The sequence below is a fragment of the Anguilla anguilla genome, chromosome 15 (genome assembly GCF_013347855.1).
Source record: "Anguilla anguilla isolate fAngAng1 chromosome 15, fAngAng1.pri, whole genome shotgun sequence".
NCBI lineage: Eukaryota > Metazoa > Chordata > Actinopteri > Anguilliformes > Anguillidae > Anguilla > Anguilla anguilla.
In genome coordinates, this window is record NC_049215.1 from 17,768,702 (window position 1) to 18,028,456 (window position 259,755).

Consider the following 259,755-nt stretch of genomic DNA (forward strand, 5'->3'; position numbering starts at 1 on the left):
GGTAAACATCATCAAAGTGAAAATGTCAAATATAAACAGTTTAGCCTTATCTGGCAAACAAGAAAATGTAAAATAATATATTCACATGTATTTGTAAGGAAGGCTAGTTCATATAGGTTAATATTTACTGGCCAATAACATTATGTTGTGCCTTCTGAGGCTCAGAGTGAACAACTGTGACTTTGTTTCTCCTGCAGTTTCATTTGAGCAACAAAATATCCTTGCAATTGTATGAACAAGTCAGAATGACAATGTTACTATTATGTGCAGACAGAAGCTGGTGAGGTGGTAGAATGATGTCAGTCTGATTATATATTGTGGTGCCCGGAAGGGAGTTGGAGTGCTGTCTGTCCACCAGGGGGCAGCACTGGCCCCACACACAGGTATGAAGGAAGCTGTGATGCATCGTAACCACTACATCTGAGGCCCATTACCTAATCATTGGGCCTAATAAAAGGCCTGGTTGACAGGCCTAAAGGGGGATAGCTCTGCGAGGTGTGGTATATAGAGTGTCGTATGTTGGTGCCAGTTTTTGTTTGTGGTTTTTATTTTTCCTTTGTCTTGGAGTTAATTGGTTGCCAGATTTTCCTTTTTTGTTTTATTGAGAATATCTGTTGTGTTGGTGTTTTGATGTAATAAAAGGTGATAAGCCAAACATTTCTAATGTTTTTGTCCTGTCTGTTCACTGCATGATCAGTCCCCCAGCCCTGCGTCACAATATATTATTTATTATTGGTATATGAACCAACAATGTAGAGTAAATCACTTCCAAAACAATGCATTTAAGAACAGGAGGACAAAATGTCAGAGACACTGAATATTCTTTTGAGCAAATCAACCATTAAGAAGTGGCTAGGTGTATATATCTATGTGGACACTTCTTACACCATGCAATCTGTCAAAGATCAATCACTGAGGTGGGATGTAACTGTTTGGGAAACCACTGTGAGGCCAACAGCAAATTTTTAAAAAGTAGTAAAAGTTCACTACTTTTGTGTAAATTTGTGTTTTAATTACATTAATTTACACAGTATAGCACATAATTGAATGGCCTGGACTGTTCCACCACATCACTCATACAAGCACAAGACCAATCACTGCCTCATGGGGGTCTAAATTACTTTTATGAAACAGAGAGAATATTCTGTTCTGCAGCATGAGTGAGAACAATATAGAAATAAGCCCATACCTCCAAACGCATTCAGTACCAAATAATAACCCTTTAGAGCCTGCGCCAAACTGCAGGCCGCACACAGCCTGAATGGGCAGATGAGTCAGGGGATTCGCACAATGGGCGCACAGGCACTTCAGAGGCAGGACGGGTATAAATTTGGCAGCTGCCCTGTGTGGGGTGCGGGCACCAGTGCAGCTTTGAGAGGGGACCAGCTAACACCATGGGCAGAGTAAGATGCATAGGGGGCGCAGAGACTGAACATGCTTGTCCACCCACAGATAAGACAGGAAAAGAAGGCCTCTAACGCACCATGAAATCTGAATAGCTGCTGTTTGCTGTATTACGTGTTGTATTGATTCCATTGACTTTGTATACCCATCCAGCGGGTAGAGTTGCATCTATGCCACCTGCAGCCTATCTCTCCGCAGATGGTGGCTTGCTAGCTTGTATGTCAATTGTGTATGCTAAACAACAGAAACAGCTTAAAACTGAATTTTTTAAAAACATCTGCAATTCCTCAACTAAGAAAATCATCGGTCATACAACTGGCTCTGATTTCAAATTGAGGTCAAATTAATCCTGTTGCTGACTACAGTATTTGCATATTCTTTCTTACTGATAAGTTTTGTTTTAAACTTTTGCTGTATTATAGATCATCTTCTACGAGGACAGGAACTTCGGCGGTCGCTCCTATGAGTGCATGAGCGACTGCCCCGAGATCAGCTCCTACCTGAGCCGCTGCAACTCCTGCAGGGTGGACAGCGGCTGCTTCATGGTCTACGACCGTCCCAACTACATGGGGAACCAGTACTTCCTGAGGAGGGGAGAATACTCTGACTACTCCCGCATGGGCATGTTCGAGTCCATCCGCTCCTGCCGAATGATCCCCATGGTGAGTTCTGTTCTATCACGGCCAAGAACTAGCAGCCCATGCGGCCCATGTTTAGAGCATGTATAATATTAGAAAAATCAATTCCTACAGTTAAGTTCTGCCTAAAATGTTGTTGCTTATCTACGTCTGGTAAATTTTTATGTTTAAATTCCCCACAAACAGCACAGAGGGAACTTCAGGATGAGGATCTACGAGAGGGAGAACTTTGGAGGTCAGATGATGGAGCTGATGGATGACTGTGACTCCATCATGGACCGTTACCGCATGTCCGACTGCCAGTCCTGCAACGTGATGGACGGCCACTGGCTGATGTACGAGCAGCCCCACTACAGAGGCAGGATGATGTACATGAGGCCTGGGGAGTACAGGAGCTTCAGAGATATGGGATACAGCAACATGAGATTCATGTCCATGAGGCGCATCATGGATTCCTGTTAAAGTCACAGATCTCAGCACTGGAAATATAGAAAATATAGGAAATAAAATATATTTTAAATGTTCTTCCTGATTTTGTATTTATTTTATCCAGTTGGTCCAAAGCATTTCACACCAAAATGTCCTACATGAAGTTATGCCACACGTCACTACAGCAATCCATTTCCATGTTAGTAACTAATTATAGTTTAGTCCTCCTCGCAAGTTTTTAATTAGTCCCTCAACATATACCACATGGACTCATGACTGGCTTGACACATTCAGAAGTATATGCACATATATATTGTATCGTTTTGTATAAGTTGTGCATAGTCATGGTTTGCCTTTTACATTTTCTACATTCTTAGTTTGTGCAAACCAGTTTCAGAGGTTATTACCATTTCCATGATTACAATAGCATTTTTTTATTTATATTCGATGCATGGATAATAAATTGGCATTTGTCACCATGCATCTTTATGGCCATGTCATAATAGCTTCATAAGTCATTTTGCCACATGTCAAGAGCAGTATTATATGTATATATTTTCTAGTCATAAAACATGTATTGAAATATGAAAAACATGCCACAAAACATTAAAATGACTATGAAATTTAATCCAAGTTATTATAAAGGTAAACAATATATTGCAGGTTTTGTTTCACAGACTCCATTTGATGATTCAAAAGATGTGGAAAGAAATAGACAATGGCATGTACATTCTAGTTGTTTTGGTAGAAGATAGAGGGCCAAATAAAAATAAAAAAACATTAAAGCTCAGAACATCAAAACTCTGACAAGCCTTACAATGTTTCAGAAAACCTTTATTAAAGAGAAACCTCACCCTAAAGTAATTTTTGATAAAATGGTGTATCTGATAATATAGAACAATGCAAAAAAGTTTAGTTTATAATTTTGTATAGGTTTGTTTCTCCCATCCTTAAAAAGTCTAAGGAGTTTTTGTGACTGGTGCAGACACGCCACTCTGAAGCAATTCCTAATTCCAATGCATGTACACAACCCCACCTGCAATTTTCTAAAAATATTGAGCAGGTATATGGGATGTAAATTTGAACATGAATTGTTTTTTTACAAACCTTCGCACTTTCAGTAGATTTTATTTATGAAACAAAACATTTATAATGAATAAAAATATTTGTATTTGTGGGTGAGAAATTTAAGCCATGTGCAACAGGTTTTGGGCTAGTTTTGAAATATACTGCAGCCGTGGTCAGACACGTTGTATGGTGCAATAAACTATGTATCTACCCAATAAAACTGGAAACATTTTTATTCAGTCAAATATGCCTTATAAAAAGAGTCAGCTATTTACATAAAATTAATTTTCTATAAAAATGTAAAAATAAAACATTTGTCTGTTAATTAATGATAATTATGCTTATGCAACCTTCAGGAGGTAATAGCACCACAGACTGCCACTAACTGACTACACCACTCCTGGTTATACAGTTGGGAAACCCTGAAAATGCATGAGAGGGAAATCCTTACATGGTCAATAGCCAACTGAATGTCTGACAGAGGCAGGTATACAACATAATGACAATGTTTATTAGGCAGAAGATGGTAAAAATCTTATGGCTGGGCATTACCTCCTGAATTTATTGTTAGAAGTTTGGTTTCAAGTGTGACTAAAGATATAAATGGCTCGCTACAAGGCTTACAGTAGGTGATCTCAATAACATGGGGATTTTCTCAGCGTTACACCATCTCCAACTACATTATACTGTATTACATCACCGTTACTTAGCAGACACACTTATCCAGTGTCACTTGCAAAAGTATACAAGAACATCAATGTTTGTCTTTGAAATACTAAAGTTTGATTTCACCAGTAAGGCAAAGGAAGCCCATTTTAGTTCAGTAACTGTAAAGTTAGCTGAACAAATAAATTATTGCTTTTCTAAAGAAAACTTGGGTTTTACAGAGCTAGCTAGAATATTTTAAAAATCACTTTTGATGGCATAACGTCAGGTCATGGGTTACAGATGTTAATGTACTCACAAGAGAAATATTAATAAGTTCTAGCTAGTCGATTATGCTAGCTACTCTCCCAGGTCCTTGGCTAGCTAGCTCACTAGGTACAATATATTGGTTCACAAATTTTGTTTGTATCTTAGCTAGCAGCTTAGTACAGCCAACTTGCTAGAAGTTTTAAAGAAAAATACATATTACATTTTTTGCATATTATAAACATGTTTATTTTTCATATAACTGCGGAAGATAGCTTGTTCTAACTAAGCTGTCCCTAGCTAGTTAATATAATATAATGCCAGTGGCTGTCTGTCTCGAAAGATAAGGCTCCCCATATCATGAACTATGATGAAGCATGGGTGACCATACAGTGGCGAATGTAGGAGGTGGCTAGGTGGCTGTGGCACAAAACTAACAGCAATACTCTACATATATGGTGCCATAATGATTTGACTGTACTCCACAATTTTAGATTTATAATCAGAACATTTGCATTTGATTTAAGTACACGTTGTATGAAAATTATTGCTAAGAATGCTACTTCAAATAAAATATTGACTATGATCAATGAGTAATGTTTTAAAGACATGCGCTCAGCTTGCATAAAAGTCAAACATTACAGTGCAGGTTGCTGAATCTCTACACAGTTCATAAAATAAATAAATCTGCTAATGAATCCAGAGCTCACAATTAGCAAGTATGTCTGCATTTACTTTACACCGAGGCATGAATGTAATGATCAAGGCTCTTTTATGCTATACAAAGCACGTTTGGTTCTGAATTGGTTTTGGGGTAGGGAGAATTTTCTATGCTTCCAGAATGCGAAAGAAACTGTATAGAAGAGGAAAATAATAACCCTTTACTGTACTATCCTACCCAGACAAACAGAAAGCTGAGCTATTGCAGTGATGAGTCAGGTGCTTTCACACAATGGTGCCACAGCTGGTTTGAGTTGTAAGTTGGGTATAAAAGTGGGCACAGGTTCTGTGTGACTGCAGCACAGCTCCCAGGTTCAATCTCACAGATCAGACCAACTATCATCATGGGCAGGGTAAGATCAGAGCCTCTTGTGGACATTAGCATGGAGCAAATGCCTAAAACACTAATGCACATCTAAATACTGATACAGTTTGTACCATAAATATTTAATTTGAAAAGAGGAAGGATACTAAAGTATCCCTGGTTTGAGGTATGTGTGAAGAGGTCACACTTTTAAATTACTTTCTTTCAGATCATCTTCTACGAGGACAGGAACTTCGGCGGTCGCTCCTATGAGTGCATGAGCGACTGCCCCGAGATCAGCTCCTACCTGAGCCGCTGCAACTCCTGCAGGGTGGACAGCGGCTGCTTCATGGTCTACGACCGTCCCAACTACATGGGGAACCAGTACTTCCTGAGGAGGGGAGAATACTCTGACTACTCCCGTATGGGCATGTTCGAGTCCATCCGCTCCTGCCGAATGATCCCCATGGTGAGTTCTGTTCTATCACTGCCAGAAACAAGCAGCCCATGTGGCCAGTGTTTAGAGCATTTTAATATTAGGCTGAACTCATTAATGCATTTGTAAATGCAATCCGCCTAGCACATCTTAAGCTTGAATTTTTTGACACAAATTTTGAATACAAATTTATGACACTTTTCATTTTTCCACTTATTATGCCTCATGATGGAGGCTCTGGTTTGTATTTTAGTTCCAGAATTTTGTCTTAATGACACTGTTGTGGCTTTGATTGACCAACAGCACAGAGGAAACTTCAGGATGAGGATCTACGAGAGGGAGAACTTTGGAGGTCAGATGATGGAGCTGATGGATGACTGTGACTCCATCATGGACCGTTACCGCATGTCCGACTGCCAGTCCTGTAACGTGATGGACGGCCACTGGCTGATGTACGAGCAGCCCCACTACAGAGGCAGGATGATGTACATGAGGCCTGGGGAGTACAGGAGCTTCAGAGATATGGGATACAGCAACATGAGATTCATGTCCATGAGGCGCATCATGGATTCCTGTTGAAGTTATACATAAAGTCAAATGACAAAAATATACTGTAGATATTAGTTGTAGATATTCAATAAACTGTTAAACTTTTAACTGAAAATAGTTGTCTGATGTTTGCAGAAGATGAACGGCATGATTACTGTTTTTTTATTAATACCCAAACACAAAACATTTATAACACAGTATAATACATTCTCTTCCTCTCTCTCACACACACATGCATACATGCTTGTTCCCTCATGCACTCATACATGTTTTTAGGACACACACACTCAATGATTCCAGATTTTTTGATCCCTGTGAAATATTAGTAAACAATATTCAGACATGTATTTATATTTGATAATGACACAGGAGATACCCATTTGATGAAAGCAAATAGCAGGTCCTGTAAGTCTAGTCACTTGTTTATTATATCCTGGTGCAGCTAGCATTCATCTAATTCATCTAATTGCCATTGGTTATTGCATACAGTAAATGTAAACAGACCTATAATGGTCACAAACCAGCCACAAAAATATTGGTCATTTAAACATTAAAACATTAAACATTAAATATGCATTATAAATATTTTGTTTTTGTTCCGGTCTTGCTCGTGTTCCGCATTCATAGAAAAATTTGAAAAGAGATTTTGGATCAATTTTACATTAATAAATGTGACAGTACATAACATTTTCCCATAAAACTCCACTTACATACTCTGTACCTCCTCAGTCTGAGAACTGCAGCCACATACATGGTTCCACCACCAGCATCAACAACAGCCCAGCTCACAGACTTCTGTTGTAAAACAGTGACTGTACTTGCTGAACAAGTTAAACATGCATCTAAACAGTTGTCTAAATGTATGCTTCAAATTAACTGAGGGGTATGCTGTTGAATGAGTAACAGATGTGATGAGTTTGAGATTGTATTTTACAGACAATGCATATACAACTGCAGTTAGGCTTACAATTTTATTGTGAGAGACTTGAGCTGATTTTTATCTACACTACCATTTTTTGCTGTACAGCACTGGCAGCTAGTCTGTGATTTTATGTTAAATAATAAATGTAAGAAACTGGCAAAATGTGTGCTTCAGTTAGTAACATGTCAGGGCATTCTATAGTTTATAAGGATTTTGTCATGGTTCTGGGGTGTAGTGGCCTTGTGCTGCCACTAGAAGGCACCTAGCTTTTGAGAAGTTCTTAATTTGTTCCAGGTGTCTGATTTCCCAATTATTTTCACCTGGGGAGGTGCCTTTATAAGCACTGACAGAACAGCCATCTGCGCTTCTGTGTAAAATCCTGTTAAACACAAAGCCGGTACGGTAGAGGTATAGGTGCTCGGTGGACGGTTTACTGAACTGTGTTGTGATTGGTTCTGGGTCCTCTTAAGGCGAGTCAGTCTCTTAGCGCAGTGAGCGCATTCTGACACCTTAAGAGCATTTATACTTTTATTTTGAGCTCGTGAGAGCCGGTGGGTATCGGGACGTTGTCCCGGGTAATGTATTTTGTTTGTGTTTTTCTGAGCTGCGTCTCAGGGTTTTCTTTTCGCTGAGTAAGTTTTGCTACTCAGTTGTCTTTTCTTTTGAGACCAGTTTTGGGTTTGGTACCAGAGCTTCGCCTCTGTACCACTGGTCCTTTTCTTTTTTCGCCCTGGTTTTCACAGGTCGCTTTTGGTTTCGCGAGCCAGTTTTACGGCTGGACAAGGGGGTCCTTCGGAGTGGTTTTTTACTCCGTGTTTTTTTGTTGTTGTTTAGGATCCTTTGTGTGCGGGAGTTGCTCTCCCAAGGATCTTATTTGTTTTGTGTTTTACTTTCGGGTGTTCCCCCCTTCCTTTGTCCTTCGGGACTTTGTGGCTAACGCTTCCGGTAGCGTTAGCTTTTCGTTCCCCTATATTCGTCGCTTCTGGTTCTCCAACACCCCCACACCATTACAGATTTGATTGTAATGTTAACAAGTAGAGGTAAAATCTGTGCCAATGAACAATGTAGGTTTATATATTTTGATAAGAGATCACAGATTCCACAAAGGACAAATGCTCTGTGGATGTTTGATACACTAAGAAATGCAATATGCCCATTTGCCCATTCTCAGCCATAGAAAACTTTGCACTCTGCCAGCATAGCCTGGAGATAAGACACAGAGCCGGAACTGAGAGGTTGCCATTTGTGGTGTGAATGTGTGTGTCCCTGTGTGAGTGTGGGTCTGTGTGTGTGTGTGTGTGTGTGTGGACATGTATTGCTATCTTTGTAAGAACCAAATGTCCCCACAAGGATAGAAAGAAAAATTACACAAGGTGGGGACCTTTTGCTGGTCCCCACAAGTTCAAGAGGCTGTTTTAGGGTTAGGACTTAGGGTTAGGGTTAGGTTTACAATTAGGTTAAGGTTAGGATTAAGTGGTTGGGGTTAGGGTTAGGGTTAGAGGTTACGGAATTAGTGTAGTCAATGGGAAGTCCTCACAAGTATAGCAATAAATTATTTGTGTGTGTGTGTTTGTGTATGTCAGAGGTTGTGCCAATCCCACTCCCCCCTTTCTGGGTAAAATATGCAGCATTCCTTTAGTAAGAATTAACTTTTTTTAGAAACTTGGTGTGAAGTCCATTTTTAACGGTTAGTTGAAAGTGGGTATCTGAGTCCAGCATCAAGGTCTGGAGTTCTACATTTCACCTCTAGACTTTTGGAATATTCTGCTGTCTTTTTGTTTTTTAAATTTTGGCCTTGGAACACTCTTTGATTACTTTGGGACAAACAAGCTTTGTTTAGCATCTTCTTTCATTCATCTTTTGAGTGAGTTTATGTATGTAACCTTTTTTAATTGTTTAAAGGTAGTTGAACCTTATCTTTAGATTAAAATATTTGTTGTAACTTATTAAAAATCTTCATTTTAATCTGGTTTCAGGTTACACATTTTGATAATATTTGATCCAACAATTTGCTCTGCCTATCAACAAATTTAGCAATTTAATTTGATAACTGATATCTTTGAGTAAATCTAATAAATATATTTTACAGGTTGAATAAGTGAGGTGTTTTAACTGTTAGGCACTTGCGATTTGGTATTCAGAGTGCCAGACATTTAACAAGGGTGTTGGCTGTTAAAACCGCTGGATTTGGGGAATGAAACATATGTCACTTAATCATTACGTCGCCTGACAATAATGTCAAGTGCAAAAATCAGTAAAACTGCCTAAGGCCTTTTTGTCAGTTGGCTTTGTTATGCACAGGTGGAGAAATTTCTCTGCAAAGTAAAGGAAACACTATGGATAGACCTGGCTGTGGTTAAGCCCTCTGTGCTGTGCTGCTGGGTCAGGGATTTTCACAATGGGGCCGCAATGTACTTTGGATTTGGTCAGGTATAAAAGTAAAGTGTAAAGGTGCAACAGTGTCAGTGCATCAGTGGTGTTCAGTCAGAGGGGGAAACCAGCATTATGACCATGGGCAAGGTAAGCGTAGTGCAGTCCTCTTGAGATACAGAATTGGGGTTACACTCTTAGCATTGGATCTATGTGTGGTTAAAAACAGCTGCACCTTCACAGCCATGAACATTTCATTTCCTGGGGCACATGAAACAACTATAGATAGGAAATCTGTCTGGAACAAAACTGCCTTTACCTTGGTTAGCTTCAGTGATCACCATGGTCATTGCTTCATTATTATCAGTCTTTATATTAAATTAATTTGTCTCTAGATTATCTTCTACGAGGAGAGGAACTTTGGTGGACGCTCCTATGAATGTATGAGCGACTGCGCTGAGCTCACCTCCTACCTGAGCCGCTGTCACTCCTGCAGGGTGGAGAGCGGCTGCTTCATGTTGTATGACCGCTCCAACTACATGGGGAACCAGTACTTTGTGAGGAGGGGAGAGTACTCCGACTACTCTCGTATGGGCATGAGCGACTGCTTCAGGTCCTGCCGCATGATCCCCATGGTGAGAACAGCTTCGTATTAGATTGGAAATGTTCTCATATGAATGTTACTTTGTATTGAAGTTTTAATTTTGCAGTTGTACCCTTCTGGTGGCAATTATATGTATTTGCCACAAGCAAATACAACAATATTGCATTCACTTAGCAGACACTCTTGCCCAGCACAACTTACAAATGTGGAGAACATTTTATATTTTGATGTTATTTGAATTTCATGAGTCAAAATCTTTACTGTACAATATTTGTCAGCAGCACAGAGGTTCCTTTAGGATGAGGATCTACGAGAGGGAGAACTTTGGAGGTCAGATGATGGAGATGATGGATGACTGTGACTCCATCATGGACCGTTACCACATGTCCGACTGTCAGTCCTGCAACGTGATGGACGGCCACTGGCTGATGTACGAGCAGCCCCACTACAGAGGCAGGATGATGTACATGAGGCCTGGAGAGTACAGAAGCTTCAGAGATATGGGATACAGCAACATGAGATTCATGTCCATGAGGCGCATCATGGATTCCTGTTAATGTCATTCTGTAACTATTACTGTTTTAAAGACAGTTGATTTTTAATAAAAATATTTCCCACAAAAGACACACCTTTCCAATTTATTTGGTTTCCAAATCAGACTTATATTTGAACATTTTTTACCCTACAAAATAATTTGTTTTCTTATCAATCTAAACTATGAATACAATCACAGGTACAGAGATAAACAACAAACATTTGCAACCCCACACCCAAACAGAAATGTGCTTCCATCGGACAATCAATGTGGCTTCTTTCCCCTCTTAAACCATAGTTGATTTAGCCTTTTAAAATCCTTTTTAAAGGGATATTTCATTTTGGTCAAAAACAAGTAATTTTGTGGAGCTTACCCCATTGTATCTGCATAGCACGAATACTAGCAACATCTAATGTCCCTGTTGACCGTTTACGGCAGCATCGTTCCTCCCTGTTTTCCGGTTCCCATTCACTCACAATGATTTTCAAGACCTTGCCGAAAATAATCATTTAAAAATACAGACTAACCGTGGAGGATAGTCCAAGATAACCAAAGTATTTTTTGGGTGGGTCTGGAACTAAATTTATATTATTAGTGATGGAAGTCACAAACATTTAATTTCATTTAGTTAAACATTGATTCAAAATTATCAGCAAAGATGGAGAAGGCTAATAATAATAATAATAATAATAATACAATTTAAAACCAAATCACAGATTAAAATAGAATATCATATGCCCAGTACACTAGTCCATGCTTTTGAAGCTCACAAGAATACTGCATTCCTGGCTATGCCACTGTAAGAATTATTTTTTGGAGGGAGATCGGGATGTATTCTGCATACAGTAAAAATACCTAAATGCCTTTTTCTGAAGTATCATGATAAAATTTGCATCATGTATTTTCCAAGCTCATAGCATAGAAATGGGAAAATACACAAAAGCATTTGATTTACTCATGTCAAATGCATGTCATTGAATGCTGCCCATCCTTGATCACAAAATGCATTCTGACAAACTGGGGATAATATAATGCTGTTTACGGGCTAATGACTAAAATGAGTATTATTAATCAATTCAAATATTTGTACACATGTACTTAGAAACAATAAATGATACTTCAGCATTTAGGAGAGGTTCTTATAAAGAGGCCCTTATATTACATCTATCATTTTATAGTTATAAATTCAGGTTAAATACCTTGCTCAGGGGCACAACAGTAGTGGCAGAGCTGGGAACGAGCTTGAAAATTAAGGTTTCAAGCACAGTTTAGTAACCAATTCAGTAAAAAGTTTACTACATTGCCATCCAGTGCAACACAAAAATGTGGCAAACAAATCAAGCAGGATAATTAAAACCAGAACATTTCCACTTAAAGTAACTCAATATTTTCGAGATGATGTGGTATGAAACATATCAATATTATATGAGAAATATAAACAGCAGAATCTCAATTTGTAAAGATGGCTATTTTTTCTGGCCATGTGACATCACAGCCAAAGCCATCTTGACCTCAGCTTAATATCTTCAAAAATCAAACTTGTTGCCTTACTGGTGTCTATTAGTGTAATCCAGCTCCCTCTATAGGCCAAAGATAATTTACAGGATAAGTAACGAAGCCAAATCACACTGATCTTTTCTTCTACGTTCACACCAAAGTTCAATGCAGTTAAATGTGTGCGTTAATGTAATAAATGAATGCCAGCAGCTCTACTGTTCTTTAATACCAAAGATACAACAATCTGAGCAAAATTGTTCCCAGATAATAATAATAATAATAATAATGTTTAAACCTTACAGCCCCATCACTACTTTTAAGATATCACAGAAGTCCCTGCTGAGTCTCACAGGTGTTACAAGCACATGAAGCATCTGAGTAACAGGAGGCTGAAAGATATTCTCTGTTTGTGTGAAAGTGTTTCAATAGCCATATCAGAAACTTGGATGACTTTGGTCCATGTGAGCCAGAACTTAATTCAAAGAGCAATACTAGGCTAAATACGATATAAGATCAATCTTGGAGTGATTGCATAGAACACAAACCTGTCAGCTGCTGTTATCCAACTTGTTTTAGAAGAGAAGAATTAATTGCACATGGTAATTAGAATTTGATCACAAAAAAATGCCTGCCTTTTTCTACATATGTAAAGGGCACCAAAGACATTTTTTAAAGTCAGGGCCTATTTGGCTAAAGATTTTACAACAGGGTGACACAACATTAGTAGAAGCAGATGTCCAAGGCTATGAGAAGTTAAATGTATTCATTATCTTTGGGATTTAGAGATTTAAAATAATCCAACTAGACCTTGTGTATTAACACTGCATCACTGCAGTACTGACAGAAAATAGTGACTTTTTGTGAGCATATTAGAAAAATCTATATTGAGACTATACTAGCTATAGATTTAATAACCATTTCCATTTTTGCTTGGCAATAGTGTCCTGAGAATGTAATACTAGCAGTGTATACATTATTTGAGCAGTGTATGAAAGCAATTTTATTTTTAAAATTGCTACAAATTATGCAATATTAAACTTTTAAATTCTGCAAAGTTTCCAAACAATTTAACAATGTAATAATAATAATTAATTAATAATAAATAAAGACTTTAATTAATACTTGGTGTTCACATCAGCAGCAATGCAAAACTTTATGCCAGACTTGTCGGCCTTATTAGCCATGTACTGGAGAGAGCTACTGTTCCCAGGAGGATATATTGCACTTTACAACCAATTCCAACTGTGTTTATCTGTAGTACTATTGATTCTTAAAATGCATGTTGACTAAACCATTTACGAGGCCAGTTAAAACCATATTAATGGTTTTGCAAATGTAACATTATATATTATATTTAAATTAATTTTTAAATTTACAAATAAAAAGTGTACATTCTCTGTTGGAGAAGTGTTCTGTATCATATGCATCAGGGTGTATTGACACAAGCTTATTATATGGCTGCTGAGACTATTTTTTTCTCATGCATTTGAAAATCAATCTTTTTTTAGAACTAAGAATGTTTCACATAATCTGCTAACACACTGTGAGGTGCTTTTTTGTTCCATTTGCTTTCAAGCAAAGAATTCTCTCTTTCTGTGTTATTCAAGAACAATATAGACATGGGCCTCACCTCACAAATGCTCTCTGTGGCAGATAATAACCCTTTAGAGTACTCTCTGAATCCTGGTTAACACTGGCCCTCTGTGACATGTTGCCCTGTCAGGGTTTCACACAATGTGACCACAGATTCTTTAGACGTCAAGTCATGTATAAAAGTGGCAGAAATTCACTGTCACATGTGCAATTCTGGGGACGAATAACTCACCATGACCATGGGCAAGGTAATTGGATCCTTCACTTAAACATGTCTAAAAACAAAAAAAAATATATATGGTCAAAATTTCTTCAATCCTTCAAAATTCTACTATAATTTCCTTCCAGATCATCTTCTACGAGGACAGGAACTTTGGCGGACGGTCCTATGAGTGTATGAGCGACTGCGCTGAGCTCACCTCCTACCTGAGCCGCTGTCACTCCTGCAGGGTGGAGAGCGGCTGCTTTATGGTCTACGACCGCTCCAACTACATGGGGAACCAGTACTTTGTGAGGAGGGGAGAGTACTCTGACTACTCCCGTATGGGCATGAGCGACTGCTTCAGGTCCTGCCGCATGATCCCCATGGTGAGAACAGCTTGTGATTAGACTGAATATCCTGTATAATTGGAGGCAATTAGCAGCTAATGCTAATATCCAGACATGAATATATGACTATATCTTTTTTAATATCAAGTTTAATTCCTTCAGTATTACATGTTAGGGACAATTAAATGTATTTCACATATGCAATTTGTTGTGTCCTCTGAATTTTCTGATGGATAAAGGTTGCAATAAACCATTTGTCAACAGCACAGAGGATCCTTTAGGATGAGGATCTACGAGAGGGAGAACTTTGGAGGTCAGATGATGGAGATGATGGATGACTGTGACTCCATCATGGACCGTTACCGCATGTCTGACTGCCAGTCCTGCAGTGTGATGGACGGCCACTGGCTGATGTACGAGCAGCCCCACTACAGAGGCAGGATGATGTACATGAGGCCTGGGGAGTACAGGAGCTTCAGAGATATGGGATACAGCAACATGAGATTCATGTCCATGAGGCGCATCATGGATTCCTGTTAGTTTGTTGACCACGATTAGAGTCAAGTTTTAATAAAGTTCAATTTTAAAACACTGTTGTCAGACCAAATTTATTGTCATGAAATTGGGAAATGACTTCCATTCCCCAGCAATTCCATGGAGTAGAATTGAGAAGATAGGTCTTAACCCATGTATGTGGATAGTGTCTCTCTGTTGTACAACTGGCTGAACAGAACATCCAGCCTACTTGTAGGAATTTTACACTTTTATATTTTAAAGAAAGGACTGGAAGGAAACTGAGATTTAACTAAACATACTATTTCAATTGAATAGGATTTTATAATAACAGTAAAGTTCTCAAACGTGTTTCAAGTAGTGATGACAACAAAATGCTATCTTGTGACAGTATGCGAATGCATCATCATTTAGGCTTTTGTTGAGCATATATGTCATAATCTGGGACTTTTTGAGAACCTTCACAGAAATCCTAAACAAATAATTAGGGAAAACTTTTAACATCTAGTAATTGATCTATGTAGACGACCTGCTGGCCACCTGAGATCACTATAATTTCAGGACAATGTAGTATGGACTAGAATATAACATGGACTCAGCACTGATTTTAACAAAACGGCTCTAGAAAAAGCAGGGCTAGCCATTCAATGGCCACAGGAATGCAAACACTGGAAAAAAAAACTGCACAGATACAGAGTCAACAAACAACATTATTAGTAGCCTTTGTGACAAGGATACAAATATCTTTTGTTTTCAGCAGCAGTGTATTCTTTTCTAAAAAGCTGACCTGCAAAGTTGAATGATTTAAAAAACAATGCGCCTGTTTTTCTGCGTGTATAAAAGGCTCTGGCACAATCCTGTTGCTGTTTTAGTGCGACCAAAGTTAGGCAAACACAATGGGAAAGGTAAGAATGATTGTTTTTCTGTCAGTTCAGGCCGTGTGTACAGATTGAAGTGTGACTGTTCTGACTGTTGAATCATACCTGCACAGGGTGGAACTGTGAACAACTGAACCTTGTTTTCAGATAATCTTTTACGAGGACAGAAACTTCCAGGGCCGGTCCTACGAGTGCAGCAGTGACTGCGCTGACCTCCACTCCCACTTCAGCCGCTGCAACTCCATCCAGGTGGACAGCGGCTGCTGGATGGTCTACGAGCGCCCCAACTACTTAGGGTACCAGTACTTCCTCCGGAGGGGTGAGTATCCAGACTACCAGCGATGGATGGGCTTCAACGACTGCGTCCGATCCTGCCGCATGATCCCCCAAGTAAGCAGCCGCCACAGAATTATTACCTCATTGTGGCTTGCCATAACTTGGATTAATATTAATACTAATATTAATGTTGTCTTGCTTTCACTTTCTCCAGCACCAAGGATCTTACAAAATGAGGATCTATGAGCGTGCAGACTTCGGGGGTCAGATGATGGAGTTCACTGATGACTGCCCCTCCCTCTACGACCGCTTCCACTACAACGACATCCACTCTTGCAATGTCATGGAAGGCCACTGGCTGTTCTATGAGCACCCCAACTACAGGGGGCGCCAGTACCTGCTGAGGCCCGGAGAGTACCGGAGGTACAGCGACTGGGGCGGCATGAACCCCAGGATTGGGTCCATCAGACGCATCACATATCCCAATTAGACACACAAAAAATGTGTGGAGCCAAATAAAACAGTCATCCAGTCAACCGCCCTTGTATTTTTTATTGTAGAAATAAGTTCTACTGTTCAAGGTGTTACTATATTTTACATTATAAGAGACCTCTTATATATTTTTTGGTTTATGCAATACATATCAAAGTATTTCAATATGTGTTACAGAGATCAATACCATCTCTACCACATGATGTTTTTTAAAATATATATATATTGTTCTAAAGATTCTATTTCAAAAGCCAACATGACATTTCATAGCATCAAAATATGATAAATTAGTACTCAGGTTTCCAGAAAAGATGCATATTATATGAGTTGGTCCAGCAGTAAAATTTGAATTCTTTACCCCAAAAAATAAACTATTACCAACTATACACTGTAGGTTTGTTCTGTAGTTTTATTTGAGTGCATTACATGCTAATTTGACATCAAATATTAGTGATGTGTGAGCAGCCAACATTCCTGGAAAACATTCCATTATTTTGTTTCAAGTCATAACCTAATAGCAGTTACAGCTAATTGGTCACAGAATGAGTACACAAATAATGTATTGGCCTGCAGATGGTGATGTATACCACATCAGAGTAAGAAATTAGTCAGGCACATAACTATGAGGCTACAGTTTATCAGGAACACCACGCAGGGAACACACACACACACACACACACACAAATGCAATGTAGGTGTATAAAACTGAAACTGCTTGCTCTTAAATGACCAGAAAATAATTTTCTATATTATTATTGAGACACATTGTTTGGTTTTTAAAAATAATAATTCACTGAATCACTTCGAATACTGACATTCTCTGCCATACCATGAATGGAGCTGAATTTAACAAGCAGATGGACTGATGGCAAAGGGTTGTAAAGTGTTAATGCGGAAAACCAGCCAATCCTGTCCCTCCAGTCTACACCCTCCCCAGACCGACAGAGGATAGTGCATCGACCAGGACTGTGGCTGGTCCACACGGGAAATTGGTATAACGACTAAATTGGGGAGAAAATGGGAGAAAAATGGCAAAAAAAGAAGAAAAAAAAAGGAAATACTCTCTGAAACTGTTCAAAGTGGAAACTCTGATTCCAGACCTGGGGGGGCCGTCCACACAGGTTGATAATTTATTTGTGGTGGTTGACTCCATGTATGCGTTCAGGGGGGGCGGTTTGTACTGTTTAATAAATTGTATTGTAACTATTAAGATGTGTATTTGTCTGCGCAGCAAAATTTAATAACATTTTGTTTTCGGCTCTTTATTTATTTCTTCATATTTTGTGTTAGGGAAATTATTATAATTTTTTTTTTGTGTGTGTGTGTGTGTGTGGCCGTGTCTCCATATAAAAATGAAATCTGTTTGGCACTGTTTGCGTCAAGTTGTATCGGTGATACCGAGAATGAACAGAATGTAAAAGAAATCCAAAATAAAACAATTTTTGTAGTAATGGTCTCAGTTACAGACAAACATTAATGCTAACAGAATGGTTTGGAGGATAATATAATCACATAAACATTCTAAACATGAGTTAAAGGGTTTAAAGTCATTGGTTCCTGATATCCAAAATGCCTTCATTTATTAACACAATGATTTTCATCAATTTCAATTAAAGCAAGTAACCCTAACTGTTACTGTAACAGTAATGTTATGGTAACCTATCTACGTATGGTGCAGTTAATCCCTCCTCCTCCTCTTGTCTTGTATTTTTTGAAAGATTAAGTTTTGTATAAGCTACTCATCTCTGTCAGGAGTTAAAAGTTAACTCTAGCTAACTCTAGCAATTCCCATTTTCATTAACTAACTCTAGCTATCTAACCTAATGTTAGCAGGGTAAACGCTGATGCTTGCCAAATGCTAGCTAGCTAACATTAATCAAAATAATGTTGATGACTTTGCAGTCTTGGTTAGGGCAGAGGACAAGTTCTTTTGTAGAAACAATGCATAACAACAGGTAAATTTTATAAATTTCGAAAAATGTAAAATATTTTGTTACATGGCATAGATACAGTCGTACGACTGTCCTTCTATTTATGTTTGCTTTCAGGCACTGATCCTCCCTGCTCTGTTGTACATACACCAGCTATGAGAGGGAGGGGGGCAGGGCCAGCTCACGCAGCCAAACAAGGGTCGGCTGTATGTCAATTTGGAATTTAAAAGAAAAAATAACAAATACTCAAGTATAATGTATTACCTATGGAAATATATAATGTGTTGCTATAGAAATAAGCAGCTAAATACCAAAAAAAATCTTTTTGGGTCGGGGGAAATCTATTAGGGCGGGCCGCCCAAATAAATTAATTGTATGGGAAACACTGGTGTGCACACAGAAGTATGATTACATTCATAGATGATTCTGATTCTTTGTGTGCTTATGAAATTGTCTTAAATGTTGTTTTCCATTTTAGTGGAACTGTCATTTTTTTATGATAAAACCAGAAAATAAAGGAACTAGAATTCAAATGTGCTGTTGAAACATTTATTTAAGTCTTTTCATCATCTAACAGGAATCCATGATGCGCCTCATGGACATGAATCTCATGTTGCTGTATCCCATATCTCTGAAGCTCCTGTACTCCCCAGGCCTCATGTACATCATCCTGCCTCTGTAGTGGGGCTGCTCGTACATCAGCCAGTGGCCGTCCATCACGTTGCAGGACTGGCAGTCGGACATGCGGTAACGGTCCATGATGGAGTCACAGTCATCCATCAGTTCCATCATCTGACCTCCGAAGTTCTCCCTCTCGTAGATCCTCATCCTGAAGTTTCCTCTGTGCTGTTGGTGAGCAAATAAAACAGAAAATTCAAAAAACAGACATACAGAAGCTAATAAAACAGGAGGAACTTGGCAGAAGCATGCAATCAGTCCATTTTAAGTAGCACTGCAATGTCAGGTTTATGAAGGTGCTTGCGCAACCATACTTGCAGGAATTTACAAATGCATAGGTTTAGCCTAATATACATTCTCTAAACACGGGCCGCATGGGCTGCTAGTTCTTGGCCGTGATAGAACAGAACTCACCATGGGGATCATTCGACAGGAGCGGATGGACTCGAACATGCCCATGCGGGAGTAGTCAGAGTATTCTCCCCTCCTCAGGAAGTACTGGTTCCCCATGTAGTTGGCACGGTCGTAGACCATGAAGCAGCCGCTGTCCACCCTGCAGGAGTTGCAGCGGCTCAGGTAGGAGCTGATCTCGGGGCAGTCGCTCATGCACTCATAGGAGCGACCGCCGAAGTTCCTGTCCTCATAGAAGATGATCTGCAAACAAATTTATTGAATGTTATGGCCTTAAAGGGTGTCCAAAAACCAATTCGTTAACAGCACTACGAAAAGTTTCAATCAAAGTTTTAGGCTTAGTTGCCGTATGACTGAGTATTATATATAGTATTATTATATATTATATATATACTTTAGTGAAAAACAAAAGCAACAAGAATAAATTCTAGTGTTTGGCAGGTTTTGCAAAGTACTCGACCTTTTGGAAAATGAAAAACTGTATCTAAATAAATAGACTTTATTACAAAGACATGTTCTCATCTATTATACATGTACAGACATGTATTCTCTGTTCAAGTCACCAAACAAACTACCTTCCAGCTACAAGCTACTTTTACAGACACCACAAAGTGTCAGTCCACAAATTCTAAAAATTTAAAACGGCAGAAAAAACAGCACATGCAGCATATATTATGCAATATACAGTTAATGTTTTTAACAGGTTTTATTTATCGTTTTGTGTTAAATGATTATCATATATATATATATATATATATATATGATAATCATTTAATGTATTCAGAAAGACCTCAGACAGCACTACAGAGCTATCCTTACCTTGCCCATTTTGGAGGAGGTTTACAGCTCTTCAGTTGGCACTACCAATCCTCTGTTTGCTGGTTGTTTTTATACAGTAAACATGGGGGCATGATGCGTTGTTATTCAAATAGAAGAAGCTGATGACTAAGCGGTATGACTTTCGCTGAATGCGGACAAAAAAGAACAATAGTTGACATCCATACATTTCTGGCAGTAGTCGCTTGCATTGTCTGGTACAACATAAGCATATGCTTTGTTTGCTGTTAAAATGAGAATGTTCCCCTGGCTGAATAATTACCATACACATAAAGGGTTCCAAAACAAGTCTGGATTCTCACAAAAAAAAAAAAAAAACACCTAAAAAGAAATAGAAATAAAAATGAGAAGGTGCTATAACAATTATAGCATGTCCTTTTCATACAATTGCAAATCATATTTTAGTCATTTGGAAGGCACTTTTATCCAAAGCGACTTACAAAAGTGAATTTTATATGGTAAACAAACATCGCTTGAGATATGCAACGTTTCAAACAAACAAGTGGCACCACCATCAATGTGCATGCAAAATGAAGGGAGAGGAACAGAACATGTAATTTATCAAATTGGTACAGTATATCTACTGTTTTCTTAATACCACCCTGTATATCACTCTCACTACAAGGCTATAGCTAAGCTGTGCAGTTTTTTTTTTTTCTCTAGAAACTATGTTCTTGAGTTAAGAATGTACTCCATGTTACATAGGAATGATGGAAAAGCTGTATTTAATATTAAACAGGATTACATGGCTTGCTTTCCCATCCATAAAATGTCTGCCTGTATGTACAAATAACGCAAGAATATTGATTGAAAATCACATCTGTCTAATTGTGGTAAACTGTTTCTTAAAAGCTGTGCAAGGTAGGTTGCAATTCATCTGGAAATCATAAAGCAAAAAGACTCTGAAAGATATCAGTATTTTTTGACATGGTTAATGCTCAGGGCTCCAGAACATAACGGGACAGTGATCATAACTGCAGCAGATTATGCTGCGAGGATAGCCAGACAGATCTATTCCTGTTGTGTCAGTAGGGTCATATCCAGGTCCAAAGAGTGCTAAATGATGCATGCTACGTGATTAAGTTTGTAAGGTTCTCTGAAAATGTTTGGAACTGTTAAATACAGAAGATTATGCATTCTGTTCATTCCCTGTAACATTTTAAATATAGCTTATATATAATATACTTATGAGAGCTCTCATGACCCTTCACGTAAAACAAATCATTCTGAAAGAAAGAAACATGGTTGTGTATGACCACCCTGCTAACTATTTTTGATTCTCAGAACATTTCTGGAAGGATAGGGTATGCATTCCCAAAACATTTTCCAGCAGGATGTCCATTGGGTATAGTTTTTAAGACATATTGCACAGACAGTGTTAGGAGATTATTCAGTTTTTGTTATTCCATTTAAAAAACAATCTGAATTGTAGATGGCCCTTAAGATCAATACATTAGGAAAACATTGATCAACGATTCTTGCATTTAAACTCTTTCTTTCAGAAAATTCCTCCTCACAATTTCCAAGAAGAAATGATAAGATCAGAGCATGTTAGGGCAGTATGTTCTATACTACAGTCCTTTACTGTGACGTTGATTTACACAGAATGTTCCACAATGTTCTTAATATGCTTCATGTCATTAGCACATTTAAATGAAAAGCACTGTCACATATGTCTAAGGCTGCATTTAGATAATTAATGTGCTTTTATCCATCATTTGTCTGTTATGCATCATTACAGTCTCTTTCTACTCAAATAAATTGATCTGTTGTGATGCTCTGTAATATGCTGCATACTGGCTAAACTGTTTCCAAAGCAGTTTGAAGATCAAAGTTAAAATTAAACTTTGATATGAAGTTATAATTGGGGTGTCCATATTTCTACCATATAGCATTCTGTACAGGACAACCCCAGAGACATGAGCCCTAGAACTGATCATGAAACTGGAAGTAGCACACGCAGTTATGGCTTCTCAAGCTTCTTATTATCACTGATGCAAAAGTATAAGCAATTAACATAAATGAGTCACTCTCCAACAATCAGTTCAGCATGGATCATGTCTGAGCACTATTGCTACAAATACAAAATGAGACAGTGAGCAGTGTGGTATGAAGAAGGGCCAGAATTGTCACTGGTTTTATTATAAACGTATTATGGTTTTATTATCAAGTTATGAACCTGAGAGAAAAGTATGAGAGTAGCTTGTTAAAAATAAGGCTACAGTGATGTAAATTATGATGTCAATCAGTCAAAGGTTCACATTCTTAAAATTGGTGGATTTTGATGTCACTTTGCAAGCTCTAATAATTTCATAGCCCTAAACTACCCGCATTCACAATGCATTGGTGTCTCTAGGTTCTACTGTATGTGGTAAACAGAACATCCTAAATATGTATTGTATATGTTTGTTTTTTTTCTTTAAAAACCTACACACAAGGGGGTAAAAAGTCAAAGATCTTTAATGACAGTTTATTTACAGCACATGCATCTAGAATCACTAAAAATCGGTCACTCGTCTGAAGGAACCCACTATGGCGCACGTAGCGCACCATTCGCGATATCTCCTGTACTCCCCGGGCCTAAGGAAATACTGCCGGCCCCTGTAGTTGGGGTATTCGTAGAAGATCCAGAAGCCATTCATCACATTACAGGAGTAGACGTGGCGATGGTGGAAACGATCCGACACACAGGGACAGTCGTCCATAAACTCCATCATGTGGCCACTGAAGTCTGCCTTTTCATAAATCCTCAGCCGGTATGACCCTCTGTACTGTTGGGACAGAAACAAATGCAACATGACTATACTATAAATACATGATTTAACATGCATACATTTGTAATAAATGCATTTAACCCAATTAAATTAAAAATATATTTTTCTTGAAAACAGCTACACCCGTACATCTCAACCTTGCCAACTACACTGCCTGCACAGTATCAATACCATAGACAGACCACATTAAGGAGAATTAATATCTTGACCTCTCCATACTAATTCCATTCTTAACAGGTAGGATCAAGCCATAGGTGCACATTTCAACAAATAATGGTAAATAGCAGAAATATTGCTGAACACTGTGGTGGATAAACATAGGGTTCGCCTCAGTTGCATATACTGTTCAAAATGGTATTGTCAAATCAGAGGTGGAAAATAAATTGCTCAGAAAGTAAAATCCTCCCCAGTATTTTGTTCTAATCACCTAGATTTGCTAATCGGCACAATTATTCAGCCAGGAGATATATCTAATTAGTAAAATAAGCTAGCTGAGTTCATGCAGGACTTTTACTTTCTGTCCCCTGGACTTTCCACCACTGTGTCAAATGGTGGAAAAAGGTCTGCTGAAATATATCTTGCACATCATGGGACCATAGTCTTACGAAACAGGAGAAGCAAGGCAGTACCATTTTCTGTCATTTTTTTTGGCATGGTCCTAAATTTGTGTGTGTGCGTGTCTGTGTGTGTGTATGTGTGTTTGGTGTTCATGAATGTACATGCATGCATGTGTGTGTGCGTGTGTTTGTGTGTGGTGGGGAAACCATTTTGCAGATAATGGTTCATTGCCAAGTTATCAGTCCAGCTTAACTTAAATCATTTTTCATGATTTGTATTGATTATTATCATGTGCTTTTTATCTAGAAAATTATTTTTTGTTTTCACTTCTGGTTTTTGAGGGATTATTTGGCTTTGAATGCTTTTGTTTTTCACATTTTATTGTTTTAGACTTAACTCATTATGCTGCAATAAGGAGAAAAAAGTATAAAATATTATAACGTATCATAAAATATTTGCATAATTCTGAATATGCACAATGGTGGATCACTTAAATAGTTTGTTGGTTAAATCACCTGTACATGTTTTGGACAAAATATCTTACTGAGACTATAGCAAAAATATCTATCCAGCCATCTATTTTTCATTAATATGTAATACTAAAATGTTTACAAATGACTTTTTTTCAGATTATGAATGCATTTTTTTGACATTTTGTTTTAATGTTATGACCAAGAGGCTGACAGCAGGGTTGCTCAATACTCAGCAGTCTATTGTATAATATATCTCTCTATATATCTGTCTATAATGGAAATAAAAAAACTGGCCTCTTACCATTGGAATCATCCTACAGGACCTGATACAGCTGCTGAACCCCATCCAACGCTGATAATCTGGATATTCCCCCCTCCGCATGAAGTACTGGTGGCCCATGTAGTTAGGGCGCTCATAGATCATGAAGCAGCCGCTCTCCACCCGGATGGAGTTGCACCGGTTGAAGTAGGAGTGCAGGTCGGTGCAATCATTGCTGCACTCATAGCTTCGACCCTGGAAGTTCCTGTCCTCGTAAAAAATGATCTGGAGGAAAATACAGATGCCACTTTTTGAGTTCCAGAACAGTGAGCAAAACAGAAAAAAATGTAAGTAAATCTGTGTGTCTACAGTATGTTGGTGCACATGCACGCATGTGTGCGTGCATGCCCAATGTAAGATTGTGTGTGTATGTGTGGGTGTGCGTACAAAGTCACAGTTAGATATTATTGAGCAATATCATTGCAGGGAAACAAGTCCTACCTTCCCCATGGTCTCTGTTGGAGAGGTTCCACATGTTTTCAGAGCTTTTTATACAAGCTCTCGACAAACAGAGCATTGTTATTTAAATGCTACTCAGTTATAAGTCAGGGCAGGGACACATGTGGGTGTTTTTGTTGCAGCGGACAATATTGGTTCAGAAATATACAGATCTGTATTTGAAAAAAGTGTATATAATTACAGGTTTGGTGTTTTGACATCCATAGACAAAGGAAAAGACTAGTATGGTATACACACATCTTCAGCACAATAGACCCAGAACAGTATGGAACCTCTCTTTTTCATTAAATATGTTGTGCAACGGAAAGGGTTACAGTCCATTCTCTCGGCTCATCTGAATGTTCAACCCACTTATGCAAATTAGCCAAGCTGTAAAGAAAGCCTGTCCTGTCCCACTATAGCACTGTACATACAGTAGATGGGAGACAGACAGAGGAGATATAATTTTCCAATCAAACAGAGCCTGGCAGATTCCCCAGCTTTAAACAGCACCAACTATTGGGACACTGAAGAGCTTCAGATGGAACAGATGTTAAATTCAGGAACAACACAAAAAATGCCCCTCCCAATAGCAATGCAGCATTTTTCATTCAGAATGCACTTCAGATTGACAAGAAAAATCACAATAGATTGCATCATGTTTTTAAAGAGTAGGTGCCATCAGGGTAGGGTAAGTAAGAGTTAAGGAGCTTTTAATTTTAAGTGCAGATGTAGTGATTGCTTAGTCCAGATGTTCTCTGAAGAGATGGATTTTTGGTGGAAGATGACAAGTGATTGTCTTGGCCCAAGGTTACCCAGTATCTCTAAAATGTTAAATCTAGCCAACTACGCCATGTACCCAATACATACGCACACCCACACACACACACACACACAAAAATATAACCAGGCAACCAGGCGGTCAACTGATTTGCATCACATCATCAAAAACATCCCTGTGCCTTTTATGCCATATGTACACTTGCCAATAAATATTGAGGTGGCCCTGAGATCATTGGACAAATGGATCTACCATTATCATCCCATGTGTTTGAGAAGTAGAGCCCCCTTCTTCCAGGAGCTGGTAGAAGCAGAAGCACTTACTTAGAAAGGTCTGCCTTTCCAGGCTCTCTGAAGAGTTGCTTGTGCTCCTGAGTTACATGCCTTTCCTGGTCCTTAACATTCTCCATGATCGTCCTCTTCAGTGCTTGCATGTGGTCATTGGTTGAAACATTAAACACCACAATAGCAGCACTGAGGACCGCTCATGGTCATGTTCCATGTCCGATGGTGGGGCCTCCTGCTGTAGGTCAGTAAAGGTTCCCCAACGTTGTGGCCTGTAGTTCTGAAGCAGAGGGTCATCTTCAAGGCCCAAGAGCAGCTGGTCTCTTAGACCCAATAAGTTGTCTAATTACTCACTGTGTCTGTTCTGAATAGTAATTATGTGTTACAGTAGGTAAGGGTGTTTTATAATATTGTTTCAGGTTTCTCTCCAGCACATTTCTTTTTGTGAACAGAATAGAATGACGAGAGCTGAAACTGTTCAGCAGAGAACATTAAGATACCGAGGATGGCTGAAGCCGAAGCACGTTTGTCTTCAATGTCCACAGTAAAGGTCTGAAAATGAACTGTGTTGCCAAGATACATATGATATCTTTTTTTTTTTTTTGAGTGCGGGCTCCCTTCTTTCTATTTTTATAATCACATTGAGTAGCCTACGCATCGTGTAACTGAATTTATGTAGTTAGTTTCCTGGGTGCAGGTTGGTCATTTTCATAACATTTTTGTGAACAAACCATATTTCATATAATTATTTTAAAAATCAATGAAAAAACACCATTTTCAGGATGTGGTACTCTGGTAGGCCAAAGAAACCTATCCCTCCCTCCCCCTCTCTCTCTCTCTCTCTGTCTCTCGCTCTCTCTCTCTCTCTAGGTATCAGTGAGTTGGTGATGGGTTGGCTATTGTTCACTTGGTTCAATGTGTTTCCACGTCAGCATTCCTGTGAACTGGTTTTCCTGTCATAGTACTGTCACATTCAGTCACTGAGCACTGGAGTGATCCTGACTGGGGAGCTTTGCCTGGGAAACTCAACAGGTTTGTTTTTACAGGCCAAGAGGCAAACAAAAAGAATAAACAGTGTCACTCTATTTTCATTTTAAAAATATCATGGAGGTATTTCACAAAGCATAATTAATGAATTAACTGTAAAAATCTAGAAAATTTTTTGATTTGATGAAATCTAAATCTGAAGTCTGAATGAAGCCTGAGTTGGAAAATATTTTGCTCATATTTTTACATAAATACGTTTCTTCATCATGCTGTTGTGCTGTTTCATACTATTACACAGTGTGCTAATTGTATAAAGTAATGCACAGACCACTAAAATTAGTAAGTCATGCTCTTAATACATTTCACATTTTTATATACAGTAAATTGAATGGAATTAGATTCACACTTAATGTTACCTGTAATGTGGGACATGATTGTTTTTCATGAATGAATGCCAGAAACTGTTGTGGAACATATTCCTCTATCAGGTTCACAATATTCATCTTGAAATTCTACTATTGAAAGAAAAATATAAATTGAGAGGGGTCATATTACTTAGACACATTTTATTGGAGAACAGAAATCATGTCGTATATTCTGGCCCTGTCGTGGGACTGGTCATAGAACAGCCAGTGGCCTTCCATCAGGTTACAGGAGTGGATGTCGGACATGTGGATGCAGCCCATGGTGTTGAGGCAGTCAACCATCTACTCCATCTTCTGGCCTCCCACGTCAGGCTGCTCACAGAGCCTCAATAAACCATAGTGCTGTAGGAGATTGAATAACCAAGCCATTCAAAATAAGGGGTGAACAATTTGTTGCCTCTGATCTCTATATCAAAAGTGCAGTCAATCTGGAATGCTCCTACACCAATTTGTAACAGTAATCAGAAAATGTTTAATTGTTTCCCTATTGTGATGTACTTTTGGTACTTTTGGTTAGATGTATTCATTTAAAGGCTGTTAAAATTTCCAAAATATTGGCATTATTAAAAACATTTCATTTGCAATTGCAGCAATATTTTTCGTGTTAGGTTAGGGGTCCCACTGTTACACACAGAGGCTGAGAAACTACAAAAAACTGAAAAAGTCAATGTCAGTACCAGAATATGATTTGAACTTTATAAATGATAAATTTATTGTGGGCTGGGAAAACTTACTAGGTTCCCTGAAATGCATGTCAAAAATGAGCATATTATTACAGATTACAGAACAAAATTCCTTCATGCAAGTGCATGTATATCTCCCACTGGCCAGTAAGTGTTCAGTCATGGTCACATGCCAAAATCCTCAAATAATCCCACAGTTTACCATGGGGAGGAGGGTGCCTGATGCCGATCGGTTGCTGATTGTCTGTGTGTTCTCCCCTCTTCAGGACGTAATAGTTTCTGATGTAGTTGGAGCAGTCAGAGGCCATCAAACGGCCGCTTTCCACCCAATGGTGTTGCAGTGGTTAAAGTATAAGTGCAGGTCTGCGCAGTCACTCATGCACTCATGGTGCCAACATTCAACACTGTCTTCGTAGACTATCTACAAAAATGGACCATGCTTTGTTTACAGTGTCCAGTTTTTTTTTCAAGTTGCTCAAAGGAAGAAAAAAAACATTCCATAGAATAATAACCAGTAATACAGATGCCCTATGGTGGAGGTATAGATGTGACAAGACTGTTCGAGATTAAAACACTTCTTATTTTTTTGTGTAGGGGAATTATGTTTCAGTAAATGATGTATAGAATGCTAGAGCACTTGTCCTTTACCTTTTCCCCTGTCATGGGCATGTTAACTTGTGAAGTATCGCCGCTCTCATTCCCTCTCTCTCCAGCTCCTTTTATAAAAACGGAAGCAGATGTTTGATGGCACAGCATAAAGTATTGTCATTCAAATCACTCCTTGTCTGCTATTACAGTCGAGCATATATATGGCTGCAGTTTGGTGTGTAATCAGTAATTGTTCTGTGTTTTTTTCCCACAAGTTCATCACAATTGACAGAAAAGGCTACTGTACACTAGTCCACCCTGCAATCTCTGTGGCATCAGCAGATTAGCACAGAAAACCAATGGCCATCCAAACCATCATTAACATGCAGACCTCGATACATAAGGCCTGGCAGTCCCTGGATTTAAACAGGTCTGTGTGTTGGTAAAGGAGAATATTTCTGGGCACCATTATATTGTTCTTGATGCCAGAAAACAAGGAGTGTATACAGAAAAATGGGCCTGGCCTCAGCTGCCTTTACAAATACCAATTTATCTGTCCTAACACGCAAGATGAAACTCTGACCTGATGAGGGCAATGAGTTTATAGCAGCCAACAGAAATGCACATAACTCTAAAATAATCACACTTCCCAGCATGCAATGCCACACTGATTGCAGGTACACAGATGCCTTGATAGTCATACTTTTTCAGCAATGAGTGAATTCAGTAATTGAACATACTTTGTTGCAAATGTGCCATCTTCCCTCTGTTAATGCAAATGATGTGTTTCAGAGTATATTTTTATTTAAATGCAACCATTTTCATAAATTGTAGAGTGGAAGGAAGCAATATTTGTGGCCATTAAGTGTGGAACCAAAATTCTGCAGAGATCAAAAGCACCTAAAAGTTTTCCCCAAACAAGCCAGGTGTATCACGTAACTAACAACCAAGAAACCAAATGACATTACCAAGTCCCAACACAGTTCCCAAAATTCAGAATTTATTCAAAGCTTCCTAAAAACTCAGATTTTTTTTTTTTTAAGTAATTTTTAGAAATGCACTAACAATGGTGAATTGTTGATATAATATATTGAAAACATACGTGTTTATCTAAAATTATAGATGCAGAAATCCTAAAAATCAGCAATATGCTGGTTTTAGCTGGTAACCATTTTGGGATTCTGAACTATCCCAAAAAAACATCCTCATTTAACCGTACCCGAATGGACTCATATGGAAGGACTGTCTACTTCAGGATAAAAGGTTTGCACACCTGCAGTAAAAGGATGAGTAATGGGATGGCTGACTATTTATTCAAAGTGTGTACACTATTAGTATTAGAGATGTCCATGTTTATGTTTCTGACTTATTACAAAATTGTGTTATATTTTACACTGTTGCATGGTGCAGCAAGGTATGCAGAGCTATGAAATTCAGAAACATGAGGAGGAGGGTAAAAATGATCAGGTACAAAGTTTGTGCTTTTCTCCAATTCATTAAATTTATTTCAAACCTTTGTATTGCAACACAAATGAATTTTTATAGGCTGCAATCATTCAAAAGGTAAGCTCAATGATTTCCCAGATTCGGTTAGGCTTTGAAAAGACAGAGAGGAGAAGAAAGGCATTCAGTAATCCATGATGCGCCTGACGGACCCGATCCTGGAGCTCATCCCGCCCCAGTCACCGTACCTCCGGTACTCTCCGGGCCTCATGTAGTACATCCGGCCTCTGTAGTGGGGCTGGTCATAGAACAGCCAGTGGCCTTCCATCACATTACAGGACTGGATGTCGGACATGTGGAAGCGGTCCATGAAGTTGGGGCAGTCGTCCATCAGCTCCATCATCTGGCCTCCAAACTCCATCCTTTCATAGAATCGCATTCTGTGGGACCCCCTCATCTATTTGTAAAAGGATTAGATTGATATTATCACCTGTTATACCACACCAGAATGTTAATATTAGCATTTTAAATAAAAACTAAGTTAAATGCAGTTAAACTAGACAAAGCTACTTCCAGATCAAAATGATCTTGTTTTCAGTAGATAATCCTGATCTAAGATAATTATCGTTTAAAATTCTAAAGTTTCAATATTTAAATTTGATTCCCTTGGACACCACCATTTCTCTACCCTTTTCTCTCATTTCTCTGTTCTTTCCGCATAATGTAGACCCTTATCCAGAAGTGTGATCGTAAAACAAAGTGGATAGGAAAGCATTGTGAAGCTGGCAGTTTAGAAGCAATTTGGTTCCAGGAAAGGACCAGGAATCTCTGTCATGTATTATTTTGCCTCCTGTGTGGGGGCAAAAACTTACCATGGGTAAGTTACTCGCTGTGAAAGAGGCTACCCAAGGTGTACTATAGGATGAAGGAGGAATACTTCTGCTCCAGCCTCTTCACAGACCCACAGCCAGGCCACAGTTTCAGACACTTACCATGGGGATCATGCGGCAGGAGCGGATACTGTCAGACATGCCCATCCAGCGGTGGTAGTCGGGGTATTCCCCACGGCTCAGGAAGTACTGGTGGCCCATGTAGTTGGAGTGCTCATACAGCATGAAGCAGCCGCTCGACACTCTGCAGGAGTTGCAGCGGCTGAAGTAGGAGCTGAGGTCAGTACAGTCATTCATGCACTCGTAGTGGCGACCTCCAAAGTTCCTGTCCTCGTAGAAGATGATCTGCACCCCAAACCAACAGAAGAAGTTGCCTCAATCACACACAAACCAACAAACTGCACAGTGTATGCAACAAGCTAATGCTAGCACCAAATGCCATACTCAGAGGAGCAAAATGGTATACGCTAATACCTATTTGAGGAAGCATATATCTCCAATACATTTGCTGGGTGGCTCCTTAAGACTGAGTGCAGAACAGAGAGCAGGCCTGTGAAAGTGTAGGCTTACCTTTCCCATTTTGCTCTGGTTGTGGTGATACCTTTGCAGTGCTGGTTGAGGACACCACCTGCAGTATTTATAGGAGAAGCAGTGTGCAGAGTATGCAGATGTCATTCATGTTCTAAAACCACAGAACCTTTTGCCACTGTGTCATCATTTTACCCAAAAGAGACAATTATGTGTTAAAAAATCCTAAAAAAGGGCGGAAAGAGAACAATTTGGTAGTCTTTGTCTCTTAGGATGACTGGCCCAAAGATATTTTTACAGATTTTTCTGCAGCACAAAGACAGGCATTATTTTCACAACAAAGACTCAAGACTAAAAGATGACTATGCAGGCTTACCCTATGCAAAGGGGCTTTTGTCTTGCTTTCTACTTTATGGCTCTCCGCCAGGGCCGGGTGAGAACTTTCTCTATCATCATGTAGAACGTTTGTTTATGTAAACTGTTTTGTCTTCCGTTAGACTTTGTTGACTCAAGCCTCCTTAAATCAGGGTTGTCAGACTCCTGGAGGCCTGGATTCTGGTTTGTGTTTGCACTTAAACAGAATCATTTAAGTTGCTGATGGAATTTGATTACCCCTGCCCTAATCCTACCTGCCATTTTTAAAAATGTTGGTATATGAATGCAAGTGTCAAAGCCCAAAAAAGTATCCAAGCCAATATTTGGCTTAAATTACTGTGATTAGGCCAATCATGTTATCAAACACATTAATCACTAAAATTATTCATGCCCTTTATAAAGAAGAGCAAAGAAACCTGTATAAAAGAAACTATACATTGAATAAGCTATACAAATTATTTAATTCATAATGTTTTTCATCAGGTGTGAAGTGAGCTTTTAAGTCAGATTAAATCAAAACATTTTTGCCCATGCACATTATTGGTGATTTTGGCATCAGAAAACGGTAAAATATGGTGGTAGGTCTTTAATGTTATGACACTGTTTCACAGCAAATGGATCAAATGGAACGACATCTCATTCATCAGATTTGAACTCAGTGAAACAGTGGTGGTTTTAATCAAACATGGCAGTCCACAAGCACAGACCAAAGAGTCAGAAAGATCTTGGATGTTTCTGTATGGATGAATGGTCAAAGATGCCTCCCAATATATTCACCAATCTAATAAAGTTTCCAATACTCGAGAAATATCATTACATTTTGTACTTGATTGTGGTGCTGAAAGGCCAGTGTTTTAGAAGACTGCCATTAAATTTGAAAGTGTACCTAACTTTTGCTGTTTGAAACTATTATAATGTGTGGGAGGCATGAAGAATTCTCAAAGTGCTGAAAACAGGGATGTGAATAATTCTGACACCTATACTCTTAGGAAAAAGACGTATTAATTGTTCATTGTTATTTTCTCTGAGCAATTATATTGGTATAGAAATTGATTTCTCATTTTTCTATTATTGAGCATTCAGATATAGTGCATTATATTATTGTATGTAGGAGTCAGATACATCCATATTGGATGATACCTTTACCAGTGCAGCACTTTCTATACCAAGTCCCCGCATCATAAATTCCAACAGAATTGGACGTATATTGTAATTTCATTAAGTTGAATTTGATTCAGTGAAATTCAGTCATGTTCTTGTTTTTTTTCTTTTTTCTTGCCACATATCAGTAGTGTTATGCATTATCAGTACTGAATACCATAAAATGTTGAAGGTACATTTAGGTGGTATTTGATGTATGTAACTTGAACTATTTCAATTTAAAGTGAAACTATCAAATGAGATCATGTTTTGTCTAGTTTGGCTATGCAGTGATACATGATGCTGCAAACGTTAACACAATAATGACTAATATTTCATTAATAAAGTCATATTTCTTTATTCTTATATTATAATATTGTCATTGCTTCAAATCATCATTACTTTTCAAATTTCACATCACTAAGATTGCAGGCCAAAATATCTTGCCTGTGAGATTGAAAATGAGTTCTATAGGTACAGATGAGGCAGGGGTGGCTAGGTATTGGGATGCAAGTTTGGCCAAGTAAAGGGATAGTTTCAGGTTTTCTTTCTAGTACTGGAGAGGATGAGACTCCTCACTATTGCATGCTAGACTTAGATAGCGTGGTATCTCCTCTGATGTAGGTAACTGTGTGGTTGCAGTTGGGGCTTGGGAAGCCATAAATGCAAAGAGTTTTGTTCTCTTCTTTGGCAGTTTCAATGGGATCCTTTCCAGTTGATGGGTCACCGCCTTTAAGAATAAGGAATGTTACATACATGCACAGGTTACAGTCACAAAAGAAATGAATGAAAGAAAATACCAAACCACAGCTTGTTTCTACAAAAATAGTCCTAAAAAGCCAAGATCAAAGTTTAAAAACCACAAGACAGCAGAATATGCCAAAAAGGCAGGGTTAAAAATGTAAAAATTTCAGATGGGCTTGTAAGACCCAGAATGTCAGACCCAGTGCATACCAAACATCAAGATGCAAGGTTCAGATTCCCCAGATGCCAACAGAAGGTCCATGCCCAATGTCTACTTTCAAATTTTACCCTGCAAATTTTAACTGGCTAATGTTAAGCTACGAAAAGTGTAGACAAGAACTGGCTTATCGAAAAGCTGACAAATTTACTTATTAAAGTTGAATTATGTTATTGGAAATAGGGCTAAGCAGTATGATATTTTTATCATCAGATTCATGATTTTATCCTCTTTCTAACAAGACCAAACATGAGCATGTTAGGAGGTCTAGCTCAACTATTGAATAGCCCTCCAGAAATGGAAGTTTACTCCTCCTTCTAACAACAGAGGTGATAGCTGTAGACAAATATTGGTTAAATCCAGCCAATAGTAATTGCCAACTTCAGGCAAAACATTTTACCTGTAATAAAATTGTACCATGTTGGTTTCTGCCATGATCCTTGTATACTATGGCCATGCTGGACCCTTGACCCCCAATAGTTTTGGGGTTCTGTGTTTCTTCAGAAGATAATAAACCTTTCAAGGAGAGAAGATTCCAGGATACCCCAGGTTTGTAATAGAGTGTTACAGTGATGATGTCTTTTTGTGGGCCAACTCAGAAATCCCATCAGGATTTTGTTTTCTGCAGAAACGAAGATCTGTGGTTAATGTAAGCCTAAGACAGTTTCACGTTTTGTTCTATGAGATAAATTACATTCGTTAATATCTCAGCCATAAATTCCAAAGCCATCATGTGCTTTAAAAAAGTAAGTTGCTAACAAGTTGCTACATTGAAACTAAAATGGTAGTCGTGTATAGGTGGGCTAGTATGGATACTTGGATGGCGGTTGACAGAATGCGACCGTTGTTGTAGGTTCAATGTAGGTATTGTTGAGGTATTAATGGGTGTAATTTATCTTGTAGAACAAAACATGAAACTCTCTTATGTTCACCACAGACCTTATTTTTGGCAGAAAAAAAATTCCTGTGGACAAAAACATTGGTCATCTGCCAAGGGAACACATGGGTCCAAAATGCAAACTTCCGGGTTTTAGGACTACAATCTGTAACAACTATTGCTCCAAGGATGCTTCCATTGATGTTTGTGGAGGGGAGAAGGACCACATTCCTAGGTCATGTCAAACAGAGAGCAGCCATTTAATCACAATGTGAACAATGAGCAAGACTGCCAGATCAAATTAAATTGTCTGTCTCTCAAAGGCGGTAATTAAAACAAGATATCCTACAATAAAAAGTGATTGACGCTCATAGAGTTGGCTCTGAAATTTTTGCCCCCCCTTGATAAAGATTAACAAAATGTTTTACAAAATAAACAACACAGGAAACGAGTTGCATTTTATTTTTTAAAAAGAGAAAATTAAATTATTTTATTTGTTTGCCAATTGGTCGTTATCAAAATATCCACAAGTTCTGCCCTCCTTAGCAACTGTTGCTATGTACAAAGAAAGAAAATGGCGTCAGCAGACAGCATCTGCTTGGAAGAATTATTTAAACAATGACAGATAGATTAGGGTGGTACAATTTTTAGTTGTATTTATCTACGAAAAATAGTTTAGCTTGATACAGTCATATTTTATATGTAAATAGGAAAAACATCAAACTGGAAATTAAAAATGATTAGGGTTAATTGGGTTAAGTATTGTTGTAATATGTAGCAGTATTACTCCTTAGCTACATCTAAGGTATCATTCGATCTTCCATTCAGACAATGCTGGAAAAGATTATATTCTGTTAGTTACTGAATAGTGGTTGCAATAAGAAGGTTTGAAAAAAGTAGCCCAAGAAGCACACACTAATGTCAGCTATGCTTCTAGAGCTACATTGATCTAATGTTAGTCTAAGTTTCGCTGGGCTATGCCCCATTTACACTGCACTGTTGTGGGAGATTGAACCTACATAGCCTAATCATGTTGTGCAAAACATGGAATTGATTTGATTAAATCATTCGCCTAACTACAGTAAATAGACGAGACATGTTATCTGATGTTATTAATTGGCAGAATATCCTATAGCCCATAGCAAATGTATATGTGACTGTCTATGGCATTGACATTAAGCTGCAAGTACTTTTCTATGAACGTAAAACATTAGCATTTGTTCCCGCAAATCCCACCTCGGACTCAGGAAAATCTATAACTCATTTGTTACATCAAGGATGGTATGGAAGAACTTGATTGGCATGCACAGAGCCCTATGCTCATCCCCATCACATACTTTTGGGATCAATTGGAAAGCCAACTGCAAGCCAGGCCTAATCGCCCAATCAGTGCCTAACCACACTAATGCTCTTCTGCCTGAATGGAAGCAAATCCCTGCAGCAATGCTCCAACTTCTATTATAAAGCCTTCCCAGTAGAGTGGTGGTTGTTAAAGCAGCAACGATGGAGCAACTCCATATTAATGCCCATTATTTTATATGAGATGCTGGATATCAGATGTCCACATACTTTTGGCCATGTAGTCTATATCCTGTATTGGTTGAATGAATAAGGTCAACAAGTACAAAGTTTTTTTTACCCACATCTTGTTTATTGCAATATTCTACCTGGTCAACATGTTTCCACATAACTGGTCAACGTGTTTCACATAAAATTTCAGAGAAATGGGCTTGTAGTGTGATTTAAATTCAAGTCAATTGAAAGGCAAGTCTTGAGAATTCCCTGAGTGAGGAGAGCAAAGGAGTTGCATTCAATAATCCATGATGCGCCTGACGGACCCGATCCTGGAGCTCATGCCGCCCCAGTCACTGTACCTCCGGTACTCTCCAGGCCTCATGTAGTACATCCGGCCTCTGTAGTGGGGCTGGTCATAGAACAGCCAGTGGCCTTCCATCACATTACAGGACTGGATGTCGGACATGTGGAAGCGGTCCATGAAGTTGGTGCAGTCGTCCATCAGCTCCATCATCTGGCCCCCAAACTCCATCCTTTCATACATGCGCATTCTGTGGGACCCCCTCATCTATTTTAGAAAAGAATTAGTCTATCATTAGTCAACAGTCAGGAATTAGTCAATGCATGTTTTACATTGTCATCATCAAGACTGGTGTGTCAAGTAAATAGAATAATAAACTAAGTCAGATGATTACAGATGATTACAGATGATTTTGGGTCTTAAGCTATGTGTTTTATATTGGACAGCTGAAGAGGAATTGAGTTCACACACGTTGTGGTTCTCAGCCTTCTGCCCATGATAAAGAGGATAGATATAATTCTGATCTCCTTCCAAATCAGGTACATGCTGACATGACCAAGGCTGACCACATTTGGCCACAGGGACCACTACTCTTGGGTCATATAATCAGACTTCCATCTCACTGTGAAAGAGGCTACCCAAAGTTTACTATAGGAGGAAGGAGGAAGACCCACAACCAGGCCACAGTTTCAGACACTTACCATGGGGATCATGCGGCAGGAGCGGATACTGTCAGACATGCCCATCCAGCGGTGGTAGTCAGGGTACTCCCCACGACTCAGGAAGTACTGGTGGCCCATGTAGTTGGGACGCTCATACAGCATGAAGCAGCCACTCTCCACCCTGCAGGAGTTGCAGCGGCTGAAGTATGAGCTGAGGTCGGTACAGTCGCTCATACACTCATAGTGGCGACCTCCAAAGTTCCTGTCCTCGTAGAAAATGATCTGCAGTAATGAAGGAAGGTTCACATGGATCAATTAAAAAAACAGGTAACGCAACAATGTTTACTTTTTAAAAAATTAAATAATTATTTCTGATATTTAGAAATACTGGTCAAAGACAAAAAAGTCTCTGTAGATTTTAGTGATGTTTCTTACCTTTCCCATTTTGGCCTGTTTGGTTTTAGCTGGTTCACTCTGACTGTCTTGCCTTTGCACAATTGTTTGAGAACTCTGCCTGTGGTATATATAGTGGATGGGAAGTGCAGACTCTGCAGTGCTTGTCCCGCCTCATTCATATTCAAATTCCACTGGAATTCTTTACCCTTGTGTGTAATCCTAAAAGAGATAATTATCTCTAAAGTTCCCAAAATAGGAGAAAGAGAAATGTTCTGGGCTCTCAGTTGATGGAGAAGCTTTGTTGTCCCACTGCTAACACAAAGCCTTTTGTCAGGCTTGCACTTTTTTTCATGCAGACTCACAAGTGCAAGATTCCCAGCCATTGGTTCTACTTGTTCTGGAGTGGATGTTTCTGCTGTGTTTTACTTTTTGGCTCTCTGCCATGTTTGTGGGAGAACATCTAACAATCCTCTGCATCAATTAATTTCAAAGAAAATTCAGTTAAACTTTTTTCTATTTTATTTTAAGTTTGACTAATGTGCCAGTCTATCTGTTTTTTTTTTTAACAGAAAAAATTATAATGTTAAAAGACAACATATATATAAGAGGAAAGTGGTACTTGCATAAAAGCAAATAGCCCTGAGCTATTTGTTGGTTATCGCTAGCCTCGTGTGATGCAGTGTTTTGTCATACTGTCGTTGGCTATGGGAACTTCTCCCATATCATGGTTTATGTATTTAAATTGTCAATCATAATCCTCATCACCCTGCAACCCTGACCAGGAATAAGCGGGTTAGATAATGGAAGGATGGATGGATGATCGATGGATTGATGAAGGGATAACCTTCATCATCACCATCCAGTGCAATTCTAATCCTGATATTTTATTAATACTAAATTTATTTAAAATGTTTACGCTTATCAGCAATCACAAGTTTTGGTCTATAGATGCAATTCTGCTGTTTTAGTTGTTAATGGTTTTTTAATTGTGTCAATCTAATCCGCAAGAGAAGTGGATGTGGGGTAGAGCTACAATGCAATACGTCCTTAGGACCATTGATAGAGGGGAGTGTGCCCGTAACCTGAGCACAAGCATCTTCAGTATTGGGCCACGCTAAACATTTGTCATTTTGTTTTCTTGTTTTGAAGAAGGCAGCGGATTTAACTGGTTTGCTCTCAGAATAGGATTGTCACAGATGATGTGGGACTGTCTTGAGATAGGCTCACTTTCTTAAACATGCTGATTTAAAATGTAAAGTGTTACCTTTCAATAAACACTGTATAGTGATGTCATCGTCTGTGTGACTCAAATTATGGGAGAGCTTTTGGGAGTGATAGTCTGCTGGGTCACCTACATGTATGACAGGGAGTGTGAACTGTGGTATGTGATATAAAAATTTTAATATGTAATGTCAATTGGTTGTTGTGTTGTGTGTCAAATGCTTATGGGAATTTATGGTGAAATGCCTGGGAATATTTGTATGTATGACTGTTTTAAGTGGCCTGCTGTTGTTCATAGGTTTTTTGTTTTATAACTCTGGGCTGTGTCACTGTTTGGTGTTCCTATTTTGGGATCCTTCTGGCTTATTGCTCTTGTACTTTATTTGTAATGCTACTGCTGAGATTGTAACATGATCTGCCACAAACTGTGAAACTTAGCACAAGGACTGTGACTAAATCTAACAATAAAAAGCTATGTGCTTTTATATAATACTATTGTCTTTGATTCCTCTATAAATGGTGGCAAACCTTACTGTAACCTTCTAACATAACATCAAGTCAGTAATTCATCTTACTAACTTAATCAACCAGCAGGAAGCAATTATTGGTACACTGATTAAATGTCCTTAATATGCATCCTTTTCTAGAGTGTGAAAACTTTCCCTAGATGACCGTCTGTGTAGATGTTGTAATACAGGTAACTAAGAGAGCCAATGCATTTGTTTAAGGGAGTATTTTAAAATAGCAAGCAGAGTTTGCATTTTATTAATTATACTCCTCTATACTGCTCTACCTATAGCTTCAGTGTGTTTTGTTTGCCAACCCCTTGCCTTTTTTGTTTTTGTGAAAGAATGTTCCAAGTGTCCCCTTTGCAGTAGATGGAGATGGCAATAAAATGCAACTGTTGCTCATGCAGTCAAAATAAAAAGGGATATGTTTGAAACCGTGAAGGAATAAAGACTGCCCACGCAAGAGCAAACGCTCCCTTGTGGTTTATTCATGATTCAAGGTTTCAACCAAAAAGGTCTTCTTCAGGAGTACAGGGCATGGGTCAAAATATCACAAGCCACCATATGCAGAAGACTTTGAGAGCCGACTTATAGAGGCTACACTGCAAGATACAAACCTCTCATCAGCAGCATGATTTGAAAGGCCAGATCAGAATTTGCCAAAAATAAATAAATACAGAGATGGGCCAGAAACATTCATGGACAGATGTGACCAAAATAAATCTTTACTAAAGCGATGGAAAGCCAAAAGCATGGAGAAAATAAGGAACAGGCAAAGCATATGACCTCATCTGTGAAATATGGAGGAGGTGCATATAATTTATAATATCCAAAAGGACATGTATGTGAACCCTCCAAATATTTGTTATTCTGCAATAACAAAGTGATCCGATATTTTTCTTCCTTTGGATTTATGGCTTTTCTGAGCACATATTTGGTTTCAATTCAGCTTATCTTTGGACATTCAGCCTATTTGTTTCATTGATTTTGTTTCATTTCCTGTTTTATTATTATTTTTATCTTCTGATTGATTCCCACCCTCTCTAAAATATATCAGGAAAAGTATAACTAAATACTTCATGTACTATTTTTTGCTGTAGCGTGTGTGTAGCATGAAATGTGTGTGAGATGCTGAGTAGTTTTGGCCTGTAGTGTGCCTGTGTGAGTTGCTGTGTTGTTTGGGTTGTAGTGTGCCTGTGTGAGTTGCTGTGTTGTTTGGGTTTTCATGTGTCAGTGTGAGATGATGTGTTGCTTGGGTTTTCATGTGTCAGTGTGAGATGCTGAGTAGTTTTGGCCTGTAATGTGCCTGTGTTAGATGTTGTGTAATTTGGGTTGTAGTGTGCCCTTATCTCAGCTCCCCCTTTCCCTCACTGATAGAGCCCCTCCAATCACACAGAGAACAAAACCAAAAACACTTCAGGACAGATCCCATTTTATTCAGTGTGTGAAAAAAGGTAAATAGCAAGCATTGCACAAGGAAGGTCCCTTTAGTAGTGGTCCATGATGCGTCTGATGGACCCGATCTTGGAGCTCATCCCGCCCCAGTCACTGTACCTCCGGTACTCTCCAGGCCTCATGTAGTACATCCGGCCTCTGTAGTGGGGCTGGTCATAGAACAGCCAGTGGCCTTCCATCACATTACAGGAATGGATGTCGGACATGTGGAAGCGGTCCATGAAGTTGGGGCAGTCGTCCATCAGATCCATCATCTGGCCTCCCATGTCAGGGCGCTCGTACATCCTCATCCGGAAGGAACCTTGATACTGTGTAGGGGGAGCAGAAACCATTTTGATCTGATACCTTAGCCAGCCATTGATAGGTGGGAAATGCAGGTAATGTACTTATGGTGCTTCTTAGAGGCATAGTGTACATGTATTTCAGTGTGCTGTCAGGAAAATGAGTAGACTCTTACCATAGGGACCATGCGGCAGGACCTGACGCAGTCGGTCATTCCCATCATTTGCTGGTAGTCAGAGTACTCTCCCCTCCTCAGGAAGTACTGGTGGCCCATGTAGTTGGGGCGCTCGTAGATCATGAAGCAGCCGCTCTCCACCCGGATGGAGTGGCAGCGGTTGAAGTAGGAGTGCAGGTCAGAGCAGTCGCTCATGCACTCATGGAAGCGGCCACCGAAGTTCCTGTCCTCGTAGAAGATGATCTGAGTAGAAACAGCTGTGGTTTATTCATTGGAACGTTTACTCCCATGCTTACCGGCTGAATGAATGTAATGGCATTTTGCTGTGTATAAGCGGGGCATGTCTTTGTGTGAGGAGTGTTTGTGTGTGCATAAATGTGGTCATGAATGTGTGTGTTTTTGGGTGTGGTGGTGTGTCTGAGTAGTGTGTGTTGGTGTATCTAAGCAGTATATCAGTATATATGCTGTGTGTGTGTGCGTGTGTGTGCATGTGTGTGTGAGCATGCACATGTGTGTGTTAGTGCAGTATGTGTATAATGATGAGTGGTATGTTTCAGCAATATGTGTGTGCTTGTATGTCTGAGCTGTGTGTGTGTGTTAGAAGCAGGTACCTTGCCCATGGTTGCTGTATTGAGTCCCTTGTTGTACTTACACAGGGCAGGTCCTCCTTATATACTATCCTACAGGGGAAAGGTCTGACTGCCAGTTTTGTCATTCAAATCAGTGTGGACTGGAGTCAGCACAAACCTTACAGGTGTCTTATGGCCTCAGTGGTAAAGAATGCCCACCATTGCTGGCCCATGCTCTGTCACCATGGTTTCCAGCAAAAACCACAGCATTGTGAGCCCCTGAAATGCTCACTGAGTGCTTGTCCCTGTAACCAGGCTGGTAAATAATGCTCACCTCTGGAGTTCCAGCTTCACACATAGGCCACACGGCCATGTTTGCTCTCAACTCTGACCCAGGCAGAATGTTCCCAGGCACATTTCCACAGAAATGCCATTAACTAAAATACAGTCGCATTAGTATGTAAATTTGAAATATTTTTCGTGGTCACAAACACATAGCCTGATGTAATATGAGGAGTACAAATATATTCTTCGATGGACATGTCTCAACAACCTGATGTGGTTGGAACTACGGTATATTTATTAGAAATATAATACAAATCTTTGTTCAGGTTCAGTTCTGGAGACTGTTACTTTACAGCTATATAAACCCTTTTTTCTCTGAGCAGTTTTATTAGAGTGGAAGAATACAGGTTTCTCATATTTTTGAGCTGAAAATATATCTTATTACTGGTATTATTTATTGTATACTGCCTTTCAATTGTATTCGAAGAATTTTGGCACACTTGATTAAATATTTTAATTATATATAATAAATATAATTAAAATATGTTATTAAATAGTTATATTAATTAAATTATTATATAAAATATATTAGTTACTTTACAGCAATACTGGCAGAATGTGTAGTTAGGCTACATGTTAGCATACAGAAGTGTGTGTAAACCACACATTTATGTAGGCGTACATTTTAATCTGAATTGACCTTTATATGTGTATGAAGGCCATTAAAAGCTTAAAGTACCATGAAGAGCCTTTGCAAAAATAAATATAGTGTTGCACGTGATCCTATTTTTTACTTAACATTTACTCCACCTATGGGACCAGAATGGAATTGCTCCCTGGAAACGTGTACAGAGTGCTGAGGATGAAATGAGTCATTCCCCCCTCTCCCCTCAGTTTGTCATTCAGTATTACAATGAAGAAAAAATAGCCACTATTGTCAAGTCATAGCCCTGTATGGGACCTGCAATGACCTGTATTGGTTTTCTGAAAATTATTATAAGACAAATTATTTTATATCATCAACAAAATTCTGGAGCTTGACCCAGTGAGCAGGCAGATGATTATGAAACCTAGTCGTTAATTAATGTCACTCTACCCACTGTAATGAGGCAACTATACACAGGAACATCTGGCTTCCTCACCACAGGACTGACGCTCCACTGAGTCATGTTCACCGTTAACTTTTTCTGGTCAACTAAGGTATGATTAAGTGCTTGTCCCCTTCCTCTTGTGACCCTGCAATAAACTCACTGCTTGATATATTAGGCGCCAGCTTGGGGCAGGAACACCTCTTGGGAGGACATGGGGAGCCTGATTTAACATGCTTAAACATTAAAGTAGTAATCAATGTTTTATCTATCAATATTTGATTGACAGCTCCAAATACCATGAGCCAATCAAATGCTTGTGTGTCCAAAATAATCTATCAACCAGGTTCCAAGAAACGCATGAGGGGTTCTGTGATGTCAGTGACTGTGAAAATAAAAAATGTATTCCATGACGGACTTCACTGCGTGTCCCAACTCACACCTCTCTTGATCACCGAGACTTGCCTGAGTTGGCCTGCCACCATCCCCAAAATAAACCAAGCTGGTTTATTTCCCTCTGATGGCTGTTTTGAGGAACAGGTACAGACTGCTCTTCCAATATCTCCCTTGCAGCCGGACCCAAGTGGGAGATCTGTGCACATCCAAAGTCGTCTCGACTGGAACCCTGTCGCAACCCCAACATTATCGTGTCTACGTTATTTCATGAAATTGGGCACTACATAATTCTGATTGGTTGTTGAATTTAATTTGTTCTGATTAAACCTGACCAAAAACTTCACTACGCAACAAAGCAAAATGAGCTCAAATTAGCTCTGCATATTTTTTGCTTTTGGTTTGTTTGTTTTAAGGCTGCAAACCAGTTGAATCTGAATGCTTCTATCACTTAGCTGCTTACCATTAGCTGGCTTGCTGACTTAAAGATCAATGCTTGTGTGTCACCTGCACACTACTAGTGAAATGATTACATTAACACTGACATAAGGGTCAGCTTGTTTGTGAGCCATCTCTAATTACAGAAGTAAAGAAACTTTTTTTTAGTGGAGAATATAATGTTCAGCTTTCACAGGCCAGACATGTGCAGTCTAGGCCAGTCCTGGAGAGCTACAGGGTCTGCTGGTTTTTGTTTTCATCTTATAATTAGCACCCAGTTGAGACCCAAGACACCAGGTGAGTTGGGTTAACTGTGGAATCAAATTTATTCATGAAGTGCAGAGTCACTATGAAAACCAACAGACCCTGTAGCTCTCCAGGACCAGGGTTGGAGACCACTGGTCTAAGCTTACTTCTAGGTTTCAGTAGCTTGGCTTGTCTTGGCTGAGGGGGCACTTTGAGGTTTAGACCCACACGTTCCCTCTAGCTGACACTGATCACTGTCCAAAAAGAAAAACATGAACACCTCTGTATTTAGAATCTCCTTTTATTGATGAGGCAGCAAATAGGGGAAGAAGAAAGGTACTGGGGCTGGTGGGGGGGCGGGTTAAAAATCGGTGATCCTGCGGAAGGAGCCTGTGGTGGCGCAGGTAGCGCCCCAGTCGCTGAACTTCCTGTATTCGCCAGGCCTCAAGAAGTACTGGCGCCCCCTATAGCTGGGGTGCTCGTAGAAGGTCCAGTAGCCATCCATCACATTGCAGGAGTAGATGTCACGGTTGCGAAACCGGTCCTGGACCGACTCACAGTCCTCATTGAACTCCATCATCTGGCCCTGGAAGTCCGGCCTTTCATAGATGCGCATGCGGTAGGGCCCACCGCTGGTCTGTAATGACACAGTGCAGACAGCAGGGGGCATCAGGGGTCTGAGGCCAGGAGAACTCGGAATGCTGACAAAGGTATGCCCTGAATTTCTTTCAGGTAGCAGCCTCCTTCACTAATGACAACTGGACAACTGGGTGAACAGTCCAATTGTGCTACTATCAGAATATAACCTTTTTCCATTATAATACAGTAATACTGTATTGATACAGTCAATTAATAGATTATGAATTAATACAGAATAGTATATATCCATATGTCTATCTTTCTACTGTGACGTTACATACTTGAACTTAGGCATGCTAAACTTTTGTCCTTAAGATGAAGAATTTTGGTATGTCTTAACAGCCTTAAATGATGTTCGCATAAAGGATGATTTAAAGAATGATTCTGTTATGTCTGTTAAAGTTGTTTATCTAGTTCCACACTATTATTTTCTAACACACTGTAACATCAAGTGACCGGTGACCATGGACAACTAATGCAGCAGGTGATCTGTACATTCAACCACACTGGCAATAATGACACATCAACTTAAAACCAGTAAATTATTGTTTAAAGAACCTGTCTGGTCCTCTACTTATATACTGTATTTTCTCCTTCTAAATACTTACACTCCCTCAAATAAACCAAATCAGATAGTCATGGCACAGGTGGTCTCTTGTTTCATTTATGGGTCCTACAGTGATGACATCATAAAGGGAGCACCAGACCAACCCATGCACTACTCACATAAGAGAAGGTGCGGCAGGAGCGGATGGAGTCATTGTAGCCCATCCAGCGCTGATATTCGGGGTACTCTCCTCGTGTAAGCACGTACTGGTACCCTGAGTAGTTGGGGCGCTCGTACAGCACCCAGCAGCCGCTGTCCACGCGGATGGAGTTGCAGCGGCTGAAGTGGGGGTTCATGTCGGGGCAGTCAGTGTCACACTCATAGGACCGCCCCTGGAAATTCTTGTCCTCGTAGAAGATGATCTGAAGGCCAGCGGAGCAGAATATTTCACAAAAGTGAAATTGGAGAGGCAGCAATATGCAGGAAAACGTTCAGTGTTTAACATTTTCATTGTGTAGTGATTCATTGACTAAGTGTATTTGGAGAGTTATCGACTGTTAATGACCTGTTGAATACATGAGCGAGGTAGAGACTGTTAAGGAAAAGTTTAAACATTTTCATTCATGTTGATTTTCAAATTTATGTTTTAACATGCATACATTAAGCACTGAAATACTGTACAACTTTTTCCATTATCCTGTCATTTTTAATAGAAATATTTATCAAAATATTGTACTACCTCAGAAATTATAGACTGCCCTGAAAGATTATTAATGCAATAGAAATGGGAACTCTGTTGTTCACTGCAGTCTGCATTAAAGTCATTAAAGCAATTCAATTCTTCATTTAATGGCCAAATGGAAGTAGCTTCACTAAACAGAGACTAGGGGCTGCTGCAGTGTCCACAGCTTACAGACAGTACAGCCCCTATGGTCTCTCAGTCTTTCTCCACACAGATAATCTTTCATCCCCCCTGTCTGTTCCTCAGCCTCAGCTGTACAGGTCTTACCTTGCCCATGTTGTGTAGAGGTCCGGAGGGTCTTCACTGTAATGCTCATGGGAACAAGGCTAGGGCCAGTTTTATAAAGCTCAATCAGAGGCGGCGGGATCACAGGTTTTGTTATTTTAATGAGCAGGATTTGGGTTCCAGTCAGTGCTGCCAAGGTCCTGATCCAGCCCATAGACTTAAAAGCCCTGATTCATCAGGGCAAAAAGGCCTAGCAAGGCACATTGCTCGATCCCATTCCCCTTTATACATCTCCCTCGAAAAGACATTTTATCCACTAATCCACAATAAAGGGATTAATGTTTATGGTGTGGAATGTTTAAAGTCATCACAAAGCTGGCCCTGCCACTGCCCATCCATTTATGAGCAGCTGTGAGGCACTGTAAAGGCAATAAGACTGGGGGAGGGGCCAGGGGGCTGGATTATGGTCCCACCCACTTCTTCTAGCACTTCATTTTTTCACTCTTCCTTGCTTTGAGTATGTGTATCCATCATTTCTATACCTACTGCCACTCTCATCTGCCTACTGAATACACTACTGTATTGCATTTTGAATCTGATGTTAGATAGGTCTCTTCTAAATACATTGAATGTGAAGCCAATGGCAGTGTAGTCAGCAGAGCATTGTCCATGGAGGTTGGCATGGTGATAGCACACAGCACACATTAAAAGCACACAGAAATATTCAATATTAATCTAAAACCATGAAAGAACACACAGAAGCCATAAGCAAAGTTTTGCATTGGCATTGCTTGCCTCTTGTTAACATGCAGGGCCCAACTCCTGTCTTCTATCTCACTCTCCATGCTTCTCTACCGAGATCATAAATCACTGAGATGGGATTTTTTTTTCCTTTTTCCTAGTAATATATATATATATATATATATATATATATATATATATAGTTCACTCCTCTGTCAGTCTTGGAGAGTGGCACACTTTTGAAATCTGGGAAGCCAGTTGAATGCCCCAGAATGCAGCTGTGCACCAGAGGGCTGTTCAGGTGGTACACAGGTGTCTGATTGGCCGAAGGAGACGTTGTTGAAACAATCTGCTGCCTCACCCTCCTTCTCTGGGTGATACTACAGCTAATTGTGCACTCTGCAGAACATGCCCACAGTGGTCCCAGGCTGTGATTCTTTCTGGAATCAGGGGGACTTCATAGCAGCAAACACTCAGATAGATACATCCCTCAGGACTCTTTCTCAGATCTAAAGGTACACTTTTATTACTGTAAATAATGTTGAATAATCCTTCCGTGGGAAAACTCAAATAATGTTGATATTCAAACTCCATCACCACAGGAAACAATGAAGTACAATAATAAAATGGGTCAATGAATCAACTCACCATATCGTGTACATAGTGCCACCTAGTGGGCCAATGTGTGAATGTCTGATGGGACCTCAGCAGATGGATTTCTCTGATTATATAGCCCAAATGTCCCTATGCAGGGTTTGATATAATCTGTGCATCCTAGACAGGACAGGCCCTATAAAAATATTGCTGTGAATAACAAGTTAAGCTAAGAAAAGTTTATTTGCTCTTTATTGTTTTAAAGGTCTGGTTCCTTAAATTGTAGATTTTCTTTGATGCTCCTTCATGATTTGACACAATCCACAATCTCAAGTAAGTGGCAGTCAATGAATCATACTTTAACAAAAAAAATAAAAAATACTTGAAAATCTGTATTGCATATGAGAACAGGAGCCATTGTGCTACCAGGTTATGGTACCCAACACTATTCATGACTCAGACAGCTACATGACCACAGGGTTGGCCCTAAACTCTCAGCATACTGCTGGCAGCTGGGTAGGCTACTATTGGGAGTCCTTTCGCAACAACGTGATTAAATGGATACTGACAAAAAGTACTAATATTTAGGCCTAGTAAATGAATATAAAATCTTACAAACCTATCCATCCATATGTTTACCCCATTAATGGACTGTATGTTTGTAGGTCAGATAAAGTTTAGCCAAATAAGTGAAACAGTACAATTTATTTTAATTTTTTTTCTAATAATAATAATAATAACAATAAAAGTATTTTCGTCACAACTGTATCTGTCATATTATCCTTATTTTGCTTAAATAAAAGTTTGGAATATTTTGCATTTGAAGTGGTGGAGTTCAGTATGTGCAACGGGAGGTGGCGCAAGCGCAGTGCTGCTGAGTTCCTTCACGTGGAATACTTCTGATGACTGTCTGTGTCAGTCCAGTACAGCCGCTGACTGAACCTTAGGCGTGAACGCGAGGGTAGAATATATAGCTGATTAGCTATAAACCCGGAGACACGGAGAGATGGTAAGACAGATACTTAAACTCTTATACAGACATATTAATTAGTGATCCCCTAAATGGTTTTGCATTGCTTGATTATTTACACATAGCCGTTAAGCTCATTGATTGTCATCTGCTAGTGAAACACGGTCGCACAACGTGGTTACAGTCAACTCAGATGTTATCTAGCTTAAATTTAGTTGAAAAATCACAAGAACAAAAACGTCTCCGGCTCCCGATTTTATGTCGTAACATTTATAGACAAGAATAACGAATTAATGTTAATGGCGAAGCTACGACTGATGTATTATTGCATGTTTGTTAGCTGTTGCTACTTTCTTGCATTTGCCCTTGTGACGCGGAAGATGAGTTGGGCCAGTTTATTTTTCGTAATATACGGGGGTGTTTCGTGTCAGAGCGGGTGTAACTGACGATTCCATGCATAGAGCGTATGTACCACAAGCTGAAGTGTAGGTGAGACCATTTTGTCAGTAGCAGTAAATGATCTCTCATGCCATTGATCATTCAGCTGTTTCAGTAGTGCTTCTCACTTGTGCAGATGATATATAAAGTGCACCCATTTATGATCAAATAAGGCTGTCTGTGATCTATGCCACCACAGGGAGCCATGGAACTGTAAAATATCATTTGTTTCAGACTCACAACATGTTTTCTTTTTGCCCCCCCAACATTGAAGCCAATTCAGTGCCTATGTTCATATTATTATTTTGCTCCTTGGCCAGATGACATTTGTACAAGTTGGTTCGCTAGATTCATACCAAGTTCCCACCTAGATTTAATGTTAGATAATATTAGCACCAAATTACAAAATAGTGCATTTGTTGTCATATCATTAGAAGTGCATCATAACATCAGAAATAAACTTTGTATATTATACAAAGTAACTCCATGATTCATGTTTAATTTATGAACCGTTTAAGTTGGTTAATTTTGCACTTTACATCTCTCTTCCTGCACAAGGCATTCCGAAAGTTCCTCCCCTTGTTTGACCGGGTGTTGGTGCAGCGGTTGACGGCGGAGACCGTGACAAAAGGGGGAATCATGCTGCCAGAGAAGGCCCAGGGGAAGGTGCTGCAGGCCACTGTGGTGGCAGTGGGCCCAGGAACCACCAATAAGGTGACAGCTACTGTCCCCAGGATACAGCTCTCACCGATTGGAGCAGAAACACGATGTAACTGGCGATTAAATCTTGTGTTTGACTGCCTTTCAGTGCGGTGATCTGCAGCCCATCAGTGTGAAAGTTGGGGAGAAGGTCCTGCTGCCAGAGTACGGAGGAACCAAAGTTATCCTAGAGGACAAGGTACTGTACCAGCTATGCCAGCTGTGGCAGACTGTTTGATATGGCAATTAGGTAATGGTGGTTATCTGTGAGGCTGATATATGGCGACCTAATTCATCTGAGCAGTTTGTAACCTCTGAGTCAGAAGCCTATTTGAAGTGTGTCCTTTTAAGAATGGGGGTTGGTCTGCTTCCCTAAAAGATTGGTTTAAAGATTAGTTTAGCTGTGGTCAAGAGTCTTGAATTGATTTACCATGGCTACATGTTTGTGTTGATTGTGTTTTCTGCAATATTTATATTTATTCTTAATATTTATTTAGCATTTTGTTTGTTTTGCCCTTCAGGACTACTTCCTGTTCCGTGATGAGGATATCCTTGGAAAATATGTTGAGTGAAGTCCTGTTTCCTGAACCTCACTGTGCCTGGGGGAGAATATTGTCTGTGTTCTGTTTTTATCTGTGTAATTTGGTTGTAAATAATAACTTTTGCTATGGTAATAAAGTGAATGGAATGGATCCAAATTGGACGCCTCCCAACTTTGATATTTTGTCAACAGCACTTGATTGTGCTGATCAGTATGATGTTTATGTAAAAATGATTTATTAAATTATTTGGTTTGTTTAGTAATGATGGTTTACAGCTGACCATGATTTGCTGAGTTATGCAGTTATCACACTGGTGCCTTTCCAGACAGCAAATAAATGTGGTATTTCTCTCAAGCTTTCTTCCACAGAAGGGGGGGGGGGGGGGGGGGGGGGGTGAGTGTTTTTAAAGGCCCTGTGAAATAAAAAGAATGACCTGTAGAGTAAGTGTCACTTATTAAATGCTAGTGTGAGTCCATCTAGTGTTCTGATTATCAAAAGTGAACTTGTAAATATTAATTACAGAAGGAACGCTGAAATATTTTTACTTCACACAAAATACATGTTTACTTTACAAATTATGAATATTGAAAAGGTAAATGTAGGTACCAAAATGTCTGGTTTACACTTCTAGCTAATAATACAATATTTTCATTTATGGCATATGATTTTGTCATAAATACAGACCAATTGCAGATCTATTTTTGGATTTTGAACATGCTACCATGTACTACTGTGTTTAAAGGTCATTGCACTGAGTCCAATTACTCATTCAGCCATATGCGTTTAACTGCATTGAAGCACAGAATATAAGAAAATTTTTATTTAGACAATGCGGGTCACCATAGACGTCGGGTCACCATTCTGCACAAACCTGCATCCCTAATTCAGCAAATAATTTAACTAATTATATAATCAAGATCTGAGGCTGGAATGAAAACCTGCATACACACGGCCCTCCATGGCAACGAGTTTGACACCACTGGTGTAGACGATTTGACTGGGGAGGCTGGTGGGTTTTGCGCTCAGCTCAGTTTGGTGAACAACAGTGATTGCTCCATACCTCCCCTTGTGGCGTGCAATCACGTTGCAGCCGTTTGTTGTTACATCCGGGGATCGTGGCGAGATGGTAATGGCGGAGGGTACTGCAGTTCTGAGGAGAAATCGGCCGGGAACTAAGGCACAGGTAGGCGATTCAGTCTCGGAATTCAGTCGGAACAAAAACGCACTACATAATAGATTCGATGGAGACATGTACATATATTTTAATACTGGTCTTTCTGGGATTCAGTGATAAGCGAACCTGCATTCCAGTGTTGTACAGGAAGGTTTGGGCCTAATTGCCGTCTGTCTAGTCTCTTGCATAGTTCGCTGGGTCCTCTTTTTAAAGGTGCTCGCTTAAGTTTTGCTGCTACTCTTATTTTAAACCACTTTCGATGTAAATCGTCCGTTTTTGAATGCAAAAAAGACGGGGTGTACTACGGAGGAACCCTGGGCAGGGATTTATTTATGAATCAACATTAGCCTGCTAGTTGCCCGCAATTCGTGCAGTAAGACATACATCTCTACGTTAACGTCACTTAGCTAGTTGGCTAATGTCTGTATACAGTCTATGGTCTGAACCGTAGATCTGAGGTTGTAATCTGAAGTTTTTGTGTTCTCCCCGCGACTCTTGTGCTGGCTTATGCTGGCTCGTTGCAGAAAGCAGTTCAATTGTGCAACAATTCTCAGGTGTTGAATTTTGCATCAAAATTCTCTTGACATCTCAAATTGTATTTTCCACAAAGAAATGTTCTATGGAGGAAGTATTATTGAGATTTGGGTCACAGGGTCAAACCCGCTGTTAAAGTGCCTTTTTGGGGTCATTCTCACCCTATAACTACCTCCTTTAAAGCTAAAGTTTACTTTTAGGAAAATATCATTTGAACTTTAGTGTAAGTTTTAGATTGACCAAACATTTCCAAGTTTGCATTGTGGTGATTTGGAGCCATCCAGCCTGATGTAGACCAAAGCTGGAAAGTTGAGTTTGTTTTAAGCTTCAGTGTGCACACGCCTCTGCCTGCAGGACTTCTACAACTGGCCTGATGAGTCATTTGAGGAGATGGACAGCACACTCGCTGTGCAGCAGGTAGGTCTGCCGCAAGTGGTGATTTCAGCAACATTTATTTGTGTAAATTTCTATTATGTCAATTGCGTGTGTAAATTGCTTTGTGTATCATCTTTAGTTTTTAACCATCGTGGAAAATCCAAATTGGCAATGTAGTTATGAGGCGATGGTTCATAGAACCGTGTCCACAGGTACTGTTTTTCTCTCCCCAGTACATCCAGCAGAACATCCGCTCAGACTGCTCCAACATCGACAAGATTCTGGAGCCTCCCGAGGGCCAGGACGAGGGCGTGTGGAAATATGAACACCTCAGGTGCCTGGAGACCCTGTCCTACAGCACATTTATACAGTGCTTGCATGCCCAGTACTATTCTATGTCAAGTGTATACAGCACATACACCATCACCACTATTCTACACCACACTTACACGAACCTTACTTGCCCAACACTGTCCCATGCTATGCTTACACTGTGTTTACACACCCAACGCTGCCAGCACTTGCATATGCAACCCTTGCACTACACGGCTCTCATACAACCAAGACAGACTGGTATACGTACTCAGAATTGCCTTCCACAGCACTTAAATAATAAACATCACACGTCCTCACGTCCTCATACGTATTTTGTTTGTCTTTTATATGTTTTCTCCCCTACAGGCAGTTCTGTCTGGAATTGAATGGGCTGGCTGTCAAACTGCAGGTACCGTGGTCCGCAATGGGGTTTTTTAGCATCGGAAAACATTGAGTCAAAAATATTGAGATTTGCCAAGGTGGCGCGGAAAATGATCAAGGCAGTCACCTTGGAATCCTCTGTGCCGGACACCCTGGTGAGATGTGTGTTTCTGTGTCTGTGTACCTGCAGAGTGAATGCCACCCAGATACATGCACTCAGATGACTGCCACAGAGCAGTGGATATTCCTGTGCGCTGCCCACAAGACCCCAAAAGAGGTGAGTGTGAAATGTGTCCCAGCATGCTCTCTGCTTTGCTGTAGAGTGAATGTTGCTTCACGTATGTGTGCCTGTCTGTGTCTGCAGTGCCCAGCCATCGATTACACCCGACACACTCTGGATGGAGCTGCTTGCCTGCTCAACAGCAACAAATATTTCCCCAGCCGGTGAGCTTTCCACACGCCTGTCCAACCCAGGCCTTCAGCAGGGGGCACACTCTTACCAAAATGTGCCAGTTATAGCCTAGCGCCGGTTCACACACACGCAGCTACACAATCCACACTTACCTGATTCCACACGGTGATTGACGTACGGTTGTAAGAGTATCCACCATGTTGGCTGGATGTGTGTGTCCCTGCAGGGTGAGCATTAAGGAGTCCTCTGTAGCTAAGCTGGGCTCAGTGTGTCGTCGCGTCTACAGGATATTCTCCCACGCCTACTTCCACCACCGCCAGATATTTGACAAGTACGAGGTAAGTAACAGGGATGTGATGCACGATTTCTCATAGAACTGTGTTTTGCATATTGTACAGTCATCATTGGTACAAAACAAAGGTAGAGACAGAATTTTATTATCACTTTACTCTGGTCATTAAACACTGATGTGATTGTGTCATAATGATAATATTCATTATTAACATTCCAACAACAGAAAGTTATTGGAATTAAGTAGAATAAAGGCAGTACACTGCAGTCTGTACAAAGGCAATTTGATCTTGATCTTGATCTACATCTACTGGAAAATACGGACAAAAAAAATCTCAAGAAAAACCTGTGCTAGCCTCCAATATGTCCAATGCCAGATATTAGCGTGATTCGGGCTATGAAAGTGAAGGCAGTTATTTCTGGTTCGCTAACAGCAGGTTTAACTGATAACGTTCTGCAGCGACGACAGTAGAATGTGACTATGTACATTAGACCATAGAAGAATAACTACTCCAGTGGGTCTAAAGCACATCTTACGCGCACCCTCCCTCTCCCTCTTCCTCTTCTTCTCCTTCCTCCTTTCTAGAATGAGACATTCCTGTGTTTCCGGTTCACGCGCTTTGTGATGAAGTACAGCCTGATGTCCAAGGATAACCTGATTGTGCCCATCCTGGAGGAGGAGCAGAATGCTCCCGCTGTTGGGGAGAGTGAGGCCTGAGCAGCAGGCTGCAGCATGTCAACACTGCCCCTTGTGCATCTTCTGCCAAGCCCCGCCAGTGTACAGACCCCATCCTGTCCTGCCCCTGTACATATCCCACTGTGACCCATCTCGCCACTGCACATGCCCCACAATGCCCTGTACTGCCCCATGTATATGCCTCCCCCCCACCCCTGTACATACACTGATTCACCCCATCCTCCTTGTACATACCCCAACCCCAAAATATGTGGCCTGGTCTAGTCAGCTCTGTGTTCTGCTTAGTCTCTCTGCCCCTCTTATATAAAATTATTTAATGTGTGTGTGTGCGCGTGCGTGCGTGCGTGTGTCTGCGTGGCAGCGAGATTCTCCCTGCTGCTCCCAGCTGTGGGCTGGCCACTATACCTTTTTTTTTTTCAAATTACAATTTTTTAAATCTAAAGGTTATTTTCGTTATCAGTTAATAAAATTGAATATATTACCCAGAACTGTCTCTTGCTTATTCTTTCCCTTCTTTAATCCATCTGCTGATGGTTAATGTATGTCCCCATTTAAAAAAGTATCTATATTAACTACAACGCTTCAGTAGCAAACTATAATGCATTATATGTTTTTTAAAATAAAAATTTTTTAAGAATGTAAGCTTTCTAAGTCGCCCTGGTTATAAACGTCTGATAAATGTCTAAACTGTAGATATATACAGTGACTGCATTTAATTAAAACTTTTGGATGGGGTGGAAGAATCACTGATCAATTTGTAACCTGGAATGGGCACAATTCCTTGATGGATACTTATCTACACATTGTGGTGTAGGGTTGCACTGGTCGCACACAACAGGGATGTAAATTAATATAAAGGATCCTGGGAAGAAAAATGTAATTTCCCTCAATAACCTGAGTATTACAAAACTTCATTTGTATAAAGCATATTCCCTACAGTTTTACAGCAGAAAGTTATTTAAAACGAATGTTTAAAAAACAATGGTAAACAAGATTTTGAAAATAATACTGAAAAGGCCTTGTGAAAGCAAGATTCAATTATAAAGTAAAATAAACGGTAATTAAAACAAGTTAGTCCGCATAAGGTATTTCATGAACTAGTCAAGCAAATACCATAACAGTAAAATATAGCTCAGAGAAGTAACTCGTGGTTTGTTAGTTGAAATAGTACCGTTGGTTTTGGCGTTGTGGTCCCTTTCGGTGCACTTTCGCGTCGCTTCAAGTTGATGACAATATTTGGTATCGTTTTCGCTATGATCCAAACGCGCCTTGCAAATCGAACACTGGATGGATACGAACACCACCTATAGGAACTTGACACTATTGTTCTTCTGTGATGTCGGTGAAACGCCACAAAAGGTCTTGCTCAAAGCAGATAAGGCAATTTAACTTTCTTGCCGCTGTAAAAATGTGCCACAATAAATATCTGCCATGATAAATACGATTTAGTGCATGTCTGAACTATTTTTTCGTTTATGAAATTGCAATAATGATTCCAACAGCCGATTCACTGCTGCAATATGACAACCCAGTCTTGGTGAGCAAGAAGTCACCTCAGGTAGGCTACTTAGTTCTTGTAAGGTTTAGTGGCAAAGAATGCTGGTTATCTGGACGTTTAGCAAACTTTTAGCGCTGTTGAATGGATAACGTTCCTAAAATACTCCTAAAAAATGTGATTTAATAACGTTATCCATTCAACAGCGCGAAAAGTAACTTGTAATAAATTAATTGTAGCCTATGGATAGTAGTAATAGTTACATTTAGCTACGTAAAGAATGTTGCTGCATACTAACATATTTTCCTAATAATCATATTGCTTGTGTTCAATCATCAATCATATTTCAATCATATTGCTAGTGTAACGAACGTTAACAATTTTTGTTTAGTTAAATTCTGCATATTTCTTCATATTCAAATGGGAGCGAACATCACAAAAGCTGTAACCAACCTTGTATGCTTTAGCTAAGTAGCCAGCAAAACTATGAAAGTTTCAAACACAAATGGGGAAAAAAAGAAAATTCTGCTGAGGTTGTTGCTTGAGAGGAGGGTATGGCGGACTGGGCAGAGGAAAAATACCAGTTTTCACAACAGTGTTGGTCAAATTTTCAGGATAAAGCAAGCATGGGGATTAACTGTTTTTGGCAGAAATATTAATATCATTGTGAATATGGGACAACCGGAAACACAATACAGAAAATTGCATCGTATGGCAGGCTTTACATGAGTGTACCTCCTATCATAATGATATTTAAAAATGTTCTAATACACAGACAAGCAAAGAACACTTTTCCTATGCCTGTAGTAATTATGTAATTTCTTCTCTGGTTCATGCTCCTCCTGTGATGGCAACCTCCCATCAGCCAGCTGGAAGCTCCCCAGCCCTCACTCCCTCCAAGCCGAAGTCCCTTGCTTTGGAAATAAATAGGGAGAAAACTGAGGATATCCTCCATGCCATTCTCCCACCGAGGTAAGACCCCGCTATAAACAAGCAGCATCACTACATTTCCTCTCTTCACTGAGACCTGTTGCTAACTCCCACTTTTTATATGGTGTCTATGCTGTAGAGTGTGGTCAGAGGGTAGCAAGCTGTGGGTGCAGTCTGTGTCGAGCACACCAGGCACACGCATAGACGTCATTAAACTGCAGGAGCTGCTGGATCTGAAGCTGCAGCAAAGGCAGGCTCGAGAGACTGGTATCTGCCCTATCCGTAGGGAGCTCTACACACAGTGCTTTGGTAAGATGCACTAAACCAATTGTTGAACCACACCACGCTCATGTGAAATTGCCTGCTAGATGCTTGGTATGTCCAACCATGCATTTTCCCTGGTTTCTGTTGTTTCTCAGCGCACGGTGCAATAGCCAAGTCTTCCCTTTCCCTTCCTCCCACAGATGAGCTGATCAGACAGGAAACCATCAGCTGCACAGAGAGGGGGCTGCTGCTGCTGCGGGTTCGGAATGAGATCCGTATGTGCATGGCTGCCTACCAGACTTTGTACGAGAGCAGTGTGGGCTTTGGGATCAGGAAAGTGCTGCAGTCTGAAATAGGCAAAGCTGAATTGGAGAGAAAGGTACGGATACAGATTGGCCTTCCAAAGACCAATAGGAGAACAGAGGGTTGGCTTCTTCCCTTTCTCAAACCATTAGGAGGCAAGTGAAGCTACTCTTCCTCAGATTAATTGGCAAACAAAAACCCATCCTTTCCCCTTCTGCGTACCAACAGGAAAACAGAGGGCTAGCACCTCTTCTTCCTCAGACCAATAGGGGAAATAGATGACTCACCCTGCCCTCTTCCATAGACCAATAGGGAAAGTAAGGCCTGGCCCCACCCCTTCCTCAGACTAATAAGGGGACAGAAACTCACCTAATTGCTACTGCTCCTCCCTGCATAGAGACAAACCCTGGAGAAAGATAAGAGGGACCTGGAGCAGCAGGTAAAGGACACATGGGCAAAATGTGAGGCCATAAAGATAAGAGAGATGGAGCGACGGGAAGCAGAGGACAGGAAGCATGCAGAAGAGATTGAGTTCCTGAAACGCACCAACCAGCAGCTCAAGGTGTGCCTCTCCACACTAGACAACTATAGCTACCCCAGAGCTTCAATAAACATTCACACAGTTTCAAGTGCATATTCCACATATTCCACATATGCCTTGTTTATGAGGATCAACCCATATGTGTATTAATCAAGTACAGAGGTACAGTGACCTTTAGATTCATAACCTCTCAAAACCTCTTTAATACCAGAGTGCACCTCTTGAGTTACTGTGTCTGCTTTTCTTTTTCATCATTTCAGTTCCAGCTAGCTGGCATCACACAGAAGAAGTGACCAGAACCACATGCTTCACGTGAGAAACCACTCTGCTAAGGAAGTTGCCACTTTAAAGGACTTCTGATACTGAAAGAAAAATAGAAGAAAAACAAATGAATCATACAGAGACATTCATAAGAGCTCTAAAGTATAGACAATCCCTTAATGATTTTTTAAAATAATTAATATGTTTCAAAAATATTTGTGTGTGTAACATGAAATGGAAAAATGTAAACTTTGAACTGCACCTGTAACTGACTTTCTTTAAGAACTTTGAAAATATTAATTGGCTGGTTTGGCTTGGTATAGGGCATTCCATGTTGAAACCCATGAAAAAACAGAAATATGAAATTGTTCCAGTGCTCATTGTATAAAAGCAAAAATAAAGCCTGCCATAATTCCATAACTTGCTCAGCTGTGTATGTTAAATTCCTGTCTGACTGGGCATGTACATGGCTTCACTGAGGGCAACTTGATAGGGATATTTATCCCTAAACTAACCCCTAATGCTTAAAATCATAACCATAACCCCATACTACCTATAATCCATTGCCATAATCCTAAACCTATTGCGTTTCTTGGTTTTATTATTATTCTATAAATTTTCACAGTTTTGGCAACACCGAATGGTTGGTTCACATGGATAGAGGGTTACTCCAAACGGCGATTGAGCAATTTTGGTATTGATTGGCCACTTGATGGCACTACAGCAAAAAAGTTTAAAATGCAAATGTTGACAGGCCTTATCTCCTGACTCCTATGTGTGTGGTTAGATTTTCTGTTATTTAATTTAAATTTTTTTAAAAAAACTTAAAAGTAATTTCCTCTTTGAGCAGGGCTACCCAACCATGTTCCTGGAGATCTACAGTCCTGTGGGTAAAACATTTTAAACACTTCAAGTGTTAAACACTTCCAGATACTTATCCACAGCCCTGATTCTCTGTACCCTCCTCAGTTTACATTACCCAGTCAATAAAACATGGCAAAAACATGTTGTGTTTGGGGTTGTAAAGACCATTTTCCTAAAGGACTGATTCAGCAAATTAATTGTTTGGTCAGGGAAAGAAAAAAAAAAGTAAAGAAAAGAAGAAAAAAAAGGGAAACACTAGGTTAAGGGTACTGTTCAGTTTAAAGGTAATGCGTTGCACCCCCATTTTCCAGTACTCCAGCCTCTAGAGGGATAAATACTCCAGAAATGTTAGCACATTGACACATCACTGTATTTAATGATATCTGTTATTCAGTTAATTGATTGATTGATAATCAAGAATTGTAAATGGAAACAGGTTGAGGGTCGACTCTCTTGGGGTTCAGTTCCCACCACAAGTTTTTACGTAGGCATTTGAAACCTGCTACTTTTATTAAACGCCTCATTGTGAGTATTTACAATTATATTTTAGTTACTGCATCTAGAAATGGTGGCCATTTTGGATTTGGTTGATTCACATAAGAATGGACAGACCAATAGAGGACACTGCCCAACTATGACTGCCCAAATTTAATTAAACATGATTTCCCATCTGACTGGAGAAAAAAAAAGCAAATTGTTGTTTTAAAAATTGTATTTGATATTTTGGACACAAGCATATGGTTTCAGTTGTTTGGCTGATTTTTCACTGACCACAGAATTTAATCATAAATGTCTTCAAAAAGACATTTTTATCCCTGTGTTTCCTGTAAGCTTAGTCTCATGTGTTTTCCTGATTTTCCACAGCAATTAACATTTCTTCATAAATGTCTTTAGAAACATTATTATTCATTTTTATCTCTGTGGATTTTGAATAAACATGATATACCATCTGTCTAAATAAAAAACAACATATTTAGAAATGTTCTGTCCTATGTCTTAATGTATTTTATTCATTTTATACAGAAATAAACCATTCTTCATAAATATCTCCAAAAATGTTATTATTCATTTTGTTTACCATGGGTTTCAAATAAAAATTATTTCCTATTTTTCTGAATAAATAATTTCATATTGTGAATTTATTTATTTATTTATTTATTTATTTAGGACATTTTGAATTTATTTTGCTGATTTTCCACTGACACCAGCTTTTCATCATTGTCCTCAAACACATTTGTATTAATGTAATTCACCATGCATATACATGATTTCCAATGTGTCTGAATGAAAAAATTACATATTTAGATTTTTTTCCCATCACATTTTGGACTAAATACATGTACTTTTCGTAAATATCTCAAAACACTTTTCACCATGGTGGTTCAATAAACACAATTTCCTGTCTGTCTAAAATAAATAATGACATGTTTAAAAATCTTCCCATGGTTTGGACATAAGGTCTTACGCATTTTTTGGTTTTCCAAGGAAATAAACATAAATGTCTTCAAAAATGTTATTGTTCATTTTGTTCACAATGGCTGCTCGATAAACATAAAAACACAATCAAAACATATTTCACTGTACACATAATCAGGCAAGAACTGTAGTCTTCAATGCACAAATACTGTGTCAATAATAATTTTTTATTTAAAGTTTCATACAGAGTACAATTTCAATTTGAACATGAAAGCATGTGTAATTTTAAAAGTGTACAGTAATTACTGTATATGAAGAATGCATTCATATGAGCTGTATATTTCAGTACCTTGTTTTATGTTGTGTGACCACTAAGGTTGTAATATGAAGTACCAAATAAACATTTCTGGAACTATTTCCATATGTCAGGGAATCTGGCACACTTTGACTGATTTATGTATTTGAGGTGGCAGAACATTTAAAGAAACCCCATGCAGTGTGAATATGAAGAAACACGTGGTCAAATTACTTGAACAAATATAGAATTTGGCTTGCTTAGAATACAGTATGTGGAACATTGATAAAAGTTTTGTTGAAACCTGCCATCAGTTTGATTTCAATAATTTGGTATTCAGATGTTAGAAACCGTGTTCATGTACAGTGTGCGATTCGTCTATGAGAGGAATTGGGCTTTTGTTATGTTGAATAAACCTTTTTGAGTTAACTTGGGTTGTATGTGAACAAATAATACCTCAAAACATTGTGTAGTGTGATGCAGTGTTGTGGTTGGAGGAAACAATAACCTTTTAACACAAAGGTTGTAAGTTCAAATTCTGGAAGGAGCCAGCATATTTAGTTGACATTACATTTCAGAATTTAGCAGGCTTACAGAGAGCATTTATGCAGAGTGACTTACACAGAGTACATATTTTTATACAAACCATTTAAACAGCTTGACATTTTTACTGAAGCAATTCAGATGAAATACCTTACACAAGGGTACAACAGAAGGGTAAATTGCCAGATTTGAGTTACAGGACCAGATCCTCACTGTGTGAAATAGACATGAACAGAGAACCAGAGTGAATGCTAACAGAGATTTGTCCGATAGAGGGTATTGAAGGCCATGTAATTTATCGTCTGGGTAAAATAACAGAGCATATGCCCAGTGACATAAAAAACATCTTACCCTTGAAACCACCTGATGGCAGTAAAGACCTCCAGTTTGGCCAAGTATTAATGCAGGCAATTGATAAATATACATTGATAACTTCTTCAACTATACAGTAATGCACAGTGATATGAATTACAATATCTTCAAAATACATACTGATAATTGCTAATACCAGGGTATTATATATTACAGTATTGTTTGCAAATGATATCAGACTCACACGCTATACCACAAGGAAAGGAAAAGGGCAAACATTCGTTTTTTCAATGAACTTATTTTTTAAATTCCAATTCACATTCTTCGATGCATGTTTTAATTTTATGATGAATTTTTTCATCAAGTTGTGTCATAGTTGAATGACAAATACTGTAATATGTTACAAATCAAAGCAATTAGGACTGACAGAGAGGGGAAGAGAGAGAGAGAGATCCGTTTTTTTCGACAGAGCCTGGAGAGTGAGTGAGATACACATTTCCCAAGAGGAGTATTCTTGGGGCCCAGTCCTACAGGGTGGATGGCTTGCAAGGTCAGTGTCCATCATATCTCTTCACCCTGGAGTTCTGGGAGTACTGGCGATAGAAAAAGCTAATAGCTCAGGGCCCAGATTTAGTGTACAGTCTATGTGAGTGTTTATGTGTCATGTAAAAAAGACAGGGATGCATCAGTCCTTGACCACACTTGACCTTTTATTGGCAGCATTCACATTTTTCAAATAATGCTTGCACACAACTATGAGCAAAAGAGACTACAAGTTAGTAAAAAGGTTTCTTTAGAGTGAAACTGCTCTGATTAGAAAATGCTAGGCAGAAGAAAAGGAAAGAAAACTGAATGACATAGGACAATTCCAGAACAAATACCAGGTGTGATGGGCTAGGCTTGAAATGGGTGTTTTTGCTTTGTCTGTTCATACATTTTGAAATGCTGTCTTCCATTAACTATTTATTTATGCTGTAAAGTGTAACATTTAATTTCCATTCATCTGGCTCTCAGAGAGAAGGCATATTAGACCTCAGAAGGCCGAAGCTCCTCATTGTGGGTACGAAGAAGCTGGTTTTGGCTATTATGGCGACTTTCTTAATGATGCTATAATGCACCCCTTTTCAAACTTTGGTTGCCCTGTGTATTGCATATTGATGTATAAAAACGAATCTGAGAAAAAGTGGTTCAGATACAAATATATATGTTCAGCGATTACACAATCTGAAATATACAATCTTCTGGTCCCCATTTATGGAACATTATTTAAATGCTCAGGAATGGACAGAATAATACATATATGTACAGAAGCACTTTGGTGTAATGAATCTCACGATTAGCTCCATCTACGTTTAGTATTCTTTTTTGAGCTTTGGCTTTTTACATGATTTGAAGATATGCATATGAGAATTTTGTAACCCCAATTTTCTTTAAACATCTATACTTTCTTTGATACATTATCAAGAAAGACAATGGGAGGCATAAGACAAACATTTTAACATCACGAGAGGAAGGGTAGAGGTGGTTTTTCCACAAATTAATTTTGTATACATTGTGACACAGTTTGAATAAATACAAATCGAACACTGAAATCTCAAACAGGTATTTTTCCTCATCATCTACATTTTGGTTTTTCCTTTTTGGAAATAAAAAAAACAACATGAGTAACATGATATGAAAAAGTAAGCGCCGACAGAAATGAAAAACATTTTGAGAGAAAAAGCAAGGAAAAACTAATACAGCATATGGTATTGTTTTCCCCTGCACACATAATAAAATAATGTATAATTGTATAAATATTATAATATATTATGATAAAAAACCTTGACTTAGTATGTTTCATCCGAAAGAAAAAACATTTTCTTGAGGCTCTTAAATAAAGAAGTTAAATTTCCCATAACAAACGGGACATTTCTGGGGGGGCTGGACCTTTACATGTACTGTTAGCGACTAGCTGTGCACAATGCAATAGCTCAACAGGAGCAACATTTCAGTTCTGATCAATTAATTTGTACAGTCCACGATAACTTCCAAAGAAAATCTAATAGGATAAAAAAGGGGGAAAAAGTTCTATACAGATAAGTGTATTTTAAAGTTTTAAATAGCACATTATTACACAAGATGAATTTATATTACATTGTCTTGTTTACTTTTAGCTATCATGTCTATTTACAGCAATTGTGTTTTTATTAGCCTATGCATTAATCTGTTCATGATAAATTGCCTTGTTTACATCTGTAACGTTTGAGAGCCAGGGTGGGTAAAGGTTGGCAAAAAATGAATAAATAACAATAAAAATAACAAATAGTAAAACTTTTTATACAATGTATGTCTTTCTGCTTGCAGGTCTATTTTGTTCCTCTTTAATTTAATGCTAAATGTCTGTGCAATCCCTTAAAATTCATGCATTAGAGACTGAAATATTGTCTGGACATGGCATTTAAAAAAAAACTATTGTTTCAATATATAGGCCGCAATTTTTAAAACTTTGATAATTAGCATATCGAGTAAAAAAGTATTATACAAAGTTTTCTTTGCATCATTTTCAAGGATTCCAGTTTTCCGTAATGCTTTTTTTTGTCTCTTGTTCAACAATACTTTTGCTGATTGGGCTTGATCTTTATCAACATGCTGGCTGTTTGTACAGGGAGAAAAGAAAGGATATGGCTGGTGGTGCTTTCTATAATTCAAACAGTCATCTATAAAATATTTTTTATATATATAATGGCACATAGGAAATGGTTGGCTCATTAACACATTGTCTTTTTTCAAGTTCATTTTTTATATTTCATATTGGTTATACACTAGGTAACTTAAATTTGGTTAATTCGTTATAAATAAATGAAGAGTGAGGTGAGTATATTGGTAACATATACCCATTACTGTTACCCTGATCTTTTTATAATAGGCTCCTATTTGTAAAACAAAGTGTTAAACAAGTCACTTTGGATCTAAACCCAAAAATGTAAACACCATGTTATCTCTGATAGAGAGTAGCTACACATCTGAAGGATGGGACTTTTAAAAATAGCACTTAAAAAATTTGCCTTAAAAAAACATTTTACTGCATTTTCACCGAAACATTCACTAACCTTGTGTTGATTGTTCCTTTTGTTTTCAAACCTTTTGAATTCACTTAATAAGAAAATAACCAAAAATACTAGGTATATAAGAACGGTTTTCTTACACTTGCATTGCCATTTTGGCATATCTCATTTAATTTGTTTAATTTCTTGTTGAAAGTTCTTAGTCTCTGCTCTTTCTGGGGAGACTATTGGCATTTCCCTTGCACTGTTTCAGGCTCATACTGTCAAATCATCTGACCTGGCCCTGCTGCTGGCTCTGCTCAAACTGCTCAGCGGTCTGGTGTCTTCTATTGTCTCAGTGGCCTCCCCTTCAGCTTCAGCAAGAGGTTCCTCTTCATCCTCCTCGTCCTCCTCCTCCTGTAGCACCCCCTCCTCTGCCTCAGTGGTCTGAACGTAGGAGGGTAAGGTCTCATCATATACCTTAGATATATTTTCCGGGGGTCCTGCCTCCTCCAGCTTCTCCTCCAATGTCTCAAATGATGTGGGGAGTCTGCCAGCCTCCATTCCCACCTCTGTCAGGGGGAAGAAGTGGGACGCGGGCTTGTCCTCTTCCAGCAGTTTGTAGCCCTTGGCCTTCTGGATGGAAGAGACGGCCATGGAGGCCAGGCTTTTCTCTGGGACAAGCCCCCCCTCTGCTTGCTGCTGGGGGGTCTTGCGGAAAACAAAGTGAATCTTCTTCAGGCCCAGGTGGCTGATCTCCACAAAGTTGAGGAAGAGGGAGACACAGGCCACCGCCAGCATGAAGATGATGAAGACGGTCTTCTCAGTGGGACGCGAGACGAAGCAGTCGACGGTGTTGGGGCAGGGCCAGCGACTGCATTGGTACAGGGGCAGGATGCGGAAGCCGTAGAGGAAGTACTGCCCCACCACAAAGCCCACCTCGAACAGGGTTTTGAAGATGATGTGGCAGATGTAGGTCCTCAGCAGGGTGCCCTCCAGGCGGAACTTCTTGCTGCCCTTGGTGCTGGTCTCTTTGGTGGTCCTGACACTGCCCTGGTCGGGCGCCAGAGGCAGCCGCTCCTCATTCATCTCCTGCTGGCGGTTCATCTCCGCCTCCTCCCTTTCCTTGCGCTTCTCCTCCATGTGCACGTGGTGCACGGCGTGGCCCACATACACCAGCGAGGGCGTGGAGACGAAGATGATCTGGAGCACCCACAGCCTGATGTGGGAGATGGGGAAAGCCTCGTCGTAGCAGACGTTCTCGCAACCCGGCTGCTGGGTGTTGCAAACATAATCCGACTGCTCGTCCCCCCAAACAAACTCAGCGGCCGTGCCCAGGATTAAAATCCTAAAAATGAAGAGCACAGTCAGCCACACCCTCCCTATCACCGTCGAGTGTTCGTTTACTTCCTCTAAAATGTTCCCCAAGAAGCTCCAGTCACCCATGGTCCACGGTTATTGCTGCAGATCAGGAGAAAAGGGTGGGGGGTAAGGAGATGTTAAAAATCATGCAACTAAAAAATAGTCCATAAATGAAAACCCAGAAGTCCCTACATGGAATAGATCAAATTGGTTTTACTTGAAAAAATATAGCATTCTGTCACAGGTGAAAATGAAACAGATTACAACAAATAAAATAGCAACCACTGTAGTTTGTGCACACAAGGTGACAAAGTTTTGCTTAGCTTTAAACAAATGTGGCCTGGGAGTCTGTCATTCATTGAAAATGGGAAAAGACAACCACCCCTGCGGCTGTTCGCCTCTCCAACTCTGTTTTTACACAAAAGCAACATTACCGCCGGAAAACCACACGCAAAACTGGCTCCAGCAGCAATTTAAAATATAATTTAGCAACAAACAACAGGAACAAACAGTTTGAAAGCATCCAGGGTTAGAGCATCCATCTGAAAAAGCAATATTAGTTCAATGCCATCATAGGGCAACTTGCCACAGTGCCAGCTCCAGTGCGGTTACGTCCACTTCTCTCGGCACCCTGCGGGGGAAAGTGAACTTTTTTCTCTCTCTTTCCCACCTAAAGCCCTGTCCTTGTCGCACCACTGAGCAGATGTGAATGAATCTGGTCTGATGGTTGGTTTTTAGTTTGCTGCAATATTTAAGCTGGGAGCCAGACGGCCTTTATTCAGAGGGCGACGTGTGGTGACGCAGGAGACAATAGGATCAACACACACAAATGGAGGACGTATAGGACCCTGCCGCTGAGGCTAACACCCAAACCTACTCTGTAAACTCACCTAGGTATGCTTACTTCAAATTAATTAATTTTTTTACATGGGGAAAAGGAGTCTCTGCATCTACTTTTGAGAATAAAATCATTGGATTGGTAATAGATTATTAGGAAATTATTTTTATTGTCATTGATAAAATAAAAACTACCGGTTAGATTAGATGTTTTATAAGTATCATAAAAGGACAATGCTGCAAGTTGCAAAATGCATTAAATGATTATTGCCTCAGGTGCAAATAGGAAATGTCTAGTTTCAAGAAATGTCTTCAGTAACACAGGTTTAAAAATGATAGTTGTTATAATGCTTCATAACACTTTAAAATAAGGTCACATGAATTGGCATTAACTAAGGTAGTTTTTTAACATGAATTAATGATGTACAAATACATTAAGCATGAAAACTAGTTAATAGCTAACAAATGCATTAACTAATACAATTATTACGATTATTTATACATTATCAAAACATAGGATAAATTAATAATCAGTTAACCATGAACTAATACATGAACGTTTTTTTTTTAAATCCCAATATTTAGTTTTAGTTTAGTTTATTTATTTGACGATTATTTATTTCACTTTAAAAGGACAATCACGTGGTTGCAAACACAAATGTACATGCACAATTAAAAGAGCATCAAGGATAACACAAAGAAGTCACAGGGCTTATTTCCATTGTGGTCCTTGCTGTAGCCAGATGTCATAAAGGTGTGTGCGTGCGTGTGAAATGGCATTAATTAATGTTGCTGTTAGCATAAATTAAGGATGCACAAATCCATTAACAAATATGTACAGATTAACTTTTCAGTAGTTATTTAGTAGTAGTAATTTAGTTAATGCAAATTCATGTGACCTTATTGTAAAATCTTACCTAATGCTTTTTCACGTTTACTTTTTTGGTTTGTGTTTTCTATTTTTATTTTTTATTTTGCCTTGATTATAATTGAATTATAATTGCAATTGTAATTTAATACCACTTTTTTTTTCAACTATTCTAGTGGGGTAACTCATCATCTGCAGACACTAAAGGTGTAACCGTATGGTATTATAACTTCCACAAGCTCCACCCTTAGCCCTGTGGCCCTGGGTCAGGGGTAGGAAGAAAGAATAGAAAGGACATGCTCACTCAAAACCTGAAAACCCCACTAAGCCCTGAAAGGGGACACAGACACCACTTTTAGCTCTACCTCCTCTGAATTTGAGGGTTCAGTGTCTAGTTTTGCCTAAAACAACACTGGAAAACTGTCTGGATTGCTCAGTGTGTCCCAACCAAACATGCTGAAGAAATCAGGACAAGGACTGGCTTCTCTACATGGTTATCATGAAGTCAAAAAACAACAGCACCCCAAAATATACAAGCTTGTATCCGATTACTTCAGAGCCAGAAACTGGTGAATGAGCGTTTTGTAAAACCCTGTTCTGAATCAAGTTATTTGTAATCATGTCTGAGTGTAAACACAAGAATCAGTTGACAATAGAAAGAAAACACCATTCTGAGGAAGTAATTTATAGTATTACTCAATTGCTCCTTAGATAACTTTTTTGTTATATCAAAAAGAAAATGTCAAATCTGACAAATATGTTAGAAAAGTTGGTGACAACAAGAACATTGATCAAATGTTCTTCCAGTTCGATGAAATGGTTATTCATGGATGATTGTTATATGTTTGAGTGACACTGTTGCACATGCACTCCATTTAATTACAGATGTGAAATGTAAAATCTCTGTTTCAAAACAATCCTTTGTCCAGTAAAAGTCAACTTATTTTACAATTGACAACTGTACTAATCTGCATGAACCGAGGACATGGATCTGCAGAATGGTTGTGCTGGGTGTCTGAAATTGATAAGAGTATTCTAAATATAATTATCTAAGCAAGACTGGGAAGAGCTGCAGTGGCAGTGAATGGCTTCACACTGATCGCACAGCACTGCTCTGATAAGGGCACGGTCAGTGTGACCTGGTGTTTCAGACTGCGAGGGGAAGGTCCTTACTGCAGGATGAGGGTGAAGAGTTGGGGGGGTGCGGTTCTGCTTAAACCTTTTTGTGAATAATGCCACAGTGCCACTGATGACTGTGGGGAAACAGGACCTCGGTTGTGACAATTGTTTAAACTGTTGCTTTACCATACTCCAAGGATTGAAATCAATGGGTATCAATTTTTTATGTTAAATGAACTGAAGATTTACTAAATGGTTACTAAATTTTATACAACCCAGTTCCACTGGTACAAGCACTTTCACTTTGCAACCTGTGTTATTACTTCACACTGGTGTGCAATGAGATGCAGGCATCTCTGCCGACTGAAATCTTCTCATCCCTGGGCAATGCTAGTACCAAATGTGCATCACTCTACAGAGCTACCAGCCGCAGTCAGGACTAGCATGGTCTACATACTGCAGGGCCTAGCCATGCACTAGAGCGGTGCCTTAACAGGATGAGCAACCTGGAAACCTTCAACTGTATGTATTTTAATGGAGCCTGTTGTTAGAGCATTGTCCTTTGTTCAGTACATATTACGCAGTGGGGCTGTCGTGTTCTGTGGCTGAAGATCAAAGATTGAAAGGTGAAGCCCTTTGACCATGCACTGAACATTTAATCCTTGAAGGGGCATGCCCTCAAAGTCCTAACCTGCATTCCACCAGCTCCACTCTGCTGATTCGGCTCTCTGTCCTCTGGAATTCTGTTTCAACCAATCTCTGTAAACTTTTCAGATGACATCACAAACACTGGCCTGCCACTGGCCGTGCTGTGGACATGAGACTGTTTGGGGACCTGGGTGATTAAAGGTAATGTACGCATTTGTACTGAAGTGTGGGAATAGATTTCTATCAGTCAGTAATGCACACCTCAGATCCCATAATCACTGTATCCCTGCTGAATGGTACTTTCATCTGCAGCCATATGCTTTTATCACATAGTCACTACAAAGTCCTTCACAATACAATACTGTGTTGCTAAGACTTACTTCTAGACAGTAGCAGCACCAGAGTTACAATCATGGATGCACTGGAGAAATTTGTAAGTGGACCAGAACTGGAGATTGAGATCATGGACTGCGGGGGGAGAGGGACTGCGGACCCGGGTGGAGCCTCCGATTCAAAAAATGGGTGTGCCTAGGGCACCCAGACCCAGCGTGTTGCCGCCAGTGCTTCAAGGGCCCCTTCTTACGCAAAGCTTTGAAAACCCATCAGAACAAGTGGACAGTAATTACAAGGCCAAATAAACGAGGCTGCATCCACAAAGAACAACGCTGCATAACGCTCTGCCTGAATTAATATGGAACATTGTGAGAAGTCTGGTCCGTATTTTCATACAACACAAAGGTTGACAGTCACAGAATTAAAACTACCAAAAAAAAAAAGAAGTGATCAATGTCCTTTTTTAAAAAAAAACCAGTCATGTTACGGGCTCTAAAATGTCAACAGAGAAAAACGGAGCAAAGAAAGGAAACGGTGTGTAAAGCTTGCCCCTTGCAGCAGGGCAGCAGGGCAGCGGTGGCGCCGCCCGGTCACAGCTCGGCTTGTTGATGTAGCAGGCGTGGGGCTAAGCCGCGAGCGCGGCCCTGAATGGCGCTGGGATTTGGCACAAAGACATGATGTCATGACGGAGCGCGCGGGCCCTTTGAGCCGGGGCGCTGACGCGTGAGGCCAGATTGTGCCAATGAAGCAGCCGTGACCCGCCGCTAATCAGAGCGCCATCCCCAGAACAAAGTTATCTTGCGCCGATCTGCCTGCATGCGCTCCCCACCGCACGCTTCCTGCCCTTCGCCCTCGTTTGGCTGACAACCCCAAAAAGAAACAAAATGCGAACGTACGATGCGAGAACGGAGAAACTCAAGGAAAAGGACAGGGAACGAAGAGTGACCTGGTGTGCTCCCGTGGTGAGGGGTGGGGGGTGGGGGGGGGGTGCAGAGTCTGGGTCTGTCTTTCTCTAAAGTTGCTTTATTGCAGGAGAGGGTGGGGCCGGCTGATATCAGAGCCAGGTCTCAGCTGCTGACCAAGACCCGATCTACGCCTCCTACACCGTGCTGTGTTTTTTAGCCACATAGCACCCCTGCTTGTGCAAATCAAAGTACCGTAAGAAAAAGATTTCGGGGAAAATTCAAGAGACTACATTTGAGTTTGTCTAATACAAGCATAGTCGGCATGCACAGAGATAATCTGACATGTTAGAAATCATTTCTAATCATTTCTAATCATTAGACATGTTAGAAATCTTAAATTTTGCATATTGCTTCATTGCAAAATTTACAGTAAGGACTATAGTGAAATTACCAATAACACGTAAAGCTGTGAAGTTGATGCATTAAATACTTTATTTTCTCCCTCATTTACCCAGGAAAAAACTTTACATCTTATGTGAGCTTTGAGTTAATGTCAGTAATTTAATTAGTTTATGTTTAAGTTTAAGTACTGCCCTTGGTTATTATTAGCTGTAAGGCTCACTGACAACTCCCCATATTATGTCACACTCATTTCCTCCATTTCGTCCTGGTTTGACTAATCCCGATTAATCTCCATTTCAGCATCACTCTTTTGATGGATGGTGGGGTTTTCTCTACACTCTGTTCTTTGTGCATACCAGAGATACCAGTTACAATAAGAAGGATTTGCTGAATTCAGTCCACTTCCATTTGTGTGGACTGAGGGGGGAGAAAGGGGGAAACAAGTATTTGATGCAGGGGAGTATGAGGTTGCACTGAGTGCTATATATCAGTAAAAGACTGCAGAAGCAGAAAAGAAAAGTAATATATAACCACCCAGCACGTGTCCATAATGTCCCATTATGCAGCAATAGGCTGCACATGAACATCTCATACTGTATGACTCTGAGAGCATGAAACTGGGCCATACTTTATGGGCTAATGTCATCGCTGATCAGCCTCGGGGTTGCATAGTCTCATGATGCAGAGTTGGATGAATGCAGTTAATCTTTAAAACCACAAGACCACTTCACTCTGGTTATTTTGAAAATGCTTGAAGGAGATTCTAACAAAAATATACTTTGAAGGGGAGACAGTAGAGGGACTGTGAGAGAATCACATCTTCACACATTCTGTTGTTGAAGCAAGTTTGATAGGTGCAGGAGTTTGCAGTGTGTGTGTGTGTGTGTGTACTAATATCAAGTGAGTTATATCCCATTTTAAATTGAGTGCCACCAAAGAATGTTTTTGAGAAAAATGCCTTCAAAGTGTGATTGTGTGACGGTTGATAAGCTGGCTAGCTTCCAAACGTGATGACTTCGACTAATTATGAGTCACAATTACCGTGTGGGGATCTGATGAACTCAGTACTGCCCCTGTAGGCAGGGACTGGTATTTCTCTAACACAATAATATCCCTTTCACACAAAAAAAACACAGGGTTGACACAATATATTGAACACAGGTTCAACGCACATTTGACCGATTCACAACACACTATAGTCAGGGGTAAGTACCGTGTCTTCACTGTTCACCCAAGACCTGGGTCTGCAAGATCACTTCTGTGTACATTACTGCTGAACAGGATTATCACATTTTGACATCATTAAAAGCAGAATCAGTTAATTTTCTAGAAGCCCATTTTTTCCCTACTAATGCAACTAGTTGGGTAGCCAGCTGGCTAACGATTATAATGCACTCTGCCATTACGCTGTCTTAACCCATTTGTTAACTCCTGAATCGATAGTCAAATGATGCGCTCCAAATCTTGCAAACACTTTAAAATAAAGACTATGTCACAAAACATTTTTAGCAGGGGCGGTTGGTGAGCTGAAAACCAACAGGGTCTAAAATTTTCATTTGAACTGATCATTGGGTCAACCCATTTTGATTAATTTATCATTCTCTCCATCATGTTAGGGAGATTAAATGATATATTCAATTTTCAACATTAGGTTTAAACACAACCTGTAATAAAGGTCATCTAGCTAAACTTGTGCTTCAAGACTATTTAACTTACAAAATATGCACAAATATCATGAATATCCTATTCTCCATGAGCTGCCAACATTAACATTAAAGTTCATGGACAAAATGCATTTTATGCCACAAAATATTTTCATGCCACAAAATAAAGAAACAACTCACTGCATTTTGTGCATGAAAATAAAAATGTGCTTTGCATTTCATGGACAAAATGTTAAATGTGTCTTGCATTTCATACACAAAGTGTTCATACACAATATAAAAATTAAAATGTGCTTTGCAATTCCAAAAAATGTGTTTTGAATTTCATCCAGAAAATGTAAGCTCATTTAACATATTGTGTATGAAATGCAAAATTAATTTTGAATGATTATAACATAATTACAATTACCATATTATTTATAAACTACAAATGAGATTTCTACATTTGTTACACTTTTTGGGGATTTTGTGATACAAAATTAATTTTTGTCATGCTTAGCAAAGAATACACTGTGGCCATAGAATACATTGCTCACCACAAAATGCTTTCCAAATGCTTTTTCAAGCTTTGACCCATATCTGTACTGTAAATAATTTAGGATGGGGGAATTCTTACAAAACACCATGGGTTTTAAGGGGTTAATATATATCAAGTATAACAATTGTTATTACACATATAAAACAGTTACTTTAAAATAGTTACTCATATAGACAAAGTATACACTGTCCGTACACTTTAAAAATAACTTGCAATAAAATTACCTAAAAATCTGCAAACAAATTATTGATTTAAAAACTGGTGAACTAAACGTTCACCAGTATTTTTCATAGAACCTAAACAAGCAACATTTAACTGAGTTATAGCATTCTCTATTTAAAATATATTTTATCAATCAGTTACATTTCCTAATTAATAAAATTCAGACACAACATTCACCGTAACTTTTATCATACCATTAATAATATAATATTACCACAGTGCCCTCTTGGTGGCCAGTAGGACTTTGGATGAAAAACTGGAATCTGGATTGTTTACTAAGATAATGATTAAGCTAATGAGATTGCTCTCCTCCCTACAGTCTTGTGACCTGCATAATATTTGAGTTATTTATTTGGATTGTTGGAGTGTTTGGCCTCACTACCTGCATTTGTGTTTTAGGTTTCCCTTCCCAAGATCAGCCACAATGCCCAGACCAGGCCCTGTTTATTTGCAGAAGGTGGTTCCTGTTTTAAGACTGCAGTATTCTGGCACCTTAAGCATTAAAATTATATTTAATTCCTGTTATTTCAATATTTTGCCAAGTCTCATTCCAGGCAGAATGTCTGATCTAAAGATTATGGAAAATTCTTTGCATCAGATAAAACGGGTTCATGTGAATGTCAAATTATTCCCATAGAAATAAATGTAATCATAAGAAAATGACAGGATTAGTCAGCACATTTGTTTGATTTTCCTGAAGCAAAGAACTAAAACATGAAATGATGATGATGTTGCTATATTGTGTTCTTAACAATGAGCGCTTACTCTCATGTTCAGTACTAAGTGGGTGTGCGTTTCCTGCTGCTTTAAATCCCATGAAACACTTCTCCTACATCATCGTTGTTTAAATTCAGCAGGATATTACTGATGACTCTGCTAAGGGCAATGGTATTTAGTGTACCAGATTAAACCAACCCATAGCTGTAGCGCCTGACCCACAATTTTAGTGCAGATCCGTGGCTTCAGAGCGCAGACCCAAAGCTTTAGTTCAGACCCAAGGCTTTAGTTCAGACCCAAAGCTTTAGTTCAGACCCAAGGCTTTAGTGCAGACCCAAGGCTTTAGTTCAGACCCAAGGCTTTAGTGCAGACCCAAGGCTTTAGTTCAGACCCAAAGCTTTAGTTCAGACCCAAGGCTTTAGTGCAGACCCAAGGCTTTAGTTCAGACCCAAGGCTTTAGTGCAGACCCAAGGCTTTAGTTCAGACCCAAGGCTTTAGTTCAGACCCAAGGCTTTAGTGCAGACCCAAGGCCAAGCAGAGCACACAAACTGAGCCAAGCACAGTCAGACACGTTGAAGTCCATTTAAGGCCTGCCAGTGTGTGTGAGCGCTGGTGTCAGCCTAATTCCAGGAAGTGAGGATACAAGCAGGCCACTCACACACTCTGTGGAGCGAGGGACCTAAGAGATCGATTGTTCACTCCATTCGGACAGGAAAGGGAAATAGGACTTCCTCCTTTTTTGTACATGGGGTGAAGGAGTCGTGGGTCCCATGGAAACACAATAGAGAAAAGGAAAAGCGTTTGGCTGGTGCTGAGGGGAGGTGGGCAGCGACCGAGACAGGCAGAGACAGAAGGAAAGGAGTGGGAAGGGGAGGGGTGAACTCTCGCAAAGGGGTACGAGAGCATGACCACTCCGTCTGAAACATGATTCCAAACATATCACATCACAGGGTCCTTCTGCTTGCAGCCACAACACAATGTTATCTGCGGAAACTGCTACAATGGCTATTCTCACATTGCCCACACACACAGACGCACGCGCATGTACAGTCACACCCAAACACATGCATGCGTATGCAGAAGCGGACACACACACACCCGCACACAATCATGGACACACACACAGACACTGCATTTAATTGCCAGTTAAAGTCGAGGTTGATGCTAATTGACTTCAGTGCATTCTCATCACTCGCACACACTCACAGACACACACACACGCTCACGCACATGCACACTCACACGCTCTCTGAGAATTTTAATCTAGTGTGAAGTAGGGTTGTAAGGGTTTCGGCAGTGTTCAGATCTATCACTCCCCCAAATCCTTTTCAATATACAGTAAGCATTGAGTAAGCAAAGTTTCTGGAGGGATGAGAGGTTAATTTCAGATACTCCAGACAATAACGTTCTGCCTTCATCATGTATAAAAATTTAGGTTTCTGTATGAATCACATACAAAAAAAAGTACACAGTTGCTTTTTATTTGTTTAAAAGTTATTTTCTTTCTGATAATCAGTCAGTGGATATAATACAGTGAAAGAACTCGAGTCAGTAAGTACTCTAACCCACTGTGTGTATTTCTGTGTGTATTTATGCTTTGATTATGAGGACATTTATTTTCAGACACAATATATGAAATATAATATGATATAAATGGGGATTGATTTATGTATATGTTTGTATTTTCCTGGTTAAAGGGACATACAGGCATTTGTTGTGCTTTTCCTCTGATGGGTATCTTTATGCCTCTGTGCTTCCCTGCCATATGTGCGGCTTTTTTGAGTTCCAGTAGTGCTTCAGTTACAGTTGCATTTTTAAAGCTGGATCAGCATTGTGTCTCAAATGTAGAAAAAAATTATCCCTTGAATGGGAAAACAGAACTTTAACAGAACAAAACAGAGGCTTGAAACAACAAGCAATCACATACAATGTTATGAATCATGAAGGTATAAATTCAAAATCTGTCTGTTTGTCTTTTTGTTTTTGACAGAAAGGAAATAGACAGCTGAACAAGACAAAGGAATGTGTGACACCTTTTGTGTGGACCAACACAGCAAAAGATAAGATTTGGAACCAGTCAACACTTGAATTTTAAAATTACTAGCTTAGCTTTCTGGGCAAAAAACTGAACAGCTACTAACTTATTATATAAAATCTAAGTTAGTGAAGAAATAGATAAAATGAGTGCTTTTGAGTTTGGTCCTTTGAAGGCAAAACACACTTGGCTACTAAACCACTAAACCATATGTATATTAAAACAGTGTGTCTGGCCTTTTTTTTAAAATCCTGAAATCATTCGTATTTCATAACAAAGATACATATTTTTAAAATATAAATGTTAAATATAAATATTATATAAATATTACCAGTGTGCTCTGAACCCAACATGTTGTTTCTGATTGTCTGATGCATACAGTGCACACATGATTAGATACACCTGATTTAGAAACACCTCTTCCTTTGTTTGTTTTATTCCAATCTTGCATTCTAAGTTAGTGAACCTCATGTTTCAGATTTGGCTGAAGGAAAATGCTGCAGGAACCCATGAATTTCCTCAGATTTATTATTATTATTTTTTATTTTATTTTATTTTATTTTATTTTATTTTATTTTATTTTAATTATTTTATTTTATTTTATTTTATTTATTTTCATAAAAGGCTTGTTTTCAGTAGGGGTGGAGTAGGAACTTGCTGGATACATACTTTTTGCTCACTGAAGCGTCAACATCTGCAAAAAAAATAATACATTTTTGAAATTATATTTCATGGCTCAAATTTTTCATTACAAAGCACTAGAAATCATTTCTAGGGCATAACAACAGCAGCAATAACAATAATAATAACAATAATAATAATATTATTACTATTATTATAATTTCTTATTATTATAATACTATCATTAATATATTTAACAGAACAATATGTAATGTTTGAAAAATAGTTTATTATATAATACAGTTTAGTTTAATAGTTTTGTATAAAATTATTTCTTATGTATGACATATTATCAGATTTCTGGACATGACATTTTCACTTTATCTACAACGTCAGCAGGCATCTACTGTTTCAACGCTCTGGCACATGCATGTTGCATCAGCCCATTATATTGGCAATAATCTCAGCCTTAATCTTATTTTAAATCAGACACCAAGACGTTTGTATAAAGCTATTATCATCTGAAATCAATGTGACCCCAATATGAAAATATATTTAAAAATACCAAGGAATGAATTTGTTCTTCTGTGCGTTTTACATATATTAGAAGATAAATCAGGTAGGAGTGTTGAAATGTACTCACGGTTGCTGAATCACTATAAATAAAATCCAATCTGCTGAGCCTATCGTGATGATTTCACAAGATGGACCTGGCCACCGACACCATGCATCATTCTGTCATGTTTCATGAATTTATTTGTTTCAAATGTATTTAATCTGTCTCAAAAAATTTAATTTCATAATTGCAAGTGTATTTTTTGTCAACTTGTAGGCCTAAATATAACACTTCCTTCACATGAGAGAGTATTTTACCTGTGATTCTGGAGGTGCTCATTAACCGCGCAGGAGCTTGTGTATTCCAAGGTTTCATTGATGTGCTCATTTTCACCACATTTCCTAAGAAATTGAAATAAAAGTATAATCAGCCATTAACAGGTTGTTTTGTGGCATAAAAATGCAGAGTTGCCTGCACTGGGAACAGGGCTATATAAAGGGAAGGCATTTAGATTTGCAGGATGAGGCCAGAGAGAGGAGATAGTGAAGGTGTTAGGAGCTGAGTGCTAAAGTCAAAATCTCACATGTCCTCCGCCAGTCCAAACTGCTAATAATAATAATAGATTACAGCCTACCAGATCTCAGGTGTATATTACAGTATCTTAGGAACATATGACAGCATCTTAGGAACACACAGCACACAATTCAGGCAAAGCCTGGTTCATGGTATAATCAATTCTTTAGACATGGCAGAACAACAACACTGACAAGAACCTGTGGAAGAACTAAATTTCACACAATTCCTCTAGAAAGGCTTGGAATCTCCTGAGACGTCTTGGTACTGTTTCACCATCTATATACCAACCATCTCCAATTTCAATAAATGCCATTGTTTCCAGGCTGCTTCACTAACCTTTCCACCACCAAAGCAAGGAAAGCCGCAGGTGTTGATGGCATCTACCCTGAATTTCTGAAGAACATGGAACCCCATAAAAGGCCATAAAAGGTTGGTTTCCCTCTTCACCACAGTCTATGCAACTGGTGTCATACCTTTAGTTCGAAGTGAGGCAAAAGTGTTTGCCATCCTCAAGCCAAGGGAACCTGCTGCTGACCCAGCTAGCTATTAACCCATTTCACTCATTTGTACGTCCTAAAATTTGTTTGGGCACCCACCGATTGCGCTGTTCCTTCCCAAGGAACAAGCCGGCTTTAGATCTGGTAGGATCAATATTGATATTGATGTAGTTCAATAATTACATTTATTGAGACAGGGTATCAATGCACCCTTAAGACTGGTGTTGCACTCACTCATCTCTCTTCAGCTTATGACACTGTGTGGGGACACGATCTCCTTACAGCTGCCAAGATATTCAAGTGCAGAGCCACTCTATGTGTACACTCAGCAATCCTCACAAACCGTAGGTACAAGGTTTCACTTGGTGATAAAACAAGGATGGTAAGGACTTTGAATGATGGAGTCACTCAGGACTTCCTCTTCTGGCACTGATTCCCTTTAAGATCTGTGAGCAACATGCCTTGCACCATCTCAAGGAAATTTGCCTATGTACATGATCTTACACAAGACACTCAAGCAGATAACCTTGATGAGCAACTTATCTTAAGACTTACATGTGTGATGGAGGAACAGTTCACATACTTGGGCCTGTGCCCAAACCCAACTAAGACCATCATTGCCTTTCATCTCAGCAACTGTCTAGCTAGCAATGAGGCCCACATGACTTTGTGTGGCAAACTAGTCAAGAATGAAAAGTATCCCAAGTACCTTGGGGTTACCTTAGACCACAGTCTTCCATATTGTGAGCTCTTGAAAAGGGTTGGTGAAAGGATCAAGTCCAGAGGGAATATCATCCGGAAACTAGTTGGAACCAGCTGGAGCTCCAGTGCATGCACCCTTTGGAATGCTAGCATTGCACTTATGTATTCAACTGAGTACTGCTCCCCTGTGTGGGCTGAAAGTCACCACACCAAATACTTTGATACCATCTTGAACTCATCAGTGCAGATAATTGGTGGTACACTAAATTACACTCTCCTACAGTGGCTCCCAATACTGTCCAGTATCACATCCCCTAACATATAACAGAATGTGAGGATTCTAAGGAAAGTCCCAGAAAATCTGCCCAATTTGCAATTAAAATCATGCAAACCCTTCTGGGTCTCTACAGACACTCTTAATGAAACAAAATTTGATCCAAATGTGGATATGGCACAATCTCTGGGATCTCATGGCTTTTGCCAACAGGGGCCATGTGCAAGATCCTTCAGTAGTGCCTCCAGGTGTCAACCATGACAGGGAACAGTGGACCATCTTCAACAGGATCTGCACCGTTCATGCCAGGACTGCAAATCATCTCCTGAAATGGAAGTTGGAACTTAGCTTGTGACTGTGGGCATTAGGATCAGAGCATTCCACATATTTTGAATCATTGCATACTAAGGAAATTCCCAGGGGGAATCAAGGAAATCCACCTAGTGAAAGATGATTCTTAGGCCTCACTCACCAATTTGGACCAGTCTCTATAGGCTGCTGCAATGTTCATATGAAAGTAGTAGTATGTATAACCTCCCCATAGTAGCACAAGCTTTCTGCAAACCCCAAAAAAGCAGCTATAGCACAATCAGACTCCTCTACTCTTCATGGGAACAAGGACAAATAAGCATTGGGTGTACCTAAAAAAAGCCTTAAGAATGCCAGGAATTAGATGATCTCTTCTGTATGATACATAGATGTGTTTTATGGCTATATAACATACAGTGCACAGATCGTACTTGTGGGAAAGGATTTAGGAGCAGCAGTGGATACATTTTAGCCAGGTCCTCCTTCTTGCTGTTTGTTCCAATTAATTCTGGTTAATATCACTGGCACTATGCCACCCCAACAGGGGAGCAGGAAGACAGACTCCGACGTACGCAAGGGAGCAGTTCTATTATTTAAAATGACTTGTATTTTGGTATTGGGAATACTGCAATAATCAGTGGTTTGCCAGAAGCATGTATGTTGCTTTGAAAAATACAGTAATTGCTGTATTATAAACATGAACTTATGAGAGCGATGGCTGCCTGCTAAAACAACATGTACATGAGGGTGTGTAAGGAACAATGAATGCCCCTTCATCTTGATGCCATAATCAAAATCAAAACAAAATGAGCATTTTCCATGGAAAATTCAGCGAGAGCCAGATTGATGTGACTGAAACAGAAGTAACAGCAGCTTGTGGGATGATGTTCTGGTCTCAGGGAATGTTTTTTTTTCTACTCTGGGTTTAGGAGGGAACTGTAAAGGGTGAGGGCTCGCATATGACTCCAGTTCCCCTCAACACCAAATTAGCATTGTATGAATGCATGCCTTTGTGAACACAACAGAGCCAGCAGCAAGGGGGAGACAGCATAAAAGATTTCCATTATATAAGCATGTCATTTATCTCCTGGCTCCCAGGACCAGCTAAATAAAAGCAGACCCCAACACAGAGAGATGGACAACTACAGGCACACCCAGAGCTTTGGTGTGCCCACTGCTATTCCACCTTTACTTGCTAATACCTCAGTGGAGCCAGACGAGCAGACCAGATGAGAGATGATCCAAACAGGTACTCTTGAACACTAGCCTTTATTGCATTTCTGGCACACCACTGTTAATGTTAAGTTGACAAATGCATAGTCCTAGTTCCTGGTCAGTTAGGACTATTTGTGATTTGTTGCCTGATTTATGCTACTGTCAGACTTTCAGAAAAGATGTTGGGAAAGTTGGGAGAGTTGGGAAATAGAGATGGACAACTGCAAAAGGTAATGAGTGTGTTGATTTGTCCAGGTGAGTGCTTAATGCAGGAACATGCATTTAGGTAGGCCTGGCCACTGACACAAAATTTTAAAAATTAATAAAATGTGAAAAACTTTTTTAAAAGTGCTGCAAACGTGCAGCTGAAGTAGAATCCCCATTGTTTTCTAATACAATCTGACTTCCTCTTCTTGTGTAGAGGTATTCTTCTAACGAAAATAGAGTTCAGGGAGGCTAACGGGGTTGACCGTGATGGAGAAGTGAGGTATACAGTGAGAGAGAGAGAGAAAGAGAGAGGAAGGAATAGGAGGATGGGGAGAAGGAAATGTTGCAGGAGTGCCCTAAGGCTCACACTGTCCCCAGCCAAAGATCACATTTATACCCTCAACCACCAAACACTGAGAACAGTGTACAACAGCAGCTTATGCTTACATCAGCAACCACCCCCTCCAAACACACACACACGCACACACACACACACACACAGACACACACACACACACACACCAACGCATACACTTATCCAGCGTCATTGCGTTCCACCACTCAAGGACTTTCTCGTCTTTCCTTGGAAGTTTGTGGGCACATTAAACCTTGTTCCTGAGACAGGACCCCCTGCTGCAGTGTGAGCCTCATCTCAGCTCCAGCCTGACAGGTATTTTCCTCTCTATTTGGGGGGTAGGGCTGGGGTGGGGAGGGGGTTTTGGGGCATGTTGAGGGCAGGTATGTTTTTGGGGGCTCCTGCTGGGAGAGAACTGTGGAGATCAGTGACTGTAGCAGGTACTCCCCTGTTTTCGTATCCTCAGTGGAATCGGTGACTCTTCTCTATTTGGATTTCAGGCTAAAACAGTCTGTGAAACAGTCACCATTCAGTATTCCTACATGTCAATAGATAAATTGTAATAAACAGGTGTGTGTGGAGATGATATTGTTTGTGGCACCACTACCCCTAAAGGATTGCAGGATGTCTAGTTTATGCATCTGCATATTTTGCAAATATACCAGCCAGAAATGTACTTTTACAGTTTTCCTACTAAATTAGGTCAAACAATGTAAGTGTCAATATTTTATTTCATTATTAGTTCAAATGAATATATCATGTATGTCTTCTATACATTGGATAGACCTGGCAACTACTGATAGCACTCAAGTAACATGACTAAACAGGAAGAAAATAATGATAAACTTAATAAATTAATTTTTTGAAATATTCAAAAAGACACAACATAAAACTAAACATATAAAAACGCATAAATATGAAAAGCAATCAGTTATAATCATTGATGAAAATAAATAAACCCATTTTTATGTAGTTAAGGGCAGAGGTTAAGGAACTGTTCCAATACAGGGTCATTGTGCTTAATCTCTGAGGGAGGTACGTAATCTGATATACTCAGGTAATTATAATTGTATGTATGGAAGAAAAAAAGGTTAAACAAAGATTTAAATTTAAGTAAGATTTTAATACAACTGATTTGATTTTTATACTGCGAAATTAATACATTTGATTGTTTTTACTGCAAATTAAACACATTTGCATTTGAGTTAAACATTTTATAGTTTTGCTTTCACATCTCACAAATATAGCTTTCCAAAATTCAAATCTTAAAAAAACCAGGCTACCAAAAAATTCTGTTTTGATTTTTCCAATTCAGTATTTAAAAATGCAGCTTGAAAAATTCTGCTTGTAGGAATTATTTTTCGAAATATCAGGGTTACTCAGGAAAAGGGGTTGAACATGAATACAATTCATTCTACCTGTAGCCAATCAACATCAATCTCATGAATCTCGTTTTCTCATGAAAAGGGCCAATGAATGAAGATTCCAGTTCATAACTTAAGACCCGAGCAGGCCATTTGGCTACAAATGTTGCCTGTAATACAAAAAGTCTTCCAAACAAGAAATGACAAGTACAGCCATTTGTATTATCCATCCATGTACCATGCACTTTAGTATCTAGTCAGCCAAGTCTCATTGTCTCAGTCAATTTCTAGAATGATATACAGTGAGCACCATAATGTTTGGGACAAAGACATATTGATTTGGTGCTGTACTCCATACTTTTAGATTAGTAATTAAACAAGTCACATGTGGTTAAAGTGCACATTCACAGCTTTTATTTAAGGGCAATTTTACTTTGGTTTCACCATGTAGAAATTACAGCACTTTTTATAAATAGACTCCCCATTTCAGAGTATCATAATGTTTGGGTCAAATGGCATCACAGGTGTTTCTGATTAGTTAAGTGTGTTCAATTGCTTCCTTAGTGCAGGTATAAGAGAGCTTTCAGTATCTGTGGGTGCTAGCTTTATATGGCTAATACCCACAGCTGCTGGACACGGTACTTTTAGAACGCTACTAATCTCCACAAATGCACTATGCATGCATTCAGGCCTAGTCCCTCTTCCTCTCTCCAGAGCCTGCATTAGCCCGGATCATGCCCTTTGAAATAGTTCAGTGCTTAAACAGCCATCGTGGAGGCATCTCAGTCCTAACAGTTGCTGTCCCATATAATTTCAGGTATTTTAGAAATGCCCGAGCATTACGCAGTGTCTGTTGTTCCCGCATCTCTATGGTTATTTTTGGGCAATGCCTCACTACTCTATTTCCCTTTAATAAAGTGAACACAATACTTAGCAAACCACCAGCATGCAGCTTTCATGCCCCAGATGGCATTTTTATCAGGAAGCAGGTGGTTCTTATCACCGGGGTCATATAACCCGATGCCCACGACAACAGGGCCATGGTCATCTGCTTTATCGCAACAAGGGCCCAACCCGACTTCCAGGTTCTGACAAGTTTGACCGGTAGCTCTTGGTTACTGTAAATAGGGACAGAGTCCGTCCGGAACATCATTGGGGCAAAATGCTCAAGACGAATGAGGTGGCTGTGTAAATATTTATGCTGGAGAGGGATGGTACGAGGTTCTGCGAGCGTGGAGGAGCTTGGGAGAGTGGAGTGGCTGGCAGAGCCTCATATGGTGCGGTACTCCTAATCTGAGCAAAAGCAGCCTTGCCCTAGATCGGGAGAGAGCAGCTATGCCAGCCAAACTATCTCCCACGTATGCAACACCAGTTAATGCCATGTGCTCTAGCAATGATTCTGTATGACAGAATGAATCCTATATCAGACCTGTTAAAAGGTCTGAGAAACACTGTCATAAATAATCTGAACATATTTTACTCAATAATCAGGCTGTAGAGCTGCACCCACACAGCAGCAGGCTTGTCAACAGGGTGCAGTTGGCAGATTCAGTGTAAACCTGCTGGCATCCGAGCACGACCAGCTCTTTCACATGTTTATAACATATGCATATGTATATAGTACATAGGTGTAGCTTTGGGCAGGCAAAATTATTAAACTTTCCACTACGAGCGAAGAGTAAGCATGTTATCTCCCGCTGTCCTTTAGTGTAAACCGATGTGTCTCGTGAAATGGGCGATTCGCAGTTTCAGGTCTCTTTAGCATTTAGCAGGTCTTGGCACATTCAGTTTTGGTTGAGCTAAGGCTGGATGGATGGCAATGTGTATAGCACCCCTGCCCCCTATTGTTGGAGGACATTACATTACATTACATTACATTGAAAGGCAGAATGGTCCATATCTGCACAGAATACCAAAAACACGCGATGCTGTTATTGTTGTCATAATCAGTTAACAAATAAAACTTCACATTTCACATACAGATCTACTTACATAACTTGTGGCAGTAATTGTGTAGCTATGCTATATGCCAATATCTTAAATTTGCTATATTTAAAATACAACACTCAAGAAAATATATCCGCTCAATAAATAGAATGTGGGCTCAATATTTTGGGAACCAATGGTCCCAAATTGTCTTTCTTGCTTATTAAGTGCACACTGGACTGGAAGGAAAGTTAGGCAGAGACAGGGTCCCTCATAGTCTGAGATGACATTGGGATGATGCCATTGAATAGCCTCAGCTGACATCATTAATGTTGTTCAACATTGTTCTCTCTCTCAAGGCAAGCAAAAAAGCAGTGGATTGGGACAGAGTTTCCTCCGAGCACAGCAGTAACAGAGCTTATACAGGTATAGGTAGAGGTGCGAGAACAGGGACAGGTATAGCTGAGGTGCAAGGTCAGGGACAGGTATAGGTAGAGGTGCGAGTACAGGGATAGGTATAGGTGGTGGTGCAGGGGCCGGAACAGGTTCAGACGGGTACAGAAGGCTGAGGTTCATTGAGCAGTTTCTATCTTTCATTTTTTGCATATCGGTCAAAAGTACCTCATGAGTGATTTCCTTTTAAGTGCCTTGTCACAAGGAAATCATATTGTTTGAGATTGCTTCCTTGGGAAAAAGAAGGAAAAGAAAAACAAGACTGTGACCCAAAAGCCAGGAAACAAATTATATTTCCATTCCTCCCCTCCCCTGTAAAACTAACACTCCGTTCCCACAACTGGCAGGCAGCTTTGTTTTCTGGACTAAAATTACATCAAGGGTCCCGACCAGCTGTAACTTTCATCAGATTTACCAGAGCTGCAAACATAACCTGGGATTGGTCACTGAAAGACCAAAATACTGGGTGGTGTCTCAAAGGATTTGATTCATGGACAAATGGGTAGAAACTCAGGGCTTAGAGAGCTGTTTGCCTAAGTTCTGTCAGGGCTATCAATAGGTGGCTTCCTCTGTTGACTGGTGAGGAAGTGCCTTTGTCTGGCGCATATTTGTATCTCATATCCGACTGAATGTAGTGTGTGACCTTTGGCCTTTCACTCCCATTTGGAACAGATTTTTGAAGGTAAACAACAATGTGTCTTGTTGCTTCAGAATTATTTTCCTTTTTCCGTGTTCATGATGACACGGATTTTATATTGTGTTACCTCATTTTCATACTCCAGTGAAACAGGGAGCCAAGGGAGGCCACTTTCAGTTGCTTAATATTGAGATGAACTTAGTTCACTGTACAGTGCAGTAGTTCGAGCATACAATACAGTACATTTATTGTATTGTTTATTATATACAGCCTTTATCATGTACTTGAATAACCTCATAAGGCAGTGTGTACATAGGGTTTTTTCCTCATACTGCCCACATGCAGTATGATCACGCGTTTAAACCAAATGCAAGAATGAAGGAAGAAATATTAAACAACTAAATATTTTTATATTACCCTTACATGGTTTAATTTTGGCATTTCCCACCATGCCCCTGTCCCTCCCTCTGCCCCCCGCCCCCCGCCTCCACACGCAGCAAACATGCTGTCCCGTGTGGAAAAAGAGCACAGTGCCTGCAGCCAGGCAGAGTTTCCATCCTCTCTGTGTGCAGTGAAGGGCACATCTCTGTGAGGGGTGGAGGGCACAGGGGGAATACCTCAGCCTATGGATTAGACTCACAGACAGACCAGGCATCCTTGGGCATGGCCGGTAAGAACGACAAACAACTTCACTAAATACACTTTTTCAGCTTTACTGTCAGGAATCGGGGACTCCTGTTCCTGTTGGCCTCAGTGCTACCCAGCAGAAATAAGGATACTAATCAGGGAGATGCCTTGCTTTGAGTGTGGGATACATTGTGGTTTATTTTTCTGATTCATTTAAGCAGGTATGGGCAACACTGAGCTGAACCTTTTGTATAATAGTTACAAATTTTTTTTTTTTTTTCATTGAGCCTTTTTACCTGTAATGTTTACACAGTGCATAGTATTGTGTTATTATGACAATATATTGTGTTAACAAGTGCTGTAAATGTTTAAAAGAAAGACATTCAAAGTAAAATTTAAAAAAATCATTGATTGTCGTAACAAATTTCTGCAAACCACTCACCACATCTGAAGTACACATTGGACATTTCTATGTACAATCCCGCGTTTATGACAGGAACACACTTCATTCCATGTAAAACAAATGAGCAGGATATTAAAATATAATCTAACTTAGATCCGGAAAGAGAGAACATTTCTGCTAGAGTGCTGTTGTTAATACACTTTAAATGGAAGGCTAACAAAAGCTACCTGAAGTGAGGACTCTCCTAGACCATTTTTTAAAAATAGCCATTACTATTACAAGACATCAGAAGATTTAATATGCTAGTAAATGTTATGGAGTGTATTAATACTTAATTGCTTCTGTGGATGGGAGTTTAATCTCAACTTCAGTGGTTTGGCGTCTCTCCTCTTGTTCTTTGGAACTCTGTATGTAGTCAAATGCAAGAGAGGGGAACTTGCGTAAATAGTTAGTCATTACGGACGCACTAAAATGGTTTGACGACAAAGATGACATTGAACCTGCCCTCTGTTTCTTGTTTTCTGTCTTAAGTTAAGAAGGCCAATTAATTATATGAAGATAAATATTTCAACAACTCCAATAACAATGTTATTTTTATAGTTCTTTTGAAATGGTCTAATTCTACTACTACAGACAGTACGTTGTTCCAAGAAGAATTGCAGAGTTCCATTTGCTAACCATACAGCTAACCATTTCATTTGTGGCACAAAAGTTCCTTTTTAGTCATTACAAATTGTGCTCCATTATGTCAAAGATTCACTACCAATATTTCACTGTAAGTATGACGTCCTTTTCAACATAAGCATCCTTCCCCCCAACCTTCTGGTGCATTTGGCCAAAAAAAAAGTTTGGTCTTCTTTGACCATAAAACCTACTTCAAATCAAATTAATTTGAGCTTGGTATTATGATCAGATCAGACCAAAATTTAATCATGAACTCCAGAAAAATATTTGGTAACACTTCCTTTTAGAGTACCCCAAGTACTAAGTATTTACCAGGTAGATAAATGGTATGAATAACACATAGTTGGGTAATTACTCCTGGTAAAAAGGTAAATACTAAGAAACTAAAACTGAAATACTTAAAACACTTCCTGTATTACCTATCAATTCGAGTGACGCGGTAATAGAAAGGTTTATGTTGTCTACATCATAGGAAATTAGACAATATTTACTTTCTAATAGAGGTGTTTCCAAAAAGGTTTTACGATAGTTTGGTGCAAATGTTGGAACTTGATGGCTCATAACAGTCATGTTGTTGCATACAGTAAAAACTTGACAAAAAAAGTATCTTGGTGGCACAGAACATCTACCTATATATCCTAATGATTGACTTTAACTTCAATGGGATATTCTGTGTCTTTGAATCTGTCCACCAGGATAATGCCTCAGTGCCATATTAGATGTTTGGACTTCCATGTCGATGTACCAAACTGAGCAAATGCACCCTTTCAGTAAATCAGCTGATTTTTTGTGCTTTTCTCCAAACTTGGAGATATAACCAATGAAAACTGAAGAATAACAATAAGAAGGGTACACGTGTGCCCTTCTGTCAGATTGACAAACATGTCAAGTTTATGTTTCTCCTTTTCTTTCTCACCAAGCAGTCTGAATAATGGATTTTTTAAAATAATTCTCGCCAAAATATCAAACCAACTTGTTTTGAGTAGCATTTCAAAGTCCAGAGCAGACAGAGAAAGGGAAAAGCAGGGCAATTCTATGCAGGAACAGTCTAATCACATAGTTATATTTAACATCAATATGAGCTCTTAGCTTTTTACCAATTGCCCAGCTAACAGATGCTTTTAAAATAGTTGGTAATTACAGGGGCTTAACTCATAGAATAAACAGGAATCCTAACATGGCCTGCTCTGCCACATATATTCTAGCCAAGAAATGCAAAGATCAATGCCATGATGTATTTGTCTCTTCATATATTTACTTTAAGCGCTCTCTGAAAGCTGACCCCTCCGCAGCGCTGTGAGAAAAGAGAGGGGCAGTGTGGGAAACGTTGCGATCTCAGGCCACAGAGCCCAGGCTGCGTGATCTTCACAGAGACAAGAGGCTATTTATACCCTGCTTCACATGCCAGCCACTGCTCCCCAGACACAAGCAGGCCCTACACTACAGACACTCCGAAGGCCGTAGGCAGGCTTTTCACTACAGCGCAATGTGACTATAATTATATTGTTTTTACTGTAAGCTGCAGATAAGTTAGAGCCCAAAGTTTTACATGATCTCACCTTTATAAGTGACTTCAGGATAGGCTCCGCAAACAGCTCAGTGCCCATATCCGTCCATTAGTATTTGATGACGTGCTCTGTTCCGTCTTTTTGGAAGTTTGGTACTTTCCAGTTATCTGTATTTCATTGGACCCATGTGTTAATGGCTGATGAAACCTAAAATTGATTAAATATGCAGAATAATCTCAAATTTACTTTACTTCCTTTATGAAATCAATTCTGAAGAGCAGGGCAGTGCGCACTGGTCATTTAAAATCAGCATAATTATTTCCGTGATACTTATTTCATGGAGTACTGAAGTGGAGAGTAACAGGACCACTTATGCTCTACATCCAAGTTTCACTTCATTTGCAATTTTATTTTTGAGCTTTTCCTTTATATTTTCTGACCATAAAGGTGTGGGTGAATGAATGTCTTTAATACTGAGACTAATAATTGGCAGTGCGAAGCAGGTAGTAACATTTATACATGTCAATAATTCATAATAAATGAATATGATATTAATATAAAGGGTTACCAAACCTCTTGTTGCCCCGGTTCCTTCTCTCTTTCCGCAGGCTTGTTCTTCAGAGGAAGGCGTGAGCAGTGATGGGTGATTGGAGTCTCCTGGGAAACTTCCTTGAAGAGGTGCAGGAGCACTCGACTTCGGTGGGCAAGGTCTGGCTGACCGTCCTCTTCATCTTCCGTATCCTGGTCCTGGGCACGGCGGCGGAGTCCTCCTGGGGCGATGAGCAGTCGGACTTCATGTGTGACACCAAGCAGCCTGGCTGCGTCAACGTGTGCTACGACAAGGCCTTCCCCATCGCCCACATCCGCTACTGGGTCCTGCAGATCGTGTTCGTCTCCACCCCCTCCCTCATCTACATGGGCCACGCCATGCACACGGTCCGCATGGAGGACAAGCGGCGCCAGAGGGAGCAGGAGCAGGGTGGGGAAGGGGGCGGGGCTGAGGAGAAGGGCTACCTGGAAGAGAGGGAGGCTGGGAAGGCTGAGCCCTGGGGAAAGATTCGCCTGAAGGGGGCGCTGCTGAAGACGTACGTGCTCAGCATCCTGATCCGCACCGTCATGGAGGTGACCTTCATCGTGGTGCAGTACATGATTTACGGGATCTTCCTCAACTCTCTCTACCTCTGCGAGGCCTGGCCCTGTCCAAACCGGGTCAACTGCTACATGTCCCGCCCCACTGAGAAGAACGTCTTCATCGTCTTCATGCTGGCAGTGGCGGGAGTGTCGCTCTTCCTGAGCGTAGTGGAACTCTACCACCTGGCCTGGAAACAGTCCAAAAAGTGCCTGAGGGCCTATGCTGCCTCCCACGCCCTGGACAGCACACCCTCTATGGTGGTGCAAGTTTCCCCAGAGACCAGTGCGCCACCCCACACCTCCTGCACTCCGCCCCCTGACTTCAGTCAGTGCCTGGCACCGCCACCCGCTCACACCCACCCCAACTGCCACCCCTTCAACAACAGGATGGCCCACCAGCAGAACTCTGCCAACCTGGCGACCGAACGCCGCCACAGCCACGGCAACCTGGAGGGGGAGGACTTCCTGGAGATGAGCTCTGTGGAGGGGGCAGAGACTCCAGCTCCGCTGCTCCACGCCACATTCCTCAAAGACAAGCGCCGGCTCAGCAAGACCAGCGGCTCCAGCAGCCGTGTGCGGCCCGACGACCTGGCCGTGTAGGCCCAGAACCTGGTTTAGGGAAAAGAGAAAAAAGAGAGAGGGCGGGAGGTATGGAGGAAGGGAGGTAAAGAAAGATGGAGGGGGGCAATATAGAGGGAGTGAGGGGGAGAGAGAGAGGGGGGGAAGTGGAAAGGGGAGAGAGATAGAGAAAAAGGAAATGAGAATCTGGCTGGGATAGAATAAAGAAAACCCAGCTAGACACAGAGAGCAAGAGAGAGAGAGCGAGAGAGGCTGTGATTCAAGGCCCTACAAGGTGTTGACTGAGGTTCTCTTGCCCTGTGTCGGAGTGCACTTTAGTTCTGATACCCCTTGAGCAGGTGCTCACTGTGTGCTGAGAATGGGGACACTGTGAAACAGGCTGTGCTGTTGTACACTTTCAGATGTCTACACAAAAAAAGAGACTGAGAATATTAGTTTAAAACTGTGTGAAAATTACTTGTTTGATGTGAGAGTGAACCAATTGTTTGTATCACTTCATGGCACTGCATTATATTATATTACCTTAGAGCCTTGAAATGCCAGATTGTCTTTCAAGTTGGTTCTTTTCTTAGCACTAAAATCTTTGAGCTGGAGGACAAATGCTGATCTTTTACCACTGAGACCTAGGGGTTTAAGTTGTTTGGGATAGTTTCTCCTAACTTACATTTATTTTCACATTGTAAGAACAACACATCACATCCCTCAACAGGCACAAACCAGCTGCTGAACAGCTCTATATTTATCCCCCTCACTCATCCAATGTAACAAGTGTTTGACACCCTGGTATCAGTGACTGTAACCATTACGTATCTCCACCCAGTGTTAAGCCACTTTGCTGGAGGCTGTGGCATGTCAGAAGACCACGTCCTATGACACTATGAATGGCAATGCTATGAATAAGACTTGCGGTCTGGCCGGAAAGTTGGGCTGCCTGGGACACACTGATTTGTCTAAGCCTGTCACCACGAGCTGTCAGAAGCAAAGCATGGAAAACAATGTGAAAAGGGCACCCAGGGGTTAAATGGCAACGCGTCTCCAATAGCCCCGTCCTAGAAAAGAGCCCCTGCAGCTGTTATTGTGTTGAGGTTCATATCACACAAACAAAAATATATCTTATATAAATATATCTCAAAGCACAGCTATTAACTGCAATAGCACAACGTCATTCATCCCCGGTTGTTCTGTTTTTAAATCACAAGATACTTGAGGGTTTTCTGAACTGAAGTCATGAGAAACACAAAATGAGTCATTCCTTCAGAGCCAGAACTAAAGCACTGTTATTCCACTGTAGCTTCTCTCATAAACAGCACTAAATCTGAAATGAGACTTACCGACTTCCACGTGCAATTCCTGACCAGTATGGTTGTTGCAAACCTTCTGACCAAAATTGTATGTGTGTGCGTGTGCATGTGTCTGTGTGTGCGTGTGTGTGAATAATGAAGAAAGAATAAGTCAGTCAGCACATAGGAAGTAAAGTACAATTGAATTCTGTTGGTTTAGCCGACAGTAAATTATACAAAATAGTACCAAGCCTTAGGCAGTTTTTTGTAAAACAATTAAAGTACATATCTATTGTTTCAATGTTTTTATAAGCATATGATTGTCAGCCAAAAGCAAGAAGAATGCAGCCAAACTGGTTAACTGTTGAATATGGATGTTTGATTGCTCATTAAACAAGTATAGTATCATATCCTGCCTCCAACTTGAAAAGACATATGACTGTGTGCTAGGTGACTGTATCCAAATGCTCTAAGTGCATTTGTTCTACTAAACTTTTCCCTCATAAGGATACATTGATAAATGATTTTAAGTTCGAAGGGTTAGGGGGCTATGCAGACAATAGTATATAAATCACTTTGCACCTCAGATGCAAGCACATTTGGATTTTCATATGGCACAGGTTGTATCATCCATTGCCACATGTTGATAACATTTCTCTTTAAAATCTTCCAAATCTTTTCTTTTCTAATTGACACTAGGTTGTTTTTTTATTTTTACATGAATCTGCTCAATTCTAATATTACATTGCACAAATGTGTGGATGTTTTTAAATTGTTTGTTAGTTTTTGTATCAGTTTTATAAACTGATTACAGAGAAAGGCATTGTTGCAGATCGGTTTATGCAGATATCTGTTACTATATAAACAATCTGTCATGGCTTAAAGCTAAAAAGGAAAAACCACAATGCTTACCGCAATAAAGATCTGTCAATTTCTGCACAGTGAAGTATGGCTCCTTGAGTTATTCATATTTCTGATATACCTCCTACCCCTTCTTATCATTTGACAGTACTATTGCTCAAGGTTCAGTTAAATAAATCTTAAATTCCTTTACTGGAAAACGTTCCACCTTGTTCATTATAGTGCATATTTAAGATATAAAAGTAATTGCAGTATCGTAGAAATATCCTTAAAATGTGTGAGTGTGTGCATGTGTGTGATAGTAGAAGCACCCTAAACAATCAGAAGTGTGAGGCATTCCAGCAGCCAGGTTCCTGCTAACTGCCTGGTGACTGAAGCCAAGCAGAGCTGGGCTTGGTTAGGGCTGAAGCTAAGCAGGTATAAACATGAAACTGAATAAAGAAATAATGAAACATATATTATAAAATAAATTAAATATACACTGGGAAAAGAAGGAAACATACATCATAAACAAAACTAAAATTAGACTGTAGAAGTAATGAAACACAATAGATTTGAAATATATGATCGGTGTACTGTAAAAGGAATGCAAGGAATCTTGGTCACCACTGGAAAAAAAATGTCATCTGAATTAAAGCCTTATGAGCAAGTTCTCGTGAGAGCATAGGCTGTGCTTGGGAAAGGCAGAAAAGCTCCAGGCACTAGGTGGGAATGGTTTTGGTGTTATTTTACCTTGCCAGTATGTCAGCAGAAAATTCACTGTGAATATAATCGTTTGAAATCCTTTAGATTTTCTTCTCCTCCATCAGATTTTGATCCCTGGCTTTTTATTTTTATTTTTATTATATCGGAACAGTGTGTGAGTTGATCTCATAACTAAACAGCAATGGCATGTTCAGACCTGAGGGAGAATGGGGGTCTAAGGGGCAGGTAAGAATGACAGTAGGGCCTGCCTCACTCCTTAAAGGGAAAAATCATAGCCAAGTAACGCGCATTTTATTTTTATTTTTTTAACATTAGAAAGAAGGCTACTAAATATTTCTGGGGTTTTACTGATTTAATGAAGCCAACAATATAATGTGGCTGGGGCTGTGATATGAATCAACCCGTCCAGCTCTTATCTGTAGGGAACCAATCACACAGTTTGATGGAAGAACTGTAAACACATCTAAAAACAGATTTAACAAACTGTGTTCAACAAACTGTGTGCTTAGTTCCCTACATATAAGCAGTGGAATAGGGGTTACATTAATACTACAAATGAATTATTTGTATTATACACTGTAAATAAATTAGGTTAATAGAACTAAAGCACTAATTTTTAGATTTTCTTCAGTACATTCTGTTAACCTAATTTATATACAGTGTATAATACAAATACTCAATTTTTAGTATTAATGTAATTCCTAATTTACTGCTATGGCATAAAGGGAACTTACTCTGGAGTAAACCCAAATATACAGAGAATGGGAAATCTAAAATATGTCTTATTTGGTTCCAGCTTCAGAATTGCTTACTTTTTGATTGATTGACTTTGTGATTTATTGACTGTAGCCTTTCCTTGTAAATACAACAGAGCAATGAAATGGAAAACTGTGGGATTGCTGGCTCTCTGGTTCCAAAACCTCTCTTCTTAGGCAGTTCACTACACTCAGCATCAAGGGGTGTTATTTTAAAGGTCGCCAATTTCATGTGAAACAATCACATTCCGCTGAAAACAAATACATTAATGCCAACCAATGACCATGAAAACAACACCAAACCTACAAGGCCCCTGAAACTCCCCTCTCCCCCCTACTGGCAAACATTGGAAGCGGTTGGGGACAGCCACCGGACCGGAGAACAGAAAATGCCACTCCTTCCTCATACATAATCTTCCCAAAGTGTCCTATTCTCTGGCCAAGACACTACACATACACAGTATTATGCTTTACTGCTACTTTGGAATATTTAAAGTTCCTACATATTGAGGACAAAGTTAATGATTCCTCTTGAATTCCAAATCACTGCAACTTTGAGATTGCTGGTGTCTCCACAAGGGGGAGGCATTGCTTTATTTCTAAATTAATTTCTATTCTATCGCTACCCAACTAAGGCCGGAATTCGATGATACATTTCCAGCCTACCCAGATGATACAATTTAATTATTAGTGAACTATCGGCCCCACAGAAATTACCCAACAGAAAAGCATGGATTTTGAATTTGTGGAGAGAACCCATTTTTGTGCACATTCCTCTGGTCTGGGGCTTGCTAAAGGAAAATGCATGCTAAGGGCTTAGGGGAATATTCAATGGGAGAAGGAAGACCAGGAACATTGATTAATCACTATCAGTATATCAGACATACTAAAAGAGAAATACCTACTAGGGGATTACTGATTACAAGCTGATTACTGATTTTTCCAACAACATACAGTTCCCCCAGGTAAGGCAGGAGAGTCAAGCATGCAGTAGTGCCAGCTGTGCAGTAGTGCCAGATGCATCACAGAGCCAGGTGTACAATAGTGCCAGGTGTGCAGTAGCGCCAGGTGTACAACAGTGCCAGGTGTGCAGTAGTGCCAGGTGTACCACAGTACCAGGTGTGCAGTAGTGGCAGGGGTACCACAGAGCCAGGTTTGCAGTAGTGCCAGGTGTACAACAGTGCCAGGTGTGCAGTAGTGGCAGGGGTACCACAGAGCCAGGTTTGCAGTAGTGCCAGGTGTACAACAGTGCCAGGTGTGCAGTAGTGCCAGGGCACAGTGGCTGGTGCACAGGAAGGAAGAACATTGGTGCACGGGCGCTTTATACCAAACAATATATTTTATTTGCCTTCCAACAGCACAGCCCTGGGAAGTGGTTCTGTACCAAAGTCAATGGAGTTACACATGACAAGTTTACACAGGAGGGGGAGGGAGATAACAAAACAACCATTATTCTCCTTTGTTTTTAGTTTTTGTGTCACCTTTTTGCTTTTTATAAAAAGATTTGAGATTTGACCTCGAAATCCAGACCACGTTTGGTCGCGTTGCACACCTGGGGAGCAGACTTGAGTATGATACACAGTAAAATATGAAAATAATAAAAGACAAATAGTAATATTTGTTGTCCAAACAAACCAAACATTTTTGAACCTGGAAACACAGCTGGCTGTCTAATAGATATGGAAAACTGACCGACACCCTGTAAGCCCTCGTCCCCTCAAAAGAAAATTAAACAACCAAGCCAGTGAACACACAATGGTGTGTACCAGAATCCCACTGCCATTTAATGGATCCATAGTGTTTTTCTCTAGAATACAAGAGCAAAGACACATTTCTTCCTTTAGTTAATCAATTTTTGTGCTTTTTTTGATAATACTATTATCTGTATGAGGTCATAGTTTGGTGTGTTACACACTGGAGCAACAAAGGAAGAAAAAAAAACAAAATGGAGCTCATCCATAGTAAACACACTCCTCCCCTCACTCCAAAATGAAGATGGAAAACCAAAAGAACAGCCACTGCTAAAATCCCTTTTACAATACAATTACACAAAGTACACAAATACAAAGAGTTTTTATTTCTGGAGGGAACAGACCGAGATGCAAACATACATCAGAAATGGTGCAAATTGTGACAAAATGAAGACTGCCATTTCATTTTTTTCAAGATTTCTGCCTTTTGATTAATCCTTTCTTTAAAAAATAAAGAAAATGAAAAGACCTGGGGACTGTGCCCCTTGAAGCAATCCTTTATTTCAATATTCATGTTTTTTAAAGTCAGCTCCAGAGTATGAAGAAAATTGATCAAAAATATTCTAGTTCTGAACGAATTATGTAGATTTATCCCATTCCTTCTGGAGTTTCTGAAATGAAATAACCCAAAGATGTTCTGAAAAAGAACCTTATTTGTTCTGTATACATCCAGACTGTGGGTCAGACCCAGGTTGCAGTGCACACAGGGCGTTTCGGAGAGTCTAATATTCCTCCCAGTATTTCTGTACTTTCCACTTAATGCTCGTCTTTGTGTACTTTGTAATTTTGCATTTCTGTCTCATTTTGTTTAGCAGCTCAGAACATCAGGTTCCCTGGGTTTGCGGATCCAGGGTTGAAGCCCATGCCCACATCCCCCGCCAAACCGCGGGGCCTCATCTGGGGCGGCATCATCATAGTCTGCTGGGGGCCGCCCATCCCGTGCAGCGACATCATCATGTTGGGCGAGCCCAGGGGCCCCGGGTGGCTGTACAGCGGGCCCCTCTCCTTGCCCTGCATCATCCCGGGCCCGCCCATCATGCCGTGTTGCCCCGGCGACAACATCCGGTGCTGAGGTCCCATCATGCCCTGGGGCATGAAGCCCTGCGGTCGCATGCCGTGTGGCCCCTGGTTACCCATGGGCATGTCCTGGGGGCCCATGTGCCCGGGGCCCGGCATGGGGAGCCCCATCCTGGGGTTGCCCTCTCCCATCATGCCCTGCATCTGGAGGAAGCCCGGGGGCCCAGAGGGATGCGGGGGCTTGCCTCCAGAGGCTTCTCCCCGGGGGAAGTAGGACAGGGTCTGGCTGGGCTTTTCGGACGGGATGATCCGGGACAGGTCGAACTCGGGAATGCCCGAGGCTCCGGGCCGGATCACCTCGTGCAGGTCGCTGTCGCTGAACACAGCGGGCATGTTGCTGAACGGTTCAGGCCCGCCCGGCTCTCCGCTGCCCAGCCGGCCCATCGGAACCCCCTCCCCGGGGTACCCCATGCCATGGGGGAACCCCCCTTGGGGCCCTGGGCCATTGTGGGGGAAGGGGACCTGCTGGGGGGGCGATTGCCCATGAGGGAAGCCCTGCTGCCTCTGGGGGAACCCCATGCGCCCCTGGGGCATCATCTGGTGGCCGGCCATTCCGGGGTCCTGGGAACCGGGGGGTATCATCATGCCGTGGGGCATCATGGGGGACCCCATGGGGTTGGGCGAGGGCAGCTGGACGGGCATGGCGTGGGACAGAGGCTGTCCCATGCTGTTCATGCCCATGGGGCTGAGGGCTGGGTTCAGCCCTGTCATGCGGGGGTGTCCAGGGTGGTGATTCCCTCCCATACCTGCAGGGGGCAGAAAAAGACAGGACAATTTATAGAGCACACCCAGGAAGGAACACCAGGGAGCTTTTTAATTTCAGTTCTGCTACCATTAGCAAAAACAGCAAGCCTTTGTTCCACAGAAAGAGATGCCAAAATACCAAATAATCATGTTGCAGTGTGCTTATAATGCAAATATTCTGTTTAATATAAAGTAAATTTGTAGTGAGCTGGTATGTAGTTCTAAAGCACTGGTGTCAAACAGGGCCGCAGTGTCTGCTTGTTTTTGAGGTGTTCTTGATGTTTCATTTAAGTCACTGATTGGCTAAGGAATCCGCACACCTTGTTCACATCTGTGTGCGTTTGCTTCATAGTATAAATGTACATAAGTTTGAGTGTTCGTATTCGCACCAGGCATGCAATTATTTATGGGGAAGTCTGTGTGCGTGTGTATGTGTGTTTGCACATGCGCCCTTCCTACCAGGCATGCTGTTATTTGGAAGGTTCGGGGAGCGAGCGGGTGGAGAGTCATCGTCAGAACTGGCTACAGTCTTGATGGCATCATGGTAGAGGGGCGTGGAGCTGGGCATGGCAAACTTGGACATACGGGACATCATGATGGAGAGGGGGTTCTGGGATAGCGTGGGCTCAGGTGGGAGGTTGTATGGGCTGCCAGATGGAAGACTTCCTGGAAGATTGATGGAGCCAGGCTGGCTAGAGGAGTTAGAAGAGGGAGCTGGAAGAGGCCCATTACCACCTGGAGAGAGGGAGGAGAAAGTTTACTCAACTGAGGCATCCAATTTACTGGAACTTCACACATTCAGAAACCTGGAGAGCCCAGTGGATAATGAGGCATCTTCAAATATAATTACTAGAACCTCAACATTTTATCGAACAGGTCTAGTATAACAAACAGGAACACTACAGCCTTCCATGAAGCCCTATTAGAGCCGAGGGACTAAACAGTGTAGAGTTTCTTGTCTGCTTAGTAAATCTACAGCTTAAATGACTGAAAATCAGGAAGTACTACACAATCCACTGGAAAGTTTTCTGGCCTTCAAGGAAAGAGTAAACATTACTGAAGATACAAACCTGGTAGTTAAACGTTCCGCTGCTCTAACAGCCTGCATCACACTGAAACTTCTGGCTCATGTACATTGCTTTTTTCTTATAAATCTGTAGCTCTTTCAAAGTCAACCTCACAGAACGTAGATTTGTACCAGGAATTACGGTCAGAGGAAACCAAAATGTAGCTTTTTAGCCATGCACTCTAGCGGTGCCATTGTAAACAGGAGCCACGAACTTAATTTGCAAAGAGCATCATACCTACAATGAATTACGGTGGAGTTTTTCCGATGTTCTATCTGTTCAGGGCGTCTTGTTTAAGTCAATGGAATCATGAACTCCAGCAAGTACCAAGACTTTTTTGCCAAAAACCTGGTTTCCTGTCAGGAAGCTCAAACTGCAAATCATTCAAAAACACAATGACCCCTAGCATACCTCAAAAGCAACCACATACTGTTAACTAGCCACAAAATTGCTTTTGCAAAGGCCATCGCAATCTCCAAACCCAAAACTAAACAAATATTTGTGGTTTGAATTGAAGAGAGCAGGGGAGAATCTTTTTCTTTCTGGAGAAATGCTCAAAAATCCTCCGTAATATCCACAAACCTTGGTACTGAAGTACTGAAACTGAGTGTGAATATCTGTGACAGTTTGGGGAAAAAATGTTTTGATCATGTTTATAAAGGGTGTGAATAATTTTGGAGGGCACTGCATGGAAGCATACAGCTGCAGGAGTATTCGGATGACAGTCTTCATCCATATTCCTTATACACATGTATTTCGTGGGGTTGCCTTTAGATGATGAAATGACTATATAATCACATGGAGGCGCCATTGCCCTACTACAGGAAAATCAGGGCCGAACCCAACCAGAAAAGATTTGTATGGACACATTTATATGGATAAAGAATAGCTTGATGTACCATCTCTCAAGGATGGAAAAATGTGCATGAAAAACAATCAATAAATGAGAAAAAAGGGAACGAGGAGGGAGCTCAGACTGTGCTGTGATAGCATACAAATGGGGGCACTGCTAATGTGTGTCTGCACCATCCAACATCCATACATTTATCAAATAGTTTCTCTTTGTTAGTGTGTTTGTTACATTTTCTCTTCCAACAGCACCTCCATCTGAAATACTAATATTGACACAATTCCCAGTATTTTAAATAAAAGTCCTGAATGAAAACGGACTGAATTAGCTACAAACTGATCCACCATGGCATAAGGAAGCTCTGTGCTTACATTCAATATAAAGTATAAAATATCCAGGTGAGCTGGTAACGTAGCTCCTCAAAAGCATCCACCCTGTTCCTCTGGTTAATAGAACCCTTTTTCATCCAGGAAAAGCTCAAAACACCCACATACCTCAAACTGTTGGCGAATCTGTGATGAGCTAACCCCACCTTGAGATTTTCAAGTGATTAGTCAATGACAAGCATGTTAAAGATTAGCTTAGACTCTGAGGAAAGATAAGGTAATTAAGTTAACCATGTAACCATGGGGGACAGGCTGGGTGGATGACGGCTGGTACCTTGCTCCATGTTGGCCATCATGTTGGGCGAGGTCATGCTGTGGGGGGGCTTGCTGTTCTGAGGGATGCCAGGGCTCTGCATGGGCGGTTTGGGAGAAGAGGACCAGCCAGGGGAAGGGGCAGGGAGAGAGGGAGATTTCAGGTGGACGGGGGAGGCGCCGGCTGAGCCCATCATGGGTGGCGACTTGATGGAGGCGGCCGGAGGGGCGGGGGGGACAGGGGGCCCGGTGAGCATGCCTGCCAGCTGGGACGGCGTCTGAGGGGACTTGAGGTTTCCAGAGGGGGACCCCAGCATGGGTGACTGGCGCAGCGAGGGGGACTTGAGCGGGTTCACAGGACCAGCCTGCCCGCTCAGGTCCGAGGGCTTGCGCCCCGGGCCGCGCTGGGCCGGGGGGGGCCCCGCACTGAGGCCAGGGTTGCCTGGGGGCTGGTTGGGAGGCAGAGGCTGCAGGTGGCTCAGCCGGCCACTGCCCCCCATGTTAGTTCTTTGCTCGGGACCGAAGGGCTGCTCGCCCCGGGGGCCCCTCATGTTCCCTGGCCCCAGGGGCCCATGCGGAATGCCCTGGAACTGTCTGTTTGGCCCCATGTTGAAGTCCCCTGGCTGGGGCTGGTCAGGGAATGGGGGCCCCTGCAGCATCTTCTGCTGGGGTCCCATGTTTGCAGGCAGGGGCCCCCCTCCCTGCCTCATCTTTATCATCTCCTCGGGACTCATGGGCGGTTCCCGCAGCTTGCTGCCCATCATGGGCTGGCCGGGCCCCACGTTGATGCCAAGGTGCATGTCCTTCATGTTCCCAGGGCCCATGACAAACTCGGGCCCCAAGTCCCGCACCAGCCCCTTCACAAGCTCCATGCGGGAGGGGCTGATGGGGCCATCCCCCGCCACCATGCGCAGGTCCACACCTCTTTGGTTTCCCATCATCCTGTTCATCTCCATGGCCATGCCAGGAGGGATGCCCATAGGCTGTTTCTCGCCCATTCCCTGCTGGAACATGGCTTCCTGCACAGCCTGCGGATTCAGGAACCTTTCCCCCCGCCCCCCAGGACCTCCAAATACCTGCCCTGGGGGAAAACCCCGCCCGTCACCCATCTTGGGCATGTCATCTGGCCAGGGCAAGCCTGGCCGGGACATGGGGTTGGGGCCTGCGTCCATGTCGGGGTTCATCATGGGGAACCCTGGCATCCTCTGCATGTGATGAGGAGGGTGCATGCCCCGGGGGCCCATGTTCATCTGCTCGGGAAAGGGTTCGGGTCCCCCAGGGCCCCAGACCTCGCCAGGGTTCATTTGGTAAGGGGGAGGGGGGCCACGCATGAGGCCCCGGGGCCCGTGCTGGTGCAGCATCATGTCAGGCAGGGGCCGGTGCTGAAGCTGCTCCTGCTTCCTCTTCTTCTCCTCGTAGAACTCCTGCTGCAGCTTCAGCCAGGCTATTTGCTCAGGGCTCATGTGATCTCCGGGCTCCAGCCCCGGCCCGGGAGGCAGGGACCCCAGCTCGTCCGGGGAGAAGGGCATGTCCCTGGGGCCAGGGGGGCCGAAGGGGGGCCCTTCTGGCCGGGAGCCGGGGCCCGGCTTGCCCAGGCTCTGGGACTGGGCCATCATGGCCTGCAGGGGCCCCTGGTCAGGCTTCTTGGGGCCCTCCATCATGCCAGGGTTGGGGGGTGGGGCCAGGGGTGGGGCTGCGTCCTTGTCGTCAGGGAAGAGCATGCGCTGGATGTCCCGCAGCGTCTGCAGGGAGCGCTCCCGGTGCTCCAGCTGCTCCTGGGACAGCCCCTCTGAGTTGTCCCCCATGCTGGAGATGATCTCATTGGCCAGCTGCTGGTGGTGCTGCGCAGTCATCCTGGGGTCTGCCCCCTTGGGCAAGCCACCCTCCAGGGAGGGGAAGCCAGGATGGGGTCCTGGCACGCTGGGCGTGTCCTCGGGCGGGGTGTTCCGGGGGCTGTCAGAGGTGGGGCCGTCCTGTGCCAGGGCCAGCTTGGCCCCCTGAGAGGGAGGCTGAGGTTGGGCGGGCCCAAGGGGCAGGGCTTTGGGGCCCAGCAGGTGGTTCTGCTGAGGGGGCGTGGCTGCCTGCTGCAGCGGCTTTGGTTCATCTCGCAGTGGTCCGACCTGATTTGCCAAAGAAACAGAAGAGAGGGGCATTCATCTTAGCAGCTCAACCTGGACACACGAGTAAAAACGTCATATCACAAGTGACAGGCAATATAACATTTGTACAGGTATTATACACAATTAAAACAGGAAAAAAAGAAAACTGGTTATTTGCTAAACAAATACAGAAATCAGCACAAAATAGGAATGTACAGAGCAACTTTTTAAAGTAACTCAAATAGTGGACTACATAATGAAATTAACACAGAACTGCTGCTTACAGCATTCACTGTGCTCAGCATCTGGTGGGTTTGACTGTGGAGTACATTAATTGTCCTCATTAATTTTGGGGTCCATTAATAAAAAAAACTGCATGGTGGGAGTGTTAGCCTAGAGCGCTGTGTTAAACAGCAATCATTTAATAAAGGCACGCAAGTACATGTTTATGGACTCGGCTTTACAAAAAAAAAGTGCTGATCATTGATCACACAGCATCTGGCAAGATAGGCAACATAAAACATGCATCTTGGCTTCTCTGTGTCGGTGTGTTTTTGTGTACGTGTGGTGTGTAAGTATGTGAGAGCACATGTGCCCGTCTATGCGGGTGTGCATGTGAGTTTCTGTGCCTTTTCCCAAGTGCATTTATGTGCACAGATGCAACTGTGCATGCGTGCATCTGTCTACATGTGTGTTTGTGTGTGCACATGCTACCTGTGTCTATCTATGCATGTGCGTATACGCATATGTGCCTGAGCTTTTGTCTGCCTATATGAGTTTTTGCATGCACATGTTTAGTTGTTTGTGTGTACATCACTATGTGTTTGTGCATGCATCTGGGTACGTGCATGTTTCTGCATGCACGTGTGTGTGGTTCGGAGCGAGGCCGGCCTCACCAGTGGGAGGTGGTGTTTGTCCGCCTTGCTGTGGGAGATGTTCTTCATATGGAAGGTGATGATGGTGTCGGCATGGCCAGTGAGGACCGCGTCTGCTGCCCTGGGGAGAGATGACCAATCAGACACTGGCATGACAGTAAGCAGGAGATTGTACTACAGGGTAAATGGCAGACCTTACAGTTTAAAAAAAGACCACTGCTCGCCCTGCACCCAGACAAAAACCACGGTAACGCAGAGGCAGGGTTGGCGTGAAGCTCTTAGATGCTAAATGCTGCACATAAACAACCAAGCACAGGTTTTAATGCATTCCTTGCGGCATCTCACTTTGATGTTGACTAGTGAGGAGAGCTGCATTATGCACTCACTGCACTGAACGCAAGTTACATTTTTATCATTTACAGTATCATTAATGCCAGCACAGACCTGGCTTGGTACGGCTAGCTTCACAGTATGAAGGTAGTGCTGCATGCACACTGGAAGAAATCCTTGGCCACCACGTAGATTCATGTACAGCTCACAAACAGCTGCTCCACATTTTAGCTGTCAGTTTGACTTAATCTGCTCCAGAGTAGGTTGTGAAACTTTATGTACCACGTTGTTTGATTTTATGTTTTTTCAGCACAGGAAGGGCACATATGTAAATCCATCTCAAAACAAACAGCATCAAGCAGAATAATGTATTAAAAGTCAAATATTGCACCACTTCTTGGCTTTTATTACAAAAAATATAATACAAATTGAAAATGTATTCTTTGTCATCTCTCCCTTCTTCACATTTTATGAAAATCTGGATGAATTATTGCTTCAACAATAATTTTGCCCTAGTTTAGCACTTTAAATTGCTCTTGCAAATATGATGCATGTGTTGCTAAAAATCTTTCCTTGCATATTACCTCACACCTCAGCTTAACATTTTAGCACATAAAATTCTACAAGTCACAATTCTTCTAGATACGGGCAGATATTAAGCAGTTTTCTAAATTTTGTGTGTTCAGCATTGGTTTTCACATTCTGTTTGGGGCATTTATACACTTACTGCACTGCTAAACATTAATGAGCCAAGATCTTTCATTTTAAGATGTTTCAGGAAAGCCCATGTTCATGAATGTTAAGCCATGTTAGACTTGATCAGGTTTGATACCAGTCTTGATGTAACTTGAGATTAATTTATCGCTCCAATAAACTGAAAGCAGGACCTTTGTCAGATTTACCCAACTCAAGCACATAACACCAACTTTGAATTATAAAAGGGAAACCATAATCTTTACAACTTCAACTTTTAATAACAAATAACTTAACTGCAATAATTCTGTTGACTGAGCAATTGACTGACCGGGCTTCTTCGAAACCAACTGTACTAAACATGACAGTTAAGTATTTAGAACAGTACAACTGATATAGAACTATGAGAAATATACCTCATGAACAAAGCTAAATATATAATTCTAAGAAATATTAATTTAAAGGAAAGTAAGTTGTTCAATATTACATCACATTTGTGCAGTTTATCTACCATTTAAAAGGCAATTGAATTAAATTTAATTCAGTTATATCGGTATAGATTTTAACAAACAGCAGTGCCTCAAACCACTTTAAAGATGCTTCAGGCACGGGCCCCAGCCCCCATGAACAAGCCAAGGGTGACGGTGCCAAGGGAAAATTCCCTCAAGGAAACGGGAAGAACACTGTGTGATCTTGGTGGAGAAGATGTGCGGATGACGTGTCAGACTGCCAATCAGAGAGCAGTTTACTGGGTACTGCTCCATGGCAATGAGCCTGTTTATTGTGATATAAAAGCAGGCCAACAGGAGAGAGGAGCTCAACTGCTGCACCTGCCAACCTGCCAGAACAATCAGCAGGCTGATGGATTAATGTCCCCGAGTGCTTTCAGAAAGCAGGGGGCTCACTCCCATTACGCACACAGAGTGGCTGGAAATACAAAATCACTTAAACGTCACACCACGAGTCCACGTCAAATTATCTCTGTCGAAACGCCTGTTGCCCCAGCCACTCCGAATCACAAACCAGACAGTTCTCTCTTGCGCACCCAAATGCAAGCCACCAACTGGGCAGGAGGAGAAAGGGCAAGGTACTGCAGCATACTCCCACCCAATTAGCAGAGACTATGCCTCATGGGCTGGACATACACATCCCTCAAGACATTGGGTCCTGCTGGAATGAGGGTTTGGTTGGGGTGACCCACCCCCCACCCCCCCCCAAACTCCGCCCCCCAGGAAACGTAACTTGAAACTAAATTCACATCTGTAAGCAGTTTCAAAGGTGGGGGAAAACATTTCCTTTACATTTCAGTTAAATATCCACTAAGCACTTGCCAATGAATTGTGATGTTAAAGAAGGCGAACAGGAAAAATATGTTTCAAATGTGTGTATTTGAAATGCTAGACCTCAGCAGGTCAAGCATTTTGTTTCCTTTTAACACATCTTCCATGTTCAAAGGGCCCTTCAAAAAAGAATGAGCATTTAACAGGCCTTTCTCTTTAACTGTGATTAAATAATTACCTGGGGCTGTTCAAGGTCTTGTACTGAACATATGTTGTGAATGAATACTTAAATAAGTCCATATATACCTGGCAAAAAACTGCTCTTTGCATTCCTAGGGACAATAAGCCAAACCACCAAACTCAGAGAGTAAAAGTGAAAAAAATGGATCTGTCCAAAAAGGATGGATATTATGAATGATGTGTTCCTACAGTGTATGACATAGACCTATCCTGTGTATGACATGCACAGTAAAAACCTTCCACCTTCCAACAGTACGAATAAGAAACTTTCAAAGCTCATATAGCATACAGGAAGAAACATGCAAAAACATTTTTTTAAAGATACAAAATTATAACTTCTTTTTTTTTTTTTTTTTTTTTAAATAAAAAAAACTAAGAGCGAGATCCCAAAACTTGGTCCACAGGACCAATTAAAGAATACAATCACACAGTTAAATCAATTCTGCTGGTTTCTTGATTCTAAGGAGATTGGCGGTGAATGACGGGAAGAAAAAACCCAGCAGGCCCTGTGGCCTCCAGGGTCAAGCTTGGTGACTCCTACTCATTCTAATCTAGAACATATTCACTTCCTCCACCACTGGAACAAGCAGGCATGAACACAGACAGAAAGGAATAATCAGCATCCCTACTTGTTGGCCATCTCTGTGGTGAAGACGTAAACAATTTTTGAGGGAGGCCTCTGATTAGTGGCGGGTTCAGAAACGGCATTGTGGGACGGTGTGGAAGACCGGCTGATTCCAGCACTGGAAGGAGGAAGAGAGCCAGAACCCTGGGGCTTCACATCGGTGGAGTTACAGTCTGAGCGAGGAGAGGAAAAGTACACTTACACAGTGTTACAGTCAACGAGAGGAGAAAGATAGCACCATTACATCACATATGCTACAATCAGATCACCACTGTATTACATATCACACAGAAGGCTTTGTTAAATATACAGATAAAATATAGACAATACAAGCAGAAAAGGGAGCAGTTGAAGTACATTTTTCCAACAAAATAGTAACGCTGAGAGCACTGCTATACCCCAGAGCATTGCTGCAGTGTACCCCAGGGCTGTTATACACTTTAACTAACAGCTACTATTTCAATCTAACTGGAGTTTGACATTTGTGCATATTTTATGGGGGGGGGGGGGGGGGGGGGGGGGTAGGGGGGGTGGGGAATCTTCCCAGTTTCCACAAATAACCCAAAACCAACAAGAAAGCAGTCAATTAAATAAAAACCTAATGAAGCTGAAACTAAAAGGCATCAGTAGTGTCCAGCAGTGTCCTCCCCACTTACTGAAAAAATGCGGGTCATCCTCCTCACTCTCGCCTCCTGAGCACCAGTCCGCCCCGCTGTAGGGCTGCCGTCGCTCGGCAACACACATCCGCTTCACTCTGGAGGAGTCTGGGAGAGAAAGACACAAGGGTCACACAGAGCCGGGGCCCATCCATGAACAGCAGCGCCCGTTCGTTAGCAGGTGCCTATTAGCGACACCAGGATGACACCAGGGTGCAATCTTTGCATTTTGCATCCTATATATGTAGTAGCTCTGCGCATCACCCACAGATTTTTCACATTTATGGCCGAGGAGTAATTTAATTAAGTATTTCATTTCAGACTAAAAGAAAACAACTTAATTTTTGCCAAAATAACTGCATTTGTGCCACTTTATTTCTACCTAAATTATGAATACCAATCTATTTTAGTATTATAAATGGTACAAGTGTCTTGCTTCATTTAAACCATTTTCCAAGCCTCCGTTCTGGAATTATAAACAGAACAACATAAATGGGTGAGGACTGGCCAGATTTGCCACCTGCATGAAGGGGTTAAATAGCCATCTTTCCTCCATCTTATGTGAGAGGAGAGCAGGGCACCAAAAAAGTTTTTCCACACAGAAGTGTGATGGCTTTCAAGTGGGAATGTTTTGACAAAAAAGTTTTGAAGTTTACAATTTGAGGGAAGAATTTAAAATATCTGAATGGCAGAAAAATCTAAATATGCAGAAAAGATTGCAGTCGATGAATGGTGCTCAAAATTCATCGACTTAGGCATCTCAATGAACTGAATGTGAACATGCAAGGCAAAGAAGATTAAATCTCATCTACTGACAAATTACAAGGTTTCCTCTGACAGGCGACACTCAAAAAATACTTCCCATGTCAAGTGCACACCCAAACAGCTCACTGTCTGGCCTTATCTCTCAGCATTTGGAAAACCTTAGAGGGAGGTTTAAACGTTTAACTTTCCAACTGTCTTATGCACAGTTTGAGCATGCATGTCGAGGGGTAGGGGGCTGCAGGGTGCTTATTTTTTATGTTCTTGAGAGTGGTGTGCCATGGCATTCTGTAAAATTTGGAGTGTGCCGCAGAAGGAAAAAGGTTGGGAAGCACAGAAGTAGTGTTTCACTGTTTCCCTGGAAACTCAATGGCAATCCCCATATGGATGCATGGAGGCTGCCTCTGAGCATCTCCTTAGTTACAAGAGAAAATACACTCACAGCCGGCACTGGCACAAACAGGCCCAGAGTGCAACCACCCTTTTAACCGTCAATCCTCTATAACTTGCACTGTGCTCTGCTGAGAGCAAACATTTTCATCAAATGACTGCATGATTGGCTCTTCCACTACCAAGCCGAATCAATTTTTGTTCAATCAAATGAATTTATGGGATAATGTCCTCCGGTGCACAAAATGACTATACCTTAGTGCCACAGCCGTAATCACCAACACCAGCAATCACCAACTGAAAGACTGTGAGTTCCTTATGACAATGTGGCCCTGTGACAAACAGCAATGGCTCTGGAGCTCCGCACAAAGCTAGCGCTGTGGAACACTCGCGCATTCCTTTGCAATTGTATTCCTTTGCAATAATCGCTATGCCAGTTTGGGTTGGCATGTATGAAAATGTCAGTGTGAGTCCGAAGGCTTGTAGACAGAGGCCTACAGCATGTACTCTCTGGAATGGTGACTCACCTTTCTGGTCAGGCTCATTGCAAGGCGTCCCTGTGTCCCTTGGCTCAAACGATTCCACAGAAGTACTCCTTTCTCTCTTGACTTTGCCTTTAGCACCACTGCCTGAATTAAGGCCTTTAGTCCCAGTTGCTGAATTCAGGCCTTTAGCCCCACTGGCTGAATTAAGGCCTTGCCCATTTTTTAGAGCCAGGTTGCCTCCTGTGGCTTGAGGTCCTTTGGGGGCATGGCTACCACTCAGCGTCTTGGAGTCGCAAGGCGAAGGCTGTGATTGGCTACCAGAGCCCCCTTGCTTCCCCTGATTGGGCAGTTTAGAGTCCATCTGGGCAGCACTGGAAGGGGACATCACAGGGGGTGACCGCACCATAGCCTCCTGCTTGGATTTTGGGCTGCTGTCAGAGTGGAAAGAGAAAATAATATGAGAAAGCACTTTATTGAAGGACCCTAAAAATGAACATAGCCCATGTACACTCAAAATCCTCCTGTCAACAGCAGAAGTTACCAAACACAAGTATGAATACAAAAATCACACATGCACCTTTACGCTGACACACACAAAAGTACAGAGGTCTTCACAACCAACATGCTTGGCATCACATTTTTTTTTGTCTCACACTTTGAAATGCAGGGTTTGATTGGCTGCATTATGTCCGGCAGTAAAAGACTAACCTCTGAGAGTTTTCCGACGGTGAGTTTCTCACTTTGGGATTGCTGGAATGCATTGAGGGAGATCCCAAGGAGGCAGAGGGTGGAGTCAGGTGGCTGGGCGGGGCTGTGGGCGGGGCCCTGGTGCGGGAGCTCCGGTCGGCCGGCGCGTCCTCGCTCTTCGTGCGCTCTTTCCTGGTGAAGTGTGCTGCCACTGCTGCTCTCTCCTCCTGCACCTCCAGCATTCTCCCCAGAGCTCACAGCCCGCGGGCACACTGCAAACACAAGGACAATCTTCACCCAGCGCAAATAAACCATGACACACACAGCAGTCTCAGTACATGGGACAGTTTGCTAGGTCATTGGCTTGGATTGTACTTCATTGATCGTGAGTGTGCTACGTCATCTCAAACTAACTGGGGTGTTTGTGAACTAGCAAAGCACTTTAGCTGTCCAGCTAACTAGCACACGACAGAGAATGGATCGCAAGTGAATTTCTTGACACCGGCCAAGACTCAAGGACAATCAAACTGTCTGACTGGCTGATCGCAGGGTATGACATAAAAAGTTAATTCCAGAATGTTTGTGAAACAGCTGTTGATTCTTTTGCTCCAAATAAAGTGGTGTACTTGAATGGTTTAGCTACTTCCTTTTGTGGTAAAAGAACAGCACAGAATTGTTTGAATTGAACACAGCACAAACGCAGCTTGGCTAGGTAATGTAAATAGGCCCTTTATAAAATAGGACAAAATGTATGTATCAGGGATGTGATCAGGATAACATGAAAAAGTCAAGCGACCGTGAAGGGGACTACGGTGTTCAGAAAAGCAGTATTTTCCAGATGGGAATTGTCAGAGAGAAAAATCAGCTGTAGGAAGTGATAGTATCTCAAAGCCATTGTGCTACAAACTAAATATTTTGGCAAAAATATTTTTTTAAAAGCTTGATCAGTAGCTAATTAGGTTACTACAGCAAGACGCAAACAGGCTGCTAGCTAGCTAGCTACAAATTAGTAGCAAACTACCTAGCAACCGCATTTCCCCATAGGCACAACGCCTGGCATGGATGTAGCCAGAATAAGGTCCAGAAAAATGAAACTGCTTAAGCTCATAAATTAAGACAATGCTCTGTTTGAGCTTCTCAACAGGTATAGAGGAGTGAGAAAGAGTGTGAACAGGTACTATTCATTTAAAATTAATTACCCCTGAACAAGCCACTAATAAGTGTTAGCTGTGATATGACCTTCATCCAGGATGCGAGAGAGTGAGAGATAAAGAAATTTGACATTTTATCTCACCATCCAGCCTCGCTGACAACAACGCATAAGGATAGTTACCATGGTAATGGCAGCTGTGTCTGAATGTGGATGCCAGGGAATGAGTCAGTGCAACAACCTGTCTCTCACACACAGACACACACACACTATACACAACTAACCCCAAGCACAGAGCATAAGCCTCTAACACCAGCCTCACTGACCAGACTTTTCTACGTTCTAATGGATATAAACCCTGTGACAATGTGTTTGAAGCACAAACTCCTGAACTGCAGGGAGAAGCAAAGCTGATTGCTTGTCAACAATGTAATACGATGAATCACAATTGGGGGGCAGTAAATTCAGAGCAGGTACACCAGTAGTCTGACTTAGAACATTGCCACTGAGAAAACAAATCAATTGGGGGCTGAGCTGCACTAATGTAACATTTATTAAGCCAAAATGTCATGCAGATTGTAGAAATAGAGGTATCATACAATGCCATTTCATACACAGGAACCCAACAACACAATCCATACCCGAAAACAGCCACAACTTCATGCAAGAAAATAGCTGGTATGTTCACTAAAGGAAATATGACATGGATAATGTTTCAGTAAAATTGCAGCAACATTGATTTAAGGTTTAGGCCTATCACAAAAGCAGTAAGTTCAGAAAACTGAAACGGTTATTCTAAATATTAGACCACTGTGTAAAAAAATAAAAGAGCTCAAATTGTTGCTCATTTGCCACAACGGTCCATGATGTGGTACTGCTCCAATTTTCCAATCAATATCTTTGCAATGACTGTCGTATTGTCCTTTTGCATTCAAACACTTCACTTGATCTTCTGTGACTGATAACAAAGGACAGATTACCAAATCCACTTTTGACCAATTTCATTGCAAATTAGATTTCAAACAGCAAACCATGGGCCACCATTTGGTAAATCAAACTTATGAATAGCTTTTGTGAGAACCAAACTAAGTGGCTACATTGACAGCAATTGACAGTCACTGCCCAAACCGTGAGCGAACACAAGTGCCAAAGAATGATCCTACAGTTCTGAAAGTAATCAGAAGCTAGCCGAGGGTGGGGTTCCCATTTGAAAATGAGCCTGTATTAAAGCTAACCCGACCACATTATCCTAATGCTAGCCCCCAACACAGACCACCACCCTCAGGCTAATACTACATACAGCACAGACCAATATGCTAATGCTAACCCTACATCCAGACAAGAGCATTGGCAAGAAGTCCAAACTAAATGCCTTTTGAATATACAGTAAAGAAAAGATAATCTTCCCTGTATTCTAAGATCGTTCGATAGGGCAAAGCCCCACGCGGGTGAAGTGTTACGAATTCTCACACCCTCACAAACACACAGACAAATCCCACAGAATTAAAACAAAGATGCGCAACTGAACTCACCACCTAACAAGAGATGCTGCACCTACAGAAAAAGCATCACAGATCTTCACAGTACAGGTGACAGGCGACACTCTAAAAGCTACTCAAACACCAGCTCCAATGCAATGGCAAATATTGAGTACAAACAGCAGATTTATTTATAGTCATATTTCACCTGTAAACCTGTCGGACCAGGCAAATGTTAGCGATAGAAGGGAGGAGGGAAGAAAGTGCTACTCTATACAGAGTTTAGTTTTACTGTAAGGCCATAACAGGAGACCTGAGCCACTCGTGCACACTATAGCCGCCCCTACCACAAGGACACATTCCCAGCAGCTATCCTTATGAGTCAGTAATATGAAATATTTAAAAATATATATATTTACATTACTCAGGCACACCTCAAAATGACCTCACTCAAGTACAGCACAGAAAACTCCATATAAAATGGACAGGTTTTATTAACTTCATAATCAATATCACATCCCTAAAGTTGTTTGTTGTTTTATGATCATTTACTTCATAGTGTACTTCATCTCTGGACCAAAAATAATTTTTGTTTCTCCATCAATATAATTCAGTCAGCCCTAAATATGTATGAAATAACAAAAAAAATTAATGCAAAAAATGCAAGCAAACAAAGCCACTTGTATTGTTCATTCTAAATGTTTATGCCTTACCCACAATTCTCTAGTCACTGGCTCTATCTTACCCAGAAACCTCCGCTACCTTACGGACAATTCTCCAGCCCCCTTTAAACTCAGAACTACTTAGGACCAGCCACCACCACCTCCCACTCTCCGACACTGGAACTCCACCTATTCTAGGCCATTCACAAATGATCACAATTCATATTTCTGGCTTACAAAATAAATGCAAACAAATGTGCAAACCAATGGTCCCACAGCTTAGGACCGCACCATATTGTAAATATCGCATGAGCATGCAGGAACACAAAATCATGAAAATAATCTCTGATGTTGGGCCCTTGCTTTTTCCCCTAACGATTCCTACTGAATACTTTCAACATACTTTAACATGAGCTCCTTCTCCTCCTGAATGTCAGTCATTTCAAATATTTACCCTGAATGTTTCAACTGTTCTGCATTGTCAAAAACCATCCCCATTGTTTACTGCTCTCACCAACAGAAGGCCTGGTTTTTTAAGCTGTTGCTGCTGTATTTCTGAAGTGAACACAGAAGCCTGGGCAGGTTCGTGGTTGGGACTCCAGGGGTTGAGACTTAGGCTATATTCATACCAATGGGGTCTGAGAAATACACTGAAACACTCCACAGGACTCAAAGTTACTCTCACAATGGGCTGACATGGGACTATTTGCAGCCAGTTCCTTTCAGCACTTACCATGTCCCTCTGTGTCACGATATAGCTGTCGCCATCCCTGTCTCTGCACTGTAACGGGACGGACGAATGAAACTCCGAAACCTGGCGGGGAACAGAGAAACACATCACAAACAGACTCACATCTCCTCTTACTCCAGCCCACATCAGTCACCACCCCTTATGCCAGTAGAAATCTGCAGCTGGCAGTAAGGCCAGCCTGCAGTATCTCCTAGAGGAAGAGATTCAGGAACAATTTGCATGGGACACAGGTTGCAATGCTGCATATTCCATGTAGGCTACATATTTTATGCAAATCCAAAAACTTGACATTTGTATTTTTGACTAGCTCTCCCCTTAGTAATAGTGTGCTTTTAAAAATATACATTTTTGTGCAATGAAGGACATTTTCACATTTCTGAGGACCTACTGGCTCTACTATGGCTGGTCTGGGGGCATTTGGGGTTCCTGCTTCGTGGTCGTGCTAGCCCACTAATTGCAACGCAGGACGTTTCAAAATCTGAATTTTACACATTCACCGAATTCAGTTGGCACTTAGCGCTCCAAACAGACCTAAACTTTGTGTTAGCACTTAGTGGTCCAAACAGCCCTAACCTCAGTGACATGGGGTCAGCACAGCCACTGTACATAGTGGCACTGTCAGAAAGCATGCTGGGACTGATACACACAACCAGACATGCTGCTCTGAGGGGAGGGAAGGCTCCCCTTCCTAAATACTCAGCATAGACTCACCTTTCACCTGGGGAGATGATCTACTCGTCTACGGTCAGACTTGAACACCTATTACTGCCCAGAAGATCATGTGAATTGTGGGTCATCTCTCAATCTACAGCACTTCACATCTAGTTACCAGTGTGTGTTGGCATGGATGTGTTGGGAGTGTATTTTGCATAGAGCCCTCAATTGTAATGCTGCTATATTTCATTTTGTCACCTGATGTCAGTGGTGTGGTTGCTCAGTGATTCCCCACTGTGAGGAAATACATACATGCTCGAGAAGGTCGTAGTGCACGTTGCTTAGACAAAATTCCACATCAATAAATACAGAATGAAAACTTGCACACTCATTCTCCAAAGTGATATTTTATTTAACCACGTGGCAGTTAGTGTTTTGAGCCATAGGTCTGGCCTGAAGCATAAGTGTGCCACGTGGAAGTGTGCCACGATAAGCATTTTCATTCTGGATTTAGGCTACTTCTTCACCACAGCTGGCCCAGATGTAAACTGGGGTTTACGCACTTCAGCTTTGGCCCAAAATAGTTACAAATAAGAAAAGAATTTCTCCATCCTATAGCTCCCCACCTCTGACGGACTCTTCTCTTCCTTCTCTACTGTTTTTCTCTCTTTCCAGTGGATCATCTGAATAATATCACATCTGTATTAGGATCCATTTCTCTGCCACTTGCCGACTCCAGGGATCCCAGCCCCAAACAGAGAGACTGGAGCTGGAGTCAGCTGGACCTGGACCGGTTCGCTCTGTGTTACAGCACATCACAACCAGTCCCAAACCTCTATTCCTCTGGAAACAGGTCTGCTCTGCTGGACCACTGTTGCATTTTCCCTGTTGCTACAGTAATTTGGTTTCCACTGAACTAATCTGCCTGTGGTTTAACTGCAGCCTGGACAACTCTGTTTAAGTGAACACTGCATATTCCTGCAAGTCAGGTTTCCCCTCGTACAGAAAAGGAACCTGTCACTCATCTGACCTGATCGACCATCAGCTGGGTGGTGTTAAGCCTGGTCATTCTGCAGTCACAGCTACAGTCCAAACTACACTTACCAATTAACTGCACCTTCAAACACAACTCAAAACGTCAACGAGGCGAGTACTTCACTCACCACACAATTAATAACCCGAGGCCCAACCCCCCCATCCCTCGCCCTCACTGCACACGTTCACATTTGGCATGGCCGTGGCCCTCAAACACGCAGCATCTGGTACAAGCAGGAAGTCGCATTACTCTGCCACTGGGTTTCAGCACCTCAGAAACATGTAGCCAGGGCCCATTCGAAGGAGAAGGAGGAGGAAAAATGGCTAAAAAACAGACAAAAAGAGAGGGACAGTAACTGGGCCCAGATGAGGAGTGGCGATCAGGCAGGGACAGGTGAGAGCCTGAACATACGGCTAAATCTCTATTTCTATATGAGCTACATGGTCACACATTTTCTAAATACAGAGAAACTCTTCATTACAGGTAAGAGAACACACTACACATGTTCACTTACTGCTGTACACGACAGGAAGAAGCATTTAATTTTTCTGCACAAATGTTTAATGATTGTGAAATCAGACTGAACACATTACTGCCTCAACCTGGTAGAGCAAACATACTCCAAAACCCTGAGCTGAGCCACACAGGCATTTGCCTATGCATGAGCACACTTCACGCACAGGAAAATCTACTCAATTAATCAACATGTTCTGTCACAACAATTTGCAGAAACTGCCATTTTACTTGGTACGCGCTCCAATCAGACGTACTAACCGAGCACCCAATTCCACCCACCTTAACGGCTGAGGCCATGCCGGAAAACTGCTAGTGGGGTTCTCTACAGCAGGCCTGCAGCAAACACTGCCCCCAACATGGCCAAATGGCCACTTTCTGCCACCTTGCAGAGTGGAATGGAGGATAAATGGTCTTAATGTATCCACAGGTTTCCCCCAGGCAAGTAACCCTCTGAAGGAGACCCCTCGTCACTTCAGGCTGCAGTTACCTGCATTTTAACAACCTCCATCTGAAGACGGTCAATGTAGAATTAGTCTGAGTGAAAAGCTTCATTACTCTGGGGCATAGCTACTGTGACAGAGGCACACAGCTCTCATCTGTGCGTCGCACAATCAGGCCACATCGTACCACTGCAAGGGGAACTGGGTCAATAACACTGAGCCATTTAAAACCGGTCATTACTGCCCTCTTCTCTCTACAGTCCTGTCCTCCAGGATGTACTGTATGAAAATAGCAAGTGTACACCTGCACTCTTTCACAGCTTGTTACACAATTAGGCCTGGCTCTTGAGTCCTTGTTACTTGAGTGTTGAGTGGATTTCTACTACAAAAAGGAAAATTTCACTAAAACCTGAGGCATGCAAGAGTCATTTGGCCACTCGGGGCAGGAGAAAATTTGAATCTCTGTCTAAATTCAAATAAGACTGATATCTAGGGAGTAAAGCAGGCCTAACCCTAACCATCATCTAACAAAAAAAAAGCTTCTGTGAGTTAGACATACGTAAGTTCAGAGAGATCAACAAGTTCAATTTTCCAACTAATTTAATTTTAATTTTAAATTAATTTTGACATTTAAATAATTTTTAATTTCATCTCAAAGTCCCTGGATAAGAGACAGGTACAAAACCCAAAGACCAAAGAAGGCAAAGACCCGCTGACATCCAGTGACCAGCGATGACCACAATGACTCAAACAAAATAATTTATTGACGCAAGATATTCCAGAATCAGAAGGCAGTTTCGTCGGTCAGGCTGTAGATTTATGAAGCACACTGCACACGCCTACGACCTTTACTATGGAGTCGGAGCCAATAACTGCCTATATTCAACAAAAGCCTCCGCGACTCCTGAGGTCTGGCAGTACGTCACTTCAGGCAGTAATTTCTGACTGGAATCAATTCAAACTTTGAACAAATGGGACTTCAGTACCATCAGAATGGAACAGAAAAGGAGAAATACAAACCCAAAACTGGAAAAGTCTGAAAACTGTCTTGGGTTCGTTCATGTTGCCATCACTTTTCCTACCACAAGGTTCACTCCAGCCTGCTGCCAGAGCCCATTCAGCGGGCAAGGGGATACCGATAAGACTCATTCCTTTAACTTGACTGGCAATCGTGTGAAAATATGAACTCCAAAGCCAATCTTTAATGAGGTCTGAGACTATGCAGCTGAGGTATGCATACAGATTGCATACAGCGAGAATGATGAAATATGCACTCCCGAGACGACTCCACCACCCAACGGGTTTCAACTCAGCACTTTTCTCTTTCATCTACATTAAAATACAGTGGAAAACTACAGTTAGCAACTTTTGAGATAATACATCATTACCACATGACAAGCTATACATCATTACCACATGGCAAGCTAGTCAATCAATGAGCTGATATTTACCAGAAAACAACCATTTGCCACTCATGGTCAAAACAGTGACCTCAACCAGAAGACAGGCTTGGGGGGGGGGGGGGGGGGGGCAGTCCTGAGATTCTATGCATATTGGAAATCCACAGATGGTATGCATCACAGAATCCTTATCATGGCAAAGGTCCAGCGAACAAAATCCAAAAAACATGCCAACTAAGAGAACCATTGATGCTATGTCCATTGTTTACTTGGCAATTATCCAGAGAAAATATAATAGTTGTTTGTTTCGCTATTGCATACACACCGACACTACTTTGGTTTATATATACTCCGGAAGATGATGAGTCTACCAACAAGGTTCTCTGAGCAGCACTGACCATGCAGTCCCTCAGTATAGGGATAGTAAATAAAATATGTTCACTTAAATAGCTATATGACCTTGTGAGCTACAATGATGAGACAAGGACATGGAGTATGTTCATAAAATGATGCAGAGACACAATTATCATATCCATCGGTTTCAAGGCCAGCTTGAACAAGCGCCATACATACATACTAACCCTGATATCTTGAAAGCAGTACTCGCTGCAGTAACAGATGGCATGTAAGAGCGTCAGAGTGTAGCAGTGGACCTCTGAAGCAGGAATAAAAGCAGCATCAAGCACACCTTCAGGAATTCAATGAAAATGTAAACTGCCATGCTGAATGGTCCACAGCGGAATATGGCTAGTGATAAAACGCTATGAGCTCCTCCCCTCTCTTCCTGTCCGTCTGCCCTGAATCCACCCCTTTGGTCAACCTGCCTGTCATGGTCCTGCCTTACTACTCAGTCTGCCTGCCTTGGTCCCAAATCATTCTCTCTGCCCAGGCTCCACCCCTCTCTCCATCTGCTCAGGTTGTGCTCCACATTACATATAAATGCAGAGGAAGGGGTGGGTGCATCAAACACCACCTGTCCTTCTGCCCAGTTTTCTGACACAAATGCACACACACAGTGCACACCACTAACAGAGAGCACATTTGTACTTTAAGGCTATGCTCACACAACACATAGCTACTGCACATGCAAGCACACACGGACACACACTGAAATACACATTGCACAAGCACAAATTGACAAACACTATTTTAAGGTACCAATATGTTTTTGGACTTATCAGGTTGTTTATCACAAGAGTAAGACATGTTGTATTTCATAAACTAATAATCAATTTCTATTCTATTTAAAAAGGGTTAACCAATTAAGAACACGCAAATCCACAACATTTCATCTCTGCAGCTCATTGATGAAAATTCAACCTTTAAACCCTTTGCAAAGGTTACAGACCATCTCTTCTTCACCCACTCATACAGGAGCTGACACAACTGCACTTTACAAATCATGTTTAATCATGTTCAATTCCCTTAAAAACTAAATTAGATGCACATGCATACACACTGAAAATAGCTGCACGATTACAATGAATTTCCTAGTAAAAAAACTATTTAATTTAATACTATAATAATGATGTTCTTTATGAAACCCAAGTCAAATAAACTTGAAGGCCGGCACTTTTATGCAACTGATGCATTCCATAGATACTCACAATCACGAAAGCATTAAAGACAAATAAAGTTACCAAACAAATGAATCATTTCTATGAATGCCTTCTTCAGGTCCAGCACGTGACTTGGTGACCTATTTGGTACCAATATTACAATAATTCTGTCTCATTAGCTGGTCTGTATTCCACCTTCCTTTTCATAATTCAATCACCTTCTTTCAGTTGACAACGTGTTGCATCGAAGGTGACAACTACTGTATAAAGAGCTCCCACTGTCATGACAATGACTCAAACTAATGTTTGGGATGTAGTGCGCTTGCAGAATCTCAGATGTTTCCCAGTAACACCCAAAATCTAAATCCAGGCTAGGATGACTGTCCTAATTCAAACACCACTAACTCCACATTAGCTGCAATGTCACAGCACAAAACCACTTATAAATGTGTGTCTATATGCTTCAGCTCCATCGAAACAACACAGCCAGCCGCCCTTAGACTTTGCTACCTTTTGTGGGATTTCTGAATAGTGGACCACAATTTGAACATGAGATTAAATAAACTGAAATCTGAGGCAGAGTAAAACATTTTAACTTCACAGAGTAAAAATAAAACTCTCAGCTCTGCATCAACATGAATTATGCCCCTTCAGTGTCCTCTTTCCTTCATGGATCAAATACAGGACATAAACAGTCACCTCCCACTCTCATTTTCTTCTTTATTGTACAAGTAATTTTTCTTACGCTTTACACATTTCCCATTCATAGTGTTGGATATTTACTGAAGAGATTTTGGCTGAACATAATCCTTGGCTAAACATGAGGCAGAACATCACCACAACACAACAGGTGCCTCATAATTCCACAGTCTTGCCTGAAATCTGTTAAAACAGCCACTGGAACAAACTCCCTGGCCTGATTTTTTTATATGAATTTCCTTTCAATCAATTGAGCAGCCAATTGACACCTAGTGCACATTGTGAACATTTCAAGTAATTCCTTAGCCAATAAAAAACTTTCACCACTAGTTCTTAAAAAAATAAATTTAAAAAAACAACAGACACGGTAGCCCTTCAGGACTGGGTTCTGACCCCTGCGATAAGCCATTCTACAATGGTGAATACTCTCTGCGGTGAATACAGCTTCATACAGACAAATGTTTTTCATGAAACTTTACTGAAGGTTGGTTATCCAAGTACTTATGAAGCAGAAATTGTGGTTACAGAGGATTAACTGCACATATTGGGCCTAAACTTGCATACGTGTGCATATGTGCCTGTCAGTCCTTACCTTCAGCAGCCCCCAGGTCTCACAGACCTAGACTGTACCTCATCAGGAGAGCAAGCCCACTGGCCCCCTGGGCTATAACCTCACGACCTCTCACCCCCCCAGCAGACAAAGGAAGGCTGTGTTCTGGTCCAGAGTATCCAATCACACAGCTTGTCCTCAGCAGCAGTTCACGCCAGCCAATTGCAAACCTGGAGAGAGAGGGTAATACATGGGGATTAAGGCAGAAGAATATGTAATACCAGCAGAACCATCCCAGGCCTAGTGAAGGAAGAGCTTCATAGCATCTTCTCATAGGCTCCGTGTGTATTTTTATTTAGTTCACTTAATCAAATTAAAACATACAGCTCAATCACAAACAACAGTTTATGAAATTGTTTGACTATGCAAAAAGAATAATAAGAACAACCTACATACTAACACTACAGCCAGTTACGCACTGCTCCAATTACACACTAACTCTACAGCCAGTTACACACTGCTCCAACTACACATTAACACTACAGCCAATTATGCACAGTTCCAACTACAAGTTAACTGTACACAGTTACACATGGTCATTCATTATTCTGGGATGTTACTGTCAGTAAATCTAATGAGAGAAAACAACACACGCTAGAGTGTTCAAATTCAGATTCAATACTTGAACCAAACAACTTAGACATGTAATTCAAATTAGTTAACCAATTTCTTGCATTTAGATCATAATCACCCAGAGCAATAAGCATTGGTTTTGTCAAGAAATTAATAAAATGCCACATAAATGTAAATGGGGCCTAAAAGACACCAATAAACCCCTCTACAACAAGCAGAAAGTCAGATGAGCTGCGAATACAGGCCAGTGAGATGTTTTTAAACAGACCGAGTGACAGACATTTGACCCAGGTTCAGGTCTGATTTGGCTTAATGCAGCCTCTATGCTGAGAGACTTATCTAATCTTTAAAAATCAACAGAAATTGTTATAAATAAAAAATCTGTCATACAGATCAGACAGCAATCAGAATCATGCAATGACACTTATTGGAGAAGACCACTCTGGCAGATCAGCAAGTCTATGCATTAGAAGACAGGTCTACAGTAGCTATAACCGTATTTCAGAAGGGATTCAACATTACTACTGCATTACTGAAGGGCGCAACCATAACTGTGCACGACTGAAGGGAGTGACCATAATTGTGTCATACTAATTGGAGCGACCATAACTGCATTTCCATCTGAACCTTCCACCTCCTCATTATGCACCAGGAGATCAACAGGTCCAATACATACACCCAAATGCAATAGTACATTTCACAGCCAAGCTTCCAGGTTGTGGAGTTGCTGGGTGGCTCAGCTCATTAAGGCACTGTTCTCGTGCATGAATAGGCTCCATGGTCTGGCACCAACTCTGGACCATATCAGTGTCGACTGTGGAAAGCAGCCCTACAGGGTGACAGACAGCTGGCACGAGCCTTACCCAGGTACGGGAGGGCTGCACTCAACCAGAATGGCAGTATCTCAGCAGAGCCCGCTGGTCAGTCAAGGCACCTAGAGGCCCACCTGTTCAGCTGTGCCTGAGTGTCTTCCTACAGCTTATGTCTGTGCAAGCCTTGCGAACTGTCGTACCGTAAGAAGCAGCATCTTACATCACATGCTCCAGATTAGCGCACATGCTACTCTGTGCTCTTCCAGCAAGTGGGCATTGTAGCAGAAGGAACTGATGATAAACATGATTGAGCACTCCAAACTGGGAGAAAAAGGGGGTAATTATTTTTGTTTAAATTCCAGGTTCTGAAAGACTGCTTCAAATCCATAATAATGATGACTGAAAACAGCCAGCGTGCTCTGGTTTCCAGCTTCATGGTCCTCCTATTATACAGAAGAGCTCAGCAGGAGCTCCAAGCAGAGATCCTGGTTTCAAAGAGGAACGGATCTGCAAGACCAGGGTGGCAGAAGTTTAACCATTACCTGCAAACGTCACTACTGGTTCAACATCTAAAGAACACCCTCCTCTCAAACCATAATGTCAAGATTAATCACACAGCTAATCAAATAGTCACCAAATAGAGCCTACATTTGTAAGAAGTGCTTTAAATGTTGTTTTAAATTAAAGCAAGACTGGAATTGGCTTTCATTCCAGTGATAGAGAACTACTGGTTTCTGTACTATGGTGTTTCTCAATTCTGGTCTTCAAAAACAATTGCATATGCTGGTTCTCCAACATAATTAGATCTAATTAGTTTTTAGGGTTGGCTGAGGTGGTTATCGAACAAGGATGTGGGATTTTTAAATTTTAACAATTATTTGCAGGAGTCGTTTCCAAAGGAAATTGTACTTCCAGTAAAAAAGGGTGACAAAATGGCTTTCTGTTAGTATATAGGCTACTCGTTTAGAAACTGACCTTAAACTATGATTATATTGGTTTTTGTTTCTTCGACGGGTTTTCCCCTAAAGTAAACAATTGAGGCAAATGCATGAAGACTCAAAGACTTGCTTTGTAAATTAACTCATTTCCAAATGCCTTGTTAGACAAGTTCAACGCAGACGGTTAAAACAACAAACAATAGTGTATGGCTACAGTGGGCAATACGTTCGTATATCAAATGAATTAAACGGTGAAACTCTATGACCACGACGTCTTCACCTCGACATGACTTTTTTTTTTTTTTTTTTTAAACAGCAAATGTCCTACTATAGCCTATTTGCACTCAAGACGAACAGTATTGCAACATGTTAACCCTTTACAATTCTCTTTTCGCCTTCGCTGTTTATTCTTGCTTTGCTTTAATAACTAGCCAAAATCGAACTTCACCAACTTTAAGTTGCACATACTGTAACAGAATACGACCATTAATTGTTCCATCAGCTTCATATAACTGTGGTGCTCAGAGAAAAACTGCCAGAACAATTCAATGGTTAGTGAAACTGAAAAGCTACAACAAAACAAAACAATCCCCCTCAACAAAAGTTTCCGATTCAGTAGAAGTGTGTTGCATTGCTTCCACTCACGTGTACAAACACAACAATGTTTAAAAACAAGGAAGAAGCAAAAGACACGGAGCATTCAATGCAAATGTTGATTCTGATAAAGTAAATAAATAAAAATAAATGAATTAGCCTAATTTATAAACACGAATGTAAAACTGCTGCCTTATGCGCAAAGATAATGGCTTTCCCTTGCATATCCTTACAAACATTTGGTAGTCGGGAGTCACTGGAAACATGGCTCAAGCAATCAACATTTCCCCTTCAAAGACTTACATCTGTTTTAGATATCATGTTGAAGACTAAGATTTTTTGGTACAGCGTACGGATTCAAATAGCCACATCGTGAAATATTCTAAACAGTGTAATTTTAAGAATAAATGGCTGCCGTCCCAGGCAGCAAGGCCAAGCGTGTTTACTGCCGGCCAGCAAGCGTCAGGGATAGCAGAAAGTGGATGTACTCTATAGACAAAACTTACCCATTTGTGCCAAATAAATAAACTCCGCATTGCGCGTGGAATATTTTCCATTGCCACAAAAAGATCTTAGGTGCAGATGAGCAATCTTAGCATCACAAATTCCATCCTATATTTTTTTAGAAAGATGTGCTTATTCCGCAAACGACACCTTTCGCACAATTATAATCTTGAGGATAATAAAACCTGCAGTAAAATAAACACAAGAAGGGCAGTATGATACGGATCATTTACTATAATTTTCACCAGTGGCAATCCACAATAAAATCTCTGCGCTTTACCAGGATAGGTTAGCCTACACCAAACGGCCAAAAAAATCTCCAAGACGTTTCAAACGTGTGCAACTTTTTTTCCCGTTCTTTCAGAGAAGTTGTTCCTGTTTCGCCAAAGCTTGGGGGGAGGGGAGCGTTTCAGCAGTAAGCTCAGCCAAAGATTAAACAGCATTGACAAAAACTCAAAATAATTGGGGAACGAAAGCGATGCCGATTCACTGTGGCAGAACACAACGGCAAAATCGGGTAGGTCTGCAAGCTGTACATTTTAAAAGCCTGTGTTCAATTCTCCAGCATTTAATTGTAGGTAAACACGTACCTCATATGCCACTTTTGCTTGGTACGGTAGGCTAATATCATGTATCTCCTGGTGAAGGATTGACAGTGCTATGCTTAATTTCACATAGGCCTACTGTGATTTGTGTGCAGTTTCTCAGTCATCTTAATTTAAATGTAGAAACGAATTACCAATTTGACACATACGTTCTCTGTCCATGAAAAGCAGTGCTTTTTTCTAGTTTCATTGATGTAATTTACATTAACCAAGACAGCAGTATTTCCACGGGACAGAGTACTTTCAAAAAACAGTGCCCTATATCCTTTCTCCCCTGCTTTTGGTACAACAGAAAATCAGTACACCGGGGTAGACTACCACTGAATTCTTCAAATATCCGTCAGAGAAGCTTTCCCTTGTTCCTTAACGAAGTACAGCAGCTACTTCGCTGCTAGGGTAAGTAGGGGGTAGGTACTAGGTAGTTGTGAAGAGGGAGGAACGATCGCGCTTTCATGAAGGAAGAATCATGCAATGTGCCTCGGAGTTCATAACAGTAATACCTCCGCAGAGTATAATCACCCAAAATGTCTCGGTGCCACAATGAGAACTGGGCACAAATAAAGCCAAAGCATTATTCAACTACGTGAAAATAATTAGGAATTCGTTTTGTTTTGAATATACGGGTTCTTTCTGCAACACACATACCATCTAACGATCCTCGTGTCTCCCCTGTCTAGTTCTGTGTGTTGGTTTAACCCAAATTCTAAGTCGCAATTCTAGGTCAGGTCTGTGCAACGTGTGCCACTGAATATATGAAATGCTTGCAGTCAGTGCCGGAAAATGTGTAATTATATCAAAACGAGAAAGAATGTTGTCGTTACTGGAAATTGATGATACTAATATCACTATTATTTAATTAAAAGCACGAAACAATGCACGATTTAATGTTTTTCCTAACCCTGCAGATCTACAAATATTCTAGCTACATTTAACTGCCTGTAATTTGCAAAAAATAATAAACTGCCAAATCGAATACTGTTATATTGAATGACAGGAAAATTGTGATATTTTAAAATGTTTGTTATAGACACCAGTAGTTGTTTCAGAATTAAATAAAAAAGGGTGATACTGAAATATAATAAAGCCATTTAAACTGTGCACTGTTTCTGCAGCAATAATACAGAACGTCTTTTTCTTATTTTACCTTGAAAAAATCAAGCAATGTTGTCAAAAGAATGGAAATAGTCCAATAAGGCTAATTTATTGTGTGTGTGTGTGTGTGTGTGCGCGCGCACACACACAAATGTAGGAGATGTGGTGCCTGTTGCAGGCTGTGCTAGCTGATTGTTGGTTAGCTAGTTCTTAGTTACTGCCAGTAATACTAACAAATCTTATTGGTTCAGTTTGGGGAGATGGTTCAGTTCGGGGAGACTAACAATATTTATATGCATAAACCACCTTGGGGAGTCCAAGGTACATACACCCTACCACCACCCACGATTCAGCAGTAAATTCTTCACTCAGTCCTGGATGCTAAAGGCACACAAATGGCAGATCTACATATAATTGCACCCAGTAATCTGAGTTTTCTCACATCCTCACCTGGTTCCTCCACCCATCCATTCCCTTTATTTAAAGCTGAGTGCTGTAAGGTAAACACACAACACAGGGTCATCCCCACCCTCTGTTAGTAGCCATGGGTGCCTCAGAAACAGGAGCATTCAAGCCCACAGCAGCTGCCTGTCAGTAATACTGCAGACACTCTCTTTTGTGAGATTCACAGGGGCACAGCATTCGATGGCCTGCAGAGCCACTGCAACAATGGAATGCCCCTCTCTTTCCTGGGGTGTGGGACTGAGCATGCCCCTGAAACACACGCACATACCGTCTGACACACATGCACATGCCAGCACTCGCACATTTACTCAAACACATACACTAACACACATTCACTATCTCTCACACATTCACTCACACACACAATGGACAACGACTACACACATGCACATATTTACTCGCACCACACATGTACACCGACTGACACATAAACCCCCTGTGTTGTCTTATTTATGCATTTTATTTCATTTGAAATACTGTTTTAGAAATGGTTAAACTTAATATTTAGCTGTTCACCAATATTAACCAATATGAATCCTAAAATCTCCCAAAAACTTGAAGTGTTGAAGGAGCGAGGAGTGAAAGCAACAGGTTCTGAAGAGAACATCCCTCGTATTATGTTCCAACTGTTGAGGAAGAAAGAGGGAGCTGACCTGCATATGCTAGGAAATACTCAAACACTCAGAGAATACTACAGAATCCATCAAAACAGCAATTAATTTGTGAGTGACGTGCGCAGCGTCGAAAACAGTGCCGGTGGATCACAGTGAAGGAGCGCGTCTGTTATGTTGCTGACACGTGTGCGGAGATGGCATTGTCACGTAATTGTCATTGCGGCAGCACTATTTGCTTGAGGAAATCTATTTAGACGTGTTTACAGAAATATCGAAATGAACATTACAATACGCTAGAAAAGACATGCAATGAAAATGCTTCGCCTGTGATGCGCGGGAGATGGGAGCTGTGGCCTTCCCCTTCGTTCTTCAGAAGCGGCAAAATGTCACATTGCACACCAACAGAGGGAGGTGGCAACACGATAGGCCTAAAACGCAACAAAGCGAAAGCCACACAGCCCATTGCTGGCAGAATTATGAACAATGATACTGGCAAGCCATTGTAAATTTCCAAATGGAACTGAGGCAGGAGCAATGTGGGTGGGGGTTGTGACGTGTTTGTGGTTCACTGTGATGCATAAGCACACGGGGAAACTTGGGGGATTAAAGTGTTTGTTTGCCTTCTAATCCTTTGCACGAACCCATCCTATCATCGTATACCCCAGCGGTTTCTGCGGAATTCAACAAAAGAGAAAGGACAGACATGAGGTAGAAACAATTTGAGCAAACATTTCGTCGCGTGTAACAACTCCCTTTGATAATTCATCACAGTTGTTTCTACCATTTTGCTTCGCCAATTGTTGTCTGCATATATTGAAAAGCAACCATGATATTTATCTGAAAGTGAAATAATACACACTCTCTTATCTTCCCTTGTATTTGGGCAAAGAAATGATAGTTGTTTCCCTACATCTGTGTTTCATATGCACACATGTACGCCTACTGTACTGTTTGCGTGGGTACAAGTGTCAATGCAAGATCAGTAATTGAGTTGTGCGCAGTGTTGAACATTGGCACTTATTGTGAAGTTATAGTTCAGTAAAGTTACTTGTTGTGTGTTAACACTCCAACAAGGAATGACAGCATGGTGGGGCTAAAGGTCAAGTTTATTTAAGGTGTTTGTGCCAAGTGTTATTCCGCAGTGCATTCTGGGAACATTCGTGCTAGACCTTTTAATGAGTGTGGATGAAAAAGATTTTTTTTAAAAACCTTTTAAAATAATTATTTAAAAGCCAGAAGAGATGAACACATAAGATGAGCAAGCGAAGTGAGAGCAAAGCTAGTGCCGTGTATGGACTAGGAGGGAAGCAAACTATGAGTATCCCGTCCTTCTGTCTCTGTCTGTCCAAATTCAGGCTTTACCTGTACCTCACTCAAGCTTTGAGCTGGGGTGGTATTCTCAAAGGGACCCTAGCAGGTCAGAGCTGTGCGGTCCTGTTCTCCCACGCACACTCACACACACGCACACAAGGACCACTCATCACACACAACCTCTCCAACCCTCAGCTCAGACTGTCTCAGTGTGGATGAGACACCCTCAGAACAGGAATAGGACAGAAGTGGGTTTCATACTTGTTATATTTACTTTATTAGATAAAGCATTGCAGCAGGAGTAAGACATATAAATATGAGGTTTTTTGTTCTTTATAAAATTATAACAATACAAAGGACAGACAGCCGTGGCTAACAATGAATCTCATTTGCAGAGAAATAGTGTGGTGTGTGTGTGTGTGTGTGTGTGTGTGTGTGTGTGTGAAAGAGTGTGTGTGTCTGCATGTGTGTGGGTGAAAGAGTGTGTGTGTGCCTGTGTGTGTGTGTCAGGAAGGCTGCCCCTAGCTGACTGCTTCATGGGTCCCCAGCCTGTTCTCCCCCTTTAACCCTCATCCATCAGCAGAACAGCGGCTCTCTGTCTCCTGCAGGGGCTTGGCCTGAAAGACACTCTCCTGGAATCGCCTCAGCATTAATCTCCAGGAGCATGGCCAGGGGGCAGGCCAACATTTTATGTGACATCCTAACTATGTTATCCTGCTGCCACAACCTTGTGAAAACATTGTGAGAATGACGTGTCAGCGGAGATGTGTCTCAACCCAGAGCCAGCATCAGGCCCACATCATACATCACACCGGGCTGGGCACTGACAGCTCATACTGGGCACTGGAAGTTCACGCTGGGCACTGGCAGCTTAGGCTCTGCTTGCCCAACCTATCAGCTCTTTCCCTGGTGATGGCTTTGTGTAAGCACACCTTGCTTCCCTGCTCACCTTGATACTCCCACTTCCTACATTTTCTCAGGTACATTGCTTCACAGTCGGAATTCACACATAATCTATAATTAATTACTAGCAATTATTGAGAATACTTGACACTATGGTAGACTGTAGTCAGGTCAAACTTTTCGACAGACACAGCTGCAGCGCCCATCAAATGTTTGACCCCAAGGTGCAGAGCTCGCAGGTCTTCTGTACTGAAGCATCAGCCTAATCTACTGTTGCTTGATTTTCAATCACCTAACATGATGAATAAGCTCAATTCCAGCCAGTGGTGCTGTGCACCTCATGGCCAGATCATTGAGTTTGAAATGGTGAGATGAGAGTCTGTGCGTAGGCAATGAGTCACATGTAACTGGTCAGTGCAAAAAACGAAAATAGCTAAATAGATTACAAAAAGTGCTCCCACTCAAACCATTAAAAATCCAAGAAGACAAAGAGAGAAAAATTAATTTGAGTTTACTAGCAAACTTGGATGATACAAGAAAGTGCAAAAAGAAAGCATTTTGCCTTCATGCCTTCATCAGTGCTGCTCCCATATATGCATATACATGCAGAGAAACCTCCCGTGCTGTGTGTGGCTCTGCTCTCCATACAGTCCTGAATTGAGTATTTCTGTGAAGCCTTTACCTACACTGAGAAATCTGAAACACAGATGGAAAGAGCTTACCTTGTATGTGGTGAATATGATACCTGGTCTTCCACAAACAACTGCCATTTAAGGAAAAATTATCTTATTTTCCATAATAGCCGTTCTTTTATTCATATATACAATATTTTGTATACACAAAGTCACAAATCCGCACATACAGTACAGGGTCCGGGTATACCAATTATTAATCGTGGGAATCCTCTGCGACATATGGGTTTTGAGCCTGTAAGTGTATAAATGACTATAGAAGAAGAGAAGAAGCCTGATAACTTGCTGTTACTGATAGGATGCAAATGAGTAATAATATTATCTGAAAGATTAATATTATTACTTACCAAAGGTCTGCACACAGCAAAAACATAAGTATTTATTTCACACGTAAACCCTGCAGCATTTGTTTGGTGGCTTGTTCATACTCTGGACAGATTAAAAGGTTGCATAACAAAAACATTTTTATTTTATTAATTGAACCACGTGATTGAGATTAACATCCCTTTTGCAAGAGAGATGTAGCAAGACGAGCAGCAGTACAGTATACACACACAGCATATAAAACAGTCAAATCCCCACACATGGAGGTTATTAGTTTGCTGTACTATGTCTAGTGAACACACAGTACACACAGCTACATAAGTACACATTGTTATATTATGGAAGAATGAGACTTCATGAACCACATAGTGGGCGGTGCTATCAACAAAACAAACCAATGCTGTGAGCTTGGCACTGAACCATGTTTTTTTTTTACCTCAAATTTATTCTCCCATTTTGAAATCCACAGCGGTGAGAGACCCGCTGGGTGAATAATAGCGTCTGCGCCTACACAGGGTCACCTCAGGCTGGCGTCTAACTCCCACCATCAGAGCCTGAGTTTGTATTTCATACATACAATAAGGCCCCCTATCTTAGCCCTGCTAAATTTATGAACCACAATACTTTTTTTTAACTTAGCATATATTTTGAGACTGGCAGTGAGACCAGTATTTTCCAGCTACAGTGCTTGTTTCACACTGAATGACTCTTGAGCAGAAATGAGAAATGAGATGAATAAACTTTCCTTTCTTCCCTCCCACCACTCCTCAGAGCCATTACTGCAGTCTTAGAGAGCACAGCAACGGCACACCTACTCACACGTGCACACACACTCAGAGCACAACTGCAGCACAAGCAAGCAAACACACCAGACACATACATACATTTGCACATGCATGCGTGCATGCATGCAAAACGTGCATACATGCGCAAGCACGTGTACACAAATATGAACATACACATGCCAAATGAGCAATCATTCACAGTTTAAATTTGATTATGTCCATGAAATAACGGGTTCCACCCTCCCCATCCATCCATGTATCACAAGATTAGGCACTGACCTGGAATGGCTTGGTGAAACATATCCCAGCTAACAGCCAGACCCATGAGAACAACGTACATATTTACTCATTCAAACTGGCCCCTAATTGAGTGACATGCAATATACCAGGAAATCCACACATTTGTATATTTATAAACCTCAGCTGCACATGCCTGCCAATTCACAGGACCAACTGTTTACCATTGGTGGCACGTTTAACCATGTGCAGCTCAGAGCAGCAGCCCCACAAGGAGCAGCAGTGGGCAGCGAAGGCCCACTCCCTGCACCTCCTCCTTCACAGGCTCATTCAGAATTATAGGTCTCTCGCACAGCAGCAGTGCGAGTGGACTCTCAGGTCTGGGCAGCTGGGTGTGAAACTCAAGGTCAAGATCCTATTATAGCAAATAATGCTCAGAACATGGCCTGCATGGCCTGGTCATAACCCGCTTTCTGTACAATTCCATCTGTGTGCAGATCATCATCAGAGCATTAACAACTTCATTTTGACTCCCTGCCCCAAGGGCATGCCCTCACTACTGTGGGAATGACCCATTTAACCAATGGCACCACAGAGACACAGTAGCATTCAGGGCTTGCAGGCCACCACATCAGGAAGGAAAAATGTAATAATACCGTAAGAATTAAAACAGGCATAGGTGATAACCTAAGTGACATTATACTTATATAAAACTATAGCTGAATGATTTATTTAAAAATAAATGTACATTTAGGCATTTAGTGGACACTCTTATCCAGACTGACTTACACAAGAGCATATAAACAGGTTTATGTAAAGATCAAATAGTAAGTTATTAGGGTCACAGCCAATAGTAGCCTAGTAGCCATTCATACATAACTTACTTAAAAGTAGGAGAATTATGTAAACCTAAAGAAAATTGCCATAATAAGTGCAAGAGGGAGAATGAAAGAGAAAGGGAAAGAAAATGAAATAACCAAAAAATTAGCATGTGAAAAGCACGTGGAGTAGAGATTATGCAGCTGAATCCAGACTTCCTGGAGTATTTCTAAAAGACAGCCAAAACAACAATTTTCCAAAGAAAACAAAAAAAACAAGATTTCATGGTCTCAGATATAACTTTACAATTGGGACATAAATATGGAATACACTACAGGTTACACATACCTAAAGATTAGCTCCACAGGGAGCTTTAGCCTAGATGAATTAACTGAAAGAGAAACCACAGAACATTTTAGGCAATTAAAAATTAAATTAAAATTGATACACCAATTACAATTTGGCTCAAAAAATTCAAATCAATAATTAAACCAATTACACAATATGGCACCAAAGTATGGGACCTGCTTACAAAGCAAGAATTTTGTAAATTTGGACAAATACCCAACTGAAACACATTTCAATAAAAAATTATCCTCTACATACAGGAAAACACAAAACAATGAAGAGGCCCCCATTCATTTCATTACAAGACCCAAAAATGCCAAGAGCTGCATCCGTAGAAGAGTAGTCCGACTCAGCTGGTTCTGAGGATCAGGTCACTAACCACTACGAACACCATGCAGCCTCAGGACAGCACCATCCCAACAGAACCCAGACCCATTCAGGGTTACTGAAATTAGGGCAAAACACAAACAAAATGAGTATGTGTACAGGCTGGTAAATGGCTGCTAATACAGTGCTGGCATTGTTAAAGGAGATGGATGATGCACTGTACTCACAGTTCAACAGCCACACCATGTTTAATTCGTCAGAGTTCAGCATCTCATATCCAATAGAAGGTATTTATGAGATATGCAAATAAGCTGTAAAGGAACTAATCTTTTGGAAGGAAGGAAAGGGGCCTCCTTGTGGCCTGGAGGAGCCACCACGCCAAACCGCAGGTAGAGGGAATACGGTCTCAGTGGCACAGCCATCTCACTCAGTAAAGGGTCCCGGGGTGAAAGGTATCCCGGTGTGACCCCGTTTATGGTACATGTGGGCGAGTGGAGAGTAGCACAGTGATTAATTAGGTCATTGTCTGTACCTCAGTGCAGGGAGGTTAAATCTGTAATTAACAACCTCCCCTCCTCCTTGGCTGGGAGGGAAACTGGGTCAAAGGTTAATTACACCTTTGGCCTTGAACCAGTGAAGCAAAGCGGTACATCAGGCACATACTGAGCTAATGGAGCTGTAAAGGGTGTGTAAAGGGTGTGCTCAGACAAGCCCTCACAGCCATCAAACACTGATGAGCCTGTGCTCCCTTCTGACACTGAAGCCCCCTGACTCTGGGCCCCTGTGTTCTGAGCAGTGTCCAGAAACACCTGTTTCTTCTGTAGTCTTTCCACACTAGGTGGAGACAGCCTCACTGCTGAACTCAGCCATTACAGCTCTACTCATCTACCTCCCCTACAAACCTGTGAAACCAGCTATTCACTGTCCCTGCAAACCAGGCAAGCTGTCCCACATCTCCACCATTATTGGACAGAGCTACAACTTCTGTTTATATCTGAAGAAATCATACCACGAACAAAGAAAGAAAAAATGCTGACGGAACACACCGGAACTGTGCACGGCACATGAAACCTTACTACTCCATTTCACTGCACTGGAGTAAATCGATACTGAACAGCCTTTAAGGGTGATCAAGGAATATATTTTTGGATTCTGATCAAAGGCTCTGCTTTTCCTCAGTGTAGATGTAGAAGTAGAGTGAGCACGAGCACCCAAGAAGCCCCCATATGGCTATTTGTGTGGGGAATCTGATTTTAGAGAACTGGACAGTGTGGGGAATCAGATTTTAGAGAGCTGGACTCTGTGGGGAATCAGATTTTAGAGAGTTGGATTGTGTGGGGAATCTGTTTTAGGAGAGCTAGTTGAAATCACATTTTAGGAGAGATGGTTTGTGTGGGGAATCTCTTGCATGATATTTGCTTTACACATTTCCCATTAGTACCTCAGTGCTCCTAATGCAGACCTATTATCTTTTGTGTGGGGAATCAAATTTTAGGAGAGCTGGTTTGTAATCAGATTTTAGGAGAGCTGGTTCGGAATCTGAATTTAGGATAGCTGGTTTGAAATCAGATTTTAGGTGAGCTGGTTTGGAATATGAATTTAGGATAGCTGGTTTGAAATCAGATTTTAGGTGAGCTGGTTTGGAATCTGAATTTAGGAGAACTGGTTTGAAATCAGATTTTAGGTGAGCTGGTTTGGAATATGAATTTAGGAGAACTGGTTTGAAATCAGATTTTAGGTGAGCTGGTTTGGACTCAGATTTTAGGAGAGCTGGTTTGTGTCTATTCAGAACAATTGGATTCTGTGGGGAATCAGGTTTTATGAGAGCTGGTTTAGAATATGTTTTTATGATAAATGGTTTGAAATCTGATTTTATGAAAGCTGGTTTGTGTGGGGAATCTCTTTCATGGCAGTTGCTGTACATATTTCCCAGAGTACCTCAGTACTCCGAGTGCAGACCTAAAAATAAAACCGGCCTGACACAATGATAGATCAGAGCTGAACTGTGATGCCTGATTGTACCTACCCCTGTTTCCCCTGCCTGGGTAAGCCCTGCTCCTGCAGGGTCTCCCATAACAGCAGTTCATTGGCAGAGGAGAGTGAGCCTATACAAAATCACCCCTATGCACACACGCACGCACACACACACGCTGTTTCATGTTTACTTCCAGAATTTGGCCCCTCCCCTGGGACTCATTCCACATTCTCTCAACCCCCCCACTGACGCCCCCCCCCCCACCTCCACACCAGCCCCCAAGCCTCACTGCATTCTTTCCCTCCCTCACTTTCCTTTTCCCTCTCTTACGCTGTCTTCTTCCATCACTCTCCCTCTCTCCTTTGGCTAAAATGCAGGGCAGTGAGGAACTACTGAGTAGCTGAGGTAAGGTTAGGTTTAGGGTTTTGAAGAGATATTTGCACAGCAAGATACAGCTAGAGCACAACAGGATAGAATGGCACAGCACAGTTACTTATATCACACAGCTATTCCACAGTACAGCTACAGCACAGTATAGCACAGCCACAGGGCAGCACAGTATAAATACAGCACAGCTATAGCTACAGCACAGCTACAACTTTGCACATTCAAAAAAAGCTCAGCTACAACTACAGCAAAGCTAACTACAGCACAGCAGAATATGGCACAGTGCAACTACAGCACAGCAGGGTATAGAGGGGGAGGGAAAGAGAAATGGAGAGAACAAAAGAGACAGGAGACAGAGTGACTCAGTAGAAACGGTGTTGCACTGTACTGGGGTCCCTGGGTATCAACATACCAAGTCTCTCCTAATTACCAGCTACTGCCAAGCCTCTCCATACTGCCGCAGGGGAATGCACTACCACACCCTCCTCTCTCTCTCTCCCTCCCTCTCATTTCCTTCTTCTTTTTTCCTGTTCTTCAGCAATTATGACACGCCATGTCTGAGATCCACAAGATCCCAGTGGTGGGTGTGGCCTGTGGAAGCAACACTGCTTCCAGTCTCTTTGGCCTTGTGGAGCAGGCCACTTTCCTATTCCCCTGCCCAACCTAGGCTCTGTACCCCAGGGCAGTGTGTGAGCACAGCAGGGCAGCTGGCCAATTGGATGAATAAATGGCTTTAAAGTAGAAATTCACCAAAAGCTTAAAAAGAATGTGTCTATAGATGGAAATGCAACACAGAGCATGATACAGCAAATTATCTGCCTAATATAAGATAGAAAAGATGGAGAAATCTTGCCAATCAACTCCTTTTTAATAGTAAAAGTGTACATTAAATTCAATTTTATTTGTACAGCATTTTTTATGAAGGGCATTGTCACAAAGAAGCTTTGCAGAAATCTGGGCTTGAAACCCTCCAAGAGCACATCTAGGGTGACAGTTTAAAAAAAAACTCTCTGGCTGGTAGAAAATGTGGTTCAGAAAATGTTTAAATTAATTTTAAAACTGAAAGCTGGGGAGCTTGTGGTGGGTGTTGCGCTGCTGTGTCACACACCAGCACTGATGTCAACTAGAAATATGTACTATGGAAGTATTAGCAGGAAGCTGCTCATATATGAATATATCCAGTCAACCAATTATGAAACTTCATTAGTATACCACAGAAACACATTAATCTGGAGACGCACCTAAAACCTAAACCTTAAACTGTTTGTCATTAACTGAACATGCCATCTGTGTAAAAAAAAAAAAAAAAAATATATATATATATATATATATATATATAAAGGTATTCTTTGGGTTCCATTTAAAATTCTCCAGATTCTTCCATGTCTGGAGTTGACTTACCTAGTGTATGAAATGAGTGCAGCATCTGGCAGTAGAAATGCTGTTTGCTGAAACCTGTTCCTTTCCATGCAGCATTACATCTGCTAACAATGAGGCCTCTGTTCCAGGGAACAGCTCTCCACTGGGCACAAAGACCAGTTACTGATCTCTCCAAGCTAAGAGCAAGCGGAGAAAATCATAGAAAATTAGGGGTGGTCTTGCATAATAAAGAACAATCTTCATTTCTCTCTGTCCTACTTTTTTTATGGCCAGTTCTGGTTCGGAGAGCACAGAGGCATGATGGTACACTGTCTCTTTTTCACCTCATGGGAAATTAACCCAGAGAGCCAACCCCTAGAAACCACCACTGTGGCACACAGGGCAGCGCTCTGTGAATAAGTTATGCCTTAGCGAGTCTAGCCCCAAACCTATACAGCTTTGAGTCTGATGCTTTTTAGGAATTCCCAAAGAAACGACTGCAGTGACCACACTGTCACTCTTTACAAATATTACTTCCTGTACCCTCTGACCGCACGTAAATACACAGACTTAAGATACTTTAATTTGAACCAAATTGTATCAATATGAACCAAAAATGTATGTTCTGGATTCAACCAATCATAACATTTATCCATAGTAGAGATTTCTGGAATGTACGCATGATGCCATTTTAGCTTAAAAAAACCTCTTTGGTCACAATTTTTTCTCTCACTTCAATTTTTATTTCTCACTTGCTAACAAATAATAACCTAAAGAATAACACTTTTTATAAATGTCTTTTTGTTGGCCGCAGAAATTAAATGACTGTATGGGTCAGCTTCACAGACACAGATCAAGCTTAGTCCTGGACTAAATTGAATTCTGTATGGACACTCTCCATTCAAAGCTGAATTTAGTCTTGGGCTAGGCTTAATCTGTGTTCCTTCTGGAAACCTGAACCCTAAGACAACACAGATCTACTGTGAGTGAATAAAGTTCCTTACCTCTTAAGCACCACACACTGTAGAGTTGAACCTGGGTGAGTGACGGACCTATTTTATTTGCATTCCTTTCATTGTACATCCTGCATTAAGACACACAGTTTTGCACACTAGTGATCAACAGCCAAAACAATCTCCTGCACTGTATTGGAACTCATGACATGTGACACCACTGTCTTTATTAGTTCACTTCCAACAGCAGTATACATATTGAATAGGCCTAAGCATGAAATATTCTGGACATGGATTATTCTGATACAGTTTGTATATTTTAAATATTTTAGTTGCACACACAAACCACAGTAAATTAGTTTTTTTTATCGTTCAGACTCATAAATAGGTCACACAGTTCTCAACGCCCCCCGCGCTCAAATGCTCAGCTGCCAGCCACACTCCCTTTGTTGCCACGGAAACCACAGGAGACAGGTTCACATCATCTTCCTTCAGGTTCCTGTGTAAATTTATATTCATCCATAGCTTCTCTTACTCATAAACATACAGGCACATGCACTCACAAACATACATTCTGAGCACTGCATATCACATTGTTGTCATATTGGCAGTTACGGAAAAAAAGATTTGGTCATACTAAATATACCAAGTATCTACGTGTGTGTGCGTGTGTGGGCGCTTGTGTTTGTGCACTCATAAACCGACAAACATCACATCCAGCCAGCTAGAGCATTTCCACATTACTGGAAAACTAAATAGAAAAATGTACTTTACATACAAAATATGAAGACTATAAATGTGAATTTAAGAACAGCAGGTGGATGGTTGGTGCTTGCCTCCCATCAATGTGCTATTAATGTGGCAAACAGCTATCCAGGTGGACTTGCTTTATATTCAATTCCTGTAGAGTGCACTGCAGCACAGCTAGCCCCTTCCCTGAGCACTGAGAGTGCACTGCAGCACAGCTAGCCCCTTCCCTGAGCTCTGAGAGTGTACTGCAGCACAGCTAGCCCCTTCCCTGAGCACTGAGAGTGCACTGCAGCACAGCTAGCCCCTTCCCTGAGCTCTGAGAGTGCACTGCAGCACAGCTAGCCCCTTCCCTGAGCACTGAGAGTGCACTGCAGCACAGCTAGCCCCTTCCCTGAGCACTGAGAGTGCACTGCAGCACAGCTAGCCCCTTCCCTGAGCACTGAGAGTGCACTGCAGCACAGCTAGCCCCTTCCCTGAGCTCTGAGAGTGCACTGCAGCACAGCTAGCCCCTTCCCTGAGCACTGAGAGTGCACTGCAGCACAGCTAGCCCCTTCCCTGAGCACTGAGAGTGCACTGCAGCACAGCTAGCCCCTTCCCTGAGCACTGAGAGTGCACTGCAACACAGCTAGCCCCTTCCCTGAGCACTGAGAGTGCACTGCAGCACAGCTAGCCCCTTCCCTGAGCACTGAGAGTGCACTGCAGCACAGCTAGCCCCTTCCCTGAGCACTGAGAGTGCACTGCAGCACAGCTAGCCCCTGTCCTGAGCCCTGAGAGTGCACAGCTAGCCCCTTCTCCAAACATGCCACGTGGCCACATGTACTGTACACAAAGGCAAATGGCATCTCAGCTTCACAGGATCTCCCAGATTAAACAATTTAGCCCTGGTGGCTGATGGTGGCTGACAGTGGCAGGGAAACAGGCACATCTGCCAGTCTGTTTGGAGCTTCATGCTGACAGTCCAATACAGCTGCTGCAGGGTTTTACCTGAGCAGGAAACACTATTGATTGCACTGAGCCTGCAAAAAATTCTCCAACGCTGTGTGTGTGTGAGAGAGAGAGATATTTGAGATTAGGAGAGAGCCATGGGGTTGTACTGCCTGTCTAACAAATGAACAATTACCATGCACATTAAATATATTAAAATGAATCAAGAAGGATAGCATTTGAACAGAACAAATGAAAAGGGTAATAGAAGCTGTTATGGTTCACACAGTGAGGACACGAACATGGCTGCTTCTCCTGCATGTGTCTGGGCTAGCCAGTCACTGATCAGAGATGGACATGGAAGGGACAAAAATCACACACATGAGCTTTATGCAGCATCGTACCCCAGCCTCTGGGCCTTCTCTGGGGTCAGAGTGCACCATGACATCACAGGATTCTCCCGCCAGACATACCAGCTGTACATCAAAGTTCTCTGCCTATCACCGCAATAGGCTGCTCCCACAGAGAGCCCTGCTTGGCAACCTTCAGCCTCTCCTGTGTATGACTGGTAGAGCCAGCGCAGGTTTACTCGTTCAGTCCATGGCATGCACTCTCTAAAGGGCTCTCCACAGGGGGTCCATTACGTGTCTGAATTCCTCTTGTACTGTTGCAGGAGGCATCAGCGACATACATCGTGTAACCGGAAAGCATTTTTACTGTTGTCAGGAGGAAGACTAAAGAATCAGTTCCTGCATTTTCAGTCACAAACAAAGATTGTTCGGTGTAGATGTTGAAGCCGCAGTGGCCAGAGCTAGAATGGGGCAGCCTTGTTATCCAGTGCTTCAAGAAAAAACCTGCTGTCCTTTTGAAAATTCACAATGTACCAGCTTGGACAGCCAGAAGACACTGCCTACACCCTCCCTTTACCTGTTTCAGGAGTGGACCTCAGAACATCAATTCAGTCAGTGCACCATCTGTCCCCCCTTAGCGACATTCATCATTTTGTATTCAACCAACCATAAACACATCTATGTTCAATCCAATCCCTTTCAGGTCTGACTGAAATTCAGATTTTTGTTTTTTTTTACGTAAATGGCTTACAGGAGGACGTCTCAGATTTTAACCAGGTGGGAATTAGTTTTCAGATAGACATAGACTCAGAAAAAAACCCTGACAGCTTGCCTGTAGCACTGTCCTTTATCCTTCTTAAATTATTTTATTATTTTTAACAGCAACTTCAGGTTTTTAAGGGGACTCTTATTACAGTTAGAAAGCTCTGATGTTCACTCAAGGGTGGAACCCCACTATACCTCTCCAAAGATGGTGGAGGAAACTAACAAGATACAGATGTCATAATTGAAGCCAACTGAAAGGTTTCCATGGGTTACAGCCAGATAGTAGTCTGCTGGGAAGCTAAATGGACATGCAATGAATCATCTTAATATATGAATATTTATATTCATTTTCATCAGAATGTAGTCATTAAGTGAAATGATAGTGAGAGTTAGCTTGGAAGCAAGCAATCCAGCTAGCTGGTTCATGGGCTGAGCAGGTTAGAGGCTGGTAGTTGGGGATTGTGGATCAACACTCAGTACAGTACCAGAGGGGCAGTTCCTTCCTTAATGGCCAGACCGGTTCTTTTTAAATGGACTGTTGCCCTTCAAAATTCATCCACGCAGAACCATCTCTGCCCTTGTAGGCTGGCGATGTGCCATTTTATGGCACTGGGATAAACATAGGCAGCCTCCATACAGGCTCCCCCAGGAGAAACCGGCAGGACAAAAGGATAGTTCCCTTTCTGGGGGTTTTATATTTGTTCAGGTTTAGTGTATGTTTTCAATTGGCCCAGACAGTTTTCATATGCAGGAATGAAACCCCAGGAAATGAACTATCACTTTAACTCAAAGCAGCAGAAACAAGGCTTATAAAGAGAGGAGAAACTGCTCAGCTGCTCACTAATGGTCTGTCACCAGCACAGCTGCACAGTCACTAGCACATTTACACTTACACACCACATGCACATAAATCCACATATGTGCGCGCGTGCGCGCGCACACACACACACATATATACACACCACATGCACACACTTCACATACAAACACATACACACACACATATACAATACTCACATATCACACAAAGCCGTATATACCACTCTCCCAATACTACTACATTTAGGGACTTTATTCCCGTCAACTCCCTCCAGCCATACACTGGAATACAACACACACATTATTCATATACGCAATGGATTAATATGCAGAGACTAATTATGCGCACACTGTTATTAAGCCAATACCATTAGCATATTGCATTAATGTGCACACTTATTATACACACAATGTATGAGTATGCTATCTTATTATACACACAATATTTATATACAAACATTATTATGCACTCCCTGTATTGATATGCTAACACTATTTTTATACACACATTCTAGTAATATGCAACATATTATACACATAGTGTATTAATTTGCAAACATGCACACTGCATTAAACATTATTATTACACAAACACTATATGATGCAAATTAATATGCACATTCCCTCATTCACTTTATTCAGCTCAAGAGCTGATATGGGATATTTTTCCTCATCGGGTTACTGGAATGTTCTATAATGGGCACTAGCACTCATTCACTGAATGGCTGAATGTTTACTGCACAGCTGTGCTGCATTAATGTCCCTGCAGTTTTCTCCCCGTTAAAACACATCCGCCTACCTGGGTGGAGTCACCTGCAGGCTGTGCTATCATTGCTCACATCGGCTGCACTGTGAGGTCATCGCTACCTCATCACTGTCCAATCAACCCCATGTGAGGTTATCATTACCTCATCACTACCCAATCAACCCCATGCGTGGTTATCATTACCTCATCACTGCCCAATCAGTCCCATGAGATCATAATTTCCTCATCATTGATCAATCAACTCCATGCTGAGCAAGCAAATCATCGCTGGTTGTCAGTGACAGACATGAAGCTGCTCCCGCTGTGAGGAACATACAGCGCAGTTGGCACAGCCACCGCGCTGTAGAGCTTGCAGATCTCAGCGCATTCAGAGAAACAAATAATCATTGACGTCTGACCCTCAGATAGAGGTCAGCCGGTTCCACACCGCCGGTGTCATGTGACCACTCTCAAGGGAGGAGGGAGAGATGCTGGGCAGCACAGGCGCTAAGACCATCTCTGCAGCATGAAGCCATCTTTCACAGCCGAAAAACAACCATTCCACTTAGGAATTGTGTCTATCACGACCAAAACACAACCGCTGTACTTAGTAACAATGTCTTTCACGACCAAAACACAACCAGTCCACTTAGGAACGGTGTCTATCACCATCACATCCACAATGTTTCCCCCAGGAAGAGTTGTGTTCAGAAGCACAGCCATAATTCCCCTCTCAGGGACAGGCCTACTATGCTGAAACCTACACCAGGGAGATTCAATAAAAATACATATATTTTCACTGCAACATGTTTTTGTCATCCAAATCACTTGTATTATGTGAAAACATATATATACTTAAAACCCTTTTTTTCTGCTGGACCTCATTAGGTATGTACTAGATGACAATTGTACAATTAAACCACTATATTTTTTTATGAACACATCAGATGTCCATTAGTGTCTTTTCTGCATCACGTAATGGAAATATCTTTCATAAGGGCATGGCCATGCACTCCGTACCTTCATTAGTATAGACATCATTCAAGTAAAACGCATTGAGTAGAATTAAAGGAATCCTGAAGCACATCTTTGCCATTTCCTCATTTAAGTCAAGTGAAATAAACAGAAAACACTGACAGCAAGAAATCAGTACTATGGACTCCCTAATTGGTATAATGGACAGGATCACCAAGCCCCACATCCTGATGAATTTAAACAACCTGCTGAATATAAACAATCCCAGCATAAATAAATCAGGAATCTATTCCTCAGTACTATTTCTCTGACTCAGCAGTGTGCAGTGCTTATATGTTGTAGTGTGTACTTTGCATTTGTGGCAGTGTATAGTTTATTTGTTTATTTGCAGCATTGCATAGAGTGTATTTGTGGATATTTCAATTAAATTTAATTCCAATTTTATTTGTACAGTGCTTTTTACATGGACTCTTTCAGAAAGACACTTTACAGCAAAACACACACACACACACACACAAAATTAAAAATGAAGCCAAGTGAGGTTAAAATAAAACTCCCCAATGGGAAGAAGAAAGAAACACTCAAACAGTGACAATTAAAACCGTATTAGAAAAAATCTTGGGATAAACCAGGTTGTAGAGGGGGAGCTGATCCTCTGCTGGCCAGCCCAGTGTCAATAGTTAAAGATAAGCTGAACAGTAATTCAGAAGTAATGGGGAATATATTTGAACAAATAGAAAAGTGGGCAGGCAGATTATAGCCTGAGGTATTAAATCGGCTGCTAAAATACAACATCCAAGCAATGTATTTTATATTAATATGCAGATCAGGAGGGGGTAATTTCTGTACAGTGTGTATTTGTGGCATTAAGATGTATAGAATAAAAACATTTAAGAGAAAATGAGAACAGAATAAATGAGCTCTACAACCCAATAAACACAAGCCCAGATCATCAGCATCATTACCATTGTACACACACACACACGCACACACTCACACGTGCACACGCACACGTACACACACACAGATGTACACTCACACACGCATGCACGCGCGCACACACACACACTGCAATGGACATTAAGTATGTAAAAGCACTCCTTTGATAAACATCCAAAGCGCGGTCTCTGCAGGGGTGTTTGCATTGCTGCGGGAGCTGCTTCTTCACCCATGCTGAGTGTGTAAATATGCGCTGATGTGCTGCTAAAAGACCAAGCTCAGCACCAGCTTATCATGCCAAGGAAACTCGTACAAATAAAATTAGGAGAATGGCAAAGAAACTCTCACTCTCCATCTCATCCACATGCATTCAGCAGTGTTCAGTGTTTTTCTGTGAATGGAGCCATTTCTCCACATTCACCATACTGCCTTCACTCTGAAACAAACCTCCCTGGAACTGTCTTAATCATCACTTTAAAGTGTGGGTTCGGACAGAAACATTTTTGGCCTTGGTATTTTCATAGGAAATGTTGACAATACTGGAAAAAAAGAGAAAATTATGTTTATATAATTGATATTTCTTATCAATCATATTAATTTATATGACTTGCCATTGGGAGGTTAACAGTGCTGTCTTCAGCTGGACCCACTTAGCTGCTTTCCATGATGACATGCAGTTCTGCAGAATGCACTAATATTAATATACTGTATATATGAATTTAATAGTACTCCCCCACAGGCCTGCTCACCCCAGTGTGACAACAAAGGACTAACAGCCCCTCCCCCGTCTCCAGCCCCCAGCCTGGAGATTTTGTCCATGAGCTGTGGGTGTGTGCTTCATGTGCGTGTGTGTGGGGGTGTGTGTGCGTGTGTGTGCATGTCTGTAGTACTGTGTGCATGTTAGCCAATGATGTTCAAATGTTTCTCGCTGTCTAGCTAGTAAAATCACAGTTCATACAAAAAACACTTTTATATTTCATGAACAAGTTTTTCTTTCTTTTCAGCGAGACTGAGTTCATCTTCAACTGCTAACACCATTATGCTAACTAGTAGCCTGGGTACAGTTGTAGTTTGCACAACAGCACAGCATTTTTTTTGTTTGTTTTTCTTTTGAGAAGTGGTTTTATTGGCTTGCCGAAATAAAACTGATCAGTTTCTTCAGTTGCCTGAATGGATGGAAAATATATGCAGACTAAACCCAATGTCATGCCTGACTACTCATAACCAGATGTACTGTATGTGTGCTAGAATAACTGAGACCAGAAGCATATCACTGTGTCTTCTGTAAAGGGTCCATTGAGTTGTCAAGGTTGGGCCCATTAGAGAACAGAAATGTATTTTACAGAAACTTAATAGAATGGTTCACCCACATGCACCCTGTTTTTAAAAAACATTTTCACAGCTCATCCAAGCAGCACAGCGCACAGAATGGTGCAGCTTATGTATCAAGGTCAGGCTCATGTTGAACAGGACCGATTATAAAATGAAAATAAAATAAAAATCACTCTGACTGCTTGCTTTGCAAGACTCGCGCATTAACCATGATCCCCTGAGTGACCCCCCCTCCCCCCCCAGAAGGGCAGGGTACAGAGCCTGGCATCACTGCACACATTCTTATTTGTGACAGCCTTCACAAATGGATGCAGACTGTGACTCCATGGCAACTGTTCATCACTCTCTCGTTATTATACTTTCTTTCAATCTCTCGTTTTATCCATTTAGCTGGGAAGTGATGTCTCCCACAGATACTGCTCCTGCAAGCTTGAGGGAAATTATTTTACAAACCCTACTGCCAGTGACTTAAGGTGGGCTATAATAGAGCAAGGTGGAAGAGATGCTTATCATAGCAACGGTGCCCTGGTGATTTCTGTTTTCACTGGTTGTTGACTAAGATTATGTTCCCTTAATTGGTAACCTGAATACTATATCACCACACCAAACATCCAGATACAGTCTAACCTGAATTACTTCACCAAGCATCCAGCTCTAAAACACAGTGCATTCACTGTGCACACTGGTCTGATGACTTCTGCTGAGTTATAAGACGGTAATGGTGGTGGCTACAGGGAGTGACCCTGAGGCAGAACCAGCCACTGCACCCTTACCTGCAGGGCACTTATAACAGTGTGTACATGTCCCAGGTGATCTCAGGCATTTGCCTGGGCACCTTGGTCTCACACAGGACCGGGAACCTGCTCTTCCCCGACTCCTCTCACCACAAGTTTTCACAGGTTGTAGTTCACTGCTGTTAAACAGCTTCCCGACTGCAGTAGCACCTAGCTCAGCAAAATAAAATCTCACCCCGGAGAGGAGCATGAGCCCTCCGTTAGCCTACTTACAGCCACACAGCGCAGACATTTTGCATGCAGATTTAATTGGGCTTAATATTTATCACCTGCTTTCCCACGCTCTCTTCCTGAAATTGCATTACATGCATTTAGCAGACTCTCTTATCCAGAGCGACTTATACAACTTTTCACGTAGCATTTACATGGCATTTACACAGCTGGATATATACTGACGCAAATGCAGGTTAAGTACCTTACTCAGGGTACAACGGCAGTGGCCTACCTGGGATTCGAACCTGTGACCTTTAGATTACAAGACCAGCTCCTTTCCCATTAGACTACACTACCGCCCACATGCAGATATGGTGTGTGGGCAATTTGAGCAGTCAGGACAGGAGGAGTTCACTGCAGTGAGAAATGTGTGTTTTCCTTTTGAGAAGTGGTTTTATTGGCTTGCCTAAATAAAGCTGATCAGTTCCTTCAGTTGCTGAATGAATGGAAAATATATGCAAACTAAACCCAATGTCAAGCCCGAATACCCATAACCAGATGTATGTGAGCTGGAGTAACTGAGACGAGAAGCACATCACTGTGTCTTCTGTAAAGGGTCCACTGAGTTGTCAAGTTTGGGCCCATTAGTGAAAATGCATTTTGCAGAAACATTTCACAATGTATTTCTGTAGGGCTACACACATCCAGTTTTTGGAGGCGTTACCCCTGTGCTAAGCCATGAAATCTGCGAGGCCAGATACACCAATGCCCCCATACCCATCTTCCGGCCTAGCCTGGTGATGAACAATTACCACTCACCAGCCCATCCCAACCTGTTTCTTGCCCTTGTTATCTGAGTTCATTTGCTTTGTAAGCTGGTCTCAGTGGTTAATAACACTGAAGGTAATCTTACTGATATTTTACTGTTTTATTCCAGGTGCATGTGGGACAGTCTAAAGGCAATGATTTCCTGAGATCTCCTGTATTTATACATGTAAATCATGCATGATGCCTGTGGCTCTGCAGGATGCTGGATCAAGGCTATTTGCTTGGCTGTTGTCAGCTCTGATGCTGCAGGTTGGTGTCACGTCCTGACTCCTGACTCCTTCCAGACACACACCATACTGCCGCTGTCTGTGGTCTCTCTCTCCGCTCTGTCATGAATACAAATGAGCGTTTAAACCCAGGAGATCGTGCCTGCCCCTCCCCCCATCTCCATAAGTGAGCCTGATAAACCACAAAATACATTTCCAATCTGTTCTCAGGAGAAGTCACCCAGGCAGGCATAGTTTTCGCATCTAGACACATTAAAAAAGTTATTAGTCCACAGACTACAGGCAAAGTATCAAACATTAGGGACAGAAAACACTGCATTGCTTATATATCACTGTTGATTTTGCCAAACAGATTTCCCAAGGTAACAAGGATATAATGAAACAATCACAGCCAGGCATTTCATAACCTTGCATTAACTAAACTGTCATCTAAGTAAATGCATTGTCAAGGGCCTTTTGTGTTTGCGGTAGAGAGGGTTTACAGGCATAATTTATGCATTAGATATTTGACAACTGTGAAGAATAAAGCCATTTATCCTCTTTGAACACTCTCCACTGAACCTCTGGTCCTAGACAAAAAAGATCCAATTTCTAAATTCAATAACATTTCTAAAAATCCCATTTCACTATTTACTTATTGAAAACTACCAAACGGATTTACCTCAAGCTTTGAATCATATTGTCCAGGAGGATCATTTCAAAGAGTCCTTTTTTAAAGTAAAGACGTAGCTCTGCACACGCCTGAGGGAGCATTACTACACAGAGCACGGGGCTCACAGGAAAAGTAAATATTTCCATAAAAAGGGCATCCAAGCAACTGCTTTATTTCAGCTAATAAATTAGCATATTGTTTCATGAAGATTAAGGAAATTAGTCTGGAAAAGTAAACCAACAACCAGCGATAAAAATCCCCCAGAGCATTTATATGTGAAATAAATCATGGTAGCTAACGTGATTAGGATTATTATGATTATGAATAATTCAATTAATAAGAGTATTATTATTGAGAAGAAAAATGCTAATGACATTTTTAATAATAATAATAATAATCATAATATTACTACATTTAGTCCCAAGAGCACTGTGTTTTGATCTGAGTCACAAATATAAATTTTTTATAAAGTATGTGTGATGTTGGGCTGCTGGGTGGCTCATACTGTTAAGGCTGTGAGACAGTGCATGGATGGGCTCCATCAAATTTGGGCCGTGCCACAGAAGACTGTGGCCAACAGCAACGTGCAATTGACTGGATGGACTACAGTATCTCATCATGGACCAGCAAGTGGCCAACTGGGCACCTGCAAGTCAACCTTTTAAGCTGCATATGAAGTGTTTTCTGACTCAAGTCCACGCAAACCCAACTTGCAAACTGTAATGTGATTAGAAGTGGCAGCTGACAGAACATGTTTTGGGGAGAGTATGTTCTTGTCTTCACTTTCTCAAATTGTTAGAGGAGATTGTGGCAGTGACTGCTGATGAATATGATCGGGAGAAAAGGGAGTAAAAACATTAAAAGGAGGGCCACCACTTCAGATCAGAAAGACAGATAGATTGGGTGCAGACATGAAAATGATGAAATTAAATGGTGAGAGAGCTTGAGACACTGCAGCAGACTGGACTGAGAGAGTGAAGAAAGGAAAGCTGAGGTGAATCTATCGCACTTATGGGCTTATGTGGATAGATGCTTGATGTTTTAGTGGGAAGACACATAGATTAAGCATCATGAAACTTGGTGAGCGTCAGCTGCGCCTAGTGAAAAATTCTACTACTCCTAATACAACTATATGAATTAGCTTACTTGTTTTGAATGACTGTATGAAAACAGACAGCTTGTTTATATAACATTGATTAGCCCTGATATACAAGTTAACTATGCATTACCTATCTACAATAACCATTCAAATTCAGTAGTAGACTCAGCCAGCCTTGTCAACGGTAGAATGAGTCTCAAACATGCTTCAACCCATTTATAGCGAGCACAATTAAGTGAAGGGGGGTAGTCACATATCAGCTGTGATCTATCCCTTCAGAAAACAGGAGAGCTGATCTGAATCCTACTCCTACGTTACCCTGGCAACAAAAAAGGCAAAACAGCATATTGAATAGAATACAACTGACACTTAATTCAAACAGTTTTCTAAAATTAAAATTGCCCTCTCAAAGTGAATGAAAACGAGACCACTGGACCAGTTGTGTCCATTCGAGCATTGTGTAACACAAGCGGCTTTGGCAGGTTTGTTTTATTTATCAGAACTACTCTTAAACTACATTGCATTATGGCCACTGCAGCTGTACCAGAATGCTGCTGCCCACCTGGTCTTTAACCCAGGAAATTTCACTCATGCTACTGCACTTTGGACCATCCCTCACAGGCGTTCAGTGGATGCCTGCATTTGAATAAAATTGCCCTGGCGTACCAAACTGTGAATCCCATCCCGTCTTGAAACACCATACACTCCAACCTGACCCCTGCGTTCCACGTGCTCTCCCTCAGTTGGCCATCCCATCTCTTTTGAACACCCAGCTCCTAGCAGCCTGGCTCTTCCCTGCCATCTTCCCCCGATGATGGAACAACCTTCCCAAATCATCTCTAGCACTAGCGGAGTTTGCTTTGCTTAAATGTACATTTGTACGTCGTTTTGGCTAAAAATCTCTGCCAAATGACTACATTTGTACATGTTAATTATGTATGCATTCAGTTCTGGGAAATATACAGCATACAATTTGCATATTGCTGATTCTAAGTAGGAACATGTACTGAAATATGTCTGTACTTAGGCTGTCCCCCACTGAAGCTCCAAACTGGCAACCCTCTGGTCAGATGTCCTGCAACCTAACCACTGCTCCACATCGCTGCTCAGAAATGACCACCTCACAAACAGACCCTGTATATCCTGCTTCTGCCGCACTTTCTGTAACACAATTTGTGTTTCCCTTAACAGGCCTGTAGTCTCTTTAGCTGACTGGGGGGTGAGGGGTGGGGGAGAACAGGCAGCACCGTTTCTCGTTTTGCCACGGAGGAACTCCCTCATTTGGTGAGCATGCATACATTCATGCAGTCAGCCAGTGATTCAGCTCAGGTAATCGAACAGGCAAAAGCTCAAAATTGTAGCCAGGGCATTAAACTAACGGCACATAGCCATCATTCCTTCACTGCAAATTACAGCAGCAGTTATGGTAGGAAATGTAGTCGCACTGCCTAGCTCTGGGCAGTAGGTATTATGGGGAAACACACCCCCGGTCCTAATTCACCTCCTAATCACTTCGCCTACACACGAACACTCATTGTGTGCTTTCACAAGAGTCACCATCGAGTACAAGGGTTGTCCCAGAACTGAGAGAGGGGTAGAGGCTGCTGGGCCCTCCAATGCTCCAATAATAAGGAAATTAAAGTGCTGGCTTAAAAGCAAGTGCTGACCCAGCAGCCATTGCATTGCTAAATGCCGTTATCAAAGTCATTGAAGCATGGCAGAGCTAAACACATTCAAATGTAATTTGACTGGCATGTCATACCTTTTGAAAAAACAATTATCATGGTCATCACAGTATTGTCTTGTTTGCAAACGTGTTGTCTCAAATGATTCCGTTGATTAAAATTTATGGATAACACCAATCAAAATTGCAATTATTATTTGTAATGTAAATATGGTGGTTCAAAGCAGCCCACTGTGTCCAACTGGTAACTGATATTCTTTTAAGTGGTGATGATTTATTATTGATAATAATTAATTATTTGTAAATTCCCATCAGGGTTTGCCAGAGCAGACCAGAAGTGCATCCCACACCTGCTGCTTCTTATGCTCCCTATCGCCGATTGATGCCAGCCCTCACTTTATGAGTGACCCTTACGTTTGTGACACGTAACTCAACACACAGAGGGCGAGTGATTAGGAGGTGAATTTGGACGAGGGGATAGTCACAGACATAGCTGACAGAAGTAAGTACTACAGGAAATGTCACAGCAGTAGCCTAGGACAGCAGGCATTGTGGGAAATGTAGTCACACAGCTGTAGTCATACAGCTGTAACCCATGCCACCAGGTATTGTGGGAAATGTAGTCACACAGATGTAGCCTGGGGCAGCAGGTGAAAGAGCAGCAGTGATGGCATGTGAAGGCTGAAGCAATGCAGTTGTCTGAAGTTTTGAGCAGGTGTCACATCAGCCCAACTGGTGCTCAAACATTCCTCTTAATTGCTCTTAATGCTGCACCTTTCCCTGAGCTGTGCAGAGCTTTTTCAGGGGTACACACCATGAAGCTTGAGCACACATGCAAAAGAAATGTTTGTCAGAATTAGCTCTGAATTCCACAATGTTAAGTGTTACTGCGTTCAACAGAACACACCCCCGCCCCTCCTTCTGCACAGTAACAGCATGAATGTTCAATGAACTGACTCCAAACGGGACGTCCCGACCTTAGAGTTGGGTGAGTCTAAAAAACTGGGGTTGATGTACAGTATGTGCACAAAAGCAGAGTTTATTACACTGTAAAGATATATTCCTAGACCTTCTATTTCCTGTAGAATATATAAGTTACTCCAATGCAAACCACATCCGTCCCAGTGATCAATGAATTAAGATAGCCTCTCTCAGTATCTCCAAAAATATTCACACCCGTCACATACATGTCTGAGAAACACTGAGTGAGAGAGGGCTATCCTCAGACCCCTCTTGCTGGAGTGAGAGAGGAGAAAAAAAAGGATAGGAGGAGGAAAGAAAGCAAGCTGCAGACACACAGGAATTGCTGCAGTTGTTTTATTGGCTATATGAAACCTGTCTGTCTTCTGTCGCTACGCCAACAAACCAACCCCCCAGGTCCCAAGAAAAATGGATTCTTTCCCCCCAAAATTGCACACGACACAAGAGCAGAGGTACTCAGAAACAGTCCAGTTATGCCACAGAAACATATGAACACATTCTTCAAAGCCCCCCCCCTGCTTGCCTTTGCTCAGTCTATTGTGGGGGGGGGGGGGGGGGGGTAAATGCTGGCATGGGGGGTATTCCATTTTAGACTGAAAGCCACACTTTCCACTTTCCAGTGACATTTTGCAAATCCCAGCCCATTTTCTCACAACCCCTCTGCACAACAGACTCACACCAAACCAAACCACCAAAAATCAACATCTCACTTCAGTCCACAGCACAAGAGATTTTAGGTGACAATAGATTTCTTACCTCTGCTGTCTCTCTCTCCCTCTGCCACGCTTAATCTGGCTTTCTCTCTCACACAGACGCACAGCATCTATGGACTCATTTTCCCTTTCTCTCTGTATTCCCCCTCTCCTCTCTCTCTCTCTCCCTCTTTCTCTCTCTTTCTTCTTTTTCCCTGTTCCTTTTGTTGCTCTGGAGAAAAGTGCACACATCCACACAAAGACCTTCTCCCTGCAATCGCCGGTCCCCCTCAGCATCGGGACACTAGGACAACATCAAAGCGACTTGGGGGGAACACTTGAGGGGCCTATTGTCTGCTCCAGTCTGATCCGTTTTTCTTATGGCTCCCCCTCCCGGTTCATCGCACTTGGTATGGCCCAGGCATTCACCCAAGTAGCTTTCACACATGGGGGGAAGCTTGTCTCAAGCAATTGCTGACAAGCCACAAACAAGACTGTCTCTAAACCCACTCCTTTTCTCTCTCCCTCCCTCTCCCCTTCAGAATGTGCGAGCCCCTGACTCTGACATGCACACATAAATAGCTGCAGCATGCAGCAGAGGCTGTGGGCTTACTGTCACTCTAATGATGGGAAAACAATGCACTCATTCTGCACTTCCTCCAGAACACACACATGCATACAGTGGTGCGCACAAAGTTTGGTCACCCCTGGTCAGATCGCATGTCTCGTTGAGTCTCTGAGTGAAAAGGAGGTACCACAAACTGCAGCTTACTTCTAACATATTTCTGCACGTTTTAACGCACAATTACTATTTGCTGAGTTTAGCAGTTTGAAAAAAATAAAATAGTAAATGTAGCCTTCCATTTGATCCAGTAATGCTTTCTTCTTATTTTAAAAAAGATCTCAAAACTTGACTTGTTTGACTTGATTGACTTGTTAGTTCTTAAATTAGGTCAAGACAATTCCAGAGTTTAATAAATATTCTGACCCTTCTAACTTCTCACATTCTTATACTTACTCTCAGCAACAATGGGCTCCTCTACACAACTAACCGAGGCCTTGAAAATAAATATAATTGACTCTTACATAGCAAGAGAAGGTTATGAGAAGATCTAAACGATCTTCCATCTTGGAATTTGCACTGTCAGAAACATTGTGGGGAACTGTTGAAGTCAAGGTCAGGTATGCAAAATAAAACCCACACATCACTGCAGATGACCAGCAGAAACATTTAGTGACACTGGTCCACTGTTCAGTGTTGCTTACACAGAAATGCATGGAAGAGTTGCAATATCATTACAAAAGTCAATGTGTGAAATATGCAACACAACACTAAGATAAGCCTGAGAAGTGCTGTGGTCTGAAAATAAAAGTAATTCTTTGACCAAAACCAACAAATATACATCATCTGGAGACGAAAATGGGAAGCAATTCAAGAAAGAACTTCTTGCCAACCATAATGCATGGGGTCAGATCTTTGGTCTCTGTGGCAGCCAGTGTCACAGAAAATATTGTGTGGGTGTAAGGAAGAAAGGACTTCAACTACATATCAACAAATCCTAGAAGCTAATGTCCCAGAGTGAGTGAAGAAACTGAAGCTGAAAAGAGTTTAAATACAATGATCCAGGACTTCCCTCAAAATCAACCATGAACTATGCAAAGGAATGAAAGATTGTAAACATGCAGTGCATGCAAGAAAACCTAAGAATATTTCTGAACTAGAAGGGTTATGTAAGGAAGAGTAGGTTAATGATTCCTAATGCAAGAATTGAAAGACTGTTCGCTGGCTATAAGACACATTTGGAAACTGATCTCTGCCAAAGGAGATTCTACTAAGTACTGACTGACAGGGTGCCCAAACCTTTGCACATGCCACATTATACTCAAAATCAGAGACATACTGATCAACAAGACTCACCCCTCCTGTGGGAAACTCCTCGTCTGATGCCAGTCCAGTCTTCACGCCACTGCCAAGAACTGGTTTCTAGTTTTCTACCACTTTTATTAGAGTGGTCTGCTTATTTTAGGATATGAACAAAGAAATCATAAAAGAAAATAAACACCAAGGTGCAGTTTTCCTGCAAACTTTTCCTTTTTTAGCAGTGAATACAACTCACTGCTTTGCTCAAGCTCCGATCCCTGTGAGCAGATTCACAAATGTGCATAAATACAATACAGCAGACAGCCCAGTGGAGGACATCCAAATGCAATTCACCAAAAAACACTCTCAGCTGGGCTCTAACCAAAGTATGCATTTGTGTCACACAAATATCCATCACTGCATGTAAACAGATCCCATTACAGCTTCACTGCCATCATGCGTCATTCACCTTTCTCTCCTGATCTCGACTCCTCCCACCTCCAGGTCAGGTCACACCTGTATTTCTCTGTGAAAAGAAAGTGCTTGGGTGATATCCAAAATAAAACAAAAGAATTGTTAAATGCATTAGGCCCAAATCTGCCTCCGTACATTTTGCCTGCATGCAATGAAATATTTGTGGTCCTGCAAACATGCTGAGCATGCTGGTCTCTATTCCAGCTGAGTTTGATTAATTAGGTTTGATTGAGCTGTTAATTGAATACTGATCTGAATTTGGCATCCCTTTCATTATTATCTGCTAGAAGCCCTTTGAAAAAGAACCTTCCATTTAATTAGCTTTTCAATTAATTAATAAATTACCTGAGATAATGAAATAACTAACAATTAAGCCTAATTGAGACAGGTGTAGAAAAGGGCAGATTTCAACAGATACAAGTTAGAGTCTAATTTAGCTTTTTATTTGTACAAACACGCCACAGATCACATTTACAGCAAGGGCTTAAAAACGTAGGGTTCATTCTCTTTTTTTAAATTTTTGTCAGACAGTTGAAAATAGAAAGATTAAATAAAATTATGAAGTTACCTTGGAAATGACAGTTTTAATGCTTGACATAACACTGAGAAATGCCCTTTGAAACCATCTTCCAGAAATACTCTATCAGATCAAGTTTATTGTAGTTGAGTGAAAATTAACTAAACAAGAGCAATCCTGCATGACCATTGGGGACCCAAGATATAGTGTGAGTCATAATGCACTATGCTACAACAATGCTCCACATTCAGCACAGAACTGTACCAATCCATATTCAGCACAAAACAATGCCAATCCACATTCAGCACAGCCACACCAATCCAGATTCAGCACAGAGCCACACCAATCCACAATCAGCACAGAGCCACACCAATCCACAATCAGCACAGAGCCACACCAAACCATAATCAGCACAGAGCCACACCAATCCACAATCAGCACAGAGCCATACCAATCCACATTCAGCACAGAGCCACACCAAACCACAATCAGCACAGAGCCACACCAAACCACAATCAGCACAGAGCCACACCAATCCACAATCAGCACAGAGCCACACCAATCCACAATCAGCACAGAGCCACACCAAACCACAATCAGCACAGAGCCACACCAATCCACAATCAGCACAGAGCCACACCAAACCACAATCAGCACAGAGCCACACCAAACCACAATCAGCACAGAGCCACACCAATGCACAATCAGCACAGAGCCACACCAATCCACAATCAGCACAGAGCCACACCAAACCACAATCAGCACAGAGCCACACCAATCCACAATCAGCACAGAGCCACACCAATCCACAATCAGCACAGCCACACCAATCTACAATCAGCACAGAGCCACACCAATCCACAATCAGCACAGAGCCACACCAATCCACAATCAGCACAGAGCCACACCAATCCACAATCAGCACAGAGCCACACCAAACCACAATCAGCACAGAGCCACACCAATCCACAATCAGCATAGAGCCACACCAATCCACAATCAGCACAGAGCCACACCAAACCACAATCAGCACAGAGCCACACAAATCCACAATCAGCACAGCCACACCAATCCACATTCAGCACAGAGCCACACCAATCCACAATCAGCACAGAGCCACACCAAACCACAATCAGCACAGAGCCACACCAATCCACAATCAGCACAGAGCCACACCAATCCACAATCAGCACAGCCACACCAATCTACAATCAGCACAGAGCCACACCAAACCACAATCAGCACAGAGCCACACCAATCCACAATCAGCACAGAGCCACACCAATCCACAATCAGCACAGAGCCACACCAAACCACAATCAGCACAGAGCCACACCAATCCACAATCAGCACAGAGCCACACCAATCCACAATCAGCACAGAGCCACACCAATCCACAATCAGCACAGAGCCACACCAATCCACAATCAGCACAGAGCCACACCAATCCACCATCAAGCTCTTAAGAGCTTCTGCTGAGGCTCTGACCACATTAGGAGGAAATGGGATAAGACCGTAAGTCAGGTCATTCGGTTTCAGAATGTCCTGGCATTTCTGCAACCTGTCAGATACATTTTGACCTCAGCTGTGTATGTGCATATGTGGGCGAAGCCTCAGTGTGACCAGAGGTTCTGTATGTGAGCAGGATTCCACAACCGCTGATACTCTAAGAAGCTTATTTCAAAATGAGCTTATTATGAAACATTATTTCTAAGCTGTTTAAACCATCAAACGAAAAGGCTGATTATAAATTGGAAATAAAATGTTGAATCTTCCCATTCCCATTCAGCTCATTTATTGACAATCAGGGATCAGTCAAATATCAGGCAAATAATCAGTGTAAGATAAAGATAAAGAAGAGCAGTTCCCAGCAGTGTAGAGCAGTGGGTATGGGCAGGAGACTGAGCCCTGTGATTTATGGCACACTGCCACTGTGGGTTAGCAGAGAAGTAAGGCTGCGCTTGTGACTGCTCGCGATTGTGCTTTAAAGAGGCAGAGGAGCTGAAGAGTTAAAGATACCTGCCACTAACTCTGTAAAAGAGAGGAGGGATGGAGGCGGAGCTAAAGACCAGGGTTCCATTGAGAATGGGATGTGACTGCACTGTCTTAGTCTGAGCTGAACTATTATGATCTGAAGAGCGGGGGAGACCGGTTCACTGCCCTCTGGACACACACCCCCCACCCCACCACCCCCATTCCAACGGCAATATGATACTCCATAACTATGGCTTGTACAGAGGCAGGTTTTGTATCTGAAACACAGCCTTTAGATGAATAATAATTGCAAGATGTGTCAGCAGCAACAAAATGCAGTATGTGATAAGCCGTTAGAATTTATGCGCTGGTCATAGTCAAGCACGTACTGCGGAGTGTCACGCCACCAGGTGGGGTTTCAGCATGCTTCAGTAACTCTTGGCTCATGTGAATCACAGTGTGTGCCATGTATCAGCATGGAAGAGGAGTCTCTCCAAGAATGAGTCATCTATTTAAAGTAACCTCACCTCTCATACTGGGCTAACAATCAAAATGCAGTGTGGCCTGGTGTGTCTTCCTCATTAATATGGAGCCTTTACCAGTTCTACAGAAACATTAGCACCAGCTGGGCCCCACTGCAGGTGTGCCATGGGTGATGCTCATATGCTGTTTTCTTTCCTTTATTGACCTGGAGTGACCAACACACCTGCAGCCCTCCCCACCTCAAAGGCTCTCACCTGTGAGCCAGTGACTTGCTGTATTCACATGACAGGCTGTGCAGTGCGAAAAGAGAACTCTTCGATTTCTCATAGGCACCCTACCCCTAGTGGTAGACACAGCGTCCAAAGTCTTATTGTTATTCATTTAGATCACAGGATGTGATCCTGAAACCCCACAAACCCAGCTTCTGAGTAGTGGTTTGAGTTATGTCTACCACTGGGACATTCAGTACTAGAATCATACAAAATCTACGTAACCAAAGTCATTACAAGGGCCAATGCTTACTGACAGTATTCCTCTCAACACTTACGTTCCACCTTTTGTGTAAAACAGTTTGTGTCATTTGGTTAGATATGTATTCAGGGCTATGTATTCAAATGTAAATCCATACCAAATGTAATTAGATCTTTTTTTTTAACCCAGGGTCCTCATCACTCCATAATCACCAGATATAGTAAGCTGCATCATTTTGAAGCACAGATGAAGACATTCAGGAGATATGTCATATTAAAGTGGAGATGGAGACAGAGACATGACTGCAGCCAGGGTGCTATATCAGTGTGAGATGTCTTCTTTGGTTGAGAGAAGTGGAATTGATCAAGGCTTAGCTTTGCTGGGATTCAGCTGTTTTGAAGGGTTTTCATTTTCCTCTCTATCTGGACTGGACTGGAGATGTTGGAGAAAGTCTGTTCATCAGAAATCTGTTTTCAATTACATCAGAAACATGCATTGCACTGCAGTCAGGAATGACAGCCCTAAGTTAATAAAATCAATAGGGAGGGAACAGGATGAAGTTTGGAGGACAGAGTTTATGTTGTGCGCTTGTGTTTGACAGGGCTGAGGGCAGAACATTCTCACCATGCGACACAGAGGTGCATTTAACTGTGAGAACATAAGGAACCATTTGTGGAAGTAAATCTCTCTATCGGCAACACTAGGTCAAGTTATAACTCATTTGTAAATTAACACCAACTGCATTGAGGAGCTACTGCTGAATACGCTTGTCTACTGAATGTGAGATGTGGTTTTGCAGTTTGTTTACTTTTGTGCTGTTTGGTCTCATCACCTAAGAGATGAGAGCGCCCCCCACTCACTCTCAGCTTTCCTCCCCGCAGCGGTCCTCCTAATTTAGCCATTACTGGGCAGGGTATCTTTATCTTTCACATACTGCACCAAAAAACACAGCATTGCTCTTCAGGAGTTTTCACCAAGCACATTGTACATAAATTCACTGTACGAACCCCCAGAGTACTCTCAGAGAAAGATCTCAGCTTACTTCCCCTGATGTTGATTTGGTCTGGTGTAGTCTGCCAGGGGGAAGCAGAACTCAGGTTGCTGATAGTTATTTAAGTTAATCTAGCAGTGGGGTTATGCACATTTCACTCTCTTCCTCTGCAACACAGAAATAAAGGCTGCTGGTGCAAGAGAGAAAAATGAGCACCCTACAGACTACATTCTTATTACAGACGCACTGCATTTTCACTACAGACATACTGAATTCTCATTACAGATCCAGAGATCTGCTGCATGCATTTCTCTGCAGCTGAAACCAGACTGGCTGCTAGACAGGAAGACCGTAAAGTTTGCATGTGTAACCTGACCACTGTCTTCTTCCTCTTTGTCTGTCAGTCATATCATCAAACTTGCAGCTAGGTAAAGCAGACAGTGGAGTGACTATGTATCCCTGATATGTTGATGAGAAAAGTCATCATTTTTCCAGAGTTCATAACTCCATTCTTCCAAAACATGGAAACATTTCTCCACTCAAGGCATAAAATGGAGAAAGAAGCCATATTGAAATATAACATTTAAAAAAATGAACCCCACTTCATCCTTACTCAATACGTTTTTATGCATACAGCAGTGATCTTAGTTTTTTGGTGTGCTAAGTGTTGTTATCCATCATATATTCACCTTTTAAAAAACATCATTTCTCAGTTACAATACACTAATAATAATAACGTAATTTTCATAATTGTGCAGATAATCAATTGGCCACTGTATGTTTTGTTTTAACAGGTTTTTATACAAAATATATCACAATGGCTATTGCTTAAGACTCATCCTAAGCAATGGATGCCATCTTGTGGCCATCTTATCACATTGCTATTGTGTGTATGTACTATACAGCACTCTTGAATGAACTGGCAATGATTCAGTATTTCTAATAAAATCCCCTTATGACAAGACAGTAGATATACCACTTCAAACTGACTGTTCACATACTGGTAAATATGGAAAACAGCAGAGGAAATGGGTTCCTAAAGTGTCTGACTGTCCTCTGTTTTATATATACTGCACTCATAATTTACCATAGGCTGAAAAAAAATCCCAATCTTAAATGGTTTTAAATGTGGTTGGAGTGTTAAGCGATGTGTCATGCAATGTTTTAGGGAAATACACTTGTTCCCCTGAGGAAAGTGGGCTTTCTCTCTAGGACAGAGCTGTCTTTGCCCCACCAACTCAACAGCTCTACTGGTGGGTGGTATGGTGTTAGCATACAGTATTTATGTGAAATTTTATAACAGACCATACACACTGGACTTTGGAATTCTGGCAGAATCTTTACCATGAAATTCACAACAGAAAGTCAAGTGGATGTGATGATTCTTTTACCCGTAGATGAAAACATGATTAGTTACAGTGGCAAGGCCTTCCTCAGTTTCAGACCACAGGAAAGTTGCATTTGTTTGTTTGAAAGCACATTAAAACTCCTGCAGGCAGAGCAGTGGTGTATATTGGCAGTTGACACTGAACAAAAGCTGGTCATGGTGTTGGATCAGTGCAAGCTGTGCTGCTCACAGGGGTACAGGAACTTTGGATAAGGACCCGCTGATTCTTCCAGGGAACACTCAGAACCACAAAGTGGCACCGGGACACCTGAGAGAGAAAGAACAGACAGCATAATGAGGAGGATTCCTATTGGACAGTATGGTGTCTGTCCAGTTGCTGACTGGACATGACCAGGCCAGGTAAGGGAGTGTACTACATGTGTAGTACCTGTTGCTCAGAGGGTGGAGTTTGAGGGGAAGCCCCATCCTGCTGTTCTTTCATCTTGGGCCAACTTGTCACCTCCACGTCCATGTCATACTGGCCCCCACCAATATTCTACAGGGTTAAACACTGCATCATTCACAGGACGTTATCTTCCTAACATCTGCCATAGTCATACAATGTAGCCTGGGCATGGAAATATTGAAAATCTCAGTAAACAAAATAATAAACAAGAAAATACTGAAGTTTGGCTACATGAAGGAGAAAAAAGACACTGGATATATCTACAGGCAATTCCACTGTTTTGGACAATATGTGTACATGCATGCTTTAGAAAGAAACTACTTTGTTTAACATGGTAAAATAAAAATCCAAAATGCAATAAATAAGTGAAGCACTGCCGGTAATGGGACAAAGTCTGAGAAATGTTGAGGTGTCTACATAAGATATGTACTCTTAGAGTGGTGCAGTTTGAAATTGTACGGCTACCTGTGTTTTATGTGCTATGTGTACATGTACAGCAGGTCTGGGCTGATATACTCAGGTGACCAAATACTGGATTATAACGTTATAGTTATACCTGAGGACAGCAATAAACATTTGGTAAGATATGGAGTTTGCACAAATTGCTTTATGTACATTTTAAGCTACACAACACAGCAACTTTCCCATAGCAACCTGTTTCACCCCTCAAAACCTTAGAGCTAACTCACCTAACACAAAGCCCTGCCCCTTTCTGTCAACCTTGAGATACTGTGTAAGTTCACCTTTATGCTTTTCTTTCTCTCAGCAGAAATGCTGGCTGAGCCACACGCTTTATTTTTCCATTTTTCCTACTCCTACATGTATTTTGATAGATACTCCTTGGCTTGTTATCATCACAGGCATGAATCAGTTTAAGACATTTAAGAAAGAGTTACAAACACTCAAATTTAGTGCAATCCATGTTTTGTGGAGTTGACTCATATCAGCACTTGGTGTTGTCCTTTTATGCAGTCTGATACGAGCACAGAACTTAATTTGAAAATGCACAATAATCACAAAGCCTCCATTTCATCTGACCTGATCAAATTTCATATATCATTGGCAGAACCCATAAATACTCATACTGTATCTACTAACTTCCAAATACCCTTCTCTGAAACCACTGCAGGTGGGATGATTTGAGGAAAAGGGCTGATTATATTAATCAGAGAACAGAAAAACACTGCAGTATCACACACATACACACACACACCCTTTCCCTCTAATGGTTCTGCAGGTGTGGTAGAGGGCACTGGAGGTGTAGCTGAGACTCACGGCTCTCTGGACGGAATGGAACCTGGTGATGGAGTAGTGTCGTGGGTGGAGGGGGTCCTGGTGGGACAGGCTTTCCAGGGCGAAAGAGGCGCAGGCCAAAACCTCTGGGTCACTGTGATCAACGTCCTCCAGCCGCGGGGTAGTTGAAGCAGCCATGACTGAGTGAGAGGGGTATAACAAGGAACCTGGCACCACCTGTGTGCTCAGTCACACCCGAGACACACTTACCACACCCTCAATCTGTTTCCCAACCAGGAAAGGCTTTCAGACACACACACACCCTGCCAGCAATGACATCACTGCACTGTGAGTACATTGCGCCACCTCCCATCAGACACACAGCACTGCTTAACTCCTTAAGGAGCACCCCCATTTTTTAACACTAGCCTAAAAATGACATATTCAAAATAAATTGGTTGCTATTCTTGAACCCTATAGACAACAGGCACAATCCTGATCTCCTCTGAAAGGTAACCCTTGGGAGTTTGTTTTCTGAGAGTCAGAATTACTCTAAAGAATTACTAAATAAAAGTAACAGATGCTAAACACAGTGGTAGTTTTTTTCTCACATGCGTGTGGTTGTGCCTGGTAGGTTTAGACACACTATGCAGTGACAGCCAATACGCAGGATAAAGTCTCGTTCAAATTCCACAAAACAATTAGCATTTAGGTCAATTGATTGAAGTTTTCACAAAATACTCCACCCCCATCAACATTCCAAAATATTCTCAAAATATTAATATTATGTATGCCTACACTTTATTTACAAGCATACTGAATAATAAAAATATTTTGAGAATGTTCAGAATTTAGATGATCACCGATATAAAATGGGATCAAGTTCTTGATTGACCAAGCCCTTTGCTGTGAATTTAAAGCTGTTTTCACTGTACACCTCACAAATATTCCCTCGTATGAGTGATTCCTTCCACAGCCTCCAGATGTCTTCTGTTTAGACTTACCCACAGCAAAATACATTTTTGTGTAAAACAACCTTTGTATGCATGAAGTCTCAAAAACGTTGAAACTCATGAGCAAAGTGTTCAGCAAGCACACTGAAAGAGTTATAGGTTGTTTACGCAGGAGAAACAACATGTCCTTTTATGCAAGGTGAACAACCGATACACTATTTAAAACGTTATATAAAATGCTTCTCAATAGTCACTAGAACAGATTGCCACTGGCATGCAGTGTACTGGGCAAAAGTTTTACAGTCCATGTTGAGGCATTGCAAGTACCATTGTCTATACTGAGGGACTGCTTGGCCAGCACTGCTCAAAGAAGCTTACAGGTGGGCTCCGTTTGTTCCAGAAAATCTATATAAACCAGAGATTCTTTGGTACACAACACTTCTGGCTTGTATGTAACAGTGAAGTGAACAACAATCATTCTTCCAGAGAATTTCTAAGTAAACACTGGACATTCTATCAAGGTTTCTCCAAGTTAATATGTTTTTGGGACTAAAAATGTCCATGGATTTTGTTTGCTGGATTCTTGCTTTGACAAGCATATCAAATTTATCATGATTTATGTTCTCCGTGGAGTTACAAAACGCCAGACAGGGATAAACATTGCCCTGTTTTTACCAGTATAACGAGGATAAACTGCCCTGTTTCCACAAGTCTAACGAGGATAAACTCTGCCCTGTTTCTACCAGTCTAACGGGGATAAACTGCCCTGTTTCCACAAGTCTAACGAGGATAAACTGCCGTTTCTACCAGTCTAACGGGGATAAACTGCCCTGTTTCTACCAGTCTAATGGGGATAAACTCTGCCCTGTTTCTCCATGCTAGAGTAGGGCAGGCAGAGATCCTTAACAACAGCAACAGATGAAACCAGATGGATACTGTCAATGGCAAGTACAAGTAATTCAAGACACAGGAAATCAGGCAAGCAGTGGTCAGCATGTAAGGCAAATTCATTAAAATATTAAATTTTATTCTTTTTTTCACCTGTTTCAGTAGACCGTTGACATTTCAGCAGAAATCGATGCTTCCATAATTGCAGTTTAAAACAAAATTCTGTAACAGTAAAATTTCAAGAATGCTCCTAAAATTAAATATTAAGTAAATCTTAAATATAAAAAGACAAACTACAGCTTTCTTTGAAAAATAAAACACAAAACTGCTGTAGTTCAGTCATAATTGTGTCAGTCACACACAGACAGGTTTCCCCTTTAAATAAACCATTAAACATAACCTTTGATAGACAAGAATTTGCCATGACTTCATAAGTACAGATTCATAAGTTCATTTCCTTCAAGTATTTTCAGTTCTAAAATCAATTCATACCAACTTTAACAAGTAATTCTTAGGTTTATGAAAATGCGACTGTACAAGTGCATTGGAAATTCCTCATTACATTAAAACTACTGCCAATATCTACTGCTCATTTACAATTTCTACAACAGGCCCACACCTTGAGCAAGACAGTAACAAAGTGGTTCAAGTTTTACCTCAGTAGTTATTAAATGTAAAAGGGAGACAGCATATTTGGGTGATTTACAAAATAATGGTCAGCAGAACAAGAATAACAGCATCTACCATTTGACTATCATTTCCATGATCTGATTAGATTGTATTTATTCATTCAAAAATAACAAGCAAACCCTCCTTAAACCAAAGTATTCCAGATGGCATCTACCTAAAATGGAGGGAGAGAGAGAGATGCTTGTTAAACAGGAAATAATATTTAATAGATACAGACACACAGATGCAATGCTCAGGATGTAAGTGTAATTCTGCTCATGGATGAGGGCCAATCAGGGACAGACCTCAGGGTGCGGAGATGCAGCGGGAGCACTTGTAGAGCTTTGGGTCGTGTGTGCGAATGTGGCTCTGAACATTCCGCTGCCGGAAAAAGGTCTTACTGCACAGCTGGAGAGGAAGGGACACCGACAGGTTACACACCGCTGTGCCCACCTTACGCACACAGGCGCACAAGCGCACGCACCACTGTGCCCACCTTACACACACACGCTCTCACGCACGCACACACGCACACAGTAAATGGATGGTAAATGGACTGCATTTATATAGTGCTTTTATCCAAAGCGCTTTACAATTGATGCCTCTCATTCACCAGAGCAGTTAGGTGTCTTGCTCAGGGACACTTCGACACGTCCAGGGCGGGGATCGAACCAGCAACCCTTCGACTGCTAGACAACTGCTCTTGCCTCCTGAGCTATGTCGCCCCACAGTCTCAGGTGCAAGCATAAATGCGCACACAGACATAAAAAGCACACACACACTCACATACACAACACACGCACATATGAAAGTACACGTGTAAGGAACACCCAACCAGTCAATCACTCAGTCTCAGATGGCAGATGTCCAGGACAAACTACACTTTCAGCTGCAGTTTTGCACAATGCACAGCTGCTAGCATTCCAATCGCCATCTAGCTTTGCACTGCTTTTTGGACCTAATATAGCATAAAAGTTGGCTGGTCTGGAAAAGAGCTGCATTTTTAAACACTGTCTTGCTCTGCAGAGACACTGCATTTAACTCCAGGTAATCAGTCACATACCTAATGCTCACTAAAAACAGTCACTAGCTCTCCTCCAATACTGGGACATTGGAGGGAGGGAGGACACCAAGATCAGTTTTTTCTGGGGCACGGAGGAGACAAGGCAGTAATGGAGGAAAGGGGTAAACATTTTTAGTACTGGGACACATCCAGGGAGAAAGGGCAGAATTTAGGGAGGGAGACAGGAAGTGAGGGAGGGCGGGGCACGTACGGGGCAGGGCCAGTGTTTCCCCTCGATGTGGCGAATGCGGTGCATGATCAGGGCATCGCAGCTCCGATACGCAGCCTTGCACTGCAGGCAGGTGTGTGATGTCACGGGGGTGTGGCTTCTCCGCTCCCTCAGCCGCTTCATGCGCGCCTGGCGGCCGGACTCCAGCGCTGCCGACCACTGATGACGCGACGAGGGCGTCGAGCGCAGATTCTGCAGGGATGGGAAAAGCGTCACCACAGCGCGCTCACATGCACACAATCACTCCATGAGTTTTTGCCAGTTCTGGATGGTAACGGTCAACCTTAACAAAGACATTTTTAATACAAATGCAACAAAATATTACAGTACTTCGTCACCTCAAATTTGTAATGCAATACACAGTAGGTTTTTTTTTACCGTTTGAGGTAGGATACTGCTAATAAAAACGCACCACTACTTGAATGAGTGTGGAACATTTCTTAGGTGGGCTAGCATCATAGATGTCGACACATGGTATGGCAATTTGGCAGCACATATTTTGCACTGAACAGAGTTTTCATTGAGCTTTTCAAAATCATTCCACGCGGCACTCTTTTGTAAGTAGGCCATCTTTACAACTGACGGTAACATTAAAGTGAATGACAACAAGCCCCACCCACCAACCTACCCTTTTACTCAAAATCTTTTTGAATGGTTTGAAAATTAAAGAAAAAAACTATTTTTGATCAATTTAAAATCCAACATGCGTGCTTACAACAGACAATCGACGAATCGACAAACTGTCCTCAGCCCTAACTGGGAGGCCTGTAGGGTGTAAAGCATATGCTGTTTGATTTAAAGGCTGTACTCTCTCACAGACTCCCTACGCCAGCGCAGCGTACCTTTGGTAGTTCTCCCGCACGCTTTGTCTTGTTGGCCCTGAGCAGGGCAGGTTTGGGAAGGGCCCCCGCGGCCCCTCTGTCCAACAGCCTGCGCCGTACCCTCCTCTTCTTCAGCAGCGGTGCCGAAGGCCCCTTCATATCTGTATTTGTAGCATGCATCTGCCTCCTGTCGAACCCGAGCCCGGCTGAGGCGTGGCGGAGGGATTGGCGGAGGGAATGGCGGGTCCCGGCGGGCCCCGTGCCACTGCCGAAGGGCCCCAGGCACGCCTGCCAGACATCCTGGGCCACCTCCTCCTGCTTCACGCCCACACCAGGCCTGCCGAGGGAATGGCGGGTCCCGGCGGGCCCCGAGCCGCTGCCGAAGGGCCCCAGGCGCGCCTGCCAGACGTCCAGGGCCACCTCCTCCTGCTTCACGCCCACACCAGGCCTGCCGAGGGGGAACACAAAGCCTGGGTCCAGCAGCTTGAGCGGCGGCTTGCTCAGGCGCTGGCGACGCCCCGCAGGCACGGGGGCGGGCGTGGCCAGGGCCACCGGCAGGGCGTCGGCCGGCTCCTCTTTGATGGCCCTGAGCAGGCCGTGGGAGAGGGGGTGCGGGGGCCCGGGGTTCCCCGCGCGTCTTGGGCGGCCCCTCGGCCTCACGCCGCCCGGCTGAACGCCGCTCTGTACCCGCAGCACGCTGGCACTGCCAGGCGGGTATTTGCGTGGGCGTCCCCGCGGTCGTGCCTGTGTGCCGTGTGCTGGGGGGGGCTGGGCACAGACCGGGGGGACGTCAGGCTCCTGCTTCACTCGCACAGGCTTCCAGCAGGCCAGGGGGGGCAGCCTGGGGGGAGAGTTGCACGGAGGGGCGATTCTGGCCCGGACCGAACGCCTCAGTTCCCGATGTTCTGTGACCACGCTGGCCATGCTCCGCCCACGGCCTCGCCCACTGCCCTGACCTAGCCTCATATCCTCCATGCTGATTGGCTCGGGGGGCTCAGTCTTTATCACAGCCAGCAGGAGAGTGTGACTGGGTGGGGCAGGTCCGTTACTGAGGGGCAGGCCGGGGGCGTTGCTGTGGGGTGGGGCTCGCGGTTTGCGCGGGGCAGTTAGCGCGTAGCTGCTCACCTTCGGCTTGCGCAGACGCTTCTTCTGCCTCCAGCCAGTCAGCTCCTCGGGGCGGGGCAACAGGCTGCGCCTCTGCAGGCCCAGCATGCTCAGCAGCCTGTACTTCTCCTGCGCCCTGGAGCTCTGCCCCTCCTCCTCACTCTGCTCTGCCCCTGCTGGCTCTGCCCCTGCTGACTCCACCCCAAGCCCCACCCCAAGCCCCGGTCCTGCCTCCTGCCAGCTTAGCCTCTGCCTGCACGTCTTGGAGCAGGAGAGCAGGGGGCTCTGCTGGGGGGCTGTATGAGTCTGGAACAGAGGCGTACCAGTGGGAGGGTTTTGGGGGACTGTTTTCAGCTTGCTGGAGGGGGACTTAAAGTCCATCAGCTTCAGCCGGTGGACAGGGCTGCTGGGGGTGTGGCACTCTCTGCCCCGCCCGGCCGAACAGTCACAGTTCCGATCAAAGCCAAGCATGTGGCCCTCCCCGCTCTGAACAGAATCCCGCTCCCCCAAACTCCACCCCCGATTCCTCTTCTTGTGCAAGACGTCTGCTCTGCTGGTAACCGTGGGACGCGGCTGCTCGCGGAAGCTTCCCGCACTGGGTTTGGGCGTGGCCCCACCCCGCTCGCTCTGCATGGCCCTGCAGGCTTCCACGGCGGGCCACATGCGGAAGTGCTGCGCCAGGGCGGAGACCTCCGCCAGGTCCCCCGCACTCAGCGACAGGGTGGAGGTGTAGGAGAACTCCAGCAACGGCAGGACGCTCTCCTCCCTGAAACCTGCCGCAAACACACAGGCACCAGCCTGGGTTAACATGCATATTACTCCCATTTTCCATCCAAGGCACAACTTCAGTGTGAGCACTTCAAATTTCAGCAAGAAAGGAAGCGAAGAGAGAGTTCATTCAGGCTTTAAATCGGCCGGCACTGGGCCACAATTTAATTTCCAACCCAAGACAACAGAAAACGAGGGGGTGACGGTCAGAGGTGAATAAAAACCTCTGAACTGAAAAATACTGGTCAACAGCACAAACGGGGTGAAGGAATACAGAGACACTGTCAAACACAGTGTGGAATTACCAGAAAAAGGAGATGGAGCACTGCCAAGTGCATAATGCTAATTTAAATAGATCTTCAGGATAAAGAACAAAAGAAAGGGAGAGAAAGTAAAAGTGGCGGGACAGATGTACCAGTGAGGTTTATGGTGGGCTGTCCATCAGTGTCCATCTCAGCGAAGATCTCCTGGAAGTACTCGCTGACGGCCGCCAAAACCGCACGGTGGGCAGGGAAGGACCGGCTGCCGGTCTTAAGGGTGATGTCACAGAAGAGCCCCGCCTCCCGCTGGCTGCTCAGCTTGAGGAGCACAGCGTTGCCGTGGGATGCGAGCGTCCTGGAAACGCGGGGCTCGTCTGGGACCTGGCGAGAGAAGCGCGACCGTCGCTCACCAGGGCAGCGGGCAGTTTGGGCGAAAGCTGAACTTACAGCACCCTTCAGACTTCTCAGGCACCTCACGACTCTGACTCACCTCCTCTCTCCTCTGCTGGGCCTGGCACTGTGGACAGCCCAGAACATACTCCCGGATATGGAAATACATCCCTGAAATAAACAGGCAGATTTTCAATGGCAGAATGAGAAACACAAACACCCTCTAAACATTATCACACACTCAAAGATGAGCAAAGCTGTAGAAAATAAACAATACAGGTAATGAGCTACATTGTCCTTAAATTTAAAAAATTATATTCTTTAACTCTAAGCCAATTGCTCAAAGAAAAAAGATTAAATCATATTTTCCCAAAAATGTGTCTAAATTATTCACATCCCTAATAATTATTTTAAATAAAATCCAGCAATATAATTCTGCATTAAACAACTTTAAAGTCAACCTCAAATTCAGGCAACTGTATTGTGGTCTCTCATGACTTCCTGTTTCACTGGGTTATAAAAATAAGATAATACACATCCATCCATAAGGGGAAAGGCAAGACCCCAGCAAATTAGGAGATAGTTACAAACTTCCCAGTAGTAGGTCAATAATTAGAAAGTTGAAGACCAATAGACCAGGTAGATGATGCCACATTTCCCCATACACAGTGAGGCAGACAGTTTAGAAGGCAACAAAAATCTATGGCCCATGGGCTGGAGATCTACAAAACGCAGAAGCACATTGCTTTGAACCATAACCTAAACTAGTAAAGAAAGGTTGGAGTGTTACAGGGTATGGTTGGGAGGGGACCAAAGATACAGTCTGAAATGGTGGGTTTTGAATCTTTGTGTGAAGACCGCAAATGATCCTGCTCTCCTGATGGCTAAGGGAAGTATGTTCCACAGCTGTGGAGCCAGTACAGGCAGGCATTGTGAGATCGGAAAAGTGACCATGCAGCAAGGGGACTGCCAGTCACCTGGAAGTTGTGGAACAGATTGATGCGGTCGGTGAATGTTCTAAATATTGACTGTTGGTATGGTGGAGCTGTTCCATTCGCTGCCATGTAGGCTACTATGGTTTTATACTGGATGCTAGCAGCAAGAGGTAGCCAGTGAAGTGACACTGGAGGGTACAACCATGCACTGGAAAATGTCTTATTGGATGAGCCACCCAGCAACCCTCAGATACATTTCTCCCATCACCACAGCTTCACGGTAATGAGCAGACGTCACCAGAATTTTAACTGCCATAGGTTATTCACATTTATAACAATCAATTCAATTTAACTTTATTTCAGACACATAGGTCCATATCAGTAAGAAAAATAATAAAATACAATACGAGGACAACAATATAGAAATACACTGTAGCATTTGCATAGAATATAAAAGCAATTCCTGGCAATAATGCATGCCTACATTAAATGCCTACCTTCCCACCAGTAGTTATCTGCCACAGTTTTATAGGTGTCATCCAAGGGGTGGTGTCGCTTCCCTGTCGGCTCTTCGTGGGAAGCGGCGATCGCGCTGCGTTGTCGATTCCTGTCCAACACTTCCCTGTACCTGATGTATCCCTTTTCAAACTTTTTTCTGTACAAAACCCCGTCTATTATTTCAAAGTAAGGTGACGAGACAACCGCCTTAATCGACTTGCTACTACCCTTCGTTGTGTCCAGGACACCATCTACTGTGAGTTCCTGATTTCTGCCGAACAATTGCTTGTTGCCAAACGTGTCATCATTAACATAATGCGTTTCGTAGGCGCAATCGCCGGCCATTTTCTTTAGTTTTCCTGTTTACAGAGGTTTTCCCAATTTGTTTTTCCTTCCTTCTTCCAAGCCAGTAAGTGTTAAAGAGACGTCCACCTCCAGTTCCACCCAATAAAGCACTTTAACCTGAGGTGCTGAATCCGCGTTTTTCGCTAAGCAACTTTTCCAGTAGCCTAATTTAGTCCGACGGTGGTCCCAAACGAGATTCTGCTTCTGCCCAATTCTCAAACTTTAGAATCTTACCTACTGACACTAATGTTATACGAGAATTGTGCAACCACAGTAAGCTACATGCATTCCACAGCAGAAAACTCGAGAAACTCGCTATCCTGATCAAAAAATTATGAAACAGACCCAGTGGTGATTGGGAAAATCCCCAAGTAAACGTACAATCAACTAACAAGCAATAACTACCAAGAATTATACGCACATAAAATGAAATGGCTAGCTAGCTACATACATACATAGACTATCAAATCTAAATTCCCGGGCAATTCAGGCAAAGGCGTTAATTTATGAGCCAAACGCATCCACTTTAGACATCGAAACACAGCCCCTCAGTTCAAACAAATGCAACCCCTGAGTACTTCGACTTTTGATAATCAAACATAATGCCTGTAAACAAATACTCAAAAGTTACTGCTTGCTAGAAACGTGAAACTATAGCCTAATTAAGTTATTTGAATGCATACTAAAGACAGAATAATGACTTTATTAAAAAGTAACTACTTCAAGATATCTAACTGAATTAAGTGTTTGTATTATTAAGTTTCGAGATAGCTAGTTAGCTAATTCTCAAAACGAAGATGCAAATGCCTATTCCAATCAGGAGGCACTAGGCTATACCGGTCCATCACCCCGTACTAAACAAGATCAATTAACTAGTTTTGCTAGCGACTTTATGAGAAAAACAATGTATTACACCAGTGAAACCGCGGATGGTTGTTTCAATGCATCAATTTGCACATTTGAATATTAATATATCCCGTCTTCCGAGCTCCCTAGCTAGTTTGGCTTACCTCTCTAACTTGATTTCTGTAGCTGACAATTCGCTACATGGTGTAGCCGGCTAGCAAACGGACATTGGGGTGGAGAGCGCAAACCACGAGACAGCTTAGCAAAATGAATAAAAAACAAATGGAGACTCGATAACTTCAACGACGTCAGTGTGATCAGCACCAGCTCCCTGCCATTTTCTCCTTTGGCTCAGTCATAAGATAAATTATCCTATTCTTTAACTCGTAGCCTTCCCCTGGTTACCACATGACAACCTAACTTCTTTCAATATCCACAACTTCCCCTATTCAGTCTACTAGGCTACTAGCACGCACGTTTAAGAATTTCCCATCCAGGACAATGTGATTGGACAAAAGACTTGCCACTCAAATCTTGTGGTTTATTTTTCATCTGTTATTTTTTCTGCTTCAAGATAGGTTGCTAACATCGGCGTTGTCTTTCTCAATGAGCGGTGACAAGTCGATATAGTGCATATGAAATAGAAATGCAATTATGTTCTCGAAAATACTCTTATACTGATCAGCGCTTCTCAAATGTACAGAAGCCAGTTACATTTTAAATATAAGGTGATGTCAAGTAACTTGGGGCATTTTTTTGGTACACCACTCTCGTTACAAGACCATTTTTATGGTCTTGTAACGAGAATTAAAATTAGTTGTGACTCTTTCTCTCAAAACGGTTTACTTTTTTCTCGACAAGTGAAATTGTCTTACCCCGTTGCCAAATCTTCAAATAGTAATTCAAACTTTTGTCTTATTTAGCAAAAAAAAAAAAAGAATAGAAATAAGATTTTGGGCTGGTTTCAAAGGCACAGATTAAGTTTAGACTTGGATTTAGTGGCAGCTAGTGTATACAGGTGTATGCATGAACACTCCAGTATATCAATGTGGTGATGTTTTTCCGCACACTTGCATGCATGTGTACGTGTGTACAATAGCATGCATGTGTGCATAATTGTGGGTGTTTGTGCGCAATTGTGTAGATGTGCCTGTCCACACACAGATTGTGTGTGTGGGATTGAATGTATGCACATGGGTGCGTCCGGGGGGGGGTGGGGGTGACATGGTACACATACATGGTGCCTGTGGTGCTTGTGGGAGGCGCCGTGTGTGTACAGGAGTGGTGCGTGTATTAGTAGGGTTGGCATGATCGTTTGTTTCTTATTTACATGTTACCATTCTAAATCTAAATGCCTTGCCATTCTCATAGTAACAATTAGCTAAAAATAAACATTCTGCAAAAACATTCCAGGACACAGTATCTGGCACTTATTACCCTGGAAAAGGTGTCTCATATTAGCTGAGAAAACCATCCTGTTTTAGATGACGCATTAAGCTAATGTGGGTCTATGGCTAAAAGTCGTTTCAACATCTAAACAAGATAATGTCACAAACATTTGTGCAATGTTTCAGAGTACATTAGACATCTGTGAAGATTAAATAATTCTCAGTGGTTTAGCACTCATTTGTAAAAAGGGAAATTTGATGTTGGTAGGCTTAGTCCAAACCCCACTAGGTGTGAAATCTTTACTGAGAACTGAATTCATATACTGTATTTCCCCCATCAGCAGGTACAGAATGGAGCTGACTGGAGACGGAACCCACTGCAGGGTGTGGTGTATCCGTGAATTTCAGTGACCATCAGCAAAATGTAATTTATTCGTTTATTAAGCTCACTGTTGGGTTGGATATTATGGTGCAGTTCTATCAAAATCATATTCTCCGAGAGGGAGGATAGTGGGGAAAAAGATATTACTTTTGTGGCAGCTCTATGTTATCAATAGAAAAAGTGCAAACTGATCACTACTCCATAAGCTAACCAGACTGAAATCCCAAACCCACATAACCAAATAATACACAATCTCAAAAAAGTAATCGTGTGGGCACTGAACCGGCAGCCTCTCTCCATGCATAGGGCCTGTGCCCCAGAGGTGAGGTGGCAAGGTTTTTGATACCTCCAGATAAGCATCACAAAACAATGCTAGCCGCATTTCACTTGTTTAACATCATTCAACTAAAATGACAAACATAATCAGATCTTATCCACTTTCATAAAACACTCCAGAAGACAGAGTACTTCCAAAAAAAGAAACAATCACAATGTAATCCCACCTGCAGCTTTCTGTGTTTCATAAACCTGCTTACCACACCCCTCACCTGGCAAAAACAGACCTGCTCAGCGCTGTCATTTCACTAACGTATAGCTAATAACACGGCTATAAGTTTAACCAGTTTGATCACAATTCCATGCCTATGAACACTTCACCTGGAGTGAAATTTTTTAATTCATGTGGAGTTGATGATTTTGTGCAAAGGCTACTTTTAATTTATAATGTCGAAAGTATCTTAGTGCATCTCAGACACCATTAACATCCAGTCTTTTTTGTTTAAACAAAATGTAGTGTGGATTCTAAAGTTTCCAGTAGTTATTTGAAGAGGAATATTTGTGGTAGCATATTTTGAACCAAACAGCTGTATAAACATAAACAGGAAAATGGGAGACCCACTCAGCAGGGGCTTCATGGTTGGGTGTTGGGTTTCCGTCTTCTGCTGTATTCAGTCAAGGGGAATCCAGTTTCGGTTCTTCTCTGTACCTCTTTACCCAGAATGCCTAGCGTACATCCACAAATAAACACATTAGCTAATGCAATGCTGCCAGCTGCATCCAGGTTCTCTGGTGATCTCACCCCAAGGAAGAGTTGAAAGAAAGCTGTGTAATGGTAGGTATTTTACCAACCTTAATTTTGGTAGCAGACAAATTTTGGCATAAGACTGATTTTAAGATCTCACTTTAATGTGTTTTTTGGTAGAATCTCAGTGCTCAGGTGGCTTTATTGTATGACAAAGGAGAGATAAATACTTATCAGCTGGGGGGCTGCAGAGTGACTGCGCAGCTCAGCTGAGGGACTGCAGAGTGACCGCACAGCTCAGTGCATTGAAAATTTTGGAAAAAGGCAATAAAAATAAAAAAAGAAACAAAAGAAGTTATATTAAAATATAATTTTAAAAGCCTGTGCATTAGTAAACCACATATAACATATTGAATCTCTCTACTTTTCCCCATTTTGTGTTCAGTCTTGTTTTGTACACTTTTAGTGTGCCCGTAGCCTAATATGCCTTGATACGTTTTTACCTTTGCCTATTAAACAAAACTGCTATATTTTAGGAATAAAAATGTTGGAATTGATTAGGTTGTGTCCTTTATACCGATGCTGTAATGTTGGACAAGGCTTGGCAGGAACAGGATGTAAAAACGCAACCTTTCTAGCGTTACGGCAGCAAGGCGCCACACTGCGCTGCATGGGTTAGCCTCACGGCCTTGGATATAAACCATACCAGTGCCAACTGTGCGTTCATCGCCATCTAGTGACCCCTGCTGGTAAATCAGGTGCCCACAGACTGCAGAAATGGAAGGTGTTCCTCAGACTCCACTCTGTGTGAGCTGTAGTCCGTGGTGTGAAAAGCAGCGAAACCAGGTGTTTTGTAGGAGAACCGTGGGTGTCTACACTCCCCCTGAATCTCTCGGCAGTGGGGTTCAAAGCATGAAAGCGACTGTGGTTGCGACTGGCCATTCCAAATTGGGCTGTGAATTGGAGATGCTCATCCCCACATTGGGCACCAAATTTACATTAAATAGTACACCTTAAACCAAAGCACCTTGACCACTGAGAGACATAAGACCAGAGAATTATTTTTACAGTGATACATTTACTCGCATCTCAATTCCTTTGTCGGAAAGTTTTCAAACAGAAGCGGTCCTTAAGCTGGATAACACGTCTAATATTATCAGTTCATTTAAAAATAATATGTAGAGAGTAACTCCAAAGCACAGTTACAATACACAAAAACACAGACAAAACAACAGTGAGTGAAGAGTGACTTGAGCCTCATTCTGACAGTAGAGGAACACAGATGGATGTTCAAATTGCTATGTTCCACTGGTGCAGAGAATCATGGGTAAAATTGAAGTTCTAAGCTGAAGTGTTTATCAGACATAACTTTTAAAATACAAGAAGCAACCTCCATAAGTGCACATTGCCCTCACACTCGATATCCCAAAGTTACAGGAGGATAGGAACACACACACACACAGCACAAGTGTGCCACGTCCATGAGGAACAGGAGTGTGTGCGGTGGGGGGGCCAGTGGGGGGGCCAGTTTGAGGGGGCCAGTGGTGACATCAGTCAGTCTGTACCGGGGGCTTCACGGGTCCTGCGGCTCATTGCCATCTGTGGTGCTGGGTGGGGCTCCGGGGGCGGCACTGGGCGTGGCACTGGGGAGGGGTTCATCATTCTTGGAGCGCTTGGGCTCTGGGGGTTTGCACATGGGGTCACTGGGGGGCGATGGCCTCTCTGGGACAAGACAGAGTGTACCCCATCACACACACACAAATACAAACAAATTACACAATACTAGGGTTGGGCAATACAGTCAACAACAATATTGTATGAATATTTAAAAATTGCACACTGCAAAAGTATGATAAAAAATTTGTAACAAACTTAAGGTGAATTGTCTGTTGATAGTTGTTTTTGACTACGCGTGTGGAGAAGTTGGTTGGAGTCGGAGCCACATGACACCAGCGGTGAAAGCTCTGAGACTCTGCCACATCTGGCTGCACTTTTAAATTATTAAGGAATACCCGGGAGTGGGGCTGGGCGATAAGCCATATGGACGATTATCACATTTTTAAAAGTGAAACAATGATAATCTTTCTTTTCCGGTGATCATGTGATGTGTTTTTGTCAATCACATTAAAGATGCAAGGCCCTGCTGCTGAATGGATGTCATAACAACCCAACAGACAGGAGTGGGACTGGTTGGCATTTCATTCATTTCACTGAATTTTTGATATTTACTACCGCATCAGGTATGATTATTGAAAAATAATAAATGATGACAGCCAATGTGCTGCATGGTGACAATTATTGTAATTTCACTTAAAAACATCTGACAACGGTTGACACAGTTAATTTCCAAGCCCTCCCTGGAAGCAGACCTATATTTTTCACTTAATTCCAAAGTTTGGGGTTATTTTTTATTTGCTTGAATATTTTGTATAGTAGCCTGTTTGCAGGTTGCATATTAACTCTTCAGTTGTCTTCATATTATGCGTCCACAGGGTCAAAAATCCCCCATCTTCGCTGGACCCCCTGCGATAAAGCCTCTTCACTGAATTTTAAACCCTAAAGCAAAATTTTTAATGTAGAAACAACCTGACACTCATCAATAAAGCTGGATGATACAAAATTCATTTCACACGTACATGTCACGGGAATATGTACAGGTATGTTGCCCTTCTTCAGCCCTATAAATCCCCTGGAGGGCTGATAATCACAGTCCGGCATGGTGCCTACTTACCATGCTTGGCCTTCTCTGAGGGGGAAGGAGAGGCAAAGTTCTGGGTGGAGCCCGGCCCAGGGACTGGAGTCAGAGAGATCCGCCTGCAGAAACAGAAGAGCCAATCACAACAAAGCACAACAGAATACATTTCCACAACAGGGGGCTTTGAGTGCGATGCGCAATCATTGCAAATGGGGCTCAACATAAAGAGCTGGATTTAAAGGTAGCCTGATATCTCCATGGCCTCCCTGTGATTCACAGGGCACAGAACTGACCAATTCAATTCATACAAAAAAAAATCACTAACAGACTCTCTATTGTTGTAAAATAACAGATCAGGGGATTCTGGAAAGGAATGGCTGTTAGGGGAACAGTGGGGGGGGGGGGGGCTAACAATCTGTCACAATGACATCATCCTGAAAATCACAGAAACAACAAACTCATAGACTGGGAAAAATTCTCTCTTCCAAATCTCTCTTAGCTTCTCTTCTAGCTATTCCAGATTTCAGTCTATTAGCAATGTGCTTTGTAATTGACTTAGAGAAGAACACATTTTTATAGTGAAACTCTAACTCTTATAGTGCATGAATTTAAAGCACCACAGAAAAAAAGCATTAGATACACAATGTTATAGACGCTGCACTGTGGTTAACTGAAGGGACACCATGACCAGCGAGTAACACTGTATTCTGGAGCACAGTGTCAACATTGTTTTAACTGTGCCCCAGAATATTGGCAAGCTTTGGTTCAGACTTTGCGTGGATATGCGCAGCTGCCATACTTCTGTAGAAAGTATTTTTCGATAAAACCGTGCACAACAAGGTCTGCGGATGTTCGACAGTAACCTATTAGCACTGTGTTTACATGTTCATACTGGCGTTAGCCTTAGCACTGTGCGTTACAAATTCATACAGGTGTTAGCCTTAGCACTGTGCGTTACAAATTCATACAGGTGTTAGCCTTAGCGCTGTGCTTTACATGGTCATACTGGTGTTAGCCTTAGCACTGTGCTTTACATGTTCATACTGGTGTTAGCCTTAGCACTGTGTTTTACATGTTCATACTGGTGTTAGCCTTAGCACTGTGCCTTACATGTTCATACTGGTGTTAGCCTTACCATGAGCACTGTGTTCATTGTGTTCCATGTTCATAGGGGTAAATGTAAATACCTGGGAGTGGGCCCCTTGGGGGTGCTGGGGGTCCTGGCACTGGGGGATCCCGCTGTAAGGGTGCTGGTCGTTTTAGGGGCGCTGGCCTTGCTCCAGGCCTCCAGGGTGTTGAGCATGATCCTGCGGGGCTGGGGCTTGGCCTGGCCGGACTGGCTCGTCCGGTCGCCTGAGGTAGGGGTGCAGGCGTTGGGGGTCTTGGTGCTCAGGGGGGTGGAGGGGGCATCGCAAGCCCCCTCTCCCACCGTGCTGACCTTTAACCCCGCTCCGGGGCTGGCCTCTGTGTTCCGGGGTACGGGGGAGGCAGTTCTGCCCCCCGCCACCTTCTTGCCTTTCTTCTCAGGGACAGACGAAGGAGTGAGTGTCTCCAGAAGGGGGCGCTGCTTCAGGGGGGTCCCCAGCTCCCCCGGAGAGAAGGACAGGAATGAGCAGTAGCCATCAGTGGAGGACACGGCCAAGAAAGAGCCATCCCGGGACCTGGATAAAGGAGGGAGGTTAAGTCTTAACCTCTAATCCCTAACCACACAACCTTACCCCCTAACCCCAAAGACTAACCCCCAACATTTCATTCACCATGTGAGGTCACTGAGGGTGTGGTAGTAGATGTTCAGGCAGACTCACCATGTGAGGTCACTGAGGGTGTGGGTAGTGGTTGTTCAGGCAGACTCAGCATGTGAGGTCACTGAGGGTGTGGTAGTGGATGTTCAGGCAGACTCACCATGTAAGGTCACTGAGGGTGTGGTAGTGGATGTTCAGGCAGACTCACCATGTGAGGTCACTGAGGGTGTGGTAGTAGATGTTCAGGCAGACTCAGCATGTGAGGTCACTGAGGGTGTGGTAGTGGATGTTCAGGCAGACTCACCATGTAAGGTCACTGAGGGTGTGGTAGTGGATGTTCAGGCAGACTCAGCATGTGAGGTCACTGAGGGTGTGGTAGTGGATGTTCAGGCAGACTCACCATGTAAGGTCACTGAGGGTGTGGTAGTGGATGTTCAGGCAGACTCAGCATGTGAGGTCACTGAGGGTGTGGTAGTGGATGTTCAGGCAGACTCACCATGTGAGGTCACTGAGGGTGTGGTAGTGGATGTTGGAGATGTAACCAAAAGGAAGGCTCTGCTGAGTGTCGTACAGGAAGATGGAATTCTCAGAGGCCACGGCGAACACCAGGCGATATGGCAGCTGCAGGGTGTTAGGGAGGGTCTGCGTGGAGCCGTCTACCCCACAGGGAGAGAGGAAGACCATAAGAAACGCAACAGACGAGGGTGCATAATGACTGACAGGACATATGAGCAGTGAGAGTGAGAAAGAATCCAGATCTGGCCATTCTTTCCTGGTACCAAGCCGGTAAAACATGGCGGGCTGTAGGTGCAGGAGATGTCTCTTACCTTCACTCTTGTGGGTCCGGAGCTCAAAGTAGACAGGACAGCAGCGCACGGCTAGCGTAGCCTTGGCAGGGCAGGGCAGGTGAGCGACGGGCCTGGAACAGCACCACCAATAAATTAACCCCGCCAATTACCCTTTTTAACCCCGCCCATCTCATTGTTTAAACCCCACCCCACACGCTGAAAGCCCTTACCGCTTAAAGTTCTTCCTGGAGAAGATGTAGGTGGTGTTAGTAACGTTCTCTCCAGCCTCCACACACCCAGCTTTGAGAGGAAAGAGTAGACAAGTCTAACCTGTCACACTGACAAAACAGGTATAACTCGTGTCTTTACCCAAATGCTCCAGGTGCATTACCTGTGCCTTTTGGATGCGTCACAGGGGTATTACAGGTTAAATGTGTTATGGGGGCATTATTTGTGCATTACAGGTGCATTACATGGGCGTCACGGGTCGTAATGTACCTGGAACCAGCAGGAAGGAGCCGTCGGGGGTGAAGGAGAGCCGGCGAAAGAAAGACCTCATGCTGTCATCGTGGAACATTCTGTAATTCTTCACCTGCAAATCACACAAAACCACTCAAATACTGCCACAGGTCCCCTCTCAACTTCAGCACCATACAAATATGGTGCAGAGCAACCTTTGTACTCAGAACGTGAATAGTTTCTGTTACAGAACAGCCTTTTATTACCAGTAAGTTGTGAAAAGCTTGTGCTGAATGTGTGTGATTATGAATGGAGGACTGGAGGAAAGACACACTAATTCCAACAAAGGAGGTCATGTGAGAACATGACAAAGTCAAGGATTAAAAGTCAAACTGCCATTTACATGTGTACTCTGTACATATAGGATATAGAGGTGGATAACATTTAAAGCATAATGGATTTGTGGTTTGTACACCCCTGTGCACACCCACCCACCCACCCACCTACACACACACATACGCACACACTCACCTCCCCCTCAGCCGCTGATCCAGATGTCATTTTACTGATGTTGTAGGCCTTCTTCCTGGTTTGAGCACTGTACACCCGCATGACCCTGAGTGTGAAACACACACACACAAAGCTCGCTTATCAGCAGATAAAAAGCATATACAGAGGGTAAAGGCACTGCTCTGGTACATGGATGAGCCCTGCGACCGGCGAAGGTCTCAGATGTGAAAGCAAAAGCAGGAGCGTGAGGGAGCATTCCAAAAACAGAGGAAAGCTGGAGGATAGAAAGGCATGTATTAAATAAAAACCGACACTGTGTGTGTATGCATTTGTGGCGTGCGTGCGCATGCAATTGCGTGCATGCATGAGCGCGTGCGAGTGTGTGAGCGTGTGTGTGTATGCGTCTGTGGCGTGCGTGCCTGTGCACATCCCGTTACACACACCTGTCACAGCTGAGGGTGGTAATGTAGTGTCCCAGGGGATCCCAGCTCACACCCTGCACATAACTCTTATGATCGTTAAAAATGCACATCTTCTGCCCTGCGAACACAACACAAAGTATTCACACCTCCAGCATGCAATATTCACACCAGCAAAAGGCAATATTCACACCACACAGCAACACAACATGCAATAATCACACCAGCGATTCAATCACACAGCAGCCATATGGCCAATCCTGGGAACGCACCTCTCTCTTGTGCCTTTTGATTGCATTAATGTTTTTACAATGCACTTTCTAGCCTTGATGACCTTGGAGGAGGCCTTGCCTTAAAAATGACGAAACTTAAAGCTTGATTCACACAACACAGTACTCACACCCACAACAGCACAAGCACACATTATGCACAGAACTTTCCAGAACAGGGACTTGAGCAGCACTGCATTAGCCCACATCGCACTCGGGCACAGACGCTGCTCCACACACACCGCTGAAATGGGTACGGTATTTACCCTTTGTGATGTCCCACATGATGGCTGTGTTATCCACAGATCCTGACACCATGAAGTTCCCATCACTGGCCCAGGAGATATCGTACACGTCCTCGATGTGACCCCTGCAGAACATATCCCATCAGCCTCGGCTGCGCACACAACTCCCATCAGCCTCGGCTACGCCCACAACTCCCATCAGCCTCAGCTGTGCACACGACTCCCACCAGACACGGCTGCACACACGACTCCCATCAGCCTCGGCTGCGCACACAACTCCCATCCCTGCTTCATTCACCACTTTGATCAGATTAAGATGAACAGTGAAAGAGGTAATCATATTGGGATGGTCCAGTTGTAGACCACAACATTTTGTTGATGAAGCTTGAGATGAAAGCATTCTCAATGTGCCGACAGCCCGTATGCATTGGGAGATTTTCAGAATGTCACAGACCTGCTGGAAGCTGTGCAGTCTAGCAGCAGAACAGGGGGGTCACGGGAAGGGAGGAGAGGCAGGGGAACAGAGGGAGGGGAGGGAGGAGAGCAGGAGGGGAGAGAGGGAAGCAGGAGGAGGGGAGAAGGGGGAGGCGGGGAGGGTAGCAGGGGGCAGAGAGAGAAGGAAGCAGGAGGGGAGCACAGAGAGGGAAGCAGGAGGAAGGGACCAGGGAGAGGGGAGAGAGGAGAGCAGGGGGAGGGAAGAGAGGGAGGGGAGCAGAGGGAGACGAGAGAGGGAAGCAGCAGGAAGAGACCAGGGGGAGAGGAGCAGGCGGAAGGAACAGAAAGAGCAGGGCTCACCGCAGGGTCTTCACCACGGTCCAGCTCTCCTTATTGAGCTGAGCATCCTCATCCTCCTGTAAGACGGCTGGCTCCGGCTCCTTGCAGTCATTCAGCTTCCACAGCAAGATGACGGCGTCTGCAGGCGCACACACACATACACACACACACGCACACATACACACACACACGCACACATACACACACACAGTTTACTAATAGCCACACACACACTCACAGGGCTGTTTACTAATAATCACACACACGCACTGCTCTGTATAGTAATAACCACACACACACACAGCTCTGTATACTAATAATCACACAGGGCTCTATATACTAATAACCCCACACACACACAGGGTTCTGTATACTAATAACCACGCATACAAACAAACACACACACAGGCACACAAACAACTCAAAATGGAACAGCCACCATTGCACAGAGGTTTCACTGTTCTGTGATCGTCTGAAACTCAATGATCCCAGCAAAGAGAAAAGCAGCTCGACAGGAAAAGGGTACACTTTTACAGCAGAACACCTTCTGCTCTCCATTACTGGGCTAACAGCACTGCACACGAGTGAGAGTGATAGCTGCAGTCTGAGACAGGAGCAGCTGAACAGGACCCAGCTGCAGTCTGACCAGCTGCACTCTGAGACAGGGGCTCTCACCATCTCCGCCTGATGCCAGCAGCTCGGAGCTAGGGGAGAACCGCACTACGTTCACGGCCTTGGTGTGCCGAGCCAGATTAGACAGGAACTCCACCGCTGCCTTGCCATCCGGCCCCATTTCCACCTTCCACATCTGTACAGAAACACAGCACAGCACCTCACCCACTGCAGAATACAGCCAATAGTACCATCTACTGCAGAATACAGCCAATAATACCATCTACTGCAGAATACAGCCAATAATACCATCTACAGCAGAATACAGCCAATAATCTCACCTACTGTAGAACACACCACTGAAATAGATAAAAGGTCAAATAAACTGTGGATTAAGGGCATGTGTTAAATATGATAACAATGTTACACTGCATTAGGACACAATGAGAAGGCTGCCCTTGACTGACCCTGATATACTGGAGTCTTGTGTGAGCTAATCCTTATTCCACAACAGCAAATACCTTTTTGGTATTCCTATTGTCTCAGTCTGTATGATTCAGCTTGTTTCACCAAGAATTCACTACAAATAGCCTAATTTACAAGACCTTTGGATATCCAAATCTTGTTTTTCTAAACCATTTCAAAGCTGTGCAAGCATCCTTGGTAAAGTGCCACACTCAGGGATACAGAAATAACCTCCCAGGGTTCTTGACTCCACAACTGCCTGGTCTGAGTCCCTAATTCATGCTCCCGACTGCAATCCCACCACACAGCAGCTGGGGGTGGAGCAGAGATGTGAGTGGGCGGGAGCAGAGCTGAGAGTGGGGGGGCAGAGATGTGAGTGGGCGGGGGCAGAGCTGTGCGTGAGTGGATGCAGAGCTGTGAGTGGGCGGGAGCGGAGAATTGTGAGTGGGGGTGGAGTAGAGCTGAGAGTGGGTGGGGCAGAGCTGAGAGTGAGTGGATGCAGAGCTGTGAATGGGCAGGAGCAGAGACGTGAGTGGGGGTGGAGTAGAGCTGAAAGTGGGCGGGGGTAGAGCTGTGAGTGGGCAGGAGCAGAGATGTGAGTGGGCGGGAGCAGAGATGTGAGTGGACGGGGGCAGAGCTGAGAGTGGGCGGGGGCAGAGCTGAGAGTGGGCGGGGCAGAGTTGTGAGTGGGCGGGGGCAGAGCTGTGAGTGGGCGGGGGCAGAGCTGTGAGTGGGCGGGGCCAGCTCTCCATGGCGGAGCCGCAGGTGGACGGGATGGGAACTCACCCGCACAGTGGAGTCCACTCCAGCGGTGGCCAGCCGGTGGATCTTTCCCTCACACTGCTGCTGGAAGTCCATGCTGTACACCGGCTCCTTGTTGTGCCACGCGATCTCACAGGTAACCACCTTCATCCTGACGCACTCAGTAATCCCCCCACAGAGCCCTCTGAAACACAACACACAATTACAGTACAGGATAAAAGAATTAAGCCACCCCTGGTTTTTTTTTTAAAAATGGCAAAAAATGAAATTCTTAAAAAAATGAAATGGCAACTAGGATCTGCTGGTGTAAAATGATGTGTAGAAAAAGTTTATACTTTGGTGTGTTATGCAATAAATGTGCATATGTTAACTGAATTCTTCTACAGTAAAAAACAAAAAAACAAACAGGTGGCCTAATACTTTTGGCATGTAGGCTACTGTACAAACTACACACTTACAAAGAAACAATTACTAACTTCATAATTCAGTCTCCGATGTCCACATATCAAACCTCTAAAATACTAAACACAATTACACCTTCATAATCACTTGTTAGTGTCTCGCATATCTATGCACGTATACAATGTTATGGAAATGTACAAAACAATTTATGCAATTAAGCTCTCGTAGACGCCTCATATAGTAAAGCTCTTAGGTTGTTCACCTCTCAATATTGGGAAGAAAGTAGCACTAGTAGTATGATACTAGGTATCGCAACAAAATAATTACTCACAATGCAAGTGTGTCTGGCAAAGATGCCAACAGGCTACAGTTGCAAAGAGAGGCCAACAACTGTAAACACAAGGCAGCAAACGTTAGCTAGCTTCCCAGACGCACACATCCTTCTGTCAGCTATCTCACACCGACTTATGTGGGAAGCAAACGGTTCGGTATCGGTTTTTACATACTGAGCAAGTTCGTTATCCTGCGAACTAGGAATCAAATAGACGAACGATTACCTATTTTTTCTATCATTGCTAGCAAACCTACCAACCAACTAGCTGCCAACCAGAACTTAACTAACTTAGCTAGATAGTCAAATTCAGTAATGTACCAATAGCTAATGGTAACCACAAGAATATACATTAGTTAGCCTGGTCTCTAAATGAGGAAAAAGACTAGATCACGCTTCAGGATGTTAGCTATGTTACCGGACTAACATTAGACAAACAATGCGACGAAATAGGCAATTGAACTAAGCTATAGCTAAAATTAGCTACTTAAAACAGATAAGGTCCGATAGGACATAATCTGGCAGGTTAACAATGACTACTGCGAGCAAACAAAATAAAACGTTACTTACTAAAATATATAATATGTGCGTCGGTGAAATATTAAGAAACTGTAGATAAACTCTCACTGATTTTGAATGGCCCTGGTGTTTGTTCCCGCGCTGATTTGCAGGCAGAGGGAAGTTGTCACCGTCGGCTTTTTCCGTATATTTCCGGTTTGTCTCCGAGCTCGGTCGAAAGCGAAAGAGTAACGATACTCCGGAAATGACACAGAAAAGGTGACGTTGCTCGTCTGCGAAAATGCATGGTTATATACAGCGAGTCCACACGTAAATAAAACGTACGTGACTTCAGAATACGCTTTATATACAGTAAATCCCATAATTTATTGCGTGTCCTGGTGGTTTTCCCCCTTTAATAACGACGCATTTACAAGATGTTATGTATACAGTAGCCGATAAACAGTTGTCTAGTTACTGTAGTAATGTGATCTCTATGCAAACCATGTTGTCAATGCATTGAAATAACAAATGCAGGGTTGACAAATAACCACAGTCATCCTCTCAGTTATTTCTTAGCAGACCTTTCCAAACACACAGTGGACACCTGCGGAAGGACCAACATTGGAGGGTGATTTGTACTCAATCACCTCAGGTAAACACACCTTCCATATAGACTCACAGGTTAGGTACAGTATATGACCAAACGCTTATGGACACCACTTGGTCTGGGGCTGTTTTTCATGGTTTGGGCTAGGCCCCTTAGTTCCTGAGAAGGCTAGTCTTAATGCTACTGCATACATTCTGGACGATTCTGTGCTTCCCCAACAGTTTGGGGAAGGCCCTTTCCTGTTTCAGCATGACAATGCCCTCGAGCAGATAGCAAGGTCCATATAGAAATGGTTTTGTCGAGAACAGTACTGAAGAACATGACAGACATTCACAACAAACTTCTCAATTTATTCCCATATTTATTGTCCATGGTGAAACAAAAGCAGACGGATAAATTAATTAAATTACAGCCTTTCAGGTGACAACAAATGTTCTAGCTCACCAGTGAATTTATTGCTAGTGATGGACAAGTGTTGCATCGTTGCAGCACTAAACCAATTTACTCATTTGCGCTAGACTCAAACAAGATCATACCTGCAGTAGATCTCATTTGCACTAAACTCAAATAAGATCATCCCTGCAGGTATCAACCAAATTACAAGGACATCATTTATTCAAGTCTCCCTTTGATGCACCCTTAGTCTCGATCTTTTTGTCCATCACCAATATTCATTTGGCTTTGAATTCCCATGTAAAATGGCCAAACATGTAAATATTAATCTGTAGTACCTCAAAATGATCAGGATTCTTTTTTCTAAACAGCAGTTTGTTCTAGGAAACTATGTACATACTGCCAGCAACTGGGCAGGCATTGTGGGGAGCTGCAGAAAACCCATAATGCATCATCCCTTCACACCAGGCCTCCTTTATAAAGCAAAACAAAATACATGGGAAACATTAGTACGGGACAACAAAAATCACCATTTTTGTTCCACAAAAATAGTCTCTTATCATATAATCTGTACAAATGACAAAATATAAAAGAAATCACAACTGGAATTTAAGTAATCATAGAACTGTCTCTCCAACCCCATGTCCTATTGCTATGGATACATTTCAGCTGTCATCAGGAAACGTCTTGCTGAAATCCAGTCATCCGCCGTGTGCTTTCTCAGATGGAAGACTTGAGGTGACAAAGGGGAATCTTGCCGTCAAAAGTCAAGTCAAATCTTGCACAGAAAAAAAATGTTTTCTTTCAATGATTTAAGAAGGTGTGTGGTTGGTTTAAATGCAATATATTGAGTTTGCAATGTAAGATTTGAAAAAAAAAAGTAAAATGACTCGAATAGCTAATTATTTCAGGATAACATTTCTTCTTTAATGAGTTATTCGTTAAAGTTTGTAACACATTATTTATGGAGAGTCTCAAATCCAGCAGAGTTGATTGATAAATCAAGCAAAAACAACATGATGGGCAAAATGAGTGCTCATGAGAAACTAAACAGTCTCATAATGACTGGAGTTAATATTAACCTCCACCTCACAGCTAGGGCAGTGGCAGGAGAGTGGGGCTCCTGTAACCCCCACAGGTTTCAACAGTAAGTCAAATCCATAAGCAACCGAAGACACATGATAGCTCCGCCCATTCTGTTCCGTCACTTGTTTTGGATGGATGCTGAGCGAGCAAATACTGGTGGATGTGACACCCCTGTACCAATACACCTTCTGTACCTGGAAAGTGGTGCAATGTGGGATATGACGGGGCGCGGACAGAGAAATAAAGCACGTTATAATGCAGCTTCCCATCTGGATTACAAGCACCTGGAAGACATTATATACGATAAAGACCTGTGAACTAGAACTTTAACAGAACACTTTAGGCCCCTGGTAATGAGGATGTGATGTCAGAAACTACAAAAGGAACAACTGTTAGTCGAGTTCCTTGAATGCATGGGTAACGTTTAGGAAACCTTAAGGCTCTTTATACATTTTTTGAAAAATCGTTCCTGAAAATAATTACAAATTCACATAACATTAACAGAGAGCCTGACCACAACATGAACTCTGTAGGTCAGAAGAACGTAATGGAAGCGTGACTTGAGGAACACAATTAGTCATTTGTTCTTAAGCCGCATACGCTTGCACATGGAAGCTTGTGACATCACAGCCCTGGAAATGACCAACATAATATCAGTGCAATCACAACCCGTCAGGAGTGGCTGCACTACGAGTCCTTCCGCCATTCCACTGAAGAGCTGTCCCAAGAAGAAAAAATAACAATGGTCTCGCTGGAGAGAATTCTTAATATAGAATATACTGACAAACGCAAAGATGATCAGCATCTTTTAAAAAATCCTGGGACACAGTCATCTGTAAATATTTCAATCTGTAAAAAGGGTTCCAGTGTTCTCAGTGCAAGAGTCAGCAGTTTGTTTTTCTTTTTTTTTTTTTTAAGAATAATAATAATCCATTGATCTGGAACTATAGAAAAATACATGACTGTACAAAAGTAAAAAGATACATTCAGTTTTTGTACGTTTTTGCACTCGATATAAAAAAAAAATAATAAATCATAATTAAAAAGCAGAAGTGGAGGTAAAAGGAGAGGAGGTGAGTGGTGTGCTCGTCCTCAGGAGGGGGGGCAGGATTCGGCATGGCCCCACGTGGTTAGCCTGGAAAAAAAGTCATCCAGGACCTGCTCCGTCAGCTGACTGCTGTTCGCCTGCTCTGGGTAGAGGGTGGGCAGGACGGCCACCAGCAGACTGGTCATGTTCTGCCTCAGAGTCCCCAGCCTGGAGGGAGAGGGGCAAAGACAGAGAAAGGGGAAGAGAAAGAAGAAGTGGAGGAGTGAGACAGAGAGGAGGTCTGTTTTTAGGGAAATACTCTGGAGCACCGAGCAGCTGCACAATTCTAATCTGACACGCAGGCAGCGTTTCTTTCTGCTAGTTTATGGTGGACTGCAGCCACTGTGTAGCGCTGGTACTTTGATATAAGCTACTGCTGTACCCCAAAGTAAGCTAGACGGTATGAAATGATTAAGCTAACACATGGAATAGTCTGAGCTCAGTGAAGAGGTGCCCGCGGCCCTACCTGTGAGACTGATCTGGGGAAACCGGCCGGCTGCCTCCGTTCTGTGACCTCTCCCTGATGCTGTCATCGGTGACCTCCTCTAGGAGATCACCTTCATTACTATGATCGCCAGTTCTGTTCGACACCTCCCCATCAGCACTGGGGTCACCAGCTCTGTTCAATACATCCCCATTGGCACATGAATTGCCAGTTCTGCTCGGTACGTCCCCATCAGAGCAGTCCGACGTCCTTGCATTTGCACCAGGGCTAACAGACCCGTTAGACTCCATTCCCTCAGCCCTGAGGTTGCCAGCCCTGTCTGACTCCGCGTCGAGGTAAGTGTGTTGGTTGGATGTGTCCTCCCCTGTAGGGGGGGTTTCTGTGGTGGTCTCCCCGCTGGGTTTACACTGGGCTCTCAGCTCCTCCAGGGTCCTCTGCAGCTGCTCACACTGAGAGAGGAGGCTGTTCTTCTGCTCTTCCACAGACTCCAGCTGAGAAACAACACACACACACCTTCAGCAGTCTTCACACCTTTCATTCACCCCATCAGTGCCTGTAACCCACCCCCTCAGCACCTTTTACAAACGCCCTCAATATTTCTGCCTTAAAACATAGCTACTTCCTCAGATTGAACGGAAAGATTACTTCATTAACAAAACCATTTACACTTTCCGCACCTGAAACCCCCGGTTGCTAGGAGACAGGAGCTCACCTGGCTCTGGAGCTCGTCCCTCTCCTTGTTGCTCTGGTCCAGGTCTCTGAGGAGAGCGTCCACCTGCAGCGCCAGCTCATCCTCGTCGCTGCCCTTCATCTCCCCCTCCTCTTCCTCCTCTTTTCTGGAGCTCTTGCCTGCCTGTTCCATGGCCTCCTGCTCCTCCAGCTCGCGCTTCAGCTCCTCCACTTCCTGTTTGGCACGCTGGTAGAGTCTGTGCGTCTCCTCCTGCTGCTGCTCCTCCTGTTCGGTCCCCACGGCCTGGTCGCAGAGCTCCTTCTTCACCACGCTGTGGGTGAGCTCCTGCAGGCGCGTCTCCAGGTCCTGCACCTGGCAGGTGAGCTGGTGCACCTGGGCCTTGTACTGGTCTCTCTCCTGGGCCACGGCCTGCATCAGCTCCACCAGCTGGTCCTGCTGCTGCTGTGCCTCCATCAGCAGCCTCTCCTTCGGCTCCACGGCCACCTGTGGCCGCTCCGCCCCCTCCCCGCCCCCACCGCCGTCCATCCCCGCCCCCTCAGCCTGCGGCTCCTCCCCAATTGCAGCAACCTCTTCCACCTCCTGCTCTTCATGCCTGCTCTCCTCATCTGCCTCCCTCTCCACCTTCACCACCACCGCCTCCACCTCCATCTGCACTTCCTCTGTCACTGCCTCTTCTTCCCTCCTCTCTTCTTCCTGTGGGACCTCCCCCTCCTTTTTTCCCTCCTCATTCTCCCCTTCTTTCTTCTTCCTCTTCTCCTCTTCCTCATCCTTCACCTGGTGATTCCTGTCGGTCTGGGTTGTCGCGGAAACCTGCTGCAGCGGCTCAGGGGAAGAGCAGGCGCTGGTTGCCATGGTGGTGGCAGCTGTCTCCACGGCAGCAGGGTTGTCTTTAACTGTGCTGGCAGCAGTGTCTGTCGCTGAGGCTGTGGAGACTGTTGCAACTGTCGAGGCTGTTGCTGTGGTGACAGACTCTGTCGCCGTAGCAGTAGAGGGAGCCGCTGGCGAGGGAGAGGCTGTTGCCGAGGCAGCGGCTCGTGTGGGTACCTCCACGGCGGCGTCGTCGCTGCACTCCATGTGCATCCCCGCGGGGTCCTCGCTCACCCGCCGCTCCGTCTTCACCTTGGCCAGGTCGAAGCTCGGGGCCCCGGGCTTTGGGGTGCTGCTCGCCTCCACGATCAAGATGTCTTCGTCGTCGTCGTCCGGAATGATTACCGGGGACGACGGGCAGGTCTCCACGGAGATGGCGGTCTCTGAAGCGTCCCCGCTGTGGTGCAGGCCGTTCAGCCGGCTCCGCTTGGCCTCGGCGTTGTCGGGGTTCAGCGGTAACGTCCTCTTCATCCTGCAGGTAGCAGTGTCAGTCCCCATACAAACACAAAGAAACACTCTGCCATTCTCTACACTGCATTGGTGCTTATTCTGCACCGCACTTACATGGCAGAAAAAAAGCAGAACTGAATGCCCAGGTTGTAGGCTTAATATAGTAAACTGAAACTGAACTAATCGTTTATCGGGCCACCTTGTATGAGACATCAGCTCTGTGCCTGTGTGGGTCTGTCTAACACTACTAATTCCCCTGAGTTTAATTCCCACATGCCTAGTCCTTTTACAGTTGAATGGGAATGTGTATTCATAAAACAGAATGAAGCAGTATCCAGCTGTGGTGACCTGCGCGCAGCTTTAGAATATTCTGTGTGTTCCAGTGGAGCGGAGCGTACCTGGACGGAGTGGAGAGGGAGCAGACGCTGGAGATGATGGGCATGGTGGAGGAGCTGTGGGTGACGCCTGCAAACACAATCACACACACTCACAAACGCAGCTCTACGCACTCACACACACAAATCTACACACTCAAACACACACCTCTACAAACACAACTCTAAGCACTCACAAAACAGCTCTAAACACTCACAAACAAAGACCTACACACACACGCACGCACTCACGCGCGCATCTCTACAAACACAGATCTATGCACTCACACTCACAAACACAATTCTACTCACTCACACACAAACACAGCTCAATGGTCCTAGATAAAGAGGGTTTACTTCATTACCTGGACATGCTCGGGTGGTGCTGTGAGGTGTGGTGTTGGTCACAGTGCCCCCCAGTGGCCCACGTGCACTGTTGGTGATGGAATGTGGGGTCTGGGCGATGGTCCGTGGCGAGATCCCCTGTAAGTTCTGTGGGAGGGAGGACACAAGGAGATGGACAATGGCACACAAGAGCCTCTTCACCACCAATATGTCTTCAGGGAGTTACACAGGTGCTGTGGCAATGTTAGCCCGTCAGGTGCTGTAGCAATGTTAGCCAATCAGGGGTTGTAGCAATGCTAGCCTGTCAGAGGCTGTAGCAATATTAGCCAATCAGGGGCTGTAGCAATGTTAGCCAATCAGGGGCTGTAGTACTATTAGCCAATCAGGGGCTGTAGCAATGTTAGTCAGTCAGAGGTTGTAGCAATGTTAGGCTGTCAGAGGCTGTAGCAATGTTAGCCAATCAGGGGCTGTAGCAATGTTAGCCTGTCAGAGGCTGTAGCAATGTTAGCCAATCAGAGGCTGTGGCACTGTTATCCAATCAGGGGTTGTAGTAATCTTCCCACGAGAGCTTGACAGGGTCGTGACATCCAACAGGTGAGATGAGTCCGGAAATTCACACCAGGGGTGTGTGCTTCTGTACCGGTGTATGAGGAGCGTGGCGTGTGTGTTTGCGCGCGCATGTGTGCATGCGTGTATTCCTGTACCGACGCATGATGCGTGTGATTTGGAGCAGGAGAGCCGTATCCATGGTTGACGGGCGGCACTCACCGACTGTTTGAGCTGGCGCCTCAGGTCCTCATGCTGCCGCCGCAGCGCCTCATTCTGCTGAGCCAGCGCTGCGATCCTCTGCATCTCCACCTTCTTCTTCGCCTGCTCCATCTGAAACACACACAGCCTGAGCCCACAGCGCCCTCTACAGGCTCCGACTGAAACACATACAGCACCCTCCCCATGCTCCATCTGAAACACAGACAATACCCTCTACAGCCCCATACCTGCTGTCTGTTCCTCTCCTGTTGCATCCTGTTGTATCTCTCCCTGTAAGAATGAGGGAATGTAAGAATGTATTAGGGTATGTAAGAATGCTCTGATATGGAAGGTTAGAGATAAGGGTCAGTACAGAGCTGCAGTCTCACTGTTGTTTGTAGGTTTTCTGGTATGAAGGCTGGTCGTCATCAGAGTCCTCTGGCTCCTCCTCCACATGACAGTTCCTGGGACCAACACATACACACACATAAACACATATTAGTGCGTCCATGTTTAACACGCAGCAGTGAGGTGGTGCAAGGCGCCAGGTGGTGTCAGGGTCTCACCTGAACTGGGGGTCTGGGTTCATGTGACAGAACCACTTTTCCGGAAGCAGGCTGCAGTCGATGCCGTCTGGAAGTTTCCGCCACTTTAAGCAGTTGTCACACTGGACCCAGTTCTGATCTGGACGCTTCCTGCGGGGGGGGGGGGGGGGGGGGGGGGTTAGGGTCAAAAAGGTCAAAGGTCATAGAAACTAAGCTAAAGGTGAAAGTTTGTTATGTAAGAAACTTTAAGTGCTCACATAGTGTCCTCCACTGGTATTGTGCAGTTGGGGTCCTCTCTGTCTCTCTTGTATCGAATCTCATTCCAGTACTCCTCCAATTTAACTCCAAGGTTATTTATGGTTTTCCTGAAAACAGCAATTACACATACATGCTTTCTTATAAAGACACAAAAAAGCAACTTGCAGGATTAAGAAAACAGGTGCTACTACAAGATCTTTTCTTCCCCTGACAGTGGTAGTTCCAGTGCTGAACCACATACTGTAAATTAGTTACAGATAAAGAACAACCCAGACCCCTTCATAAAAGAATAAATGAATCCAGGCCACTCTCAGTGTTAGTGTTAATCCAGCCCTCTTTCTCAGTATTAATCTTAATCCAGCACGTTAGTGTTAAATCAGCACTCTCTCTGTGTTAATGAATCCACAGCACTCTCAGTGTTAGTTAATCCAACACTCTCTCTCAGTGTTGCTGTTAATCCAGCCCTCAGTGCAGGTCACAATCTGAGCTGCTGTTCAGTTCCCTCCCCATGTGTCAATCCTGCGCTACACCCATCTGACATCAGCTGGCTGGATGGGTGAGGTGTGCATTAATTAATACGTGTTCATAAATCATAACTGCTGTGTACATTCCCACAGGAAGCTGTGCTTCCTGTCACAGCTCATCTCAGTGCTTACCTGTACTCATCCGTGTAGTCAAAGTCCTGCTTGTTGTGAGTTGGTTTCAGGAAGTTGCACTCTATGACACCAATCACTCCAACACCCCTGTTATTAGCCTGTGCGGAAACATGAGCGGCAGTTTAAAAACACCTGCAGAGATGAGGGTCTGTCTGTACCCCGACACAAAACACTTCATTAAATATAAAGAGCTACTGCACACAGGGCCACTGAGTCTACACAGTGACATCATGAGATAAGTCATGCTAAAGCGAAGCAAAAACGACTGATGGTACGTGTGACACACGCTTCATGAAGCACAGTCATTCTGACCAGGTAAACACAGGCGATGTGAGTTTATTTATTATTGGTAGGCATTTTGGATCAAATCATATTTGTGTTTTGTGAAATGTTGAGCTGTTATAAAATACATTAAATAATATACAGTAACTTGAGTATATGTACTATAATAATAAATAATACAATAAAATTAAGAGGCAACGGACCTTGCTGATACATACATTAGGCTTGTATTCCAGGAGACTATTTTCTGCAATTATTTTTTTTCAGCTACTTATTCCTCAAATGTTGGTTTGATCATTAATGTCAATCAAAACTGAAATGGTACAGCACTATCCTCCAACACTTCCATGTAAGTCTTTCCACAATTAACTGAAAACCACCTTGTCTCTAGTTTAGCCAACACAGCTGTGCTCTTACTGCTACCATTCCTCCAGGCTTTTTTCTCTCTCTCCTCATTTATGAGCTGCAGGAGCCCAGTCCACCCCTCCGTCCCCACTTCCCCTCTCACCAATTTGCGAAAACCGGGCCTGTCTGATCTGAAACTGACTGACTGCTGTGCATTTTGCCTGGCACTGCGCGTAATGTCACAAGTACAGGTAGCCTGGATGCTCTCTCCCTGTGAGCTTGCAGAGGAGCGGATGGGACCGTTTTCAGCACTGTGTCACTGATATCACAGCACTGTAGCAGAGCAGTCTCACACCGCAGTTATCCCTGTTCCTCAGCACAGAAAGTACTGGCTCTGTTTCGAGGCTAAAGGGAACAGCGGCTAATGCAGCTAGCGAACGTGATGGACATACCACAGCACCCTCTACAGGCTCCATCTAAAGTGATGAACACAAAGAACTATCTGAACCCGTTACGTTTAGCCTCTTTGGTGGGTGCTCGTTTTGAATCCTGGCTATTGCACTGTCAAACTACAGAGTGATTACACAGCCCTTTCACAGGTACATAGAAACATGCACTGTCTATCTGGAGCGCAGAGTATATGTTTAGTGCAGAGTACATTATGAGGAGAATGGAGCCAGTCTAGCAGTATGAACCAACCCCACTACAGCAGAGCCATGAGCTCCATCGGGCCCAGGCGGTCTGCAGGCTCACCTTCAGCTGGCAGCCCACGCGCTCGTAGGCCTTTATCAGCCGGTTTCTGTGGTACATCATGATGCCGTACTGCTCCTTGCTTTTCGTGTTGTAGCCGAAGGTGATGCGGATGCGCTTGTTCTGAGGTGAAGATTAAAACAACATTTCGGAGGCCGGAAGGCAAACTGCACACAGCACCACTGCCAGTGCTGGACTTAAACTGTTTTAAATGAACAAATGAATGACTGGTTAAGTAAATACTCAACACTACTACTTAGAAAGATGAATCAGTCTGCAAATATGTCCACCTAGTTTTGCAAACATACTTCACAATCCAAAAGCAAATTAGTCAAGATAAACAAATATAAACACCCTGAGGGCAGTTCTTCCCAGAGCCAATCAGAGCAGTCGCATTCTTTCATACATAGATACAAATATACATACAGATATACAGTACAGGCCAACGGTATTAGGCCACCTGTAATATTTTAAAGTAAAACCTCAGGTAGAGAAGCATTCAGTTAATATATGCACATTAACTGAATGACAAACCAAAGTAGAAACTTTTTTTTTTTCCAATTTCTACCTAACAATTACACAAAAAAGATGACTTTTACTTGAAAGTAATCTTAGACAAGACTTTCCTTGAAATAGCCTCCATTGGCTTTAATCACAATTTAATTAATTATTGGAAGTTTACTCAATCATTTTGCAAAGTGGGTGGTGGAGAGGGTAATTCAATTGACTGAAATCTTATCTACCTTAAGTTTTTTTTAAAAACTCCAGGCAGGCTAATATCTTTAGCCTGTAGTACAAGCAAAATAGGCAATAGAGTTACAAGAAATATGTCTAAGAAGGAGGAGTTGTACAGGGCCAAGAAAACAGTAAGACAAGAAGGTTATTTCCAGCGATAAATAGCAAAAAAGCTTAAGATTTCCAGGTGCAGTGTTCAGCACAAACTCAGAAGGGTCCAGCTGATAAGCAGCACATCCTTTTAGACCAGCAAATCATAGTTGCTGTTTCACTGTAGCCAGGGGAACTGATTTCTCTCCAGCAGCATTGAGTTCTTCCAGTAGTTGTGGTGCACATTTACAATGGCTTCTTTTTCTAGACACAAGATATTTGTCTACTGCCTCTTGATCATTCTGGTCTTCTCCTGATAACATAACTGCCCATCAGCTGGAACCTTCTGAGTGTGTACTGAACATAAAAAAACTGTTTATACGTTGGTTTTTTATTTAATAAATGCGCATATATAAACTGAATTTTTAAAAAAGACTACAGGTGGCCTAGTACTTTTGCCCTGTACAGTATGAGTATATACACATATATTTGTGTATGTTAGTATAGATATTTTTCAAGTGCATAAGTGAAAGTGAATGTTTTGCGCTTTTTGAGAGCGTTCAGCCATATGAGTACTGCTCTATACGAGTGCACTATGTAATGGACATGCTATTCAAGTGCGTTGGGCTCATATACTGTATGCTTATCATACTGTGCTACATGCTGTACCATATTGTACTAAACATGGCTGAAGAAGAAGCATACCAGGAAGATGGGTCTGTAATGGTCCTTGGCAATGAAGGCCAGGCTCTTGGAAATCAGCTGGGTCTTCACTTTTTGCCCTCTGATCACAATCTGCATCCTGGGCTTCAAGTACAGAATGCTGCAGTAGGCCTGAGAAGCAGAACAGGATGAGAATGCACAATTATAGCACCACACTACCACAGAGCTGCTGCTTATACTAGCCCAATTACAGCATCACACTACCAGAGTCTCTGCTTACACTAGCCCAATTACAACATCACACTACCACAGAGTCTCTGCTTATACTAGCCCAATTACAACATCACACTACCACTGAGTCTCTGCTTATACTAGCCCAATTACAACATCACACTACCACAGAGACTCGGCTTATAGTAGCCCAATTACAACATCACACTACCACAGAGACTCGGCTTATACTAGCCCAATTACAACATCACACTACCACTGAGTCTCTGCTTATACTAGCCCAATTACAACATCACACTACCACAGAGACTCGGCTTATAGTAGCCCAATTACAACATCACACTACCACAGAGACTCGGCTTATACTAGGCCAATTACAACATCACAGTACCACAGGGTCTGTGCTGCACCTGGAAAACTGCACACCATTACAGATCCCCCCCCCCCCCCCAAAAGTGCCCCCAGGTCTACGCACGCGCAGGGAGTAGTCGCTCTCCGGGACGGACTGGTTGGGACGGTCCTGGCGCTTGTACTTCTCGCTTGTGCTCTCGAACACATCGGCCGGGATCTGGATGTCGTACCTGTTCACGTTGAAATCAAACTCCGGCTGACCCGTCGACATCCTGCACCGAACGGGAGTCCGTCAGCCATTTCAGAGAGATGCGACAGCTCAAGCCTACTCTACGCAGTAACTGTACCGTTTCTGATGCGCTGTCCAACCCAACAGCAGCCTTTCTGCATGAAACTCTACAACCGTAATGATGGAAATAAGAGACATTAAAGAGAATGAACCTGCTGCGCTTGGCGAATGGACCAGTGAGGCTCACCTGCGCAGGTTCCAGATGATGATGCGGGTCCCGCTGGAGCCGGTGGAGCAGGTGGCGTTGATGGCGCGCAGCTCGGAGAAGAGCTCCGCCTCCGTCTTAAACAGCGAGTACCTGAGGATGTCCTGCAGGCTGGCCGCGTGCTCCGACAGAGCCCTGAGTGAGGTCACAGGTCAAGGAAGGACGCGGGGACAGAACTGCCGGAGGCCATCACTGTTTTAACAGACCCAGAACCCCTCTGACTGCAGACTATATGAGAAGCTTGTGGCTCACAGGAAACATATTGGGGGCTTTCCGAATGACGTCACCCTAAAGCTGGGCGTAAACTCCTTAAAAAGGGGAACTCAGCCAAAATCGAACCACAGCCAAACAGTTCCTTTAGTTTATTTAGCGAAGCAAAAAAAGTAGGGACAGCAGGGACGTGCACACTGCGGCAACCAACGTCAATGCAGAGTTTTGCTTTCTCCACAAACGCATCATTTTACATAATTTAGTTTGTACAAACTAGCCAAAGTATTCTCCCAGCTTAAAACATCAGCAGTAGAGACGGGACAATGTTAATTAAAACTCATCGCAGTCGAACCCCCCACCCGTCCTGTCTGGCTCAGTAAGGATATACTGGTTGTGCCCAACGCGGGCGAAGGTGACGATGGGAACCACTATGTGATTGGCCCGGACGGCCTCCAGGTAGGTCTGGGACAGCAGCCCCACGCACATGGTGTCCCGCGTCTTAGAGAAAACGATGGCGTCCTTCCCCAGACGCATGGAGCCCGATTTGAACCCGTTTCCATAGAGGCCCACGGGTACGTGGCCATTAATGGCCTGCTTATCGCTGAAGCCAAAACTGAGGGAGAGAGAGAGGAGGAGGAACCATTAATACATCACACTTAGGGTGAGGGAGAGGAGGGGGACCCATTAGAACGTCACACTGAAGGAGAGAGAGGAGGGGAAACCATCACCAGTCTAAGTTCAGAAGATCATGTTATCTCCTGGTTTACTGACCTCAGCATCTTGTGCATCTTGTCGTAGTTCATCCCAGCTCCATTGTCCATGAACGTCAGGCAGTCCAAGCCTTTTATCCGAGTCTTGTCGATCCAAAACTGTTTGGCACTGACATCTGGATCGTACGCATTGTCTGTGACGAGAGAGAGCAGAAGAGGCACTGACACGGACAGCACTGGGCGTGGCCAAAAAGGCAGACCGTTACCACGTGTGGTAAACAAGCCTGCCAAAGGTTAGGGATTCAAGCAACTCCAGATAAACACTTGTGACTGCGAGTGTGGAACAGGACTCTACATACACACACACTCGTGTCTGTGACGGTGGAACAGAAGGACTCTACACACACACTTGTGTCTGTGACGGTGGAACAGAAGGACTCTACACACACACTCGTGTCTGTGAGGGTGGAACAGAAGGACTCTACACACACACTCGTGTCTGTGAGTGTGGAACAGAAGGACTCACCGATGAGCTCTGCGATGGCGCTGAAAGGCCAGGTGTGGCTGGTGGAGTTGGTGTGTAAGAACTTTGGGCTGAGCTGCAGGGTAGATGGAAAGAGAGAAATAAAATAAAATGTAAAAACAGAAATCAGATGTATCAGTTTCCGTTTCCTTTTAACAATGTTGCCCTTATGCTAGCAGAGGTGCTGCCATGTGACACAAAAACATACCCACCCCTGCCCAACACTGACAGATATGGTAATTAATCAGGAATTAGGTCAACAGTCCCACTGAGATGATCCTGGTAAATGAGAATGGCAGGATTAATCTATAAACTTAAAAAAAATCACAAAATCTATCCCTATGTGCCACTTTAAAGTGCTATTTTTTTATAATAAACTTCATCTGTTCTCTTACCTTCCCACTAATATTTAGTAGTCATTGTGTTAAACCCTCTACCATGAAACCTGCAAACCTATAATCCAAAACCCGACAGGCCATATTCTGCTCCTGCTGTCCTGGCCTTGTCCCCAGCAGCATCAAGCCCCAGGGCTATAGACCCCCCCCCCATCCATCCCAGGGGTAGAGCCCCCTCCCTTCTGCATGGGGTCCTTACAAACAAACACACACACACACACCCACCCACAGCCACTACCACAGCCAAAGCCAGCCTTCTGCCATTCTCATTACACCCCATCTGTCCTGATATACAAAGAACCTATTTTCTTATCCAGTCTAGTTCTGGACTGTTGTTTTACAAAGAGCTTACATCTCTCAATTCTTAGAAGACTCCACATATTTTGACCTGAAAACTAATAATTTTGCCCAGCTTATTGTCAGACATGAAATTCACCATTTGGCCGTTCTCAGCCACAGGAAGCTTCAAAGTGCTCAGGCAGCATAGCCTGAAAATACGACAGAAAAGGAACGGTGAGGATAGCCATCTGAGGTGTGAATGTGTGTGTCTGTGCGTGAGTGTGGGTCTGTAGGTGTGTGTGTGTGTGTGTGTGAGTGTGGGTCTGTAGGTGTGTGTGTGTGTGTGTGTGAGAGAATTTCTTAATAAATTTCTTCATTTTAATCTGGTTTCAAGTACATTTTGGTAAAGGTTGATTCAAGAGTTTGCTCTGCCAATCGGCAAATTCAGTGATTTAAATGATAATTGATATATTTGATAATAATTACCAAATTAAATCAGACAAATTTATTTTGCATGTTGATAAGTGAGGTGTTTTAACTGTTGACGCATGTGTGTCCAGTATGTCAAACAAGGGTGTTAGTAGTTAAAACTGCTCACTTTCCTGAGAGTATAATAATTATTAGACTATTGTTTGGGTATGAGGTGTCCGGCCACCCAACTACACTGTGGGCAGATACAGACAAAATGGCCATTGTAATAAGAAACCCAGTCCAGAACCCGTGTCCAAAAACGGACCACACAGAGAACCAGAATAAGCGAGCCACTGACTCTGTCTCTTCTGCACATGGGTGACTGGACCATACCCCAGATCTTTTTAGGAGCCAAAAAATTACAGAATTATTTAAACTGGAAGAACCTTATGGATGAGTCAACTGTATTCCAAATCACATTAAACCCTTGATACCATGGAACTGGAACTATCTTGTATGGAGTGGCTATCATGTTTTCATTTTGTGAATAAAAGCCATGGATAGACTTCTGAATCCATACCACTACCTTATCAACTGGGTAGGATGTTTTGATTTGTGGCAGCAGATGAGATCCTGGTACTTTCGTTTTGGTTTTTACTTTTCCATTTTTGTGGTAAGGCTACAACATGCCTGAAATTTTTTATAAAGCATTGACATTTCCCATAAATATCTATAAACAGTGAAATATTAAAAAAACTATTCCTTATTCACAGTATCATTTATTTATTTATTTTAATGACATTTTCAAACCTGTTTTTTTTCCGGGAAAAAAAGGTCCCATCTATGAGTGTTAAAGTCCAACAAAATGATTTGTTGTAATATTTATAAAATTAGTTTAAAAAGATGAACACAAACACATTAAAGAGTACATATACGCTAATCAAAGAGAATGGGGGGGGGGCAGAGGAAAGGGGAAAAACCCCTCTGTGAGGGCATTCCGTTTCTGAACCAGGGAAACTTTAACTGAATCAAGGCCTACAGATTTAAGATTCACAATGCCAGATTCATATTCAAAGAATATGACAGAAATACATTCATATCATCTCATCAGGTTTTCCATTCCATATAAATGCGAATATATTCTGCACACAAAGAATTACTTCCCTGGAGTCTCTGGAGATAATAAGGTCATAAATAAATAGGTAAACTGGGATGCAGCTAGAGAGATGATCACGGCGATCTTACCATAAATTGTCAAATGTTTTACTTCTATTGCTGGAAATTGTTTTTTCATTTCAATACATTTTGCACTGAAGTTCATTGCAGAAGGCTCATTCATAGTGCTGTGGATGTCCAAATCCATCTGTCCATTTTATTAGCAGACAGTTTTGTAAAATAGATGCTGCATCATTCAGAGACTCAATTCTTGGTATTGTACATTTGCCATATTTTGGCTTCAGACCAGATAAATTTTTAAAATGGTCTAGGTCTTGGGTAAAACTTTTCAGGAATGAAATTTTGGTGCTTTATGTTGGATCCCATTAGGGGGTGGCACAGCTAGTGACTAGGCTGCCATGCAGTCCATTCTGGCAGGGAACCGTGGTTAGCAACCCATCATTCTCTTTCATTTCAGACTGGACTGCCAGGGGGGCTAGGAACGTATACTTAAGCCCCTCATGGGACAGTGCCCTAACAGCAATGTTATTATGATGGGGGTGTAGAGCATTGAATAAATCCTCTTAACTCTGCAAGGGCCATAGCAAAAAACTCAGTGCGCTGCCTGGTTGAGCACAACAGCCATGACTGTATCAAGCAATAACAAGCAGCTGGCAGGATATTAAGAGAAATCCTATTTCCGGGCTGTGCTAAATACTGACTGAGCCACAGAGATTGGCCAAGTTGCAGCATCAAGAGAACAGACACTAACGAAGGTGCGTGGTGACGCCCATGTAACTGCGGCCCCCATACCCAGCACAGATGCCCCCTACAGGGCTCATGAGGCATGGGTAAGTCTAGGCCAATTCAACACACTTTTGGACCGCATCATCTCAGATTTTAATGAGACTTGGCATGCTTATTTGGTCTTACATGAAACCCCAAGAACCAAAAGTATACTTTTCTCAGATCCTAATTAAGGGAGATATGGGCTAACAAAGATTGGGCAAATCAGCACAACTCCATGACTTTGACTTGCCATCTCTACATAACTAGGCTATATGTCATAGAGAAATTGTTCCTATATCATTTTAAAGGCCAGCTCTATTTTTTAAATATATAATATGTTCCTCCAAAAATTGAAGGCATCAGAGTTGTGTGAGTGATAGTATTGAAAAGCTGATCTGCAAAAAAACCCATATTTCAAAATGGATAAGATTTTCATCAATTTTAGGTTATGATGTCATCAACGCCTCCAGAAAATGTAGTCTTGGGTTTTTGAGTTGTTGCTGGGATATCATTACTTATCATGAGAGTCATGACACACAGCTGGGTACAGGCTCTGATCGATCAGATTTGTGGGAGCTACCGTGAGGAGCCATTCAGCACGGCCCTCAGTTCGGAGACCCAAGGATGCTGAAGGCATCTGGGGGCTGCACGGAGAACAACTGCCCTCTCCTGGTTAATTCTTGAGCAATGCCAAGTCAAGGCACAGTGCAGGCCTCGAGGGTAATGGTGGCTAAGGGCATCCAGAATTCCAAACCCAATGGAGCTTCCTCTTTCAGTGTTTCCCCTACACAGGGGCAGCAGCACTGCAGTGCCTCTGCTGAACTTCTGGCAGCTCCCGCTAGAATTTTGTTCTCAGCAATGCTTAGAGGCAAATGGGTCCATTGGCTCAGAAAAACTTTGTTGAAACAAACAAGTAAAGATGTGGCTTATATTATCACGCAGAACATTTTTTTCTTCCTCCACATAACTATCAGCAGAATATTCATCTTTTGCCATATTCGTATTCACATTCAGACATGAAACTTGCAAAAATAATGGTGCTCATTTTACATTTTAAATGAAATTGTAATATGCAATATCTTCAAGCGTTGCCAGTTCTTCCGGGGAGTGCTATGGGATGACTGGCTTTATGCTACGCGTGAACAAGATGCTGGCACGAACACTGTTGAATCAGCTAGGGTACGAATCAGCCACAGTAAAGTTCCAAGAATCAGCTGTGTGTGCGCAGGCGTGTCTGTGTGTGCACACGCAACACTGAGCTGCGTGGTAAACCTGAGATCCCTCGCAAAACCCCATTTGCCAGTGCAGGGGCAATTCCTCTGGGAAACACTGTCTTCTTTTACAGAAAACCACAGGGGGGCAGCGTGTTGACGCCTCAGATGTGACATGTCTGCATTGCGCCTGGCCAAGCTGAGCCCCAATCTGCCAGACCACCTGGGGGTGGAGACACCACCGTGGGGGGATGGGGACCATCTCAAGACAGGATCTCTTCTCCACTGCTGAGGATCCCTGGGAGATGGATGGCCTGAAGGGAGGCCGGGCGATCGTGTGCCCACAGCAGGAGCTGTCTCTCTGCTGTGTGTATCCCTGGGGACCTGAGCCCACCCTGGTGACTAGCATGACGCCACCACGGCATCCCTTTCCACCAACACTGCAAAGAAGTGGTGCAGGGCTAGAAAAACTACTACCATTTCATGGTGATCGATGCTGCTATGGCTGCATGCAAGGATACATCCATTCCAAACAGCAGAACAGCCTTTGGAGGCACGAACTCTTACAACTCCCATGTTCAAATGGGTCCCATGGGGACTTGCACCGAAAGAGCGTGGGGTGGGGATGGGGGGTTGTGTAAATGCAGGGGACAGCCACGGTGTATGAGAATTTGTGCATACACACCAGTGATGGAGGTGCACTGCCAGGTTGGGCTGGGTAAGCAGTGAGAGGCAGAGTCAGGAGGTAATAATAACTATTACCATCTGTGCCTAAAATAAAGGGCACAAAAAACTTGGTTGAAGTGAGCAAGGATGTTGTCTCTGGAATTGAGCAGGATGCAGCCAAACATATAGGACTGGCATCCTATAACTGTGTGAAGGTAAGGACCTGAGAGAGAGAGATCATGGTCAATGGGCTGGACCAGTACAAAAAAGCTCCACGTGCCTCTTCTGTGATCGCATCCTTTGCATACTGAGGCCCAAGGCACATCACACAAAGAAGGTGTTAATCCTCTGGATGTAGCTGGTGTGACAGTTGGCATGGGTGCTAATTCATTTGGATTCTTTTTTTTAAGTGCACAGTGCACAATTACAGTTCAGTATATTAAGAACAAGGAGATGCAGAGGGAACAGCTCTGTAGCGAACAGACATTTAGCATTTAGCCTACCTGTAGCTAATGTACTGGGAAGCAGAGAGAATTTGTTCAGCTAATGTAGCATTCCCACTCACTGATGCTGCACTCAGTGAAAGAAAGTGATGTTAGTCACTTTTAATAGCTCAGACTAGAATATGGGGCAAATTGGGGCATATTGCAAATTTGACAGACAGCTGTCTAGCCAATCCAGCATGCAGCATGTGTTATCCCAGCCCACTAGCAGTCAATTCCAAAATGAAAATAGATGTACATGCAGTGATACACTGAGACCTTCGTATTTAACTCTGAATAAGTAATCCCTTTCATATTGATATTTGTTCTTAACACAACAATTGAAATGGCTATAAGAAATAAAGTGATTAAGGACATTCATGTTTTTTGAGGCAAACTGAGGTTTGCCTCAAATGGCCAGTGGAAAGAGAATGAAATTATGCCGCGTATGAATAATCTGGTAATTACTCCAGTTTTAATGCACATGATGCAGTTGAACTTGAAACAGCAAATACTGTGCAGCGGTCGTGTTAATGTATAATTCTGCATTTTTTATTATTTTTTAGGTCTTATTAAGATTGCAATGGCCGATGACCCAGACTTGAACCACACAGCATAATTAGGCCTACTTGTTTCATTGAGCCAATCATCTGCGGTGTCTGACATTTGCGCAGTTTATACATCATAATATTTACACAGCCGTTGGTAGTATTGCAAGATTCAAAGAGAAAGCACTTAATTTGAATGAAAATTTTAAAACGAGATGCCACGCTCTAGATAGCTTTAAGATAATGCATTTAATTTGTTTTCTGTGTGTGTCATATTTGTATTGTAGCCAAATAAAACAAATGGGACAGCAAAAAAAGTTTCTATGTGCAGTAAAAAAGAAGGCTAGTAGTAGCCTACTATAGGGTTGTACTCTGTATACAGAAGTGCATTCCCAATTAGGCCTAATTTGTGATAGGTTACCTCCTCTGCAACAAGTCGTCAAAGGTAAGCTATAAGTATATAGCTATATTTTCCATGCCCGGTGTGCCCAAAAATTGTTGGCTTTTTAAAGTAGTATAGATTATGATTTTCTATCTGTGGGAGGGAATGCTATATTGTAGGATGCTTGATGGTATGGGCTTGTTTACTGGTCTTGTTTTTCCCTCGACTTTGTTGTGTAGCCTACATTTCAGCCGTCCAATCTAAATTAAGTTATTTCCCCTCAATTAGGGCTAACAAGCAGTACCCGTCGGGAAAGGGTGTTGCATTGTTGGTTTGGGTTTGTGAAGCCTTAGTCCTTCTGCAATATTGATTCAAAAAAGAAAAACACATTTACATAATTGTGTAATAATAGGATGACAACTGCTGATAGGAGTATAGTAGTGTCAGAGGAACAGCTCCAAGAAGCACTAGAGCAGGGCAAAGCGTGTGCGTAAAATGTATTCAGAAAAAACCTACCTAGTCGGCCTACCCACTTTTTCACTGGCCTGCCCAAAAATGTATTTCTGCCTACACCACTGTAGCTTCTGAAACATGAGTAAATAAAACATAAAGCGCTCCTATGGTTTTGAATTATTAGTCTGTTGCGGCAAAAATTTGTTTTGATCAGAACGCCCAAACCTTGGCTTATTTCATCCCACTTCTGTAACAAGTCTCATAATAAAACTATGAACGGTATACATGTATTGTGCCATTATTGTGAATTGGCATGTTATGGCAAAGATAGTTATTTTTATCAGAACGCAAGTGAATGAGTGTAAAACGCAGATCATCACAGCTTGGGTGATTTCACATCAGATCAACACAGTCATTCACACCTGAGTGACATGCTGTCAGAGCAATCTGCAAATCAGCAGGAACAGTGTTCAGCAGGAATTCATCACAGCAGACGGCTGTCCTGCCAAAGCTGCAGAGCACTAAACCGACGTCATCTTTTTACAAACGTGACTGCTCCATGCAAACACACACAACCAAAAAACAAAACAAAAAAAAACTTTGCAATTACTTCCAAAATATCTTGGTGTTCATAAACTGAGGGAAGAGCCAAACCATTCCCTGTTCCTCCACACACTACCCTCCCCCTTCACACCTACCTACTTCCTTTGACATTACTGCTGCACTCTCGAAAGCACCCTACTCCATTAAAACTGACCCCAGAGAAGCACTCAGCATGCAAAGCAAAGCAAAGTCATGTGACAGACATCCCATTACAACTGGTCTTTCTGCCAACCCCACTATTCAGTTCAGGACCAGCTAAGGTATTGGGATGGAGACAGAAGCTGCAATGACACTTAATAACTGGGGGCCGCCATGCGGTTACATGAGAGGAACTGTTTAGCTAAGTAATGGCACTGTCACAGTATTTTGCTACATGAAGTGTGTTTTAAAACAATCTTTTACTACTTCATTCATTCTGATGACTGGATGCTAGCCTAAGAATGCTGCTGTATACTGAGTCTCATTTTGACTGTGAGCATACAACAGACTGGTATATTAGCCAGCTAAATTTGGACTTCTTTTGGTTTATTTTATTTAACCCAGGAAGTTCCCTCAGATAAAAACAAAAATTAAAGAGACCGATGGCCAACAGCATACACCGTGTCCCCAAAACCTGCATTAAGAAACACGGCACTGCCCCAAAGGCTGCAATCAGTTTCCGGATTATAAAGGTGCATTCAAGTGTAGTGGTACCCCACCTCCCCCCATCAATATCCCAGACCCTGAACTGAACAGAGTCAGATCATGCTCTGAATCCTTTGCCTTGAGTATCTAAGGACACCTTCCTGGCAGGGGATCCACCTCGTTTTTGAAGCTGAAAATTGAGTAAGAATTAATAACTTTAAGATCACATGTGATTAGAACTCTCTTAACCTAACATTATAAACGCTTATATAACAATCAAGACTGGAGTTCAAGACCGAATTTTGGGGTGGAAAAAACATTCCAAAATACCTACTCTTCAAAGAATTAAATACATTTCTACGCAGCTAGGTAGGTGCTAACATACTGTGAGAGTATGTGCTAGCTGAAGCAAAATCGGGATATATTAGCATCATTTGAGGTGACACAGTTTCAGCCTCTCATACATGGGATGGATGTTAGGGAAGTAGGGCGAGCCCGTGCATGAGTCTGTAGTCAAGTTAGCAAGCCAGTTTCCACCCAGTGAAAAGCAAATACATAATGATATCATAGCATGAATGTGACAGGCTAACTATCAGTTTTTTCGGTGCATCTGAAAAAAAACATAACAAACCAATAACTATAGCTAACGTTACGAAGGACTACCTACCGGACGAGTGTTTGGTGACTAAAATTCACGTCACCGAACACCACCACAGCAAGACACAGGAGATCGTAAGTCAGCAACCGAGATAGTTAGCTTGAAATAGAGCTTATCGTCGCTTTAACCCCATGTCACGCTAGCTAACAAGTGAGCTAACTTGTAAGACTTTGAACAGTGATGATCAGTTAGGGTTTGCGACCACAACATCAAGCTGGCTAGCTCGCAACATAATCAGCAAACAAGACATCATATGAAACCGTCCAGTGGCTCATCATTGCTACTAGGGGTAGCTAAGAACGTAGGTCGCTCGCTAGTCAGGAAAGCTCGTCAGTCGTGTCCACTGTACACAAATCCTATCGTCTTACTGCAGTGTGACACAGTAAATGAGTAATTTAGAACACCTGTAAAAAAATTAATAAGCGACACGAAATCCAGCGGATTCGTTTAAAGTCGAATTTTTCTTTCTCTTACCGCACTCAGGGGTATCCCTCTATCTGTTTGTGCCGCCATTTTCTCCGACGCGTAGAGGGAGGTTCTCGAAGACTATGGGGGAAGCCCAGAGTGCGCACGCGTACTACAATATTCTGCATAAATCCCACCCATTTTCCAGCCCCTTTCGGCATGTCAACACTGTACACGTTTTATTTTGACAAAAGAACCCAAACTTTCTGTAGAAACATTTTTTTAGTTAAATGGACCGTTTGAAAAAATGTTGCATGTGATATTTTGGTTTATTATAGATAATATTTACAAAAATATAGCTGAAATGTGGAATGAAACATACTGAGTTGCTGTCCTCAATCCCCTCCTTTGTCATAGCTCAGATATGCAGTACTTCAAATTTTCCAGTTAGAAGTATATTTGAAAGTATAGTATGCACATTTTTACAAGAAATATGAACTGCTTAATTGTCTTCATTACAGCTGCAAATTATTGATTACTGGTTAATCAAATTAATTTCCTGTACTGAGTGCATGCTTTTGGACAAGAAATATTGCACTAGTCTACTGCACTTTACAAAATTACCCCTAAAGGTTGTAGATGCCATATGTGATTTTTTCAGCTGCACTTGCCTACGAAACTCCAAGTATGGCTAATTTATGAAAAATCTTTCTGAGAGTTTAAAGTAAAAATGAGAGAAGTGAGACAGGTTGATAAGTGCACATCTGTTGAGAGGGTTTTTTCAGTATAGGGATTGCACAGGCCAACATATGAGGAGCAGGAACCATATCGGTTGAAAGAGAGCAGTTGATGAGAGGGGAGATTAAAGGAATGATGTCCCTGGAAATTGACTGAATAAAGGAGGATGGAAAGGAGGAGGGTCAAGACAACAGGTAATAAGGCATTGGGCTGAGAAGGAGTATAGGAATGTGGCAGGGTTAGCAGGTGGAGAGACAGGTAGGGCAGGGGGTGATGAGCCAGAGAAAAAATGGCTCTGACCTTGAGGGGGTGAATATGGAGGACAGTTTGCTGGGTTATAATTAGCAGAGTAGCTTCTACAGTCAAAGAAGGCAGACTTTGCAGAGGCAAGCATAGAAGAGTAAGAGACCAGGAGGGTGTGGAAGTTTGAGAGTTTGTACAAGGATCTGGTTTTCCTCCATTTAATTTCTGTCACTTGAAGCTTGGCTCATTGGCACAATCTTGTGTGTATGCAGTCAGTTAGCCAGGGACTAGGAGGCCACAGGCAAGCTGGCTTGGTGGAGATAGAACAGTTACATTGACAGCATGAAATTCAAAAGACAGCAGAGACAAAGAGAAAAGGGATATGACACAAAAGGTCCATGTGGGTGCCCCTGCCAAAACTCATGGGTCTGAAGGTGTGGGAATTCATGTAGGCTGAGGAGACTGCAGCTGGACTGGCTGTGTCATCTGGTGTGATCCATGTATTGGACAGGGCTAAGAAGTGGAGGGAAAGCCAGGAGGCCTGGGCTGAGATGAAGTCTGTCTACTGGACTGCTACCTGGCAGTACCAGATGCTACCTTCAATCACAAGATTCAGAGCATAGGATGTGGGTGGATGGACCCGGTTGGAGAGGTTGTGACTTGCGAGGTGGTGATACCCTCATTCGGTGAGTGGAGAGAAGGATAGGGATAAGAATACAACCAATAGTGTGCGCGGCTACGTGTAGAATGTTGAGGGAATATATTGATCTAATATATTCCTTTACATAGCATTTTTTAGGCCAGGCATTTTATTCTGATCAAGTGTCAGGCCTGGCCTGAGAATCTCTTCTCACTCAAGGGCATACGTCACTGGTGGGTAAAAACAGATGCCTTTTAAAAAAAAAAAAAGTCTCAGATTAAATATTAGATCAAGCTATCCCTCGTTCGTCGGTGGAGATGTGGGAACCGTTTGCCTGCTGGAAAAAGCCTGTTTTGGGTGAGTTTTGAATTTTGGTGAAATCGGGGGATGTCTGATTAAAAAGTGCTGTCAATCATGTAATTGTTTGTGTACACTATAAGAAGCACCTGAGCGCGTGCTGGATGCCTGAGCAAGTATCTGTTGATGCCTGACCCTGCATGGGTTATCTGTTTTAGAAGCACCTGAGCGCGTGCTAAATGCCTGAATCAAGCATTTGTTTGTCTGACACCTGAGGGAGGAGAAAAAAATAAAATAAAAGGGCCATCATCAGGGGAGGATAACATTACATTACGTTAGTAGTCCAGGATCCTGTGAGCCTTAATGGGGAGTGTAGCTGTATGCGTCCAATGTCCATACTGCTTTAACGTTCCCCAGAGAGCACAGTCGTATGCGTACACTGGACTCTGCATTTTAACTAAAACCCACACATTCCAGAGGCCTCCAGCATGAATTATGATATTGAACAATATTCCTGCTTATGAAATAAACATTTATTTTAGTCATAAACATTTAAATGCAGAGGGAAACTTGAAATAAATTTGACAGTAGTTAATTACACACTCCACTGCTTCCTAGGTTTGTGGACAAGCCTTAACTTATTTTTTTCCACATCTGGAATTTCCAAAAATTTCATAATGGGCCTGTCTACTAGCAACATATATTGTTGCTATATTTAACTGGCAAGGACTGCTATCCTTAATTTAGTGTTTGTTTATGACCGCAATCTCTACTGTTTTTATTTTTTGCTGAACCTGGATGAATTCTCACAGAAGTCCATCCACAGTAACATTCATTTTATTATAAACGAATGAAACATTTTTCTTAAGGATTTAAGGACCCCTTTTAATTACATTTTGATATGCAGAGTAAAGAGATTATTTATGAGAGGTAATAAAATAAAATGAAAATGAGTTAATTTACAAGTAATAATTTACTGATTTTAATTCAAACAACAAATGAACTTATCTATCATGTTTTCAGCTTTCTTAAAATATTAATACATAGTTTATTAAATTAGACAGTGAAAAAACATAATATATGTAAATTCTATAAGAAATAAAAACTTTAAAATCCGACTATAGTCACCTACCATCTGTTACTGTAAATTATATCTGAAGAATTTTAGATGCAACAGTGAATACCTTGTCTGCTTCTAGAAGAAAGCAAAACAGATTGGAACATTCAGCAAACTGCACTTTACCTTATTAATGATATGTTGGCTCAACAGAGAACAAGGAATTTTTTACTTCCTTCAAGGAAGATTCTCTTCATGTACTTCAAGCATCTCTACCAAATGTGCCAGGTATGATGCCAGCTATTGAGTTTGAGGCAGTATTATCACCCCTCACATAAAACCCAAATCTGACATGGTCTGTTCTTGCTGATATTTGAGATTAAGGCTGGTTTGAGGCTGAAAACTCCATAAGTCTCTACGACAGGCTTGCATATGGACCGCAGTGAACTATTGACAAACAGCAGATTCAAATAGCAGCTCTGTAATGCACATTCCAGTCACAGACCAACAGAACAGTTTCATTCTCCAGTGTTGCAGAGGTCCTGGTTCTAGCTGTCCATGTTCTCCAGGAAATCATTCTGGATGATCTCCTCCAGCTTGCTCAGGATCTTTCTGCTGTTGGGGGCCACATAGTCGGCCATAGACTGGGGCCCCTTCGGGGGACAGCTTAGGGCCCTGAAGAAGGGCTCGAGTTGGGTGAGGCTGGAGATGGAGCGCTGGGGGAGGAGCGGGAAGCCCAGGTGTTCTGTGCAGGTAAGCTCACCTATGATGTTCAGTTCCTGGACAGGCAGAACCACACATCACACACACAAGACCACAGACCCTATTATCCGCCTAAAATGTTTTTCTTATGCACATCCCTCATAGAAATACTTACCTAAACACATTTCAAATGTATTTATTTACATGTTCTGCAAATAATTACTCATCAAAAAGGCCACACCACTGAAGGGTACATAATTTTACAGGAATCTAAAAATGGGCCAGTTTAACTGCAGTGAGCAAATTCAAAATGAATCTGGGCTCTGGTGTAACCAGCTAAACCAGCGATGTGCCCCACGGTCCTCACCATGCCAACACCAACTGTGAACTGGCAACCTTATGAATCAGTCAAGTGATTCAGATAATGTGGGTGTGTGTACTAGGTTGATAGCTGTGTGCAGTAGAATGAAAAGTGTGTGCAGTGGAGTGATAGCTGAGTGGAGTAATATAGCTGTGTGCAGTAATAGAGGTGTACAGTAATATAGCAGTGTGTAGTAAAATGATAGCTGTGTGCAGTAATATAGCTGTGTGCAGTAATAGAGGTGTGCAGTAACAGCAGTGTGCAGTAGAATGATAGCTCTGTGCAGTAATATAGCTGTGTGCAGTAGAATGATAGCTGTGTGCAGTAATATAGCTGTGTGCAGTAGAATGATAGCTGTGTGCAGTAATATAGCAGTGTGCAGTAATAGACATGTTCAGTTTGATTCAGGATATGTGGGTGTACCTTGTATCTGCAGCGTAGGCCATCCAGCACCCTGACCACATGAGGCTGGCACTCCTCCTCTCCCTCCATGATGCTATTCTCTGGACCGCTGTAGCTGTCCACATCCACCTCAGGAACAAAGGCCCAGCGATACCTGCAGGTACGTACACAAGCACACACACGCACAGGCAGGGAAACAGCTTCAGAAACCGCAGGTCATTCAATTATGAAAATACATTATTCTCATATCACTGAAAATAAATATAAATGGCAAACACTCTTGAAGACATATTGATACATATTGCTCTTTCTACACACACACACACACACACACACACACACACACAAAGCTGTATGCTACAGTTGGTTGGCAGTAATGCTGTGCAAACAACCAAACCCTATTAAAACAACAACTAAAGCCCACAAAAGCCTAACATAGATAACACAGTGACTGGAAGAGATTTACATGCAATGTAAGAAAAGAGTTCTGCAGTGGAGGAAGGGTGTGGCTCTGTGGGTGAAGAAGGGTGTGGCTCTGTGGGAAAAGAAGGGTGTGGCTCTGTGGGTGAAGAAGGGTGTGGCTCTGTGGGAAAAGGAGGGTGTGGCTCTGTGGGAAAAGGAGGGTGTGGCTCTGTGGGTGAAGACAGCCGTCCACTCACATCTGGAAAAGGGGGATTCTCTCCGGGGGAAAACACAGTGTAGCGTCCAGAAACTTGCAGGCTGAAAGGTACATTTCCAGCTCACTGCGGGAGAAGAGGAATGCTGGTCCGTTCCTCTCTTGCGTCCCCTGTGCTCCTCGTCCCTTACTGGGGTTCCTGCCCACAGGGAGAGAAGAAAACAGGCGTTATGAGACTGATAGCTGGACCAAAGGCTTGTTTCCACCACTGAATGGCCTGCTCATATCATAAACCTTTCGTATACGTGCACAGTGCCCCACTTTACAGACAGTGCAGTGGACAGTTGTACAGACAGAAAACAGTGCAATGGACAGTTGAGTATTCCATATGGGGGAGAACAGGACAGAAATAGAGAACAAAAATAATTTTTAAAAAAGGAATCTTTTTTGTTGGAACAGAACAGAAGTGAGATCAAAATCTGCCACTCACCTTGAAAGTTCTTGGCCTTCCAGCAAAGTTTTCTCCAGTTTAACAAACACATGGATCTGACCAATCACATAGGGAAAAAGTTGTCATATTTTTCCCAAAACCAACATGACTTTTTCTTGACTTTAATTTTTAAGAGCATAACTGCTAGTAGTCCCTGCAGTTGCATCAATAACAAAATATACTCTAGCAGAGTAAAATTCAGCTAGCAGAGCAACATACTTTACCAGAGTTAGCTCAAACCCTGACTATTCACTGTTATTCAATGATGGACAGCAGCAGAGACAGAGTGCATGCTGGGATACTCACCAGTTCAGTGACCATGACAGGCCACAGGGAGATGAGGTGCTGGGGGCAGATCCGAAGCAAAAGCACCCGAAACAGGAGGAAGATCTGTGCCATCACTGAAGGAGCCTGCCCCACACGCAAACTCTCTGTCACACGCTCTGCAGGGAGAGAGAGCGAGGGAGGGGAAAGGAGAGGGGGAGAGGCAAGAGGAAGGGCACCTTGGATTAGTGTCAGGTAGAGACAGTACTGACGGGTTGGTTGGTACCTTGGATTAGTGGCAGGTAGAGACAGTACTGACTGGTTGGTTTGTACCTTGGATTAGTGTCAGGTAGAGACAGAACTGACAGGTTGGTACCTTGGATTAGTGGCAGGTAGAGACAGAACTGACAGGTTGGTTTGTACCTTGTATTAGTGGCAGGTAGAGACTGTACTGACAGGTTGGTTTGTACCTTGTATTAGTGGCAGGTAGAGACTGTACTGACAGGTTGGTTTGTACCTTGGATTAGTGGCAGGTAGAGACTGTACTGACAGGTTGGTTTGTACCTTGGATTAGTGGCAGGTAGAGACTGTACTGACAGGTTGGTTTGTACCTTGGATTAGTGGCAGGTAGAGACTGTACTGACAGGTTGGTTTGTAGCTTGGATTAGTGTCAGGTAGAGACTGTACTGACAGGTTGGTTTGTACCTTGGATTAGTGGCAGGTAGAGACTGTACTGACAGGTTGGTTTGTACCTTGGATTAGTGGCAGGTAGAGACTGTACTGGTCCAACTCTCCGCTGATCATGGCAAAGGCCTGGCGCTTCAGAAGCATGGCCTTCTGCTCGTAGTTTGGAGAGAGCTTCAGTGCACTACTCTGCATGTCTGACATGTGGACACATGGACAGACAAATGTCAAACCCCCATACACCCTAAATACATCCCCCATACACCCAATACACCCCCTTACATCTGCATACACTCTCATACACCTCCATAAAACCTCATTCACCCCATATACACTCAAAGCCCCCCATACATCTTTACACTAACATACACATTCATATAGCTCCACTCACTCGCCAGGTCCTTGAACAGGGTCTTCTCATAGGTCATCAGGTGATCAATAATGGATCCCCAACTGAGAGAGGAAACAAAATCATCAATCATGCTCAGGTAATGGATGACCTACAAGTGACTATTTGAGCTAGAACACTACTCGTGTCTGCAAGGATTGTTTGTATATAAATAACATATAAAGAGCAGAGGTATATAATAATCTAAACCTGATGACTGCAAATCCTGAGAAATTGCCCTTGTCTCTTGTACAATATAAAACAACATTTCTGCTACTAATACCAAAAACAAGAATGACTGTATGATACAGATGACTGGAATGACACCCCAGCAGCCCTGGGGTCGGAGTCAAAGGTTCTGCTGTATTTTATTGAGTTTTCCTCAGCATTCAATGTATCCACTAAAACAACTGATAGTATAGTGAATCCACCTCCCCTGGTTTCCTAGTTCTAAATTAGTTTATTTTAGGGAAAAAACAGCAGGATCTGTGGCCCTCCAGGACCAGGGTAGTGACTCACTACCCTCCCAGGGCCAGGGCTGGGGACCTCTGAAAGGGCCTCATTCACAAAACCTTTCTTCAATTACTCTTACTTTTGTTCTTAAAAATTTTCCTGAGAAAAACCAACATGGGATTCATGACATGTGCAGACCTTTGTTTTTGTGCATACCCCAGGTGTATGAGATAATGAATGCTGACTGTGCACAAATCCTGTTTATGTGATTAGCATGAGTAAACAGCCATTAACAAATACAGATGAGAAAAAATAATGATGAATGCCAAAATGTTCTTGGGAACGTTCTTACACAGAGTTTACGATCAAATGTGATCATACACATGTTTCAGGAATGAGGCCCAATGTAAGGATGGGGAGTGTTATGTGCTGCCCCCTGCAGGCCTTACTGTGCAATGCAGGATGGATCCATGCGGAAGAAGTGGGGGTCCATGTACAGGTCGAAGGCTTCCCTCTTCCAGACGCGTTTGGTGTAAGCGTACTCGCTCAGGCCCTGTAGCAGTCGTGCACTGGTGCAGAAACTGGGCACATTGTAAATACTGCAGGAGAACAAGGCAACCGGCGTGAGTCACAGGCAGACAGGGCAACCCACAGTGCAGGAAATCCAACATCACTCTCCATCAATGTGATTTAACACCAACAAATGATACAACTTGTGTGCCTTTATAGTTAAGCCTTTTATGTAATTAAATAATACATGATGGTTAACACACAGTACTCTAATCAGTCTCCCACTCAGAGGAACAGTGTGAGCACTGCCATGCTAATGCACAGACTGAAGTCTGTAACCTGAATGTCCTGCAGGAATTAAATGAGAATTTGTGAGACTCCACCCACTACCTTCTACTGTCTGCAAACCAGTTAATCACAGAGGCACAATTTAACAAGAGTCAGCTAATGTTTTGCCCAACATTCCATGCAAAAGGTTAAGCCCTGGATTGATACCCTTGACCCTACAGGGAGGTCAAAAATCAGAGCCTGAGGGAGGGTCCTATTTATAAAAACCACCAAATACTGCTGAAAATAGCTTTATTGTAAAAATGCATGAAGGTTCTTCTGATTTGTGATTATATGATTAGTAAAGTAAAGAAAAATTATGTTAATCAAGGTGCACTGTGTCCAGGTGATGTGGAAAAGCAGCTACCTGTGGTTCTTCAAGTATGGAAATACGTAGTCCAGGAGGCGGGAGATGAGTGGAAGGGCTTTCTCCTTCTCATCACTGCGAAACACCACATCCAAGAGAGGAGCCAGCACCTGGATACCATAGCAACCATTACCTCACCTTTATAGTCTTGAGTTTGGGCTGATGATTAGGGGATAAGGGTTAGGGTTAGGAGTTTAGGTTGCAGGTCAGGGGCTAAGGGTTAGATTTGAAGGATAGTGTTGTCAGATATCTAGTGTTTAGATTATGGCCTTAGAGAGAGAAACAGTGAATTGGATACAATATTTTATTGCTTCTAGGAATGTGGCCTGCCCTCCCCTCCACAAACATCAAAGCAAATGTTATTGGGGTAATTTAAAGTCCACTGATACCCTAATCTAGGCAGACGGTTTATGGGTCCCACCTCCTGCAGAGTTTGTTGCTGCCAACATAAGTTCACTTCAATGAATAAGTACATGGTCAGCTTTTAGGTAGGCCAATCCTTGTTATAAATGAGCCGGACCCCTTGCCTGTTGGAACCACTGGATTCAGAAGATAAACGTAAGGTTAAATAATGAGGGATTAGTGTTTAGGGGTGTGGGATAGGTGTTAAGGCTTTAGGGGTTCAGAGTTAGGAGTTAGCTTTGGTAATGGTGCTCCTACCTCAGCCAGCAGGGCAAGAGCCTGGATGCTGTAGAATGATGCTGTGGCTTCTGCCAGAGTCTCAGAGTCTGTGAACGGGAGGCATTACTTAAAAACTCGAGAATCACTCCCCAGCAGATCTCTCTCTCCGCTCTCAGCCTGCAGTGGCATGGGCATGGCTGTGGTTCCACGCTTACCGTAAAGGTGGGTGTGTTCCAGGTTTTGCGGTTGGGCTCGGACCTCCAGGGTGCGGCTGAGCCAGCTGGTCTGCTGCAGGGAGGATCCCGCTACCCCACCCACAACCTCCAGAACCCGCTGTGTCACCTCCTGCATTGGGTTACCATGGATACGCTCAGGCGCTGCCAATACACACTCAGACACATGCTTGCCAACTGCGATGTGCCGGCAAAAGGCTCCTGGAGAGCTGCTGCTTTCCAGGAGCCAAACTTGCCCTTCAGTGCATCTCCTGCTGGCCACATGGTGCCCACAGGCCTCAGGCCGTGAGGCCTTTGTTTACTGGGAGCCGGCGACTGGGAACCTCACTCCTCACAGACTGTAAGTCCTACCTGCACATCTCTGCTGTCCTTCTTGTTGTCCAGATTGGGAGACCTGTTTACAAAGTCATTGAGGATCCTGTGGTGAAAAAAGAAATAGTTAAACAATAAAGATAAAAACAGAGGATGTTATTCGCTAAATACATGCAAAATCGCTGTTTAAATCCATCCATGCAGTAGAAGCTGAGCCTGATTAGCCTATGAGAATATGGATAATTTGCTGCTGTATCTTGTATTCATGTTGGTCGTGGACTTGGGTAGTATCAATCCATAGTACAGTGGATCTTGACTCAGGCAGTATAAATGGATAACACATTGTGATTTGTGATCCTGCTTCATGCAGCAATAATGGATAACACATTGTGATTTGTGATCCTGTTTCATGCAGCAATAATGGATAACACATTATGATTTGTGATCCTGCTTCATGCAGAATTACTGGATAAAGCTTTGTGGGTCTTGGCTCACCCCAGCAGGAGGAAATACCCCAGGGGGGGCAGGCTCAGCTGCACAGACTCCTTCAGGAGGCTTAGAAGGGGACAGATGCTATCCTGGAGGGACTCCGCAGGAACACTGAGAAACAACAAATAATCTGTCTAAATGCAGATCGAATGAACATTAGTTATCACTATCACCATCACCATCACAATCACCACCATCATCATCATCATCAGCATAGCCACCACCATCATTATCATCATCACAGTCACCATTATCAAGGTGAGTGCGTCTTACCCCTGGATGAAGGTGTAGGTGAAATGCAGCATGGGAAGGGCCTGGAGGAAGTTCTGCAGGAGTGGAGGAAGTAGACTCATTCAGGATAGTGAAAGAAAATCCTTTTTTATGGTGGTGTTTCCGCTTCATGGACAATTTCCATCATTCGTTTATTTTCAGTGTAATTTTATTAACATCTTCCTATACTCAATGTGTCTCTTCTCCCAGTTAAATCATAATCATATTTATATGACTGGCACATTCTGGCAACATCCTCCATCATATCTGGAGAATATAGATTAATAGGCCTGTCACAGTAGATCTAGCCAGCTGTCACTTCTTTACACACTGCAGTTCTGTGTGTGTATGTGTTTGTGTGTGTGTGTGTAGTGTGCAGGGTACCTGATGCTGAGGTGTGTGTGTGTGTGTGTCTCTGTGTTTGTGTGTATGTGTGTGCGTGTGTAATTAGCAGGTGTATAGATGAATCAGGGTTTACCTGGTCTCCTTTGGTCTGGTAGGGTTTAGTTCTGAGCACCTCTTTGACCAGCTGCAGAATGGTGTTCGTACTGAGCATGCTCAGAGACTTAATCAGCTCCACTACAGTCACATGGAACTCATTGGCAACTGGCAAAATCTGCAACAAGCATGGATAACATACTTCAGTGCATTGAAATACACTGCCATGCTGCTGTATGAAAGATTGATGGGTTCTAGGGATTTAGAATGAGTGGGATCTCTGCTGGAGAGAGATGGTAGCGCATCTTGCTCCATGAGAACAGCTATAAGCTGGAAGGCTGTCTTTTTAAATGAAGTGGTAATGCAATAGAAAAGGTAGTGCAAATGAAAAGTAGTACAATAACTGAGCACCTGTATGTAAGTGTTTTGAAGGGTAAAAAACAGAGTTTGGAGTCACCTTGTTTTGGTTGTGGCCCCCCCAGCTTCTCAGTTCTCCCCACACAGCACCCATCGATGCCATGACCTGAACCCCAAACTGCGCCACGAGGGGGTTCAGGAACTCCAGAACTTTCTGCCTCAGGATCTGCACCAAAAACACATCAGTTTAACTCAGGCCTGCTTCCTGCTTTATTCAGTCAGGTAGAAAGCCCTGAGGGTAGCAGATGGGGGGTGGGGGGGCACAGCTGAGAGGGTGTCATGACGGGGATCGAGCCCTCGCCCTGTGTAGGGAGGCATGGCTCTAGAGTCGACCTCCCTGTGAACTCTGCCACACACCTCACCCACGTGCTGGGCTCTTAGTTCAGCCCTTTGTGTTAAAGCAGAGCTGTGAGGACTAAAATAATTCACTACCTGTAAATATATTCATAAAGCATCAACACTTCATGTGTTACAGTTAAGGTGAGGCAGCCAAATGTTTGAGAACACCTCCTTCATCACCAAAAGGGGGTGATATGCTTTTTATTATTAACTTTATCTTCACCTTAACTGAGAAACAATGAGGAGTGCAGATCTGACAGCTCTCTCTGCCACTAATTTTAATAAGCCACTTAGTGAGGCTTTCCTGACATGAAACAATGCTATCAAAAACACGCTATCAGCACCTTCAACACCATCAACCCATCAGACCTAACAAAATATCACACCATCAGTACCACCAATTCCACCTATAAGCACCATCAACCTATGAACACCATCAATGCCATTAATCTATCAGCACCATCAATGCCACCAACATTATCAGCGCCATCAATACCACAAGCACCAACAGCCCAATCAACACCATCAGATCAGCACCGTCAATGCCATCAGCGCCACCAAACCCCATCACCACCTTCATCCTACAAGCACCATCCACATCAGCACCCTATCAGGCCATCAGCCTATCAGCCCTGTTCTGCCCTGAGTGACCTTGATGCTCCTAAAGTAGACAGAAGTCGGGGAGGTCCTGCTGCAGCTGAGGGTGCCATCTGAGTTCAGGGTACTCCTCTGCGTCTCCTCCTTCTGGACCACTCCCCACAGCATCACCATGGTGACCAGCATCCGCGGCAGCTCATTCAGCAGAGCTTCGCGAGCATCCTGGAAATCTGCCAGGTAGGGCATCGCGAGAGACTGAGGAGACGAGAGAAAGGGTCAGAGTTAAGCCCCACGTCTATGAAATATGGAAGTAGGCCCTTTAAACAAGCACCTCACATTCATGCTGTGCTCCACATCCTACCAGCCAGCCCTCCCCCCTGACTAGTAGACAGCTCCATGCTGTGTTGCCACTTCGCCAGCTGTAAAAAACCTTCCTGTCTTCTGTTATAAACATTAGGTGTCTTTCTTAATGAATATTCATGTCATTAAACGTCTTTGAGTTTATTTTTACCAGCATCAAACTTTAAAGAACATGCAGGTGTCTTTCTGAATGCTGCAGTAAATCCCATTGCCATTGGATCTATGTGCTGGCTAGCACAATGAATCTTGCTGATCCAGTAGGTGATGTAATGCCGAAGATGTAACTTTGTGGTGATGTCATGGTAATGGTGTCTGGTCTAGAGTGTGACTCACCTTCTTGGTATGCAGCAGGAGGCAGTAGTGAGTGATGGTGGTCAGGCCATCCAGCAGGGTCAGAGGGTAATCAGGGGCCATGTTCTCCTTCTTCAAACTACATCTGCTAACAGTACAGACAAACCAACCATAATCACCCTATTCCTACAGGTATATTATGATTGCATGGGGTTATTCTCTGACATCGTACAGCAATACATGGATAGAAACACACTGTCTGTAGACTGTCAGTGTTCACATCCAACAATACAGATTAATCCATATGAACAATGAATTAGTCATGTACTTAAAGTGCATACTGTAGAGTGGTTTACAGAAGTGCCCCTTAACACACCCCCAAAATAAAATAGACTGTTTACTGTGCTGGCAGGGAGTTTGGTTTGACAGTGCTCAGCTGCATAATATCCTACTGGATCAGCATTATGTAAACCTTAAGTTCTTCATAATACAGTGTAATCATGTTTGGTATTGTTGGAAAGCCAATGTCATGGGGAACAAGCTGGTGTCTTTGGTGGAGTGGTATAGTGGGAGCTGACTAAAAATCTTAAAATCTAGGGCAGCTACAAAGGTTAACCCAGAGTGACAGGCTTGCAAACAGGATCTTCTATGTATTGTTTTGTTCTTATTGTGTTTTTATTGATGACCATTTTATCTATGCAGGCTACACAAGCCAGAGGCACGTCCGTATCTACCAAGATAGACAGCAATTTGTATACAGCCACACTACTGGTGGACATTTGCAGTCTCTTTCTATGTATAACTGTTGACACAGAGGAAAGGATAAAACATTATTTAGGAGTCAGATAACCAAGATATCATTAAATTAATCCTGTTCCAGGGCAATGGGTAAAACTACATGCATTCCTTCACCACTCAGATACGACCGCTGTTTGATATGTCTGAGGGGATTCGTACAGTACTATCCATATCTGAACACTAGCCTATAAATTTCCACCAATGAACAGACAGTTAATTAAAACCCCGGAGCAGAGGTTGCAGTGTACAGAGGGAGTGAGTATCTGATCTTATTGTTACCTACATATCTATTCATTTAACTTTAGCCAGAGAATAAAATATTGTGAATTGAAAACCCACATTTATACAGTGCTTCATTAGTGTAATGAGTGGCTGTATACCTGACAGGCTCAGGTGGACACCGGTGCTGTTGGACCAGCTCGTCCAGGTTCCTGCAGATCTGGGCAATGAAGGGTGCAGAGATAGCAGCCAGCGAGGAGCCCAGGTACGGCAGGGAGGCAGAGATGAGCGCCACCCAGTGGGCGTGCAGGGTGTAACCGTAGCAAGGCTGCAGGGCACGGGCGGCGGCAGACACAAGCATAGCCTGGGCGGGAAGGGGGCGTGTCTGCACATACTGCAGCGAGCGCGCGGCCTGCTGGAACAGCACCGCCTCCTGCCACTCCCAGCCCAGCGGGGACACACACACCTGCCCCCCCGGGGCCCCGCCCCCTGCCCCACCCATCCACACCTGCTTTTCCAGCACCATCAGCACCTGCAGCAGCTTCAGCAGCTCCACCTGCAGGGCCTGCTCGCTCCACGCCTGGCCCCCGCCCAGGTTGATCAGGTTCTCTTCCGAGACCCCGCCGTCCTCCTCCAGCAGTCCCTCCCTGCGCGGGCCCGCCCCCCCGGGCCTCTGGGTGATGTGCATGGAGGCGCACAGCGCCAGCAAGGCATGCCGCTGAACCTTGCACCCCGAGAGCAGCCTCCACACCAGCTCCCTCATCCCTATGTCCCGCCTCCCAGCTCCGCCTACATCCTGCCTCCCGGTCACACCCACCAGCTGGCCCATGAGCAGGGCCAGTACCTCAGCACTTTTCACCTGCAGGTCCCGGTTGAGGGAGAGCTGGGCCGGGTCCACATGCAGGTAGCAGGGGTAAAAGGAACGAAGGAACTGCAGGCACAGGCAGGTGAGCAGCTCTACTAGCAGGATGGGGCGGGGCCGGGCGGGCGGGGTCAGCAGAGGGGCATAGAAGCTGTGCCCCTCCTGTGCCTGAAGGTGGCGCTGTGTCAGGTTGCATATGAGGCGGTGGTGGGCGGAGTCAGGGTGGATGTAGGTGGAGCACAGGGCCTGCATGAAGGGGGCAGGGCAGGAGCGCAGGAGCATCTCCACCACGGAGAGGGCGTGGCACACGGGGGCCGAGTCATGCGGTTGCAGGTACAGCAGCGTATGTCTGAACAATGACTCCAGCGCCTCCCGCTTCTCCTTCTCCTGCTTGAGGAGGCGCAGGTGTGCCATGGCCTCCTGCTCCAGGTCCTCGTCCTCGGACCCAAGGGTGGGGGCAGAGTCCACCCTTCGCAGGTCGATGGGCGGGGTCTCATCCCCACTGCTATCACAGTCCAGCGGCTGCACAGGGGAGAGTGAGTCTGAGCTGCTATAGGACTCTGCCAGTTCTGAGTGCTCCCTGCTCTCTCTCTCCTCCTCCACCTCCTGCTCCTGTTCCTGTCTCATCTCCTCTTTTTCCTCCTCTCTCTGCTCCTCTCCCTCCGCCTCTTCCCCCTTTCCCATGAACCTGTCCTCTTCAGCGGACTCCGTCACCATCTTGGCGGTCCCAGGAGCACTCTCCATCTCAGCCCACAGCGCTGCACGCTCCACAGGCGTCACATGGCTCAGTGGGCTCTCTTCTGATTGGCCGTCAGTTGCCATGGCTTCAGCTGACCTCCCAAAATCCCCAGAGAATTCCCACTGTCTACAGCTGAGCTGCTGCAGATTGTCTGAAAGGAAAGTTTACATTTGTATACATTTATATTTTAGGCCCAAACCAAACATATTCACATATTTGTCTGAACCAGTTTACAGCAATTCTTATGGGCTTTTAACACTTAGCCCTAGTGCTCAATACATTAGACTCAAGGGCACCAGAGACTTGTGTTCTTCTCACTTAGAAACCTGTAGATGGACTTATGCACTTACTCTGGATAAGATCACCTGCTAAATGTATGTCATGTAATGGAATACACCTAATGATATTAATGAGAGGAACTACACTTAGTCCTGACGTATGAATGAGCAACAGACAGAGTGAAACCCACACACAGAATGAGCTACCTACAGCACAAAACACACGCACCCACTGTTAGGTTCTGTTTGACCCATTGGATGGAAGAACACTGGGTTGTGGGGTGGAGTAGGAGGAGCAGAACCGGTTCTAAGATCCGGATTACGTCGTTAAGGGAAAGAACACGGATCAGCCAGCTCTGCGCTGTGGTACTGATGGCCCCGTCTGGACTGTTCAAGTTATCCAGAACCACAAACAAGGATCTGAAAGAAGCAAACATAAGAGACTCAAAAACAGGTGACTGAATCACAGGTGACTCAGTCACAGGTGACTCAAACATGGGTGACTCAAACGTGAGTGATTCAATCACAGGTGATTCAAACGTAAGGAATTCAAACACAGCTCACTGTGGATTGGGGGGATCTTGACATTACAGAATAAAGTGGAGGATTGGATTAGGGCAGATCCAATGATATAAAAGCAACTTCTATAATCAGAAGAGTAGCACACTCACCTATCAAATGAGCGGTTGAGCAACATGGTCACATTGGTCTGGGTCTCTCGTGTCAAATGCCATAAAACTGAAAACCTGTGGAGGGCTTCCAGACGAACAGTCTAAGGGAAAACACACACAGGCAAGCACATACACACACACACACACACACACACACACACGCACACACATACACACACACACACACACACACAGTGACTGTGTAGAGTATGCGTAAGTGTGTGCTGTATGAGGAGTGGGAATGCGAGTATGTGAGTGGGTGCTCTATGATTCTGTGAATGTGAGGGTGTGCTTCTGAGTGCATGTGTCTGTAAGTCAATGTGTGAGTGTAAATGTATATGTTTATGTGTCCCAGGTTTAAATCAGTCCTGAATAGAGGGGAAGAATGAGGAGCAGCAGTACTACAGGCCTCCAGGGCCGGGTTTGAGTATCTCTGGCGTATGCTATATGCCCTGGTCTCTGTACCTTGTCTTTGTGGATTAGTTCCTGGCAGATGATATTCTCGCAGATGGAGGCAGACGGTGCCAGGCAGTGCAGACGATAGAAGAGCTCCACGGTGGGAACGTGCAGTTCCCTCTGCTCCGTATCCAGCTGCCCCCACAGCACCTGGGCCACACGCTACACACAGGAAGTGATGCAACAGAATTTCACCATTACCAGTTCATCATATGAATAAAGCACTGAACAACACAAGCCGCGCTGTGCGTGTGTGCTCTGCAGTGGCAGCGAATAGCGATGCAGCTCTGTACCTGGTAAAAATCGGTGCTCTGCGCCATGACTGTAAGAAGGGTGGGGTTAAGGGGCGGAGCGGTGACCATGTGCAGCTGACCACTGAAGGGGTTATTCTTTGAGCTTTTGTAGCGCCGAATCTTGTCTTCTATTACCAGAAGTAAGGACTGAGAGCGGTCGACTAGTTCTAGCATGGTGGACATGGCCACATGTTGGATATGGTGGTCCTTCAACAGACAACACATCATCAACGACATCAGCCACAGGGGGAGGGTGTCCTCAACATTTCCTGTTGAAACAGAGACAATGTCAATGTTAAACCAGCAAACAGCCACAGGATGTGTTCCCCACTGGTGCAACCCCAGGCAGTGCAGAGTTCAGAGCCATCCTAATGTCAACATCAGGCGGGAGCTGACAGGCCGAGGCCGGAGCAGGTGAAGCACACGTGTGCACACAGCATCAGACTCACCTGTGCTGTGGAACACGCAGGCGCACAGGCCCTCCATCTCCTCCTCTGATAGGTACAGGGGAAAGGTGGTGCATTCCAGCAGGAGGTGACACGTGACGGAGAACGCCCGGCAGCAGGCCTCCGGAATCCTCCCCCCATCTCGGGCCCTGAGCCTCTCCCCCCAGTCCAGGCGTCCTGCCCCCCATCCCTCCCTGTCCCCTGAGGGGCCGTCCACATCCTGCTGCATCTGTTTGTCAGGGGCAGCGCCCCCGGGCTGTGGATTCAGCGGCGGCTCCTGGCTCTCCGTCTGTCCCGAGGGGCGCTTAGCGTCCCCAGCCTCCCCGGGTTCCTGCTCCTCCCCCACCACGTCCAGGAGGTGCCTGGCGGGGAGGCGCAGAAAGAAAGAGTGAACAGGTAGAATACTGCACAGGGATAAAATCGCAGGGGATCAGCAGAGTGCTGGAGCAGCCCTTTAACAACACAAACCAGGCTCACTAACTGGAGAACATCTACAGAATGTCACTCTCACAAAACCACAGTGAGAACATTTACAGAATTTCACTCACATAACACACAAAAAAAACACAAAAAATGTGCACAAACAGAGAGCATATCTGTGTGACAGCAATACAGAGGGTATGTAATGTGATAATCAAGATGAGACTTCTTCATTATATATTCCTCAGTAGGGTACTTCCACAGGACCATGAAATAATCGTTATCATTTAGCTGCTAAAGTATGACTAGGCATAGTGATTTTCTGTTCACATTAAAGACATATCTTCTACTTTAATATGCATCTTCTTTTTTACATACTGTACTTTAAATTAATAAATGGTTCCAACACATAGTTGCACATGCATAGCAATATGAGAAAAAAAAATCGAGTAGGTACGTATCCAACGAGTAATCGATCAATCCATTACTCATACCCATCCCTACTTAAGACATTTCCAAATGATCTTTCCTGATAAAATGGCAAGAACAAGCATCCACAGATCCTAATAATTTTGTTAGTGGAATAACAAAGCTGAATAACATTCAGTGTTCTTTGTGAATTTAAAATAATATTCAAGGGACATGAAGGAAACTGGAAAAATTTATGTGGTGGGAGTGTTTACCAAAACTCACAGGGAATGTTCTGAGACTTTTATGGGAATGTTCTAGAATGTTGTGGCCAGTACCTGGCTATGAAGGAGGCCAGGATGTCCTCCACACATTTGGCCATGTTCTCCATGCTGCCGCCCCGCCTCCACACATCCTCCCTCTTTGGGCATGACTCAAGCCCCTCCTCCGGATTGCCCGGGGTCGACTCTGAGGGTGGGGCCACTAGGTCTGTGGCACTGTAGTCAGCCTGCGGGGGCGGAGTTAGTGCTGAGCATCTGCTGTTCACCTCCTGCTCTTCCTCCCGCTCCTCTTCCTGTTTTTCCTGCTCTTCCTGCTCTTGCTCTCCTGTCAGCTCTGTTGTCTCCAGCCCCTCCTCAGCAGTCTGGTCTTCTTCCTCTTCCTCCTCCTCTTCCTCTTCCTTTTCCTGCGCCTCCCTCCCACCCTGTGTTAAAGAGGGAGGGCTTTTACCTCACAGCTAATGATACTGTCTCAGAGCAAATTAAGCCCTTTCAGTACATTTTATTATTATGTGTGCATGTGTGTTTGTGTGTGCTTATGTATGTGTGTGTGTGTGCGTGTGTTTGTGTGAGCGTGTGTGTGTGTGTGTATGCGTGCATGTGTGTGTGTGTGTGTGTGTGTGTGTGTGTGCATGCCTGAGTCTCCTGACCTGGGCCTGGCTCCCTTTCTCCCCCAGGGTTTGTGGCTCTTTGGTCTTCCCTGAGCAGCCTGCAGGTGTCTGGATCCTGGTCAGCACCTTCAAGCAGGCGTTCAGGCCCTGGGTCAGTTCTGATAGGCTCAGGGTGGTCATGTGACCCTGCAGGGCACGCAGCATTCTGACCAGCATCTGAGGCAGGTAGTGGGTCTGGATCTCAGAGTACAGCTCCTACAAAGTCACAGAGTGCGCAGTCAGAGTATAGCTTTTAGTCACAGTGGCAGGCCAATTATATAATGTGAAGTTGTGACCAGCAGCAGAAACACAAATATATAAACATATGTTTCAGAATTCTCTCCTAAAAGAAAGCACTTTGAAAGAGGGACAGCACAGCAAATCCAACAAAATAAAAAAGGGGTGTGCTTTATAGTACTACATTCATAAAGCTGCTAAAAATAGTATGCTCTCAGGCACTTTGTGACATGACCTGTCACCGCTATTCCCAGTTCACGGTGCAGAGAAAAAACAAGAACGTGATGGATGTAACGAGTGCAATTCCAGTACTGACCAGGGGGATGACATCCAGCAGGAAGGTAATGAGCTCAGAGAGCTCAGAGAGGGAGGGGGGAGCCCTGGGGGGTGGAGACCTCCTGTCTGTGTGTGCAGGGGCTGATGGGTCTCCTGAGTTACCTATGCTGTCAACCACAAACACACCCACATCAGAACAGATCAATCACAGAAACACACCCATATCAGCACAGTTCAAACACAGAAACACACCCACATCAGCACAGATCAATCACAGAAACACACCCACATCAGCACAGATCAATCACAGAAACACACCCACATCAGCACAGATCAATCACACAACCACATTTACATCAGCACAGATCAATCACACAACCATACCTACATCAGAACAGATCAATCACACAACCATACCTACATCAGAACAGATCAATCACACAACCATACCTACATCAGAACAGATCAATCACAGAACCACATCAGGATCAGAACAGATTAATCACATGGAAACCTATATCAGCACAGACTCATCACACAGAAGGAATTATTATATACACTAAACACATGATTTGTTCTGTACCCAATTGCAAATCTAGAATAGAACTGTATCATATATAGATGGGATTACACACAACATTGAATATAGACTAGCCCAATATCCTGCACACAGCCTGCAGAGTAAGCCTCAAAAGGGGGAAATGTTGGAAAATTCCAAGAGATATATAACACCTGCTTGTACACCCTTTGTACACCCATCACTATATCAGAGCACATGTAAACAAAAAGAACACAGTGTGCAGATAACCGGGTTCCCATAAGGAGGCATTGTTTTGGAACGGCTTTCTTCAATCAACATGAAAAAACATCAGGAACTTCTAACGGCTGACATTTTGTTTTTGCCAATTACTTATCAAGGCACATGCAACTTATCAAACTTATTAGAGCACATGTCACATTTTTGTTTTATTTTTGTTTTTGCTAATGTTTGCAAAACATTTAGTCTACGACCTAAAATGTCAAGAATAGGAGGTGGTTTGGGGAATTTCCAAGGAACATAGCCACAGTGATTTCATAAAGTCAGCAAGATTGAGTGTCAGCCAATGAACATCATTTTATGCAAAGTAAACAGATAAGAAATCTATAAACCATTGTGGCGCATTGAAAGAGGAAACACCCATAAGGAGGGAATTAAGGGGGGTTCAGTCTGAAAAGGTGTATAAAAAAGAATGTAACTGATGGCAGAGCTTTCTGCAGAAAGGTCTCGGCTTTGTGATCACCGGTTGAGAATAAAGTCTGATATTCTGAAGATTCTGCCTCATCCTCTTTATTGAAAATATTGAAGAAATTCTGCACAAAGATTGAAGAACTTTTCATCTGGAAAGCACGACAAGAGCTGTGGGGTGGCAGTCTGACCTGAGACAGGAGTGAAATTGCCCACTCATGTAGTCCCACAGGTACTCGGTGCCCAGGGAGCTGATCAGCACGTTCATGGTCTTCAGGAGCTCGGCCATGTTCCTGTTCTCTCTGAGGACACAAAGAAAGCCATGTTCTGGGGACAGAACCCACCAGCAGCGGATCTGCTGGTTCCTCATCACTAACACCACTGTGACTTATTAAAAACTACAGTTTTAGCCTGATACCTGCACAGGTTGCCGTACAGTTACCTGGCAGAGATCTCCAGCAATTTGATACCAATCACCTTACTTGCACAGGTATGGATGTGTTAGTGAGTATTATACTGTGTGTGTTATATGACAGCTTTAGTCTTTATTTCCCTCACGTATTAACAGGCTGTGGAGCTGCACTCAAACAGGAGTGAATGTGTTTAGTCACCTGGTACCCTGGCCCCCAGTGATTGGCCCTCTGCAGCACCTGTGCAGCGCCCTGATCACCTCCAACATCAGCTCACCTGCTACCTGAGTACCTGAGCAGCCAAGAGAGCACACGCAACCACATTACAGAGCTTACACACATTCATAACACACTCCAATCACATTATCTTTCACTGATACACACAAGCTGCTTCTTGCTGTACATTCAAGGACACATGTTCAAAAAGACAGCCATCCGAGAGAATGAACGCTGCTCTTTTTTATTATGCACAAGGGAATGCCATCTATGATGTGTAAATACAAGTGTATCACCTCTGAGTGTACATGCAGGTGTATGCGCAGGTGTGCGTAATGGTATATGTGCAGGTATATGCGCAGCTGCATCACCTATCTCTGGTTTTTCCAGCAGGATGATGATGATCCTAAGGGGTCTGAGGTATTCCAGCACATTCTCTGCATCTGTGAACGTCTTCTTCTGCTCCAGGATGTTTATCAGAGCCTGTTTATCAGCCCACAACCACAGCCAATGGCCACTGATGAGACTAGTGAATACATTTGCATGTTTTCTAAATTCATTTACACTTAGAAAGTTATGATGAGAATGTTCCAGTCATATATTATTTTATTGTACTGACCCAGTTCTGTCTAAATCACAGAAAACTGTTCCAGACGTGTTACATGATTATTACCAACATTCCCTGATTATTATCATTCAGTCATGAACTGATGAACTTTCCCAAGTCATTCTTGCAAGTTTAAAAAGATAACATTCAAGGGGCATCCAAGAAACTAGATAAATGTACAAGCTAGGAACATTTACCTTAAGGTTCCACTACCCACAAAGACACAATAGAACACACAGTCAATTGGACAAGTGAGCTGCAGTGTTAGCTTTGAACTGTATGGTGTGGATAAGGCCAGGGGACAGAATCACCTGTATTAGTAAGTCTCTGGAGTATTTATCAAAGTAGAAGGTGCCGTGGCACTCCAGTGTGGTGGATATGTTGGGGTCTGGGGCTACCATGCCCCCCTTACAGTCTGTACCTGAAATACAGCATCACTCTATCATTAGCACACCTGAAACACACATCACATATAACACACCTGAGGCACTGTTTCACACACAGCACACCTGAAACACAGCGTCACACACAGCATACCTGAAACACACATCACATATAGCGCACCTGAAACACAGCGTCACACACAGCACACATGAAACACAGCATCACACACAAATACCTGAGGCAAAGTGTCACACATAGCACAGCTGGGACAAAACATCACTAGCAAACCCTCCTTCATAACCTTTATTTTATGGTGGCCATGGAATGTCTGCGGTAGAGTATTGAGGAGCACTGTACCCAGGAGCCAAGCATACATCCTCCTGTTGAGTGACAGGTCTCTCCTCAGCAGGGTGAGGGAAGCAGCAGACATGATGCTGACCACGTCATCCTGAGTAATGGGAACGCAGGCCTCGGCTGGATCCTGAGAAGAACAATACGGAAAAACACCACTGAAGGATGCACTGGCAAAAAAAAGCACAGCAGTGATGGAGGTGGTTGGCCAATGATAAACCAGAAAGAAGAAGAAAACAACTTACCTGACAGGAGGAGAGAGGGAAGAAGAAGAGCAGGATCTCCAATGTGTTCCTCTGCACCAGCACGTTAGCATCCTGCAGAGCCAGATAAATGGCCTGCATCTGAAACAGACACGTGTACATACACATAAAGACAGAGACACAGACACATGTACAGACACATAGAGACAGAGACACAGACACGTGTACAGACACACAGAGACAGAGACACAGACACGTGTACAGACACACAGAGACAGAGACACAGACACGTATACAGACACATAGAGACAGAGACACAGATACGTGTACAGGCACAGAGAGACACAGACATGTGTACAGACACATAGAGACAGAGACACAGACACGTGTACAGACAGAGACACAGACATGTGTACAGACACATAGAGACAGAGACACAGACACGTGTACAGACACATAGAGACACAGACACAGACACGTGTACAAACACACAGAGACAGAGACAGAGACACAGACACGTGTAGATACATAGAGACAGAGACACAGACACGTGTACAGACACATAGAGACAGAGACACAGACACGTGTACAGATACACAGAGACAAACAGAGACACAGACATGTGTACAGACACACAAAGGCAAACAGAGACAAAGATGGACAGATTGAAACAGACATTCAGAGACAGGGACACAGTCAGAGATTATCAGTCACAGATAAGTGATTGTTTACGCTGTGGTCACACTTCCCTGGAACCACAATCAGAGTCATTCAGTCATTGTTGGAAAGACATGTTCACAACGTGGTTCAGACAAGTATGCCATGGAACAACGTTCTTTCACTTTCATAAAAGTTGACAGTTAGAAAGGAACAGACACGTAAGCATGAGAACACTCTGATACAGAATCTCTCTCTCGTGCTCTGCCATTTGTTTATATATTTTTTAAATTTAACCAAGAGAAATTTCACACTAAAAAAACCTACATGGAACAGAATTGGAATTTACCATACATTCTCAGTTCAGTTCATGAATGGACCAGACACTGATGCACACACATGCATACACATGCGCATACACACACACACACACACATGCACACACTCACCGCCAGCATGTGGTTGGACCCCAGCATGTACCGCTGCTCATGGCCGGAGCCCATGCGGTCGAAGTGGAGGACGATGAAGGAGGTGGCGGGGAGGCGAAGCAGGGGGCTGATCAGTATGCTGCTCCACAGGGCACTATAGAAGAGGTGCTGGCCCACCAGCAGGGACAGCTTCACCATCAGAGCGTCAGTTCTAGGTGTGGGGGGGGGGAGGCAGGTGTTAAAACAGGAGCAGCCATGCATCACAGATTACCAAACAGACCTTGTGATCCACAGTCCTTCCTGCTAACTGTTCGCTCACTGCGAGCTGAAACTGTAAATGAGACCCATTGGGCAGAATGCAATACAAAAAATGTGGAAGGCAATTAGGCTGGTACACAGAGAGGAGTCAGAGCATAGAATTGTGCTCTGCGCAAGAATGCAGCACATAGGATGTCCATACAGAGTGCTTAGCACTGTGGAATTCATCATAAATGCTACATTAGCGCTACATATTTTCCAGTACGCAGTCAATGCAGTCTCTGTTTCTGTGTGCAGCCCTGTGCCGCAGGCTGATATTTGCTTTATTCTTGTGTGTTTTGGAGCTATTTGCTGTATTCTGCACAGTGTGTGCTTTAGCACCGTCTGAGAGCTATGAGCTTCAGTGTGTTGGAACTGGTTGTGTCAGCGCTGAGAAAATGTTAACGTTTTGTTATCAAAGATGTTCTCTTTTTTTTTTTTTAGTTCAGCAATAGATGCTGCTTGGCAGTAAAATAAGGTTGTTGCTTTCAAGGAAAGACAAAAAACACTGCAGTCTGTAAGAATTTGGATAGTGACACATTTTTTGCTGTTTTGGCACTATGTTCCAGCAATTGAAATGAAACCATGACTACGAGGTTAAAGTGTAGACTGTCAGCTTTAATTTGATGGTATTTACATCCACATAGGGCCCATATCAACTCAGCTGTTTCTGAAGCTCAAATTTAAAATCTCACTCCAGCCAGCTGACCAAAGGCAACCCTGCCTTTAATGCTGTGTTAGTGCTATGTGTTTTAGCAGTGTGTTTTAGCATTGTATTTTTTAGCGCTGGGTGTTAGCACTGAGCCTGGATGCTTGTTTAGCACTGTGTGCCTTAATGCCTTGTGTTAGCGCCGTGTGTGTGTGTGTTAACACTGCGCGTTCAAGCACTAAGGTAGAAGAGTGCCTTGGCCCTGTGCGTTGCTCTGTGGGCTTTAGTGCTGTGTTAGTGCTATATGTTAGCACTAATAGTGTTGAAGTTGCTTGAAAGAGAGAAAGATTTCTTTTTGGGGGGCATCTTTGCTGCTTTTGCATCTTTTCCATGCTTCCCTAGCTAGATAGTTTTGACTTGGCTAACAGTGCTGCATTCCGGAGCTTGAGAGGGTGAGAGTGGCACACTGGCACTCAACTCTACTTAGCTTGAATTGTAACATGACTCATTCATTAACTAGTCAGATACTCACAGCTGAAATACATTCAGGATTTTCTGTTTGTGTCAATGCACAGGACTGAATAGGCTTAATCAAAATAAGAGACCTGAATGGCAAATGTGTTTTATCATAACATGCATTCTTTAATAATTCTGGATTAAATTAACCGCATTCAGTATCCTAGCAAATCCTTGATAGTTGGCGATGCTTTTTAGTGCTGTGTGCTGGTGCAGAGAGTGCTGGGGCCGTGTTTGTTACTCCATGATGTTTGTACCTGTCATAGACCTCCAGGCCCTCCTCCAGGCCGGGCAGCAGCCCCATGACGAAGGCCTGCAGGCTGGGCAGCAGGGAGCGCTGCAGGGGCAGGAAGTAGCGCTCGTACAGCTTCAGCAGCGACGGCCGCACCGCCATGGCAGCGTGACCCAGGAGCGGGAACAGCCCCGAGCTGCGGGCAGGGGGCACAGCATGGCACATCAGCACAGAGAGAAGGGCACCACTACAGCAGCCATACGCATATTAAACAATACTGGGCTCTCACTGGAAACATTCACTTTTTCACACAATTTCCACTGTTCGTCAATAATAAGTAATATCTTATTAGCTTTCCAGTAATGAAAATTGTTTATAGACAGCATTTTGCAGATCCTCAGTTAAAAGTACTTACCTGTATATGAAGAGATCCTTGGCGAGCCATTTGGTTCCGATGATCTTGAAGATGACCTCATAGGTCTCCAGGGCCTTGAGGTGCACCCCGCTGGGCAGGGCCGGGTGCAGACACTGAGCTAAACGCTTACAGATTATCAGCCTCTTCGGCAGGAGGGAAAACTTCAGATTACTCTGCAGGGCCTGAGAGTGGAAGAACGGGAGAGATAGAGAGGGAGGGAACAAGGGAGAGAAGAAGGAAGTTCGGGTTATTTTGGAGGGCCTTATGACAGAGGAGAGGGAGACAAGTGAGACACAGTGACAGCAGGTCAGCACTGAATCCACCATACTCCACACTGTGTGGCCTTTACCATAGGACCAGCCAAAATAACACAAACTCTCCTCCAATACTACTCACAGAGGGGAAAGAAAGAGTGAGCTGTGCGTTCGCTTTCAATTGCCTCCTTCATCCATTTATTCCACACAGCATCCAACATACAACACTCTCTCAATTGCTGGGAACAATTAACTGATAATGACACCAAACTGTTGGCAGCACTGTTCAGCTACATCCACTTACACACACAATGTTAATGTGCGGTCAAGAGCTATATGGAGTAGAGGGACAGTGAAACTAAAGCATTAATTTCAGTGTGCACACCAGGCTGATGATTACCCTGGAGAGAACAAAGGGAGCAGTAAAACACTTACCACCAGCCTACTACTTAAGATATAATATCTTTCTGCATTTACATAGTTTGCTTTCACACACTGGATTTGTACTGAGGCTTCTGGTTTTAAGAATGGTAAAAACATCCAAAAAAAAAAAGCATCCAAACTGAACCTTCGTTGATAGTGGTGTTACTTCTGCACTCCTAAACCCACAACACAGGGGCCACTTCCTGCTGGGTTCTGTCACTCACTGATAAAGTTAAAGATACATACAAACACCACGGCTACAAGTCACCCTCTAACCGCCCCTCTAGCTTCCCTTAATGGTCTATAAAGCCAACCCAGGGTGAGCAGGATACCACCGCCTCCGAAACCATGCTGCCCCCCTTGAGCAGTGACACCAGCGTAGCATTAACCCAGAGGGAGCGGAGCGGACACCCGTGCCTTGGTCAGTTTGTCCAGGGAGGAGATGAGGTCGGCCCACTCGCTGGAGGACTCGAAGCTGCGCAGCGCCTTCTCGATGGCCGCCCTGTAGGCGCGGTACTGAGAGTCACTCTGCAGCTCCAGCTCCTCTGGGTCCATGATGACTCACTGCAGTCCCAGCATGCTCAGCAGCTGTCAGGTGAGTGAAGGCAAGACCACAGAACGAGGTCACATCCAATCAGCAGATCTGTTCATTTCACCTACACCTGAACTTACACCCTCCCTCTAACATAGACCTGCACTGTCTCCTCACTTAAAACACTGCCTCTCTTACCTGGCAACACGTAAGTTCTAACCCCTTTTCAATTCTGCTTTAGGTATCTTTTCTATAATCTACATTTTAGCTGTCCTCTTTATGTAAAATAACAGATGTAAAGAAATACATGTACATGAAAATGTAAAAATCCTCTGAACTTCAGAGAAAAGGGGTAGCAGACCCATATGAAATTTAACAAGCAATGATATCGTATGTGTCTTACTGATTCCCAAATACTCCCGGGGTTTGTGGGTGGGCCTACAACCTTGGCAGCAATAACTAATACATTTGTTTGCACATGTATAAGGACTCATAAAACCAGTTTTTGCCCTTTAAAATAGATTGTTTTGAGAACAGCAGCTTCCTCGACACAGATGGCTGTAAGGTCACATCAGTTTTTGGGGAGTCAGATCTGAAGCTCGAGGTTAACTGTGTCCTCATCCTGATTCGTTGCAGATTCAATAAAAGTTCAGTTTATTAAACCCATATGTGCTGACTGTGCATATTGCACTGTCTGTATAAATGGGTTAGTAGTATTGATATACTGTATGTTTTCATTCTGCAGTTCATTCTGAGCCAGATTGAACTCTTAGGGATAGTGGCATCAAACTGCCCTTATATTTCACATTAAAACAGGAGAATATCTTGCAATGAATAAAGTCAATTTCCGAAGGAATTATTGACTAAAAGTGCTACAATTTAAATAGATATTACAAGAAATTTACTGCGAGTATATCAGTCTAGGATTCTGTACATTTATATTTATGTTTGCTTCATGTAGCAGAGCCACCTACAAAGCACAAACAACAGAGAAATTCGAAAGCTTCTCTTTTTAAAGAAAGAGGCAATTATACTTAAAGTCACCGATGACTGCGTCTCCACACATTTTTAAACTCACGTCCTGTGTTAACAGTGCCATACAATCCACAACCACTCATGGTGCTGCGCAATTCTGATTACATTATTTCTTACTTTCCTTAAATCTACTTAGGCCATTGCTTACTTCTTTCAACAATTAAAGAAAGGATACAAACAAAACAATCAAATTTCTAACCCTCTCAAATGCAAGTGGGCATGGTTGAAGTACCTTATATTTTCAGACGTAGACCTCTGAAAGCCTTCAGCCAAGCCGCATCGACCACTGGAAACAGTTGGTTAGTCTCCCGTGCAGTTCCTGTCCCACACACAAAGGCCAACTCTTGGCTTGCTCATGTTAAAGAGGGAATGACAGAGGACTGGCGTGTTTGCTAAGCAGGCATGGCAGGTCACTTTGCATGGCAAATCAGCCGCACTGTCAGATGACACTGCTCTCCCTGCACACACACGGGGACTCTGACACCGAGGCTGATCTGCTCACGTGAAGGAGGAAGGCACACTCATCACTGCTCTCAATGAACAGACAGGGCCGGGAGAGGGAGGGGGAGAAGCTCCACACACACGCCTGTTCTGAAATGGTTGTAGTGACTGGGCTGTTTTGGGGTGGTTGTAGTAACTGGACCGTAGGTAAATTCAACAAAAACAAGGGAAGCCATCGGGCTGTAGCCCACAAACCAAAGCCCCACAGGAACATCTCTGCGCATTTTAGAATTCAGACAAAACACCAATGACCGTCTCGAATTAGTTTGAATGATTTTAATATGTTCTCATCAAGTAACAAAATTTTTCAGTTTAATCAGTCATTATAAAATGTGCTGTTATTTACTGAGTGCATGAAGACTCAAACCTAAGACTACTGTCCACATCTTTTCGATAAAATTCTATATTAATATTGTGCATGATCCACTACATTGCATTCCCTTCATGCGTAACCGTTACTCACATGGAGATTTACAGAAGCAGTCCGTAAACTATTTACACATCTATGCACACATCTGTGCAACACATACTGTGAGAGTAGGAGTCAAACATAATTATACATAAATCTACATAATTATATGCAATTTTTTGTATTCATCACAGTAAATTATTCATTGGAAGCACTTAACATTTACATGTAAACATTTCCATTCTAAACACACAATTAGAGAACTATGAAAGCATAGTGTTAATTCACTAACTAACACAGAAACATTATAAACCCCCAAACACTCAGAGGCCTTTCATTCATGGCACACTGATGTAGTGAAGGTGTGGGGTACAGCTAAACTGTAATGTGCTTGTTGTTTACAGGTTAGCAGTAGACAAATAGTTCCTGTGTTAGGGAGAGGACTCTGAGATGTCCTCTGGGATGTGTGGTCTGTGAAGCCGCAGAAATTTCCTGCAGGACTTCATATACTGTGGTTTCCACGACAGCCAGCTCCTGCAGGAATATGTCCTGTTGTCCTGGCAACCCCCACGGTGTGTTCTGTTGAAAAAAAGAAGAGGTTCTGTGAACTCTTATAGTTTCTATGATGACAAGGGCAATAGATAAAAAATTTTAGTGCACCATGATTTATCTGGCCTGAGATGAGAGGTACATATATCATTTTTGAAAAAATGTGCTAATGATGCTGTTCCAGATTTGTAATTCTGTAGCATTTATTGAAAAAAAAAAACTGCATTATAAATATGTGTCCAACAGCTGTGGCACTGTGGAACAGGGACTGATATTATCTTCCCAAGGTAACCTGGTCTTCATGAAGCTCTGGGCATTCTCATATTAATGTCGATAGGCATTTATTGAAATTTGTTTCTGAAAAGTGTACAGGGCCTTAATCCAAATAAATCTTTAATCCAAATAAAAGCAAAAGCAAGTGTTTTCCCTTCAGAGCTGTCGGTGCATGCTGTCACAGTAGTGTTTTTGGTAACTTGTCCAGACAGAGCCATTGTGCCTAAACAGGTCTGTGAACAGCTCTGCCTCATTAAGAGAGAGCACAGTAGGAGTGAGATCCCACTGGCCACTTTCAAAAGCTCTCATTTAAGGGCTGGCCAGGGAAAACGAAATAATCCTGATCCAGCAATTCAAGAAGACACAACAACATGACTGCTTCATATACAACATAATATAGACACACGCATGCACACATGTTCAGCTGGCTACCCAAAAGAACTCTGGAGTTCACTGCCGTGGTAACTGTGTGATGTAGTTCTAAATGTATGTGTTGGGCAGGAGAAAAGAAAACAGGCATAATTCTGAAGTGCAGTGGTAGAATGGGCCCATCGACAGCACATTCCAAGCACAGCCAGCCCAACACATGCCATCAGCAGATATATATAAAAGCGCAGAACACTATTGGATTTTCAAAAAATCACATTTAATTTATATTTTTTAAAAGTAGCTGCTTTTTTACGCTTTTATTTAATGCATTAAAAGCAGATGAATGAGACCCTGGGGTGCAATTACAACTAAAGTCCCACAGGCGGCAGCAAAGAAAGCAACAGCGTCAGACTGCCATCAGAGGAATGTATGCACTGCACAGTGTGTGAAAGAACACACCTTGACCTTGAAGTCCAGTGTTACCAGCCATCCAAAATAATGCACACAAATGATATTAAATGTTATTCTGTGCATGCATGACATTCTTCTGAAGCTCAAACGTTTTAAGTGAAAATCGTTACTTTTAAATGTTTACAATCTATTGCCAGCAGTGTGTATTTATGCTGCAAAGTAATAAAATGAATATGAAGCCATTTCTTCAAACACCGTCCAGTGATATTCTATGTCTGAGCAAAGGAAATCCCCAGTGTATCGAGATGTCCCACATTTCACTGTTGTGCAAATGGTTTTAGCTCTGGTTTTATTCTGAAGCAGTTATTCTAAACGAAAAGTGGTAGATGTGGTTTTCACAGCATCATAAATCACTTTTGTAATGTGAATACATTATTCAATGGAACTCAGCATGCAGGACAGATTCACCTACGTGGTTAGGCAGCACTTCAGAACTAACCTGCATGCTCATTATTCTTGGGGATTCATATGGTATTTGATTACAAATTATTGCATATGATTTTTGGTGACAATAACACATTCATCCACCTGAATCACCTGAACTATTGAACTTACCATCCCTATATAATAAAGATATGACAGTTTCACCCACCCTTTCCCTCACACTCGCCCACAGCTGCACGGCTAACACTCAACAGTCATCATCCAAACACAACGTTGTAGGGCACAATATCCTGGTAAACAACTAATCTATCTTCTAATGATCTCTGCAGTGTGCTATCTGAGTGTCTCAATCAAGTAATTAGTATGAACCCAGCGAGTAAAATAACACTGTTGAAACAGTTATTTTTTAGGTTTTGGAATGTTTCTAAAATATTGTAATCTATTTATGTTGTCAGGTCACAAGAATGTCCATAAAATGTTTTGCTGCTGAAAAAAAAAACTAGGAACTTGCTACAATATAGCTGAAAAAGTTTGGAGGCATAAAAACCATGAAATGGCATTGTTACAAGTTTGTTATTCACCACAGCCTTTCTCCAACAGTGTTCCCATATTATTGCAAGCTGGAATCACGGCCTTGTATTAGTGAAGTAAGTGGGTCAGTGGCAGAACTCTCTCTGCTGTCAGAGGAGAACCTACAGGCAGCTGTTTTCAGCATCTGTTCAGGAATACCGAGAGAACTGATGCAGGAGTTGTTGGTGTTGAGGATGTCAAAGAGCTTTTATATCAATTATGACTTAGAAAATATTGAAGAAGAAACACTAAATGTTCCACTCATATTTAGTGTTCGTAATAGAATCAAAATAAATTAAAATGCATCGAATGTAAAAAATGATGTGAGTTCTGTTGTTTTTTCCCTCTCATCACAAGATGAGACCTTGAGTATATTGTACATAGGCACGTTTAATATTAAATGGTGGGTATTTAACATATTTTTGGCATGGATCGGATACTAATACTGTATCTCACTAAAGCGCATCATAAAAATGTTGTAAATGTGCTTTATTAGGACAGAGACGAGAGATCTTCCAAAAAACGCTGGATATCAAATTATTTAGTCATTTGGTCAAAGAATAATGGGGACTCAGACTCCTCTAAGTATTTTTCAGCAGCCTGCATGAAGAATAATGAAATCCAGACCCAGAATGAACAATGTGACAGAGGATGTCCGTACCTGTGGTTTCCTCAGGTCAGCAGCTCAAATGTAAAGGAGCACTTTGCGCTTAAGACATCTTCTTTTTTCCTGCCCCTTGGTGTGTCTGTGCTCTCACTGGCTCTGCAGCCCCATGCCCTGCTGAGCCCCAGTACTTTTCCACTAAAGGGGACTTCCTGCCCAAAGGCAGGCTGGCCAGGAAAGCATGACAGATAACCACAAACAGCCAGCACCGGCAGCGGCCAAGCGACACTTCCAATAACAGACAAGTGTAGCACGCCAAATAGAAGAGCCAGTAGGTTTTAAAAAGGCAGGTGGCTAAATGCTGCTCGGTTTTAAAGAGTAAGCCCATCGTGTGATTCATCTTTCCACCCTTAGCTCACTGCAAAAAAAACTGACCCAAATACAGCATAACCACAGGTCCAGTAATGCAACTCACCTGGAAAAATTGTATGTGTTCTGTAAAAAACTCAAAGAGCATATTGGAAATATGGCTTCCATATTAATTACTGTCAAATCAAATCATATCAGATCAGTCCTGCTCCATGAAAAGGTGCTGAGGTTTGTCCCAGGACAGTCACCTCAATAACTTAGCTGGAAGTGCACCGTAAGTGCACTGTATCCTAACACACTTAAAATCTGTCAACAGAGAGAAAGGGGTTGCAAAAGCAAAACCGGTTTTAAAATGCACTGCTTTAAAGAGACACGAGGTACTGTATGCACACACTTCTGGGTGAAGGGAGAACAGTTCCGTTCTGTCAGGAACTGGGTGTTACTGTTCTTCAGTGAATTTTTTATGACCCGTACAAGATAAGATTCCACCCACTTGTATGTTCCTGATAAAGATCCACGAAGCAGTGCAGTTCAGTCCATCCTCTAGGGTTGGTTGGAGGGTTTGGAGGTGGCACCTCCTCCTCTGTGCATCATCGCAAGGACATTTCACTCCGTTTACCCCAGAATCAGGCCTGTGGACAGCAGACCCTGAGGGGGGGTCTGACAAACACAGCCCGGAACTTTCCGCTGTAAAACTCCCGTAAATGGACCCCACTGTACCGTTCCTCATCCAGAGATGATGAGGTGATTGCTGCTTCTACACACATGAATGGGGAGAGTTCATTGTTAAAGGCCATAATAAACATGTTTTAAAAGATACAAAGATACTATTAGATTTATACATGTAAGAGAAAAGGTTGTTGACAGCATGATATGTTCATTTAACAATAAAGACTGTTAGACTCTTTAGACTGTTTATATAATGCGGTCCTTTAAAGTGACAATACCTTGACGTTGTCTGTAGGCAAAAAAAAATTGGACATCTATTCGAACACTGAGCACATACTATTTTACAGCCAGCTATATTTAGAATATTTATACAGACAGAACATCTTTAAAATTCAAGGTCTTCTTCATGAGATCTTCTTTGTCGCAACTCAGTTTTCAGCAAGCACTGAGTATCTGGGACACGAACAAGTGGAAAATTACCAGGCAGGAAAGAGGCACGTCTCACAGGCAGAGTTGCAGAAAGACACTGATAAGACTGTAGATCCAAATCCCCCCCTCCTCTCACTCAGCCTGCAGTTTCCTCTAAGTTTGACAAACTCTGGGCCTGGCACATTTGCGTACCACACAGCTAGTATTTAAAGCATACTAAATTTACTAAATTTATATATACGTGTGTACATATACAAACAGTATGTATACACATACTGTAAAAAAAATATATATATATATATAAGGTGAGCGTGGTGCATTCTGTACTTGTAAATGTGTCTCCTCTCTGTTCAGAGTGCATTGGCTTTCACACACCTTGTGGCAGGCACTCTCTCCTTATGGCAGGTGCGGTTTGGTGGTGAACCTGAGTTAATATACAAATAAACATGTACACAAATGAGCACACAAAGGGATATTTTAATTAATTTATTTCAAACCAGTATTTGCACACTTAATTTGTCCAAAATAAATCAAAATGTAATTCCTCTGTAAAAAATGACAATGCCTCCTCATGTACATTTTTATGTTTCAAGCCTAATGAGACGTTAAGGCTAATCCTGTTTGTTCTTATTGTCAGACAGGACCACCTTTGGTGAATCTAACCAGCATGTATCTTGTAAACTTTAATCACCTAAAAACATTTTTTCATTTTATATTATATAGGAATACCACATTTAACTGAGCATGTAATTTCACCAAACAACTGGTCACCATTTGTTACTTTCAGTTTCAAATGTACAGGTCACAATAAAAAAGGGAAGTCAAAAACCACTCTCAGGCACACAGATAGCTGAATAGGAAAAGTTTCAAATCTGTACTTTACAACAATACACATCTGTATAAAAATACAAAGCCAAAAATATACATTTTAGAATGGTCACAATTTGTTACTTATTTAAAGTAAATGACAGTGTAAGTGAACTTACCTATTACAACAGACACAAACATTGGTTAAATACCTGCTTAAACTCCATGAACTGTAAAGTCAAAACTTTGGCGATATGTTGATTACCAGCAACAATGTTCACATACTTCATGGAAAGTGAGTCGCTGTATACTGAAGGGAACTAAAACTTTAAAAAATTGTTGTGTTGAATTTCTGATCAAATGCAATCTGAACCCCAGAGAACAATGTACACACAACAATTTATACACAGAGTTCTGAAACCCAGGTGCCAATGGCGTAAAGACCATATCCACCTTTTTTTCTTTTAAAATGACTATATCAGGCTAAAACAAGAGTAATGAATTTTGCACAGCAGTGAAATGTGGGACCTCACAGTACACTGGGGAGGCGACTTTATTTTCAGAAACAGCTTAATTGTTTTATGCGCCAAAAATAAATACAGGCTGGACGTATTGTAACCATCCAAATATAGTAAATGGATTTTCGCTCAGTTATTCCCATCTTCATTTCTCACAATTTAATCAGTTTCTTCTTAGTAATAATTGGATGCTGAGCAATTAACCTTAACAAAATTAATAAATTAAAGGAGCAAACGTTAATTCGCTTTGTAATTCATAATACAATTCAATGCGTACAAGTAATTTACTAGTAAAATCTGATTTTTGCTATCCTGAAAATATTTTTAGGTCTAGGTCTTAATATTCTATTAATATTAAATAAATACCACAGGGGAAAATCAGTACATCTTGTGCTTGTTCCAGCGCTGCAGTTAAACCCCGAGTCAGTAAAGGCTTCGGATACTCGCACACACAACAGATTAAACAGCCAGGGACAGTAGGATAATACAGAAGTACCGTGATACGTAACACAAAACTATATGTGTCATTATAGTCAAATGAGGATAAAAAGAGGCATGGCCAATTGAAATGAGGGCTTGATCACAAAAAGGACCCCAATAAAGTGCATCTGTTCCTGTCCTGTCACATAGTGCTGTAGCAAATGAGCGTTTCACGCAAACACATTTTACTTACGAGAGCTGCACTCAGAGTGAACAGCAGAAAGTAAGGCAGGTTTCACATTTTATCACTTCTGATAATAGAAAGCTACTACATATATATGCATTTGGCCATCAATGACAACGGATGTTTCAGAAACACTTTTGGTTAGAGTGTAAGAAGGACTTTAAGGACTTCTCAGTTGCTGCCATTTCTCCCCGCAAAGTGACTGCGCCGTAACTATGGAATGAAGTAAGTCTAACGATGGCGATAAGAGTCCCCCACAAAGCTTTAAATTTAAAAAATCCCCAATTAGTCAGCAGCAAATCTTTACAAATGTGTCTGTAGCATGAAGTCAGCAGGGTCAGTCTGGCCAGGCCTCTACAGAGAGAAAAAGATGAGCATGAAGAGCCCTAAGCAGCACACCATCAGAAGGCCCAGGTTCAGGACCAGTCTGACTCTGGGAGGCTCGTAAAGCATCTCCAGAACCAGGCGCCTGTCCTCTTCCCGGGAAGTGTTGGGCAGGGCGTCTGCGGGTGAGGCAATCCTAGCCGGCTCTCTGTAGCCGCAGAACCAGTCCAGAGCCTTCAGGCACCTCCCTCTCTCCCTCACAGCGCCATCGCTGTCCTCACGGTGGTCCAGGTGGGCATGGCCGTTCCCGTGGTGTTCGGTGGGGGCGGGGCTCTCTGGCCGGCCTGAGGGAGAGACCAGCAGGACGATGTCGGCCGGCCCAGTGCCTCCCTCTGTCTGTGTGCTGGAGGGCGGCGGCTTGTGGGGCCTGCTGGTGCCGTTACAGTGGGTGACGCTCCCCTCCTGGTATCTGATTGGCTGCCGGCCCTTGCGCCGCAGCCCCCACAGAGTGGTGCTGCTTACCTGCTCCTCGCTGGGGGGCAGGGTGCACAGGCTGACCCCCACCACCACCAGCCCCGACACCCAGAACAGCCCGGCCGCCACGTACATGTAGTGCACCCCGCTGATCAGAGCCGGCCGGTCGTCAGGGCGATCGCAGGGGGGCTCCCGGTAAATAAAGGCCAGGACCAGGCGGGCGGAGCCCAGCACGAAACCGGTCACGCCCCCCCAGAAGGCCCCCGCCTCATTACAGCGCTTCCAGAACACGCCCAGCAGGAAGAGGGCGGCGACGGGCGGGGTCAGGTAGCCGGCCACCTCCTGGATGTACATGTACATCTGGCCGCCCTGCATCTGGACGATGACGGGCACCCAGGCGATGCTGATGGCCACCATGACGACCACGAACAGCCGGCCCACCACCATCAGCTCCCTGGAGGAGGAGCTCTTGCGCACCATCTTGTACACGTCTAGCGTGAAGATGGTGCTGGCGCTGTTGAAGATGGAGTCCAGGTCGCTCATCAGGGCGGCGATCATCACGGCCATCATGAGCCCGCGCAGCCCCGCGGGCATCACGCTCATCACCAGCCGCGGGTACGCCGTGTTGGAGCAGCCGGCCTGGCTCTGGCACACCCGCAGGCAGTGCTCGGGCCCGATGCAGGCCAGCTCGTCCGTGAACAGGATGCGCGAGATCATCCCGGGGATGACGATGACGAACATGGGCAGGACCTTCAGGAACCCCGCCATCAGAGTGGAGCCCTTGGCGTGGGCGATGTTTTTGGCCGCTAGCACGCGCTGGACGATGACCTGATCGGCGCACCAGTACCAGATGGATGACGGGGTCTGGCCCAGGAGGAACCCGGGCCACGGGAGGTCTTCGTCCAGCGGGCCGCGCAGGACCTTCAGCGCCTGCGGTTTGGGGTGGATGCGGCAGGTGCTGCTGTAGGTGAAGTTCCCGGACGCCAGGATGGCAGTGACGTTGGGGGTGGCCAACATGTACTTGGTGCGCACCGCCTCCAGCCCCCCCACCTTGGCCAGGCTGATAGCGGTCAGGGTGAGCGCGCCCGCGATCATGAGCACCGCCTGGAGCGTGTCGGTGTAGATGACAGCCGCCAGCCCGCCAGTCACCGTCAACACCGCGGTCATGGCGATCAGCAGGATGACGGACAGGTACAGGTCCCAGCCCAGAGACTCCTGAATGAAGAGCGCGCCCGAGTACAGGGCCACAGAGAGCTTGGTGAAGACGTAGAGCAGGAGGGAGAGACCGGCCAAGTACATCTTCAGCCGTTTGCCGCCGTAGCGCTTGGCCAGGTAATCCGGCATGGTGTACACGCCGGAGTAGATGTAGACGGGGATGAAGACCCAGCCCAGCAGCTGCAGGACCAGCAGCGCATTGAACTCGAAGGCTGCGACTGCGTAGCCGCTCGCCGCTCCAGAGCCCGCCAGGCCGATGAAGTGCTCGCTGCCGATGTTACTGACAAACAGGGACGCGCCGATCACAACCCAGTTCATGGAGCGCCCGGCCAGGAAGTACCCACGAACCGTGCTCCGATTGGCCTTCCACATGGCAAATAGGCCAATGGACAAGACCAGCAGAAAGTAAAGCACCACAACAGCAATGTCTGCAGCTTCCATCGAAGGGCCCATTCTCACAACCAAATGCGGATCAAATCGGACTAATATGGCAGAAAAGGACTACTGTACTGTGAATTGACATATAATCAATAATAAGAAAATTAATATGACTCCATTGATGATTTTAAGCCTGGTTAAAGTGCTTTGTCCTTTGGCATGCTGTCTGGAGGAAACGGTAGTGTCCAGTCGGGTCAAATTCAATTTTTGGTTAGATAATCCATCACCCATGTGTTCTGGAGACACACAGGGGATATTTAGGAGAGTTGGTGGCTTCAGTTCTAGTAATACGTAGAGTAACACTCCTGCAAGACAGAAAAGACAAATACAAAGGTTGCATTCGATGCAGAGCTGACAGTGGAAAGATGCAAGACTGCAAAACTCTATCAGAAGGGAGAGAGAAAATTCTGTTAAATCATGAAACTAAACACAACTGTTGGTTTCACTCATTTTATTAACCGTAAGCAATACAGATGAAACCGCACAGTGAAAATAACAGTTTCAAGGTAACACTGCATGTTTCTAAACAGCCTATTAATCATCGTTTTTGTTACGTCAGCACTGTAACACTCTATTGGGTCAGGGATCAAATTATGGCAGACACACAGCGACGGATGCCCTGCATTTAGGCCTTAAAGGGTAAGCACCACATAATGACATCCCCCAAAGATAATAGACCAATGCTTTTTAGAGAGATTTTACCATTAAATTAAGCTGAAATTGTTGTTAGTAAGGATACAAATCTGACAAATTGATCACTCCTGATGTAAAAACCTGAAGTCACATCAGAAAAGTATTTCTGTGATGTGTGACGTAATAGGTGGAAGACAAACGGCTCTGCTATTATACCTTTAGCTAGAAAAGATGACAGAAATGAACAGCATTGAAATATTCAATTTTGGATCAAAGGACATTATCAGTGACTCAGATTACTCTGACTCTAACAAGTCTGTAGAGCACATAATTGGTTATTCTGATTGGCTGTATTGCAGTAGTCTTTCAGGTTTGAACCAGAGGTGATCCAAGTTGGAGGATTCTTCCCAAAGCCAACAACTGGGGCATTTTTTGGGAAATTTGCCTCGCCCATATTCATACGAGATACCAACTGCGAGCATCCCTATGCATCTAGAATAAAAACACAAAAAAGGCTGTAAGCTAACACTTTTAGCTCTATCTGTGGCTGCAGATGGACAGCTGAAAATTGACAATAAGGTTTTCTTTGGTTGATAAATCACCTTGGTTTTCTACATTTAATTGAATAGGCAGCAAGCTCTGTCGCCCTCAACATGCGCAGTAGAGTCTGTTTCCAGTTACTTCCTAGACTTCATATCTTCGTATCTGGCCCCTCCTACCCTCTCCAAGTCCTTACGCTCTATGCTAGGACTAGTCAACAAATACACAGCGAGCAGGTGAGCATGTGGTACCTTAACGCGGTGCTTGGTCACGGAAGACGTTATAAAAACCTATTGCATATAAGTTTGATAACTATTCAACGCAGAAACTCAAAGTTGTCTCCAAAGCCGGTACCATGTACCCGTATCTCGCAATATAAGCACTAATCTTAGGTTAAATTAATTTCCCTTCGACAGTAACCTGGAGAAAAAATTGTCCCGGCTGGGATTCTAATGAACCATAAACCACGTCCGATTGCTTGCCAGACGTGGAAAGTCCAGGGGTCAGAAAGTAAAAGTCCTGTCATCTGTTTCTTGCACCCATGAACTCTGCCAGCTGGTTTCACGAATTACTTCTCCTGGCTGACGAATTGTCCAATTATCAAAACCAAGTGCTTGTAACAAAATCACTGGGATGACTTTTAGTTTTTGAACCTGGATTTCCCACCTCTGGTACTATCATAATTATTTCCAACGTTACTAGCTTGAGCTAGCTACCCCTACAAACCCCAGCCTGCGAGAAGCGCGCATCAGTTAACTTGACTAACGACGTGAGCTACATCCTGGTATGCAGAGCATCAAGGAAACTTCTAGAATCACATTGAACGTGATGCTACTATTTTCCGAATTTCTGAACAAGAACATCTACGCTGGGTAGTCTATCGATGGCTATGTCTCAAGCGACGCTAGCGTATTTTAAATTAACTGTAGCTGGGGTCTTACGTGTATACACCATTATTTTATATATTTTGTGTATAATCTTTCAAAGTTGCAAGTACCATTTTGCAAAACAGTTCCTGTCTGGCTGTAAACACAGGGGGACATCACACTCCTTGCACTTCCATGGAGTGTTCTGTTTTTTCCCGAAGTCCATCCTGCAGAGTTTGCATGTCTTGCGACCAATTGAAGCCACCTTGCTGGCATCCAGAGTCTGTGAGGCTGTAGGCACAGGCACATGACCATAACTTTCCCGTCTTGTTACATTAGGTGCCTTCTGTGAGACGCCACACAGCTGCGCAGTGAGCTCCTCCATGAAAGCCTTGTGAGGCATTGCTTCCTGTTCTCCCAATGATGACAGTTCTTTATGTAGGATGTATGCATTTGTGGCAGCAATGTCCAAGAAATGTAAAAACAATTTCCGGTACCATCTCATTGTTTTGTGCTGTGTTGTGTAATACTGTATCAGTTGGTCAGACAGATCAACACCCCCCATGTGTGCATTGTACTGGATGATAGGTGATGGGCATGGAAAGTTCTTTGAAATCCAGACACCATCTTGCTTCACCCTCCGCTGTATTGTGTCCCCAGTGAATGCTGCATGGATGGTGGAACAGACAGACACCTCTCGTGTGTCCATCCACTTCACAAAAACCAGAGGACCATCCCTTATCCACCGTAAAGCTCCTCTTCCTGACTTCTTAGTCAGAGCATTACATGCAGTGCGTGGACATTCCTTCCTGTTCTCCCTATATGTCCCACAAGCACCAAAGTTTTGTCCATACAAGTCCCTGAAGAGCTTTGGGCTCGTATAGAAATTGTCCATGTACACATAATATCCGGAACCCAAGAATGCACGATTCACAAGTGACATTACAGAGTTATATGAAAGTCCTTGTCCTGTCTGAAAGCTGTTCTTTCCTGTGTACACAGCAAAATCCACAGTGTATCCATTGCTGGAGTCACAAAGCACAAACAACTTGAAACCCCACTTTCTTGGCTTTTCTTTCATGTACTGTGTCATACCAGTCTTTGCTTTGGTTGCTACCATTCTTTCATCCACTGCAAGGTTCCTGCGAGGATGATAGACGGCTTTGCAGGCATTCTGAATTGTGTCCATGAGAGGCCTGACCCGGAAAAGTTTGTCATGCTGCGGTGTGCCACGCTTCCTGTAATTTTCTTGGTCCTTGTCTGCATCACTCATGTGTACATTCCAGCAAATAGTTCTGTATCTGTCCCTTGTCATTACGGTTGCTGGGAATGAGACAGAGAAAATGCTACTTTGCCGCCAGTAATCTCTGATTTGGTCCAGCTTTACCATGGCCATGTAAAAAATCAGTCCAATGTACCTGTAGAATTCCTCTATCCCAATGTCAGTCCATTTATACTTGCTCCCTTTTGCTATTGCCCTGGCAGCATGCTCGTTGGTGTTCTTGCACAGTGTCCTGACAGCATCTGTAGAGAAAAATAGTTTGAACAAATCCAGAGGAGTGTGGGCTTCTGCCGAGCTCAGCTGCACTCCAGGTTGCCGCGCAGGACGGAAACGCATCACCGGTGGGGCCACATCAGCAGATTTCTCAGTTTTCCATGACCAAGCTGGCTGAGCTGCTTGCTGCTTGCTGACTGGTGTCCTCTTGCCACGCTTGCGTCGCCTCTTAGCAGGTGGTAAACTAGGCCGTGTTACCTGATCAGCATCTCTGTAAATGTAATAGAAACAAAATTGTTAGGAAATGTGACATCAAATCAAACTTTATTCAGCACATTCCCATCAACAACAATGTGATTTACAAAAAAGGGACAAACCACTAACTAATGAAAACAAAACTTAGAAAATGTGGCAGTTATATCTTATACAAATAACCAAACAAACACAACCAGATGCAGAGAGGTAGCCTATAATTTTGAGATGCAAGGGTTAGTGTGGAAATTTACAAACGCGCATATTACTCGATATTCCTACAAACACACACATAAATCGCAATACAGTACACATATTTACAAATAATAAAAGCTATCAACGAAACAACATTAGCTAAACTCACGCAACTCATAAATAATGCCTCAATCTGAAATAGGTCTTTTTAGCTAAGTGGTTAGTTTATTTCCCGAACTTACATGCAATATGCTAATATCGATTGTGCGAGGACACCCAGTTTTAGAATCCTAGCCACGCCAATACACGCCACGCATAGGTTATTTACGTACAGTGATCAAGTAAAATAGTTACAGTGCAATTTTTTGAGATGCAGTATTGAATCGTTCGTAGTGTGGGAATTTACAAACGCGCATATTACTGGATATTCTTACAAACACACAGATAAGTTGCAATACAGTACACACTACCAATATTATCGTAAGAAATACACTTTCTCATGAAGTTGATCCTCAGCTGGATCAGTTCGCAGTTCGAAATGACACCGTTCTTCATCAGTGTCAGCTTCAGTGTCCGGACCTGATGAGTTCGCGTCTTCATGGTCGCTCTCCCACAAAGCATGAAGAACATCCAGTCCAGTCATTCGTGCCATTATCCGAAATGAAATGTAAGGATTGCCCGAGAAGACGTGGGCTATGCTTCTGTGTGACATTTTATCCTTGTTTACAGTAGGCGCTCTCGCACATCAAACGCATCGCCCCTCCCCTGCCATCGATAGCAATTAGCATGTCATTATCTTGTGAATGTGGTCTGGGCGTACTTACTGCCGAGCGAAAATCACATATTAATGAGAAAGACTTAGCACATGGCAATGGTCTGTTTGATCTCATTTTAAATAGCATAAAACAATTCATATTATTTTGTCAATGGGCACATTGGAATGCCACGATTCTAAGGTTCATGTCAATGTGTTTGTTGTGTCCGTATGATAAAAGCTTGCGAAGTTATTCATCCAAATAGCAACAAAATCTTGTCGAGCTCCGCCGGCAGAGCTCTCGACCCCAGAGGGTTAAACAGAGTGAATGAAAGTAACATTGCACAAACAATGGCCATGGGATGCACAGCCTATGTTTTGGGCATTATTAACGCGATTTTACACTAATATTTCCAACTGTGACATTAAGCCGCCATTCGGAAAAAAATGCAGCCGGCTAACGCTTTCAAAGTTCAATAGCTCCCAGACAATAGGGCCTAGGACCATCAAACCACTGCTAGAGTGTTCACAGACTGAGCCCCCGAGAAGCAGAGCCTATGCTTCGGGCGCAACTACCGCGCGCGATTTTACACGAATATTTCCAACCCTGACTTTAAGCCGCCGACCGGAAGAAAATGCAGCCGGCTAACGCTTTCAAAGTTCAATAGCTCCCAGACAATAGGGCCTAGGACCATCAAACCACTGCTAGAGTGTTGACAGACAGCGGCCATGAGAAGCAGAGCCTATGCTTCGGGTGCTACCACCCCGTGCGATTTTACACGAATATGTCCAACCCTGACTTTAAGCCGCCGACCGGAAAAAAATGCAGCCGGCTAAAACTTTCAAAGGTCAATAGCTCCTAGACAATAGGGCCTAGGTACATCAAACCACTGCTAGAGTGTTCACAGACAGCGGCCCTGAGAAGCAGAGCCTATGCTTCGGGCGCAACTACCGCGCGCGATTATACACGAATATTTCCAACCCTGACTTTAAGCCGCCGACCGGAAGAAAATGCAGCCGGCTAACGCTTTCAAAGTTCAATAGCTCCCAGACAATAGGGCCTAGGACCATCAAACCACTGCTAGAGTGTTGACAGACAGTGGCCCTGAGAAGCAGAGCCTATGCTTCGGGTGCTACCACCCCGCGCGATTTTACACGAATATGTCCAACCCTGACTTTAAGCCGCCGACCGGAAAAAAATGCAGCCGGCTAAAACTTTCAAAGGTCAATAGCTCCCAGACAATAGGGCCTAGGTACATCAAACCACTGCTAGAGTGTTCACAGACAGCGGCCCTGAGAAGCAGAGCCTATGCTTCGGGCGCAACTACCGCGCGCGATTATACACGAATATTTCCAACCCTGACTTTAAGCCGCCGACCGGAAGAAAATGCAGCCGGCTAACGCTTTCAAAGTTCAATAGCTCCCAGACAATAGGGCCTAGGACCATCAAACCACTGCTAGAGTGTTCACAGACAGCGGCCCTGAGAAGCAGAGCCTATGCTTCGGTCGCTACCACCCCGCGCAATTATACACTAATATTTCCAACCCTGACATTAAGCCACCGACCAGAAAAAAATGCTGCCGTCTAACGCTTTCAAAGTTCAATAGCTCCCAGACAATAGGGCCTAGGACCATCAAACCACTGCTAGAGTGTTCACAGACAGCGGCCCCGAGAAGCAGAGCCTAAGCTTCGGGTGCTACCACCCCGCGCGATTTTACCCGAATATTTCCAACCCTGACTTTAAGCCGCCGACCGGAAAAAAATGCAGCCGGCTAACGCTTTCTAAGTTCAATAGCTCCCAGACAATAGGGCCTAGGACCATCAATCCAACTGCTAGAGTGTTGACAGACAGCGGCCCCGAGAAGCAGAGCCTATGCTTCGGGTGCTACCACCCCGCGCAATTTTACACTAATATTTCCAACCCTGACATTAAGCCACCGACCGGAAAAAAATGCAGCCGTCTAACGCTTTCAAAGTTCAAAAGCTCCCAGACAATAGGGCCTAGGACCATCAAACCACAGATAGAGTGTTCACAGACAGCGGCCCCGAGAAGCAGAGCTTATGCTTCGGGCGCTACCACCCCGCGCGATTTTACACGAATATTTCCAACCCTGACTTTAAGCCGCCGACCGGAAAAAAATGCAGCCGGCTAACGCTTTCAAAGTTCAATAGCTCCCAGACAATAGGGCCTAGGACCATCAAACCACTGCTAGAGTGTTCACAGACAGCGGCCCCGAGAAGCAGAGCCTATGCTTCGGGCGCTACCACCCCGCGCGATTTTACACGAATATTTCCAAACCTGACTTTAAGCCGCCGACCGGAAAAAAATGCAGCCAGCTAACACTTTCAAAGTTCAATAGCTGCCAGACAATAGGGCCTAGGACCATCAAACCACTGCTAGACTGTTCACAGACAGCGGCCCCGAGAAGCAGAGCCTATGCTTCGGGCGCTACCACCCTGCGCAATTTTACACGAATATTTCCAACCCTGACTTTTAGCCGCCGACCGGAAAAAAATGCAGCCGGCTAACGCTTTCAAATTTCAATAGCTCCCAGACAATAGGGCCTAGGACCATCAAACCACTGCTAGAGTGTTCACAGACAGTGGCCCCGAGAAGCAGATCCTATGCTTCGGGCGCTACCACCCCGCGCGATTTTACACAAATATTTCCAACCGTGACTTTAAGCCGGCGATCGGAAAAAAATGCAGCAGGCTAACACAATCAAGGTTCAATAGCTCCCAGACAATAGGGCCTAGGACCATCAAACCACTGCTAGAGTGTTCACAGACAGCGGCCCCGAGAAGCAGAGCCTATGCTTCGGGCGCTACTACCGCGCGCGATTTTACACGAATATTTCCAACCCTGACTTTAAGCCGCCAACCGGAAAAAAATGCAGCCGGCTAACGCTTTCAAAGTTCAATAGCTCCCAGACAATAGGGCCTAGGACCATCAAACCACTGCTAGAGTGTTCACAGACAGGGGCCCTGAGAAGCAGAGCCTATGCTTCGGTCGCTACCACCCCGCGCAATTTTACACGAATATTTCCAACCCTGACTTTAAGCCGCCGACCGGAAAAAAATGCAGCCGGCTAAAGCTTTCAAAGTTCAATAGCTCCCAGACAATAGGGCCTAGGACCATCAAACCACTGCTAGAGTGTTCACAGACAGCGGCCCCGAGACGCAGAGCCTATGCTTCGGGTCCTACCACCCCGCGCGATTTTACACGAATATTTCCAACCCTGACGTTAAGCCGCCGACCGGAAAAAAATGCAGCCGGCTAACACTTTCAAAGTTCAATAGCTCCCAGACAATAGGGCCTAGGACCATCAAACCACTGCTAGAGTGTTCACAGACAGCGGCCCCAAGATGCAGAGCCTATGCTTCGGTCGCTACCACCCCGCGCAATTTTACACGAATATTTCCAACCCTGACTTTAAGCCGCCGACCGGAAAAAAATGCAGCCGGCTAACGCTTTCAAAGTTCAATAGCTCCCAGACAATAGGGCCTAGGACCATCAAACCACTGCTAGAGTGTTCACAGACAGCGGCCCTGAGAAGCAGAGCCTATGCTTCGGTCGCTACCACCCCGCGCAATTTTACACGAATATTTCCAACCCTGACTTTAAGCCGCCGACCGGAAAAAAATGCAGCCGGCTAACGCTTTCAAAGTTCAATAGCTCCCAGACAATAGGGCCTAGGACCATCAAACCACTGCTAGAGTGTTCACAGACAGCGGCCCCGAGAAGCAGAGCCTATGCTTCGGGTGCTCCCACCCCGCGCGATTTTACACGAATATTTCCAACCCTGACTTTAAGCCGCCGACCGGAAAAAAATGCAGCCGGCTAACGCTTTCAAAGTTCAATAGCTCCCAGACAATAGGGCCTAGGACCATCAAACCACTGCTAGAGTGTTCACAGACAGCGGCCCTGAGAAGCAGAGCCTATGCTTCGGGTGCTACCACCCCGCGCGATTTTACACTAATATTTCCAACCCTGACTTTAAGCCGCCGACCGTAAAAAAATGCAGCCGGCTAATACTTTCAAAGGTCAATAGCTCCCAGACAATAGGGCCTAGGTACATCAAACCACTGCTAGAGTGTTCACAGACAGCGGCCCCGAGAAGCAGAGCCTATGCTTCGGTTGCTACCACCCCGCGCAATTTTACACGAATATTTCCAACCCTGACGTTAAGCCGCCGACCGGAAAAAAATGCAGCCGGCTAATACTTTCAAAGGTCAATAGCTCCCAGACAATAGGGCCTAGGTACATCAAACCACTGCTAGAGTGTTCACAGACAGCGGCCCCGAGAAGCAGAGCCTATGCTTCGGGCGCAACTACCGCGCGCGATTTTACACGAATATTTCCAACCCTGACTTTAAGCCGCCGACCGGAAGAAAATGCAGCCGGCTAACGCTTTCAAAGTTCAATAGCTCCTAGACAATAGGGCCTAGGACCATCAAACCACTGCTAGAGTGTTCACAGACAGCGGCCCTGAGAAGCAGAGCCTATGCTTCGGTTGCTACCACCCCGCGCAATTTTACACTAATATTTCCAACCCTGACATTAAGCCACCGACCGGAAAAAAATGCAGCCGTCTAACGCTTTCAAAGTTCAATAGCTCCCAGACAATAGGGCCTAGGACCATCAAACCACAGATAGAGTGTTCACAGACAGCGGCCCCGAGAAGCAGAGCCTATGCTTCGGGCGCTACCACCCCGCGCGATTTTACACGAATATTTCCAACCCTGACTTTAAGCCGCGACCGGAAAAAAATGCAGCCGGCTAACGCTTTCAAAGTTCAATAGCTCCCAGACAATAGGGCCTAGGACCATCAAACCACTGCTAGAGTGTTCACAGACAGCGGCCCCGAGAAGCAGAGCCTATGATTCGGGCGCTACCACCCCGCGCGATTTTACACGAATATTTCCAAACCTGACTTTAAGCCGCCGACCGGAAAAAAATGCAGCCAGCTAATGCTTTCAAAGTTCAATAGCGGCCAGACAATAGGGCCTAGGACCATCAAACCACTGCTAGAGTGTTCACAGACAGCGGCCCTGAGAAGCAGAGCCTATGCTTCGGTCGCTACCACCCCGCGCAATTTTACACGAATATTTCCAAACCTGACTTTAAGCCGCCGACCGGAAAAAAATGCAGCCGGCTAACGCTTTCAATGTTCAATAGCTCCCAGACAATAGGGCCTAGGACCATCAAACCACTGCTAGAGTGTTCACAAACAGCGGCCCCGATAAGCAGAGCCTATGTTTCGGGCGCTACCACCCCGCGCGATTTTACACGAATATTTCCAACCATGACTTTAAGCCGCCGACCGGAAAAAAATGCACCCGGCTAACGCTTTCAAAGTTCAATAGCTCCCAGACAATAGGGCCTAGGACCATCAAACCACTGCTAGAGTGTTCACAGACAGCGGCCCCGAGAAGGAGAGCCAATGTTTCGGGCACTACCACCCCGCGCGATGTTACACGAATATTTCCAACCCTGACTTTAAGCCGCCGATCGGAAAAAAATGCAGCCGGCTAACGCTTTCAATGTTCAATAGCACCCAGACAATAGGGCCTAGGACCATCAAACCACTGCTAGAGTGTTCACAGACAGCGGCCCTGAGAAGCAGAGCCTATGCTTCGGGTGCTACCACCCCGCGCGATTTTACACTAATATTTCCAACCCTGACTTTAAGCCGCCGACCGTAAAAAAATGCAGCCCGCTAATACTTTCAAAGGTCAATAGCTCCCAGACAATAGGGCCTAGGTACATCAAACCACTGCTAGAGTGTTCACAGACAGCGGCCCCGAGAAGCAGAGCCTATGCTTCGGTCGCTACCACCCCGCGCAATTTTACACGAATATTTCCAAACCTGACTTTAAGCCGCCGACCGGAAAAAAATGCAACCGGCTAACGCTTTCAATGTTCAATAGCTCCCAGACAATAGGGCCTAGGACCATCAAACCACTGCTAGAGTGTTCACAAACAGCGGCCCCGATAAGCAGAGCCTATGTTTCGGGCGCTACCACCCCGCGCGATTTTACACGAATATTTCCAACCATGACGTTAAGCCGCCGACCGGAAAAAAATGCACCCGGCTAACGCTTTCAAAGTTCAATAGCTCCCAGACAATAGGGCCTAGGACCATCAAACCACTGCTAGAGTGTTCACAGACAGCGGCCCCGAGAAGGAGAGCCAATGTTTCGGGCACTACCACCCCGCGCGATTTTACACGAATATTTCCAACCCTGACTTTAAGCCGCCGATCGGAAAAAAATGCAGCCGGCTAACGCTTTCAAAGTTCAATAGCTCTCAGACAATAGGGCCTAGGACCATCAAACCACTGCTAGAGTGTTCACAGGCAGCGGCCCAGAGAAGCAGAGCCTATGTTTCGGGCGCTACCACCCCGCGCGTTTTTACCCGAATATTTCCAACCATGACTTTAAGCCGCCGACTGGAAAAAAATGCAGCCGGCTAACGCTTTCAATGTTCAATAGCTCCCAGACAATAGGGCCTAGGACCATCAAACCACTGCTAGAGTGTTCACAGACAGCGGCCCCGATAAGCAGAGCCTATGCTTCGGGCGCTACCACCCCGCGCGATTTTACACGAATATTTCCAACCCTGACTTTAAGCCGCCGATCGGAAAAAAATGCAGCCGGCTAACACTTTCAAAGTTCAATAGCTCCCAGATAATAGGGCCTAGGACCATCAAAGCACTGCTAGAGTGTTCACAGACAGCGGCCCCGAGAAGCAGAGCCTATGTTTCGGGCGCTACTACCGCGCGCGATTTTACACGAATATTTCCAACCCTGACTTTAAGCCGCCAACCGGAAAAAAATGCAGCCGGCTAACGCTTTCAAAGTTCAATAGCTCCCAGACTATAGGGCCTAGGACCATCAAACCACTGCTAGAGTGTTCACAGACAGGGGCCCTGAGAAGCAGAGCCAATGCTTCGGTCGCTACCACCTCGCGCAATTTTACACGAATATTTCCAACCCTGACTTTAAGCCGCCGACCGGAAAAAAATGCAGCCGGCTAAAGCTTTCAAAGTTCAATAGCTCCCAGACAATAGGGCCTAGGACCATCAAACCACTGCTAGAGTGTTCACAGACAGCGGCCCCGAGACGCAGAGCCTATGCTTCGGGTCCTACCACCCCGCGCGATTTTACACGAATATTTCCAACCCTGACTTTAAGCCGCCGACCGGAAAAAAATGCAGCCGGCTAACACTTTCAAAGTTCAATAGCTCCCAGACAATAGGGCCTAGGACCATCAAACCACTGCTAGAGTGTTCACAGACAGCGGCC

At 43.1% G+C, this 259,755-nt stretch overlaps 23 protein-coding genes, 1 long non-coding RNA gene and 1 pseudogene across 37 annotated transcripts; 9 read left to right on the plus strand and 16 right to left on the minus strand.

Annotated features, from left to right (window-relative positions):
* The first annotated feature begins 1,823 nt into the window (after positions 1 to 1,823).
* LOC118213647 lies at positions 1,824 to 2,521 on the plus strand (annotated as a pseudogene).
* A 2,963-nt stretch (positions 2,522 to 5,484) lies between these two features.
* LOC118213646 (gamma-crystallin M3-like) lies at positions 5,485 to 6,519 on the plus strand. Its single transcript, XM_035392661.1, has 3 exons — positions 5,485 to 5,524; positions 5,705 to 5,944; positions 6,215 to 6,519. Exons 1-3 carry the CDS (start codon positions 5,516 to 5,518, stop codon positions 6,488 to 6,490), a joined length of 525 nt encoding a protein of 174 aa, XP_035248552.1. The 5' UTR covers positions 5,485 to 5,515; the 3' UTR covers positions 6,491 to 6,519.
* A 3,374-nt stretch (positions 6,520 to 9,893) lies between these two features.
* LOC118214372 (gamma-crystallin M3-like) lies at positions 9,894 to 10,913 on the plus strand. Its single transcript, XM_035394282.1, has 3 exons — positions 9,894 to 9,902; positions 10,148 to 10,387; positions 10,635 to 10,913. Exons 1-3 carry the CDS (start codon positions 9,894 to 9,896, stop codon positions 10,911 to 10,913), a joined length of 528 nt encoding a protein of 175 aa, XP_035250173.1.
* A 3,301-nt stretch (positions 10,914 to 14,214) lies between these two features.
* Positions 14,215 to 15,070, plus strand: LOC118213803 (gamma-crystallin M3-like). Its single transcript, XM_035392974.1, has 3 exons — positions 14,215 to 14,229; positions 14,330 to 14,569; positions 14,795 to 15,070. Exons 1-3 carry the CDS (start codon positions 14,215 to 14,217, stop codon positions 15,068 to 15,070), a joined length of 531 nt encoding a protein of 176 aa, XP_035248865.1.
* Positions 15,071 to 15,939: 869 nt separating this feature from the next.
* On the plus strand, positions 15,940 to 16,687 carry LOC118213798 (gamma-crystallin M2-like). The gene is made up of 3 exons (XM_035392968.1): positions 15,940 to 15,948; positions 16,069 to 16,311; positions 16,412 to 16,687. Exons 1-3 carry the CDS (start codon positions 15,940 to 15,942, stop codon positions 16,685 to 16,687), a joined length of 528 nt encoding a protein of 175 aa, XP_035248859.1.
* Positions 16,688 to 19,190: 2,503 nt separating this feature from the next.
* Positions 19,191 to 20,537, minus strand: LOC118214373 (gamma-crystallin M3-like). The gene is made up of 3 exons (XM_035394283.1): positions 20,529 to 20,537; positions 19,713 to 19,958; positions 19,191 to 19,466 (listed from the first exon to the last, which is right to left on the minus strand). The coding sequence occupies exons 1-3, from the start codon at positions 20,535 to 20,537 to the stop codon at positions 19,191 to 19,193; spliced, it is 531 nt and encodes a 176-aa protein (XP_035250174.1).
* Positions 20,538 to 23,034: 2,497 nt separating this feature from the next.
* LOC118213797 (gamma-crystallin M2-like) lies at positions 23,035 to 25,120 on the minus strand. 2 transcript variants are annotated; one of them, XM_035392966.1, is made up of 3 exons: positions 25,112 to 25,120; positions 24,653 to 24,895; positions 23,035 to 23,317 (listed from the first exon to the last, which is right to left on the minus strand). In XM_035392966.1, exons 1-3 carry the CDS (start codon positions 25,118 to 25,120, stop codon positions 23,045 to 23,047), a joined length of 525 nt encoding a protein of 174 aa, XP_035248857.1. In that variant the 3' UTR covers positions 23,035 to 23,044. The 2 variants fall into 2 exon arrangements, with proteins under 2 accessions (XP_035248857.1, XP_035248858.1); XM_035392967.1 differs by having other exon boundaries at positions 23,035 to 23,312; positions 24,642 to 24,895.
* A 5,363-nt stretch (positions 25,121 to 30,483) lies between these two features.
* On the minus strand, positions 30,484 to 31,778 carry LOC118213800 (gamma-crystallin S-1-like). Of its 2 annotated transcripts, none has more exons than XM_035392972.1 (3): positions 31,760 to 31,778; positions 31,292 to 31,534; positions 30,484 to 30,756 (listed from the first exon to the last, which is right to left on the minus strand). In XM_035392972.1, exons 1-3 carry the CDS (start codon positions 31,766 to 31,768, stop codon positions 30,484 to 30,486), a joined length of 525 nt encoding a protein of 174 aa, XP_035248863.1. In that variant the 5' UTR covers positions 31,769 to 31,778. The 2 variants fall into 2 exon arrangements, with proteins under 2 accessions (XP_035248863.1, XP_035248862.1); XM_035392971.1 differs by having other exon boundaries at positions 31,286 to 31,534.
* Positions 31,779 to 36,880: 5,102 nt separating this feature from the next.
* LOC118213799 (gamma-crystallin M2-like) lies at positions 36,881 to 38,079 on the minus strand. Of its 2 annotated transcripts, none has more exons than XM_035392969.1 (3): positions 37,984 to 38,079; positions 37,588 to 37,830; positions 36,881 to 37,153 (listed from the first exon to the last, which is right to left on the minus strand). In XM_035392969.1, the coding sequence occupies exons 1-3, from the start codon at positions 37,990 to 37,992 to the stop codon at positions 36,881 to 36,883; spliced, it is 525 nt and encodes a 174-aa protein (XP_035248860.1). In that variant the 5' UTR covers positions 37,993 to 38,079. The 2 variants fall into 2 exon arrangements, with proteins under 2 accessions (XP_035248860.1, XP_035248861.1); XM_035392970.1 differs by having other exon boundaries at positions 37,582 to 37,830.
* A 3,082-nt stretch (positions 38,080 to 41,161) lies between these two features.
* On the minus strand, positions 41,162 to 42,206 carry LOC118213802 (gamma-crystallin M2-like). The gene is made up of 3 exons (XM_035392973.1): positions 42,198 to 42,206; positions 41,587 to 41,829; positions 41,162 to 41,437 (listed from the first exon to the last, which is right to left on the minus strand). The coding sequence occupies exons 1-3, from the start codon at positions 42,204 to 42,206 to the stop codon at positions 41,162 to 41,164; spliced, it is 528 nt and encodes a 175-aa protein (XP_035248864.1).
* Positions 42,207 to 44,888: 2,682 nt separating this feature from the next.
* On the minus strand, positions 44,889 to 47,420 carry LOC118213791 (gamma-crystallin M2-like). The gene is made up of 3 exons (XM_035392956.1): positions 46,801 to 47,420; positions 45,971 to 46,213; positions 44,889 to 45,242 (listed from the first exon to the last, which is right to left on the minus strand). Exons 1-3 carry the CDS (start codon positions 46,807 to 46,809, stop codon positions 44,967 to 44,969), a joined length of 528 nt encoding a protein of 175 aa, XP_035248847.1. The 5' UTR covers positions 46,810 to 47,420; the 3' UTR covers positions 44,889 to 44,966.
* A 1,527-nt stretch (positions 47,421 to 48,947) lies between these two features.
* Positions 48,948 to 50,903, plus strand: LOC118213635 (10 kDa heat shock protein, mitochondrial-like). Its single transcript, XM_035392640.1, has 4 exons — positions 48,948 to 49,102; positions 50,060 to 50,215; positions 50,310 to 50,399; positions 50,722 to 50,903. The coding sequence occupies exons 1-4, from the start codon at positions 49,100 to 49,102 to the stop codon at positions 50,770 to 50,772; spliced, it is 300 nt and encodes a 99-aa protein (XP_035248531.1). The 5' UTR covers positions 48,948 to 49,099; the 3' UTR covers positions 50,773 to 50,903.
* An 897-nt stretch (positions 50,904 to 51,800) lies between these two features.
* Positions 51,801 to 55,409, plus strand: LOC118213634 (MOB-like protein phocein). Its single transcript, XM_035392639.1, has 8 exons — positions 51,801 to 51,925; positions 52,805 to 52,867; positions 53,059 to 53,159; positions 53,507 to 53,549; positions 53,712 to 53,798; positions 53,886 to 53,965; positions 54,160 to 54,271; positions 54,811 to 55,409. Exons 1-8 carry the CDS (start codon positions 51,866 to 51,868, stop codon positions 54,940 to 54,942), a joined length of 678 nt encoding a protein of 225 aa, XP_035248530.1. The 5' UTR covers positions 51,801 to 51,865; the 3' UTR covers positions 54,943 to 55,409.
* Positions 55,410 to 56,410: 1,001 nt separating this feature from the next.
* Positions 56,411 to 58,928, plus strand: LOC118214374 (axonemal dynein light intermediate polypeptide 1-like). Its single transcript, XM_035394284.1, has 6 exons — positions 56,411 to 56,479; positions 57,282 to 57,388; positions 57,486 to 57,655; positions 57,811 to 57,989; positions 58,311 to 58,475; positions 58,715 to 58,928. The coding sequence occupies exons 1-6, from the start codon at positions 56,411 to 56,413 to the stop codon at positions 58,745 to 58,747; spliced, it is 723 nt and encodes a 240-aa protein (XP_035250175.1). The 3' UTR covers positions 58,748 to 58,928.
* Positions 58,929 to 65,447: 6,519 nt separating this feature from the next.
* LOC118214392 (gap junction alpha-8 protein-like) lies at positions 65,448 to 66,617 on the minus strand. Its single transcript, XM_035394315.1, has one exon. The coding sequence runs from the start codon at positions 66,615 to 66,617 to the stop codon at positions 65,448 to 65,450; it is 1,170 nt and encodes a 389-aa protein (XP_035250206.1).
* Positions 66,618 to 82,181: 15,564 nt separating this feature from the next.
* On the plus strand, positions 82,182 to 91,561 carry gja5a (gap junction protein, alpha 5a). 2 transcript variants are annotated; one of them, XM_035393429.1, is made up of 2 exons: positions 82,182 to 82,448; positions 90,344 to 91,561. In XM_035393429.1, exon 2 carries the CDS (start codon positions 90,375 to 90,377, stop codon positions 91,464 to 91,466), a length of 1,092 nt encoding a protein of 363 aa, XP_035249320.1. In that variant the 5' UTR covers positions 82,182 to 82,448; positions 90,344 to 90,374; the 3' UTR covers positions 91,467 to 91,561. The 2 variants fall into 2 exon arrangements, with proteins under 2 accessions (XP_035249320.1, XP_035249319.1); XM_035393428.1 differs by lacking the exon at positions 82,182 to 82,448 and adding an exon at positions 87,036 to 87,183.
* Positions 91,562 to 96,365: 4,804 nt separating this feature from the next.
* LOC118214031 (B-cell CLL/lymphoma 9 protein-like) lies at positions 96,366 to 155,131 on the minus strand. 7 transcript variants are annotated; one of them, XM_035393420.1, is made up of 15 exons: positions 155,047 to 155,131; positions 154,907 to 154,963; positions 154,495 to 154,593; positions 137,919 to 137,998; positions 136,957 to 137,111; positions 121,233 to 121,420; positions 114,319 to 114,399; positions 110,317 to 110,567; positions 109,651 to 110,039; positions 107,972 to 108,079; positions 107,320 to 107,488; positions 104,169 to 104,268; positions 101,196 to 103,293; positions 99,078 to 99,353; positions 96,366 to 98,620 (listed from the first exon to the last, which is right to left on the minus strand). In XM_035393420.1, exons 8-15 carry the CDS (start codon positions 110,535 to 110,537, stop codon positions 97,614 to 97,616), a joined length of 4,368 nt encoding a protein of 1,455 aa, XP_035249311.1. In that variant the 5' UTR covers positions 110,538 to 110,567; positions 114,319 to 114,399; positions 121,233 to 121,420; positions 136,957 to 137,111; positions 137,919 to 137,998; positions 154,495 to 154,593; positions 154,907 to 154,963; positions 155,047 to 155,131; the 3' UTR covers positions 96,366 to 97,613. The 7 variants fall into 7 exon arrangements, with proteins under 7 accessions (XP_035249311.1, XP_035249315.1, XP_035249313.1 ...); XM_035393424.1 differs by lacking the exons at positions 136,957 to 137,111; positions 137,919 to 137,998; positions 154,495 to 154,593; positions 154,907 to 154,963; positions 155,047 to 155,131 and adding an exon at positions 152,641 to 152,702; XM_035393422.1 differs by lacking the exons at positions 136,957 to 137,111; positions 137,919 to 137,998; positions 154,495 to 154,593; positions 154,907 to 154,963; positions 155,047 to 155,131 and adding an exon at positions 125,595 to 125,688.
* A 5,001-nt stretch (positions 155,132 to 160,132) lies between these two features.
* Positions 160,133 to 162,796, minus strand: LOC118214530 (cystatin-like). Its single transcript, XM_035394561.1, has 3 exons — positions 162,416 to 162,796; positions 161,123 to 161,230; positions 160,133 to 161,002 (listed from the first exon to the last, which is right to left on the minus strand). The coding sequence occupies exons 1-3, from the start codon at positions 162,569 to 162,571 to the stop codon at positions 160,889 to 160,891; spliced, it is 378 nt and encodes a 125-aa protein (XP_035250452.1). The 5' UTR covers positions 162,572 to 162,796; the 3' UTR covers positions 160,133 to 160,888.
* A 1,527-nt stretch (positions 162,797 to 164,323) lies between these two features.
* LOC118214449 lies at positions 164,324 to 172,608 on the minus strand. The gene is made up of 7 exons (XM_035394412.1): positions 170,951 to 172,608; positions 169,619 to 169,689; positions 169,284 to 169,509; positions 167,018 to 168,873; positions 166,158 to 166,367; positions 165,189 to 165,291; positions 164,324 to 165,058 (listed from the first exon to the last, which is right to left on the minus strand). Exons 1-6 carry the CDS (start codon positions 171,294 to 171,296, stop codon positions 165,190 to 165,192), a joined length of 2,811 nt encoding a protein of 936 aa, XP_035250303.1. The 5' UTR covers positions 171,297 to 172,608; the 3' UTR covers positions 164,324 to 165,058; position 165,189.
* Positions 172,609 to 175,076: 2,468 nt separating this feature from the next.
* On the minus strand, positions 175,077 to 186,138 carry chaf1b (chromatin assembly factor 1, subunit B). 4 transcript variants are annotated; one of them, XM_035392704.1, is made up of 15 exons: positions 186,034 to 186,134; positions 185,407 to 185,465; positions 184,698 to 184,857; positions 183,510 to 183,642; positions 182,856 to 182,973; positions 182,082 to 182,185; positions 181,571 to 181,667; positions 181,149 to 181,233; positions 180,657 to 180,750; positions 180,389 to 180,458; positions 180,198 to 180,289; positions 179,867 to 180,026; positions 178,816 to 179,289; positions 177,665 to 177,747; positions 175,077 to 176,655 (listed from the first exon to the last, which is right to left on the minus strand). In XM_035392704.1, exons 3-15 carry the CDS (start codon positions 184,821 to 184,823, stop codon positions 176,507 to 176,509), a joined length of 1,785 nt encoding a protein of 594 aa, XP_035248595.1. In that variant the 5' UTR covers positions 184,824 to 184,857; positions 185,407 to 185,465; positions 186,034 to 186,134; the 3' UTR covers positions 175,077 to 176,506. The 4 variants fall into 4 exon arrangements, with proteins under 4 accessions (XP_035248595.1, XP_035248593.1, XP_035248596.1 ...); XM_035392702.1 differs by having other exon boundaries at positions 185,977 to 186,134; XM_035392705.1 differs by lacking the exon at positions 185,407 to 185,465 and having other exon boundaries at positions 186,034 to 186,138.
* Positions 186,139 to 186,843: 705 nt separating this feature from the next.
* Positions 186,844 to 209,034, minus strand: morc3a (MORC family CW-type zinc finger 3a). The gene is made up of 19 exons (XM_035394148.1): positions 208,973 to 209,034; positions 199,846 to 199,918; positions 199,381 to 199,513; positions 198,996 to 199,222; positions 198,382 to 198,538; positions 198,030 to 198,177; positions 197,366 to 197,494; positions 195,839 to 195,958; positions 194,459 to 194,556; positions 193,802 to 193,909; positions 193,566 to 193,694; positions 193,389 to 193,463; positions 193,248 to 193,290; positions 193,021 to 193,131; positions 192,273 to 192,399; positions 191,932 to 191,998; positions 190,238 to 191,555; positions 189,547 to 190,016; positions 186,844 to 189,248 (listed from the first exon to the last, which is right to left on the minus strand). The coding sequence occupies exons 1-19, from the start codon at positions 209,009 to 209,011 to the stop codon at positions 189,086 to 189,088; spliced, it is 3,735 nt and encodes a 1,244-aa protein (XP_035250039.1). The 5' UTR covers positions 209,012 to 209,034; the 3' UTR covers positions 186,844 to 189,085.
* Positions 209,035 to 211,372: 2,338 nt separating this feature from the next.
* Positions 211,373 to 238,032, minus strand: LOC118214375 (protein dopey-2-like). Its single transcript, XM_035394285.1, has 38 exons — positions 237,907 to 238,032; positions 236,525 to 236,695; positions 235,431 to 235,612; positions 235,041 to 235,211; positions 233,343 to 233,532; positions 232,279 to 232,377; positions 232,040 to 232,163; positions 231,610 to 231,719; positions 231,063 to 231,174; positions 230,677 to 230,767; positions 230,257 to 230,367; positions 228,881 to 229,007; positions 228,328 to 228,543; positions 227,738 to 228,102; positions 226,575 to 226,933; positions 226,126 to 226,394; positions 225,842 to 225,994; positions 225,377 to 225,477; positions 224,935 to 225,125; positions 222,988 to 224,578; positions 221,852 to 221,957; positions 221,213 to 221,413; positions 220,263 to 220,388; positions 219,846 to 219,983; positions 219,371 to 219,423; positions 219,104 to 219,208; positions 218,648 to 218,714; positions 218,279 to 218,408; positions 218,103 to 218,170; positions 217,443 to 217,552; positions 216,688 to 216,837; positions 215,789 to 215,850; positions 215,466 to 215,594; positions 214,756 to 214,892; positions 214,450 to 214,505; positions 214,003 to 214,158; positions 213,365 to 213,497; positions 211,373 to 212,657 (listed from the first exon to the last, which is right to left on the minus strand). The coding sequence occupies exons 2-38, from the start codon at positions 236,660 to 236,662 to the stop codon at positions 212,427 to 212,429; spliced, it is 6,858 nt and encodes a 2,285-aa protein (XP_035250176.1). The 5' UTR covers positions 236,663 to 236,695; positions 237,907 to 238,032; the 3' UTR covers positions 211,373 to 212,426.
* A 404-nt stretch (positions 238,033 to 238,436) lies between these two features.
* LOC118213771 lies at positions 238,437 to 243,329 on the minus strand. Its single transcript, XR_004762516.1, has 3 exons — positions 243,121 to 243,329; positions 242,667 to 242,930; positions 238,437 to 239,163 (listed from the first exon to the last, which is right to left on the minus strand). It is a non-coding gene; the product is annotated as an uncharacterized LOC118213771 (long non-coding RNA).
* Positions 243,330 to 245,614: 2,285 nt separating this feature from the next.
* LOC118213770 (sodium/myo-inositol cotransporter-like) lies at positions 245,615 to 247,729 on the minus strand. Its single transcript, XM_035392928.1, has one exon. It carries the CDS (start codon positions 247,724 to 247,726, stop codon positions 245,615 to 245,617), a length of 2,112 nt encoding a protein of 703 aa, XP_035248819.1. The 5' UTR covers positions 247,727 to 247,729.
* Positions 247,730 to 249,852: 2,123 nt separating this feature from the next.
* Positions 249,853 to 252,615, minus strand: LOC118213769 (piggyBac transposable element-derived protein 4-like). Its single transcript, XM_035392926.1, has 2 exons — positions 252,190 to 252,615; positions 249,853 to 251,516 (listed from the first exon to the last, which is right to left on the minus strand). The coding sequence occupies exons 1-2, from the start codon at positions 252,402 to 252,404 to the stop codon at positions 249,866 to 249,868; spliced, it is 1,866 nt and encodes a 621-aa protein (XP_035248817.1). The 5' UTR covers positions 252,405 to 252,615; the 3' UTR covers positions 249,853 to 249,865.
* Between the last annotated feature and the right edge of the window lie 7,140 nt (positions 252,616 to 259,755).

Bases quoted from the DNA above. Each gene is read 5' to 3' on its own strand.
- LOC118213646 (XM_035392661.1), top strand. The intron at 5,945-6,214 runs GTGAGTTCTGTT...ATTGACCAACAG, and splicing joins CCTGCCGAATGATCCCCATG to CACAGAGGAAACTTCAGGAT.
- LOC118214372 (XM_035394282.1), top strand. The intron at 10,388-10,634 runs GTGAGAACAGCT...AATATTTGTCAG, and splicing joins CCTGCCGCATGATCCCCATG to CAGCACAGAGGTTCCTTTAG.
- LOC118213803 (XM_035392974.1), top strand. The intron at 14,570-14,794 runs GTGAGAACAGCT...ATTTGTCAACAG, and splicing joins CCTGCCGCATGATCCCCATG to CACAGAGGATCCTTTAGGAT.
- LOC118213798 (XM_035392968.1), top strand. The intron at 16,312-16,411 runs GTAAGCAGCCGC...CACTTTCTCCAG, and splicing joins CCTGCCGCATGATCCCCCAA to CACCAAGGATCTTACAAAAT.
- LOC118214373 (XM_035394283.1), bottom strand. The intron at 19,467-19,712 runs GTGAGTTCTGTT...GCTCACCAACAG, and splicing joins CCTGTCGAATGATCCCCATG to CACAGAGGAAACTTCAGGAT.
- LOC118213797 (XM_035392967.1), bottom strand. The intron at 23,313-24,641 runs GTTTTTTTATTT...CCAACAGTACAG, and splicing joins ATTCCAATGGTAAGAGGCCA to AGGGTCATACCGGCTGAGGA.
- LOC118213800 (XM_035392971.1), bottom strand. The intron at 30,757-31,285 runs GTCTGAAACTGT...TTTTACAAATAG, and splicing joins GCATGATCCCCATGGTAAGT to ATGAGGGGGTCCCACAGAAT.
- LOC118213799 (XM_035392970.1), bottom strand. The intron at 37,154-37,581 runs GTCTGAAACTGT...TTTCTAAAATAG, and splicing joins GCATGATCCCCATGGTAAGT to ATGAGGGGGTCCCACAGAAT.
- LOC118213802 (XM_035392973.1), bottom strand. The intron at 41,438-41,586 runs GTAAGAGTCTAC...CCCCCTACACAG, and splicing joins CCTGCCGCATGGTCCCTATG to TATCAAGGTTCCTTCCGGAT.
- LOC118213791 (XM_035392956.1), bottom strand. The intron at 45,243-45,970 runs GTGAGTAGTGCA...GTGTCATTACAG, and splicing joins CCTGCCGCACCTTCTCTTAT to ACCAGCGGTGGGCCCTACCG.
- LOC118213635 (XM_035392640.1), top strand. The intron at 50,216-50,309 runs GTGACAGCTACT...ACTGCCTTTCAG, and splicing joins GCCCAGGAACCACCAATAAG to TGCGGTGATCTGCAGCCCAT. The intron at 50,400-50,721 runs GTACTGTACCAG...TTTGCCCTTCAG, and splicing joins AAGTTATCCTAGAGGACAAG to GACTACTTCCTGTTCCGTGA.
- LOC118213634 (XM_035392639.1), top strand. From the start codon at position 51,866: ATGGTAATGGCGGAGGGTACTGCAGTTCTGAGGAGAAATCGGCCGGGA. The intron at 53,550-53,711 runs GTACCGTGGTCC...GTGTACCTGCAG, and splicing joins GGCTGGCTGTCAAACTGCAG to AGTGAATGCCACCCAGATAC. The intron at 54,272-54,810 runs GTAAGTAACAGG...CCTCCTTTCTAG, and splicing joins AGATATTTGACAAGTACGAG to AATGAGACATTCCTGTGTTT.
- LOC118214374 (XM_035394284.1), top strand. From the start codon at position 56,411: ATGATTCCAACAGCCGATTCACTGCTGCAATATGACAACCCAGTCTTG. The intron at 57,656-57,810 runs GTAAGATGCACT...TTCCTCCCACAG, and splicing joins GCTCTACACACAGTGCTTTG to ATGAGCTGATCAGACAGGAA. The intron at 58,476-58,714 runs GTGTGCCTCTCC...TCATCATTTCAG, and splicing joins GCACCAACCAGCAGCTCAAG to TTCCAGCTAGCTGGCATCAC.
- LOC118214392 (XM_035394315.1), bottom strand. From the start codon at position 66,617: ATGGGTGACTGGAGCTTCTTGGGGAACATTTTAGAGGAAGTAAACGAA.
- gja5a (XM_035393429.1), top strand. From the start codon at position 90,375: ATGGGTGATTGGAGTCTCCTGGGAAACTTCCTTGAAGAGGTGCAGGAG.
- LOC118214031 (XM_035393420.1), bottom strand. From the start codon at position 110,537: ATGCTGGAGGTGCAGGAGGAGAGAGCAGCAGTGGCAGCACACTTCACC. The intron at 103,294-104,168 runs GTGAGGCCGGCC...TTGGCAAATCAG, and splicing joins ACAAACACCACCTCCCACTG to GTCGGACCACTGCGAGATGA. The intron at 98,621-99,077 runs GTAGGAAGGGCG...TGCCCCCTGCAG, and splicing joins TCCAAATAACAGCATGCCTG to GTATGGGAGGGAATCACCAC.
- LOC118214530 (XM_035394561.1), bottom strand. From the start codon at position 162,571: ATGGCTGCTTCAACTACCCCGCGGCTGGAGGACGTTGATCACAGTGAC. The intron at 161,231-162,415 runs GTGAGTCTCAGC...TTAACCCTGTAG, and splicing joins TCCATTCCGTCCAGAGAGCC to AATATTGGTGGGGGCCAGTA. The intron at 161,003-161,122 runs GTACTACACATG...TTTCTCTCTCAG, and splicing joins CTCCACCCTCTGAGCAACAG to GTGTCCCGGTGCCACTTTGT.
- LOC118214449 (XM_035394412.1), bottom strand. From the start codon at position 171,296: ATGGCCGGCGATTGCGCCTACGAAACGCATTATGTTAATGATGACACG. The intron at 169,690-170,950 runs GTAGGCATTTAA...TGTTTATTTCAG, and splicing joins AGATAACTACTGGTGGGAAG to GGATGTATTTCCATATCCGG. The intron at 168,874-169,283 runs GTACATCTGTCC...TGTTTGCGGCAG, and splicing joins GCCCACCATAAACCTCACTG to GTTTCAGGGAGGAGAGCGTC.
- chaf1b (XM_035392705.1), bottom strand. From the start codon at position 184,823: ATGAAGGTGGTTACCTGTGAGATCGCGTGGCACAACAAGGAGCCGGTG. The intron at 180,459-180,656 runs GTACATTACGAC...TTCCTCTCAAAG, and splicing joins CTCCTTCCTGCTGGTTCCAG to CTGGGTGTGTGGAGGCTGGA. The intron at 179,290-179,866 runs GTGAGTCTGCCT...TCCTTTATCCAG, and splicing joins ACCCTCAGTGACCTCACATG to GTCCCGGGATGGCTCTTTCT.
- morc3a (XM_035394148.1), bottom strand. From the start codon at position 209,011: ATGGCGGCACAAACAGATAGAGGGATACCCCTGAGTGCG. The intron at 199,223-199,380 runs GTCAGTAAACCA...TCTCTCCCTCAG, and splicing joins AAGATGCACAAGATGCTGAG to TTTTGGCTTCAGCGATAAGC. The intron at 193,910-194,458 runs GTAAGCACTGAG...TGCTGTTTTCAG, and splicing joins GACTACACGGATGAGTACAG to GAAAACCATAAATAACCTTG.
- LOC118214375 (XM_035394285.1), bottom strand. From the start codon at position 236,662: ATGGACCCAGAGGAGCTGGAGCTGCAGAGTGACTCTCAGTACCGCGCC. The intron at 233,533-235,040 runs GTACAAACATCA...CCCCACACCTAG, and splicing joins GGCCTGGAGGTCTATGACAG to AACTGACGCTCTGATGGTGA. The intron at 214,506-214,755 runs GTGAGTATCCCA...GTGATTGGTCAG, and splicing joins CTGTCATGGTCACTGAACTG to ATCCATGTGTTTGTTAAACT.
- LOC118213770 (XM_035392928.1), bottom strand. From the start codon at position 247,726: ATGGGCCCTTCGATGGAAGCTGCAGACATTGCTGTTGTGGTGCTTTAC.
- LOC118213769 (XM_035392926.1), bottom strand. From the start codon at position 252,404: ATGTCACACAGAAGCATAGCCCACGTCTTCTCGGGCAATCCTTACATT. The intron at 251,517-252,189 runs GAAAGTGTATTT...TTACATTTACAG, and splicing joins GCTGAGGATCAACTTCATGA to AGATGCTGATCAGGTAACAC.